At 43.1% G+C, this 255,000-nt stretch overlaps 4 protein-coding genes and 1 long non-coding RNA gene across 11 annotated transcripts; 3 read left to right on the top strand and 2 right to left on the bottom strand.

Moving 5' to 3' along the window:
• The first annotated feature begins 41,126 nt into the window (after positions 1-41,126).
• Positions 41,127-48,106, top strand: LOC308403699 (E3 ubiquitin-protein ligase DTX3L). 2 transcript variants are annotated; one of them, XM_080893358.1, is made up of 5 exons: positions 41,127-41,218; positions 43,580-44,551; positions 46,065-46,282; positions 47,348-47,413; positions 47,678-48,106. In XM_080893358.1, exons 1-5 carry the CDS (start codon positions 41,195-41,197, stop codon positions 47,679-47,681), a joined length of 1,284 nt encoding a protein of 427 aa, XP_080749484.1. In that variant the 5' UTR covers positions 41,127-41,194; the 3' UTR covers positions 47,682-48,106. The 2 variants fall into 2 exon arrangements, with proteins under 2 accessions (XP_080749484.1, XP_080749483.1); XM_080893357.1 differs by having other exon boundaries at positions 47,348-47,424.
• Positions 48,107-49,774: 1,668 nt separating this feature from the next.
• On the bottom strand, positions 49,775-59,731 carry golph3a (golgi phosphoprotein 3a). The gene is made up of 4 exons (XM_080893359.1): positions 59,330-59,731; positions 56,894-57,025; positions 52,420-52,534; positions 49,775-52,021 (listed from the first exon to the last, which is right to left on the bottom strand). Exons 1-4 carry the CDS (start codon positions 59,537-59,539, stop codon positions 51,597-51,599), a joined length of 882 nt encoding a protein of 293 aa, XP_080749485.1. The 5' UTR covers positions 59,540-59,731; the 3' UTR covers positions 49,775-51,596.
• A 7,167-nt stretch (positions 59,732-66,898) lies between these two features.
• On the top strand, positions 66,899-157,252 carry pdzd2 (PDZ domain containing 2). Of its 2 annotated transcripts, XM_080892910.1 has the most exons (27): positions 66,899-67,198; positions 94,573-94,663; positions 95,952-96,260; positions 97,779-98,254; positions 107,686-108,181; positions 111,544-111,689; positions 111,794-111,926; positions 113,922-114,065; positions 114,960-115,059; positions 115,137-115,279; positions 115,554-115,673; positions 125,508-125,622; positions 125,729-125,802; positions 129,978-130,200; positions 132,687-132,804; positions 132,957-133,089; positions 134,528-134,615; positions 136,229-136,332; positions 139,784-139,946; positions 141,359-142,257; positions 142,550-142,694; positions 149,522-151,754; positions 151,873-151,978; positions 152,053-152,154; positions 154,496-154,739; positions 155,008-155,142; positions 156,727-157,252. In XM_080892910.1, the coding sequence occupies exons 3-27, from the start codon at positions 96,138-96,140 to the stop codon at positions 156,915-156,917; spliced, it is 6,954 nt and encodes a 2,317-aa protein (XP_080749036.1). In that variant the 5' UTR covers positions 66,899-67,198; positions 94,573-94,663; positions 95,952-96,137; the 3' UTR covers positions 156,918-157,252. The 2 variants fall into 2 exon arrangements, with proteins under 2 accessions (XP_080749036.1, XP_080749037.1); XM_080892911.1 differs by lacking the exon at positions 94,573-94,663.
• Positions 81,127-83,229, bottom strand: LOC308403469. 4 transcript variants are annotated; one of them, XR_013972911.1, is made up of 4 exons: positions 82,900-83,105; positions 81,793-81,887; positions 81,619-81,684; positions 81,127-81,451 (listed from the first exon to the last, which is right to left on the bottom strand). It is a non-coding gene; the product is annotated as an uncharacterized lncRNA (long non-coding RNA). The 4 variants fall into 4 exon arrangements; XR_013972909.1 differs by lacking the exon at positions 81,127-81,451 and adding an exon at positions 83,113-83,229 and having other exon boundaries at positions 81,458-81,684; positions 82,900-83,012; XR_013972910.1 differs by lacking the exon at positions 81,127-81,451 and adding an exon at positions 83,113-83,207 and having other exon boundaries at positions 81,458-81,684; positions 82,900-82,957.
• A 10,745-nt stretch (positions 157,253-167,997) lies between the features above and the next one.
• Positions 167,998-197,491, top strand: npr3 (natriuretic peptide receptor 3). 2 transcript variants are annotated; one of them, XM_080895141.1, is made up of 9 exons: positions 167,998-169,130; positions 169,212-169,971; positions 189,688-189,810; positions 191,423-191,598; positions 193,330-193,465; positions 195,349-195,443; positions 195,533-195,665; positions 195,748-195,832; positions 196,231-197,491. In XM_080895141.1, exons 2-9 carry the CDS (start codon positions 169,311-169,313, stop codon positions 196,340-196,342), a joined length of 1,521 nt encoding a protein of 506 aa, XP_080751267.1. In that variant the 5' UTR covers positions 167,998-169,130; positions 169,212-169,310; the 3' UTR covers positions 196,343-197,491. The 2 variants fall into 2 exon arrangements, with proteins under 2 accessions (XP_080751267.1, XP_080751266.1); XM_080895140.1 differs by having other exon boundaries at positions 167,999-169,971.
• The last annotated feature ends 57,509 nt before the right edge of the window (positions 197,492-255,000 follow it).

Below are 255,000 nucleotides of genomic sequence, written 5' to 3'. Positions count from 1 at the left end.
ACTCCGCCCTTACTTGCGTGTTTTTCTGTCGCTAGCGCCACAGCGCGAAAACTTTAAAGTGGACCCAGAAATGTCGCTCAGTTGTTTGGACAATTTTAATTCTCGAGGAGCTAGAAAAACCTTATCGTCGTCGCCCGCACGTTTTGTACCTTAGGCTCATCAGAGACAATCATATCCGGGTAAAATAATTTCCTTTAATCTACACGCATTTAGGAATTACTCAGCTAATTACACGATAATTGAATTATTGCCAGTGTTGTGCCAAAAAGTGTTCCCCTGCCAAAACTGATTTCCAATGTTTCTGTGTGTAATATCTTTATGTATGTTGGCAAATAGGGCAGCACGGTGGCACGGTGGTTAGCACTGTTGCCCCACAGCAAGAAGGTCCTGAGTTCAATTGCACCATCATGCCGGAGTCTTTCTGTGTGGAGTTTATAACTCTGGTTATAATGTAGGTACAATTGATATATGTGTTGCGCTGTCTGCTGTCCTCTTGGCCAGATTACTCTTAAAAAATAAATTTGTAATGTCAACAAGATTGTTTGTGAACTGGATAAATAAAGGATATATAAAAGTCACTGCCAAAAACTGATTGCAGCTTCTACCTGTTACAGGAATGTTGCTGGTGGCTCAAAGTGACCTGATATCATTAATGAGGGAAACATTTGACATGTTTCACATATTATAGACCAACAAGTTATTCATAGCAGGTTAAATACGAGCAATCAGTTTAGGGCAAAAACCGGAAATCATTTTTTGGCACAACATCGGTCATTCTTACACATGTACTGTATCATATAACATATATAAACTAAATATCTTTGGAACGTATAGAATCTAATCTTTTGTTTGTTTGTTTTTTTACATAGCACTTTATCAAACTGTTGCCTGCTACAGAGTTACAAGTATTATACTAATAATATAGCCTCCACCATCTCCTGCTTGCATATTTCTGAAAACATCTTGGTGGTGAGTGGGAGGAAGCATCCTAAAGCTCTTTGCAGACCACCCTGTGTGATTCTCCACTCGCTGACCAGAAAAGACAAACCGCAGGTCTCAGTTGCAGCACCCCATCCATGTCTGATCTTGCTCGGGCAGATTCAGCAACACTGCCAGAGACTTCCTGTAATCTATTACAGTTGTAAAAGAAACGGTCCAGGATCAGGTCACTCAGCTTAATCCTGTGTGAACAACTCTAAATATTGTTTTTTTATGTTTACACACTGTGTATTTGAAATATTCTTGTTTAATTGTTATTGTTATTTATTTATTGCTATCAAATAAATATCCATGTAATATTGTTCAAAGTTATGTTCATACATGTTAAATATGCCTGTAAATCAAATTGAGGTCAGTGACAATTACTGTTTGTTTGAATCAATTTATTAATAACATAAAACCTTTAAACTAATGCAACACATATAACAATGTAACAAATATATTCAAATAAATGCATTTCTCAGTACATAAGTAATTTGGGAACTGATCTTTCTAGAAGTGAAACAGTCGGTCCATCCTCCCCCTGCTCTCCTCTCCTCAGCCTCTCTTTGCTGCCTCATGTCCTCTCTGATGAGGTCCAGCAGCTCATCATCTCTTCTCCTCTTCCTTCCTGTCGTAGGTGGCTGAGCCGCTTCGTCATCGCTGTCGTTTTGGTCACACACTGCTGTGCTTGGCCCTGGAGTGTCCTCAGGGAGAGAGGACATTAGGACAGGAGGCTTAGTGGGTTTGCCCTCATCCATGACGGCAAACCAGGGCCAAGCACAGCAGTGGGCTTCCACTGACCCCCTCTCCTGAGCCTGGATACTTGCAATCCTAAAGGCAGAGGAAATCAAAGATGACAGCAGGCAAATAAAAACACCACAACAACTCTTAGTAGTTGCACATTTATTAACTTGTGTTCTTAAGAATCATCTTCTTGATAACACACAGACGTACTTTGTATTTTTTGAACTTATCTCATGTCTTCTGGCCTGCAAGCGGGTGACTTTCCCCTGCAGGCCCATCTTCTCCAGAATTGTCCTGATCACACACAACAAATAAGAGAAGAAAGGAAACCATGGCAACTATGTTAATCCCTAAACCCAAAAGTTTTCACAGCAGAGGAACGCCGTCTGGACATCACAGGTTCTGCACAGCAGCGGTCCGTGAGTCGTTTGGTACCGGGCCACGAGAGTCAAATTTATGGTTTTCAGGGTTATTATCGTTAACTCGGTTTCCCTGGGTCTTTCCCTTGTTGTAGTTGTGTGTCTTATTTTGAAAGAAATATTTACACGTTACCATAGCGACCAGAGAACATTAAGCGGCAGAGAGGAGGACGTTACTCTCAATGTTGGCGCATTTTCAGGAGGACGCTGCTAATAAAGTTACACAATTACTCAGTACATTCACGTTTATTAGTATATTTACAAAATACCACAGTTTTTGTCTTGGTCGGATCATTTTATGTGGTTGTATTTATCCGCGACACCTTAAAGGCTCCGTGTCTGACATAAACCGGCCTGTGGCGCAAAAAGGTTGGGGACCGCTGCTGTACAGCATGAGGGTTAATAGGACCGCACTCATATGAATATGATGTGTACATTGATTTATTCTTGTACCTCCACGCCGTAGCGGCCCAATTCTTCACCCCAGTAAAGAGGTGATCGTTTTCTCCTCGTTTTAATAAATTAAGCCGTTTGGTCTTTGTTCCCCACAACATGTCACCAATTCAAAAAATCTAAATTAGCTGTATGTAAGCGGCATTACATGAAAAACCGCGGGACCCGCGATACAAGCTGGTTTACGGTTATTTTCAATAAAAGAAACATGTCTATGCAGATGCCCAAAGCTTAACAACACGACCGCTATAACAATTTAACTTTTGTACAACCAGATGTTCATATACTTACATTTGAAAGTGTTTTCCTCTCCTGCATCGTTATCAGAAACAAATCTCCTCTATGACCCGCAATGAATCCTGGGATATAGTAGGACACGAAGGATACATCGGACCCATCCTTAAAATTTGGGGAAAAGTAGGACGCATTTGTCTCCACATTTTGAGTGCTCTTCGAATTCGGACAGCCCTCGTCGCATCGCTGTGACGTCATTGCATCCAAATATGGCATTTTAAGCATCCTTCCCCTGAATTGGGACACGGCCAATGACTGTGTCCCAATTCAGAGACCGCACGCTTGGAGTACGCATTTTGAGACCTATTACGTCACCACGACGCGACGAAGTCTGTCCCAATTCGAAGTGTACTCCAAATGCGCGGTCGATTTCCCCAAATATCAAGCGTGGTCCAGTGCACACTTCGTGGTGGTGGGGGGGCACCAAGATGGCGGCTTGAACAGTTGTGTTTTTTCAGGAGCTCCGAAAGACCGCAAAATTTGCTAAGTAACTTTATTCTCCTTCCACTCGAATTATACCTATGGATGCCCAAAAGGTTATTAAGAATGCAAAGCTGCCATTTGTGCCGTCAAACCCCAATGTTAAGACGTCTTTGCATGCTAAAGTCAGTGACCATGGCTATGCTAGCACTGAAGCTGCTAACGTGGGCCTAAACAAGCGAGAACGGGGAGCAGACTTGGCGCCGCCAACTCCATCAAAACAACCGCCAGAGGAGAAGAGAACAAAATCTTCAGAGAAGGAAGATGATATCTCCAATAAAACTATTTTTGAAGCCATTCTGGGAAGAAGAAATTTGAAGTCCAACTGGAAGATATCAAGGAACAAAACAGACAAAGTGCAGCTATGGTTGCCAGCTTGGCTAAGGCTGTAGAGTTTAATGCTGCAGAGATAGTCGATTGCAAACTGAAAGTTGTTAAACTGGTAAATGCGAATGAACAGCTGCTTAAAGAAAATGAAGACTTGAAAAGAAGAGTGAAAGAACAAGAGCGCTACCGAATGAGGTGGTGCTTAAAGCTGAAAGGGGTGAAGGAAGACAAAGATGAAAACATTAGAGTGAAGGTTTTGCAAACGCTCCAGAAGATTGCCCCTGACTCGAACTTAGAAGAGGCCGTTGATATTGTCCATCACTTAGGGAAACGAGTTGATGGCAGAAACAGAAACATCATTATTCTATTCACACAGAGGCGAATTAAAGAAGAATTGTGGAGGCGCACCAAAGATTCTTCAACCTGCAAGCAAGAAGGCATCAGCTTCGCAGAGATGTTGCCGCAGGAGGACATACAAGATCGACAGCGCCTATGGCCTCTGGTGGAGGAGGCAAGACGTGCGGGTAAACGAGCCTACTGTCGTGGTCCACATGCCTTCATTGATGGACGCAAAGTTGAGGAAAGACAGGAGAACTAAAAATGACAAAAACTGAAATAGTGGAAACTTGTTCGCGGTCTGAGGAGCTCAGCATTTAGTACTTTTTTCTTTTTCGTTCTTTTCTCACGTGGTGAGTGATATTCTGTCTATAGTTCATGTTGAATGTTAACATTTGTTTTGGTTCTTTAAATGTTAGGGGTTTAAGAGAATCTGTTAAAAGAAAAGCCTTATTTTTGTACTACAGAGGTAAAAAATCAAACTGTATTTTTCTACAAGAGACTCATTTATCTGATAGTGATGTATCTTTTTGGTCAAACCAATGGGGCAGCAAAATCCTGTTCAGCCATGGCTCAACGAGGTTGGGGGGTGTAGCGATTTTATTCAATAACTTTCCTGGGGATCTTGTAATACAACGGACTGACTTGAATGGTCATTGGTTGATTGCTGTAATGAGAGTTGAAAGTTTGTTTTTCATTTTAGTCAACATTTATGGATATAATAATGAAAGCCATAATAAAATTATGTTAGAAGATATAACTTTGAATATTTTTGAACTTAAAGGTCGATACCCTACGGCAGGGGTCGGCAACCTGCGGCTCCGGAGCCGCTCCTTAGACCTTTTAGTGCGGCTCCGCGTGGTTTGGGAAAATAAATAATTTTTTTAAGTAATTAGCTGAAGTGTATTTTATTTATGTTAGTTCTTTTTTAACTTGTAGTTCTAAATTGGAAGATTACTGTGATATTGAAATATAAATATAAAATTATATTCTATTAGTTTTTGATCGCTCAAAATAAGCATCACACTGGCAGAAGCCGGTGTACCCGCCAAAACGCCGTGCATTTATCGAGACTTTCAACCCCAGGTAGGTCAATTATGGATCTTCGGATCCACATTATGTCAGCAGCTGTTCTCCACCGTGAACTATGTTAAAAACAAACAGCGCTCACGCCTCACAGATGACAGCTTACAGTCCTGCGTAAAGATGAATGTGACTTCGTACAACTCCGATTTGCAGACGCTGTGCGCAGAGGTTCAGGAGCAGAAGTCCCGTTGTAAACATATCACAGCAGACCCGACGGTGTTTGCATGAACACGCTTTTCAGCATCTCTTTATTGACCACTTTTCACACACGGTTGCTGTAGGCATACAGACAGTGTTAAAGCTCACAGCCCAACACACACCAACACAACAGCATAGATGGCACAGACGTTAAGGCGGCGAGGCGTGATCGCGGGTGCCGCTCAGGTGCGTCTGCAGCAGCGCTGCAGACCATGCCCCGCCACACATATTAACCAGGTAAAATACATATTTAGGCAGAATTCTGCAAATATCTATTTTTCATTTTTTATAGTTTTTTTTATATATATCTTTTTTCCAATTATTTTTTAAAAGTCAGGTCAAGGCTCCAAAAGCCCAAAGGCGATAAAAGGGTGGCGGCTCACAACAGTTTTTGTTTGCTGGATCCTTTTAGTTCAGCTGCGTGTCTTTCCTTTTGTTATATTTCTTTAGGAGTTCAAAATGTGTTCATTACATAAATAAAATGCAATTTTCTCTGTAGCACTTCATGGATTTAAGCAACACACCTTAGTTGTTCACACAAAGCATAAAGGTAAAAAAAAACAATATATACAGAGTTATCTTCATTTTAGATGTCAAAAAGTATTTGCGGCTCCCAGTGTTTTCTTTTGCGTGGAAATCGCATCCAAATGGCTCTTTGGGTGTTAAAGGTTGCTGACCCCTGCTCTACGGAATACATTTTAATGGGTGGTGATTGGAATACAACTCCTGATGAATGGACAGATAGATGGCCCTCAAGGACAGGTAGACCACAAAAAAATAACCTAATTATAGATTTTTTGATAAACAACAATTTGACAGATATTTGGAGAGTAAGAAATCCAGGATTTAAGAACTTTTCCTGGTTTAACCTCCTAGGACCTTTCGTCCACATATGTGGACATCATATTTTGGGTTATTTAGACCAAAATACTCAATTTTCCTCTACATGGGCCTGATATCCACTTACGAGTACATTATACTGCTACTGTTCTATCAAAATTTTAAATGAATATCCTCATATATGGCTCTTATTTTTCTTAAAAATAAAAATAAGGTTAAAAAAAAATCTGGTAATTCTTTGTTTTTTACATTCATCGGGCCCCAATGTGCCCAAATATCAAAGAGAAATTAAAAATGCTGCCGTGGAAGAGTTTGGGTCTTAGGAGGTTAAACCAAATGGAGCTTGTAAGTCTAGAATAGACTATTGGCTAGGAAGTGACAACATTCTTTTTTTTTTTTTTTTTTTTTGCCTGTCCCGTTTGGCTCTTTTGCATCAGAATTGTTGTCTAAAGGCAAAGAAAGATGCCCAACGGATTTACTTTACCAAACTGACCATCCCAGCCTTGCCGTAATGGTCCATTTGATTCACCTTTTATTGTTTATTTTATTTTCACTTACTGAATACGGGACAGACTTGACTGGGGGAAAGAAGGGGAGAAAGAAAGAGGGAAAGAGAAACAGCTGAGAAGAGGGACGGGGGAGAAGGGCAAAAGACAAAAACCAACAGAATGAGCAGAGAAAAAAAAATGCATATATCAATCACCTGGATCACCTGCTGAGAAAGAAAAAAGAAAGCAAGCAGAAGAGAACAAGAGTAATAGAATAAACAACATCACAATGATATATGGGAATATGACAGTAAATACTAAATATTAAACATTATTGTGCAGCACATAAGATCAACAGAACACAGTGTGCTTTGAGGTAGGAGCCAAAAAGGGTGTAGTTTGTGGGTGTGATCACCCGTGTGTACACCTGTGAGCATGGACGCGCTTGTTTTTTGTTTTTTTAAAAGGTTCCTTCATGTAATAATCTGCTAGAGGGTGTGGGGGGGCCACAGCCCCGTCCTCCAGGGCATGAAGCAGGTGTGGAGGAGATCAAAACTCCAGACATCCAGAGGCCCCCAGAACACAAGAGACCAAGGAAGACCAACAGAGGGGCAGCCGCGCCACTGTCCCAGAAAGAGCTGAGGAGAGTCCCAGATGAGGGCTCACTCAGCAGCCGCGGAGCAGAAGCCAGGGGGGGGGGTTGCAGTGACGCGCCTGTGAGCTCCGCCGGCAGCCAGCCGTGCCTGAGTGACCGAGCCCCAGGCCGAGAGGCCGGGGGCACCCCACCTCCGAAGTGGCCCGAGCGAGCCCCAGGCTCCAGGCCCCGATAAGCGGCCGCCAAGGAGTGAGCCGGTGTGTACCCGGACGCCCATCCCCGGACACAAAGAACCACCAACGCACCGATGTCTGAGGGGGTCTGCCACTGGCAGGGGAAGTGGTGGTAGGGGGAGATAGGCCTCCAAACCTTGGAGGGCCTGAGGTGTCCCCAGAGAGGTGGCGCCTGACACCCAACCTGACATATAGACACAGACATACAGGCACACACAGACACAAACATCCATTCCCACCCTCATGCTCTCATATGCACTCACTCCACACTCAACCAACGTGGAGACAGACATAAAGAGACGCTGTACACACGATCACACTCCCCAAGCGTACTCTACAAACCGGGTCTAGGTGCCCCCGCCCCTGGAGGGGGGAACTGCACCCAGACCCAGGTGGTGTTTCCCTTTTCCCTGCGGTGGGGGGAGGCAGACCGCCCCGACTCCGCAGCAGTAGGAAGGCTCCACACTCCAGACCGCAGTCGGACGGCCAACTCCTCCTCCTAGCCCCCCTGCTCCAGCAGGTCGCAGAGAATGGGGGTGAGAGAAGACTCCGAACCTCCCTCCACCCGCTCATTGTAGTGTTGATGCATGTGTGTTCTAAGGTGCATTTAAAACCCAGGAGGGCATGGAGCTACCTGCCAGAGAGCAGCAGGTAAGCGCATGGTCCCTCCTGCTAGCCCTCAATGTCTACGTGTATTTAAAATTGAGAGGTGGGCAACGACGCCAGGGGTGAGGTATACACCCTGATGGTACTTTGGACTCCGTGTATCGTGCCCACCCCCAAGATCCTATATGTATGTGTAATGAGAGTGTGAGTGATGTGAATGTCTAAGTTGTGGGATAAAATTGAGGCAGAGGCAGCCAGAAGGGGACAGGGGGGGGGGGGGGGGGGGGTAGCCTCCTCTGCACCCTGGTGACATACCCCTACTCCAAGGCCCTGCATGTGTGGGTGGTTGTGGTGGAGCGGGAAGAGGGAGGCAGCTGGAGATGGGGAGGGAAGGAAGGGAGGGGCAAGTGACCCCTCCCTGGGGCCAGCTCCCCCGCTGACCCCAGTAGGCACGCCCATACTCCGCGACCCGCCAGGGAAAGGGGGCCCAGGCCCATCCAGACCGGGGCCCAGTGCAGCAGCGCCGCCCGGCCCCACAGAGCCCGGGACAGTCCACCCAACCCCACCACAGAGAAAACTGCACCCACCCCACCATCCACTCATCTTCCAGACTACATAAGACAATAAACACCCAGGCTGAGATCTTCCTCCACCTCTCCTGTATCTCCCCCTCCTGCAGAGGGAGCTCCTGAGGAGAGGACAACATTCTTAACCGCACTGTAAACGTTGTGATGTCAAATGCACCTCTTTCTGATCATTGCTTTATTGAACGATGCTTAGAATTGGAAATTAGACAATCAAATAAAAGAACTTATTGGAAGTTCAATGCCAAACTTTTACAAAATGAAGACTACTGCAACATAGTCAAAAAAATTATAAAAGATATTATGGCTGATCATCTAATTGTAGGATATATCAGTAAATGGGAATTCATTAAATTCAAAATTAGAGAATTTAGTATTCAGTTCAGTAAAAACATAAGTCAAAAGCAAAGAGAATATGAATGTAAATTATTCCAAGAAATTACTTATTGCTGTAGTAAAGATGATCTAAATATCCTTTTGTGCGTTCACAGGCCAAGTGGATTGAGGAGGGGGAAAGAAATTCTTCATATTTTTTTAATTTAGAAAAGAGCAGACAGAAAAGAAATTTTATATCTTCCCTGTTAATTGATGGCATTGAATGTGACGACCCTAAAATTTTGGAGAATGAAACTTATACATTCTATTCCAATTTATACTCCTCACAGTTCTCCCGAGCAGATTGTGATGTCTTTTTTGATCAAATAGATAATCTGATCCCTAAAATTGATGAATCATTTAAGGAATTTTGTGAATCTGACTTTAGAATTGAAGAGTTAGATGCATCTGTTAAGAAAATGGCGCTTAATAAATCCCCTGGTCCAGATGGGCTTACAGTTAATTTCTTCCAATTTTTTGGGGAAGACTCTTGATAGATTCAGAATAGAAACTGGTAATTGTGTATTTTGTGAAACAGAAGAGGATTTGAACCATCGATTCTTTTTGTGCAATTTTATACAAATATTCTGGTTGGATTTTCATACCTGGCTTTATTCCAGTGGGATTCACATTACCCCATTTACCTTAAATATGATATTGTTTGGAGTGTTTTTGAAAGAAAAGAAAGCTAATTATGGTGTTAATGTGTTATTAATCTTGTGCAAGCAATTTATACATAAATGTGGGTTTTTTTTAAGACCAAGCCAACACTAGCTTATTGGAGAAACCACCTAAACCTGTTGGTTAAATCTTTGACTTTAGTTAAAAAGAAAAAGGCTGCTTTTTTGTTTCCTTTTTGGAAGATTTTGATTTAGTGAGTTAATAATCTGTTAAATTATATGACCCCATCTTTATATCTTCTTTTTCCTAGGTATGAAAGTTGCTAATATGTAAGCAATGTCTATTCTCTGAATGTGTAATATATGGTGCATTTTGTTTGTATGTTGATTTTGCTAATAAAACAAAAAAAAAACAAAAAAAGCTTCGTGGTGGTCCCATATATCCCAGACTTCATAGCGCGGCGGTGGGTGTGGATAATTTTGCCGCAGACGGCAGAAGCGGAGCAGCCAAAGAGTGAACTTTTTAAAGTAAGTACTGAATATTATGTCACTTATTTATGTGCGAATGTTTAATAATGAAGAACATTAAAACATTAATGTTGGCCACATGTCGGCAAAGTTACAAACATTAGTGATGTTTGTACTTACTTGGTTTTAAAGCCTTTACTTTCAAATATACGCCATTCAATAGTCGACCTTAATCCTACAGAGAATGTGATGATTTTATGGATAATTAAAGTCAGTCATATATCCACAAACACAACAAGCTGAAAGTCAGTGATGCTGCTCGGTTTGCAGTCCTGAATATCACGGCACAAGCAGGATCCACTGCACTGTTAATGTTAGAATAGAATAGAATTCAACTTTATTGTCACTGCACATGTCACAGGTACAGGGCAACTGTTATGGCCCTGGCCATAATCTGTTTTGGTGACTGTTTCTTTGTCCATGTCTTTAAGTCTTTGCAGGTCCCTGAGTGGATGAGCTGACGGCTGCTGATTGGTCCCCTGGTCATGTGGTCTCTGTCACGGCGAGTGAGGAGAGCTGTGTGAAAATAATAAATGAGGATCCAATCGCAGGCAGTAGTGGAGAAGTGAAGGTGGTTTATTGAACACGAAATAAATATGGACAAACAGCAAATGGAGCACGAACTAAACTAGACTGGAAACAACTAAACTACAGAGCACAAACCTGGACAAGAATGAGAACGAGCAGAGGAGATGGACAGCAGGGAGAACACACGAGCAAGACACGGTGGTTACACAGACGGACCAGCAACTACAATGACGGAGGACACGACTTAAATACACACAGAGAAACACGGGAATTACACACAGGTGGTGGACACAGCTGGGAACAATCAATAAGACGAGACAGAGGTAAAACTGAACACACTCACATGAGACGCAGACCTTCACAATAAAACATCACACGCAGGCTCGACATCGAGAGACAGACAGGAAATGACATATGAAACTAAACCCGCATCTTAAACCCAGATAAACAGAAACATGGAACTCTAATAATAAACATCATAATCATCATCATAAACACAACAAGAGAACAAGAAAACAATCCCCGATGCAAACTAAAACCAAAACATAATAAAACTCAAAATACTGGGTCCAACGGACCCAGAACCGTGACAGTCTCATTCAAAATCCCTCACCAGCAGTTGTCCCGGGGCAGCCACTGACAGCAGCAGCAGACCTGACCCCGGCCTCCAAAACCTGTGACATTGGTGCCTGTGACTTTTGCGACTTTCTGAGTTCTGTATATAGTGTGTACATTAGTTTTCATTGTAAATAGCACTGGAACAGAAGGGGTGAGCTGCCTTATTGTTTTCCCTTGCACTGTTTTTCTCCTGTTTATCTCAGTAGGGAGTTAGGTGTAGCGCTTGTCTTTTGTTTGGTTTTTGATCTCACATAGGGTTTTAGATAGCACCTCCTCCTGACTTAGCTTGTTTTGTTTGTTATTTTGGCCTTTGTTCACCCCGGAGCTTCATTTTGCAGTGTAGAAAAATAAACCACCGTTCACTAAGAAATTGGTTTTCCCTCTGTGTATGGTTTTGGGGACCAGGGCGGGGCAATCTTTTCAAACTTATGTTGCGTTCCTGTACCCCTAGACTGGGGCGTAAAGTGGGGGCTCGTCCGCTCTTTTCTTTTTGGTCATTGTGTTTTTGGGTTGTCTGCAGTTTTTAGTTGGCAGTTTTCTTGTAGTGTTGGGGGTGATCTAGTCACAATGACTTTTGACGTGGATGATTTTGCACTGCAACCCACCATAGATAAGTTGGATCAATGCTCAAAGGCAGATTTGTTGTTGGTGGCAAAGTTGTTTAATGTTAGTGTGCCTTTACATGCTAAAAAGGCAGAAATTAAGCAGTGCCTAACAGCACAGCTGGTGGATAAGGGGGTATTTGCAAAGTCGAAACCTCGGCCGGTTGAGGCGACTGGAGGTTTGGTGGTGGATGCGGGGGCAGAAGCTGCTGCAACCATCCCACAAGCTGCCAGTGGACGGATGACGCCAGGGGTGGAGGCTCTTGCTGCCATTCAGATCCCAAACGTTAGCCCAGCCGGACAATTAACAGGATTGGTTAGTGAGGATCTTAGGCTCGCCCTTCGCCTGAAAGAGGTGGAGCTTGAGGCTAAAGCCAAAGAAGTTGAGCTTATGCATCTCCGCATAAGGGCTATGGAGCTGGATCCTTCCCGACAACGCAATGTTACCTCTACCCCGGTGAGTAAAATTGTGAGTAAACCTTCTGATTCATTCTCCTCTGACCAATTTGATGCAAGCAGGCAAATTGCTTTAGTGCCACCTTTCAGAGAAAGTGAGGTTGACTCTTACTTTAATGCCTTTGAACGCATCGCAACCACTTTGAAATGGCCCAAGGATGTGTGGAGTTTGTTGCTGCAGTGTAAATTGGTGGGGAAAGCACAGGAAGTGTGTGCAAGCTTATCCACTGATGACAACCTGGATTATGAAATTGTGAAATCCACTATTTTAAGGGCGTATGAGCTAGTTCCAGAGGCATATCGCCAGAGGTTTCGGTCGTGTGAAAAGTCTGACAACCAAACACATGTAGAGTTTGCCAGGGAGAAGACTCTTGTTTGATAAGTGGATAGTTGCAAGTAAAGTGAAGGACTTTGCTCAGCTGAGAGAATTGGTCCTACTGGAGGAATTCAAAACGTGTCTTCCAGAGAATGTTGTTGTATATCTCAATGAGCAAAAGGTGGATTCGTTGTCTAAAGCTGCTGTTCTCGCAGATGAGTTTGTGTTGACCCATCGCGTTACGTTTCCAGCTGTGTGCCGTGAATGTGCCCCGTTGTCTAAACCTGCGAGGAGTTTGAGGGTTTCTCCTAAGCGTCAAACACGCCCTGATCAGGCTCCCATGACTGTCCGAGAATGCTTTTATTGCCATGATACTGGCCATCTCATTGCCAATTGTCCGTCGCTCCAGAGCAAACTCACACATGGAAAAAGCCAAAAAGCATTGGTTTTGTTCAGTCGGTTTCTACTCCTAATCCCGTCAGTGATGAACCAGGAAATGACAGTCTTGACAGCAGTTACCGACCTTTCATTTCACAAGGGTTCGCCTCACTGACTGGAATAGAGGAGGATTGCGTGCCGATTGTAATTTTGCGCAACACTGGGGCTGCCCAGTCTCTCATTTTGGAAAGTGCGTTGCCTTTTTCAAGTAACTCGTTTTGTGGTGCTGATGCTCTCGTGTGGGGAGTGAAAATGAGTGTGTTACGAGCTCCGCTGCACAGAGTTTTCCTACAGTCGCCTCTCGTTTCGGGCCCCCTAACAGTTGGGGTGCGCGCTCGCTTGCCCGTGCAGGGGGTTACTATGATTCTGGGGAATGATCTAGCCAATGGAAAAGTTTTCCCAATCCTTGAAGTAATTGAAAACCCCATCGATGATTTTGTTTTTGTTTCTGAGCCTGCTGCTGACAGTCTGCCCTCTGTTTTTCCTGCCTGTGTTGTCACGTGCGCCCACAAGCGCAAATATGGTGATGTTGACTTGTCTGACTCTTTACTATGTTCTGAAGCTGTTCCTGAGAAAGCTGAACTGCCTGTGGAAAAAGCTGAAAAATGTGTGTCTGATAAAATGCTACCCGCTACACCTGACCTATCTTTTGAGGTAAACAAAACAGATTTTATTCATGCGCAACAGAATGACCCGACTTTGGCCAAATGTTTACTCGCCGCAAATTCCAGCAATCAGAATCCCCATGTCTACAGCATTGAAAATGATGTGTTAATGCGCAAATGGCATCCTCCCTCATCTAGTGATCTTGGCTGGAACGTATTTCAACAAGTGGTTGTACCGCAAAAATTCCGACCCCAAGTACTCAGCCTCGCACATGACAGTTTCTCTGGACATTTAGGAATTAGGAAAACTTACCATCGTATTCTGCGTCACTTTTTTTTGGCCAGGTTTGAAGTCTGATGTGACCAAGTACTGCTGTTCTTGCCACATTTGCCAGGTCAGTGGAAAACCCAACCAGGTTATTCCTCCCGCTCCATTGCATCCAATCCCGGCTTTAGGGGAACCATCTGAGCACATAATCATTGATTGTGTAGGTCCACTTCCAAAAACAAAGTCAGGACATCAGTACATCTTGACTTTGATGTGCGCCGCCACACGCTTCCCTGAGGCTATTCCGTTACGCACTATCAAAGTCAAATCCATCGTCAGAGCATTAGTAAACTTTTTCTCCACTTTCGGTTTGCCTAAATCAGTTCAAACGGACCAAGGGTCTAACTTCATGTCCAAGATTTTCGCTCAGGTCTTAAAATCGCTGTACATCAAGCATCAAAAATCCAGTGCGTATCATCCCGAATCACAGGGTGCGCTTGAGCGTTTCCACCAAACTTTAAAAGCCATGCTATGAAGAAGCCATGAGGAAGTTCTGCCTCGAGTCAGGAAGAGAGTGGGACGAAGGTCCGCCACTTCTCCTTCTAGCGGTGAGAGAGAGTGTGCAGGAGTCCACGGGTTTCAGTCCCGCAGAGCTGGTGTTTGGACACACAGTGCGTGGTCCCCTGCGGCTGCTTAAAGAGAAATATCTGTCCGACACAGCTACCCCCGAGCAGAACGTATTAGATTACGTAAGTTGATTTAGGGAGTGTCTGCATAAAGCATGCGAAATTGCACGCGAGGGTCTTTCCGCGTCTCAGGAAAAAATGAAAAGAAAATTTGATAAAAAGTCCGTGCAGAGAAAATTTGAAGTGGGTGACAAAGTGTTGACTCTCCTACCCGTTCCTGGATTCTCTCTCCAGGCAAAGTTCTGTGGGCCCTATGCTGTTCAAGAGAAACTGAGTGACACAGATTATGTTATAGGTACCCCAGACCGTAGGAGAAAGCGTCGTGTGTGTCATGTTAATCTGATGAAGCCTTATTTTGTTCGTGATGCAGGTGTAAACTCCTCCTCATCCCCCGCTGCGCTGTCTGCCGTGCCGGTAGTTGTGCCGGCATCCCCGTCTCAGTATAGCCCAGAAAGTGATGGCTTAGTTTTCATTTGTGCTGAGGGTTGCTCCCGACTCAGAAATGCAGTTTGCATCCATCCAGAAGTGCTTTAGCCATGATATAGATATATTACAATATATATTAGCAATAATATAGATATGTAAGTATATTACAGAAATGGGTCTATTACGGTATGTTATAATGTACACGGTATGAAGGTATGTTATGAATATGCTATAACTATAAGTATGTACAGGCTATGAACAGGATATAAACATGAAAACTATACAGAAATATGAAATATGCAAGTTGTAAACAGTTGTAGAATTAAAAATTATCGTATGATTATTTACACAGAACTATACAGTAGTGCAGTTAAGAGGCTATATAAAGTGCTAGTGGTTGTGAGTGGTGGTTCACTCCATGTTATTATTGTGTGTTTGAGGGTACAGTTGTCCATTGTGTGTGTGTGTATGTTCAGTCCATGTGTTAACGTGGGTCAGATGTCAGGAGGCAGAGTTCAGGAGTCTGACAGCTGTGGGGAAGAAGCTGTTCCGGTACCTGGTGGTCTTAGTCCGGAAGCTCCTGTGGCGCCTCCCAGAGGGCAGGAGGGTGAAGAGTCCATGTGATGGGTGACTGGGGTCTTTGATGATTTTCCCAGCCCTTTTCAGACACCGCTTCCTGTAGATGTCTTTTATGGCAGGAAGTGGTGCTCCGGCGATGCGCTGGGCAGTTTTCACGACCCTCTGCAACGCCTTCCGGTCCGAGGCAGAGCAGTTCCCGTACCTGTTATACAGTTGGTCAGGATGCTCTCGATGGTGCAATGATAGAAGTTCACCAGGATGTCTGAGGACAGGTGGTTCTTCCTCAGAGTCCTCAAGAAGAAGAGGCGCTGGTGAGCCTTCTTGACCAGCTTGGAGCAGTTGGTCGTCCAGGTGAGATCCTCGGAGATGTGGACTCCCAGGAACTTGAAGCTGCTCACACGCTCCACAGCCGTCCCCTTAATGTGGATGGGTGGATGTGGGTCAGCATTCCTCCTGTAGTCCACGATGAGCTCCTTGGTCTTCTCGGTGTTAAGCAGCAGGTTGTTTCTGTCGCACCACTCAGCCAGACGATCCACCTCCTCCCTGTAGGCGGCCTCATCGTTGTCACTGATGAGGCCAATCACCGTGGTGTCATCTGCAAACTTAATGATGGTGTTGGAACCATCAGCAGGTCTGCAGTCGTGGGTGAAGAGGGAGTAGAGGAAAGGGCTCATCACACAGCCTTGTGGTACACCGGTGTTCATCGTGATGGTAGATGAGCAGCGGTTATCCAGCCGGACATGTTGGGGGCGGTTGGTCAGGAAATCCAGTAACCCTTTGCAGATGAGGGAGCTGATGCCCAGGCCTGTCAGTTTCCTGATGAGCTGTGAGGGGTGGATTGTATTGAACGCTGAACTGAAGTCTATAAACAGCATTCTGGCGTAGGTGTTGTTGTCCAGGTGTGAGAGGACAGAGTGCAGTGCGATGGAGACTGCATCCTCTGTGCTCCTGTTCTGACGGTATGCGAATTGGTGGGGGTCCAGGGTGGGGGGGAGAAAGGATTTGAAGTGTGCTAGGACCAGCTGCTCTAAGCACTTAGTGATGATGGGGGTGAGTGCTACTGGGCGGTAGTCATTGAGGCAAGATGGGTTGGAGTTTTTGGGTATCGGGACGATGGAGGTGGATTTGAAGCAGGCTGGTACCACAGCGTGGGCCAAGGACAGGTTGAATATGTCTGTGAGCACTCCTGCAAGCTCCCCAGAACACGCTCTGAGAACACGCCCGGGGATGCCATCAGGGCCTGCAGCCTTGTGGACATTGATCCTGCTCAGCACCGCTCCTACATCGGTGGGGGAGAGAGTCAGAGGTTGGTGGTCTGGCGTCACGTCTGCTTTGGTTGTGGTTGTGGGGTTCCCTCGCTCAAAACGAGCATAAAAGTTGTTGAGCTCGTTGAGGAAGGAGACATCAGAGGATGCGGGGGAGGGTTTGGTGGTCCTGTAGTCTGTAATGGTCTGGAGTCCTTGCCACATGCGTCGGGGGTTGGAGTTGGAGAAGTGTTCTTCTACCTTCTTTTTGTAATGGTGTTTGGCTTTTTTTTAGCTGTGTTATATTGCTGCCTCTGTTCGGTGGTGTCGAGCCAAACGGACTTTAACGTGTGTTTGAACGAGCTGACGGTTCACTCGTTAAGCTGAAAGAAAGATGCTTTAATCACAGCAGTCACACATGTGTCCACTGCACCATCTGGGACTCTTCTTGTTTACACTCGTAATAACACAAACACTAAATCCTGCTTCTCTGGTGCTGTTGTGTAGCAGTGTGTACACCTGAGACTGTCACCTGTCTGTCTGTCCTGCACTCTCTCTGTTTCTTTCTCTCTGATTGTGGAATAAAAGTATGAACATGTGTTTATAAGTCACACTTGTGTTTGAATCCTGCAGCTTATCACACATTTGATTTCCATGTGTGACGACTGCAAGTGTCCAGAGTGAGGACAGACTGAGGGACACACTGCTGCACATCATCTGTGAGGCTTTGCACCCCTGATGATCCACCAGGACAAACTCAGCAGTGTGTGAGGAAGAGGAGGAGGAAGAGCCAGCAGCAGCTGACAGATGGAGAGAATAGACAGACTGTTCCCTGTTTGTGAAGGACTGCTAGGAAAGTTTAACATAACTGTCTGTGCTGAATCAGTCTTATTAGGTAATGTTCAAATAATGTGATCATCCCAGTGTTTCCAGTGTGGGAGAAAGTACTCAGAGTACTCAGGGCCTTCAGGTTACACACTATGAAAGGCAGCAACAAGTTTAATGTTCAGAAACCTAAAGTCTGTATCAGCAGCAGAATGGAGCTAAAATAAATGTTGGTTTCAGTTCTATGAAGCTTTGAGTATTTTGGATCAGTAGCTGCTGTGTTTGTTGCATCATATTGCTGTAACTGTTTATATGCTTTATATATTCTGAGCTAAGTTGATCTATAGTGTCACATCATATTCTATAAGGATGTTATGTGTTTGTGTACTTTCTGCCCAGTTTGACCCATTTAGCAGACGTCAGCCTGTTTAAGGCTCTGATATCTATTCTGTGTGACTTACAGCAGTTATGACATGGTCTGATTTTCTCACCCAATAAAGGAATATTTCATATATCAGTCTACTCTTCATTCTATCAGACACAGCTATCACAGCTCGTACATTTTCTTTTTACACATGTATGTAAGCATTGAGCCAAATTTAGTAATGACAACATGTTAAACGAACAATATTTGTCTCTTATGTATAATACATCTATATATGCACTGTCAAAGATACTCGTCTTTGAGTGAAGATTTAAAGTGATAGGAAATATAAATAAATGCAACTTGAATCTTTGACACAGAGTTCAAGCTCACTGCTGCAATATATCCTGTAATACAGTGGTCCCCAACCCCCGGGCCTCGGACCGGTACCGGTCCGTGAGTTGTTTGGTACCGGGCCGTGAGAGTTGAGGCTCATGTGTGAAATGTATAGTTTTCAGGGTTTTTATCGGTTTTCAGCGTTATTTTGTTATCGTTTTTATCGTTTACCGGGTTTTTCTGGGTCTTTTCACGTGTGTTATGAAGGGTTAGGATTAGGGTTAGAGTAAAGGAATACATGTACCGCCGTTACATATTTAAAATACAAAATATGAGTAACTGTATTCCGTTACAGTTACCGTTCAAAAAGGTGGTATTTAGAATACAGTTACTTTGTTGAAATAAATGGATTACACTGCGGTACTTTCCTGTTTCATATTGTCGCGGGTCAGGACTGTTTGGGTTTTGTTTGACAGCTACGTTCTGTTGTTCCAGGCGGCAGCGTTACGGTTGCCATGGTTACAGGGCGACGCCCTCTCTCTCTCTCTGCGACTGTGTGTTTCCTGGGTGAGAGAGGCCTTTTCGTTGTTGTTGTTGTTGTGCTAAGCTAACAGGCAGAATGCTACAGGCATGGCCCTAAAGAATGTAGCATCATGGGCAGTGTAGTCCGTGCTGCAGGGAGAATGGACTGCCATACACGTTAATGTGTCTGTGAGCGAGGGAGGGAGAAAAAGGGGAGTGGAAAAGTATGAGTTGTGATCGAACTGGAAGCATGTAAATATAATAATAACCACTGCAGCCAAGAAGAGTGCCTGACGAGCCCAGCTGTAAGTAAGCTATTAAGACTCGACTGTACACCGTGTTCCTGTTTTCCTCCGAAAACAATAAGTTCCATTGGAGCAGCCTTTCAACGCCTCTCTCTGTCTCTCGCAAGAAAAGTTGACCCACACAACAAAGTAAAGCTATTTTTCGGCTACGAGCCAACAGGGACCCCGCCGTATTAGTCAGGGGTCCCTTTACTACAGTTCGGAGTCGCGGACCTTCACTTACAGTAATAAATCACAGCAATAGTACATTCAAGTACTGTAGTTGTAAAAAGCATGATAACATATTAAGTAATCCAAAGTATTCCGTTACGTTACTCTCATCGAGTAACGTAACGGAATACGTTACAGAATACATATTGGGGCATGTATTCTGTAATCTGTAATGGAATACATTTTAAAAGTAACCTTCCCAACACTGGTTATGAATAAATCTTCTTTTTTTCGGTACCAGTACTAGTTTTATTTTGTTGTATTTATCCGCGACACCTTAAAGGCCGGTCCGTGAAAATATTGTTGGGCATAAACCGGTCCGTGGTGCAAAAAGGTTGGAGACCGCTGCTGTAATATATCCTGTAATATATATATATATATCATTATAATCTGACAACACATATAATATTGGCCATATTATATTTACATTACCACAGAGAGATGATTTTAGTCTCATGAACAACATTAACTAATTGTTATTTACGAATGTGGCAGGATGAATGTTATCCTTCGGTCCAACCCACTTTCAGCCTGGCCCATTAGGGGGCGCTGGTATAAATAGTGGCCATTTGAGTGTCTCTGCGTCGCTTGCCTGTGATCTCCTTTTTGGTCACCTGACTTCCCCTCGGTGTGGTGGAGATCATTTGCGGGTTATTCTTCTGAAGCCTCCATCGCGGCTGGTCGTAGCTATAGAAGCCTCCTCTGAGCTATTCTGCTTACGTTCTGTGACCCGGCTTACTTGGTACGTAATCAACTTTTGTTACGCTCTCTGCCTTCTATTGTTCTTTTATAGTAATTATTTATTATGTTTCGCAGGAAGTGTGGGCCTTAGTTTTGCGCCAAGCTACGCGAACTGAAGTGCTGCTGTTTTGCCTTGCTGTGCTTTTACCGTCTGTTCCCGTTGTGAGAATTCTTTCCCTGCTGCTGTCAGCTTTTACAGTGGACGTCGGCGTGGACAACGGCCATATGCATGCCGGTTATCGGAGTCAGCTGGCGTGCATATTGATTGACTGTTAACTTATCGTCGTGTGGACGGCAAGTTGGAGCAGTACGGCGATTCCGTTTGCTCCAGATTTTAGAGTTTTATTCAGATTGTATGTTGTTTTATTGCTTTTTGATTTGTAGTTTGGATTTTCTGTTACACCACTGGTGGGAGGCCCTTTTTCTAGCTGTAGATCACCAGTGTGGTCCTGCAGTTGGGTTATCCCCCGGTGCTACACATTAGTTTGTTGTAATATATTAACATTTTCTTTGTTTCTTTTATTCAGATGCGGAGTGACGACGTGGAGGAGACTAGGGTGCCTTGGTGGTGGGGTCCCTTGAGTGTACACACCTGCCTTGTCTAGTTTATTAGTGTGAGTGTGTGATAGTGTGTTGCACTTGTGTTTTGGTGTGTTTTCTTTCTTTAGTTGTGTGTGGCATCCCTGCCCCTCCACTGGTAAGCCTCAGCTCTGAATACCTTTTTAAGCATATTTGTATTTGAATATTTATGATTATGTTTTTATTCGGTGTTTTAAATAATTACCAATAAATTGTCAATTTGTTTATTATTGAACCTCGTCTCTGGATTGAGTATAGCGAACCTAAGTGCCTTTTTGGTGATTTAGTGTCATTTCCAGTATTCTCTGGGTGAAATTCCCAGGGTGGCGTTGTCGTTCTTTAAAACTGAAGAGTATTTACTTTATATCCCAACCTCGTCTCGCCACACTAGCTAATGTTGAAATGACTGTTCAGTGCAGAAATGAAGCCCAACGGTCATGTTTTACAGTCCCGTGGTCTCAGCCTCAGATACTCAACTAATCAAAGCGATGTCATGAAAAAAATGAATGACCAAAAAAACATTTTTCTCCTTCATTTCTGTCACACAAAGCCGTATGAAACGTTTCTCGCGGTTAGTGTCATGGTTGCTAGGCAACCTGAACAGCGCAACGACGGGTAGACCGTCCCATTTCACAGGCCTCGCACTTCCGCACTTCCCGCACTTATAGTACGCACCGTCCGTAATACGCGTACTGCACGTACTCCAAGCGTGCGGTCTCTTAATTGGGACACAGCCATTGGTTCGTACAGTGCTCTTAGAAAGCCTCACCTTTACACACCTGTAGTTATTGTGGTCAAACAGCCTTTGTCTCACCTGGCCATAAAACTTCTCCAGAAAGTGTTTGGCAGGACATTTCAGCCAAGCTTGAAGGAAAACAAAGACTGACTGTGTGCATATATGAGGCATCTCAGGAGCCTGATGTGTTTGTGGGCGTTGGCGTTTCCTCCTGGACTGTGGCTCTGACACTCATCTTCTGTCTAATCTTATGGACATATTTGTTTTGAGCTTGTTTTGTCTGCACTGGCCTGCATATTGTTAAATGTTGGTTTCCTTTTTTCAGATCTTTCTACACTGTATATATTATTCTGCTGCGTGCACTCTTGTATGCCTCTGCTTCTGATATCCACGGTTCACTTGTGTCATACAACACAACAGAATGTCCTCCTGTTGCATGATGTAACCCACATAAAAACAAAAAGAACTGCATCTATAACTAAATCGGAATCTTAAATTCCAACCGGAGCGTGTCCGTGAAGGCATCGTGACGCGTCATGACGCACGCCACGCCGCGAGGCTGCACGTGCCTGTTGTGACCAATCCTATTCGCGAGGCACTATTATATGCCTTCCGGGTTGTCGCCTCGAAACGACGCGGGGGAGAGGCGTTAGCGGATGGAAGCAACAGTATTTTGATACCGCCGCGGGTAGATGCGTGGGGTTCGTATGTGACATCGCACGTAGTGAATGTGCAGGCTAGTGGTGCCCTGGAGAGACCACAGCGACACCACTACTTTGGATGGCGAGCTAGGCCCAACGAGCCAGAACCCCAGCTACAACTTCCTGCGGTCTGGTAGGAGGCTGCTGCGGCCTACACTCTCCCCTCTTGGTTTTCAGTCCCCTAAATCTCACTTCCAAGATTTCAGTCTTGGAATCTTAGTGCTGATCATCATACTTCCAATTTCAACCTGTCTAGACTGTCATACGCGTTGGACTTATATCAATCATGAAATAAACTTTATGGACATTGTTTGCCAGAGGTTGGACGAGGTTGCTGCACCGCTGTGCAGCGGATATTTTACAAGCTTGAATTATGTTTTATCTTTTCCTGTCTGCAGAATTTGTAAATATTGGTATTTGGTAATTGCACTTTATTTTCACTATAAATAATAACTGTAATCCCAATATCTGTGGTTGTATGTTTATTGTACTTCACTCACCTCCTAGAGCCGAATCTGATATCTTCTGAATTAGCCCAACTACTCATAACCAACTTAAATTATTTTAGCTTATGTACTTGCTACATAAGACAAATTAGTGGCGAACCAGCCAGGAGATGGCGGAGATACAAAAGCAACTTGCCGCCTTAACTGCCTCCCAGTCTCACCAGTCCTGTACTCCTGTTCCAAAGCAGCACCCGAAGCAAAGAACGGATACACAGGGGAATGTATCACCTAACCCCAAGCCTGGTTTCTGTTTCAGGTGTGGGGAAGATGGACACATTAGACCACAGTGTGAGAACAGACCCAATCCCGCATTGGTCAATGCAAAACGCAAACAGTTCAGTGAAAGGAAACCAAAATGGCAGAAGCGGAATTCATCAACTGGACATTTAAACTAGATACAGTTTCTGTAATGGGACGTACAGGAACTGTGCAGGACCCACATTGTCTCGCAAAGAAGGAAAGGAACAAGGAGGAAATTGTTCACTGTGTAGACCTACACACTCGTCCGAAGGCAACCACAATGTTACCTCATGGGTTGGTTGGGTCAAGGTGCACAACAGAGGTGAACCTAGCAGGCCATCCACAGCAATGCCTGCTTGATACAGGATCACAGGTAACCACAATACCTGTATCCTTTTACAACAATCATCTTCATGAACAACAAATTCAACCACTCCATGATCTTCTCCAAGTGGAAGGTGCTGCGGGTCAAACCATTCCATATCTTGGATACATTGAGATTTCCGTCAAGTTCCCCAGAGATTTTGTTGGTAAAGAATATGAAGTAACAACATTGGCTCTAGTTGTTCCAGACGCACACCCTGACGTCCCCGCTATTGTGCTAATTGGGATGAATACCCTGGAACCACTGTATGAACAGTATCTTAACCAGCATCCAAGCTATCAGCCTAGCACTCACGGGTACAGAGCGGTGTTGAAAACACTACAGCTGTCACACAAGCAGAAGGAGAATGGCAACATTGGAATTGTGAGGCTACTAAGCAAAGCTCCAGTGTGTGTTCCGGCCGGCCGTACTATTGTCATCCAGGGCTCTGCCAAAGTTTCCACCCCATTGTTTAGCCAGAGTGTTCTCCTACAGCATCCTGCTTCCACCTTACCTGGTGGTTTGTGTGTCAGCAGTTGTCTCATCAACTTCCCAGCTCTTTCTCCATACAAGGTTCCCGTGGTTATTACAAATGAGTCGGAGCAAGATACCTTCATTCCACCTCACAGTGTCATTGCGGATTTGGAAACCTACCACTGCATCTTGTCTGAACATCGCGTGACCCATCTTCCAGTCAGGAACACTATCACCAGCCTGAATTTTGATTTTGGTAATTCCCCACTGTCACCTGAATGGAGGACGCGAGTCATAGGCAAGCTGAATGACATCTCAGAGGTCTTTTCGCATCATGACTTGGATTTTGGATGTACATCAGCTGTCAAACATCATATTCCACTCCATGACAATACACCATTCAAGCAACGTGCCCGGCCAATCCATCCACAAGATTTCGAAGCTGTCCGCCGTCACCTGCGTGAGCTTCTGGAAGCCGGCATTATAAGGGAATCATCGTCTCCTTTTGCTTCGCCTATCGTGGTGGTCAGGAAGAAGAACGGTGAGGTCCGGCTGTGCATAGACTACCGGAAACTAAACCTTCAAACCATCAAGGATGCATACCCCTTACCTAATTTGGAGGAATCCTTTTCAGTACTCACTGGTTCTAAGTGGTTTTCAGTACTCGACCTGAAGTCCGGTTACTACCAGATCCAGATGGAGGAGGAAGACAAGGCAAAGACTGCTTTTGTGACTCCTCTTGGGTTCTGGGAGTTTAACCAAATGCCTCAAGGTGTTACCAACGCCCCAAGCACCTTTCAGCGCTTGATGGAGCGATGCATGGGGGACCTTCACCTAAAGGAAGTGCTCGTTTTCCTGGATGACTTAATCATCTATTCGGACACTCTTGAGGAACACAAACGAAGGCTGCTGAGAGTCCTGAACCGGTTGAAGGAATATGGGCTGAAACTGGCACCGGAGAAATGTCGATTCTTCCAAAAATCTGTTAAATACTTGGGTCATATTGTCTCTGAGGAAGGAGTTCAAACAGATCCAGAGAAGATAGAGACCATCAAGACATGGCCGGTTCCCCAAACTCTGAAACAATTGAGATCTTTTCTGGGCTTCGCTGGCTATTACCGCCGGTTTATAAAAGACTATTCCTTCATTGCCAAACCACTCAATGACCTGACTCGTGGATATCCTCCGGTTCAAAGATCAAAGACCCTGAAAGCTCGCAAGACATCCACCTACGGGCCAAATCAACCCTTTGGTGAGAGGTGGAATACCAACTGTCAAGTTGCATTTGAGACCCTGATTGAGAATCTTACAACTGCCCCGGTCCTTGGGTTTGCAGACCCGTCTCGCCCATACATTCTGCACACCGATGCGAGTGTGACCGGACTTGGAGCTGTGTTGTATCAGGAGCAAGAGGAGAAACTCCGGGTCATAGCCTATGCTAGTCGCGGATTGTCGCAGAGTGAGAGCCGTTATCCAGCCCATAAGTTGGAATTCCTCGCCCTTAAATGGAGTGTGACCGAGAAATTCCAAGATTACCTGTACGGAGCAGATTTTACAGTGGTTACGGACAGTAATCCACTGACCTACGTTTTGACAACAGCTAAACTGGACGCTACTGGACACCGTTGGTTGGCTGCATTGTCAACATACTCCTTTAAACTCCTGTACAGAGCTGGCAAACAAAATTGCGACGCTGATGCGCTTTCGCGGCGACCTTACCCCTGCTCCAATGATGAAGTTTCTAATGACCATGAACTCATCCGTCAGTTCATTTCTCAACACACAGCTGAGTCTGATGTCCTCCCAGAAGAGATTGTGAAGGCAATCTGCCAAAGTCATCTGGTCAGAGCCACACGGCCGGGTGACTGCAGTGAGGTTGGCCTCACACTTGTCGAGTCTTTGTCAGTTCAAGTGGATACCATCTCTGACAGTTACTGTTCCGAGGACCTTCACCAGCTGCCTGTCGTTTCTACTCTTAACATCAAAGAGAAACAACACTCAGATCCCTGTATTCGAGAGCTTATTCACCAGCTTGAGACGGGAGAGAGGATTCCACCAACAGCCAGAGCTGAGCTCCCTGAACTTCCGTTCCTGCTCAGAGAGTGGTCCAGGTTGGAGCTGGTAGATGGAGTTCTGTACAGGAGGAGACAGGACAATGAAGACCTTTTATACCAGCTTGTCCTTCCAGAGGAGCTGCGCCCATCAGTCCTGAAAAGTCTCCATGAGGACATGGGCCATATGGGGATTGAACGTACACTCGACCTTGTCCGTACGAGATTCTACTGGCCCAAAATGGCAAAGGATGTTAAGCAGAAGATCAAGACTTGTGGCCGCTGTGTGCGCCGAAAAGCCTTGCCAGAAAAAGCTGCTCCACTTGTCAGCATAAAAACATCGCGACCACTTGAGCTCTTGTGTATGGATTTCCTTGCTCTTGAACCTGACACTAGTGGCACTCGTGATATCTTAGTCCTGACTGACCATTTCACTAAATTCGCTGTTGCCATCCCAACACCCAATCAAAAGGCAAGAACTGTGGCGAAGTGTCTATGGGAGAATTATATCACTTACTATGGCATTCCTGAGCGAATTCATACCGACCAAGGGCAAGATTTTGAGTCGAGACTAATAAAAGAATAGTGTGAGTTTGCAGGCATTCGGAAGAGTCGTAAAACCCCTTACCATCCAAGGGGAAATCCAGTGGAGCGATTTAATAGGACGTTGCTGGCAATGTTGGGGACTTTGGAAACAAAACAAAAAACAAGGTGGAAAGAGCATGTGAAACCGCTGGTTCACGCCTATAATTGCACCAGGAACGAGGTTACAGGATTTACTCCTTACGAACTCATGTTCGGTAGAACACCTCGTTTACCTGTGGACCTGGTGTTCAATCTGCCACTGCGGGAATCTAAGCAAAAGAGTCACTCACAGTACATTAAATCACTCAAATCAAGATTGGAGGAAAGTTTCAGCATTGCCTCCAGTAACGCTACAAAGGCTGCCGACCGAAATAAAGCACGCTTTGACAACCGTGTGATACCATCCGCACTGGAACCAGGTGATCGTGTGCTTGTGAGGAACATCCGCCTTCGAGGGAAGCATAAACTTTCAGATAAATGGGAGGAAGAAGTTTATGTGGTTGTCCATCGGGCTGGGGACCTCCCGGTCTATAAGGTAAAACCTGAGAACAGCGATGGACCTATGCGGACCCTTCACCGCGACCTCCTCCTTCCATGCGGCTTCCTCACGGACAGTGAGGTTAACTTGGAATCACCAGAGCAATCACTTCCTCACAGACCAAGAACTCGGCAGCAGAACCCGGATTTAAATTCCTTCACAGAACCTCTGGTTGAGGATGAGGACACAGGAAGCTTGGTTTCATTGTATGTTAATCCTCCAACGTTGCACTTCACTGTGGAAAAACAGAATCATTTTCCAGATTCATCTGACGGTGGGAGCCTAGGACCATTGATTTTGGATCCTTCAGTTGAAGTGGAAGTGCAAGGAGAACCAGCCTCTGTGTCCAGTGTTCTTCCTCCAGCAGTGGAGTCTGGTGGTGAGCAATCTGACTCTGATGTGGAAGACATCCTACTTGAACTTGTTGAAAGTCACCCTGAAAACAGAAATAGCTTACCTGAAAACTTACCTGGAAATGGAGACATACTTGTCGACATTCCTGTCGTTGCTGTTGAAGATTCTCCTGAAGAGTCTAGTGTTATTGAGCAAGACACTGACATAGGTGACGGGCTAAGACGTTCACAACGACAAAGAGCACCACCTGACCGACTTCACTATTTCACTCGTGGCAATCCTCTGATTTCCGTTGTCCAAACGATGTTGCATAGTCTTTCCAATGCATTGGGCCATGATGCTAGCCGTCCTTCGTCTGTTCACGTTGTCTAGCGTTTAACATGCGACGGGACGTGCATGGTTAAGGCGGGGAGGATGTAACCCACATAAAAATAAAAAGAACTGCATGTATAACTAAATCGGAATCTTAAATTCCAACCGGAGCGTGTCCGTGAAGGCATCGTGACGCGTCATGACGCACGCCACACCGCGAGGCTGCACGTGCCTGTTGTGACCAATCCTATTCGCGAGGCACTATTATATGCCTTCCGGGTTGTCGCCTCGAAACGACGCGGGGGAGAGGCGTTAGCGGATGGAAGGGGCGATATGGGGCGATCATGGCTCAAGAGTTGGGAGTTCGCCTTGTAATCGGAAGGTTGCCGGTTCGAGCCCCGGCTTGGACAGTCTCGGTCGTTGTGTCCTTGGGCAAGACACTTCACCCGTTGCCTACTGGTGGTGGTCAGAGGGCCCGGTGGCGCCAGTGTCCGGCAGCCTCGCCTCTGTCAGTGCGCCCCAGGGTGGCTGTGGCTACAATGTAGCTGCCATCACCAGTGTGTGAATGTGTGTGTGAATGGGTGGATGACTGGATATGTAAAGCGCTTTGGGGTCCTTAGGGACTAGAAAAGCGCTATATAAATACAGGCCATTTACCAATACAGGCCATGGAAGCAACAATATTTTGATACCGCCGCGGGTAGATGCGTGGGGTTCGTATGTGACATCGCACGTAGTGAATGTGCAGGCTAGTGGTGCCCTGGAGAGACCACAGCGACACCACTACTTTGGATGGCGAGCTAGGCCCAACGAGCCAGAATCCCAGCTACAACTTCCTGCGGTCTGGCAGGAGGCTGCTGCGGCCTACACTCTCCCCTCTTGGTTTTCAGTCCCCTAAATCTCACTTCCAAGATTTCAGTCTTGGAATCTTAGTGCTGATCATCATACTTCCAATTTCAACCTGTCTAGACTGTCATACGCGTTGGACTTATATCAATCATGAAATAAACTTTATGGACATTGTTTGCCAGAGGTTGGACGAGGTTGCTGCACCGCTGTGCAGCGGATATTTTACAAGCTTGAATTATGTTTTATCTTTTCCTGTCTGCAGAATTTGTAAATATTGGTATTTGGTAATTGCACTTTATTTTCACTATAAATAATAACTGTAATCCCAATATCTGTGGTTGTATGTTTATTGTACTTCACTCACCTCCTAGAGCCGAATCTGATATCTTCTGAATTAGCCCAACTACTCATAACCAACTTAAATTATTTTAGCTTATGTACTTGCTACAATGATATGCACTTATCCATGTGTTTTACTTAATAATATTCTCTTTATTATATTTATGTGAACTCAATCGAAATTTTATTAAAACCCTTTGAAGTTATAAAGAGAGCAGCTTATAGAAGAAAGAAAAGTCTGACACATTTTAACCCACAGCCCTGGAGAACACTGAGGCTGCTTAGCTAATGCATAGCAATCAATAACACTGCACAATGTTTAAGCTCACTATGATAATGCATGTAAGTCAATATGATTGTTTGAGAGAAACTGCACCTCAGAGAGCAGCAGTAGGGGGGCATCAACAAAAAGCTCGAGTCCAGAGAGTTTCCATTAAAACAAAAGAAAAGAGCAGGATTTTAATTCCCCCCAGAATTCTTCAAACCTCATGAATAAAGATGTGAAGAAGAAAAATGTTCACTGAGGAAATTCTGCCTTCTGTTTGAGATCATCAGTTGATCTGTTCTAAGGTAATTAAGTGAAGATTAAATCCTCAAGAATCTATGTTTTACTTAAAAAATATATTTCACTATGTTATGTACTCCAAGTATTAAGAGGAAATCTAAATGGTAAATGGTAAATGGCCTGTATTTATATAGCGCTTTTCTAGTCCCTAAGGACCCCAAAGCGCTTTACATATCCAGTCATCCACCCATTCACACACACATTCACACACTGGTGATGGTAAGCTACATTGTAGCCACAGCCACCCAGCCACAATCTAGAACCGGAGCAGTTTGCAGCCGAGTGTGAAGCAGCAGAAATGAGAATCAGCACCTCCAAATCTGACACTATGGTCCTCAGCCGGAAAAGGGTGGAGAGCCCACTCTGGGTCAGGGACGAGTTCCTGACTATACGCATAGATATAGTCAGCTGTGGAACCTGTGTTTGCTGAATCTCCCACAGCATAGTAACGAGGATGTAAGAAAAGAGGTGATGGATATAATCGCCCTGATCATCCCAGAGGAAAAAAACAAATTCGAGTCCATGATAGAGACTGTTCACAAAGTTGGTCGAACAACAGATGAAAACAGCTCACGCCCCATCATCATACAGTGCACCATGCGCACCTTCCCACACAAAGTGTGGAATGGCCATCATTGATGGTGTAAGACACACGGCATAAAGAAGAGATTACTACAAGAATCGCAAGATGTACCTTAAGTTCCCTTTGTAAGTTCCCTAACATTAACAGGTATTTCAACTACCTCAGGCTCACAATGTTACTGTTCAGTGTTTAATAATTTTGTGACACATGTACATTATGATTCTTTTTTTATTTGAAATACCTCAGGTTCATTCGGTAATATGTTTACAACCAACAATAACCTCTTTATATTTTCTATAAAACTTTTCATACCTCCAAGTTAGTCGTACGAATATTTGACAAACATTATTATGGTAATGTTTGGACTTGTTTGCGTTTTACGTTGTGAGTAGTTAAACACAAACTTTTATAGGAGTATAAATGTTAATTTGCTTCAGCGTTTGGGTCACTTCATTGGAAAAAAAACAAAGAAAAAAAGTCTGAAGAATTTTACGTAGGTACTCAAAACTTAGTGTTCCCTTTTGAGAGTATCTTCTTTAGGTGTTTATACCTTAGCACCTTATAAGTTTCTAGTTAATTTAATAGACATCCAGTTCACTTTATTCGTTCCCTTCTTCCCTTATGGCAGGCTTAAAAATGCTATCCCTTAAAGCTCAAGGTATTCATGACAGTACCAAAAGAAAGTCCATTTTCATTTTCTGTAGACAGAAAAATTCTGATTTGATTTTCTACAAGAAACTCATTCGTGTGATAATGATGTAAAATTTTGGAAAGCAGGGTGGGGTGATCACTGTTATTTGTGCTATGCCTCTCAACATTCGGCAGGCGTAGCTGTTAGGTTTAAATTGTTAAATGTTATCATTGTGTTACTTAAATTTTTAAGTCTTAGTTCAAACAGCATGATCAAAGACATTCCTTTGTTTCTATTGCCCTCCCCAGCCTGTTGGTGGGGGAGGCTGTAGTGTTTATTATAGGCACATCCTATGTGAGGGTTCTGTTTTCTTGCTTAGTAAGTTTCCTGCTTTTATGATCCTTTTGGTGAGCAGGAGGTCACACAAACACACACGTGCTTACACGTGCACACACATACACACGGTACCTTATCTTTTATAACCATAGGGGGGTTTACAATGGGTGGTGCTTGTGTGTACTCTAACTGTTTTCAATAAAAGGCGGCAAGCGGAGGCCAGTTCTTCGAAGTGGTCTAAGACGGAGGGCAGAAGGGCTGCTCTGAGATCCTCCCTTGCGCAAGTAAAATCGCTGTTCGTCTTGCTTCCTTGTCATTAAGGGGAATAAGTGTCTAAACCAGCGGGGCCTGTGGAAGCACAGACCCAACAGTAGCCATTCTGCTTAACAACTTTAAAGGTAACATTATTGAGTCATTGTCTTCAGATGAATGCAGATGCATTATTCTGGTTTTCAAATTGGACAACACCTTCTTTATAATCTGTAATTTATACAGTCATAAAAACACAAATCAGGCCAAATCTATGTGCATACAATTATCTGAGAAACTTGATTCTTAAAATCAAAATACAAGGGAGCCCACATGATTCTTAGAGGAGATTATAATGATGCTCCAGACGATCTTATAGATAGAGTACCAATAAGAACATCTCAACACTCACAATTTAAAAGCACTGCGTTTTTCTGTGAACAACTTGCAGATATAGACGTATGGAGATTCTCTGATACAGAAGATTTTACCTGGAGCAATGCAAATAGATCTCTACAATCCAGAACTGACTTGTGGTTAATATCTTCTTCATGTTTGCATTCTGTTTCAGAATCTTCTCATGATTTTGCTCCATAAACTGATCACAATTCACGTAGTTGGCAATAAACAAAGTCAAAGTAATCTACGTGGTTTTTGGAAGCTAAATAATTATTTATTGAGTGATGATACATTTTGTAATATAGTGGAAAAAACTGCAGAATATTTGGGGATACCAATATGAATCACACACTAAAATGGGTATTTTTCAAATCAAGGTAAGAGAAGCAGCAGTAAGGCGCAGCAAAGAAATAAAACAAACAAACAAATGACTCTAAAGAAATCAGTATTATGAATGAATTAAACATATTCATGAAGAAAGATGCTCTTTCAGATTATTAAGAAATTAAATTGAAAAGACTAAAGGAAGAAATAGATAATGCATATATTAACATGCACATGAACTCTCACCCCCATTCTCTGCGACCTGCTGGAGCGGGGGGGGGGCTAGGAGGAGGAGTTGGCCGTCCGACTGCGGTCTGGAGGGTGGGGCCTCCCTGCTGCTGCGGAGTCGGGGCGGTCTGCCTCCCCCCACTGCAGGGAAAAGGGTAACACCACCTGGGTCTGGGTGCAGTTCCCCCCTCCAGGGGCAAGGGTACCTAGACCCGGTTTGTAGAGTACGCTTGGGGAGTGTGATCGTGTGTACAGCGTCTCTTTATGTCTGTCTCCACGTTGGTTGAGTGTGGAGTGAGTGCATATGAGAGCATGAGGGTGGGAATGGATGTTTGTGTCTGTGTGTGCCTGTATGTCTGTGTCTATATTAGAGATGGACCGATCCGATATTACGTATCGGTATCGGTCCGATACTGACCTAAATTACTGGATCGGATATCGGAGAAAAATAAAAAATGTAATCCGATCCATTAAATATCACGAAAGCACCTCACAAAACTTGCAACGCGCCGTAACTCACCTCAGAATGTTAGCACGTCGGAGCAGTATGCATCACGTGATAGAGCGGCTGTGGCATGCGGGACCTGTCGGTGGTCTGGATAGCATGTGGAGCTTCGCTAGCAACCCGGCATTTCATCTCCGACAAAGTTATCCCCGAGAGAAGTAAAGCAAGTGTGTAAGTCCATCTCTGAATGTTTGTAAAGCATTCCTGCGTTAAGCTTAACAAGCGATATATGGAGCGACTGCCTCTTCTTGCTGCTACTTCAATCATGAAACTGATCAATGATCAGCTGATCGTCTCTTGTTTGTTTTTGGCCCACTTTGCACCAGAAAGAGGAAACCAGCGGCTGAACAGCAGCAGCACGTTTAAGCTTGATCAGCTGTTGTTAGAATTTATTTATTATTACTTTCTACTCGAGGATCTTTTTCTACGTAGCTGACGCTGGTAACTGTGCAGGGGCGGATCTAGCAAAGTTTAGCCAGGGGGGCCGAGAGGGCATGAACAGGGAAAAGGGGGCACAAAGACATACTTTTCTTTCTTATTCTCATTTAAAATGTCGAGCTTTTAATAAATAATTATCTGACACCCAAAGTTTTAATTTGATGTAAAATGAATAGAAGTCAATTACTGTATATAGTAACTATTAAGTCTAATATATATACCCTAGTAAGCTATAGTACTTTTTCCTTTGGGAAGGTACCATCTGTGCAGTCTGCAATTTTGCTGAAGAAAGATGTTGAATCTATTTAATATTTCTTGAAAAATAATTGATTTCTGTGCATTTTTTTTCACACTGCATCAAATTAAGGTTGATTACGTCGATTAAGCATCATGAGGTGGAGCGTGAGGGGTGGTTCCCTATTTTTTATTTATTTATTTTTGTTGATGCTGGGAGTTGGAACCCTATTAGTTAGGTTGCTTAATATTTACGCTAAGTACTCTTTAAAATACCAGAATAGGGAGGATGGTGTAGGTCTAAGTTTATTAGATTGATCAGTATTGCTGAACTATGAAAAAAAATTTTGCATACAGGTATAACAGAATAGCTTTAGTGTAGTTGTTGTTTTAAACTTGAGTATGAACTTATACAAAATGCAGCAAGATATTTAAAAAACTGTTTTGTTGATTAAAAAACACTATATCGGATTCATATCGGTATCGGCAGATATCCAAATTTATGGTATCGGTATCGGACATAAAAAAGTGGTATTGTGCCATCTCTAGTCTATATGTCAGGTTGGGTATCAGACGCCACCTCTCTGGGGACATCTCAGGCCCTCCAAGGTTTGGAGGCCTATCTCCCCCCACCACCACTTCCCCTGCCAGTGGCGGACTCCCTCAGACATCGGTGCGTTGGTGGTTCTTTGTGTCTGGGGATGGCGTCCAGGTACACACCGGCTCACTCCTTGGCGGCCGCTTATCGGGGCCTGGAGCCTGGGGCTCGCTCGGGCCACTTCGGAGGTGGGGTGCCCCCGGCCTCTCTGCCTGGGGCTCGGTCACTCAGGCACGGCTGGCTGCCGGCGGAGCTCACGGGCGCGTCACTGCAACTCCCCCTGGCTTCTGCTCCGCGGCTGCTGAGTGAGCCCTCATCTGGGACTCTCCTCAGCTCTTTCTGGGACAGTGGCGCGGCTGCCCCTCTGTTGGTCTTCCTTGGTCTCTTGTGTTCTGGGGGCCTCTGGATGTCTGGAGTTTTGATCTCCTCCATACCTGCTTCATGCCCTGGAGGACGGGGCTGTGGCCCCCCCACACCCTCTAGCAGATCATTACATGAAGGAACCTTTTAAAAACAAGCGCGTCCATGCTCACAGGTGTACACACGGGTGATCACACCCACAAACTACACCCTTTTTGGCTCCTACCTCAAAGCACACTGTGTTCTGTTGATCTTATGTGCTGCACAATAATGTTTAATATTTAGTATTTACTGTTATATTCACATATATCATTGTGATGTTGTTTATTCTATTACTCTTGTTCTCTTCTGCTTGTTTTCTTTTTTCTTTCTCAGCAGGTGATCCAGGTGATCGATAGATGCATTTTTTTTTTCTGCCCATTCTGTTGGTTTTTGCCCTTCTCCCCCGTCCCTCTTCTCAGCTGTTTCTCTTTCCTCCAGTCAAGTCTGTCCCGTATTCAACAAGTGAAAATAAAATAAACAATAAAAGGTGAATCAAATGGACCATTACGGCAAGGCTGGGATGGTCAATTTGGTAAAGTAAATCCGTTGGGCATCTTTCTTTGCCTTTAGACAACAATTCTGATGCAAAAGAGCCAAACGGGACAGGCAAAAAAAAAAAAAAAAAGGAAATGTGAAGCTCACACTGGAGGTAATGGTGCTGACCTAATTGCGTGAGGTACGAGTTTAGATTACGTCCAGTGATTAGAAATATGAGCTGTGTGTTTGTGGGTCCATTTGTGAGCATGAAAGAAAATGGCTACAGCTATACCCTGCAGACAGTAGCATAGCAGTATGGAAGAGTTTAAATTAATAACTTTAATAAATGATGTCATTCTAATATTTATCATTTCATTTCAAACTGTGCAAAAAATATGATCTCATTATTTAAAAAAAAAAAAAGAAAGAAAGGAAAAACAAAGTTCTGTAGCAAGGCCAGTTTTGCTTAGTATGGTTGGCATTGTTTTACTGAAAAGATCAGAGTTCCATGAAAACGTTGTCAGAATGGAAGCAGATGTTGCTCTAAAACCTGAATTATGCGGTATTAGCAGCGCTGATGCCAAGTAACAGTCTGTTTACGACTTATATTTACTGGGACATCTTATTTAGCACTAGCTAAACAGTTAGCCAAACAGTTAGCTATAAGTTAGCTAGAGGTTCAATGTTTGAAGCTAGTTAAACTAATAGTCTAAAAAATTACTTTTTCTTCTTAAGAAAAAAAAAGAAAAGAAAAGAAAAACATGCACTGTTCCAAAAAATAGTAATGTCAAAGTATCTTACTGTATATTTTACAGTTTTGTACTGTCTTTCTAGAATATCATTAAATTTACATAAGTAGAATGTGATTTTACATGTCAAAGGTAAAATAACATAACATCACTGTAAATATAGTAAAACACAATTTACTTGTTTTTTAAATATATTGTTTTGTACATGTGCATATTTAGATTGTAAAAATACATTCAGAAATGTATCATAATTTCACAAATATTTGTCTGTTATGTGAGAGAATGATCTGTTAAATTCAAATGTAATACTATGGAAAAATATATAAAATGATCAAAAATTAATGAGAATAATCAATAATTAAAGGAGTATTTGAATTATAATTTTGCTGAAAATTTCATGTCATCCAGGTCTGATTCAATAATTCAGAGGTAACAAGTGAAAATATAATTAATAGGAATAAAAACATAAAAAACATATAAAACATTGCACGGCCACGCTGTGCTAATTATATATTTTAAAAAATAAATGTAGAGGTAGGAATTGCAATTAATATAAATCTCAAAGTATTCACAACATTCCTGAAAAGAAATAGGCCTCTGCACCTGGGGTGAGGGTGTGGCCATGAAAACAATGTGACATGCCATTGGATGTTGGGACACATAATAACATGACGCTAAGCATCGGCCAATGAATGTGAACTAACAACCACAAGGTCGCGGGTATGGCAGCACTGTAGGAAAACATCCTAATATAAAAGTATTGTACTGTGCATTTTACAGTTTTGTTCTGTTCTTCTAGAATATCATTAAAGTTACGTAAATAGACTGATTTCACATTTCAAATGTAAATTAACGTTAAATCACTGTAACTTAATAAAACATAATTTTCATGATTATTAAATGTATCTGTCTGTACATATGCATATTTAGATTGTGTGAGATTATAATATTATTTTATGCCACGTTAGACCCCTAATTAAAGATTGTGAATTATTATGTAGTTTTAGTTTGCATTATTCTCCTGAATTAGAAGAAGGTGATAACTATTACATTTGTTAAACTGATTTGCATTACATTAGACTGCTGATTTATTGTGAATGAATGATATTGTTTTATGATGCATTATACTGCTGAGTTATAAGAAATACTGTTCGCAGAAAGTCATCGACTTATTTGTCTGATTAGAAGAGAACAGAACATACTGGAGTTTTCTGCCCCATCTCAGCAGGAGCAGATAAACAGGGAGCCAAGGTCGTAGCTTAGGCGCCGTGTGAGAGAAAGCATGTGAATGTTTAGGCTTTTATGATTAGGTGGGGGCCACTAGAGGCTATAAGAGTTTGATCAATGCTCCACCATTTTGAGATCTGATGCTGTCTGCGTACGGTGTCCATCTCCCACGCGTGTGATCATTAAAATCATCGTTTGACTCAACCCGGCCGGACCAGTGTTGTTATTGTGGTTTTTCCTCTTGTGTCCATCCCCAATATTTGAATCCGTAACAGTTGTTAAAATACATTCACAAATGTATCATGATTTCACAAATATCTGTCCGTTATTTGAAAGATTGAACTGTTGAATTCAAATGTAATGCTATGGAAAAGTATATAACATGATTCCTATAAGCGTGTGTTACATCACATAAGTATTATTATCATTGCTATTTAGGGCGATCGTGGCTCAAGAGTTGGTAGTTTGCCTTGTGATTAGAAGGTTGCCGGTTCGAGCCCCGGCTCGGGCACTCTTGGTATTGTGTCCGTGGTCAACACTCTTCACCACCTACTGGTGATGGCCAGAGGGGCCAATGGTGCCATATGGCAGCCTCGCCTCTGTCAGTCTGTCCCAGGGCATGCAATCCATTATCATTTAAACCAACTGTATATTTCTGTACATTTACGTATTATGATTCATATTGCCACATTCATTGACCTTGTTTATAGGTAATTTCATTGTTTGATCACGTTAAAATGTTTCCGAATTTGATGTCTAAACGCACGTTGAAAAGGTCTAATCCCATGTAAAATTAGCGCAACAAACTCTATTTTCATTACTGAAACTAACTGTATTTTCATGAGAAAGTTATTTTCTGTTATTTTACGGTAGTATTTTGGCGCCTCAGCTGCTGGAATATTACTGTTTTTTTAGGATTTGTTTTTTTTCCTATTTATAGATAATTTCATTGTCTAATCACATTAACATGTTCCTAATTTAATGTTTAAGATTACTTGAAAAGGCGAGATCCCATGTAAAATTAGCGCAACAAACTGTATTGTCATTACTGGAAATAACCGTATTTTTATGAGGAAGTAATTTTCTGTTATTTTACGGTAGTAAAATAGCTGCCGGAATATTACCGTTTTTTTAAGATGTTTTTTGTAACAGTGTGGCTACAGGGGCTTTTATAAAGTCCAAAGCAAAATGGCTAGAACAAGGTGAAAGAAATTCTTGTTACTTTTGTGCTCTTGAGAAACGAAACCAAAGAAGAAACAATATATCTGCCCTTAAGATTGATAATAACATAACCACTAATCATTTAGATATCTCAAAACATGTTGGTTCATTCTACAATGATATATACAAATCAAATTGTAATATCAATGATTGCGATAGATTTATCGAGTCAGTTAAAAATTTTGCACCAACAATCTCAGAAAACTTTAAAACTAATTGTGAACGTCCCATAACAAAATCAGAAATTTCAGAGGCACTTCGATCAATGAAAAAGGGCAAATCTCCAGGCAAAGATGGTTTATCAGTGGAATTTTATTTACATTTCTCGGATATCATTGTTGATCCTTTATTAGAATTATTTAAGGAATGCCGTGATAGAAAAGAAATGTCCACAAGCATGAAACAGGGTATTATAACTTTAATTCCTAAACCTGATAAAGATCTTCTATAGAAAATTGGAGGCGTATCACACTTTTGAACATAGATTTTAAGATCATCTCATTGGTCTATGCCAAAAGATTAAAAAAAAAATCTTGATGAGATCATAGCTGAAACGCAAACCGGATTTATGACCAACCGCCATATCACTTCAAACATAAGGCTTATTTTTGACCTATTAGACTACTCTGACAATATAAATAATGGTTCCCTTATTGTGTTTCTTGATTTTTATAAAGCTTTCGATACGGTAGAACATTATTTCTTATTTAAAGCACTGAAAACTTTTGGTTTTGGTCCACACTTTGTGTCAACTATCAAAATGTTTTATAAAAATATTGACAGTTGTGTTATACTATATCCAAATACTACTAAGATTTCCAGTCATGAGATCTGTTCGCCAGGGTTGCCCAATTTCACCCTTTTTATTTTTGATTGTGGCTGAACTACTTTCATTACACATTTTGAATAGCCCAGTAATTAGGTTTATCTGTTATGGGTAAAGAAATCAGACTGACTCAACTAGCAGATGACACTGTTTTATTCTTAAAAAACAAAGATCAGATTGAAAAGGCTATTTCATTAATAGACAAATTCTCAACTGCCTCTGGATTAAAAATAAGTCTAAATGTGAAATTTTATTTTTGTACCAATCAAATGTCAAATCTTTATACGATATTCCTGTCAAAAACTGTGTTAGATACCTTGGTATTCATGTCTGTAAGAATGACACGGAGCGTCAACAACTCAATTTCTCTCCCAGGATGGAAAAAACTAAAACTATGTTGAACTTATGGCTCCAAAGAGACCTATCAATTTTTGGTAGAATCCTTTTGACTGGAGGTGTTTCCAGATTTGTGTATCCAGCCCTTTCCGTTAATGTGTATGATTCCATGTGTAAAAATATTTTGTTAACTTTGTATGGAAGAATAAGCACCATCATCTGAAAAATCATTGCTTTGTGGAACTAAAAATAAAGGTGGTTTTGGCCTTCTGGACTTCATGGACCTGAACTATACATTTAAGGTGAAATGGCTAAAAGAATGCTTAAAATCTCCTGGATCATTATGGCATTTCATGCCACATAACATTTTTAGGAATGTTGGAGGTCTACAGTTCTTATTGTCTTGTAATTACAGTATATCAAAGTTACCAGTTAAAAACAGCTTGGAAACGATGTTGTTCACATAACTTTTCTCCACATAGATCTATTATCTGGAATAATGAATGTATCACTAAAAGGAACAAATCACTTTATTTGCAGAATTGGATTGATAAAAAGATAATCTATTTAAAAGACTTATTTGACGTTGAAGGCCAACTACTTAGTTATAATGACTTTATTACTGAAAAAACATTCCCTATCAAATTTAAAGATTTTAGTTCAGTAATAAAGTCCGTTCCTAGTGGACTGATTGATTTAATGAAAGGCTACAAAAAACAGAACACACCACATGCATCCGTTAACACTCTTTATATAAATGGTATTGATCTCTTAAGCAAGAAATGCACCAATAAACATATTAGAGAATGTTTGTATAATGCGAAGAAAATAACTCCAAGAAGGAAGTTTTTTTGGAATGCTATTTTTGAAAATATCAACTGGGATAAGGCAAGGCTTATTCCTTTTAGATTTTGTATCACAAACAAAATAAGAGAATTACATTTACAACAGGAAAATACTACATAACATTTTAAAACATAACATATACACAACATTTTTTTTGTGCTCAGTTGCAGTATCCAGATGAAATTCATAATCATGCCACACGATTCTCAACCAACCACAATTTAGTAATTCCTCGTGTTAAAAGTAACTTTTTGAAAAACTCTGTTATATTCAGAGCATCGTTTCAGTGGAATAAGTTGCCTGAGGCAATAAGAGAATTGGCTTCAATTCATAATTTTAAAAATCACCTAAAAGCCTATTTAGGCAGTTTTTAATGTATTTGTAAAAATTGTAGAGGGTAATATCACTTGTAATGGAAATTGTGTATTTTGTTTGAGTGTTTTGTTTTGGTTTTCTGCTTTTATATAATTTTTAATATTCACATGTTTACATTTCAGTATTGTAAAACTTTACTGTAGATCTAATTGTTGTAACATTTTATTTGGAGATATTTGATGGCTTGGGCCCCAGGAAGACTAGCAACCACTGTTGTGGAAGCTAATGGGGTTCCTTATAAATAAACAAATAAACAAACAACATTTCAAGATTCTGTGACACTGATAGAAAATTTACCTTTTGTAAAACTAAACCTGAAAGTGTAACTCATTTGTTTAATTTCAAAACTCAACCCATTTGTTTTTGATTGAAATGGAATATTACTTAAACTCTCTTAAATCAACTTCAAATAAATTGATTGAAATTCATTCCGAAATTTTCAACAAATGAGCTGTCACAGATACAATTTTCAAGTACAAAGCTATTATGAAGTCTGTCACGTCCCTCTTTTTTCCCTGTATTTATTTATTTACCCTTCTTATTTTCAGTGTACTGCTTATTGTTGCGCTGATTTGTCCTGTATCTCGACTGTACAAACTGAACTGGAATGACTGACTGTTCACGTTACAGTTTCAAATAAAGTTTTGAAAAAAAAATTCAAGGTTAAAAAAAGTTGTTTCCAGTTTGATCACGTGATGAACAAAGGCTGAAAGTGAAAGCAGGCGAGGGTCGGGTCTGCGCCGAGTCCACAGACAGCTGCAATGTCCGCGATCAGCAGAGCAGAGGTAGGTGCTTCTGTTCTCATGTACAGCTAAGGAAGCACAACAACGTTTTTACGGCGGTCCGGTTTGCGCAGTGTAGCCTGCACCGTATCTGCGCAGTTGCTCTGGCAGCACGTAGGGTTAGAGTGCGCTGCTTTCTCTTCTTTAGTTCATCGCAAAAGCAGCTTATACAAAACAGCGTTAACAGAGTTAACTGCGATACGGCGCTCACACCGCTGTTTAATACGACTTCCGGTGTTCTGACAAAACACCCTACCTATCAAGCTGTGAATCTCTGATTAATACGAGCACATTTCTGCTCTGAGCTCTTCCACTCGTGCTACGGTACTTTGGCTGTATCCCAGTTCAGGGTCTGCAGCCTTAAAGGCCGCATTTTAAGGCCGATTACGTCACAGCGACGCGACGAAGGTTGCTCGAAATGCGGCCGTCAAATGCGTCCTACATTTCCCTGAATTTAAGGAGACTTCGGCTGAATCCCCATTCAGGGTCTGCAGCCTTAAAGTATGCAGCCTCAACGGTCCTCAAGGGCCGCGTACTCAAAGACCGCTAAGGCCGGAAGTGTGAGGCTTGTGAAGTGGGACGGTCTAGCCTCCGTCGCGCTGCCCAGGTTGCCTAGCAACCATGATAGCTGGAAACCTGTGGTTGACAGAAAAGAAGGAGAAAATGTTTTGTTCGTTTGTTTGTTTGTTTCTACATGAGCTTTGTGTGATTTAATAAGTATCTGAGGCTGAGACCACAGGACTGTAAAACATGATTGTTGGGCTTCATATCTGTACTGAACAAAGATTAGCTAGTAAATAACAATTAGTTAATGTTGTTCATGAGACTAAAGTCAGTGTAAATGTGATATGGCCAATATTATAGTTATTATACTAATCATTATTAGTTATTACAGCAGTGAGTTTGAACTCTCAAATCAAATCATTTCTATTGTACCTGCACATCACATGTGTAGGTACACTGGTGCAGCACATGTGAGTGAACTCTGTGTCAAACACTGAGCTTCAGTAAAGATTCGAGTTGCAGCTATTTATATGTCCTATCACCTTAAATCTTCACTCAAAGACACTCAAGTATTTTTGACAGTGTGTATACAGATGTATTATATATAAGAGACAAATGTTGTTCCTTCAGTATGTTGTCATTACTAAATTTGGCTCAATGTTTACATATATGTGTAAAAAGCAAATGTACGAGCTGTGATAACTGTGTCTGATAGAATGAAGAGTAGACTGATATATGAAATATTCCTTTATTGGGTGAGAAAATCAGACCATGTCATAACTGCTGTAAGTCACACAGAATAGACATCAGAGCCTTAAACAGGCTGACGTCTGCTAAATGGGTCAAACTGGGCAGAAAGTCTACAAACACATAACATCCTTGTGCCGTGATATTCAGGACTGCAAACCGAGCAGCATCACTGACTTTCAGCTTGTTGTGTTTGTGGATATATGACTGACTTTAATTATCCACAAAATCATCACATTGGCCATCACAATGGTACAATACTGAACATGATGTTCTTTTTGATGGCACTATTCTTCATAACATGAATCATAATCATCATCATCATTAATGATAATACTTAGAGATCTTCCTGACCCTAACGCAGTGGAATATTCATCTTGTTTGTTATGTAGAATAGAATAAAGTAGAGTAGATTAGAATAGAATAGAATAGAATGCCTTTATTGTCACTATACAGTTGTACAATGAGATACAGAGCATCTCCTACTCAGTGCAAACATGGGGGCGGGGTGCACAGTTCTGCAGCAGTATTAAAAATATATATAAAATGTACAAATATACAATCCGGTGTAAAAAAAAAAAGTAAATATGTAAATAAATAATGTTTGTATATACAGTTCAGGTTGTTGCACATAGAATTTAGTATTGCACATTCATACTATCATTATATCTCTCGGCTGGCCTGGGAACACCTTGGTATTCCCCCGGATAAGCTGGAGGAGGTGGCTGGGGAGAGGGAGGTCTGGGCCTCTTTGCTTAGGCTGCTGCCCCCGCGACCCAGCCCCGGACAAAGCGGATGAAGATGGATGGATGGATGGATGGACATTCATAGAGGAGAATGGGGGGTGGGACTGTGTTATCAGTGCATGTGTGGGTTAAGGGTGGTTATGGTTATTCCTGTTGTCCTATATGTCGTGCACAGCTGGTGTGGAGCACCAAGAATTTTGTGACAATAACAGGCTATTCTATTCTATTGTGTTTCTATTTGTTTGTCTAACATGGCAGCTCTGGTATGGACACAGTTCTTGACTCAATATTCTGAGCTTTATTATAATGTAGTGCATTTTAATGGCATTGATGATCAAATAACTAAAGCTGTCCTGTCTCGTTGCAGTTTTTCACAGACATCATTCTCAGCATTGATGAAACTCCTTTTAAAGATAAGGGAACATTAAAGAACATTGTTGAAAGCAGGAAGGATTGTTACTCCTATGAGAAGAAGGGTTCCTGTTACAGAGTGAAAGGAACCTTTGAACAGCTGCACAAACTTGTAAGAAGATGCCAAAGAGCGACCGATCATCACAGTACTGCTACACATGGACGGACAGGTCAGCACAGTCATCACGCTTCCACTCGTGTCAAATCTGTGGAAGTGTCTCGGGTTGTTATGGACTACATTAATAAAAAATGTGACGAAAAACTTGGAAAAATTCTTGGAAACTGTTCACTGGTCCCTGTACCACAGTCTGACATCACTGCACGGATTACTTTCAGACCACAGAGCGACTCGTTCCGCCAAGCTGCCTTTGTCAGGCAGAGGTTCATCACATTTTACCAGAGAGTTGCGTCTGACCTGCACATCATATCTGTCCCTGGGGATCTACACGAGCAGAACAAGCTGCAGAGAAAATTCCCAACTCTCATCTTTGAACCAAGCAACAATAAACTAACAGTCATGGGACCTTTTCCACACATAGCTGAATTTAAGGAGTTTCTTTGGAAAAATCGTTCAACCAAGCGTCTGGTCAGCAAAACTCCAACAGACAGTCTGAGCAACAGAATCTCAGCGTCTTCATCGGCACACAAAGATCCTGATGATGAATCCTGCCCCATCTGTATGGAAACAATAGTCAGAAATAAGAAAAAGACACTGCGGTGCAAGCACTCTTTCTGCAGCGACTGTCTGGAGAAAGCTTTTGTATACAAGCCAGTCTGTCCCACCTGTGGGGAGTTATATGGCACTCTAAAGGGGACACAGCCTGATGGAGGCACTATGGAGGTCACCAAAAACACTTCACCTTTGCCTGGTTATGAGAAGTATGGAACAATAGTCATCCACTATTATATTCCACGTGGCATTCAAAAGGTAAGAGTGCAGATACAAGGTCATTTTCTCTGTGATCTGCTTCCTGGTTTCAGGCAGACATGTTTGACCCGGTCAGACTCATAATTATTAAACACAGAAATAAGACTAAGGCATAGGCTAAAACTTAACTTTTAGTGTGTGTGTGTTTTTGTTACCCTTTCATGACCCCAGTCTGCAGCATCTAGGTTTCACATCATCATCATCATGTTCCATCTGCTCACCTCACTACCACAAAACTCTGGGCTGCACTTCCACCAGAGCACCACACCACTTCTCCTTTAAATCACATGTCAACATCCATCTGTTCAGAACTGCATACCCGCCATTATAACTTGGTCCTAGTCTCTTGGTACCTTGATTAGTTTTAGAGTTGTGACTCTGTTTACTTTATTTAGTCGTCTGTTTCTATTTTGCTGTACTAATGTCAGGTGACCTTGAAATCGTCTCACGGAGCAATCTGAATCTAAAACAAGATACCTGATAGATAGATAGCCTGAGTCTAGCTCCTGTCACCACCTGGTCCTGGTGACCCTTCTACTACTCTTATCAGTACCTGCACCAGATTTGATCCTGTGTGACTCTTGCAGTGGGCGTGTTTGTCCAATTGCATGACCCTCTTGGTTGTGTTGTTGTGTTGTAGTGAGCAGTCAGTCATGTAGCTTTCCATTGCCCTAGTTCACGTGTCAGTGAATTATGGCTTTGGCTAGTTCACTGACAAAATGTAACTTGTTGTATTTAATTTTATTTATATAGAACCAAATCGCTACAAGAATCACCTGGAGGTGCTTTATATTGTACTGTAAAGAAAACCCTACAGCAGGCATGTCTGCTGCCATGAGCATCAGGCAGCATTGGTCACAGCGTCGGCCCCGTCTGATCCTGCAGGGGTGACAAACTCTGCAGCTTTTGAAGTTGTGTTGTTGACACCTCAGATACTGGTCTTATCGAGGTGTTATCACCTCGTCTGTGCGGCAAAGCTTGATTTATTGCCACTGTTATACGGTCAGTGTTGGGTGTAATGTGTCACAAAGTTCATGTTACTGGAATCACATTACATTTTTCAGTAAAACAGTGGTCTGTACTAAATTCAGTAATTACACGGTGAAAGATCAAAATCCAACACGGACTCGTGTCAACGTGAACTCTTTGATCAGAGCAGGACCCAGTGTGCTCCTGATGTCACCAGCCTGGAGAACTGGGAGGGCTGTGTTAGGAAGGGCGCGCAATATTAAATATTTGTCACATCAAACAAAAACTCAAAGAGGTGTTTTGGAGGTCGTACTCCTGTGTCCTAGCTGAGTGTACATGAAGCACACGGGTGGGTTCATTCGTGTGAGACTCACAACTTCTGTCTTGTGTGCATAATTTTAAGAATTTCTCAGCACATATAAGCTTTACTTTTATAAAGAGTAATAAAGAAAGCAACTGCAAACTACAGCTACCTGAGAGCCAAATCCACATTGAGTCTAGGCAAGTTAGATAAAGCAGAGAAACCTTTTCTGTCTGTCTGCAGGAGGAGCATCCCAGCCCAGGTCAACCATATGAAGGAGCATCCCGGACCGCCTACCTTCCAGACTCCCCGGAGGGCAGGATGGTGCTGGGCCTGCTGAGGCGAGCCTTCGATCAGAGACTCATTTTCACCATCGGACGCTCCACTACCAGTGGCAGAAACAATACAGTCACATGGAACGATATCCACCACAAAACCTCAACACATGGAGGACCGACTCAGTAAGGACAATGGCAACACTGCAGCTCATTGATCGATCATTTTGGATTGATTGTACCCTCAGTCTCTTCTATATTTAACCCTTGTGTGGTGTTCGTATTTTTGTTACTCAGCCAGTGTTCATGGGTCTGGTGGACCCGCTAGAGTTTTGGCTTTCCAAATTAACACTATCAAACAATTTTATGTTAAATTACTCAACAGATGTTTACTTCATCCCAATTACAAGACATATGAACAGCAAACATGGTTAATTTTTTCCCTTTACCTTTGTTAGATCACATTTATGAATTAATGTGCTTCTCGTTTTTCTTTTATATAAAATTTTATAAATAAATCAGTTATAATCAAGTGGAGTGAGTGGAAAGACACAACACATTTACACGTGAAAAAATAATTAATTGTTAAATTTTTCTTTTGAAAAAAACTGAACACGGGTCTCACAGACCCGAACACCATACAAGGGTTAAGGGGCGTCCACACAGGAAGCATCGCTAGTGAACATTTCAAGCACCAGTTGCAGAGATCACACTTTATTTACCACATCGGTGGTTCTTTTGTTCACTGTTGCTTGAAGTCGCTTACTTTCATGTCCATGCTGCGGTCTCTGGACGGCACCTGCGGTGTGGACGTCCCCTTACAAATGTACTGATGAGTGCATGTCAGCAGGTTTTTGCCTCCGAACAGTTCTTCCCTTGCAAAGAGAACTAGCGTGTATCGATTCCTTTATTTTACATCAGTCTGTGTTAATGTCTCAGGCTCATTATTAGTTTTCATCACAGGTGAAACTGGCTGTAGTTCAGTTTGGTTTGTTAGTGCTAGTTTACCAGGTGCTTTCTATGTCATTTAAGTTAGACACCTTACATATTAGCCCACCTTACAGCCAGACAGCCTTATGAACAACACGCTGGACGTTTCAGACACCAGCAGAACCAGGCAGCCATCTGCTGCTGGGTGGTGAGAGGATAGAGGCGAGCGTACCACAATCAAGGACAAGAGTAGACAGCAGTTAATGACGTGCAACAGTAAGAATATAAGGCAGCACTTATTTTCCTGTGACTGTGTTACAGCTACGGATACCCCGACCCCGAGTATCTCAGCCGAGTTCGAGATGAGCTGAAGGTCAAAGGAATTGAGTAAGTTTAAGGTTTGTGTCTGCACAAAGAACACTTACGATTCCTTTTCTACGTTTTGTCCCTGTTTCATGATTCGACGTTTTGAACATAAACTGTATTTAATATAACCTGTAATGTTGGAAGCAGCTAATATCTGCAAAAGAAGTAACAGTAGTAACACAAAAGGTCAAACACAGTTATGTCCCATTTCAAAAAAAGTCACAAACAGTGCATACGAGTGGATGTAAGGAGCTACGACGTGTGTTTCTGTTCACTTTGTCACAGGTAAAAGACGCAGCCGTCCCAGACTGACCGCTGCTCATCACCAGCTGAAGGCACACGAAGCGTTTCCTCTCGCTGTGCTTTCATGAGTCGTGATTTTTGACAAGAAGCCAGTTTAAGTTGATTCTCCATTAACTCCCCCCCATTAAATATCAGCTACGTTGTATAAATGCACTTTGGTAACACTAACCAGAGGTCTTAATAAGGAGGATGGCTAACATCCCCAGGGTCACTCAGTTGTGTTGTTGGACCTGCAGTGACTACGTTGTTTCACTCAGTGTCGACTAACAAACATGCAAAGTGCTGGGATGATGCTGATTTCTGTGTTGTTCTTTCATTATATGTATTTAGATGTTTGTACACTGATTAGGAGGCATGTTTGTGACTGTCCAGAACTCCAATTTCCTTTTTTTCAAATTATAAGCCACATGAAGGTAATGTTGATTCCCTCTTCTGAGCACAGGCAGCCACAGCATGGCTCCTCCAGGACTGGTGGTGCTATTCTCCAGGCTGATTGGTCAGTGAGCTGTGATTGTATACCTGTTCAATCACACCTGTAACCTTGAACAGAACCTCCTCTTAAGCAGTTTAGAGTCGATGTACGAGGTGAGAAGTGAATCATCACTAAACAAACTAAAGTAACATTCAGCCCACATCACACTTTGAGCTAAAACGTTGCTCTCCAGAGCGTCCGTGAGTGTACAAAGTGTGTGACGTTTAACACACACAGAAAGAGCAAATAGTGCTTGTATGAATGAGTGTGAAGCGCTTTGAAAGAACTGTTCCATTTACTATTCAGGTTTGTGGTGACAGAGTGCTGAATGCAGGGTAGTGTATCAGTGTGTCGACCCACCGACAGGGTGACACAGCTCACTCTACCTGGTGTTTACGTTCAAACCTAAACGTCCCTGTAAGACTTCACTAGTGTTTGGTGAAGCTGTGTTTATCAGTACGCTACAGCAGGCTGCACCACACATCTGTGCCCAGCTGTGTCATCCATCATTTGGTGGACTTTGTATAAAAGTTGCATTTATTCTGACTGAATTCACTGTGTTGCAAACAAATAACAACAAAAACCATGAGTGGGTGTGTCTGTGACTTCTGTTCAATCATTTTCATTGGAATTGAAGCTGGCCTGACAGATTAGTGCTACACAGCTCACACAAGCACAGAGTTTGGTTTAAACATCGAAGTCACACGTTATGATCTGGCTGTTCTTGGATCTGTTTTCAGGACAGTACACAGACTGGAGGTCCCTTTATTTAGAGAGCACACATCACTTTGCTGCAACATGTCATGCCTTATGCACAAGCCTCCTGATGTCTCTTCTCTTGTTAGATATGGAAAAGAAGAAGGCCATCCTAATTAAGCAACATCCTTCATCACGTTCATGGGGAAAAGGCTTTGTACATTTTGACAGTGAACCATAAACTTATGCCTAATTCAAACACATCAATAGGAGAATGTGAGGTTCGATTCTTCTGACAGCCTGACGTGTACCCAGCTATCCAACAGACGGATCAATCTGAGGAGTTCAGCTAAAACGTAGACAACGGCTACATCGGCTCCACTGAGAACCACAGTGGGCAAAGATGTAAACACAGAGCTTCTGATTTACATACTGTAGGTTACACTTTACTGATTAACCCTCTGACTTCACAATGGGATTAGTCGACCAAGTTAAAATAACCTCAGAACTCCTGGGCACATCTTGAGTGGGTTCACTGAGATCACAGACCCACACTCTTTCCACTGATAGTGGTACGGTTCATACTCATTTAAACTGAAAACTGCTTCCAAGAAGAAATAATGGCATTAAAGATACACATCGATGAACATGATGCAATCAGTTTGTGCAGTTCTTAAGGCCTTTTGTTTTTGGTGTGCCGTGGTTGTTACTGGTGAAGGAACCTGCTTACGTTTCAGATGACGTTCTCGATTAGACGGAGTGTCCAGGTTCCCAGACTGAGCTTGTGTGGTGCAGACAGTACATCGCATCAGAGTAACGTAAACAGTCAGTTTGGGACTTTGCTGTGTTTGGAGGTTCCTGGAGTTTCCCTGTACTGGAGAAGAGGTGGATTATGAGTCATCAGACGGAGCTCGTTTCACTCAGTGAACACTTTTATTTTATGCACCCAAGACCAGGCAGCGTGAGCACATTCTGGAGGAGGAGCCTGCATTCAGCACCATGTCTCACTGAAATGTGTCATTGTAGTTGGGAACGTACCAACTGTAGCTGTCACTGATGCTGAGTTTGTTCTCTATCAAAGTGGAACATTTGATCCTTAGTAAACAGAGTAAAAAGGCGCTGTCCCACCACCTGCTGCTTTAACCCTGGCGTGCTAACATTAGCCGGTGTGTGTCTGTGAAGGTCATCAGCTCTTTCCAAACTCCTTATAGGGCTGATATTAGTCCTGCACCAAAATCTGTTTTCATTGCAAATAATTCAGAACTGTTTTTGTTCAACTACTTTTGAGAACATTTCTCCTTTGATCAGCACAGAAACGACAGAAGCTCAAATCCAAAGCACCTTCTGCAGGAGCGTACCCTGGTCCACGATCGGCCGTGTTAATCCCACAGGAACTCCTCCACGAACAGCGAGACCGCTCACAGCTGTATAGCTCTAGTCTTTACCAACCACACATACACACAGGACTTTATTCTGTACACTTCATGCACATCATCTCCATGACCACCTTAGAATGACCATTTACCCAAGCATGCATGTCTTGACTGTGGGAGGACTAGCTGGAGCAAACCCATGCAGCACAGGGAGAGCATGCAAAGTCCACACAAAAGGCCTCAGCCAACCACGAGACACCACAGCGCTAACGACGACACGGGCGCGCCGCCCCAGGCCGACAGCACTTAGCTGCTTTTATGGTGTCTGATGTTGTTCTGCGTTGAACTGGAAACTGCCACAGCCTGATGGGAAATGACTTTTGGCTTCTCAACACTTGATGCCAGCGTTTTTGCAAACCAGAGAGGAACTTGGTTTATTATCATCATGGGTTCTCAAAGTTGTTCAAAATTGGAGCTGAAATTGCACTTCTCTAGTCAAAAGCCTGGTCCAAGTGTGAGCGAGCTATACATCAAGTTTTACTTCTTCATTCCCAACATGTAAACGACCATACAAACCAGTGACGTCACAGAGCTACAGACTGGTGTCAAATGAAAACAAAACCCTGTGGGTTAGTAAGAACATGGAGCCAGGATAGCTTCAGTGCTACAGCATCGTCCGTCACTGGGTGCGTTGATGATGCAAGGCTCGCTCCATCATGTACGGGTCCGTGCTCGTGCCTCGACGGTGGCCACACTGGTATTGTAGGAGAGGTTTCATCATCACGATCAAATTTATACCGGTTTTCAGTGACTCACTTCTAACTATGCCAGCAGCACAACAGAGCCAAACCAAACAGGAGTTAGTGTCCCAACAACTGAGCAAACATCTGGAACTCAATCTGATGGTGGCCCACAGTCACAGAGTGGACCAGTACAGATGTTACTCCCAATAAATTAGACTCCAGCTCATCTAACCTTTTACTTTCCTGCTGCTGTGCACATGTACATCATTGTTGATAACCTGTGACATCTGTACCACACTCTTAAAAAAAGAAAAACAGGATATGAATCAGTGATTTCAGGCCTACCCATACCATCAGCAAGCACTTCATGTGACGTGGCATTTAACCACAGCTAGTTTTTATGAAAGTGAACACATAACTGATGCAGGGTAGAGACAGGGTCATGGAGCATCATCAAAGAGAATCATCAGGAAGGAAAAGAAACAGAAAGAGGAAACAGGGCAGCCCATGCCACAAAATCCAGGCGTCTGGTACCAGAAGTCACTAAAGTCAAAATGTCAGGGTCAGGAGTAATTTTCACCCCCACTGTCACGTCAACGCCACTGCCTGCTGTTCCCTCATTTAGTGAAAGCAGCCACCACAGCCCATAGCAGCTCGTTGGTGTTGGCCTTCATGCTCTCCCCTTCTGGCTCCAGTTCCAGCAGCTGCCGCACTCTCTTCATGGCGAGGTCATACTGATCATCTAACAAGGGGGCAAAGGCATTTTCCAGAACATCAGAGGAATGGGCTAAGAAGATGAGAGCCAGGAGCCGCTTGTCCATTCGATGAGGATCATTCACCCACTTGTCCAGCACGGCCTCCTGCACCTTCTTAATGAGGCGCTGTTTGATGTTGTTGTTGGTCAGGGGATGTGTCGTCATGTCAAACAGCAAAAAGTTCTGCTTCTCCGTAGTCAGGACACCTTTTTCCACCAAGTTTTTGGCCAGCCGTTCACGGACGTTCCTCAGCTGGTAATGAAGCTTCAACGGGTTCCACGTCTCTCCTACAAGGAGCCAACAGAACAGAGAGCGTTAGTGCCGTCACACGCCAGCATAACCAGCTCAGCTACGCCTACACCACAGACAACAGGAAAACCGCATCAGCGCCAGTACAGCAAAGGCCTCAATGAACCTTTAGCTCAATAAACTGTAGACAGTTTGGTGTGATTGGAGATGCCGGTTCTTTAAAGTTGTCGGTGGACTGGTTGTTACAACAACATGCCTGTCAACCTATTCAGGAAGACTGTTATTTACCTGCTTCACAGTGCACACATCACAGCACTCACACTCTAACTACACTTTACCTGCAGACACAGTGTTTTGCTAAGAGTCACTTGGAAACACAGTGAGGAAGCACACAGTGCAGTGGGAGAGCCCACAGCAGCAGGACAGCTGAACTCACCGCTGAGCAGCTCGATCCAGCTCTGCACAGTCTCTGGTGGCTGAGTGTCTTTGATGTGTTTGAGAGCTTCGTCCAGGAGCACATCACCTGTAGGAGCATCTGACTTGCAAATCACCTGCAAATGCATCCAGAATCAGAGCAGGCAGAGCGTGGAAATGTTCTTAACCCTGAAAGAATCCTGAAGTTAATCCAGGCTTTGCTGAACCATGAAAAAGTCCTTACCAACAAAGTGGGAGCAGATTATTATAGTAAAGACTGACACGACGTGAAACAGCACCGAGTGAACTAACCCATATGGAAAAGAAATAGTAAAAACATATGATTTACTCATGAAAGTGGCCACTTTCTCATTACTTTCATATAATTTTTTTTAGGAAGTATACAAAACATACAAGTTTCATTATATAATTTTTCAAGGGATCTTATATCTGTTTTCTACGGAAGCGTAGAGCTGCCACCCAGGCAAAAGAAAAATACAAGTGTATCACGTTATAACGTGAAAGGTTATTATTGTTCTAACAAGATACTTTTCCTGTTTGTACAACATAATATCACGTTCGTACAATATAAATATTATGTTGTACAAACGTGAAAAGTATCTTGTTAGAACAATAAACCTTTCACGTTATAACGTGATACACTTGTATTTTTCCTTTGTCTGGGTGGCAGCTCTACGCTTCCATAGTTTTCACTCTTGTATGCTTTTCATACAAGTTTCATACAAGACCGAACAAACTTTATAAGATTTATAAATATCTTTTCCATATGGGAAAATACAAACAACTAGGCATGTGTGGGACTAGTCATCGTCGCTGCTGTCACTAGTCAGTACCAGACTTACTAGTCAGTTAATCTGTTAAAATTTTATTCTCAATTATGATAAATGGTTGTGTCCTAAGCAGCCACCAGATGGAGCATCGTTGTTGAGAAACACATCAAATCTCAGCTTGATGTTTTGTTATCAAAAATTAACATCAAAATAAAATAAAACGATGCTCAGTTTTAGTATTTGCTAGTTTGGTGAAACCTTTTATTAGCGCATTATTAGTAAAACTTTAAGTTGTGGTTTATTGTAATACCTAGGGCTGTGCCATATGACCAAAATGTTATATCCCGAAATAGGACATTCATCGTCCCGACAACCACATATATCACAAAACGCTTACATTTTCTGTCAGTTCGGTGAATCTCGGGCAGCTCGACCTGTGTGAAGTGTTTCAGCCGGGCGCCGTGTAGCTGGAGTCGAGTGTTTTGACCGATGCATGAAACTGTAACAGCCGCATTTGCTTTGTATTCATTACACGGCGTGCTGCGGGGAAAAGCCTGTTCTAATGTTTGAGTCGAAGGTTTATGTTTTAGCACCTGACGGCTCTTTCACTTCTCATCCGTAAACACTCTGCGTACTCTTTCACGTGATTCAGTTTATTTTGAAAAATCTCAACAGGATCTTCAGCTTTACCGTAAAAGGTTTATGTGGAAAACAAACAAGTGGACGTCAGAGCTGTCACTACCCAATCCGTACCGGAAACCTGATCGGTACTACGCATGTGTGAAAGGTGTCTCCTCCCGGCTGAAGCATTTTACGCTAGTTACGGGTCAGAGTATCTGTTAAGAATAATAAGTATCTCTTAAATTGTTTGCAGTAATGAAACATTTCAATGTAATGTAGACAAAAACGAAAAATAAAACGATAGTTACAGATCAGGACTCCCCGATCCGTACCGCGCATGTGCAGATTTTTCTTCTTCTTCTCTTCGTTTAATGGCAGTTTACTCCCCAGTGTACAAGGATACCGCCACCTGCTGACCGAGCGAATGAACCCTATTGTAAAATGAACTAGCGTCATTACAAACGCGTGTTAAATTTGATTTAGTGATAGTAGAGTGCGTTTATGCTCGTCTGTGTAGAGAGGATTGATGGAACAGCGATGATTATGTCCGCTATCACTGTCAATTGTCAGTAAACACTTAATCGGGCTGCTGAATCTTCACGTGTCATATTACTACGTCAGTATTAGTAAGTCTGTAATTAGGCGCCATTCTTCTTATTTTACAGCGCTGTTGTTTAATCGGGGGACGAGAAAAGCATGAATTTGTTTGTAAACGGATTATCCATTGTTTAAATGTCCCGGCAGTCGAAAAGGAGGCAGAGCTGTTGAGAAATGCTAGGAGCTAACTGGGCGCTAACCGTGTCACTCTTAACTGTCGCAATGTTGGCAAAGAGAGGAAGTGACGTAAGATTTGCATATGCGTGGTACGGATCGGGTAGCGACAGTAGCCACGTGCTTCCCTCGGGTCCTCAATTGTGGTGACACGTGTTCGAAATGCAGAGAGGTGCGCTCGATTTGCCACACGGAGCAGCGCGAGAGTAAAGCATGAGGGAGGGGCTAATAATCAGTCATTTTTAATGATCGTTGAAAGCCCAGATCGTAATCGAGATTAAAATTCGATTAATTGAGCAGCCCTAACCGTAAATACAAAAAAGTTGCACAAAATTATTTCCAACTAGGGCTGGGCGATTTATCGAGTTTTTTTTTAAAATATCGATATATTTTCATACGAGATATAAGATGTGACAATATCCTTTATATCGATATAGTCTATGTTACGTTATAATTATACTTGTGGAGCCGCAGGTTTGCCTCTCTTTCGTCCACTTTTGTCTCTACGCAAGGTTACTCGGCCTCGCCTCTCCTTCACTGAACACAACTCCGCCTCCCCCATAGCTTCACCTGCAGGCAATGACAAGATGAAAGCGGAAAATCTCCGTTAGCGAGTTACCGTGCGTGGGGCTGGGCGGCGTCAACGTGTTAGCGAGCTAACCGCGCTAACGAGCTAACTGCGCTAACGACATGCAGCCCGGAGGGGCTGCACGGCCTAAAATCCTTTCATTTTCTCAAAAATCGACAGCGCGCCTTATGTATGAATTCTGGTTGTGCTTACTGACCGCGAACCGATTTTATGTGGTACACAGCGCTCAGCAATCTGTCAAAAAATGTTTTAATATGACTTTGCTAAGCTACGGAGCTGCACCGCTTGATGGATTGTCGGAGGATTACGGCTACCGAGGAGGAGCCTCGCGGAGTGATACGTACTCTGCTTCAACGTAATATTACCGTACTGTGTGTGTATAAGGACCACAAATGGCTCCTGTTCAGAGACGTGGTGCAGCTGTGAAATCTGTCTCTTTGTTATTACGCTCAGCGTCTATTAGTTTACATTTTGACTGCACAATTGTGAGCTTTTTGTTATGCACAAAAACAACATTGTTTTCTTTTATTTATGGACCATGATTATTTAATAAATGCTGATAATTTATTTTTGAGTAATTTCTTCATGTACATCTACGCTGTATGTAAATAAAAGTGCCCGTGTGACATCTGGGACACAGTGTGACTAGGAACTCTCTTTTTGTTCTTAACTTATGGCTTTAAAAAAATTAATTAATAAATAAATCGAGATATATATCTTATATCGCCATCCAGCTAAAAAAATATCGAGATATGAATTTTGGGTCATATCGCCCAGCCCTATTTCCAACCACAGGAAATTTATTTTGAGTGTCTTCATAGTTTTGTTTTTGAAATACACCAATTTTTATATACTGCAGGAAAACCAAAAATAAATATTATCATGCAAATTTGCAAAGAAAATGGCATATGCATCAAAATAAACTATTTCCAGCAGTGCAATCTGAGTCCTAAGCATCCCAGAAACGACACAGAAAGTCATAAAGTCAAACATAACTTTTAAAAACACCAGTATAGGCTCATGAGGCCCTGAAGGTAAAAAAACGACATTTCCGCGAAAAATGACGTCACTTCCGGTTCCGGGCAGGTGATGGCGGACATGTGATAGTTCGCGCTGACGTCTATTCCAATGTAGGAAGTGCTATGAACAGCTGATCGGATCGGCAAAGCGTGTTTCTGGAATATTATGTTTTTGTTCCTGCAAGTGTTTTTTATGAAATTTTTGCAAAGCTTTATGTGGAAGGAAACCGTGACCGAGGACAAGCTGATGGCATAAGATGTCAGTACAACTCCTCCGGTTTCTTATGAAAAAAATTATTGCGCTAGCTTACGTGGTTGCAGTTCTACTGGGATTAAAAATAGTTACGCAAAACGGAGCGTGCTGCTCTGACCGGCTTTAAAGGGTTAAAAAGACTAATAACTAATAAAAACTAAACATTTTGAATGAATCCAAACTGAACTGAAATGAAACTGAATTAAAAACAAAGAACATCTTCAATGCAATAAAAACTGATTAGAAGATACAAAACTGTAACAACATGAGATTTTAGGTGTGTGCTTGGACATGAACAGCTGATATTACACATCTGTTAAAGATGATTGTTCTTGTGCAGGCCTTCACTACACGCCGTGACACCGTGACACTAATACACCAGCAGGGTGACGATGTCTAAACGGGAAACAGCTTGTGTACACAGTGAAAGCTTAAACATAACCGTGTCGTACCTTCCTGGCCAGCAGACCTTTCCTCCTCATGCCACAGGCCTCCAGCTGAAGGCGTCCTCGCAGGGCCAGCTCGATCAGCATGCACCCTCGCAGCCCTGATGAAATGCAGTCATTCCAGAATGAGGTGTAGCCCTGTGCAATGGGACACATCGTCACAATCCAGGTTGTCAAAGAGTGCCAGAAGCCGACGAGCTCAGTACCAAATCATTGCAGGTACTTGGGGCGCCTTGAGGCGACTTTTGTTGTGATTTGGCGCTATATAAATAAAACTGAATTGTATGAGTGTGTCACAGGGCTAACACACAGAGACAGACAACCATTCACACTCACATCCACACCTAAGGGCACCAACTAACTCAACCCCACTAACTGCATGTCTTTGGATGGAGGGCGGAGCTGGAGAGAACCCACGCAACCACGGGAGAACATGCAAACTCCCCATAAAGGGAGGTGGGAGAATCGAACTGCATCCTGTTTGTGGTAAATTCAGTTGACTGTACATGATTGGGAAAGGCACACAGCTGTCTACATAAGCTCCCATAGGTAACAGCACAAGTCAGAGCACAAACCCAGCCATCAAGTCCAAGAACGTGTGTAAACCAGGACTGTATCGAGGCACAGATCAGGGGAAGGGTACAAAAAAAGACTTCTGGCACTGAAGGTCCCAGAGTACAGTAACATCATCTATAAACAGGAGTTTGGAAACACTTCTTAGAGCTGGCTAATCTGAGCAGCACATGACAGGCGCTTGCAGTTTGTCACCTGAGGGACTCTCAGACCATGAGAAACAAAAGTCTGATGAAACACAGATTGAACTCTTTGGCCTGAAAGACAAGCGTCATGTCTGGAGGAAACCAGGCGTCCCTCATCACTCCTTACAGGTGCTGCCCATGGTGGTGGCAGCATCATGCTGTGGAGATGCTTTCTAGCAGCAAGAACTGGAAGACCAATCAGAGTCGAGGGAAAGAGGAACGCAGCGACATACAGAGACGTGATAACGTGCTCCAAAGAGCTCTGGATCTGGAGGGGAGTAAGCTGTGCGCTTACTTTTGCTTTGACGATCAAAAATGTCTTGTTCCTCACCTCCCACAGAGTTACTCACCGATCCTGACAGAACATATATGCATGTGTCCGTACTGACAGCAGTGTAAGCTGAGTGAGCTCTGGGAGACACTTTGACACTTTTGAGGCAGAATATGGACCACAAATGTCATCGTTGTTCACTGTTAGCATCACAGTGGAATCATGTTTTGGCCACCAGGGTTGTGAGTCGGTCACACGACTGAAAACTGAGTAAATGGCTCATTTTAATGTGTGCACCACCCAGGCTAACTTTTATGATCATTATTTAACAGTTGTTGTTGCAGCAGAGCTTTTCTGACCTCTGACATTCCTCCTGAAGTTGTTCAGTGCTGTGAATGTAAACTACTTCAGTCAGTGAGGGAGGGACTGAGTGCTGGTCTGTCTGTCAGCTGGAGAAGGCAAACACAGCACCGTTTGTCTCAATATTGTTGACAATTTCAATTCTAGATGACCTGAATATCAGATTATCAGTTCTGTTAACAACCAATCAGCAGCAACTTGTCATCAAAGCAGAGTCCCACAGCCGTGGCATGGGTGAGAGAGGACCACGCTCTACTTTATCAACATGGATCTGAAGGAATAATGTTTGGTCACCCACTGAAACTCATCCGTCTTCATTTCTCAGCCAAATTTGTGATAAACTGGAGTCTTGTTGTGTACCTGAAACTCTCCATCAGCCATTTGGCTACTGAAGCTGCTGCATTTACTCTCTACAGAAGAAAAAACAGTTGTTTGTGTTGCTGACGTCAAAGTTAAAACGAGCAAACATGGTTTGTAATTTTGTTTAAACTGACACAAGTTTCCTGTTAAATTTGGAGGTTGAATGACTCCGTTTTAGTTGCATTCCTAATGTTATGTGAACGGGACTGAATCCGTACTCGAGGATTTTAGATTTATCGGTGGATTTCACTTTGCTTGCTGTTCGTAGTTCAGTGACAGCAAATCATCGATACATCTAAACACACCTTTCACTGGTACTGTAGCACTTTGTATTAGTTATAATCAAACACTCCTGTAAACAGTTTTTTACTTTGACTCCATTCCGTTTATTCTTCTTACTCATTGTGTTAGCTTGGAGCTACTAACATCAACGCCAGGATCGCCGCACTTATTCTCCGACCATTACTGCTGAACTACTGGAAAATATCATTTCTTCTCATAATCGTGTAGCACCAGACATTAGCTATCTCGCTGCAGACTGAAGACAGCAACTGTTGTTAGCTACAGCTAGCATTGTAGCAAGCAGGGATGCTAACTTACATAGAGCTGTTTGGAGACTACAGCTAACGTTAGCCGAGCGATAACATTTAGCTTATTTGCTACAGCGTTAAGGCGCAGTTTATCTGCCATTACCTCTCGGTCCTTCAGTCCTAACAGCAACACTTCTTCCATCAGTGTAAGACGTGTTTCTTTGGAGTCTCCGGTATCATCATCGTCCTGATCCTCCGCTCGCCGGGGCCCGTGGTCTTCTTGGCCGGACGGTCGGTCTTTCTCAGCGGCGTTACGCGAGGCTTCGGTCCGCCTCTGCACGAGGCCCGAACTCCTCTGAGTCAACGAAGTCATTTCTGCCGGCGAGTGTGCTCAACAACTACGAAAGCAGCAAGTCTGGGACTACGTTCACCCAAGTACTTGTCAACCATAAGTATTTTGCGTATAGGTTAGTACCCTTATCAGGAGGAGTCCTCCTCCCCTTCCCCACCTTCCGCACCAGCGTCTGTCTAATATGGCGCCGAGCGGAGACTGTGGTACCAAACCTGCTGGATGGGTTTGGTACCACAGTCCTGCTGGATACCAAGCGACCCACCTTTAACTTAGTCTGAACGCCACACCAGCTGGCTAAAAGGCTCATGCTTGGACAGACCCACTGGACTCCTCCATATAATAACAAAATCTAAATACATACACAGATTCATGAAAACAAATAAGTACATTAAAAATACACTTGTTCCCAAGTGGAACCACAAGATAAACATGATTAAAGAACCAAATTAGTTATTCTGGACCTGTTCCTCTCGTGCTCTGTGTCCATTAATCATCTTAACTAACAGGGAAGGAATGAGTGCTTGTACTGGTCGTGCTGACATAGAAAAGCTGTGTACCGTTGCCCGAACTTTAATAAAACATACTCAGAATGCAGAGCATGCAGATCTGTTATAATGCCGTCTGCCTGTGTGAGGATGGTCTGCTAGTAATTCTTGAGAGTTTCACAACATATTGATTTGGCTGGGAGCTAGTACAGTCATGAGTGTAAAGGTGCTAAACGCCGTGTCAGAGAAGACAGAGTTCATCTTCATCTGCTGTGGCCCGTCTGACATGAAAGAGCGATACCAGTTCATCATCATCGTTTATTTGTATAGCACTTTAAAAAAACACACCAGGCAGACCAAAGTGCTGAACAACACAAATCAAAACAACAAAGTTAAAATACAATAAATTAATAAGAAAGGTGTCAGTTTCCTAAAAGCCAGGGAATAAAAGTAGGTTTTCAATCTGGACTTAAAGACCTGCACTGATGACACTTGTCTAATATGGAGGGGAGGGTTATTCCAAAGCATCGGTCTCCTCTGCATTTCAGCCGCGACTTAGGAACCGACAGCAACAGCTGCTCAGCTGAACGGAGCGAGCGAGTAGGAACATGTGACTTCAGCAAATCAGATAAGCATACAGGAGCCAGACAATTTAAAGATTTAAAAACCAATAAAAGGACTTTAAAACGAACCCTAAATTAAATGGGAAGCCAATGTAAAGAAGCCTGGACCGGAGTGATGTGATCGAATTTTCTACTACCGGTTAAAAATCGTGCTGCTGCATTTTGCACTAACTGCAGGCTTGACAAAGTGCCCAACCCAAGCCCAATTAAAAGGAAATCACAATAGTCCAGACGTGAGGTGATAAAAGCATGAATAAGAGTTTCCAATTTGCTTTTGAAAAGAAAAGGCTTGACCTTCGACAGGCGTCTGAGGTGATAAAAAGCTGATTTTAACATTTACATGACCATCGAAGGTAAGTGCGGAATCAAATTTAACACCAAGATCAGTGATTGAACTTTTCAAATGGGAGGTCAAATCACCAAAATCAACATCTGGAGAATCAGTAGAACGATGCGGGCCAAATAAAATTCTGTTTTTGATCATTAAAATTTAGAAAGTTATTTGCCATCCATGATTTGACATCGCTAAGACAGTCAAGCAGAGATTGACATGGGGAGGTATCCAAATGACTAAAAGGTAAGTAAAGCTGGCAGTCATCGGCATACAAATGAAATGACACTCCGTGTTTACGAAAAATCGCACCAAGAGCGAGTAAATACAGCGAGAAAAATAAGGGCCCGAGGATAGATCCCTGGGGGACACCCCAAAGCAGAGGGGCCACAGAGGACGCGGCCAACCCCAGCTTAACACAAAAACTCCTTTCGGAAAGTTATGATTTTATTCACGACAATGCCAAATCAGAAATTCCCACACAGTGGTGTAAGCGGGAGATCAGCAGGTCGTGGTCCACTGTGTCAAATGCAGCTGTCATGTCCAATAAGACAAGCGCAGCATATTTACCACAATCAGTCGCAACAAGAATGTCATTCATAGCTTTAACAAGAGCTGTCTCCGTACTGTGAAAGGGCTTAAAACCGGATTGAAAGATTTCAGACAGCTGCGAGTCATTCAAGTAGTCTAACAGCTGGGTATGTACAATCCTCTCCAAGATCTTGCTTAAAAAGGGAAGCTTGGAGAAAGGTCTAAAATTCGACATAACAGAACTATCAAGGCCAGGTTTCTTAAGTAAGGGATGTATGACTGCATGTTTAAAGGTCCATTAGACATGGATCCACATTCAGCTGGATCAGTTTTTCAGAAGGACCTGAGGCGAATTAAGAGCAGAGCTAAAATCAATCCCACATATGGTAAATGGACTGGATACACTTTTCTGCTCTATCTGAGCACTCACAGCGCTCTACACTAGTTGTCACTTTTTCCTACACACTTCCTGTCTAACATCCACACTCTGATTGATACATCAGAGATGCAACATGGGGTTAATGTCTTTGCCCAAGGATATTTGGCAGCAGACTAGGATCAAACCACCAACCTTCCAGTTAGTAGGTGACCACCCCACATGCAGAGGGACATGAATTATCAGCAAACATTCATAAAAAATAAACAACAGTCTGGTCTTATATAACCTACTGTTCCCACCTAAACTATTCAGCCTCTTCTCTCAAGAACTTCTGCCGAGATTTTTGTCAGTTGGCACCCGCCCGGCTATAGCTGGGTTTAATTTATTCTGGTGCTAGGATTTAAAAACTACAAATAAAATAAAATTATAACCCTTACCTTTTGACTGGCAACTGTCTCAGGTTGGACTGATGACAGCTGGGTTAAGGTCCAAACCCCTGCCACTATTTTAGACAAGAAGAGTGTTTGAAGAGAATGGATGGAATTAAAATCAGCAGATGTTGAAGTTTCCTATGAAGCAGTACCCTAAAAAGACCAATAAATGGCGCTATTGTACCATTTGCCCTGTAGAGTAGCTCTGTTATACCTATTCTTCATACTGTTTGTGAGGGAGTTCGCCTGTCTTTCCCAGGGTACAAAAGTTGACCAAAAATGGACTGAAGAAAAAAAATCTATAAGAAAACTTAGATGGAGGTATGCCTTCACGCACGCTCAATCATCCGGGTAAGGAAATCCCAGAAAGTTGATTCTGTTCATCTGTTTTCAGTGGGAGAAACGCTTCGTCATCATCAGGTGACTTCTTCAGTCTCAGCTGACTGCAGGTTTCCAACCTTATAAACAGGACATTTGTAAAATGACCTAAACTAGGACCACTGACTAACTATTGGCCATAAGGTCACTGATATGTCACATGGAGGATGTGGACATGTAAGAGAGAGAAAAACTGTCAACAACTCACTCAAGCAGAGAAAAATATCCTTGCAAAAGGGCTGAACTTTGCTATGATGCTGAGATTGTGTAACTGATCACAGCCACAGAGTCAGAAATTCAAAACAACAACACCGCAGATGTGAAAGCAGAGCAACTGTGGATGAAAATGTCGGCCTGTCTCAGCAAAGAAAAGTCCCCAGCATCCAATATCAGCATGGAGGAGAGGAAGGTACTTACACCGCTTAGTAAGGACAACAACAGCACCATCCAGCAGTCTACAGCAGGTGTTGGTTTGCTAAACCACACAGACCTTCATGAGAAAATTTAGCTCAGTGACAAAAATACTATAAAATACTAAAATATGAACCCTTGAAACAAGACCCAGGTAGTGGTCACAGGAAAAGGGTGATAGATTGTCTTAAGCAGTTGACTTTACTGACCAGACCTCAGACCACAAGTCACACCCAGGGGAATCTACACCAAGTCTGTATAGTTAACTAAAAAAACATAAACAGGGTGCACCTTTAAGACCTCCTGTATGATCAGCTCTGTCACTTGTAACATCTCTTAGTTTCTGGCTTCGATCCTAACCCATTGATAGGCAGCTCTGAACACCACATCCAGAACACTTTGGATTTTGTTGAGAAGGTGAGAGATGTCATCATGGAGGCAGATGAAACCATGGTCTCGTACGACGTTACATCTCTCTTCATTTGCATCCCAGTCACGGAAGCATTGGAGGTAGTCCGTAAGAGATTAGACCCCAACCTCAGCAACAGGACCGCTCTCAGCATCCACCAAGTGTGTTTGAACTGTGTCTTCATTACACCTGTTTCACATACAAGGGTCAGTTCTACAGACGGAAACATGGGTGTGCCGTGGGCTCCCAGTTTCACCCATCGTGGCCAATTTGAACATGGAAGAAGTGGAAAAGAGAGCTCTGCTAATCTACCCTGGAACACCTCCAAGCCATTGGTTCAGATATGTGGATGACACCCGGCTGAAAATCAAATCTCAGGACGTACCACATTTCACAGATCACATTAACTCTGTGGACCGACACATCAGATTCATCAGGGAGGATATGAAAAGGGGCAGGTTAGCCTTCTTAGACTGTGAGATTTCCATCAGTAATGGGGGACATCTAAAAGCTGACGTGTACCGTAAACCTACACATATGGATCAGTATCTAAGGTTTGACTCACATCAAACGTCATTATATACTCTCTATTGTTCTATTATACTACCTTACAGGACATACTGTGTGGAAGTGTGGGGAAACGTATAAAACACATCCAATATACATTCTGCAAAAAAGAGCATGTAGTTTGTTGTTGCTGTGGTTTACGTGCTGGAAATGGTTTTATTTGTGTATGCTCATGTGTTAGTGTGTATCTATACATCCATCCATCCACTGGAGCACAAACTGGGGGTCATCAGGACACTACAACACAGAGCGAACACCATCCGCACAGACACAGCAGCCAGGGAGGCAGAAGAACATCAAGAAGGCCCTGAGTAAATGTGGCTATCCTAGCTGGATGTTTGTCAAAGCTGGAAAGGCTCCTAAAAAAAGCTCCAGCCGATCCAGGAGTACGTGTCAGGAGTATCAGAATAGTTGAGACAAAATCTCATCTCTTTGACTTTCAAACCCCAAAACGTGCTGCGATAAGGATCCAGAGTATCAAACAGAGTAACATAGTGTACGCTGTTAAGTGCAGGAGGATTGCCAGGATTTATACATCGGGGAAACCAAAGAACCTCTGGCTAAGAGGACGGCACAACACAGCAGAGCCACCTCGTCGGGCCAGGACTCTGCAGTCTATGCACACCTACAGGCCAGTGGACACTCTTTCAATGATGAGGATGTATCATCCTGGACAGGGAGGAACGCTGGTTTGAGGGCGGAGTCAAGGAGGCCATTTACGTGAAAAGGGAAAGACCATCTCTGAATGGAGGAGGGGCCTAAAGGTACATCTGTCACCATCTTACATGCTGTGATTGCAGCCATTCCCCAACTCTCTGTGAATTCTTGAATGTGTTGTCTGTCACTTCTTTTCACCCACTTGTCCACATCATCTGTGTGGGTGTGGCATATCAGTGGCCTTGGTACTGACCTCCCAGTCCATTGTTCATCAGTGGTGCTAGTTTCAGTCAATAACCAAATGTACTGTTGTGTAAACCTGCAGTCAGCTGAGAGTCACCTGGATGAGTCATGAAAACTCTTCATCCAGATGAACAGCTGCAGTCTTTAACCCCATTTTTCAAATACATTTAATAGCAAACACTCATAAAGCAGTTTCCATCTGAAGAGGACATACCATGTTCAGACATCAGAGACTAAAACAGCTCTGCTATCACTTCAGACATAAATAAAGACAGAGTGTTTGAAGGGTTAGTGAAGTCTGGCTAGCTGAAACATAGTGTGCTACCTGGTGGTGCTAACATAGTGTAATGAAGACCGAGGAATAGTGGTAACTAATAATAATGAAAGTAAATGTGATTGGATGAATGCAGTCCGACAGTGACCAGTGATTATTTTCAGGGGCTTGTTTGTGCCAAAAAAAGGAAAATGCAAAGCACTGCAACATGTTAAAAAGATGGCCGCCTTAATAAACTCAGTAGGAGCTTGGAACCAGAGGCAGGGTTGATACGTCACCATATATGACCTATTGTTCTACATGTTGGAACAGCAGGTCCTACTAAATAATGATGACGTGCACCAGACACGTCTTAGTATCAATAAGCATAAAACAAGAAAGGCACTGCTAAGTGAAATGAAAGGGCACAACTGGTAGAACTCATGGGGCTCAATCTAGGCTGACTGCTGCAGAGCCATGTGTTTACCTGAGGACACCAATCACCCACCTTGATGGCCCGGTGGAAGCACCTTCAGTTGAACTAATCATTTACTGTATGACTTTATCAGTCCCCAACATTTTGGCTTTCTTTATAACATTGCCCCAGTTCAGTGCTCTGTGTGGGTATTCAGTTATGGACATTTGTGCTCTCTCTGAAGGTCCCACCAAAGTGTTTCAGTGGGGCTGAGGTCTGGAATGGGCCTTTGCAGCAGCTTGACTCTTTTCTTTTTCAGCTGTGCTTGGGATCATCGTCCTGTTGCACGACCCAATTAGAGCCAAGCTTTAACTGTCAGACAGATGGACGCACATTTGACAGATGGTCCACACTTCATGCTCCACTCAGTGATTGAAAGGTGCCCAGATCACCACGCCTCCACCACTGTGCTTCACAGTTTGTGGTGATATTTAAAAGTGGTCCTCTGCACGCCGCCAGACGTCTTCACTTTGGTATCGTCTGTCTGAAGGATATTGTTCTAAGTGTTTTGTTGTTCATTTTGCAGCTTTGCAAACCTAAGCTGTGCTACCACACTGACTTTAGACAGAAGAGGCTTCGCCTGGCAACCCTTCCAACAACTCGTATGATTTCAAGTCTTTTTTCTAATTGTACTGACATGAAATGCATCATTTGAGATGCAACACAGGCCACCTATATCGCCTTATCCCAAGGATGCATTAAGGTGTTTTTTGTACTTTTCTGTACTCTGTAGGGTCCTGTAAATGATTTTAACATGGTTGTATGTTGAATATATATGTGAGAGTGTGCTGTTTGAGAAGAAGAAAGCCCAGGTCTACCAGTGCACTAAAGGAGGTGAAGAACAAAGGTTACAATGTTAGAGAGATGTCCATGTGTGTGGCATCATAGTAACCAGGATGAATAAGCACAGTCACGTATACAGTACGGCTGGTTCCATTTGAACTTGGAGACAGCCAGAGTGGAAACACCGAGCAGCATGCTAACATCTGCTAATTCCTGCTTCATGTTGTAACAAGTTCAAGTTGGGAGAGTTGGGAGGTCAGTTTGACAGACCATAGTATTATTACTACTGTAGAGTTATCACACGATGTGATGGACAGCACATCACAACACGTAGTGTTGGGGAGCCCACGGGGGGAGGAGCTGGGCGCAAAAGAACCACCTCAACAAATCTGGACGTGACTCCACCCTCCGTGTGCAGTGGGGAGTGGGGCGGCCGAGTGACAGTTCAACCCGAACCCAAACCACCCGTGACTGTGGCTCAGCAGGCTGAAGTTTGACTTTGTCTCTGTGTTTTTTTTCCTCGGTGTTCCCGGAGAGGATATCGGGACTTCTGAAGTTTGGAGCCGCTTTTCTTCAGAAGCTTTGCGCCACTTTATTCCTGCACACAGGCGCTCTGTGAAGCGCGCCTTTCATCTCTCTTTAAAAAGGAAAAAACCCGCTGAAAACACGGAGGATTGTTCGAGCTGGAAGTGGAAGCCTTAGAGGAACACGGTGTAGCCCGCAGGTACAGTAGCTCTGCGTTATCTTCGCACTGAGTACGCGTTTAGAGACGTGGACGGTAACACAGCAGTGACTGAGCCTTTGCGAGTGTGTCGCTTTCACAGAATAGGGACACGCTGGAAAACAGCGAGCATCAGCAGTATCCGCTTGGCTGCACAGCTCTGGACCGTCTGAGCGCTTCACTTTATTACGCATTATACGGACAGCTGTGAACTAAATAAGTCACGTTACTGAAGACTTTCAGATACTAACTAATCATAACCAACCAATCTGACCAGCAACGTTTTCTTTAGAAAAAGTTTGGTGTTAATGCATTATTATTGTTATTGTTATTATTATTATTATTATTATTATTATTATTATTAGTAGTAGTAGTAGTAGTAGTGTATCTAGATACATGTCAGCAGAAGGTTAAACTATATAACCTCAACAACAGCACCGTGTGTGTGTGTGTGTGTGTGTGTGTGTTGTTTTTCTTCTTCTTGAACTTATAATTTAAAAGCACAAAGCGTGAATGTCTCTGATGTGTTTACCGACCATCAGTCTGTCAGACACACCGAGTGATTCCTTAAAGTTCTCTCTGCTCTCTCAGCTCCATTCACTGTTGCTTTCAAGCTCTTTTGGCTCCAGCTTTAAAATGACCTCATTAAGAAGTAATGTGATTTCTTTTCAGTGTAGAGACTGCCATCCAACATTCACAGCCTACCACCCTCACGAGCCACACAAGTACTTAGTTGAACAGAGCATGTGAAATATGTACAGTATGATTATGAACATGTTGTATACGAAACCATCCAAACACATTTCACTGCTACATGTCTCATGTCTCTGATGTCTCACTGATGTATGAGAGGACACATCGTGGGCTTCACTAGGAAAAAAAACACAAATACTCTGCAATACCTGGTCCTGGTACTGATACTGCAGATAATATGGATGTTTTTCCCAGGTTCCAAATTAGAGTGACTTTGTGTGTGTCTGTATGTAAACGCCTTGAGACAGCTGTACTTGCTGTGAATTGAAATTGAACTGTGTCGTAACAGAGGTCGAAAGTAACAAAATACAAGTACTTGGTAACAGTGCATAGAATCTTCTGTTATTTTTATTGTTGTCCTTTATTTATCCAGATCAAAGTTTCCAAGAGGGCAGCACATAAATACGATACATAACAATATAACAAATGCAATATTCCACACAGACACAGGAATAATATGCAACAATGACATTATAAGCAGTCACACTAACCAGAGGAGCTTTTCTCTCACTCATATAAATACAACTAAAGTCCCACATTGTAACTATTTCTGACCATTTCAGTTTATTCTGTGGATTATTCCAGAAACACAGCCATATTTAAATGTTGTTGTTTTTTAATTGTGTTCTGACTCAGGGGACAAGCATTTGTATATTGTTGGGAGAGCGTAGGCTAGACTGGATGTGGTTTTTACACATAAACACACAGATAAGAAGGAACCAGGCCAAGGAGACATCGATTTACCAAGAAACTGTGTATGCAGGTGAAAGTGGATATGTGAGGTCTGTGGATATATGAGGTCTGTGGATATATGCTGTCTGTGGACATGTGCGGTCTGTGGACATGTGCTGTCTGTGGACATGTGCTGTCTGTGGATATATGCGGTCTGTGGACATGTGCGGTCTGTGGATATATGAGATCTGTGGACATGTGCGGTCTGTGGATATATGCGGTCTGTGGACATGTGCGGTCTGTGGATATATGAGGTCTGTGGACATGTGAGGTCTGTGGATATATGCGGTCTGTGGACATGTGCGGTCTGTGGACATGTGCTGTCTGTGGACATGTGCGGTCAGTGGATATATGCGGTCTGTGGACATGTGCGGTCTGTGGATATATGAGATCTGTGGACATGTGCGGTCTGTGGATATATGCGGTCTGTGGACATGTGCTGTCTGTGGACATGTGAGGTCTGTGGATATATGCGGTCTGTGGACATGTGCGGTCTGTGGACATGTGCTGTCTGTGGACATGTGCGGTCTGTGGATATATGCGGTCTGTGGACATGTGCGGTCTGTGGATATATGCTGTCTGTGGACATGTGCGGTCTGTGGATATATGCGGTCTGTGGACATGTGCGGTCTGTGGATATATGAGATCTGTGGACATGTGCGGTCTGTGGATATATGCGGTCTGTGGACATGTGCTGTCTGTGGACATGTGAGGTCTGTGGATATATGCGGTCTGTGGACATGTGCTGTCTGTGGACATGTGCGGTCTGTGGATATATGCGGTCTGTGGACATGTGCGGTCTGTGGATATATGCTGTCTGTGGACATGTGCGGTCTGTGGATATATGTGGTCTGTGGATATATGCGGTCTGTGGATATATGCGGTCTGTGGACATGTGCGGTCTGTGGATATATGCTGTCTGTGGACATGTGCGGTCTGTGGATATATGCTGTCTGTGGACATATGCGGTCTGTGGACATGTGCGGTCTGTGGACATGTGCGGTCTGTGGATATGTGCGGTCTGTGGACATGTGCGGTCTGTGGATATGTGCTGTCTGTGGACATGTGCGGTCCATTTACCATTTACCATGTGCGGTCTGTGGATATATGCGGTCTGTGGACATGTGCGGTCTGTGGACATGTGCGGTCTGTGGATATATGCTGTCTGTGGACATGTGCAGTCTGTGGATATATGTGGTCTGTGGATATATGAGGTCTGTGGATATATGCTGTCTGTGGACATGTGCGGTCTGTGGATATATGCTGTCTGTGGACATGTGCGGTCTGTGGATATATGCTGTCTGTGGACATGTGCGGTCTGTGGATATATGCGGTCTGTGGACATGTGCGGTCTGTGGACATGTGCTGTCTGTGGACATGTGAGGTCTGTGGATATATGCGGTCTGTGGACATGTGCGGTCTGTGGACATGTGCTGTCTGTGGACATGTGCGGTCTGTGGATATATGCGATCTGTGGACATGTGCGGTCTGTGGATATATGCTGTCTGTGGACATGTGCGGTCTGTGGATATATGTGGTCTGTGGATATATGCGGTCTGTGGATATATGCGGTCTGTGGACATGTGCGGTCTGTGGATATATGCTGTCTGTGGACATGTGCGGTCTGTGGATATATGCTGTCTGTGGACATGTGCAGTCTGTGGATATATGCGGTCTGTGGACATGTGCGGTCTGTGGATATATGCTGTCTGTGGACATGTGCGGTCTGTGGATATATGTGGTCTGTGGATATATGCGGTCTGTGGACATGTGCGGTCTGTGGATATATGAGGTCTGTGGACATGTGCGGTCTGTGGATATATGCTGTCTGTGGACATGTGCGGTCTGTGGATATATGTGGTCTGTGGATATATGCTGTCTGTGGACATGTGCGGTCTGTGGATATATGTGGTCTGTGGATATATGCAGTCTGTGGACATGTGCGGTCTGTGGATATATGAGGTCTGTGGACATGTGCGGTCTGTGGATATATGCAGTCTGTGGACATGTGCGGTCTGTGGATATATGCGGTCTGTGGACATGTGCAGTCTGTGGATATGTGCTGTTTGTGGATATACAGAAAACATTATTTAGCAGTAGCAGAGAGAACAGTGACATACACGATTTCCACAGCCGGTAATAAAACATGGATCAGGAAACAGGATCTTTAAGTTCTGGTCTGATGCATCAATCAGCACATCAGCATAAAGACTCCAGTATCTGTTCTACGTCAGATTATCAGAACAAGCTTGTTATTTTTCTTTTAAGAAGTTTGAGGCAGGTTTTATTTCACATCAGTGCGTGCCGTCAAAATGATGAAAAAACATTTAATTTATGCATCATTTGTAGCGCTGTACTAAGAGTTAAAGTGGGGCAGAACAATCCAGAAGTGTTTTTGAAAGGAGAAATACAGGAAGGGGTGGGAGGGAGAGCGGTTCGGTTTGAAGGCGAGGGCTGTTCAATGCGATCTGAAATCTAAAGTTTACATGAGAGCGACCTTTAATATACTATATACTGGATCAGTATATGATGCAAAATGTCATATGAACCTGAAGTGTGTACAAACTGTGTGTTATTTACAGGGTGCATGAAAACACTGCAGGTTAGAGCAGGACGACGGCTCACAGTGAAGCTCACAGCAGAAACTGATTGATTCACTACAACTAATGTTGTACTAATGCACTAAATATATTATTTTGTTCTTATTATTAGTAGCACAAGGCTCAGTTAGCTTTGGACAAAGTAGTAGAAACATCTTCAGAAAAGCTGCTTTTCACTTTCTGACTGTGAGTACATTTCACAGCCTGCACGCTTGTTCAAGATTTCAGATTTTTTAACACAAGTACTGTACTTCTGCTGACCCTCCTGTTCTCAGGTACAACAATGATATGTGTGGGTCAGTTTGACACACGTCATTGTTAGTCGTCCAAAAGTGTCAGACACCCAAATATTCCCATAAACAGTGTTTATATGTCATGATTAATCCATTACTAACATTTCAATCAATATTTAATGCAATGTAGCTCACAGATCATGGTTCAATGCTGATATATAACTCGTTTTTTCATAAAAAAAATGAGTATTTAAACATTTTTAATGTACATTGAAAAGTCCTGCATACAAAACAGAATGTTTTCCATGATATTGACTTTTCTAAAATGTAGTAATAATAGCTGTAAGCGTGTTGAACATTCGTATCTCAATTTTCAAATCAGATTACTGAGAGAAAATACAAAGTCTCCAGAGACGTGTTCTGCATCCCACAGACTGGCTGCTGACTCACAGACCCAGCCAGGACTCGCAAACATGCATCCTGTCAGTTCTCCTTCAGATACACCGTCTCTTCAGATTAGCTGTTTTCAGAATGACTTTCTGTACCGAGCTCTGTCACACGAGTCACTGCCACACTAGTGGGACTTGGCACCGTTTGTTATTGTGTTTCGTGCACTTTTGGCTGATGTGTATCTCAGGATGAAGATCACAATATTTAACCATTTTTTGATAATATTGTTGTCCTTGGAGGGATATGAATAGGGATGGGTACCGGTGTCCGGTGCCATGATGGCACCGGTTCTGACATAAACGGTAGTAACCAGACCGAAAAGCAGCGCACATTTCGGTGCTTTATTTCGGTGCTTTTTTTTCCTGAGCTGTGATACACTTTGGATTCTAGCCAATCATTTTACGTTTCCGAGGATAGTAGGCGGGGCCAGGTACGTACGTTCTTTTAGAGCAGAGCTACAGATTAAAAATGCCCAAGGCGAAGCGGTCAAAAGTCTGGCTGTACTTCACAGCAAAAGATGCAAACTCAGCAGCAACAAGTGCTTTAAGCTGATACTGTGATACTGTCAAAGGAGGTAACACCTCGAATCCGATGAAACACCTGGCGACGCATAGCGTTTTTTTTAAAAGCCCAGAAATGCGCCGTATTTGATAGCTTGCTGCGAGACCTCACACCGAGCACATCTACTGCGGGTGTGGTGCCTGTTATCGGACCCGGAGTTAGCAACATCCCCAAAAACACGAAGAGGAGAGTCCTGGCCCCTAGCCCTGCCAGTGTAGCAGAAATGATGATGATGCAGCAGCAGCCGTTCTTCTCTGCGTGAGTAGCTTAATGTTGTTCGTGTGTAATTTACGTTGAGTAGGCTAACCACGTTATTACATTAATGCATGTAAGGTGAACTAGCAAACATCATCATAGCTACATGCGGCTGTCTTCTTGTTTGATGGCAGATACTCCCTTCACCCTGGCCAAAAAGGCTAAAATGACCAAAGAAAAAGTGGAAAACAGCTAAACATGAGAGGTTTTTGGACAAAGTTTGTGTTTTTTCCATTGTTTAAGCACTGCTTCCAGCCAAGAGTGATACCATATATGCCCCATAGCTGCAGAAAAGGCTAACGTTGTTATCTTTTTACAAAAACAGCTGAACATGAGAGGTTTTTGGACCAACTTTGTGTTCTCCATTCTTTAAGCACCGGTTTGAGCACCGTTTGAGCACCGGCACCGTTTCAAAAGTACCGATTTGGCACCGGTATCGGATAAAACCTAAACGATACCCCTCCCTAGATATGAACAGCAGTTTCCTCATTTGGTTCATAATCTGAATCCTGAGACTTCAAGATGTTCTTCAGCCACATCCTCCTCAGACGAATCTCCCACCCTGTGATCAAAGCTCCAGAGCCTGCTGGGCTCTCAGCTTTTTACTTCTGCTGCCCGTTTGGTAATAAACTGACAGGCTGCAGAGTCCTTATGTACTCTGCTCATTTCCTGCTGAGTGTACATTCAGTGTGGTTGGAGCTGGCCGGAGAGCAGAAAAGGTTCCCATCAAACGTCATAACATCACTTTACACATGAGGTCAGTAAGTCAGTTGTGTGTTTGAAGTGAAATATGGCTCACCCCGTTAGCCTCCACTTTGACTGCCAGGTCAAACTGACTCGAACCGTATCTATGTAATATGAACCTGCAGGGTTACAGATATGTCAGATGGACCATTTATATGTTGATCACACTTTTTTAGCAAAGCAAAATAAGTTTCATGTTAAAAAAGCAATTTGAACCATTTTTTAAAATGTTTTTCAAATATCAAAACAGTCAGTTGGACCCACAACATAACAGAAGGGTTAAAGAAAGCCTGTCTGTACCTCAGCTGCTTCCCTGTCACGGTGTAGAGGAAACAGCCTGAGCTGCATTGGTAATGAGAGCTCAGCACAGAAGCAGCAGAACCAGAAATCAAGTAAGACGAGCCTCAAATTCCTAACAGCAGGGTCAGCTGCTCTCCTGATCTCAAGTCATTTTTTGGTATCAGAATTGACCATAATGGATCAGTTGGGGTGACTCTGGGTTAACAGGCTCTAAAACTCATCCTGACAACCATCAAAAGGCTAAACTTGAAGTTTACATACATGACTTCACACAGTGCGCTGCTTACTGTACTTCTTTCAGAGTTAGTAGTTCTGTGCCCTGTGGTCTCAGTTACACTGCTGTAATTCAATTCAATTCAATTGTATTTATACAGCGCCAAATCACAACAACAGTCGCCTCAAGGAGCTTTACATTGTAAGGTCGACCCTACAATAATACACACAGACATAAACCCAACAATCACATGACCCCCTATGAGCAAGCACTTTGGTGACAGTGGGAAGGAAAAACTCCCTTTTAACAGGAAGAAACCTCCAGCAGAACCAGGCTCAGGGAGGGGCGGGGCCATCTGCTGCGACCGGTTGGGGTGAGAGAAGGAAGACGGGATAAAGACATGCTGTGGAAGAGAGACAGAGGTTAATAACAGATATGATTCAATGCAGAGAGGTGTGTGAACACATAGTGAGTGAGAAAGGTGACTGGAAAGGAAAAACTCAATGCATCATGGGAATCCCCGGCAGCCTACATCTATTGCAGCATAACTAAGGGAGGATTCAGGGTCACCTGGTCCAGCCCTAACTATATGCTTTAGCAAAAAGGAAAGTTTGAAGCCTGATCTTGAAAGTAGAGATAGTGTCTGTCTCCTGAATCCAAACTGGAAGCTGGTTCCACAGAAGAGGGGCCTGAAAACTGAAGGCTCTGCCTCCCATTCTACTTTTAAATACTCTAGGACAGGGGTCAGCATTTGGACCCGGTTCCACGCAAAGGTAAACACTGGGAGCCGCAAATACTTTTTGACATCTAAAATGAAGATAACACTGTATCAAGGGCGTAGACTTGGCGTGGACGGAAGGGACATGTCCCCACCAATATCCTGCGATTATTGAATTGTCCCCACCAATAATTTGATCTCTTCGAATAAAGAAAATCAAGAAAAAAACGATCTGTCAGCGTCTCATTCACCCAGCGGTGCAGAAAGAGTTAAATTACGTTCTCTACTGGAGTCCTACATCATGTGACAAATATGGCCAATGTGATTGGCTGAGCCTTTCAGGGAGCTCTGTTTAGTTTCAGCAGCGGCAAACCTGCGCTGCGAGGAGGAGAGGAGGACGGCAGCAAAGAGGAAGAAGCTGGATATAAGAAAGTATTTTTCAAAGAAACCTGTAAGTCACTTAAAGCCAAGTTCACTCATAAAATGTGTCACAATAACGTTACAGGCTATGCTAGGCTTTGGCCCACATCAGTCTAAAACTGTATGTAACCATGAATAACGTGTTTGGGAAACTAACTGCATAACAGGCAGCACTATTAGTTCTCTCAGTCTCAGAGCAGCGTTTCTCATTTTGATTGAAACTGTCAGAAAACGTCAGCCTCGAGCAGCCCGGATATTAGTTTACAGAGGCTGTTAGAATTATATGTTTAATGTTAAAATGTTGGTGACACAATAATTTCATCCTAATCGCACTGACGTATTCATAGGGTTCATTTTTGAGATAAAATGTCATCATGATATGCAAATATTTCAACCAACCCAAAGCTCAGAGAGCAATGGTGACAGAAGGTCACAGGTGAAATTGGATGATGACTTGTTGGTTCATGACTGTATTTGAAGCACATGTGTGACTGCATGTATGTGGAATGTCTCACTGTTATTCATCAGGTGACAGGCAGCTCTGCCATGTTGTAGCTCAGACAGAGGTGAAGAGGCGAGCTCACAGGTGACTGGCTGATGATTTGGTGCTATAGATTAACTAGTATTTATTATCATGACAATTGTTAGGCTGCTGATGTAAATTGATTCATTAGTGTATGTTTGACAAAGAATCTGAATTGACATGTCTCACTTTTATATGGCACAAATCAATGTGTTATTTTATCAGGTGGCAATATGTCCCAGTGCAGTCAGAGGGGAAGAGCCAGGCCCAAAGGTGAGGCACATCAAGCACAGAATAATAATTGTAATCTGAGGATAAAACGCAGGTACTGCATTCAGTGTCCCCTTAGTGCTAATGTATCAGAGATGTTGGTGTAACTGAAGTAATGTTGTTAAGTCCTTGAAGTCATATTCTTTTATTGTCATGACTGTATTTGAAGCTATTTTTATGTTTGTATGATACCTGATTTATATGGAATATGACTGAAGTAAACTAAAGCCTAAAATACTTAGTCAGTCATTTGTTTAATAGTAATTTAACATTATATAATTCACATGTAAAACTATGAATTGTAATTTTAAATGGTTTAAAAGCATGTAGAATAGCATATGTAGGCAAGTATATTTCTCCTTTTTTTTTAAATCAAGAAGCAAAGACAAAAAGGGAAAAAAAGAAACAGGGTTCGATGGTTGAATCGTCCGTCCCCACCAACGCCAAAACCAAATCTACCCCCTTGCACTGTATATATTGTTTTTTACTTGTATGCTTTGTGTGAACAACTAAAGTGTGTTGCTTATGAAATCCATGAAATGCTACAGAGAAAATGACATGTTATTTATGTAATGAACACATTTTGAACTCCTAAAGAAATATAACAAAAGGAAAGACACGCAGCTGAACTAAAAGGATCCAGGAAACAAAAACTGTTGTGAGCCGCCACCCTCATATCGCCTTTGGGCTTTTGGAGCCTTGACCTGACTTTTAAAAAATAATTGGAAAAAAAGCACTATGCTGCTAAAAAAAAATAGATATTTGCAAAATTCTGCCTAAATATGTATTTTACCTGGTTAATGTCTGTGGCGGGGCGTGGTCTGCAGCGCCGCTGCAGGGGAGGCGGACGCACCTGAGCGTCTGTGCTCTCTATGCTGTTGTTGGTATATGTCGGGCTGTGAGCTGAAAAGCTACAGCTGGCTGTATGCGTACAGCAACCGTGTGTGAAAAGTGGTCAATAAAGAGATGCTGAAAAGCGTGTTCATGCAAACACCATCGGGTCTTTCGTGATATGTTTACAACGGGACTTCTGCTCCTGAACCTCTGCGCACAGTGTCTGCAGATCGGGGCTGTACGAAGTCACTTTCATCTTTACGCAGGACTGTAAGCTGTCGTCTGTGAGGCGTGAGCGGTGTTTGTTTTTAACATAGCTCACAGTGGAGCTGCTGACATAATGTGGATCCGAAGATCCATAATTGGCCTACCTGGGGTTGAAAGTCTCGATAAATGCATGGCGTTTCGGCGGGTACACCGGCTTCCGCGAGCGTGACGCTTATTTTGAGCGATGAAAAAATAAAAAAATATTTCAATATCACAATAATCTTCCAATTTAGAACTACAAGTTTAAAAAAAAGAACTAACATAAAAAAAATACACTTCAGCTAAATACTTTTAATTTATTTTCCCAAACCACCTTGTAGTGTGGTTATATTAAATATAAGAGAAAGAGAGAACTTTAGGAAATTAATATAGCCACTACAATGATCATCAAAACGATGAAAAAATATTGGCGTAAACAGTTTATTTTGCAACACCACGAAACAAACGATAGCGTAAAATGAAACGATAGACGTTTTTATATCGTCATCCGATATATATTGTTATATCGAACAGCACTAGAAAGCAGTCTTACATATTTGTTTAATATGTGCGTTGAAGGACATGTCCTGGTCAAAAATGACTCCAAGGTTCCTCACAGCGTTACTGGAGGCCAAGGTAATGCCATCCAGAGTAAGAATCTGCTTAGATACCATATTTCTAAGCTTTTCAGGGCCGAGTACAATAACCTCAGTTTGATCTGAATTAAGAAGCAGAAAGTTAGCAGCCATCCAGGTCTTTATGTCTTTAAGACATTCCTGCAGTTTAACTCATTGGTGTGTGTTATCTGGCTTCATGCACAGATAGAGCTGGGTGTCATCAGCATAGCAGTGTAAATGTATGCTATGTCTTCTAATGATGCTGCCTAAGGGAAGCATGTATAATGTAAACAGAATTGGTCCTAGCACTGAACCCTGTGGAACTCCATAATTAACCTCAGTGTGTGAAGAGGACTCTCCATTTACATGCACAAACTGGAGTCTATTAGATAGATATGATACAAACCACTGCAGCACAGTACCTGTAATACCTACAGCATGTTCTAATCGCTCTAATAGGATATTATGGTCGACAGTATCGAACGCTGCACTGAGGTCTAGCAGGACAAGCACAGAGATGAGTCCACTGTCAGAGGCCATAAGAAGATCATTTGTAACCTTCACTAAAGCTCTTTCTGTGCTGTGATGAGCTCTGAAACCTGACTGAAACTGCTCTGTGTTGGTACAGGGCATTGAAGATGATAACAGCGGGTGGATTATATTCTTAAACTTAGTTACAGCGCTTTCAGAAAGACATCTACTGTGATAAAGTCTACTCTCCACTGCTGTGTAATCAATTATTGTAAATGTAATCAGGAAATGATCAGACAGGAGAGTATGGAAGAAATATAGTATCATCAGAATTCAAGTATTTTTAGACATTGAATTTATGACACTGAATTTTTATCCTCCAAATTTCCCTGCAAAAATATTCACCTGCAAAAATTCACCTGCAAAAATTCAACTGCAAAAGTGATGAACTTTAATGACCCAAGCCAGAGCAATCAGCACCAGATCGAGTCGAGTGGCTCTCGGCCAATTAAATTACGCTGTTTGATCACATGACACCGTTAGCCAGCAGTGTGTCTCCTAAAAGAGAGCTGTTTAGAGGTGAGTGATTAAGTTTTTCTCCTAAATAGAGATCATTACAGAACGCCTAGTCCTACTTAAAATCCCATTTATTTTTATTTTATCATCTACTCGAACTAAGGAAAACGTTTGACTAACTCAAAGACAATTTCCACGCCTCCCCTGCCTGACTGCAGAGGCAGTTTTGAATTTAGGAGCAGCAAGATGGAAGCGGCAAACCCTGGCGATTCTCCGGTAAGTATATTGTTTTTTATCTTCAAGTTTGTCTTTTGAAACGTTAATTTTATTTAAATCCGTTGCTCACGTATAAAGTACACAGACGGGGTCTTTGCTCAACTCGTCTGAGGCGTGTCTCACTAAGCGCTACATGCTAGCATCCTGCTAACCGAGCTACCCTTTACATGCTGTGCTTTAGAAAATAGGATACTCGTTAAAAAATACTCCGCAGATATTGATAGATAGACGAACACTGCAAATATAATGTTGTAAACGAAAACGGCCTTTGGTGAAGGGGTAAAATACACCATGAATAAAGCCATAGAGTGAATGGCTGCCATGGTTGCAGAACGGCCTGATTTAATGACAAGAATGGGGAAGAGTGAGGCGAAGTGAACCAAAGCCACAAAACACGGTCAGACAAGGCGGCAAAAGGGCAGTGATCTGTCCGTCAGTATGAAGTTGGTGTGTGCTTTGGTGAACAAAAACTCCAGACCGGTAGCAGGAAGGTGCGAGACTCGTGTTTCACTGGAATAGTGGTGAATTAAAACATCCTTTGTTGGGGACATTTAGGTGTAAATGCATCCATACAGGTGAGACAGAGGCAGACCAGACAGTGAAGAAAACAAGGCAAACATTAGAAATATTAAAACGGAAATATAGGATTAATATAACATACAATTGGGGAAAATGTAAGGAACACAATGTAAATGATATTGTAAAGTCATTAAAACAGCATACTCTGATTAAAAGAAACAGATAATTGGGTAGGAGGATGATGATGATGATGATGATGATGATAATAATAATAATAATAATAATAATAATAATAATAATAATAATAAAATAAAAAAATGTACAAGATGGGTATGTATACTTGTAGCCAGAACTTAACAACTATAAAGTTGTAGCATGTCAGTACCTTACCCCATCCATTATATCCACACTTTCAGAAAAGGATATGGTCAATATCTTTACAAATACTATCTAAACTTAAACTGGATATCCCCTCTGCTTCTTCTGCTTCTCGTATACACCCTCAGGGTTTGTGATCAGCCAGCGGCTGATATGATCATTAATCCTGTAAAATAATATTCTTTCGGTTTATGAATCTGTTTGCATGGATTTCTTAATCTGTTTCCACTGTTAGCAGAAGTTGTGCATGCAGTTTTGGTGTGCTGCTCTCCAAGACTACAAGCTGCGTTAAAGTTGGAAGTAACTGGCCGATGTTCCACTGTTGAAGATCAGCTGTGCCCATTTGTTGCACATTGTGGGTATGGAGAAGTTGAGGCCCTTGCAGGCTACCCACAATTTCCCCAAACTGAGCGATTATACATCTTCCTTCCATATTTGTATCTTGTGTCACTAAAAATAATTTTATTTAATTTTATACATTGATTAATGACCTGCAGAATCTCCTTATCATATTAAGTGATTCATAATTGTCACTTTATGCTTTCTCCATCTTGAAAGTGATGACATCCTTGCATTACATCCTTTAGGTTCATTTTCTGCAGGCAGGTTTCTGACAGAGAACAGGCAGATTTACACTATAACATGCAGCGTTCTATAGATGGACACATAAAGAAATGAAAAATTACATGTATGTGCTAACTTTCTAAACACTGTTACATTAATGATTAAGTAGATAAAACATTTATGTCAGCCTTGGCTCATAGTTCATTTAAAGACAAGAACTTTGTGTGTGTTTCAGGTCCTGCACTCTCAAAGACTGAATGAACCAGCATTGCAGCCATGGGTCACTGTGAGCATCACAGGGAAGGTTGAAGCCGCCCACTCCAGCTGTAAGGCCGGAGTCACGGAGACCTGCACCCACGTCACTGCTCTTCTGTTTAATGTAGAAGCAACAGTGATCTGTGGCACAAGGACTGTTACAGATGAACCTGCATACTGGGTTTTGCTGGGTAATATGACCAAGATACAGCCAGAGGCTGGCCATAAGATAGACTTCTCCTCTTCAGCTGCCCAAAAAAAGGCTCTTGATCAGAACAAACAGACCATCTGTAGTGACAGGTAAAAGGAGCCGTCCTCAAAAAAGAAAAATCCCACCTGCTACTGTGGAGGAGTTGTCACTGCTATAATGCCATCATGTTTTATCTAGGGGTCTAGATTTATGCCTATAGTGCACTGCCATGTAAATAATTTGCATTTACTGAATGAGTATCACTGTTCAAAAATTGAATAAAGAAACAAACTAATTTTTGCCTTTTTTTATTAAAACCACTTTATAGAACATCACATCAGTTACAATGTAGAATCCATGTCACTGGAGAATTTTGATTCAATAAACAGTAAAAAGGTGAGCTGTGAAGACCAAGGACAAGTGCAGTTCACAGGTTTTCTATCCAAGGAATCCCAGAAGATTGCATGGTGTCATTGCCCAGCAGTTGTTCGCAGGACATATGGACTCAACCTCAACAATCCCTCACACTGAGCAGCATGAAGTGACAGTGCAGAGGAAAAACTCCCCTTTAACAAGAAGAAACCTCCAGCAGAACCCGGTTCAGTACCAGCAGCCATCTGGGTTTGGAGGAGAGAGAGAGACACAGAACTACCAAAAGTATTTTTTTTTTTTTATGTGATTGACTGTTGTTGTAATTCAAGCCCTGAGTGTAGAGCAGGTAAGATATAAAGTTGCATCCTAAATTCCATGCTCATGCAGAGTGTTTAGTTTATGACTTTTTCACCTGGTCATTTCTTGATGAACAGATGGTCTTTTAGGGTTGACCAAGCTGGTACCTTGACTCTGTTCTCTGCAAGATGTTGCAAAAAACAAAATCATATGGAGACAATATTGGACACAAAATATATAACAATTTAGTTAAATGTAGCATTAACTCATAAGTCTTGCTAAAGTAAACCTTGTATTCTGATTCATCACAGCAGCAGTTCAGTTGGATGATGTCAGTAACTGCAGCAAGTGTCTTGCTGACTGAATAATTACATCTTGCATAATCTGAAACAAACACATAAAGACAAACAATTTATAAATTAACGTTTGATAAAATCTAAGAATCAATCATTTATTAGATACCAATATGAATATGTCTACCATAAAACTTGTGTGGAGCGAAGTTACATTCAATCAAGATGGTCTGGCATGCTACAACTTTGTAGTTGTTAAGTTCTGGCTACAAGTATACATACCCATCTTGTACATGTTCTTTAACATTATTATTATTATTATTATCATCAAAATCATCATCATCATCCTCCTACCCAATTATCTGTTTCTTTTAATCAGAGTATGCTGTTTTAATGACTTTACAATATCATTTACATTGTGTTCCTTACATTTTCCCCAATTGTATGTTATATTAATCCTATATTTCCGTTTTAATATTTCTAATGTTTGCCTTGTTTTCTTCACTGTCTGGTCTGCCTCTGTCTCACCTGTATGGATGCATTTACACCTAAATGTCCCCAACAAAGGATGTTTTAATTCACCACTATTCCAGTGAAACACGAGTCTCGCACCTTCCTGCTACCGGTCTGGAGTTTTTGTTCACCAAAGCACACACCAACTTCATACTGACGGACAGATCACTGCCCTTTTGCCGCCTTGTCTGACCGTGTTTTGTGGCTTTGGTTCACTTCGCCTCACTCTTCCCCATTCTTGTCATTAAATCAGGCCGTTCTGCAACCATGGCAGCCATTCACTCTATGGCTTTATTCATGGTGTATTTTACCCCTTCACCAAAGGCCGTTTTCGTTTACAACATTATATTTGCAGTGTTCGTCTATCTATCAATATCTGCGGAGTATTTTTTAACGAGTATCCTATTTTCTAAAGCACAGCATGTAAAGGGTAGCTCGGTTAGCAGGATGCTAGCATGTAGCGCTTAGTGAGACACGCCTCAGACGAGTTGAGCAAAGACCCCGTCTGTGTACTTTATACGTGAGCAACGGATTTAAATAAAATTAACGTTTCAAAAGACAAACTTGAAGATAAAAAACAATATACTTACCGGAGAATCGCCAGGGTTTGCCGCTTCCATCTTGCTGCTCCTAAATTCAAAACTGCCTCTGCAGTCAGGCAGGGGAGGCGTGGAAATTGTCTTTGAGTTAGTCAAACGTTTTCCTTAGTTCGAGTAGATGATAAAATAAAAATAAATGGGATTTTAAGTAGGACTAGGCGTTCTGTAATGATCTCTATTTAGGAGAAAAACTTAATCACTCACCTCTAAACAGCTCTCTTTTAGGAGACACACTGCTGGCTAACGGTGTCATGTGATCAAACAGCGTAATTTAATTGGCCGAGAGCCACTCGACTCGATCTGGTGCTGATTGCTCTGGCTTGGGTCATTAAAGTTCATCACTTTTGCAGTTGAATTTTTGCAGGTGAATATTTTTGCAGGGAAATTTGGAGGATAAAAATTCAGTGTCATAAATTCAATGTCTAAAAATACTTGAATTCTGATGATACTATATTTCTTCCATAGGAGAGGGTTTTCAAGAAACACTGTTAAATGTTCAGTTTCTATGCCATATGTTAAAACAAGATCTAGAGTGTGATTAAAGTGGTGGGTGGGTTCTTTTACATTTTGAGAGAAGCCAGTTTGATTTTCCGAGTTTTACAGCTGGGGTGGATGAGGCTAAGCATCAGGCTTTCAAATGAATTAAAAGTCTGTCTGAGTCTTTGGTTGATTAATCCGATTGTTAAGTGATGACGTGACGAATCCTACTTCCGGGCCTAAAGTAGTCTGCGTTTAATATGGCTTTTGTGTTGTTAACATGTTTAATGTTATGTATTTTCTTCTATTTAATCTCAAAAAGCTCCTAAAATAGTGAGTGATCACTGTTGACCTCCCTCGGCTTTTATTACTGCTAATCATTTATTTAAGCTCAGTTTTTAAAACCTTAGGATGTAGCTACAGCCCAGCCCATGCAGCAGTATATGAATGACTAACCTCGTATTGTGGATGGATTATCTCAGTTGTTCTTCTGGCTGAAGTTTGGTCCTTTTACAGCATCCTGCCATGCGATTACATTTGTTCCTGACCACCGAGAACACTCACGTTAACTTTTATCGAGTGGAAAAAAGTTAGCTTGTTTATATTATGCTAACATAGCTGTGTCGCTAGCGGTCACGTAGCACATCATTATATACCAGCTAGCCCAACTTCAGTAACCCTACAAACGTCACTGCTGTTTAGTTTCCTGTCTTCATTTACGCTGGAAGTGATAACAGAGCTGTACGTTTGAATCTGTTTCCAAAACCCCGCAGTCAGGACATGCTATATTGTATTTAGATAGAAGCTAGCGAGCTAACTTCCTGCTAACTTCTAACTCCGTTAAATGTCATAAATTCCGTTTTCATGGATGCCTGGATGTTAAACTCAATTGTTACACCTGGTAGAGCAGAACGCTGATCATTTTATTAAAGATGAAAGACTTTAGACAGTTTTTCAACTCTTTTTTTTTTTCTGTTTGGGAGCTGACACAGTCTCTATGGAGATGGGTTTTTGGGGGGTAGCAGGAGGAGAGAAGCTGCAGAGAGGCGTGTAAGACTGCAACTCTGCTTCCTGGTCCCAACTCTGGATAGTCATATTTTGGGGGGGTTTAATAAATTTGTCCATATTTCTAGAAATGAGAGCTGCTCCATCCAAAGTGGGATGGATGCCGTCTCTCCTAACAAGACCAGGTTTCCTCCAGAAGGTTTGCCAATTATCTATGAAGAACACATCGTTTCTGGGACACCACTCAGACAGCCAGCAATTTAAGGAGAACATGCGGCTAAACATGTCACTCCTGGTCTGATTGGGGAGGGGACCAGAGAAAACTACAGAGTCCGACATTGTTTTGGCAAAGTTGCACACCGATTCAATAGTGATTTTAGTGACCTCCGATTGGCGTAACCGGGTGTCATTACTGCCGACGTGAATTATGATTTTACTGAATTTACGTTTACCCTTAGCCAGCAGTTTTAAATTTCCTTCAATGTCACCTGCTCTGGCCCCTGGAAGACAATTGACTATGGTTGCCGGTGTCTCTAGCTTCACATGTCTGAGAACAGAATCACCAATTACCAGAGTTTGACCCCCGGCGGGTGTGTCGGTTAGACACATGAACAGGTTGGTGGTGTACCTGGGGCTTCTGTTTAGGACTATGCTTCCTCCTCACCGTCACCCAGCCGCCCTCTTTCCCCAGCTGCTTGGGGTCTGCCGGGGAACAGCTAGCGGGGCCTACGCTATCTTCGGCTGCACCAGCTACAGGGGCCTGGCTAGCTACGGGTGAATGAAGGGTGCGAAGCCGAGTCTACAATTCAGTAATCCTGGCTTCCAGAGCTGCAAATATGCTACATTTGTTAGAGATATCATTACTGCTAAAGGAGGCCGAGGAGTAACTAAACATGACACAATGAGCAAGAAAGTGCAGGAGGGACAGGTGAAGTAGCCATGGTGCTAACGAGTCGGCTACGAGCTAAGCTAAGCTAGCAAAACAGTACAGAGACAGTGAGTGAATACTTTGGCTATAAATTAGGTAGTGAGTACTCAGAAAGTGTGCTTCGGATGAAGCACGTGAAGATTATACTATGAAAAAAGAATGTATTTAAAAGTTTTTAATTAAATTGCTAAGCAGATAAGCTACTCAGAAACACCACTGTGTTTGAGCAGGAACAGGAAGTGATACTCTACCACAGAGAGAGTGAACACCAAGTGACCTTCACATAAAAAAATATTTTGGCATGCGACTAAAGAAATCCTAGGTCACACCGGTGCAACCAGCCGTTCGAGCGCCAGTGCAACCGTAGAGCCCTACATGGGAAGCAAGAAATATTCCCATTGCTTAACTGATCTTGAGCCAGGAAGGGATCTATTAGTAACCAGTATGAACAAGTGAATAACTGCTGCAGATAAAAGCTTTGTGTATGCAGCTACACATGTGATTATTGTATAAAGGTTTGACATGGAGACTTGTGTGTGTTGTTAAGTTTGCACCAGTCCAAACTCGAGGAACAGAAACCTGGTTGCCTCTAGGTTAGAATGCAAGTTCGAACAAGTGTACAAGTCTAAGAACCATTACTGGTTCACTTAAATGTTGAAGGACGAATAAATCCCCCTGTAAGAAAACACAAGTCTCTTTTCTCTCAGTTATATTGTTTATAATATTACATCTTGGCTGCGTACGACTCTGGATACTGTAGCTCCTGTGAAAACTAAGGCCTCAAATCAGAAGTACCTGACTCCGTGGTATAATTCTCAAACACGTACACTAATGCAGATGACTCGTAATCTGGAGAGGAAATGGCGTGTCACAAATTTAGAGGATCATCATTTAGCCTGGAGAAATAGTTTGCTGCTTTATAAGAAAGCACTCCGCAAAGCCAGAACATCTTACTATTCATCACCAGTGTTCGGACTAACGCGTTATTAAGTAACGCGTTACAGTAACTACGTTATTATTGTGGTAACGAGCACAGTAACTAGTTATTATGCCAAAATCAGGAACGCGTTACTCGTTACTGGGATTTAGATAGGGTCGTTACTCGTTACTTCGTTTGGTGGCATCGCGTAGTTTCCACAGATTCAGTAACATTAGCAAGTGGTGGAGGCCAGCAGGTGGATGAAGGAAAAGGGACCCGAGGCGGCCGCCGGTCCAAGTGTGAACTGAACTTCAGGTAAGAAGTTATGACCTGCAGTCTCTCTGGGTCAGATATGAACCAAGTTTAGGTGGAGTTTATTTTCGTTATTCTGACCTTTTCCGTACTGTGTGCTAGCTAGCATGACGGAGTTTCTATACAGCTGGGTGGTGCTATGAAGTTAATGATGTTGAACTTTATTTTGTTCATAAGTTATTAGAGTTGCCAACCGTCCCGTCTGGTATTCAGAGAAAATATTACGCGTTTCTTATTGAGGTGAAAAGGAACATTTTGTCCCGTAATTCAGCTGCAATGGAAAACACACAAAGCTGGAGTTATTCTGTGTTTACGCTGCACAGCTGCCTCTTCTTCTCTCATTCTCTCCCCCTCCCTCTCCCGTTTCTACTTCAATCATGAAACTGATCAATGATCAGCTGATCAGCTCTCTTGTTTGTTTATCGCTCACTTTGCGCCGAAAGAGGAAACCAGCGGGTGTCGCGCTAAACAACAGCAGCACGTTTCAGCTTGATCAGCTGTTGTTAGAATTTATTTAATATTAATTTCTAGTATCAGCTGATGTTTGCTGGAGCCACAGCTGTAAAGCTGCTGGTCATGATATGGTTTGGTTATCTGGTGAGAGGGAAACATGAAGATGAAACCAGGAGATGTCCTTACTGAATCATCAGAGCTGTGATGGAGAAACAGGTTTACCTTTTAGGTGACATGGATGAGTTGAAGTTATGAACTGTTTCTGAGAGACAAATAACACCAGGATCCTTTTCTAAGCAGCTGACAGCTGGTAACTGTGCAGGGGCGGGTCTAGCAAAGTGTTGCCAGGGGGGCATGTAGGGCATTAACAGGGAAAGGGGGGCACAAAGAAATACTTTTCTTTCTTATTCTCATTTAAAATGTCTAGCTTTTAAAAAATAATTATCTGAATCTTACAACAAACGATTGATAGATTGATGCATATATACCATCAGAACAGTGTACATCACTGTCACAACAGTGTTTATTTTCATTCAAAGGCTTTATGATTTTTCCTATAATGGTGGGCCGGTCTCTAGTCAAAATGCCCAGGACAATTTTCTGTCCCAGTCCAGCCCTGTATGCAGCTCATCTGCAGTCTGGTGTTACCTACATCTTCCTATTCAGAAGGCAGAATTTCCGAGTTCTGAGTACAATCGAAAGCACCACGACTGCAGTTTTTGTGTTGGATGTAAAAGGCGCACATGACGCTGTGACGTAGGCTAGAATCACGGCAGCAGTCAATGACGGTCCAGGCGTGGGATTTCTCTCGTGGAAATATGCACATTATCTTTTTCTTTCTATTGGTAGGTGGCACAGTGCACTGTGGCAAGTAAGCAAGCTAGAAGACTGCAAAGTTATGGGAGCAACACATTAACAAGAGAATTCTGAGTAAAACCAAAGTTACTTTCCCTAGTAACTAGTTACTTTGAAAGTAACGAGTAACTTGAAGTAACTGAGTTACTTTTGAGAGAAGTAACTAGTAATGTAACTAAGTTACTATTTTAAAGTAACTTACCCAACACTATTCATCACTGATTGAAGAAAATAAGAACAACCCCAGGTTTCTCTTCAGCTCTGTAGCCAGGCTGACAAACAGTCAGAGCTCTGTTGAGCCAACCATCCCTTTAACGTTAACTAGTAATGACTTCATGAACTTCTTCACAAATAACATTTTTATCCTTAGAGAAAAAAATGACCAATAATCATCCCACAGATGTAATATTATCTACAGCTACTCTTAGTACCATTGATGTTAAGTTAGACTCTTTTTCTCCAATTGATCTTTCTGAGTTAACTTCAATAATTACTTCCTCCAAACCATCAACGTGTCTTTTAGACCCATTCCTACAAAACTGCTCAAAGAAGTCCTGCCATTAATTAATGCTTCGATCTTAAATATGATCAACCTATCTCTAATAATCAGCAGTGAAATCTGTGCGAATGTTTTTGTGTTTCTTTTGACTCATCGTGAAGCAGCCGTTCACACTGAATGAATCGTTACGCAGGACGAATTTGCTGCATTTATTTTTTCACATCAAGTTCAATGGTACGATGTTTTGGATGTGTATGAACATCTGACCAATCACATTGTTGTGTAGTGCTGACACAGTCAAAACGCTGTTGTTGTGTCACAGAATGGCTCACATTCTCTGACTCCTCGACTGTGGTCCCATCCTGCTAACAAGAGCTCAAACCGCCCACTGACATCCTGCAATATCAGTCGCTCTCCCTGCACCGTTTGCCCTTCTTGTCATACGAAGCACGTGAATGACTCAGTGATATGACACAGCCCTGCCACGGAGGGCGAGACACCAGCAGCTGCTGATATGTAAGGAAATATGGATACTTACGGATGTGGGTGGCAGGTGGCAGAGCAGGTCAGCCACTAATCAGAAGGTCGGTGGTTCGATCCCAGGCTGCCTCCTGGCTGCATGCCAGATATCCTTGGCATCTTGGGCAAGATACTAACCCCATGTTTGCCTACTGGTGGTGGTCAGAGGGCCCGGTGGCACCAGTGTCCGGCAGCCTCGCCTCTGTCAGTGCGCCCCAGGGTGGCTGTGGCTACACTGTAGCTGCCATCACCAGTGTGTGTGTGTGAATGGGTGGATGACTGAATGTAGTGTGAAGAGTGCTATACAAATACAGGCCATTTACTTCCTTTCATGTGACATATTACTGATGTAGATACACAGGCTATAAGCAGCTGCTTAGAAAGCCAAAGATGCAACATCCCTCGGAAAAAACATGTTTCAGTTTTATTATGTGGCAATATCATGCAGCTCATTAACAGTTATTCCATAATGGAATTAAACTTTTTACTTGAATATTCGATACAGTCCCATAGTCACAAAGTGAAGAAGGTTTGTTGAAATTCTTGCACATTTATTAAAAATCATATTTAAAAATGACGTGTAGCTGAGGCTTCACACCTTTGACTGCAGTTGCAGCTTTAAGTCTTTTCGAGGATGATGCTACGAGCTTGGCACGCATATCTTTGAGCAGTTTTTCCCATTTATCTTTGCAGAACCTCTCAGCCTCCGTCAGGGTGGGTGAAGAGCATCAGTGCACAGTTATTGTCAGGTCTCTCAGGGATGTTCAGTTAGCTTCAAGTCTGGGCTCTGGACATAAACAGAGACATGCCTTTTCTTTCTCCTGCCCGTCCGTGTCATACTATACTACATATATACTATATACATGTCATAGTTTTACTTTTTTATGTTCATAACTTTGTAACAAGTTGAAGCATTTTGTCACAATGGAGTGTTGTGTATAGAAGGCTTTTTGTATGATTACAGGAGGTTAATATAGCTGCAGTTGTACACAGACGCAACCTGCTCTGCTCGGGCCCCACACAGCTCACATAAACTGCTGACAGCAGCTCAGCGTGGCCTGAAACAATAAATATCTGTAATCCCCGCATGTTCCAGTGGCCCTGTGTAGCCAAACACACTGTGTCCTGTGCTGTGTGCTTTATTTCAGAGCTGAAGCTAAAAAATAAGAAAGGGAACTACAACTAACTGAATGTCAGTGTAAGTTAACACACACACACAAACTGCTGACCTAAGAAGTCTAATCAGGTTATAGTCAGTGAGCAAGTCAGAGATGTACCAGGGGGCCAGATCACTGAGATGCTCTACTGGTTCCCAGTTCAACACGCCTTTAAAGTCCTTCTGTTAGTTCATAAAGGGATTTTAATACTGGCTTAATGTGGTTACATCTCTGGGTGTGCTTACTATGCTCCTTTCTGTCATCGTTGTATTTTTACTCAGTTGTATATAGTATTTGTATTTGTATTCTATTTTTATCTTATTGTATATTTATTTTATTTTATTCTACTGTATATAGTATTTTATTTTATTCTATTCTGTACAGTTGTGTACTGTATTTATTCTTATTGTATTCTAATTTTTGCCTCATAACTTTTGCACTGTCCACTTCCTGCTGTGACAAAACAAATTTCCCACGTGTGGGACTAATAAAGGTTATCTTATCTTATCTTACTCTTTAAAAGGTGCTTGAATTCTCTGAGAGGGCTTGTCGTGCACAGCATGAAAACTCTAAGACCAGGCAGCAAAGGAAGTTTGACCTACTTGTTGTGCATTGAAACACTCATTGAGTGTCCTCAGTGAGCAGAAAGGATAAGGATGCCACACCGAGGATGTGGACAAGTGGGTGAAAAATGCATCTGGCAGACAGCTCAGCCAAGCAGAGAAAAACATCCTCGCCAAAGGGCTGAACGTTGCTGTGACGCAGAGACAAACGTGGGCCTGTCTCAGCAATGCAAAGCCCCCAGCATCCAACATCAGCATGGAGGAGAGGAAGGCACTCACATCAATTAATAATGACAACAACATCATCATCCTTCCAGCAGACAAGGGTAGATGCACAGTTTAAACCAGAAAGACTGTCATGAGAACATTTTGTCACTGCGCAGTGAGAAAAATACTTACAAGCTCCTGAAACGAGACCCAGGAAGTGTTTACATGAAGAGGCTGATAGACTGTCTTACACAGTCGACTTTAATGACCAGACCCCATAACACTAGTTATACCCAGGGGAAGCTACACTAAGGTTGGGCGATTGGACGAATATATCGACTATTGGCTGAAGGACCAGCCTGCCTGGAGCGCTGAGAGGTTCACACGCTTCCCATAAAGCCGGCTGAGGTGCTGTGTCACAGTGGAGGAAGTGGAGTGGGTAGGGGTGAGCAGCCGTCACTCGCAATGAATCGTTTTCTCCTGCCTTTGAATAGGACAAGCAGCTGGGACTGTGTCGTGGTTCTTTTCTCCGTGTGTGGGCGTCAGAGCTCAGCTTTGTTGTGTTGATTATTTTGGCCTCGGCTCACCCTGAAGTGTTGACACTTGTGTTGTGTTGCTTCCTCCTCACTAGTCTGTGAATAAGCGACATGCAGTGATTGTTTCCTGTGGCTGCTTGGGTTTGGGGGGAGCAGAGGCCTCATCTATGCTGTGGCCATTCTGTGCATGGACAAGCCGCTGCCTTCAGTGGAGTTTAAGTATCTTGGGGTCTTGTTAGCACCTGCAGTGATGCAGATGTTCTACCAGCCTACTGAAGAACGTGCAGAGGGAACCTGTAAATTTACTTGCTGTGTTCCTACCATCACGTATGGCCAATGGGTAGTGGGTGGCTTGCTCATAGGAGGCCATATGGTTGTTGGGGTTTTTGTAGGGTCTACCTTACAGTATAAATCACCTTGAGGTGACTGTTGTTGTTGCTGGGTCTCCCTTAGAGGTAGGTTGAAGAACTTCAGGAGGAGCTCAGAGTAGAGCTGCTCCTCATTAAAGAAGCCAGTTAAGGTGGTTCATCTCCTGGTGCCTCTGAGCTGAGGTGTTCTGAGCATGAGAGATGATGTCTCGCCGCTGGTTTGGGAACGCCTTGGTTCCCAGGTGCAGGAGGTTGCCTAGGATGTGTGGACTGCTGCCGCTGCGACCTCTGGCCTCTGTTTATTTTAATATGGCACTTCCAACAATATAACAGTAGTGGAGAACAACAGAGAAGTTAAATCCAGAAGAAAAACTATGTTTTTCATCTAATTCAAACTTCGGGTCCATGTGTGCACAGACTATTTAATATATGAGTGAAGTGCCCGATGAAGAAACTGAACTGGCAGACCACACAGAGCAGCACTGAATTATGGGTATCCTGGAAGACAGTCAGAGACCTGCCATAGTGTCATAGCTGCGTGTGCTCCAGATTACAGTGATACTGTGGGTTTGTCCTGTAGTCTGTAACAATGTGGCACTTTAGATCCACTGAAATGAGGCTGTTTCTAATCTTTGGCCATATGGTGCCTGGACGAAGAGTGGGCTGTGGGGGTGGGTGAAGCATGTAGGTCAGCCTGGAACACAGAACCAACTAATCCCTGTTGCCAAACTATAGATGGACAGAAAGAATGCTTCAACCAACAGTCTGAATAATACTGAGCTCAGCTCGACTCCATTAATGAGCACATTTCAGACTTCTCCTCTGAACCCCACTGTGGGTATCTCACTGGAGACTCAAATGAAGAGTAATATCAGCTGTTCTGTAAATGTTCTCAGCAGTTTAATTAGAAAGTAGCTTATTGATCCATCCAAGTCTTAGTGTAACCGCCTGTAGCTTAGCAAAGAACTGTCAAATTCAAAGAATGATCCCAGACTTGATTTCAGTTCAGTTTTCTTTCTATGGCACCAGTTCACAACAACAGTCACTTCAAGCTGCTTCTAGCTTACTCTGAATATCCTCATGCTGTATCTATTGTGAGGTATGGAGTGTTTCTGCCTGGGGCCGTGTGAGATGACGATCAAATTATACTTTTTCGTGGTGTCACAAAATAAACTGCTTACAGCAATGTTTTCATGGTTTGGATGGTCGACACGTGGATGCAGGCACAGAGGATCCCAGCATGACCAGTGAAGACGAGGCAGAACCAGTTAGCTCCAAACGCATCCAGGACCTTACTCCTAAACGAGGGGCTGCCTCTGTAGCATGGACATGGTTTGGTTATGAAACGTCTGACACAGACCTGAACCTGCACAAAGTGGCCCCACCCCCACTCAAACATGACAAACCTCTACCACCTACGCAAGAGTCACGTGACAGAGCGTGGAGAGAGTTTACAGACGAGAGGCAAAACGAGCCGTCAGGTGCTCCAAATAAACCTCAAACATTAGAACAGGCTTTTCCCCGCAGCACGCCGTGTAAGAAATACAAAGAAAATGGCGGCCGTTACAGTGTCATGCATTGACTCCCAGCTGAAACATTCACACAGGTCGAGCTGCTGAGATTCACAGAACTGACAGAAGATGCACTATTTAGTGATCTATGTGGTTATCGGGAGGAGAAATATCATATATCAGGATATGAGACTGTGGTCGTATCACAGCACCCACAGTCATAGAACTGTGACGATGCACAAACCTCTAGAAATTAAAAATATTCCACAGTAGATATTTGTTGTAGGTTAGCTAAGAAATGAAAGAGGAATAAACTGAACAGAAATCTGTAGGAAAATACTGCAACGACAGAAGTGCAGCTTTGTGTAACCCAGCAGGGTGGCTCGGGAGGCAGAGGAGGTCATCTGCAATCAGGAAGGCTGGTGGTTTGATCCCTGGGTACGCCACAGGTACTAAGCCCAAGCTGCTCCTGATGCAGCCATCATAGTGTGAGAGTGTGTGCTAGCTGTACAAAGTGCTGTGAGAGAGTAGAAAAGTGTTATATAAGAACCAGACCAGGTACCAAAGAGTCTTCAGCTGTGTGACACTCACACTGGTAGAGCTCCCAGCTGATGGAGAGTAGAACTGAAGCGTCTGGGAGAGACATAGTTTTAACTTTATAAGCAGCTCTTATCATTTATGTACCAGTGACATTACTGTCATGGCTCTTTCTCATTCATTAGATGGGATGGGCCTGCTAAGCTGATATATAGATGCCCATTGGCATTACCAAGATGGCTGACCGATGCCTCTAAGGATTAATGAAACAAACAGTGCAGTGAGAACAACGTGCGACTTTCCCAAGTACACAACGAGTAACCGCTGTCATCAGCACACACCTCCACGCCCACAGAGATGTTTCTGTGAGCTGAATGTTCCCACAGCTCTGAGTGTGCTTCATGCAGAGCTGAGGCTCCTTCTATGAGGTCATCATCACCAGCTGCTTCCTTTATCACGTCTAATGATCACTGACATGTGTGCAACAGGCCTGATGTGGAGTCAGCTTCACCAGTTTGACTGTGGGTGCTGAGCCAGCAGTCCTGTAGATGGGCAGCATCGTCCTGCTACGTGTGTGGAGCACTGAGCCAGAGATTATGGGGGGGGGAGTGCTCCATTTAGGAGGATTTAGGTCATTACTGGAAATGTCATGTTAATGCTGTTGTTATTGAGCTGAAGTGTGTCAGCAGATGATCCTGTTCTCTTCTCAAACTTCAGTCTGGAGATTACAAACCCTTCGTAGCCTATCACACGGGCTTATTGTAGACAAATGCAGATGTGATGTCAGCACAAATAGATACAGCTGCGTTTGTTTTCAGGCTTCCTGTGCTCACATACACTGGATGCACTGAAGGATCCTGTGAATGCCCAGGAGCTGCTACGTTTCTGCACTTGCTGGAAGCAGAGCTGGTAAGTCTGTGATGATCTGACAAAGGAACTAATGCATTTGTTTGTCATTTGTTAACTGAGTCTTAAACTCCATCACTTATCTTTGTCCTTTATTGAACAAGTGAAAATGTCATCTGTTTGTTGAAGTGCAAAAGCAAATGAAACCCATCCTGTATGGTTTTTGGCTTTCTGTCAGTCAGTGAGGAGTCCAAGACTGTAACTGCAGTTTGTCTCCTCAGAGCATACACCCTGTACTATACCCTCACCCCGGGACGTTTAAAGTAGTTGTTCCAGCCCACGGTTCAGCTCAGGCCAGGACAGGGCAGGCACTGTTTGTGTGTACAGGAATAGCAGACGCAGATGGTGCCACAAAGCCCAGCAGTTTATTTGAAGCCCAGGCTCTACATAGTCATTACAGCGTGGTCTCATGGTAGCCTGCGTTTTTGTCTATATCTGCCACAAATGTGGCTACACTTAGCTTTAAGTGTGCACATGCAGTGTCAGCCCAGAGTCCTCGGGAGCAGCTTGTTGTGAACGGGCCCCTGAAGATCCTGCTGGCTGAGCTGAAGTCAGTTTGATCACCCAGGTCACTGTGTGTGAAATATCACAATCATTTCATTGCTGTTGATCTCGTGCATATCCTGCATCTGACTGCTTCGCTAACAGCATCAAGACTCAGTCTTCAGTCATAAGATTTGAATGTCCCACATAACACGGTGAAAATCTGAATTCTCTGCACAGTTTCAATCCGAACTATAAATACACACAGCCTGTCGTATCGCTGCTCTTTATTCTACAAACTCTTTCTGTGAGACGATGAAGTCAGCAGGTTCCTGTGTCGCAGTCACAAAAACCAGGTTGTTTTCAGCGTGTAGTGCTAGTTAGTCCTAGTAACTGTTCCTCTGCAGCGCGGCTCTTTTGTTTTGTTACGTTTCAGTTGTGATGACGTGGAGCAGACCTCTTCCTGTTTAGCTGCTCAATATAAACGGTTCTATAACAGCCACCAACATGGCATAGCTGCACTGAAGCCTGAACAGCAGTAGGCTAGCATTACGTTGAGCTATTTATTTTATATGTACTTTGGAACTGATCGTGCACAGTGCTTTTTGATTGGTTGGTGCTGTACATCGTAAAACTCTGAGCTCTTTACCCTCCAGGCTCTGTTTGGTGCACTGTTACCATGTGAAGCATCAGAGAGCACAGACGTGTGCGGCAGGAATGACTGACGAGCTCGATGACTCAGGAAAAACAAACATTATCTGTGTGTGTATTAAAGTCTGTATCACACTGTTTCTGTCTCGTGCTGCAGACCCACACCAGACGTGTCCTGTCAGTGATGACATCCACCCTGGTTCACATCTCTGCCACACTGTCTCTGCACTGCTCTCTCTGAGAGATGGGTTCGGGGCAGCCGTCCCAGACTGGTTCCTGCTCCTACACTGATCATTGGAAGCATCAGAGTGGCGCCTGGTGAAGGACAAGGGGAGATGCCAGGATGCCTATCACTCAGGACAACGCCATAAGCATTCTGTCACTGCTGGAGGATTGGCGTGGGGCTCACAGCACGAGGTCACAGCAGGATGATGATCTAAGTCAGGACAGCTCCTCTGGTTACACGGTACTGACCAGTCTCTCCACATAAGATAATGCTGCATGCTCTCATTGATGTTACCTGATTCCACCTTAAATCCCAACCTCTGAGTGGGAGGACATGCATCACACCAAGAAGTCAGACAGGCAGGATGCAAACCTGTTAAAGACATGGCCTGACAGCAGATGAGGGAAAGACAACGATACACAGAAAAGTCGTTCACTGCTCTGTGGTGACCCTGGGCTGGGCAGAGCAATCAGAGAGCTCGGAGACAAATACTCACGGGGAGTAAAACATGCACAATTCATTTAATTATTAAAATGTCATTCAGATGAATTCAGTTTGATTTATACAGCACCGAATCACAGCAACAGTCGCACTGACAGAAAAACAACAGTGTGTCTACATTACAAACAAACAAGACTAACGATGACACATTTCCCACCACAACCTCATTAATGCCCAGACAACTCAACATTGTGCGCTTTGTTCTGGCTGCACAAGCGTCGTTTTTTCCATTTTTACTGAACAAAGTTTGATGGTTTTGTAGTTTCACCTACCAAGTGAAAGATCCCTGGTTTGATCCCAGGAGGACGCACGGCTCCGTACGGTTGCTTCTAGAAGCAACATCTGCTTTCATTTGGTGTAATAAAAACAAAACCAACGTCTTTTTCTACCAAAAGGTGGAGTGAGACTTCATGACGTGCTCCTACGTGAGCATGCCCTCCACTTCAGTGCACACCATCAGAGGACTGTTGAGTCGTGTGTCTCTCCCAGCTGCTGTTTGTTTTTGTCTGTTACAGTGAAGCTGTTGGTGATAGCACATGCTAGCACATTCAATGTAATATTTGAAATAAGACCAACAGAAATGAATAAACAAACAGATAAAGGATTCCCATAAACAAGAGGAGCCAGTAGATCAGGGGGTCAAACTGAAACGAGCGGAGAGCCGCTGCTGGCGCTGTCGTCTCACACGTTAGTGTTCAGCTAGGACAAAACAAACAAACAAATATTTCCTAAAATGTTTCGTTTGTTTTTTAAATTTCAGATCTTGTATCAGACAAAACTGCAAACTTAGCTGAAGCCTTCCAAACACACTGGTCCTCTGTGTGCGCGCACGTTGTGTTTGTATAGAACAGAATAAATAAGTGCACACAGTGTGCGACTGTCACCGACAGCCTCAGCAGGTTTGTGCTCTCTGCTCGTGTCGTCTTCATAGTCAGTCATGTTGTGCTTTTGATTTTCCTCCCTAACAAACAGTCACTTCAAAGACAAACTGCATTATGTTTCTCCACATCAGTGTACGGGCCGCAAGTGGCCCGGGGGCCGCGAGTTTGACACCCCTGATCGAGATACTGTATAGCTGTTCTTGCAGGAGCAAAGCGTGCTCCGTGCATTCACATCACAGTTCTGAAGCTGCTGACAGGACAAGATTAAAAAAGAAAGAAGGAAAAATTAAAAGTGGCCTGTGAGGAACAGAATTAATGTGTATTTGTTGAAAACTAACGTCTGTTTCCTGATTGGTGACTCTTCTTCTCTCTGCAGCGGCTGGATCCTGACTCCTACCAGAACGGGGATGGGGAGAGTGTGTGCAGCACTGTTAGTGGCGGAGGACATGTGGAGGACACGTCCCTCTGTCTGGCTGCTATTCAGAAGTTGGTGGAGTACATTCATTTCAACTTCATGGAGGGGGACACAGCTCCATCAGCCAGCCGGGCCTCATACAGTGAGGCGTTAGATGTTGAGCTTCATACGGTTTCCCTCAGTAAGGATGAGGGGGATGCTGCGGACTTCGGCCTTAGCTTTGGAAACATCCCTATTTTTGGAGACCCAAAGGGAAGAAAGAAGGGAGGCCCGAGGAGCAGGAGGGATCAGAGCCCCATCATGGATGTGGGCTGCATCTGGGTGACGGAGGTGAGGAAGAGGAGCCCAGCAGCTCGTTGTGGTGGGATCAAACTGAGAGATGAACTGCTGTCACTGAATGGGCAGCTAATGGTGGGAGTAGATGTCAGTGGAGCCAGGTAAGATTAATAAAACCTGATATATGAGTGAAGATCTGTGAAAAGTAAATAACACTCATTACCTCCACAGCAAATACACTGAAGACACAGGCAGCAGCCAGGCATTGATAACCATCATTCATCATTATGATCATTCCAATCCTATCCAATTTTATTTATAAAGCACTTTAAAATACCCAGCACAGGAACAAAGTGCTGTACAGAAAGTAAGTTAAAACAATAGAATAACAGAAAACAGCAAAATAAATAAATAAAACACATAAAACATAAAATTGGATTATGATCATTAACAAGTGTGAGCAGCTCTGTCAGAGCAGACGTTTTGACAGTTTGCTGCAATGCCACAGTCTGACCCAACAGAGTGATCAGAGCTCCAAGCACAGTGGCACAAGGCTCATGATTTGGACTGGGGCAGCTTGAAGTCCTCTCTATACCCAAGTGCTCTACAGTGATGAAGAGAGTGTGAGCACATATATATATATATATATATATATATATATATATATATATATATTAAAAAAAACACCCAGCACGCCCCTGCGGGCGGTTTATCCTTCAAGCTCGGGTCCTCTACCAGAGGCCTGGGAGCTTGAGGGTCCTGCGCAGTATCTTAGCTGTTCCCAGGACTGCGCTCTTCTGGACAGAGATCTCCGATGTTATTCCCGGGATCTGCTGGAGCCACTCGCCTAGCTTGGGAGTCACCGCACCTAGTGCTCCGATTACCACGGGGACCACCGTTACCTTCACCCTCCACATCCTCTCGAGCTCTTCTCTGAGCCCTTGGTATTTCTCCAGCTTCTCGTGTTCCTTCTTCCTGATATTGCTGTCATTCGGAACCGCTACATCGATCACTACGGCCGTCTTCTTCTGTTTGTCTACCACCACTATGTCCGGTTGGTTAGCCACCACCATTTTGTCCGTCTGTATCTGGAAGTCCCACAGGATCTTAGCTCGGTCATTCTCCACCACCCTTGGGGGCGTCTCCCATTTTGACCTCGGGACTTCCAGGTTATACTCGGCACAGATGTTTCTGTACACTATGCCGGCCACTTGGTTATGGCGTTCCATGTATGCCTTGCCTGCTAGCATCTTGCACCCTGCTGTTATGTGCTGGATTGTCTCTGGGGCATCTTTACACAGCCTGCACCTGGGGTCTTGCCTGGTGTGATAGACCCCAGCCTCTATGGATCTTGTGCTCAGAGCTTGTTCCTGTGCTGCCATGATTAGTGCCTCTGTGCTGTCTTTCAGTCCAGCTTTGTCCAGCCACTGGTAGGATTTCTGGATATCAGCCACCTCCTCTATCTGCCGGTGGTACATACCGTGCAGGGGCCTGTCCTTCCATGATGGTTCCTCGTCTCCCTCCTCTTTCTTGGGTTTCTGCTGCCTGAGGTATTCACTGAGCACTCGGTCAGTTGGGGCCATCTTCCCAATGTATTCTTGGATGTTCGTTGTCTCATCCTGGACTGTGGTGCTGACACTCACCAGTCCCCGGCCCCCTTCCTTCCGCTTAGCGTACAGCCTCAGGGTGCTGGACTTGGGGTGAAACCCTCCATGCATGGTAAGGAGCTTTCTTGTCTTTATGTCAGTGGCTTCTATCTCCTCCTTTGGCCAGCCTATTACCCCAGCAGGGTACCTGATCACGGGTAGGGCGTACGTGTTGATGGCCCGGATCTTGTTCTTACCATTCAGCTGACTCCTCAGGACTTGCCTGACCCTCTGCAGGTACTTGGTGGTTGCAGCCTTTCTAGCGGCCTCTTCATGGTTCCCATTCGCCTGCGGGATCCCCAAGTACTTGTAACTGTCCTCTATGTCTGCAATGTTGCCTTCTGGTAGTTCAATCCCCTCAGTTCTGACTACCTTCCCTCTCTTTGTTACCATCCGGCTACACTTCTCCAGTCCGAACGACATTCCAATGTCATTGCTGTATAGCCTGGTAGTGTGGATCAGTGAATCGATGTCTCGTTCACTCTTGGCATACAGCTTGATGTCATCCATGTACAGGAGGTGGCTGACAACTGCTCCGTTCCGTAGCCAGTCTTGTTAATGATCTCACTGAGGGGGTTCAGGCCTATGCAGAACAGCAGTGGGGACAGAGCATCTCCTTGGTAGATCCTGCACTTGATGGTGACTTGTGCTATGGGCTTGGAGTTGGCCTCTAGTGTTGTACGCCACATCCCCATTGAGTTCCTGATGAAGGCTCTTAGGGTCCCATTGATCTTGTACAATTCTAGGCATTCCAGTATCCAGCTGTGGGGCATTGAGTCATAGGCCTTCTTGTAATCAATCCAGGCAGTGCACAGCTTGCCACTGAGAGTACACCTTTGCTGGTTCTGTGGAGAACAGCTGGTTTATTCTCCTGCTGGTTCTGTGGAGAACAGCTGGTTTATTCTCCTGCCTATATATATATATATATATATATATATATATATATACACACACATACATACACATACATACAGGCTGGGCCATTTATATGGATACAGCGTAATAACATGGGGGTGGTTGGTGATATTAAAGTCCTGTTTGTGGCACATTAGTACAGTGGGGCAAAAAAGTATTTAGTCAGCCACCGATTGTGCAAGTTCCCCCACTTAAAATGATGACAGAGGTCAGTAATTTGCACCAGAGGTACACTTCAACTGTGAGAGACAGAATGTGGAAAAAAAATCCATGAATTCACATGGTAGGGTTTGTAAAGGATTTATTGGTAAATCAGGGTGGAAAATAAGTATTTGGTCACCTCAAACAAGGAAAATCTCTGGCTCTCACAGACCTGTAACGTCTTCTGTAAGAAGCTTTTCTGTCCCCCACTCGTTACCTGTATGAATGGCACCTGTTTGAACTCATCATCTGTATAAAAGACACCTGTCCACAGCCTCAAACAGTCAGACTCCAAACGCCGCCAAGACCAAAGAGCTTTCGAAGGACACCAGGAAAAGTATTGTAGACCTGCACCAGACTGGGAAGAGTGAATCTACAATAGGCAAGCAGCTTGGTGTGAAAAAATCAACTGTGGGAGGAATCATCAGAAAATGGAAAACATACAAGACCACTGATAATCTCCCTCGATCTGGGGCTCCACGCAAGATCTCATCCCGTGGGGTCAAAATGATCATGAGAACGGTGAGCAAAGATCCCAGAACCACACGGGGGGACCTGGTGAATGACCTGCAGAGAGCTGGGACCAAAGTAACAAAGGTCACCATCAGTAACACACTACAACGGCAGGGAATCACATCCCGCAGTGCCAGACGTGTTCCGCTGCTGAAGCCAGTGCATGTCCAGGCCCGTCTGAAGTTTGCCAGAGAGCACATGGATGATACAGCAGAGGATTGGGAGAATGTCATGTGGTCAGATGACACCAAAGTAGAACTTTTTGGTATAAACTCAACTCGTCGTGTTTGGAGGAAGAAGAATACTGAGTTGCATCCCAAGAACACCATACCTACTGTGAAGCATGGGGGTGGAAACATCATGCTATGGGGCTGTTTTTCTGCCAAGGGGACAGGACGACTGATCCGTGTTAAGGACAGAATGAATGGGGCCATGTATCGTGAGATTTTGAGCCAAAACCTCCTTCCATCAGTGAGAACTTTGAAGATGAAACGAGGCTGGGTCTTCCAACATGACAATGATCCAAAACACACCGCCCGGGCAACAAAGGAGTGGCTCCGTAAGAAGCATTTGAAAGTCCTGGAGTGGCCTAGCCAGTCTCCAGACCTCAACCCCATAGAAAATCTGTGGCAGGAGTTGAAAGTCCGTGTTGCTCGGCGACAGCCCCAAAACATCACTGCTCTCGAGAAGATCTGCATGGAGGAATGGGCCAAAATACCAGCTACTGTGTGTGCAAACCTGGTAAAGACCTATAGTAAACGTTTGACCTCTGTTATTGCCAACAAAGGTTATGTTACAAAGTATTGAGTTGTATTTTTGTTATTGACCAAATACTTATTTTCCACCCTGATTTACGAATAAATTCTTTACAAATCCTACCATGTGGATTCATGGATTTTTTTTTCACATTCTGTCTCTCACAGTTGAAGTGTACCTCTGGTGCAAATTACTGACCTCTGTCATCATTTTAAGTGGGGGAACTTGCACAATCGGTGGCTGACTAAATACTTTTTTGCCCCACTGTATATGTGAGGGGGCAAACTCCTCAAGATGGGTGGTGACCATGGTGGCCATTTAGAAGTCGGCCATCTTGGATACAACTTTTGTTTTTTCAATAGGAAGAGGGCCATGTGACACATCACACTTATTGGTAATGTCACAAGAAAAACAATGGTGTGCTTGGTTTCAACGTAACTTTATTCTTTCATGAGTTATTTACAAGTTTCTGACCACTTATAAAATGTGTTCAATGTGCTGCCCATTGTGTTGGATTGTCAATGCAACCCTCTTCTCCCACTCTTCACACACTGATAGCAACACCGCAGGAGAAATGCCAGCACAGCCATCCAGTATCCGTAATTTCAGAAACCAAGCACACATTGTTTTTCTTGTGACATTACCAATAAGTTTGATGTGTCACATGACCCTCTTCCTATTGAAAAAACAAAAGTTGTATCCAAGATGGCCGACTTCTAAATGGCCACCATGGTCACCACCCATCTTGAGGAGTTTGCCCCCTCACATATACTAATGTGCCACAAACAGGACTTTAATATCACCAACCATTCCCATGTTATTACGCTGTATCCATATAAATGGCCCAGCCTGTAGAAATATATAAACCCTCTAAAAGCTGTCTGTCACTGTGTTTTGGCACAAAGTGCTTCAATCTGTGTCTGGAAAGTACAGCGGACAGAAATGTCTGGTATGTCTGTGAAGGTTCTCAGTCATCCAGGTCATCGTAGTCAAAGGAGCTTGCAAAGAAAAGCGTCTGGACTTCTTTAAGTTGCTTGAAGGCGTTTCACCTCTCATCCGAGAAGCTTCTTCAGTTCTAATGTCAAATGGTGGAGAGTCCCAGATATAAACCTAGTGGGAGTTTCCCCCCACAGAGGGACAAAAGGACCCCCTGATGATCCTCTAATCGCCTGAGCCAAGGTGGGAAACTGGGCGTGGGTCCCAATCCGCCAGAGTTTCGGGTGTGTTCATTGTGAAACCTGGCCCCACCTTATCATGCGAATTCCTGAGGTCAGATGGCCCAGGATGTGAGTGGGCGTTAAGGCGTCTGGGAGGGATCTCAAAACTGGATTATAGATGGCAGACAGTTGGTGTCGTAAACCCCCGCCTCTGTTCAAAGATGGTCGCTCACAGTGGACATAGATGCTTCTTTCACTCCTCTTTCAAACCATCTGTCCTCTCTGTCCAAAATGTGAACAACACAAAGCAGAGTTGTTCCTAAGAGCCTACGCCTTGGATCCACTGTCAGGGGATACAGAGCAGACTTGATTCTACAGAGAGCACAAAATCACCTTTTAAGTGAAAGGATAAGACAGGTCCATTTCACCATAGATGCCCTCCAGATCAAGATCAGCCAGACCCTGCAGGAACTGGAAATCCTTCTACCCTCTCCAATCTTAGAAGAGGTTTACAAGTTTGTGGACAAGGCTCAGCGGGCCCAACACTCTAAAGGAAAAGAAAGACAACGCAGGAAATTCCACACCTTGCTTTCAAAAACACACACTCCTCAGTCTGAACCTACACAACTCAGAGAAGAAAACACACCTGAAGACAGTCAGGAGAAATGGGTAAAGAACTTTTCAGACAGGAATCTCACTGAACCTGAAAAGAGAGTATTAGCCAAAGGACTCAATTTTGCCATTTCTCCACAACAGTTGCCCATAGTGGACCTCATCACAGCCACAGAAACCGCCATACGGATTAATACATTATCACAGACAGAAGCAGAGCAAATCAGGATGAAAGTCTCAGCCACGCTCTCCAGTGCCAAAGTCCCTCCGTCCAACCTCACAATACAGGAAAAGAAGGCCGTCGCCTCCCTGAGCAAAGACCACAACATCATTATTTTACCAGCTGATGAGGGAAGATGCACCGTGGTCCTAAACACTACAGATTACCATACAAAGATCACTACTCTCCTCAGTGATAACAATACCTACGAAGCCCTAAAGCGAGACCCCACAAGCAGCTACAAAAAGAAAGTTATAGCTTGCCTTCAAGACTTTGAAAAGGACAAAATTATTGACCGCCTTACATATCACCGCCTTTACCCAGGGGATGCCATACCCTGCATCTATGGACTTCCTAAGATCCACAAGGAAGCTGTCCCACTCAGACCCATAGTCAGTAGCATAAACTCAGCCACTTACAACATTGCTAAACACCTTGCTACCATCCTTGCTCCTCTCGTGGGGAACACCCCACACCACATCAAGAACTCCACCGACTTCACCGACAAGGTCCAGAAACTTACCCTGGATCCAGATGAAACCATGGTGTCCTTTGATGTAGTCTCTCTCTTCACCTGCATACCCACCACGGAGGCCGTGGAGACTGTCAGAAAACGACTACAAGGAGACAGCTCCTTGGAGGACAGGACCAACTTCACACCCAATCAGACCTGCACACTGTTAGACCTCTGCCTCACCACTACATACTTCAAATACAACGAAGGCTTCTACAGACAAACACATGGCTGTGCCATGGGCTCCCCCGTGTCACCTATTGTAGCCAACCTTTACATGGAGGAAGTGGAAAGGAAGGCTCTTGGCTCTTTCAAAGGAAGAGTACCCAGCCACTGGTACAGATATGTGGACGACACCTGGGTCAAAATCAAGACACAAGAAGTGGAATCCTTCACTGCGCACATTAACGCTGTGGATAAAAACATCAAGTTCACCAGGGAAGACACAAAGGACAACTGTTTGCCTTTCCTGGACTGCGCCGTGCACATTGAAGAGAACGGCAACCTCAACATCGAAGTTTACCGGAAGCCCACACACACGGACCAGTACCTCCTCTTTGACTCCCATCACCCTCTGGAACACAAACTTGGAGTAATTAGGACCCTACACCACCGGGCAGAACATGTTCCCTCTAAGCCTGAAGGGAAAAAGAAGGAACACACACATGTAAAGGAAGCACTCAAAACGTGCGGCTATCCTAAATGGGCGTTCTTAAAGTCAGCAAAGAGGCACAGAAAAGAAGACCAGACACCAGCGAGGGAGGATAAGAAGGACAGACGCAACAACATTGTCATCCCCTATGTAGCCGGTGTATCAGAGAAACTCAGGAGAGTTTTCTCCAAGCATGACATCCCAGTGTATTTCAGACCCAGCAACACGCTCAGACACAAACTGGTTCACCCGAAAGACAAAACTGCAAAACACAGACTTAACAATGTGGTGTTTGCTGTACAGTGCAGCGAGGAATGCTCAGACCTCTACATTGGAGAGACCAATCAGCCACTTCACAAGCGCATGGCACAACACAGAAGAGCCACCTCCACAGGACAAGACTCAGCTGTCCATCTGCATCTTAAGGATAAAGGACACTCTTTCGAGGGTGCCAATGTTCACATTTTGGACAGAGAGGACAGATGGTTTGAAAGAGGAGTGAAAGAAGCCATCTATGTCCACTGTGAGCGACCATCTTTGAACAGAGGCGGGGTTTACGACACCAACTGTCTGCCATCTATAATCCAGTTTTGAGATCCTTCCCAGACGCCTTAACGCCCACTCACATCCTGGGCCATCTGACCTCAGGAATTCGCATGATAAGGTGGGGCCAGGTTTCACAATGAACACACCCGAAACTCTGGCGGATTGGGACCCACGCCCAGTTTCCCACCTTGGCTCAGGCGATTAGAGGATCATCAGGGGTCCTTTTGTCCCTCTGTGGGGGGAAACTCCCACTAGGTTTATATCTGGGACTCTCCACCATTTGACCTTAGAACTGAAGAAGCTTCTCGGATGAGAGGTGAAACGCCTTCAAGCAACTTAAAGAAGTCCAGACGCTTTTCTTTGCAAGCTCCTTTGAAATGTCTGGTAGTGTAATCATTTGTTTTACAGTGACTGTCTATCTTTTGCTCAGTTCATGGTGATTACATCAAACTTCTGTCACGCTGAGGTTAAGTCATGCTTCTGCTGTAGATCTAAAATATGCTCCCACACTTCTGGTGGGCTTAAGAGTCAATGTTTTTTAATGTTACCTTTATTTTTCATAGCAAATGATTTAATAATCGATCAACATTAATTTATCCTGCCTTACAAAGACCTGCTGGTCACAGCTTGATGGCTTTCCATCTGTTTTCAGTTCATCCATCCATCCATATTCTTCTGCTTATGCAGGGCTAGGTCACAGGGTCAAATCCTCTAGCTTATCCGGGGGAACACCAAGGCCCCGGGGCCTCCTCCCGATGGGACACGGCTGGAACACCTCACCCAGGAGGCATCCTTATCAGAAGCCCTAACTATGTTAACTGGCTCCTTTCGGTGTGGAGGAGCAGCGGCTTTACTCTAATCCCCTCCTGAATGGCCGAACTCCTCACCCTATCTCTAAGGGAGAGGCCAGCCACCCTTCAGAGGAAGCTCATTTCTGCCGGTTGTATCCGCGATCTCGTTCTTTGGGTCACTACCCACAGCTCGTGACCATAGGTGAGGCTAGGGACGTAGATCGACCGGTAAATTGAGAGCTTGGCTTTTACACTCAGCTCTGTCCTCACCAAGATGGATGGGTACAGCATCTGTATCTGTGAGAGACCAACAGACCTCTCTGTGGATCCCCTGCTGCCTTCTCCCCTCACTCATGAACAAGACAAGACCCAGACATATTTAAACTCCTCCACTTGGGACAGTAACTCGACCCTGACCGGGAGTGGGCACTCCACCCTTTTCCGGCTGAGGACCACGACCTCAGACTTGGAGGTGCTGATTCCCATTTCCGCCACTTCATACTCGGCTGTGCTCCACCTGATGAAGCCAACAGAACGACAAGCAGAGATGAAATTCTGAGGCCACCCAAGTGGAAGCCTTCATTCTGCTGTGAACCACAGAGTAGAATAAACTAAAGGGTCAGATGCATCTGTCAGGTCTTTGATGGATTTCTTTTCCTAATTCAAAAATACTATTTCATGCCAAACTGTCAAACTGTTATCTTTGGCATTTTGCATAAAATGAACTAAACAAATGTCAACCAGTTTGCTTGTAACAAAGATTTAAAACAATTTAAAATAGTTGTTATTAATTTGTCTGCTCTGTGTAGACAAACACTGGTCCATTCCTTGAGTCAGGAGCCTTTTTATGTTTGAATGATTCACAGGAAGGCGTGTCGGTGTGAGAGCTGGTGTTTTGAAACTTATGCACATTACTATATTTCAACGAATATAAACACAAATCAAGCATTTTATTGTAGAAAAGTGTAGAAATACTGACCTAAGTGCAAAGACTGTACTCCTAAAATAGTTCTGCCTTTATTTTATGACACCTTTATCTTATTTCATCTTTTCTTTGCCTTATTCACAGTTACCTGACTGACCAGTGCTGGAATGGAGGCTGTATTTACCTGATACTGCTGCGGCGAGTCAAGCGAAAGGCTCCTCTTCCTCCCTGCGAGGCAGCTGAAAGTGTTTGTATCCCACTCACCAGTGACAACTGTGAAGACCAGCGTCGCAGCACATCTGAGTCCTCCGACAGCTCTGCAAATTACAGACGCACACGTAAATTTGGAGTGATATCACGCTCATCCTTCAACCAAGAGGACAGGCAGCGTACGAGTTCAGAAGTCCGGAGGTCTTATCATGACTACAGTTCTCATCCTGAGAATATAGAAACTAGTCCTCCAGATAACTCAGCTCACATCCTCCCCACACCTTCTAAGGAAAGCCCGGACCACTGTTCTCAGCTCAGAGCTGCTCCCCAGCGTCAACACGGTGGCGAGGCTGCCCCCCAGCCGCTAAGGTGTTACAGTCAGCTGCTAGAGTTCAAAATGGATTCTTCCTGCAGTGAATATTTATGCCAGGTGAGACAAATCGGATCAATGCTCGTCTGTTAGAAGCTTCCAACGTGTTTTACTCAGTAACTGTTTCAATGAGAAGCAAATACAATCTACTGTGGTGCAGCTGTTGATAGGTTCATCTAGCATAAACCCATTGCTGGAACGCCAAGACAATTGTACTCCAATGGCAACAGCAAAACGAAAGTCACCCGAGCTCTTTGTGTGACCTCGTGCACGAGGGAGACGCCTGAGACGAGCGCTGTTCCTGCCGCTCAAACCCCAGCCACTCTCAGTCAGCTCCCCCATAGCACTGCTCTTTATCGTGGTTACATGAATATGCATAGGTTCATTAACATATGACGTCTTACACAGGCATACATGTGAACAAAGAGTACCATCTGTGTGTATGTGTGTGTATCAAGATATGGCCCTGTGAACGCCTCCTTAAAAAGCTGGTACTAGGCAAGGTTGCTGCTTGAGTCCAGCTCTTTTTGCTTTGTATATTGAGCCTTTGGCTCAGTATATACGGCAAAGTACAGACTTAAAAGGGGTTTTTGTTTCCAAACTTGAACAACGAATAGGTCTTTTTGCAGATGATATAATTATATATCTACAGGATCCTGATACGACCTTTCCTTGGCTGTTTAAAGCATTAAAATATTTTGGTAAAAACGCAGGATATAAACTAAACATCGAAAAGACTCAAGTACTCTGTCTGAATTATTTCCCCAAAGAATTATTACAAAATGAACTTAAACTAAAATGGGATTCAAATAAGATCAAATACTTAGGTGTCTATTTAACTAGTGATACAAGTACTTTATACGAGGCAAACTATGTGAAGTTTAGTAACACAATCCAAAAAGATCTGATTAAATGGGCTCCGCTTGTCAAGGACCTTAGCTCAAGAATAGAGGTAATAAAAATGAATGTGCTTCCCCGGTTATTGTACCTATTCACCTCATTACCAGTCCAAATAACAGATGCACAGTTTGGTAAATGGGATAAATTAGTTAGTAGATTTATTTGGAAAGGGACAAAGCCAAGAATAAGATTTAAAATACTTCAATCAGGAAAAGAAAAAGGAGGACTTGCCCTCCCGAATCTCAAGGAATATTTCTATGCAGCCCAGCTGAGATATACTGTTTACTGGTGTTCATCAGAATATACTTCAAAATGGAAGCATATAGAGTTAAATTATTGCCTATCATGTCATCCACTAGCAAGATTGGGAGAAGAAACTACCCAGCCCACGAACAAAAATCTCATCATTGAATTTACTATTAAACTCTGGTGGACAATAATGAAGAAATATAGAATTACAGAAGATTGTAAATTGCTGATTTGGCCTGCATACTCTCGAAAATTCCAAAGTGGACAATGGGATAGCACATTTTTAAGATGGGTCAATAAAGGAATTACAGCAATGTGTACATTAATAGATGGGACAACATTTAAATCTTTTGAGAATCTACAGAAACAATTCGGATTGGATAAATCAGATTTATTTAGGTACTTTCAATTAAGACACTTTTACAATACAGAAATTAGAAAGAAGCTCTCGAGAGAAAGAAATCGTATAATAGGAACAATAACAGGTGCATATAAAAATCTTCCATCAGGAATTCTGTCGAAATTATATGATGGCCTACAAAATTCGAATAGGAATGAAACATTATATATTAAACAAAAGTGGGAATCGGAACTACAAATTGAGTTGTCAGAGGATGATTGGCGATCCTTATGTCTCACACAGCATAACTCCACTAGCTCTAGACGATGGAGAGAATATGGCTGGAAAAATGTGATTAGGTTTTTTATTACTCCGTATATCAAAAGCAAGCAGTTGAAAACACCCCAACAATGCTGGAGATTATGTGGAGACTGGAACGCCAATCACTCACATGTGTTTTGGAAGTGTAAATATATTAAATCATATTGGGAAAGAATCGCGGCAACAATGACGAAGGTGCTGGGGTATGAAGTACTGTGTGAGGCACGAGTAATGTATTTTGGAATATGGGAAAATGTAAAAAAGGAGGACTGGTATTTGTTTAAGATTATGTTGTTGTCAAGCAAAAAGGTGATAACAAAAAATTGGCTGAAAAGCGATCCTTTAAAACTGGAAGACTGGATGGACGTAATCGAGGACATATATACAATGGAAAAAATGACTTACACTCTGAGACTGAAATCTGATAAACACCGAAAACAGTGGACAAAATGGATAATTTATAAGTCTCAGTCAGCCTTATAGGGCGGGACCTCTCGTGGTTTTTTTTTTTTTTTTTTTTTTTTTTTTTTTTTTTTTTTTTGTGTATTTGTTGTTGTGTTATTATTATTATTGTCTTGTCCGTAAGTAATACAAAGGAAAAAGTACAAAATAAAGAGTTAAAAAAAAAAAAAAAGCTGGTACTAGGAGTCCAGCGGTCCACCTAAACAAAAGGCTCTTATACTAAAAGAGATACAGATACAATCCTCCTGTACCATAAATCAGGAAGGGAAGGTATGACCTCTCATGGCCTGAGGATGTGTGCATATGCCAGAACACTCTGGAAGGCACACAGAGTCTGAATCTGTGGCAAGATCTGAAAACTGCTGTTCACAAACGCTGTCCATCTAATCTGACTGAGCTGGAGCTGTTTGCAAAGAAGAATGGGCAAAGATTTCAGTCTGTAGATGTGCAAAGCTGGCAGAGACAGACCCTAAAAGACTGGCAGCTGGAACTGCAGCAAAAGCTGGTTCTACAAAGTATTGACTCAGGGGGCTGAATAATTACGCACACCCCACTTTTCAGTTATTTATGTGTAAAAAAATGTTTGGAATCATGTATGATTTTCGTTCCACTTCTCACGTGTGCACCACTTTGTGTTGGTCTTTCATGTGGAAGTCCAATAACATTGATTCATGTTTGTGGCTGTAATGGGACAAAATGTGGAAAAGTTCAAGGGGGACGAATACTTTTGCAAGCCACTGTGCATTGTCAATGTGGAGCAACCAACCAGCAGGGCAGAAAATATAGTCGTTTGCAGGGGAAGAGCTGGTGCTTTTTTGGTGATTTATCAACAGTGCCTCAATGGACCTTAACCACATGATTGCATATGACCAGCCGGTCCATGTAAGTTAGTCCATGTTTAATTAAAGATTTCCAAGGAAAGCAAGAGAGTAATGGGATAGCGGTTTAACATGTAGGTCAGTGTTGTGAGAAACAACTGGTATGTCATTCCTGTATATCATGCAAAATGTGTGTAGCTAGCTTATTTTTGCTTCTGTTTTCTACATAATTCATGTTTTTGCACATTACTGATAATATATCTAGTATGTAGTAACATTTATATCTGACTCTGTGTGATAAGTTGTTTGTTTTTTCATGTGTTTTTTTGTAGCCCAGAGATACCAACCACATCTGGAAAATGCACATGGTGAAGGGTCAGGAGGGCCTTGGCATAAAGATCACAGGGGGGCGTGGCTCCAAGCGTTCCCCTCATGGCATCATCATTACACATATAGAGGAGGGAGGCGCCATTTACAGGTGAAGTTAGGAAGGAAAAATGTATAAAATACATGGTTTAGTTTATATTTGTTGACCTCTCTCCAACCCCCTTCTGTGTGTGTGTGTGTGTGTCTGTTTTACAGGGATGGGCGTCTTCATGCTGGTGATGAGTTACTGATGATTAATAATCAGTCTTTGGTGGGTCTTACTCATCAGGAGGCTGTTGATATCCTCCGCTCTGCTACAGGTCTGGTCCAGTTGGTGGTTGCCAGTAGGGTAAGTGCACAAACACAGACACTGGAGGCATGAGTGAGTTTGAACAGAAAGTGAGCCATTTATTGAGGCTAGAACCATAACATAATTAAAAGGCAAAACGTGAAACTGAGACTAAAGTAACTAATTAATTCTTCGATCTTAAATATGATCAACCTATCTCTAATAATCAGCTATGTGCCACAGGCCTTCAAGCTGGCTGCAGTTAAACCTTTACTCAAAAAGCATCTCTAGACCCAGCAGTCTTAGCTAATTATAGGCCAATCTCCAACCTTCCTTTCATATCAAACATCCTTGAAAGAGTAGTTGTCAAACAGCTAACAGATCATCTGCAGAGGTTTATTTGAAGAGTTTCAGTCAGGTTTCAGAGCTCATCACAGCACAGAAACAGCTTTAGTGAAGGTTACAAATGATCTTCTTATGGCCTCTGACAGTGGACTCATCTCTGTGCTTGTCCTGCTAGACCTCAGTGCAGCGTTCGATACTGTCGACCATAATATCCTATTAGAGCGATTAGAACACAGACATCACACGGGGATACAAGTCAGAGAACGGTTGCATTACAGAAAAAAAACACTGAAATATACACTACAATGGGAAAGTACAAGAGGAAAAAAAAGAGACCTCTGCTCATGCTGGGCTATAGAGGACAGCGTGAGAACAGGAAACAAAAAAACTCCTCTGCACAGAAAGCACATAAATGTCCACAGCACAACATTATAGAGCACGTGACCAGCAACAGGGTTGGGTAAGGGATAAGGAGTAATCCCAGGCAACACAGCAGCCATCCTGCCACTGCACGGGCACAGACCCGCCTCGTGTTCCCAGGAGGCTACAAGCATCGAAGGCATTGGAAGGGGAGGGGGGATGAGTGAGTGCTTATCAGTGTATATGTATGTGTGTGCGTGTCCATAGTTCAGCTGAGACAGTGTCCTTCGCCCTGCCAGGCTAAGTAAACAGTCTTCCAGCCAACCCAGGTGGCCTTGTAGGGAATGGGAAGAACAGACTAAACACAGTCGTTATCAGGGTGGTGTTGGTGTTGGTGGCGCCGAAGGGGTAGCCGCATTATGATGGTAATTTTTCTTTTGCAAACAACTCGGGAGAATTTCAAGCTGTTTTTAACACTCCGACACTGGTCTCTCAATCTCCCGTTAATAGCTGCGAGTTTCTCCATGGTGTTATTTACCTTCAATTCCATGGTCTTTTCAGTCTTTCGCTCACATAGCAGATTCTGAGACCTCACGACCGCAGCCAACTGATCCGCGATGTAATCCAGCTTCCGCCCAGAGATGATGTTCCGAGTGGATTCTTCCCTGATGTAATCCAACATACGCTCAGAGGTGTTATTCTGAGTATTCACTGCGGCTGTAAGCGCCTCCAAGCTCTTAACCATGCTGCATTCAGTGAGCCCTTTCTGAGAAGCCGCACCTCGTCCCATCGTTTCAATCCCAGCGGGCAGCCTTGTGGGGGTTTGAACAGCTGGTTCCGCTTTCTTAATTCTCCAATAAATCAGGGCCAAGCCAGCTCCGATCAGCAAGAACCCTGTTATCATGGTTCCGAATAGGTAGATATCTTCAGCGTCCTCGATCGACAGTCCCGCCAGGCACACGATCCTCCATTTCTGGAGGAAATCAGCCATCCTACGTGCTGTTTGTTTGTACTTATGTACTAGCTTAGGCAGTCCTTGCCAAAGTGGGTTAAAATGTCTTGATGCATGCTCAATCATCCAGGTAAGGAAATCCGAAAGGGAAAAGGAAATTTCGGGGTCCCAGATTTAAGCCCTGTGGGAGTGTCCCCCCCCAAGAGGGACATGGACCCCCTAATGATCCTGAAGAAGCTTCTCAGATGTGAGAGGTGAAACGTCTTCAAGCAACTTAAAGAAGTCCAGATGCTTTTCTTTGCAAGCTCCTTAAACTAGTATGACAGTAGTAGGCTGCATTTTTGAAGGTTTTGTAAAAAATAAGGTTTGCATGTACACATCCATTGTTGTCCTTGCAGGAGGATTCAGATGTAGGCTTTGATCCTTTTCCATCCGCCAGTCTGCCAGACCTTGTCAGCACCTGCAGCTCCACTTCATCCCTGTCCCAGGCTGCTCACACCAAGACTTCCAACAGTAGCACCAGTCTGCACAAGTCCTACATGGTACAAACAGATAATATGTAAAGTGAGACAAATCGTTTTTTGACCTCTTGCTGAATTTGAAAGTTTGCTCACTTAGAATAAAAAGTTTTATGGTAGTTTTATTTTCACTGTGAGGGAGAATATCAACCAACATCCAGGAAGACACGATTTGAAACTTATAAATGAATTTGAATGTCACTGAGTCAGTTAGTAGTGACTCCAGTAGTCAATGCTACCAGAGTCAAATGTTACAGCAGCTCATGAGTGAATGAACAGGATATAATTTCTCCCAACACTTGTATGTAGGGTCAGGGCTTTCACCTCAGCACGCAGGCAGTTCTACGGAGTCGTGCTAATGACCTGCTAATTGTATTCAGGTGTGTTGCAGCAGATGGAAAAGTTTCAGAACAGCGGCCCTCGAGGACTGGAGTTTGACAGCTGTGGTTTAGAGAGGTTCTTTCGACAGCACATGTCCAAGATACACGATCATAATTATAATATTTCTGTCTGAGTCAAAATTGAACTGAATTAAATCAGGACCCTGAGAATCAGAAGTGAAACCCCAAATATAACAGTAAACTTAAACACTGCTGCAAAAAAGATGAAATTAGTGTCGCAGAAAAATCATTAATCTGGTGATTTAGCACGCAGCGAGTGCGCTCGGTGCTGCTTTTAATATCTGTGGTGACGGCTGCACTTTACAGTGTTAAAGCTTTGAACTGAAGTGTTAGAGCGTCGAGTGTTACTGTCCCACAGTCTAATAACAGAAACACAGAAATAGCTTTAGTTTTTTGGCAGATCAGTAAAATGTATTTTACTGTCTGAACAAATATTTGTTGTGTGTTCCTTGGTAGGTGCCAAAGGAGTGTCAGATGTTCATAGCTGCTTACAAAGAGCGTGTGCGTGTCCTTGCAGGTTGATAGCCTGGAGAAATTGGAAGAGCAAAGTCAGGAGGAAACAGCCCAAAGATCCTGCTGCGGCCCCACAGCCACGAAGCTGTGCAGCCGACCCCAGGGTTAGTGTTTCACAGAAACACACTGCTCAGTAACAACAACAACAACAACAAGATTTTAAATGTTTCTCTCGACCTAGGAGGGAGCACTCGCCTGGAATCAGTGGGTGAGGATGATGAGCTGTTTGTGGCTAATGGGACGAGCTCCTTTGAAATGGTGGAGAAGCCCGGCCGACGTAAACACTCCCTGCCTCAACAGCTGGACCCGTCTGGAGTGAGACAGGTCAGTCAGTGTCGCAGGTTCTTTCTCCCAGTGTTAGATGAAAAATGGCATGAGCGCTTACCTGAGAAAAATAAATCAGAATGATAGCCTCTTAATGTTGTGTAGCTAGATATACATTAACATAGACCTGTAACGTGTAACAGGAAAAAAGGTATTTTCCTAACGTGTGAAAATGCAAATTATGTCAGAGACTGAGTGAAAGGTCTCATCACTATGTAAATAACTGTTTGGAAATTTATTTGTCAGACTTTGTTTTGCTTCATTCAATTTCCAGGAATATCAGATCATTAAGAAATCAGCTCGCTCCCTGAGCACTGTTCAAGTGGAATCTCCATGGCGACTGGCCCAGCCATCCATTATCTCCAGTATAGTATTAATGAAAGGTCAGGGCAAGGTAAGTGCACTCATTTGGCATGTGTACATGAATAAAGCTTTGAGCCTCTGAAAAGACCCATCTCTCTGCTGTTAATGTGTCCTTACATGATTTGTTAGCATCTGCTTGTGCTGTCTTTCTTCTTAATGATGTAAGTAATGAAAGGGCTCCCACAGTTGGCACAGCCGAAGCAGAGCGGACAGAGACGGATAGATGCAGCATAGACGAACAACAATAATGTTATAAAAGACAGATGAAGAAAATATGTAGACTATACAAAGTAGAACACACACACACAAACATATATATTTATTAATTCCCCTCTCGCGCCTGCGGGCGGTCTATCCTTCAAGCTCGGCCCTCTACCAGAGGCCTGGGAGCGTCCTGCTGTGCAGTATCTTTGCCTGTTTGAATGTTTGACGTGTTGGCCAGTTTGGCCAGTTTGGCCAGTTTGGCTTGTCCATGATGGTTGCTTCTCCTCTCTCTCAGGTACAGCCTCAGGGTGCTGGAGTTGGTGTGAAGCCCTCCATGCATAGTAAAGACCTTCCTTGTCTAGATGCCAGTGGTTTCTGTCTCCTCCTTTAGCCAGCTTATTATCCCAGCAGGTTATAATAGTAGATGCTGTTCGCCTCTATCTGGTTCTTACCATTCAGTGGACTCCTCGGGACTTGCCTTACTTTATATAAGTATATAAGTATAAGTATTTGGTGATTGCAGCTTTCTTAGTGACCTCTTCGTGGCCTCTTCGGTTTTCCTACTTACCTGTAGGGTCCCCAGGTACTTGTAGCTGCCCTCGATGTATGCAATGTTGATCTTCTCAGTTCTGACTACCTTCCCTCTCTTTGATATCATCCGACTACACTTCTCCAGTCCGAATGACATCCCGATGTCATTGCTGTATATCCTGGTGGTGTGGATCAGTGAATCGATGTCTCCTTCACTCCTGGCATACAGCTTGATGTCATCCATGTACAGGAGGTGGCTGACAGCTGCTGCGTTCCGTAGTCAGTATCTGTAGACAGTTTTGTTGATGATCTCACTGAGGGGGGTCAGGCCTATGCAGAACAGCAGTGGGGACAGAGCATCTCCTTGGTAGCTCCCGCACTTAGTGGTGAAATATGAGCTTGAAGTTGGCCTCTAGTGTTGTGCGCCACATCCCCATTGAGTTCCTGATGAAGGCTCTTAGGGTCCTGTTGATCTTGTATAGTTCTCAGCATTCCAGGATCCATGTGTGGGGCATTGAGTTACTGGCTCTCTTGTAGTCAGTCCAGGTAGTGCACGGGTTGGTCAGTCTGGTCTTACAGTCCCAGGCGACTGTTCTGTCTATCAGTAGCTGGTGTGTCACCCTTCTCTTTCATATGAGTGCTGCCAGACAACTTCAACCAGCAGGCGTGAACCATGTCAGGGCCTGGAGCTGTGCAACTCTTCATACTGGAGGCCCGTTCTTGGATGGACCACTGTGATGGTCACTGGATCTTGTTCAGGGAGGTTTGATCTGCTCTTAGATCCAGTGGCCACTGAGCATTGCTGTTATGGGTTGCATCCTTCTCCTGTCTGCTCTGGCTCCAGTTCATGTGAGGCTGTTCTCATATTGTAACTCTCTGGTGTACCTCTTCAAGCTGCTGTCTAAGGCTGTGAGCATTTACTTGGCAGTTTTCAAGGCCTCGGGTATGGACAGCCTGCTGTACTTCTTAGGCGTCCCTTTCTTTATCACACCTTTCTGCAGCTCTGATAGTTGGCTAACTTCATTCTAGATTAGCTCGAGTCTCCTTCTCCATGGAGGGCACTGCTCCTTGCTGCTGTTCGTCTTAAAGCCAAACATCTTTGTGATCCCTGCTGCTGTGCTGTAGATCAGCTTGTTGGCTTCCCTGATGATCCCAGTAAGGACTGCCTGTAATGTTACATTCACTTCTTCTTGTAGACCTTCAGAGGGGACTTCACGTAGTCTTGGTAGTCAGAAACCTGGACCCTCCCTGACTGTGGTCTAGTTTTCCAGCTTCACCAGGTCAGCTTCTCTTGCACTCAATGCACCTCTCGTGGGCTTGGTACCCAATACAGGTGACAGTGATGACATCTCCCCCTGACCTGAAGCCCTGGTTCCCCTTTGCTGTAGCACTTGTGTTGTACCTCATTAGTTGGGATTAGCAGTTCCTTCTATGGAAGGCTGGAACACGGAGCTACTCTTTGTTTCACCGTCAGTCTGGATGTTGGGTATCAAAGACTCCAGAGGTCCCGCATCCTTTCATGTAACCCTTTCGCTGCGTAATAACCCAGTTCCCAACAGTTTTAGTTTTTCTTCTCTTAGCTGCAGAGTACTGTCTCAGGATTTAAAAGCATTAAATATAAAAACATTATATTTATTGCTGAAGTTTATCAATTAAAACAAAGACATCAGACACTAATTAAAAACTTTAAACCCTCCTATTCTCCTGCAGAGAGGTCTGAGGGATTTTCTATGTGTTGACCTCTAATCTGCACAAGTTACCGTGGTGATTTATCCCAATAAGAAGTAAATCAGCTTCTTCTTAGAGAAGACCCAGGGTTAACCCTGAGGTTACCAGGATAAACCAGATAGTACAGGGTCCTGTTCCAAATGTAGGAAACTCAGATTTACTGTTCCAGAAAGAGACCTGAACTCTGAGTCAGTTACCAGTGTAACTGAAACCTTAACCTGCTCTCTGGCAGATTTTCATCAACAAACGATGGATGTGTTTCTGACTCGGAGCAAACTGGTTTGTGGAAGTTTATGCACAGGATAAAATCACAATTAGATATTAGTTTGCTGCTTTGTGTACTTAACATGAGCACTTTGACGGTGATTCAGTCATCAGTATAGGACGGAAACAGCGATTAGGTCATTGATTTATAATCAGCTCAGAATAAAATCTTCAGTGTCCATCTTTCTAAAGCTGTGGGTGGTGATGCAGCTCCTCCCGGCACTGCAAACATGTACATAACAAATGTCTCAGTCTCAGAGCTAGCTCAAATAGCTTTTGCGCCCAGGGTCCGTTTGTCCTCAAACATATAATATGTCTTTAGTCTGATCTAATACCTGAATTAATCTAAGACAGTGGGGTAAAAGTAACATTTCTGTGTCTTTTATTAGTTGCTCCCAGGTTCTTAAACTTAGATTTTCCTGCAGTTATTATTATTGTTGTTGTTTTTTGTTTGCTTTCACATCTTTATGAAACATAAAGATGATATTTGAAAAACTTAAATAATTATTTAGGTTTTTATCTTTTATTTCTTGTTTCTAATTAGTGAGCTAATTTCCTCTCAGATGTGGAGGTGCATCTACTTGTCTGCAGTTGTTGCCTTTGAAATGTGATTGAAATCTTATTGAAAGCGTAGAAACACTGTCCATACATTACTCTGCATTCATTCATGTTACAGCATTGTTAGATCACGGTGAGTGTCCTTATTTTATTTAAATTTCTGTTTTTCAAGTCATCTTAGTGACAAGCAAAGTAGTTCTCACTCAGTGACACCGTAAGCTAACAGCTAATAAGCTAACAGCTGACTGAGTTCACCATGGTAACTGAGGCAGACTGCTAAGATGTTAAACTGTAGACAGTGTGTTTAGTCTGACATACATACAGTTTGTTTTTACTGCAGTGCTCTCCGTTGTATATGGAGATAACAGTGTCTAATCTTTTACATTTAAGATGAAGGAGCTAAAGAAAAAATCTGAACTAATGAAAAAAGCTCAGTAATTGTTAGGGAAGTGACATGAGCTGGTTAAAGCAAAGAGAAAGTGGTTTGATCATGTAGAGAAATGGCTGAAATTTATTGGAGGAATATCTTGCTGCTCATTCAGAGCAAATGCTGAGTTCTTCTCTTTCTGAAACAATGTCGCAGTGTTTTTGTTCAGGGAAATATTAAGCAGCCTTTTGAAAGCTAGAATTCTTGTTTTGGACTTGTTATCAGCCTCTTGGAAAAATGTCAAACAGACTACTACTAGAACCCTACAGAGTCCAGACGAGGTGTTTTCTGTTTTTTTTTATTTTATTTCATTTTCTTATTTATGTTAAGTAATAGCTGGACTACAAAACATTTCTGATTTGAGTATCAATGTTAACCAAGAAGGTACTGATCAAAATATTGAAGTTCTGATAAACTTCAACATTATTTTTTTAACGATGATTTATTGATTTTTTTGGAACAATACAAACAGCAACAAATCAGCACAGCCAAATAGAAATAATAAGAAGAGAAGAACTAAACAAATACAGGTACATGAGTTATAGATGTACATGTCTGGCTCAGAATATGTACAGCATTCCACATTTCAAGTCAAGGGAAAGAAAAAAGAAAGAAAAAGGGGAGAGAAAAAAAGTGAATAAAGACATTAATTATTGTGTTTAAAAACAAAATGTGATCCCCTTTATGTAATAGCACAGCAAGGTCACGAGGTAGGTGATCAAGCAAAGGCCGCCATATCCTACAGAATGCATCAATTCAATTCAATTCAGTTTTATTTATATAGCGCCAAATCACAACAAAAGTCGCCTCAAGGCGCTTCATAGATACAGAGAAAAACCCAACAAACATATGACCCCCTATGAGCAGCACTTTGGCGACAGTGGGAAGGAAAAACTCCCTTTTAACAGGAAGAAACCTCCAGCAGAACCAGGCTCAGGGAGGGGCGGGGCCATTTGCTGTGATTGGTTGGGGTGAGAGAAGGAAGACAGGATAAAGACATGCTGTGGAAGAGAGACAGAGATTATTAACAGATATGATTCAATGCAGAGAGGTCTGTTAACACATAGTGAGTGAGAAAGGTGACTGGAAAGGAAAAACTCAATGCATCATGGGAATCCCCGGCAGCCTACGTCTATTGCAGCATAACTAAGGGAGGATTCAGGGTCACCTGGTCCAGCCCTAACTATATGCTTTAGCATATTGTTTATTTTAGCATCACTTTAGCATCACAATTTATGATGGCACTAAGGCGCTCCATTGGCAGCACCTTGAACGTTTCTCTGTACCATTGTGTAACAGTGAGGCGCCGTCTCTGAATCCATTGAAACAGTACACATCGCCTCGCTAAATGTAAAAGTTTACCTAACGAAAGCATCTGCACAGAAGACACAGAGAGCCCTTCTATAGACAGACCCAGAACGAACAGCACAGGGTTCAGTGGGATCGTCTGCTGAAAGATTGAGCGAAGCTCTATAGCAATGTTTTTCCAAAATCTAAAGGACATTGCCATATGCAATGGTAGTAAGTCCCCACATCCGTATTGCACTTTACACAAAGAGGAGAAATCTGAGGATGAATTTTATTTAGAAACTCTGGCGTACGCTGCAGTCTGTGTACGAATCTGTAACGGCTTTCCTGGAGTCGGTTACAGGAAAACAATTTCTTGGCAGATCTAAAAGGTTTGGACCATGCTTCTGCACTAAGCTGAACTTCGAGCAGTCATCAAATATACTAATGCCAATACCTGGAGGGAAAGCTTTATTCCTAATTAGAGGCTGCAGTGCACTAGAGAAACCTCTTCTTCCCATGTGGGCAGCAATATTATGCCAAACCTTAAATGTAGGCATCAAAATAAAATGATTTCTGACACCAAGAGGAAGGTCAGCCAGACCAATAGATAAAAGACAGAGGCGAAAGAGGGTCACAGCACCAAGTATCTACTGGTGGCTCGCCTTGGTATAGAAAGGAACCACCCTGAGATTATTTGTGCGTGGCAAGCCCAGTAATAATATAGAAGGTTATGAAGCGCCTGCCCCCCTCATCTGTAGGCAGTTGTAAAATCTATATCTTTTGTCTAGATTTCTTCCCATGCCATATACATTTAGGAAGATATCCCTCAATCTCTGAGAATGTTTTTCTGTTGATCCTGAGAGGCAACATTTATATGGGATATAATATTCTGGGTAAAACATTCATTCTGATTAAACGGGGGGGTCAAACAAAATTCTACTTTTAAGTTCATCAGTTTAAAAAAAACTTCAGGCAGTCGGTGACCTCAGGTGTTTTAAGTTCTGCTGACTTCTCCAGGTTTACAGTGTAACAGTTAGCTGGATGAAGCTTTAGATGCTGAGCATTGATCATGTGTCGTGTCACAGATCGCTCACGTTGAATGAAGAAAGGCTGTCACGGTTACAGCTTGGAGAAACTGAACTGCGCTAACAACTAAAGTGAGTTTTTAAGTGCAGCTGGAGAACGTGTCAGCATTTTGAAAGCTGATAACAGATCAGCTTTCAGAAACACTAGAAACTGTAAGTGCCAGTCCATTTCTTTACTTGTCATGTTAACAATCCATTCAAATTTGACTGACATCCACCAAGGTCTTGAAGGTTCATCATTTATTGGTTGAAAACTGACAGAAACCTTGTACCCCAGGAACTGTGTACTGTCAGACTGTCATTAGCAGTCGTTTAAAACTACGTGTTATAGCTGTACGATATACATTCTGCTGCCTTTGTTGGTATTGGCAACATTTAGGACATGATACTGGCATATGGGGACTGTAAATATCACATTCTAATATCATTTCACATTTAAACTCTGACCTCACGTTTACATTTTACATCTGCTGTTCTTTACGTTGATGCCAAAATGTGTTATTTTTACTACAAATCTCCTAAAGTACAAACAAAGGACACAAAAATACAGTTCCAGCCTGTGTCATGGTCCTGGGTCTGTGACCCATGTTTCTAGGTTTCCTATGTTCTCATTTAGCATTGTTTAGTTTCCTCATTCTTCCTGCTTTAATCATTTGTATTTCTGGTTGTGAGTTCTTGTTCATTTAGTCTGTTGCTGTTTGTGCCTCCCAATTCAATTCAATTTCTTTATTGTCCCACATGGAGAAATTAGTTTAGCAGCAGGAGGATAACAATAAACAGAACAATACTATAAAATAATAATAACAATAATAATGATAGAAAGTTCAAGGACAATTATTTGCCATTAAGGAGACAAGACGCAGTAGGGATAAAAGAGACCTGGAGTCCTCACAGGTACTCTATAACGGCGGCCGGAAGGCAACAACTCAAACTCACTGTGAAGTGGATGGTTCACACAATTAATAATAGAATGAGCCTTTCTAAGCACATTTCTATTGTAAATGGCCAAAAGTTCATCTTGCCAGCGCCCTGAAATTTTGCTAGCAGTTTTTACCAGAAGTCCCAACCGATTCTTGTTCTTCACCGTCAGGTTACCAAACCAGGCAGCGATACAAAAGGACATCACAGATTCGATAAAACTTCTATAAAACAAGGACAATATCTGAGATGAGACATTAAAAGATCTTATTTTCCTTAAAAAGAACAGTCTTTGTTGAACTTTTTTAGTAGTGGCATCAGCATGAGATTCAAAACACAGTTTATGGTCAAGTACCACACCTAGATATTTATAACTCTCAACGATCCCAACATCGGCAGTTTTAATGATAGTGGGTGATGAGCTATAAGAGGACTTCCTAAAATCAATAATCATGTCATTAGTTTTTTCCCTGTGTCTATCATGTCTATCATGTATGTTTAGTTCTGTCTCTGTTCCCCGTGTTCATCCTGTTTTACTTTGAAAGTCTAACGTCCTGTGTTTAGTGTATTGCTTCCTGCCCGTCTCCCTCCCAGTGGTGTTCCCTGTGTGTTTCAACTTCCCTTGTTGGCCCTCTTTGTATTTAAGCCCTTTGTGGTTCTCTGGTTGTTGCTGGATTGTCTGATTCTTACACATCTCTTGTCTATGCCCCCAGAGCACTCAAAGCACATTGTACAACATGCCACATTCACCCATTCACACAAGCATTTTCTTCGATGCTTTTCAGTGCTTCCTAGCTAACAGTCACACACATTCACACTCCCATGGATGCATCGGAGAGCAACTTGGGGTTAGTGTCTTCTTTTTGCTGTCCTCTTGGACCGAGAGGCTATCATTGTCCAAGAGGACAGGCATGCACATGCAAATCCAGACCATCTTAGACTGCAGCAGGCTTGCAAAAGTACATTTACCTTAGAGACACTGTTGTACCAATTCATATGAGGCAGGGCTGGTGAAACTGATCTAGTAGCTTGACGCGTCTACAGTAGAGTCACACCCATACCCACACCTCGTCTCGGAACAGAGGACGCCATCATCTACCTGCTCAATCGTGTCTACACCCATCTGGACCAGCCGGCGAGCACTGTGAGGGTCATGTTTTTTGACTTTTCCAGTGCTTTCAACACCATCAGGCCGACCCTCCTGGGTGATAAGTTAGCAGCGATGCAGGTGGATGCTTCTCTGGTGTCCTGGATTGTTGATTACCTGACAGGAAGACCACAATATGTACGTCTCCCACAGTGTGTGTCTGACAAGGTGATCAGCAACACAGGGGCACCACAGGGGACTGTCCTCTCCCCCTTCCTCTTCACCCTCTACACCACAGACTTCAGCCACTGCACAGAGACCTGCCATCTTCAGAAGTTTTCTGATGACTCTGCGGTGGTTGGATGCATCAGCAGGGATGATGAGACAGAGTACCGGGCTGTGGTCGACTCCTTTGTCACGTGGTGTGAGCAGAATCATCTGCAGCTCAACGTGGCAAAGACCAAGGAACTGATCGTGGACTTCAGGAAGACCAGGAAACACTTGACCCCTGTTTCAATCCAGGGGGTCAGTGTTGACATTGTGGAGGACTATAAATACCTTGGAGTACACATTGACAATAAACTGGACTGGGCTAAAAACACCACAGCACTTTACAGGAAGGGCCAGAGTCGTCTCTATTTTTTGAGGCGACTGAGGTCCTTCAACATCTGCCAGAAAATGCTGAGGATTTTCTATGAGTCTGTGGTGGCCAGTGCGATCCTCTATGCTGTTGCATGCTGGGGGAGCAGGCTGAGGGTCGCAGATGCCAACAGACTTAATAAACTGATCCGTAAGGCCAGCAATGTTGTGGGGATGGAGCTGGACTCCCTCAAGGTGGTGTCGGAGAGGCGGATGCTGTCCAAGATAAAGACAATGTTGGATAACACCTCCCACCCACTCCATGACATGCTGGTCAGTCACAGGAGCTCGTTCAGTGAGAGACTGAGATTACCGAAAAGCACCACTGAACGACACAGGAAATCATTCCTGCCTGTGGCCATCTCCCTGTACAACGCATCCACTTAACACACTGTTTGCTGCTACAACTACACATGTTTCTTTTCCAAATATTTATTTATAAGTGACTTATGTATGTATGTATGTATATATATGTATATATTGTACTATTCTTAGTTAGCGTATTGTCTGTCTTGTCTTAATGTTGGTTTAAAATGGAGCACTGTAACAAAAAATAATTTCCCCCAGGGATCAATAAAGTATTCTGATTCTGATTCTGATTCTGATACAACAGTGCTGTCAGGCCTACTGCTCTCTGTTTGGTGGACTTCACTTTCAACCCTTCTGTTCCGTACTCGCTTGTGGAGTTGTGAAGTCTTCCTGTGGCTGGACAGCAGGTGGCAGGGTTTAGCCCGCAGCCAAAACCATAAGCAGTGCTTTGTCACAAAGGCCCTTTGCAGTATGTGGCTGCAGGATCTTCTGACGGTGTTTACTTCCATAAGCTTTTCAAAGTAAACCCACATTGTGCAGTCGACTGTCATCCTGTAGTAGAGACTGACCTCTGACCTGTGTTACATCATTGTTATCAACTGAAACATTTTACATTCACACTTTACTTTGTTAATGATGTTTTCACTGCAACTTTCAATATATCTGGTAGGAACTTCTACCGACCTTGATATCTATGTAAGGAGAAAAGAAACCTATGCATGGCGATACATCTAAATGTGCGCTGTCATGTGTCACTACTAAAAGCTGTGATGATAACACTGAACCCTTGGTTCCTGCTGTTCTGCCTGACTCCAACTCCCACAGGGCCTTGGGTTCAGTATTGTTGGTGGGCAGGACTCAGCACGTGGTCAGATGGGCATCTTTGTCAGGACAATATTCCCCCACGGTGCTGCGGCAGCTGATGGACGGCTGAAGGAGGGTATTACTTCCTGTTCATTCTGTGTTACTGACTTGGAAGGAAAAGCTTGACAGCACCTGGCAGAGATCATTACCTACTAACGGTGATTTTATGCCTCCCCACACAGGAGACGAGATTCTGGAGGTGAACGGAGAGTCTCTGCAAGGACTCACACACCAACAGGCCATCCAAAACTTCAAGGTTGGCTTTCAGCGTTTATATTTCATCAACAATGTAAAGAATGTTAAACTTGAACTGTTGTCTCCTCCTGATGGTGGTGAGAGTAATTACACCAATGCCACTGACGTCTGTATCCAGCTGCTGACATTATGCTGTAATCTGCTTGAACTATTGCAGTTTTTGTAGATTGCTTCTGTACACAGTTATCGTGGTGTACAACTTCAAAATGACTAGATACCCGAGTGTTACTGTGGGATACTGTGAGCGAAAGCAGAAGCGAAGCGACTGTGAGTAGAGCAGGTGAACAATGACGTTCAAACCCCGTCCCAAATGTCCTCTGCCCTGTCGCTGTGACTTTAACTCGCTCACATTTGTTAAAAGTGCAGGAGTCATTGACAAAGAACACTATTATAAAAAACCTCCTCTGCATTTTCCCAAACTTTACGACAAAGTTTAAATGAGGGATTTTTGCTTTTTCTTATTTTAGTGCATGTTGTTAGGCTGCTGTGCTTCATTTGCATGACATTGTCCCTTAATGATAATAAGGAGCCCCTCTCTCTGCCTGTCTGTAAAACCTGTCTGTAGTGAATCTCATTGATGTGTTTTGTCCTCTTATAAAGTTACAAACAAAAGATTTGTCTGATTTTTAGATTATCGTTAAAACCCCATTTTTAAAAGTATGTAATGTGTTACTAAAACGGTTGATTTTTGACATTTGCAGACTTTGTGACATGGTGTTGTATTTATAAAAGAGTGTAGCTGTTCTGTAGTTGATGGAATGAGCTGACAGGTCAGAACAGGCCCGTCTTCAGCACAGAGCTGCGTTCGTGAAACTCTGACATCACAATATTACACCTTTTATTTGGGGGTCACTGTGAGAGCATACACTGTCCTCTGTGAAAGAAATTGTTGTTCAGCAGAACAACAAAAGTGAATATCAAGTAGGAAAATCCTAAATTTATGGAATTCCCCTTGTAGTCTTGACATTTCTTTGGCTGTTTCCTGTTGTCAGGATGCACCTTTGTTAGTTTGTTTTCTCAGTCCTGGTCCACATTTCCAAAGACATCATCCCAGCACAGCTGATAAGTTCCACACTCACGCACATGCTTCTGTTAACGCTGGTCTAATAAACTTTAGCTGGCAACGTTAAAACTGAGTGTGACAAAACATTTGTTTGGACAGAAATGATTTAAAATGATTTAAAAACTCTCAAAGAGCACCTGGAACACCTTCATAAAGCCTCAAAAGCACTTTAAAATAAAAATTAGTTGAAAGTCTGGCCTCATATGCTAGTATCCTAACAAATTTCCCACGTGTGGGACTAATAAAGGTTATCTTATCTTATCTTATAAAGAAATGATGGGTCGGCCAAGACCTCTGCATAACTTAAGAGTTCAAGGAAATCTAAAGAATAAATGTTAAGTACAGAAAAACTGAATGGCGTGCTCATAAATCAGTGAACAGGTACCAACCCAGCAAACAGCAAACCAATGAGAAATGAAATTCCACCAGTCTCAGAAATAACATCTTAAACATGTTAACATCGTAATATTCAAGGTGTCTGTAAATTTTTATCCATCTATATACAGTTTTTATATTTTTAGGTTTACCAACGAAAGCCATCAAAAGAAGGTGAAATTCATTCAATTCAGTTTTACGTAAATCAAAACAGTGACCTCAGTGTGCTTCGTATTATAAAATATAGACTCTACAATAATACTGAGAAAATTACCAATAGCCAACAATCCAAGTCAAAAAGAAGAAAGTGCCAACAACCCAGTGTAAGGGGTGTGTTTTTACACCCCAAGGGAAGGAGGGGGGACTCCCAACGGGGGAGCGAGTGGCATGGGTGAGTGAGGGGGGGGGGCAAGGAGGGGACAAGGGACATCGAGGGGGGGGGGTGAGTGAGGGACACACAGGGAGAGAGGGGGAGGAGCAATGTTCCCTCTAAGCTGCGCGCATGCGCAATTGCGCACTGCTGGCAGGTCTCTGCGCACAAAAAAGAAAACTAACCTGAACTGAAATTAACATTAAAACTTTAACAATCCTGTTCTGCATGTTAGTCAGTGACTGGCTGCTCCCGTATGGGATCAGAACGATGCCACCTTATCCCACAGTCCAGCCAATGATGCGATTCACATTCGTATATACGCAGCTGATCAACGTGGTTGTCAGGCTATGACAGTGTCCTTATGTGCCGACACCGGTGTTTTAGCAAAGCGGCTGATGTGGAGTGAAGCCACGTTAATGACAACGTGGACAACCATTGGAGATGTGAGCAGGACAGACGAACAACTGACGGGAAAAGTGTGGACTTTATACCAGTTTTTAAATTGAGTTGATCGGCCACGTAAAACCAGAGTTATGATAAAAATATCTGCAATGTTTGATTTTCTTCCTGAATACTGTCGTTGTTTATATTTACTGCAGGAAGAAACGGTAAAAACGGCGTTTTATAAGGAAAACGCTCGAAAGCATGTGAGCAAAAACAAAACCAAAACTCCCAGCCTTTCCTATTGGTCGAAAAATGTACCATGTGGACCAATCAAAACATGGCATTTAGTTGTTAAGAAACGGGGGGAAGTTTTAGAAGTGACGGCGTGTTTGAGATGTGAGAGATTTGCGACGTTTAGTGCAAATCTTGTGTAGTTAGTGTGTAGTGAGTGTGTAGTTAGTGTGTAGTGTAGTCAATAGTTTTGTGTGTGTCAGAACAATGAGTCGCCTGCTGAGTGTTACAGGTGTTACAGCAGTGACACATCTGCTGCTGTCAGGCCTGCAGGTATCAGGCTGTTGTTCTCCTTCATCTCATAGTGGACAAAAATTATTTTTTGGAGCGGCACAAATAATTTGTGTGGCATCAGATTTGATGCAGAACAGCTGATTGTTCTGTAAATAGTTTGAAATGTTTGTTTAAAAAACGCCTTGGCTGCATTTTTAGGTAAACAGCTGCAAAAAACTTTGTTGTTTGCATTACTCAGTTACTTTTTTGAAGAAGTAACTATATAATTAATTGCCCAACATTGGTCATTATTTACTGTATTTTGCAGACAGAGTTACAGACTCTCTCCCAGACCACAGACTCATAATACAAGTCAGAGCAAAAAAAATAAAAAAGAAAGTTGTGTTTTCAAAATTGGAGTTCAAGTTGGAAATGGAAAGCACTTTGGTGTACTTCGGTCTTAAAAATGTGCTATATAAATAAATTTTGATTTGATTTGATTTGAAGTTATTTTTCCTTCCAATAGTGTTAACATGCTACACAGGTCATGAACAAGATTTTTTACATTTTCATTGTAAGTGGGCTAAAGCAGTTAATTAAAAGTCGTCTAACATAAATGTAAATGCTGTAATTTGATTATTTTAATAAACATGTAACTTGGATGGATTCGATGCTGGCGTGACCACAGTGCACACGTCTGCTGTTGCTCACAGTGGTCCAAGGGACGCTCAGGGAGTTTGTGTGTTCGCTCAGACACATGAAAAATTAGAGGGAACATTGGGGAGGAGGGCAGCAAAGGGAGGGACATGGGTGAGGGGTCGGGGGTGGGGGGGGGACATATCAGATTATTGATTTGACCACTTCTAAAGTATCCTTAAGTTCTCTGATTGGTTTTCAGCCTACAGACGGCCGTCTGGCAGCTGCATCCAGTTGAGCTTTGTATTCAAATTCATAGTGAAAAGCTATAAAATACAATTCAGCACTGTTAACTTTTGATATTATGTCTGCTGCATTTGTCATGAAATAATAACGGAGCAGGCCTCGCCTGATATTAAACCACTTATTAGTCAGCTGTCAAACAACTAAACAGTTAAAGCTTAAAGGAGACAGTGTGAACCTTTCAGTGTTGTGTCAGCATTTTCTGAAATGTGTCTGACAAAAGCTAAAAGCTGATTAATATGTCAGTCATCTCTTAAACGCTGATGTATTGTTTCTGTGCTGTAGGTTTAAACCTTTGCATTGCTTGCTGACAGTTCTGTTTGTCTTTCACTAAATGACACAAATGTCACATAAATGTATTGTAAGTTTTGGATGTGTTGTTTCATATTTTGTCCCCATCATGTTGACATTGACACTGACGAGGACAGCTGAAGGGCGAGACCATAGACTGAATTTCTGGTGCTGACGTCCGCAAACAGAAAACACTCAGCACAGTCACTAAAGACGTTTTTATTTCCACTTTCATCTTCATTAACAGCAACTTAAGAAAGGCGTTGTAACGCTGACCATTAGAACACGGCTGCGCAGCCCCAGCCTGACACCATGTCCCACCCCCACCCTCCTCAGCCGTTCCACTTCACCCAACTCTCATACCAGTGGAAGTACACCAGTCCCATCAGGCTTCAACGAAGCTGATGAACGCAGAGGCCCTGGCCCAGGTCCGAAGGACTGCATTGTCATGGAAGTTACACTTAATAAAGGTGAGCTGGTGTGACTGAACCCAGGAACCAGTTCAGGTGTCACTGGATGATTTTCTTATTACCACTGAGATGGTGTGTCTCTGTGTGTGTCTCTGTGTGTGTCTCTGTGTGTGTGTCTGTGTGTGTGTCTGTGTGTGTGTCTGCGTGTCTCTGTGTGTGTCTGTGTGTGTGTCTGCGTGTCTCTGCGTGTCTCTGTGTGTGTGTCTGTGTCTGTGTGTATCTGTGCGTGTCTCTGTGTGTCTCTGTGTGTGTGTGTGTCTGTGCGTGTCTCTGTGTGTGTGTCTGTGTGTATCTGTGCGTGTCTCTGTGTGTCTCTGTGTGTGTGTGTGTCTGTGCGTGTCTCTGTGTGTGTGTCTGTGTGTGTCTGCGTGTCTCTGTGTGTCTCTGTGTGTGTGTGTGTCTGTGCGTGTCTCTGTGTGTCTCTGTGTGTCTCTGTGTGTGTGTCTGTGTGTATCTGTGCGTGTCTCTGTGTGTCTCTGTGTGTGTGTGTGTCTGTGCGTGTCTCTCTGTGTGTGTCTGTGTGTGTCTGCGTGTCTCTGTGTGTCTCTGTGTGTGTGTCTGTGTGTGTGTCTGTGTGTGTGTCTGCGTGTCTCTGTGTGTCTCTGTGTGTGTGTCTGTGTCTGTGTGTATCTGTGCGTGTCTCTGTGTGTCTCTGTGTCTGTGTGTATCTGTGCGTGTCTCTGTGTGTGTGTCTGTGTGTGTGTCTGCGTGTCTCTGTGTGTCTCTGTGTGCGTGTCTGTGTGTGTGTCTGTGTCTGTGTCTGTGTGTATCTGTGCGTGTCTGTGTGTCTCTGTATGTGTGTCTGTGTGTGTGTCTGTGTGTGTGTCTGCGTGTCTCTGTGTGTCTCTGTGTGTGTGTCTGTGTGTGTGTCTGTGTGTGTGTCTGCGTGTCTCTGTGTGTCTCTGTGTGTGTCTCTGTGTGTGTGTCTGTGTCTGTGTGTATCTGTGCGTGTCTGTGTGTCTGTGTGTGTGTGTGTCTGTGCGTGTCGTGGCCAGCTGTAGCAGCAAGCACAGCTGTGTGAAAGTACCAAAGCATTGATTTACACTGAACAAAAATATAAACGCAACACTTTTGTTTTTGCTCCCATTCCCCATGGGATGGACGTAGAGACCTAAAATTCATTCCAGATACACAATATAACCATCCCTCCCAAACAGTGGTCACAAATCAGTCCAAATGTGTGGTAGTGGGCACATCTGCTATATTGAGATAATCCATCCCACCTCACAGGTGTGCCACATCAGGATGCTGATCTGACATCATGAGTAGTCCACAGGTGTACCTCAGACTGCCCACAACAAAAGGCCACCCTGGAATGTGCAGTTTTTTGCACTATTGGGGGTCTGGGGACCCAGAACCGGTCAGTATCTGGTGTGACCACCATTTGCCTCATGCAGTGCAACACATCGTCGCATGGAGTCTATCAGATTGTCAATTGTGGCCTGTGGAATGTTGGTCCACTCCACTTCAATGGCTGTGCGAGGTTGTTGGATATTCGTGGGAACTGGTACACGCTGTCGTATACGCCGGTCAAGCACATCCCGAACATGCTCAATGGGTGACATGTCCGGTGAGTATGCTGGGCATGCAAGAACTGGGACATTCTCAGCTGCCATCTGCCCTGAACAATGTGAACCATGATTCATCCGTGAAGCGCACACCTCTCCAACGTGCCAGACGCCATCGAATGTGAGCATTTGCCCACACAAGTCTGTTACGGCGACGAGCTGGAGTCAGGTCAAGACCCCGATGAGGACGACGGGCATGCAGTTGAGCGTCCCTGAGACGGTTTCTGACAGTTTGTGCAGAAATTGTTTGGTTGTGCAAACCAATTGTTCCAGCAGCTGTCTGGGTGGCTGGTCTCAGACGATCTTGGAGGTGAACCTGCTGGATGTGGAGGTCCTGGGCTGGTGTGGTTACACGAGGTCTGCGGTTGTGAGGCCGGTTGGATGTGCTGCCATATTCTCTGAAACGCCTGTGGAGACGGCTTATGGTTGAGAAATGAACATTCAATGCACGGGCGACAGATCTGGTTGACATTCCTGCTGTCAGCATGCCAATTGCACGCTCCCTCATTGCTTGTGGCATCTGTGGCATTTTGCTGTGAGACAAAACTGCACATTCCAGGGTGGCCTTTTGTTGTGGGCAGTCTGAGGTACACCTGTGCACTACTCATGATGTCAGATCAGCATCCTGATGTGGCACACCTGTGAGGTGGGATGGATTATCTCAATATAGCAGATGTGCCCACTACCACACATTTGGACTGATTTGTGACCACTGTTTGGGAGGGATGGTTATATTGTGTATCTGGAATGAATTTTAGGTCTCTACGTCCATCCCATGGGGAATGGGAGCAGTAACAAAGGTGTTGCGTTTATATTTTTGTTGAGTGTATGTTCCAGTATGATCACAGCAGTTTCACTGCTGCATCAATCAGAGGCTTTCTTGACTTTGGGACTTACTACGGCTTTAACCCCCTGCAGAGCACGGTGTGGGCCTTGGAATTGGAGTGTGCTGTTTGACCCTGGAGAACGCTGCTCCTGGTATCTACATCCATAGCCTGGCTCTGGGCTCTGTGGCCAAGATGGATGGCAGGCTCAGGTAAAAATTTGTAGTTTTACTAATATCAGAAGAGTAAAACGTGTTTTAATGAGAGTATTTCTCAGTAATTGTGATAATCTACTCACTGACGTGTGTGTGAATCTTGAGGAGACAACGTTCAGAGTTGTGCTGACACCTGTGCCTTTGTCCAGTCGTGGAGATCAGATACTTGAGGTGGACTCGGTCAGCCTTCGTCACGCTGCTCTCAGTGAGGCCTATGCCATCCTCAGTGAGTGTGGGCCTGGGCCCATTACTCTTATTGTAAGCAGGCATCCTAATCCAAAGGTAAGACCTGATCTGCTTTTAAATAAAAAGTTCAGCCTCCTGTAAAACCGCCTTAACTGTTGGTTTGATTCAAGCTACTGGATGAAGTTGCTCCTGCATCCTCTGTCTTGATCCTCATGATGTTCCTCTCCTCCAATGACATTCAGGGGTTGTTGAGCCAAAAATGTATCACATAGCCCGGATCTACTCACCAGTTTCTAGTTTAATTGAGAATTCAAAGTAAATTGAGTCTCATTCACCCAGACAAAAACACAGTCTATGTTCCATAAACACAATCCTAGGTTTCTTTTTAGCTCTGTATATACACTAATCAAGCATCACATTATAAGGACCTGCCTAATATTGTGTCGGTCCCTCTTTTGCTGCCACACAGCCCTGAGGTATTTGGCCATGGGCTCGACTAGACCCCTGAAGGTGTCAGTTGGGGTTTGTTTGTCCAGCACGTCCCACAGATGCTCGATTGGATTGACACACGGGAGCCTCGTCAACACCTCAAACTAATGGGCTACTCAAACCTTTCCTGAACCCAAGAAAGCTCCAGCTGATCCAGGAGAGAAGGACAACTGCTGCCTAAGTGAAAACCTGTAGTGATCCCATACGTGTCAGGAGTATCGGAACAGTTGAGACGCATTTTTTCTAAACACCGGGTCTCTGTGGCTTTTAAGCCCCAAAATATGCTGGTCCACCCCATGGATCGGGTCCCCCGACACAAACAGAGTAACATAGTGTGCAGGAGGATTGGCAGGATTTATACATCGGGGAAACCAAACAACCTCTGGCTAAGAGGACGGCACAAAACAGAAGAGCTACCTCGTCAGGCCAGGACTCTGCAGTCTATGCACACCTACAGGCCAGTGGACACTCTTTCAATGATGAGGATGTAACATCCTGGACAGGGGGGAGCGCTGGTTTGAGGCCATTTACATGAAAAGGGAAAGACCATCTCTGAATCGAGGAGGGGCCTAAGGGTACATCTGTCACCATCTTACATGCTGTGATTGCAGCCATTCTCCAACTCTCTGTGAATGGGACTCATGGCCATTAATCAATGGTTGTTGATGGTCATATCAATGGTCATGAAACTGACCACACGGCCCGTTGTTAGTCATTGGTATTAGTAGTCACTATGCAAATATAAAATAATACATGGTCTGCAACAATGCTCAAGTTGGTGGTACGTGTCAAAGTAACATCATGAGTAGCATGACCCAATGTCTCCCACTATCACTTTGCCCAAAGCATCAGACGGCCTCCACCAGCTTTTCTTCTTATCGTAGTGCATCCTCATTCAAAAACCCCTTATTCTGTTAAATGGGATTGTCGGCACATGTGCTAATTATTGTGTTTCTGGTAGATTCCTGAAGGTTGGTGCTTTAGGATGTGTTTGTCTTTCTTGATGCTAAAATGCATCTTTTTGTGTTTCTTTGTCTCACCTCAGGTATCAGAGCAGGAGATGGATGACATCATAACTCGATCCACTCACAGGGACAAAATGAGCAGGAACAAGCACTCATTTCATTCGCAAGGTCTGACCTGTACCAGCATTCACATTTTAATTAACTGTATCAACTATTTTACTAGTTAGCTCCATCATTTTACACATGGCCCTGCTACACTATTGTAGTTTAACTACTGTGTAGGCAAGAGCACTGTTTCTTTGGTTTGTAACAAGGTTTCAATGAAGAACACTGTACTGTGACAAGACAGGGTTGATGTTGTTCACTTAGTCCTGGTCTCGCCATGGTATTAGATCACTTCCTGTTCTTGTTACGGTGCACTGTGGTGTTTTTCTGTAGGTCAATCTGTGTAGCTTGATTAACTGCAAATTTTCTCAATGAAACTTATTTCATAGTAACTTACAGGGGCTGTATTAAAGCATCATTTCTTCAGAATCACATGCAAATATTCACTAACTGTGTCCTTAGGGATTTGCTAGCTTAGTGTAGCTAATAGCTTATCAGTTAGCCAAACCACTAGCAGCAGGTTTGTGTGTTAGGGGTTAACTGCACTTTCCTCCTCAGCTGTGCCCCAGCAGGTGACTGTGGAAGAAGTGTAGTCAAAAACAGAAGTGCCCACCAACCTGTTCAGTTCTGGGGAAAATTGATTCTGCCAGTTAATTTTCCCCAATCTGTGAAATACCTGCCAAAGAACAAAATGTGCTAGGAAGATTTTACTCTTAGAAATGTGAAACTAGAGTCCCAGCAACCATGGTCAAAGTATTCCAGGGGCCAGAGCAGGTGACACTGGAACAACTTTGAAGGCTGCATCAGCCTCTAGTCCCCTAGTATATATGTATATGTAGTGTATATGCATGTCCACATGTGGGTCTTCAAATGGCGGCTGTCCAGAAAATGATGTAACTTTTATAGATAACTTAAATGTTCAGAGGAAAACCTGTTCTTATTAGGAGAGACCCAGCATCTATACCTCTTTGGATTTTTTAGTTCTTTCTATAAAAATTGGTGAGATTGTATAAAACCCCAGTCCTACAGTCTTACAGGCCTCTTAGGAGCTTGCCTCCTCTTGTTACCAGCACCCCCCAGTTCCCATCCACATATAAACTATCCAACAAACCACACTCTCATTGCTGTGCAGCTGATACTCAGTTTTAGAATAGAATAGAATTCAACTTTATTGTCATTGCACATGCACAGGTACAGGGCAACGAAATGCAGTTTGCATCCATCCAGAAGTGCTTTAGTGATATAGATATATTACAATATATATTAGCAATAATATAGATATGTGAGTATATTACAGAAATGGGTCTATTACGGTATGTTATAATGTACACGGTATGAGGTATGTTGTGAATATTCTATAACTATAAGTATGTACAGGCTGTAGTGAGTACAAGCTATGTACAGGCTATGAACAGGATATAAATATGAAAAACTATACAGAATATGAAATAAATAACTTTACAGAAATCTGAGATATACAGCTATACAGTTATTTATCTATGAATCCAGACATGACGGCCTGGATGATCTTTAATGTCCTCCCTCTAAACTCAGATAAAGCTGAGGTTAAACCTTAGAAATACGGTCACTAACTTGCTCCGTGTGGCGTGTGAAAATGATGGCATCACTGAATTCTGTATTTGTCTGGGTTTGTCTGTTGTGGTTTTAATGTGTAGGTGTGTCCTGTAAGAACACCAGCCCAGCAGTGAAGGACATGCAGGAAGACAGGTCGCCTGTTCTCAGCTGGACCATGAAGAGGTTCCTTGAGCCTGCCAGCAGGGTACGTTTTCATTTAGACATATATTTAGTTTTGTTGCTACATTGATAGGTTCAGTTTCAACCTTCTTACACAATCATATAGAATAGAATAGAATAGAATAGAATAGAATAGACTTTTATTGTTATTTTACATGTACAATGAAACTGTAGGTGCTCCACACCAGCTGTGCATGGAATAAAAGTGTAACTAGAAAAAGTTGCATTTCCTGCGAAAATGCAGTGTGAATGCCGTGTAGTGGAATCTAATGAAAAGAGCTGAAGTAGCAGAACTATCTGCTGAAAAGAGCTGAAGTAGCAGAACTATCTGCTGAAAAGAGCTGAAGAAGCTGAAGTTTGTGCTGAAAAGAAGTGAAAAAGCATAACATTTAGCCTAAAAGAGGTGAAGGAGCTAAAATTTCTGCTGAAAAGAGGTGAACTAGCTGAAGTTTTTACTGATAAGAGTTAAAGAAGTTAAACTGTCTACTGGGAAAAAAAATGGTGCTATTACCGGGATTTAAACCCGGCCCTCCCGCTTTGAGAATGGCTGCTCATCTCTCTGAACCAAACTGGTTCTCAACTGAGTCAAACATATGATGAGAGAAAAATCTGCAGGGTGCAGAAGACGCTGAGCAAACTGCTGAAAAGAGCTGAAAAAGCTGAAGTAATTGCTGAAGATGGCTGTATTTGAAAGGGTACACCGCAGACTGTCAAGAAAGCAGTGTGCATGTGAGCACGGAAGATGTGGCAACTGCCACAGGTAGGATTCGTACCTTCGCCACTGGATCTCAGCTGCTCATCCCACTGAGCCAAACCAATTCTAGTCCCGAAGAAAGATATAAGAGAAAAAATGTGCACTGTGCAGAAGAAGCTGAATTGTGCTGAAAAGAGGTGAAGAAACTGAAATTTGTGCTGAAAAGATTTAAAGAAACTGAAAATTGTGCTGAAAAGAGCAGAAGAGGCTGAGATTTGTGCTGAAAAGAGGTGAAGTTGTTGAACTTTCTGCTAAAAGAGATGAAGAAACTGGAAATTCTGCTGATAATAGGCCAAAAAGCTGAAAAATCTGCTGAAAAGAGGTGAAGAAGCAGAACTTTCTACAGAAAAGGGGAAAGGAGCAGAACTTTGCACTGAAAAGAGGTAACAAAGCTGTAGTTTCTGCTAAAAAACAGCTGAAGAATCTGGAATTTTTGCTGAAAAGAGTTTAAAAGTTTAACTGTTACCTGAATTTTTTTAAATTTTTTTGCCATAGGCGGGATTCGAACCCGGGCCTCCCGCTCTGCTCATCTCACTGAGCTAAAACACAGCAAAATCAGTGACCACACTTGTAATGTTGTCCTAGTCATCTTAATGTGCCAAAAAATTGCAAAAAAACCCTTAATATTTCAAAAAGTATAAAAGTTATGAGCACCAAAAGAGTAGGCGTTAGCAGAAGGAGCAGAACAGGCCTCAGGCCCTCCAAGGTTTGGAGGCCTATCTCCACCCACCACCACTTCCCCTGCCGGTGGCGGACTCCCTCAGGTGTCGGTGTGTTGGTGGTTCTTTGTGTCTGGAGGTGGGCGTCCGGGTACACACCGGCTCACTCCTTGGCGGCCGCTTGTCGGGGCCTGGGGCCTGGGGCTCGCTCGGGCCCCTTTGGAGGTGGGGTGCCCCCGGCCTCTCGGCCTGGGGCTCGGTCACTCAGGCGCAGCTGGGGGCCGGCGGAGCTCACGGGCGCGTCACTGCAGCTCCCCCTGGCTTCTGCTCCGCGGCTGCTGAGTGAGCCCTCATCTGGGACTCTCCTCAGCTCTTACTGGGACAGTGGCGCGGCTGCCCCTCTGTTGGTCTTCCATGGTCTCTTGTGTTCTGGGGGCCTCTGGATGTCTGGAGTTTTGATCTCCTCCATACCCGCTTCACACCCTGGAGGACGGGGCTGTGGCCCCCCCACACTCCCTAGCAGATCATTACATGGAGAAACCTTTGGAATGCAAGCATGCTGATCCACACAGGTATGCACACATGGGTATTCACAGACGCGGACTAAAGCTTTCTTGGCTGCTACCTCAAAGCACACTGTGCGCTGTCTATCTTGCGTGCTGCACAATATCGTTTATTATTTAGTAAATACTGATATCTATGACTAGCTAGTTTATTGTGATGGTGCTTTGTTTTCTCTATTATTATGTTACTCTTTGTTGTTTGCTGTCTCCTCTGTTTGTTTTTTTTGTTTGTTTTTTTTTTTTCTCCATACAGGTGACCCAGGAGTTCTTTTTTTTTTTTTTCTCTCTCTCTTCCCCCCCCTTCTCACCGTCTCTTCTCCCCTTTGGTTTTCTTTCTTTCTCTCCCCCTCTTTCTCTCATTCATTCCCCCTGTCCTATTTATTAAAAAAAAAAAAAACAAAACATCATGTTTGCTTGAGGTCAGCTAATTTTGTGTTGAGCTATGTTAAGTGTGAATGGATTTCCAGCCAAGGTTTGAGTCAACAGAGGCCCAAGTTACTAAATAAACAAATACTAATCATCCACATTTTAACAGCAGCATGACTGATCCATCAGTGGTTCATTTGTGTGACTGATATTGGACAGATCAGCTTTTAGGAGGATATAAGATGTGTAGATATAAGGTGTATAGCGCATTTAAATAATAAAGTCAAACAGATACCTTATTTCTGTCTTGGACAACAAGGACCTTTCCACTGGACTCATCAACAACTGCACCTGGACAAAACAATCAGTCAGACATTAATTTTATATATTATTCAAGCACCTGTGTCCCTATATGCTGGTTCACATTTTGCATATAAATCGTAATAATTTTAAGCAAAATGTGGTGGTAGACTGGCACAAAACCAATCATTTGGTTGGACACATAACACATGCATCATGTGGTGAAGAAGGCCGCTGTCAGGTTTCAGAAGATGACGACTGATTTGTTCGTTTTCTGTTTTGCTTCAAATCTCTGACCTACAAATACATCAAGATGGTAACAGTCTGGGCTGCTGAGCTGGACAAGCTTGAAGATTTGAGTAATTTGGTGAACTAAAACTGTAGAGAAAAAAAAAAAAAAAAAAAAAAGAAGGAGCAGAACAGTTTAAAGTTTGAATGGTGAAAATCGGATGAAAACTGAGGGAGTAGTTAACCAGCAAAGGTCTGAGCAACTAGAATAAGGTAGAAGAAAGAATAAAGAGAAACAGGAAATCAATAGTGTGAATGCCTCTGAGGCATTTATTTATTTAGTTCCAAGTTTAATTAATTAATGACTCTTTTTATTAATTAATGGTGTATTTATCTATTCATTTTGTCACTCCTGGCCTTCCGCAGTTGGTTCTTGTTTCATCAACTTTCTTGGGGTTTTAAATAAACAGCTAATCAGTGTAACAAAGTAAATCTTACAGTTATAGTATACACCCTTTCATCCCAGTTAATGAGTTAAATGTATTTTAATAGTTTTAAACTTCCTTTCATTTCAACTTCTGTCCAATTTGGTTGTTTCTTAAACAGGGCTCCCTGAGTTCAGAGGCAGAGTTGTCTCAGTACTTCCTGCAGGAACTTTCCAGCCACTCATTCCCATCTGAATCCATGTTGATGGGCTCAGATAGTGACGATGTCCTCCACCAGATGAGCTGCATTACCTCCAAGGCTGACTGCTCATCAAAACCACATGGTAAAATGTTACTGATTAAATCCCAGGAAGACGTTTTAGGAATATTTCACAGATTTAACTTTAAAGTTTGCTTCCACCACGCTTGACATGTGAACAGTAGTTGATGAAATGAGAACTTTACTGACCTCTAAACAACACGACTGAAGTATTAAAAGGTTAACATAACTATTAGGAGTTACCAGTGATCACATTACCTGTGGCTGTTGCCATTAATACAGTGGCTAGAAGCTAAGGCTAATAATAAAATGATAATATCCACTAGGAACTAGACAGGAACAATGGGATCCTACCTTCTAACTCTATTTGATCTGCAACAAACATAAAAATGTGCTGGATTGTATCAAATGAACTCTGGACCTTTTATCTGCTCATTGTAATTGGGACAATGAGGGAATAACACACACCTGGCCATGGAACAGCTAAGAAGCCAATTGTCCCATTACTTTTGGTCCCTTAACAAGTGGGAGGCACATATGCAAACTGTTGTAATTCCTACACCTTTCACCTGATTTGGATGTAAATACCTTCAAATAAAAGCTGACAGTCTCCAGTTAAAGCACATGTTGTTCGTTTCACTTGGAATCTATTGTGGTGGTGTATAGAGCCAAAAATGTTGTGTCAATGTCCCAATATTTATGGACCTGACTGTATGTGAATATGTATATTAGTGAAATATAAGTCCTCCACAAAGTCAGGGAAAGCCCTGTAACTTACTGTAAAACTAAATATGTTCCCTGAGACACAGAGCTACAGATCCCTGAGAGTCTTAGCCAGTCAGCTAGCAGCTGTGACCAGCACACCTGTGCAGGTAATAAAAGGACAGGTAATGTTTGCCGAGCTGTTGCACACACAGCACGCTCATTTCATCAGTTGCCAAAAGGCAACTGACCAGCGTGTCCATAATGAGCTAATACTCCTGTGTGCTACATACTACAGTGTACGCTGTACACCTGCTTACTGGTTTTTGTTGCATCACTCTGTGTCTCCCAGTTAATTTGTTTACAGCTCCGCACCGCCCAGGTGGCAGAAAATGTGCATGGTATTTGCAAACTGGTTCCCAGCTCGTAACCAGCGCACTCTGCTTTCAAGGGTGAGCATTGGTTAAAGGTCATCATGTGACTGATGCAAGCCAGATCCTTTTATTTAGCAAAATTGTGATTAATCGTTAAACTTTACTGTTGAGGGGAGCGGCCACGACTCCACACACACACACATACATTAAAAAACAAAAAAGCCAGAAGAAAAGGGCACTCGGGGCATCCAAGAGGAAAGAGCCTCAAGCCCTGCCCCCACACATGCCACCGACCATTTATGAGATTTTTTTAGAGACCAAGCATTTATCATCTCTCTTTAAACAATTACACAGCATCCAGTTTTGTAAAAATTAGCTGTAAGTTCATCTTTATTTTCAGGATTCAGCCCATCTCTGACAGAAGTGGAAGACGGCCGTGTGTACAACAACATCCAAGACCAAACCTCTGCACCTCTCAGTCACCATGTGGAGGCCGTGTGCCAGCCCATCACATGGTCCAGCCCCCCCACAGCACGCAGCCCACTTCTCTGCCAGGTGAAGTGCTTCGAGGATGACCTCAGCGAGGGAGAAAATTCAGCCAGCAGCAGAAAAATTGAGCCCTTCCACAGACCCACAAAATCTGAAGCCTTTACCTGCAGTGACGTGTCACAGAGTGATTCAGCAGGTGTATTTAGCAGCTCGGTGTTAGACGGTGAAGATAGTGGAGATTTGCAGAGTGGAGGCAGAGATATACCCACAGCACTCTGTGACAGTTCCACTCAAAGTAAGGATGGTTTTCCCAATAAGTCAGAGTCACCTGGTTGTGAGTTAACCTTCATGTTCATCCACCAGCCTTTAGATCACACAGCAGGGGTGTCGAGCAGCTCTGTGCTCACTGATATGACCACCAGCAGTGAGGACTGTCCAAATCAAAGTCACGGACAGTTGGAGTCAAAGCAGTCCCCCAAGCTTGAAGCAGTGAACAGGGTCATTATGAGCACTGAAGCACCAAACCTACCCCAGCAGCAAACATCCCAAACGGATGAACCCACCCTGGCCTTGGCCCCATTCCAGCTCCCATCCCACAGCACAGGAACAAACCCCACGGTGGCTGCCGACATGATCCCCAGTCAGCTATATGAGAAGGAAGATGCCAGTGAGTTTGCAGGGATTTGTCCCATTAACACGGTGATCCTAAGAAGGAACGACGGGAATTCATTTGGGCTTGAACTGGAGATTATGTCATCACCACTGAAGCTGGTGATCGCTGGGGTGGAGCCTGGAGGTGCAGCAGAAAGGGTACGTGGGATTGCTTTCAACCCTACACCAGTGGGATGGGGGTTGGGGGTTCCCCCCAAAAAACAAAATAAATTCAACAACACAGTTTTTGGCAATAAACTGCAAAGCAAAAAAAATGATGGCTGTAGCAAAGATGATACAAATTCAAATATATATGCAAAATTTTCTCTGCAAACTGAATATGAACAAGAATATTTGAATTTTCTGGTGATTCTTTAAAGGATCAAACGATTTAAGATATTAAAAATATTCCATGTAAAGGCTGAGCTTGTTTCTCTAACTGTGGTCCCAGGAGTCTGCAGGCAGGCTGCGTCCCGGAGATGAGATCGTCAAGATTGGAGATAAACTAGTTTGCTCCTCCAGCTACCAGGACATTTGTGAACTCATGCACAGCCTTCCTCTGACACTGGCCTTGGACATCAGGAGACCGATCTCAGGTAAGACGCTCACCGTGTGACTTTATTCTAAAGCTGAATAGATGAAAATGAGCAGCTCACCTGCTTCAAGAAATTACAGCCTGATGCTGTCGAGTCAGGGAGAAGATGCTGAAAGCACTGTGAAACAGGCACAGGGGACTCCAGTCTGGATTGTCCCTCATTGTGGGGTCGCAGCAGGCCTTTTATTGATCGGAGGCAGTGTTGGGAAGGTCACTTTTATAATGTATTCCACTACAGATTACAGATTACATGCCCCAAAATGTATTTTGTAATGTATTCCATTAAGTTACTCAATGTGAGTAACGTATTCTGAATACTTTGGATTACTTAATATATTGTCATGCTTTTTACAACTACACAAATGTCGCTATCACATCCTGCACATTCTTGTTTGTTTTTCTTTACCATTTGGCTGTTAAGCCCAACTTAATATATTTAATGTAGAGGAGCAAAGACTTGGGTATGTTTGTATAAGCTGTTTTGTCTTCTTAAAGATAATAAAAAAGCACCATCTTTCCTTAACAATATTTTTTTATTTATAAAGCTGACAAGTGGAAGAGTATTAGACAAACATAAAATCTGCCATTGAAGAGTATTTACTGTTATGGTCACCAACATCACTTAGTTAAAATCAAAAGTAGCCTGGCACAAGGAGAAAAAATATCAGCATTTTCAATGACTGTTTTCTTATTAGGACAAAAAAAGGCAATATATAAAATTATACTCAAAAATGAAAAATATATTATTTTGGCATTTACTGTCAATATTATTCTTCCACCAAAAATTTTAAATTACAAAAGATTTTTCAATACAACTCAGATATTCAAACTCAATGTAACAATGAGAAATTACATTTTAAACCTTACCCTAGATATAATTTTTAAAACAAGACAATATATGTTTTAATGCAACTCAGCAACATTACCTTATGGCCATTTAACAAAGGCAAGCAACAAAGAACTGTCCGAGGTGTCAGTGCTGAACTGCTTGGTTCAAAACCTTAAATGGCCCCAAAAATCAAATAATTGGCGAACAATTGCAGTAAACATATGAGGTGCTGCTTTTTGAATGCATGCCAAAAACAAATACTAAAGACTACAAAATACTGAGGTTGCAAGCCCCATCTGTGAACAATACCAGGATAGTTTCAGCAGACTACCTACATCTGTTCCGCCTAGTCTGCAGTCCAGTAAAGGCGGTTGTAACGCAGCAAGAGCACCTGTTCAAAGTGTTTGTCTGTCATGCGGTTATGGTGTCAGGTGAAGACGAGTCTTCCGTGGCTAAAGAGACGCTCGACCGGAGCAATTGACGGCAGAGTTGTATTGTGTTTTAAGAAGAGGGCTCTGATCACTGGATGTCCCATTAATGAGGTCAATGTCTTATCTGAATCTTGAAGATACCTCTGTACCTCATCCTCCGCTGTAGAACAGGTCACCTGTGTACTCTGAAAACTGAAGAAGCTGTTGTCGTCATCATCTTCTGGCTCATTTCCCACTGAGGCATGTCCAGTGGTGCTGGTGTCATTAGAAGGTTCTGTGTTGAGGAGACGGGCCTCTTGGACCATCGTTCTTCTCGTGGATTCTCTCTCATCATCTGCCATCCTTGCTTCATGGGAGGCTAATACAGCTGCAAATCGAGTGTCAATTGCTTTGATGATCGCTAAGAGGATGTGAGTTGAAAATTGCACTTGTGTCAACTTTTCAGATAACTTGGCTTTCAGACTGAGAAGGGTGGGAATCACATATCCGAAGTAGCAGTTCTTTTCCCCTGGAGCAGGTTGACTGAGTAGGCAAGCGGTTTCAGAGTGGCTGCATACTCTTTGAGAAACACTGTCTCTTGAGGATGCAGTTTTGCCACCTTCAGATGTTCACAGATTTCATTGAGCTGACTTTCAGGTAGATTCATTAGCTTCTCGATTGCATGGTACTCTGAGCTCCACCTAGTCACTGAAGGTACAACACATCTCATTTGGGCAATTTCTTCAATTACCTCAGAAGCACCTGATGAGTGATGAGCCTTATTCCAGATGGCTGCACATTTTGCCTTTGCACTCCTGTATAATTTTCTGGAAACACCCTGCTGTGAAGCAGCTTTATCAAGGTCAGTCGTGGCAATGAGATTTAGTGTGTGCGCAGCACATCGATGGTGTGGTGGCAAAAAGAAGTTCAGCTCCTCGTGTTCTTGCTCCTCCTCAAGTACTGTAGTGACATCATGAAATTGTGCATCACCTGTGTCTTCCAGATCATCTTCTGTTTTTGAATCTCCATATTCATTGAAAGCTTTTACAGAATTGCTCCCATTGTCTGTGACTGTAGCACTAACCTTGCCTCTGATATGGAATTCAGCATGAACCTGACTTATTTTGGCGGCAATAACATCATAAATGTGATGGCCTCTTATCCTCTCACATGCCAGTGCAGCAGACCTGCGATCCAATGTGTCTGACTCGATCCAGTGACATGTGATGCCAATGAAACTTCTGTGATGCGCAGTCCAGATATCTGCTGTTGTGCACACATTTTGAGTATGTAGAAGAATTTCAGTTATTGCTTCGTTCATTTTTTGGAAAGGTTTTCTCAACACGAGTCATCAATGTTTTTCTGCAAACAGGACTCCTGCCCCCACTTAGTCCTTCAACCGTCTTACGGAATGAGGTGTTCTCAACAGTAGAAAAGGGCTGCACTTCATTGACTATGAAGTCAAATACCAAGGAATTTACTCTCCTTTGGCTGATGGCTGGAGTGCTAAGGATGGCTTGTTTGAGAGGAGGAGAGGCTGTGTCTTTGCCACTTTGTTCATCACCATGATCCGATGTGTTTGCTTTGGGTAAACTGCGTATAACCCTGGGATGCGTCCTCTGGAAAAAAAAAAAAAGAGACCGAACAAAAGACAAAATATTACTGATGAAGAAATAGTTTTGTATTCGAGATCACTGCAAAAAGTGCAGCCTTACCTAATGTCCACTAAGGTTGGGCGATTAGACGAATATATCAACTATCAACAATAGGTTGAGCCTTTCGCCGATTGTGTTTACAAGACGAATTTTTAATTTTTTTGCCCATGAGTAAGTATAATAATAATGTTGGTTGAAGGCAAGAGAAGCAGTCAACGGGAAATATAATAGTGATGTTTTAACGGCATGAACAAATGCAGCGATTCATTTACTCAAACTCAGAATGAAAGAACAGCAGTAGTCTATGTTCAGGAAAAAATTAAACATTTAATTTAAATAAAGAAACCGCAATGGTGGGTAGGGATACAAAGAAACTGTCTTCTTCTTCCACTTTAACTGTGTTCCAGTGTTTATGTCTTAGACACTCGACCAAACAACAAATAAGTTAAAAACCAAAATGTCACTTCCAGCGACCATAAAAAAATATCAGAGGTAAAGTTAAGGTTTTTTGTGCAATTTGGTGCATCTCAAATAAATAAATGAATAATCCAAAAAAGGAGCAATGTTAATACAGAAACTCCAACAAGGAAAACTTTCTATTTATGTTCTAGATGCGCAAATCAGTCCGTGCATGATTACATTACTCCGCCCACTAACAAGTCACCTGCGCGAATATGTTGGTTATCATCATTTGTTTGACTGACGATTGTTGGTTGGAAAATTTTTAAATCTCGCCCAACCTTAATGTCCACCTTACTGTTAATCATTTTGGGATTGCTTTCAGAACTGCACACGATAATTTGAAGCTAGCAGGTTGTTAATGCTATCCATCAAGTTTAACAGTCTATGAACTAACTTTAGCTAACGTCAGCTAACATTGTTAGCTGATGTCAGCTAACAATGTTAGCTAAAATCACAGCAATATCACATCGAAGCTACTGAAGTGGCACATAGCCCAGGTAGCTACCACAACTAAAATGAGATATTTGCAGTAGGCTAACGTTAGTTTTTAAAAATAACTTACTTGATTTGTTAGGTTGGAGGTGGAGTTTTTGGCGAGGAGAGCATCTTCTTTTTTTGCATTGCACTGTTAAATTTCGCCCATCCCTTTCTTCTTTGAATATGAAATGGTGTTGGAACTTCCAAGTCCGAAACTCTGTTGCGCTGGCGCTGGCTCCAGGTCCATCGTGTGATTGACGCCACCAACAGGACGCGTTTTCTTTTTACAGCCTCTTCTCGCGTGTTTTGTTTGGGTTTCCAGCCGCAATGCGCAGCGTGGAATGACCAGAATTACAGAGGACTGCCATGTAATCCATTTATAACAAAGTAACTGTATTCTAAATACCACCCTTTTAAACAGTAACTGTAACGGAATACAGTTACTCATATTTTGTATTTTAAATACGTAACGGCGGTACATGTACTCTGTTACTCCCCAACACTGATCGGAGGGTTGGTGGTTCAATCCCTGCTGAATATACTGGACGGGATACTAAACCCAACTTGCTCTCTGATGCATCCATCGGAGTGTGAATGTCTCTGAATGTTAGATAGAAAGCAGTTAAATAGAAAAAGTTTTTGTGTGAATGGATGAAAGAGCCTAGTTGTGTAAAGCTTTGAGAAAATAGAAAAGCTCCATTTAAAAACCGTATATATGGACTGCCCAGCTGATTGGCCAATGTCAGACGAGAATAAAAACAAACATTGGCTACTCAGAGCTTTAGACTCTTCCTTCCACCCAACCCTTTCTACATTTCCTCAGTGCAGTAATAATATGTTTATAGCTGCTGTGGTCTGCGTCTCATCACACAGTTGTCTTTGCATTGGGGAAGAAGCACTAACAATATACAGGCTGGATTCCTGATTAGATGCTCAGCTACACTAAGCAGCTGAACATGTCACTTCTGTCACGCTACACTGCTCGTTCACTTTCTGCAGCCTGCCCATCAGCTTACACTCAAACCTCCAGCTGCTGGGAGGAAAACCGTCTCCACTTAATGGTTACGACATGATTAAATCGTATATGTGTGTGTCTTTGAATGTGCGCTTACACTGCTGTGTAGTGCTGTTTCTAAGCCACCAGGTAGTGTTACTCTTTAAGCTTTCACATAGACTGCTGTGTGTTTTCCTTTAATGCTGACCTCAGATGTAGGATCAGCATCCCCGCTCTCTCCTCCCCTAAGCAACCTGCACGCCTCTGACTCTCTGTTCACGGTGACTAACCTTTATATTTTACTTTTAATGACCAATATTAGATTTGCCCTGTAGCTTCACACTAGGCGTAGTGTAACATTAATCTTTATGTAACACAGAGATTGCTGTGGGGCACTAAAACGGGGAGTCTTTCCACATGTCTGTTTTAAAGTCATCATGTCTCTCTGAGTAAACATGTCATCATAGATCAACATTACTGATAAGCAGGCGAAGGAAAAAGGAGGAAAAGTCACTTCCTCTGATGATAACCTGTCCATATACGCTGCTCCTGACAGTTTCAGTTCTGTAACTGGTAAACAGAGACTTCTTCACATCTTTGCATGTTAGACACTAAAGTGCAAACATGTGTAATACAAGAGAGAGCAGTCGATCATGTGACTTCCTGGATCAGCCACAGCAATGTCTCCAGCTAAGTCCTGCAGTTGACCAGCTGAGTATACATCTGTGTACAGTAGCTTTAGTCTTTCCTTATGAGATTGTAGATTATAATATAATGCAACCCTTTTGATGCATATCACTGTATCGTATGTAATAGTATTGTACAGTGTGGCTGTATGCATTCCCTCTGTATGTTAGGAGTCAGCAGTTCACAGCAATGACTGTATCAAATATAACACAGTTGATAGAGTCATTGGTTCAAATCAGAGAGAAATCCATTCGGGTTCATTTCACGCTGCTAACATGAGAAAAGGTCTTTAATCACTTCACCTTCATGACGGCGCCTCACCTCTCATGCAACAGGCTGAATTACATAGATACATGTTATATAGTGGTGCAGCGGATCGCGGTTGATCCGTAATCGGAACCGATCCCACTCCACGGTTCGGCACGCACGTGGTCCGAAGATTCGAAAAAGAAGAAAAAAAAGTATGTGTATGGTGCGCGTGGTAGGTCTGTCAAGCGATAGCTATGGCCAGCGCTAGCGGTCCAAGTGGAGGAGCAGAGGAGTTTGTGGCATTTAAGCAGCCCTTTGCTGCCCAGCCCGACCGGGCTAAAGCTATTACAGAAGCTACTGGGGTGTTTAGCTGCAGACGGGAGGCCGTATTCTGTTGTGCAAAACAAGGGGTTTAAACTATGATGAATGTGCTTGAGCCACGCTATGATATCCGGTTGCGCGTCCACTTTAGTGGCAAGATCATTCCAAGCATGTATAAGCAGGAGAAGTTTAAAGTTATGGCTGAACTGTCCCAGGCATCTTCTGTTGCCCAACTACTACAAATGGGTGGAGCTCCAGGGCAGCGGAGTGCGATGTAATGAGCGGTGTGTATTATTGTAGGGTCTACCTTACAATATAAAGCACCTTGAGGCGACTGTTGTTGTGATTTGGCGCTTTATAAATAAAACTGAATTGAATTGAATTGAGTGGTAGATACAAAGCCCTATACTGCACTATATTGTACCATAATTTATTTTAATAACTGCGTGGAATGAGTCTTGAGTTGAATGTTTTTAACAGGCAAAAAATACTTCAATAAGTAAATGTTAAATTTTTGTCTTTTTTCTTTTTTTGCTGATCCGAAAATTGATCAGATCCAAACTGTGAGATTTTTGATCCGTTGCATCACTAATATGTACACATAAATAATTAAACTTACACATCAAATTATATCATATAAATTACAATTCACTGGTTTCATATTTAAAAAAATATGTAATGTAAATTATTCGTTGTTACCAACCTCCTCTCATTCGATCCTGATCTTTTCATGTCTTGTGCCAGCTGTAGATCGACTGCTCAGCCTGGGAGGGACTGTGTGGTCACAGAGCAGTGATGGATCCACAGTGGATCCAGCCAAATCTGTTCAGGGGGGGACTGATCAAGTAATAAGAACACATTTAGGAAAAGCCACAATCCAACCAGACTGTAACTTGCCCATCGTCAATGTAGACGACGTGTTATCAGATGTGAGCCGCGACACCAGTGAGGAAATATCATGTGATGAGCCTGAAACCTGCTGTCCAGGCCAACATGGTGCAGCCCTGTGTGAGAAGCCTCCTTTGGAAGCCAGAGATGAAAAGGGTGCTGCCTTTCTGATGAATAAATGTGTGAACCAACAGAAAGAAGGCAGCTCTGCAGTTTTCAGCGGATCAGGTCCAGAAAAATCAAATCCTAGTTGTAAACACATGGATCCCACTGCAGATGTCAGTGGTTCAAACAGTGACTGCAGTGCAGTGGTAAAGAACATGGCAGATGGTATTGGTGGTGTCTCTTCTACACGGTCACCATGCCAGTTTCTTAACAGTACAGCACCTGTTTCTGCTACAGAGCCACACTTTGACAGAGTTAAAGCGTGTGCAGCATCCAGACACACGAGCGTTTACAGAAACCATGCTCCACCAGCAGCCCACTCCGTCACTGAAAATCTGCATGCAGACGTCTCCCAAAGATCAGATTTACTGAGGTGTGACGACACACAAACATATTCAGTGGAATCCAACCCCTCAGGCTCCAGGCTATCCAAAATGTCAGCGTCAGTGAGCAACAATCACAAAGTCGTGCAGTGTAAAGATACGTTAAAGCCTGACGCTCGCTCCTTACCTAAGACAAGCTCAAAGCTGAAACACCTCGGTTACTCAGACAGTCCTGTGTGGAGGAGTAACTTCAGACTTCAGGTTGAAAGTGGTCCTTCCACACTTAAAGGTTTGAGTATTAAAAAGAAGAACAGCCCAGAGGAGCCTCTTCAAAAACTGTTGGGGAGTCCAGTCCCTGCAGATACAAAGGCTTCCTTCAGACAGTCAACAAATCCAGCAGCTGTGGTAACCATTGGGATTTTGAAGCCCACTAACCAGCCTGATGTCAGGAGTGGCCTAGCTGTGGCCGGAGCAGGTGACACAAAGCAAATAATGACTGAGCATGGAAATTCAGATGGAGCTTTGCAAACTGTGCAGCTGCCCAAAAAAGATATGCATGTAGGTTACGAAGCAAAAGCTGAATCACATGGACCTGCCACTCAGAGGACATTCATGGAAGTGCGACTGTCTTCCTCATCATCATCATCATCATCATCATCATCATCGTCAGCAGCAGCAGCAGCAGCAGCTATGTCACATAGAGACAAAAAGGTTTCAAAAGAAAATAAACACAGAAATGATACAGATGCACGATTAGCAGCAATACATTCATCCACTGTCACCGCAGAAGAAAGAACAGCTGCCTCGGTCACCAACACAGCATTTCATTCACTGTCTTCTACAGCAGCTCATTCAACAAGTAAAGGTTTCAAACCTGTGACAGTTATGGAGACAGAAGAGACAGCGAAGTCCAGCACATCCAGACTGTCCACACAGACCCTGTCCACACGGACCCTGTCCACACAGACCCTGTCCGCACACACTGCCTCGTCTGCAGATTACAGTCCTTTCTCTGTCCGACATAAAATCAAATCCTTTGAGAATCTGGCTAATGTTGACAAGCCCCTGGTGAAAAGCAGTGATCCTCAGCCGTATGCGCTGGCATATAGAGCCCCGCTGAACCAAAGGATTGCAGGTTATATGGAACTGGTTAATGCTGTTGACTTCCGGACACGGCAAAGGAGTTTTAGCTCTTATGTGGAAAATCTGCTTCCAGCCACATCCTGTTCTCTTCGTCTTCGTAAGTCTTCTAAGAATGAAGTTCACAAAGCTCCAGATGGGGCTGCACCACACACTCCTCCAGTGCTGCGCAAGAAACATGGCAGACTTCTCTACAGTAGGTTACGGCAGCTCAGGGCTCTCAGCATGCCTGAGCTGGAAAAACTGTGCAAAGAGGACGTTGCAGGAGGGTGCAGCAATGCAGATAAAACAGACTCTGACACCCAGTCCACTATAGCCCCAGTGACTGACAGCTTTCCAACCTGTGCAACTCCAATGAAAGCAGATTTGAACAGCGTTAACCACAGTGAGGCTGAAGTCACTGAAGAGACTGCTCAGAGGACCCGAGAGACCCATGGCCGGCAGCTCGGCTGGTCCATCAGGTGAGACTTTAAACCAGTCATTGTAAATCACAGCAGCTGCTTTGCTCCAAACATAACTGTGAAATGTGGGTGAAAAAAACACATTAAATGTCCTGATTCGATGGCTTTTTCTCTGCAGTTTAGAGGAGCTGTCGGCTTCACCTGTGAGTCAGTGTAAACTGGAAACACTGCTGTCCTCACTAACAGCGAAAGCTTACATATCAACCCTGCTTCAGCAAACCAAGGTAATGTCTCACTGCAGATACAGAGTCCAGCTGAGTTTGAGTGTTCTTTATTTGTCTCTCTGTGTGTTTTGCAGACTAACAGAAATACTCGTCTTGTTGTCCTGAGTAAAGGAGAAGGTTCAGGACTTGGTTTCAGTATTGCTGGAGGAGTTGACCTCGAGCAAAAGGACATAACTGTAAGTACAAGATGTTGAATCTCTGTTCAGATTCACATCCTTCAGATTTAAACAATAATGTACGGTGACTGTTGCAACAATTTAAAGCACATTTTCTTGCACATTCATTTACTTGCCTTGAATGCCTCACTAAGATATGAAGATTCAGTTAGTCCAGAAAATCTCAAGAAAAGTTTCTTCAAGAGCAAAATGCACCAAACAGTGTGACAAAGCCCACTCTGCTGAGGGAAAGTTCATTAGAGTCACCAGCTACAGAGGTCAAAGGTTACCAGCAGCTCAGATTACAAAACACAACAAGCCTTTCAAAACTTCAAGCAGCAGACATTTGAGGACTTACAGGATCTATTAGGACTTACAGGACGTTTGAGGACTTACAGGATCTATAAGGACTTAGAGGACGTTTGAGGACTTACAGGATCTTTAAGGACTTACAGGACGTTTGAGGACTTACAGGACCTTTAAGGACTTACAGGACGTTTGAGGACTTACAGGACGTTTGAGGACTTACAGGACGTTTGAGGACTGACAGGATCTTTAAGGACTTACAGGATCTTTAAGGACTTACAGGATGTTTGAGGACTTACAGGACCTTTGAGGACTTACAGGACCTTTGAGGACTTACAGGACGTTTGAGGACTCACAGGACGTTTGAGAACTTACAGGACCTTTGAGGACTTACAGGACCTTTGAGGACTTACAGGATCTTTGAGGACTTACAGGACCTTTGAGGACTTACAGGACCTTTGAGGACTTACAGGATCTTTGAGGACTTACAGGACCTTTGAGGACTTACAGGATCTTTGAGGACTCACAGGGTCTTTGAGGACTTACAGGGTCTTTGAGGACTTACAGGAGGTTTTAGGACTCACAGGATCTTTGAGGACTTACAGGACGTTTGAGGACTTACAGGACCTTTGAGGACTTACAGGATCTTTGAGGACTCACAGGACCTTTGAGGACTTACAGGACCTTTGAGGACTTACAGGATCTTTAAGGGCTTGCAGGATCTTTGAGGACTTACAGGACCTTTAAGGATTTACAGGACGTTTGAGAACTTACAGGATCTTTGAGGACTTACAGGGTCTTTGAGGACTCACAGGACCTTTGAGGACTTACAGGGTCTTTGAGGACTTACAGGATCTTTGAGGACTTACAGGATCTTTGAGGACTCACAGGACCTTTGAGGACTTACAGGACGTTTGAGGACTTACAGGGTCTTTGAGGACTTACAGGACCTTTGAGGACTTACAGGATCTTTGAGGACTTACAGGATCTTTGAGGACTTACAGGACGTTTGAGGACTTACAGGACCTTTGAGGACTTACAGGATCTTTGAGGACTCACAGGGTCTTCGAGGACTTACAGGACCTTTGAGGACTTACAGGATCTTTAAGGGCTTGCAGGATCTTTGAGGACTTACAGGACCTTTAAGGATTTACAGGACGTTTGAGAACTTACAGGATCTTTGAGGACTTACAGGGTCTTTGAGGACTCACAGGACCTTTGAGGACTTACAGGGTCTTTGAGGACTTACAGGATCTTTGAGGACTTACAGGATCTTTGAGGACTCACAGGACCTTTGAGGACTTACAGGACGTTTGAGGACTTACAGGGTCTTTGAGGACTTACAGGACCTTTGAGGACTTACAGGATCTTTGAGGACTTACAGGATCTTTGAGGACTTACAGGACCTTTGAGGACTTACAGGATCTTTGAGGACTTACAGGATCTTTGAGGACTCACAGGGTCTTCGAGGACTTACAGGAGGTTTTAGGACTCACAGGATCTTTGAGGACTTACAGGACCTTTGAGGACTTACAGGATCTTTGAGGACTTACAGGATCTTTGAGGACTTACAGGGTCTTTGAGGACTTACAGGACCTTTGAGGACTTACAGGACCTTTGAGGACTTACAGGATCTTTGAGGACTCACAGGACCTTTGAGGACTTACAGGATGTTTTGCTAACATTTTGGTGCCACAGCACAGCTTCAGGTCCAGTGGAGTCTTGATGGCTCAGCCCTGTTTTGGCAGCAAAGGGGGACTGACAAAATATTAGGCAGGTGGTCATAATGTTGTGTTTGATCAGTGCACTTAATTAGTTCATGGCAGATGCAGAAAGGACTGGTTAACCTGAGAGCAACAGTGATCGACTGAAATCAGTCACATATTGCTCAGTGAGTAACTGTCACTGTTGCACCAACTCACCGTGACCTCTCACAGTTTTGTAAAGGCCATGATCCTCCAATAATTCAGGAGACCCATCTGCTTAATGAACACATAATAAATGTATTTAATACATGACTGAATGATATGTATTATTAATATGTTTTTGTCCTCAGGTTCATCGGGTCTTCACGAAAGGTGCAGCTGGTCTTGAAGGTACAATCCAAAGAGATGACAGCATTTTATCCATAAATGGCACCAGTCTGGAGGGTAAAACACACGCAGAGGCTAGATCCTGTCTTCATCAAGCCAAGCAGTCCAACCAGGTCTTAGTGGTCATTCACAGAGACAAAGACAGTGTGCAGTGTATCTCTGACAGACAAGCCTCGGCTACCCAGAAGTCTTTGGAGCGTAGCGGAGGTAGGTTTCCATCTCCAGTGGGTACACAGAGCTTCCTGTAATATTCTCATTGGCTGTAACGTCGGTTTCAAATCACTCTGATGCTGTCTGACTTAGAGTACTTCTTTCGTCAGAGCATTTGACCCTTTTAAATACAAACATTAACCTTGCAAACAGCTCTGCCCGTGGTGTGGTTTCTGCAATCAGCTGAAGTCCAGCGGTCAGCAGCAGCATCCTCTCTTAGGTTTATATCTAACTTCTGTCCTTCTTGGTGTGGGATGTCTTTCAGCTGTGGATGTCAGTCCAGATGGTGCTGTAACAGTGGAGCTTCATAATACTTCTGTTGGACTGGGCTTCAGTCTGGAGGGGGGCAGGTCTTTGAGCCACGGAGACAGGCCTCTCACTGTCAAACGCATCTTTAAAGGTGACTTTTTCTTCTCAGACAAAATGCACACACACTGTGACGTCACAGTGTGTGTGCCGCTGTTAACAATGAACACAAGGTTTCCATGTGACGTAAACTGTGTCTTTGTAACTGCTGGTGTCACAGACGATAATGTTAACATGAATACTGATTCTTGTTTGTTAAAGATTTTATCACATAAACCTTCGGGCTCAAACATAAACATAATGCTACATAGATAACTAGCTTAGCAAACAAATTCAGCCTGGTGTGAATCACAGGGAACATGACTAAAGTCGTTCCACCTCCTGTGTTTCAGTGTACACTCCTTCCTGGTTTCATTCATGCTTTCTTAAAAAAAAATCCCAAAACGGTCATTCTCTTATTTTGTAGGTGCATTTGTAATGAACAGCAGGGATCAGGGGATAGGGCACACTCACTGCAATTCTTGGGACTTTAATCATGAAGCTACAGCAGCAGTTCTGCTTGCATTTGCACAAACTTAACGTATATTTTTCCGGGTCTTTAGCCACAGACACAGATACTTTCATCAGTGGGACACAGAGTGGACGCTACCTTTGTGTTCGTTCATTCAGTAAAAGTTAGTGATTGAAGCCGACTTCAGTGCAGTGTTTGAGCATTAGAAGAGAAAGTAAACACAGCCATCACAGTGAGATCAGTTTATTTTCTTTACCCCTAATTTCTTTAAGAGCTTTAATAGCTGTAGTGCTACTGGGAGAAACACAAAATCTAAGCTGTTTACACTGTGTCTGCCTTAAATCAAACAACGTGACTGTTATAACAGCATTGACATTTCTGTTTGGATGGAAACTTGTTTCCCCCACAGCATTTTCCTCTTGTGGTCAAAATTTGTTGCATAACTTAAAATTTGTGGCACTTGGGTTAGCACGGTTACCTCACAGTAGGAAGGTCCTGAATTCAGTTGTCTGTGTGCACGTTCTCCCCGTGTTTGCCCGGGTTCTCTCCGGCTTCATCCCACAGTCCACAGACATGCAGTCAGTCGGGTTGGGTTAACTGGTGATTCTAGATTGTCCACAGGTGTAAATGTTCGTGTGAATGGTTGTCTGTCTTTCTGTGACAGACTGGTCACCTGTCCAGGGTTTACTCTGCCTCTCGCCCTATGATAGCTGGGATAGGCTCCACCCCCCTGCGACCATGATAAGGATAAACAGAAGAGGATGAATAGATGGAACGCTGGAAAGTTCAACAAAATCAAACTTTACATTTGTTGAACTTTGACCTCAGTGACCATGACAGCTGCATGCGTGTTTTCTTGGAACGGCCACACTGAAAGTAATGATTGCAGTGTATCCTGTGTGAAAGTACCTTTATTATTTATTTAAACACAAATCTTTGACTTAATTCAAATAATGAGAGTCTGTGAGATATGCATATATTAGAGGAGAAATCAGAGGCTTAAATCTGACAGACACTGACAGGGAAGGTTGGTTATAGCCAGGTGAATGGCCATCTCTCAAATCATAGCTATAATTTGAATATATCTTCAGCGTGTAGATCATAAGTAGACCAGAGTAAAATAAGGAGCTTTATCTGAGTCTGAATTGCTGTTCATGTCTAACACAGGAGGAGCTGCAGAGCTTTCCGGACTTATCGAGGTTGGCGATGAAGTCCTGTCTATCAATGGCGGTTCTCTGGAGGGACTCATGCACCATGATGCCTGGAAAATGATCAAAGCCACTAATGAAGGGCCTAAGCAGCTCCTCATACGCAAGCAGAGCAATGTGATGGTAAAAAACAAGGAAACGGAGTCCTGACAGGCTCTACTGTTCAAGCGGATACGTTTAAAAAAAGCAGTTATACATTTTGATGGTTGGACTTTTTGGTTAGCCTTTTTAAAATATCTTTGTATTTAATAATTGGCTGGACACTATTGTGGTGCATAATACGTAATTATGATTTTTCGAATGAAGAGTTCAGTTTATTTATAATAAATTAACTTTTGAACACTCAGAAATAATACATTTGTAAGGCATTCCTTTTTTAAAATAAAGTTGATATGTTGACAGAAAATTTGCAGGTGACTGTGGCTCTAGCATTCCAGCTTATACATCCACACTATATGCCTCTGTACCTATTCACCTATATGGACATCAAGACGAGGGAGCTCTTTGCCATTAATGGAGGAGTTCAGGTATCGGGTATGAAGGTAGCCGATATGGACAATGGCTCCATCCGGTGCTGCAGCCATCTTTCCGGTGCTGGACACAGATATGTATATATATATATACACATGTGTATATATATATATACATGTATATACACATGTATATATATATATACACATGTATATATATATACACATGTATATACAGCTAGAGGGCATATATGGTATCACTCTTGGCTGGAAGCAGTGCTTAAACAATGGAAAAAACACAAACTTTGTCTAAAAACCTCTCATGTTTAGCTGTTTTCCACTTTTTCTTTGGTCATTTTAGCCTTTTTGGCCAGGGTGAAGGGAGTATCTGCCATCAAACAAGAAGACAGCCGCATGTAACTACGAGGGTGTTTGCTAGTTCACCTTACATGCATTAATGTAATAACGTGGTTAGCCTACTCAACGTAAATTACACACGAACAACATTAAGCTACTCACGCAGAGAAGAACGGCTGCTGCTGCATCATCATCCTCATCATTTCTGCTACACTGGCAGGGCTAGGGGCCAGGACTCTCCTCTTCGGGTTTTTGGGAGATGTTGCTAACTCCGGTCCGATAACAGGCACCACACCCGCAGTAGATGCGCTCGGTGTGAGGTCTCGCAGCAAGCTATCAAATACGGCGCATTTTTCGGCTTTTAAAAAAAACGCTATGCGTCGCCAGGTGTTTCATCAGATTCGAGGTGTTACCTCCTTTGACAGTATCACAGTATCAGCTTAAAGCACTTGTTGCTGCTGAGTTTGCATCTTTTGCTGTGAAGTACAGCCAGACTTTGACCGCTTAGCCTTGGGCATTTTTAATCTGTAGCTCTGCTCTAAAAGAACGTACGTACCTGGACCCGCCTACTATCATTGGAAACGTAAAATGATTGGCTAGAATTCAAAGTGTATGACATCTCAGGAAAAAAAAGCACCGAAATAAAGCACCGAAATGTGCGCTGCTTTTCGGTCTGGTTACTACCGTTTATGTCAGAACCGGTGCCACCATGGCACCGGACACCGGTACCCATCCCTATATATATATATATGTGTATGTATACGTGTGTGTGTATATATATATATATATATATATATGTATACAAGAAAATATATAAAAATTTGCCTTTTGGGAAGTCTTTATCCTTCAAGCTCGGGTCCTCTACCAGAGGCCTGGGAGCTTGAGGGTCCTGCGCAGTATCTTAGCTGTTCCCAGGACTGCGTTCTTCTGGACAGAGATCTCTGATGTGGTTCCTGGGATCTGCTGGAGCCACTCGGTCATCTTGGGAGTCATGGCACCTAGTGCTCCGATTACCACTGGGACCACTGTTATAGTCACCCACTACATCTCCTCAGCCCTTGGTATACCTCAAGCTTCTCGTGTTGCTTTTCCTTGTGTATCTTTTTCCTTCCTTTTCTCTTGCCTCACCTATCAATACAGCCTCTTTCCCTTGATTGTCTACCTCTGCAGTCCAGTTGGTTTGGCATCACCAGTTTGTCCGTCTGTACCTGGAAGTCCTACAGGACCTTAGCTCGGTCATTCTCCACCACTCTAGGAGGCATAACCTACTTTGACCTCGGGACTTCCAGGCCATTCGGCACAGATGTTCCTGTACACTATGCCGGCCACTTAGTTATGGCGTGCCATGTATGCCCTGCCTGCTAGCATCTTGCACCCTGCTGTTGTGTCCTGGATTGTCTCAGGGGCATCTTTACACAGCCTGCACCTGGTGTGATATTAAAATACTGATAAACTATAATAAAAATGACACTGGAACATCACTGACTCTAAGTTATCCTGTTGTAACTGAATCTATTTATAGTGTTTCAGGGGTAAAAACGCAAAATATTTAGTTGATGTGTATCTGAGTTTTATTCATGATTTACTGCTAAGACCTGAGATACTTTAAATATGTTAAAATCTTTGGGTTGTTTTTTTTTTTGCTTTGTTTGTTTTTTACATAAATAGTAAAAAAAAAATAAAAGTAAAAAAATAAAAAGAACTAATTCCATCTGAATTTTCAAGGAGGATAGGGAAGATGTTAATAATGCTGCTATCGATAACACGACTGAAGGAATCTGTTATTTGTGGACACTCTTTGCACTGATGAAGAAAATGCTTTGCATCAGTTTCTTGTTTGAAAACAGAGAGTTTCTCGTCTGTTGCACAGTTTGACTAACAGAACCACTTGCAGTTATTTCTGACATTGACCATTGGAGGGCGCTAAAGTGCACAAAATGTTTGTCAGCAGCCTGAATGGCCCACAGGAAGAAGCTGTTTTTGAGTCTGTTGGTGTGGGAGGTGATTGATGTGAGGGGCCAACCAGAGGCCAGCGGGTCAGACAGGTGCTGAGTGGGGTGCGAGGGGTCACCTGTGATGGCCCTGGTTTTCCTGAGACAGGAAGATCTGATGATGGCCTCGAGGGGTGGCAGAGGGCAGGCAATAAATTTTTTGGTCAGTGTTAATTACACTCTGCGCAGCTGTCCTGTTCTCAGCTGTGGCACACCCAGCTAGTAGGAGAGCACATGCTCCGGTAGAAGGCCAGCAGCAGCAGGTTGTTCTTGCTGAGGACACGGAGGACGTGCAGCTGCTGCTGGGCCTTCTTCACCAGGGTGATGGAGGTGTGGGTCCAGGTGAGATCAGCTGAGATGTTGGTACCCAGAAACCTGAAGGTGGAGACAGCTCCACCTGTTCTCCATGTATAATGAGAGGGGAGTGGACCTGTCTGTGCCTCCTGAAGTCAGTTATGAGTTATTTTGTTTTAAAGATGTTCAGCTTCAAGAAGCTAGCTCTTGACCTTGAACAAACACAGATAAAAGCTAAAATGGAGCAACTGGAAATTTAGCCTGCAATTGCAGCATCCAGTGCAAGGCTGAAAGTGTTTGAGGAGTGATTCACGGAGGAGTCCTTTTAAAAGGTGACATATATTTATATATTTAATGATTAGATCATTAAAAAATCGATACTTCACAAATAAGTTATGTATTGGCCCAAATGTTGATGATCCCTCATTCTTCCAGATTGCAGCCTTGTTCTTGGGGGTGATCTCAGCCTGGGACTAAATGAAGAAACACAGCAGAACCTCAGCGCTGTCAGCAGTCCACAAATATAATCAAACAGTCCATGAGCGACTTTGGGCTTTGCGATGCATGGCACTCCTTCACCTCGACATTAAGGAATCGTCTTTCTTCTCACATGTCCATCACTCCTACTCTCATCTGGATTATTTCCCATCAGCAGCTCACTGCTCAGTGACATCTTAGACACTGAGATTCACCCTAGCCATCATGCTCCTGTATTTCTAACACTAAGACATAAGAAGAATACTACACCACGTAAAAACTGGGGATTTAATACATCACTGCTCAAAGATGAAGGCTTAAAGAGTGGACTTTATATTTAGACTATAATGAGCTGTGTGGAACATCAGCATCTGTTCTCTGGGAATTCAATTCAGTTTTATTTATACAGCACCAAATCACAACAACAGGTGCCTCAGGGAGCGTGTTATTGTAAGGTAGACCCTACAATAATACATACAGAATCGCTTTTTTAATATAATTTTTTTTGCCCAAAACGCCAGAATCTCAGGTTAAACCTCACAAATTTCCAACAACCACCAAACAGCTAAAACAGTAAACGAGAGCAGGAACACGGATTCTGCACAAAGACGTAAACACAAAGCGCCGACGGATCAGAATCAGTGAGATGTCGCCCTTCTCACCCGACGGCACGGACACGGTCGGGGCTGAAAGGCGACAGCTCGCTGATTCCGGTGTTTCGGCGGGTCGAGCTTTGTGTTTACACCCTTTTTGCGCTGATTCAGAAGCTGCAGGTTTTATTTCTCTCCAAACGGTATTGACTGAACCAGCAGCAAAAGAAGATCCAAACTACAGATAAACATCGTCATGAATTCACTCTGACTGTTGCTGTTTTGTTTCCACCAGGATAAAATCACACTTTGTGAACAGCTCTCTCTCTCTCTCTGTACTTCAAGAACAGTTTCTTAAAAATCTGTTTTCTGCATTATTCGCTTGCTTGTTACGCACAAGTCTACCGTTGTTTACAGGCTGTCGGACGCTGTTTTTTTTTCCTTTTACTTATGTCCGAAAAGAAAGCCTCATTTCTGCTGTTCAATACTGAACAAATTTAAAGTTTTTAAAATTATGCAAAATTGCAAAACTCTCAGCTGTGTCTCTAAAACCTCTGTAACTCTGCTCTTCTTCACCTCAGCAACATCAGGTAATGTTCAGATGTTGATTAATGGTTTTCTTTCGTTTCTTTCCAGGCCAGGAAAGTCACCTTCATGTTTTTCTGTGTTTTATCCTCAGTTACTTTGACACAAAGGCCTCTGCTGTGATGCTCACACCTTTGATAAAGTCTGGAAAGTGTCAGCTTCCTTTTTATAGATATATAAATATGGAAATGTACTGATGCATGATCTGAATTATAATATTTCTGACTGTCTGAGGCAAAATTTCCCCGAATCGAATCGAATCGTGGATCAAATCGATTCGGGACCTTGTGAATCGGAATCGAATCGATTCTAGAAGTCAGTGACGATACCCAGCCCTACTAGAAAAACCATCAAATATTTACAAGAAGCCTACGTGTCAAGATCAGGAAATACTGAACAAAACACGCAAAACAAAACTAGAATTAAATGAAATCATTAATAAAAAAAACAGTTCTTAGTACAAAGACTTCACTTGCAGAATTTTGAACATGGTAATAAATCCGGTTGATTTCTGGCTAACCAGCTAAAAATAAAGAAAGAAAAAACAAGTATATGTGCTGTTAAAGATTTATCTGGGAACACAATATATGACCCTGAAAGAATAAGCAACACACTGTATATCCCTCAAGCTATCGTCCAATATCCCTTATTAATGTAGACCTCAAAATAATCTGCAAAGTTCTCTCAAAGAGATTAAAGAAGATACCTCCTGATGAAACTGGTTTCATAAAAGGCAGACACTCATCAAAAAACAGACGTAGATTACTTAATTTAATAGACTACTCATGCAGTAAAAACCACAATATTGTCTCTAGATGCAGAAAAAGCGTTTGACAGAGTTAACTGAAAATTTGTATTTGCAACTTTACACAAATTTGGTTTTGGATCCTCTTTCATTAATTGGTTAAAAATATAACAACAGCTCGTGTCAGAACAAACGACCAAACATCCTCCAGCTTCTGTCTCCTGAGGGGCTCCAGGCAGGGATGCCCACTCTCCCCTTCACTGTTTGCAGTTTTTATCCAACCACTAGCAGCAGCAGTTAGACAGGCTGCAGTAATGAAGGGCATCAGATGCAAGAATGTAGAACATAAAGTCAGTCTCTGTGCAGATAATGTGTTGCTTTTTCTCCAAAACTCACAAACCAATCTCTCTGAGGTAATTGTATTAATAAATTGTTTTTCAAGAGTTTCAGATTATTCAATAAACTGGTTAAAATCTGCAGTTCTTCTGATTAATTTCTCCTTCCATAATTCTTCTTCTACCCCACTGCAATCTGGAAATATTAAATATTAATTATTTAATGTCTCTCCTAAGCTTGCAGATTTAACTAAATTAAACCACATCCCACTTTTAGAGAAAGAAAAAGACGATCTGGCCACATGGAAATCTCTACCCAAAGGACCAAGGACAAAGGACTAGATCTGCCTAACTTTCAACAACACTTCTTAGCCCGCAGGCTTCATCTCAGGATGGTTTAAACACACCCTCTTAGATGAGCCCTGGGCAGATGTAAAACTTTGCACTAATCCAGAGATTTCAGACCATTTATCAGCTCAAACATCAAACGACATGATGCTTTAAAAGCATCAACATCAGCTCTTCTCTGACAGCATGGTGGGAGTTTGTAACAATGACGGAGTCTTCATGCAAACGCCTATCTGGAACAACCCTGACATACTACAGAACAATGATATGGTTACAGCAGGGCCTTGGGGTGCAGGGGAGGCACCATGCCCTGCTGTGTTTTAAACACACTTTAAAACAGCACACAGCAACAACACATATGAGTGGGCTGAGAGGTCTTCACACCTTACTTATCACACTTTATTAGTTACTGATACTTATACTTATCTCGGTTGTTGCTGTGGTCTCCCTGCTGTGTTGTTCTCTTTTTGTGTGTTTCTTCTTTTTTCTTCCAGCAGCTGATCCAGTGGATAAACTGTTTATGCTGAGTCTGAGTCTGCAGGGGGTCCCAATGACATCATGCCTCGTCCCTGTACCGAAGACGCCACGTCCCGGTGGCCCCCAGGATTACAGACCTGTGCCCCTGACCTCCCACATCATGAAGACCCTGGAAAGACTCATCCTGGACCAGCTCTGACCCATTGGCAGGATGGATTGAAGGATCCCCTTCAATTCGCTTACCCGCCCCACCTCAGAGCTGAGGACGCCATCATCTATTGCTCAATCGTGCCTACACCCACCTGGACCAGCCGACGAGCACTGTGAGGGTCGTGTTTTTTGACTTTTCCAGTGCTTTTAACACCATCAGGCCGATCCTCCTGGGTGATGAGTTAACAGCGATGCAGGTGGATGCTTCTCCCATGTCCTGGATTGTTAATTACCTGACAGGAAGACCACATGTACACATCCTGGACAGGGAGGAATGCTGGTTTGAGCGCGGAGTCAAGGAGGCCATTTACGTGAAAAGGGAAAGACCATCTCTGAATGGAGGAGGGGCCTAAGGGTCCATCTGTCACCATCTTACAATGCTGTGATTGCAGCCATTCCCCAACTCTCTGTGATTGGGACTCATGACCATTGATCAGTGGTTGTTGATCAGTGGTCATGAGAATTTGCGTAATTATGATGAAGGAACTGCCCTCCCAGCCCATTGTTCCTTCACGGCTGGTTTCAGTCAAATGCAAATGTGCTGTTTATAAGATTGAAACCTGCAGTCAGCTGAGACTGAAGACGTCACCTGATGATGACGAAACGTTTCTCCCACAAAACACTACGTCCAGGTGAACCGAATCAACTTTTGGCGACACAGGAAGTTATTTCATCGAAATGCCATTCTTATATATCTCTGTAATATTCTTGATATTTATAATTGAACTATTTGTATGTATTAGAGCTATTTCTTATATTTTGTAACTATGTAATATATTGTATTATTTAATGTTCAGTCTGTTACAGTTACTGTCTGGAGCAACTGTAACCACGTACTTTCCCAGGGATTAATAAAGCATGCTGATTCAGATACAGGCTGCGTCCACACTAATACATTTTTGTTTGAAAACGCATCGTTTTCTCTCCGTTTTGGCCTCCCGTCCACACTGAGACGGTGTTTTCCCCGAAAACGCAGCGTTTGGAAAACGCTCTCGAAAACAAATACATTTGAAGACGGTGCTTTCGCGTTGCAGTGTGGACGGTGAAAACAGAGACTTTCGGAGACGCATGTTAGTCATGTGATGCAGTCATGTGACCAATTAAACAAAGATAGCGGAGGGCATTATACAGCAGTTGTTTTGTCTGACAGCCCTATTAAAGATTAATATCAGTCTGCTCCAGAGAGCTTTTCTTCAAATTCTTTAACTCTCACTCGCTTTTGCAACTTTGTACTTTTGTGTTACTCGCAGCAACAACTCCACCTCATTGTGAGTCCATTTAAAAAACTCAGGAAAGTAAATAAGCGGCAGACAGAAATGAGGCCGGTCGAATCTTCTTGCGTTTCACGCATGCGTAAGACTGGAACTGAAGGAAACTGTTTCCAGGGCCTACTCCGTGGATCGGCTTCCTCCGAGGCGTGGACGTCTATCAGCAGAGAATGTACCTTCACCTATCAGCAGAGAATGTCCCTTAGTCTGTAACACAGTCAAATATATTCTCAAGTAATATTCAAGCATGCCATTCAGCGTGTTAGTACGAGCAGCTCGGGAGCAGCTTGGGAGAACAAGAAAACAGAGACTGCTTCAGGTTGTCTTCCCAAAGTGACTCAACTTTATTCACAAGTACAACAGTTTATATAGAGGGTAAAATTCATGAGACAGCAGATTATCAGTTTAAACCAGTACAGACCAAGATAAGGGAGCGTCTTCCTGCCCTTGGGTGAAGAAGCATCCTTTGTGTAGTTTATTAGTTCAGCTACAATTGTGATTATCTCAGCGACATATTTTCAAGGCACAAAACAAAGAGTTCTTACATTAGTGAAATCTGAAACAAACCATTTGGCCTTCAACAGGCGTCTAAAAGATTAAGAAACTAATGTAGCTGAGGGAGTGATCTCTGTGGTATTTCAACCTTGTACCAGCCTGTGATTCTCACACATCAATTCTTGGGTCAAAGAGAAAAATAACTAAAACAAAGGGGCCTTATTGAATGACAGAGTTTTCCTGCATAATGTCACTATAAAACAATATCCAGTAAATGCTACCATGGTACTAAAATACCTAACAGGAACATAAGCGTTTTCTGGCCGTTTCAATGTGGACGCACAACTCTGTGAAAACAACTGAAAACACTAGTGTGGACGCGGAGCGCTTTCAGACGAAAATGCCGTTTTCGTATGTATCCAGGCCAGTGTGGACGTAGCCACTGTGATGGTACTATTTCCCCCTGTAGGTGTATATCCCAGCAGTTTGGTCTCAGAGCACAGGCTGAGGCTCAGGCTGTGGGAGACTTCCCATGATGCACTGAGCATTTTTCCCCCACTAACCTCATTTCAGTACCATTGCCTTTATATGCCAGTGCTGCACGTCGTGTCTACTTTTGTCTACTCTCTCCCAGTTAAAAAGGAATTCCTCCAACCCGTCATTGTGAAGTGGGATTGTCTGATCCTTGGAGTTCTCTCTCTGCCAAAGTACACCCACCACCAATGCAGGCACATCGAGTACATATGAAACTCCACACAGAAAAACCAACTGGCTTGAACTAAAGGCCTTCTGTGAGGCAACAGTGTGAAGCAGTGCATCTCTGAACACTGAATTTAAATGTTACAGTAAATCACTTCTTTTTAAATTGGCTGCATTTTCAGTGTCCAGGTGTAAGACCAGCAGAGGGGAGTAAAATCACACACTTCTGTGTGTGAGATACTGTTGCTTCAGTACATCAGTGCTATGACAGCATGTGAAAAACACGGGAAAGCAAGCTTTAGTTGTTTTAATCTATTTATCTTAAAGACATTTATGGCCAGACTAATGAAGCAGACCGCTGAGGTCAGGCTGTGTAACTGTGCAATGGATCACTGGCAAAATGTCATCTATATACTGTATTTTGATGCCTTTAACTAATAGTAAATATAACATAAAACATATAAAACAATTAGAATGTGTATCACATGAAATCATTTCAGGAACATCACGTGAGCAATTAGGACTTGGCCACAACTGATTTTCATGTTCATCCTGAAGGTGTTGGATATTCTTGAATCAGTGCTCTGAGTCAGTGCAGTCATGCTTATCAACGCACAGCCGTGGAAATCTAATTGGCCGTTTTCTTGCACAATGCACACAGCACTCAGTACTGCATCTGTATATTTCTGATGTCAGAAATGATCAACAACAAAAAGAGCAGAGGCACAGCTGAGCCTGCAGGTTCAGCAGGATGTCTGCTCAGACTGCCTTCTCAAAATAAACATGAATCCAGACGTAAAAGATGAGATTGCATGTGTGCTGAGCTGAGCCTAATGACCATAATTTCATAATTTTTCTAGGCAGTGGTCTAATTGGTATAATTTGTACAATAAATAAAGATGTGCAGAATTATTCTTTACATTCTGTATAATGCTTTTCACATCATTTTCCATGTAATGATTTTAAATGTTGCAAAATCTGTGGAAAGCATCAGCACTAACGTCAGCAGACTGCAGTCTGAATGCCAGCAAACAAAAGGTGTCTTTAGACAGGGTCAGCGGGCGGGTCATTAGTGACACGTTAATGAGCCATGATAAGTGCAGAGGTTATAAGCTGAAGCTTTTTGGTTTGCTTTGTTTATTCATTCACAGGAGTCGCTCACTCTGTTCGCTTGGATCTCTCTGCTGTTACTACAGGCCGTGAACTCCATCACTGTGCACACACTTGTTCTACCTGTCTACTATTTTATTTACAATTTATCTGTTTCATACGGCTTCACCACTACAATGGAAAATGGCAAATCATTGTGGGGATGGCTGCAGTCATTCTTCAACACAGACTGAACTCTCTCTGGCAGCTTTCTTGTAATTTCTCCAAGTCGTCTCCAGGAATAGTTTTCGAGGCTTCTTGAAGGACGTTCAAAGCTTTTCTGTCAAGATGATCGCACACTGATTCAATGATTTTGAGATCTGGACCAGGCCAGTCTATTACTGATAATGTTCTGTTGTGTGTTTTCTACCTTGATATGCTGTTACTGCATTGATAGCATCTTTGGGATCACTGTCCAATCAGAGGCTTTGAAACCCAGCCCCAAACCACGACTGAGCCTCCACTGTTTTCCACAGATGACTGTAGACCCTCACTGTGGTAGCTCCATCCTGAGCTCCTCTGAACATACTGATGGCGATTTGGATCCAAAAAGGCTAATCTGGATTCACCACTCCATGCGGCCTTCCAGTGATTTTTTAAAATGTGTTTTTATTTGATTAGCATTCAAATAGATCAATGAATACAGAATTAAGATCTACCACAAAGCAAGAAAGCACGAGGCAAGGCTAATCAAAAGATGCTTATTACGCCAAGCCTTTTAACAAAAGCTCATTTAGCGTGCAGCTCATATACACAGGGCTCGAAGCAAAAGAGTAAAACAAACAAAAATCAAAACAAAAACCTTCCACCTTAGATAATAAATCACATTTCATAACAATAATCAAAGCAAAACAAAAAAGAGTTTCAGTATTATTATGGCTCTATTTTTAAACATGTTTTTAAACAAGGAAAATGAACTAGATCTTTTGAAATCACTGTCATAACTCTTCCACACATTAACCCCTCTGACAGAAACACATCTCTGCTTTATGTTTGTCCTTATCTTGTTTTTTCTTGCTCTGGAGTAATTTGGCACACCTCAGCCTTTCCTCCCTGTATCATTAAGAATGGCTTCTTGACAACCACACTTTGACTGGGACCATTTCTGATGAGGCCTCGGTGACGTTAGATGGATCCACTGGAGGGTCGGATGCATCTCTCAGATCTTTGCTGGGTTTCTTCCTGTTTCTCACAGACATGACTTGTAATATGTCGTTTATACTGTTGTTTACGGTGTTTTTGCCAGAGGCTTGTCGGCAGTGTCAGCATGCACTGCTGAGATTAAAATGATTTCTTTGCCAGTTCACTCCCAAGGTTTAAAAAAATAAAGAACTTAGGGCTTCATTTAAATCGTTTGTATACCATCAACATCACAATTTTAATTTTTGGTCACATTTTTCCACCAGTCTTTCGACTTATTTGCTACTAATGCTGAAAATGTCTATACAGAGATCTTGGTTACTGCAGAGTCCATGCACACCTGCAGTTTGATGGCTTGTGTTGTTGTTAATTAAACCCTGTCTAAATAAATGATCTATAGCTGTGTTACAGATGGTTAGAGCTCGATCAACAAAAAGTAAAGAGCGTCATCTGCATTAACTGGAGCGCATTAAGTCACGCTACGTTGAAGTGGCTCATTGTGCGCTCGGGAGCGGTGTAGCTTTAAGAAGGAGGTGGGCAGCGCTCCGATGACGCATGAATAATCCTGAAAAGACGCTTCTAAACTCCAGGCCGGAGCCAGCGTGTATGATGGCTGTTGACTGAGCTGGAAGAATTTCCGAGCCTGGCACGATCAACTGTTGAGAAAATAGTTTGAACAGGTTCAGGAGCTTGGGAAGCGACTCTAAATGCAGAATAAAACACACCCATTCTGGTAGATTGGCTTCTCCAAAAGACAAATACAGTTATTTACTATTAAGGCATTTACTAACGACAGAGGGCTTTCTGTTTGCAGCTCTATGTGCGCTGCCGAGAGCCAACTTGAGGGAAGGAACATTGGAAGAATATTTCTCTAAAAGTCTTTGGCTGTCTGTCTTGAAGAGGAAGTGCTACCATGCCACATTTGAGAACACTATGTGTCTATTTCTTGGTAGCCCTGAGCCCAGTTATGACAAACACCATGACCGAGGACTTAGATGTTTTGGTATTTTTGCCACAAAATAATTCTTATCTTTTTTCATATGAACGAGTCGCACCGGCGATCCGTTACGCACAAAAGAGGCTGAAGGCAGACGGGGGTCAGTACTCCGGGTTCAACTTCAACATCCAGTTTGAAAACTCCGACTGCCTCTATGATGCTTTCTTCACATTGGCGGACAGGTCTTGCGGACAGAAGCCCGACCTGATCCTGGGTCCTGTGTGCGAGTACGAGGCTGCGGCAGTGGTAAGGCTGGCGTCCCACTGGAACATCCCGGTGATCTCGGCAGGTGCCCTGGCCACAGGTTTCGCGAACAAGAACAAAGAATACTCCCACCTGACTCGCATCGCCCCGCCATACGTGAAAATGGCAGAGACTTTCACGGCGATGTTTGAACACTTCTCCTGGAGGAGCGCTCTGCTGGTCTTCGAGGACGACCGGGAGCAGCGGAACTGCTACTTCACGTTAGAAGGAGTATACCATCTGATGAGTAACTATAACATTGAAAGCTATGTGTTAACTGATGACAAACCCCTGGACACTGACGAGCTGCTGCGAAGCATCAGTGACATGGAAGGTAAAGCAGCTTTCCTTACTCTTTAATTAGACGGTGTCTACAGTGTGCTTAATGACAGCTGAAATAAGTCTTGACTTTAGCTCATCGTCACTGGATTTGGCTGACAGCTAACCATCATTCATAGCTCGGTGTAGACTATATATGGTTTGTGTTCTGTATGAAAGCCAGCGAGTTTCAGTTGATGAAACCAATGAGCCCTACACTGACGTGCCCTTCACAAGCCTGCATTTATCTGACATATCAGTTTGTACATGCACTCATAGTCCTCCTCTACAGCAGATTTCAGTGAATGCAACAATCGTAATGGGCTAAATTAGCCACTGCCAGCAAATGTAAGTACAAGTATATACCTGCACTGTCACACTAGTATTCACAGTCTGTACATTAACAACTATCCAAGTTTCACGTTTCAGCCCATTTCAGCTTCAGCAGTCTGAACTCGGTCAGTGTTGTGGCTCTTTTAATCTCCTCCTCCACAGCAGCCTCTCAGTACACGCAATAAATGGCATTATTACCAAAAGCAGCACGATCTGCTCATGCACAGGGATTAACTGACAGCTCACTGAATCAACTAAATGTTTTATCAGACACAATAAGCAACCTGAAGCTGTGAGAGATGTTTTCTCTTATTCACTGTTCTGTCCTGTTCTCTTACTACACTATTCACATAACAAAAGGCAGTGCTTCAGAAATGATACTAGACAATACAATGAAAAGCATTTTCACTTTTTTGCACATTTCTCAAACTTCCATGTTTCAGATCATCAAACAAATTTAATATTAGACAAATTTAAAATGCAGTTTTTAAATGATAATTTAAAAAACCCACCTGGTCCTGTGTATTAAAAAAAGTAATTGCCCCAATAGGGCTGTGCGATATGACCAAAATCTCATATCCCGCTGTAAAACATCTATCGTCCGATAACGATATAAATCACAAAAATGTAACATTTTCTGTAAATTCTGTGAATCTCGGGCAGCTGAAGTGTTTCCAGCTGGGCGTCGTGTATCTGGATCTCGAGTATCTATCATACCGATGCATGAAACGACACATTTTAGACATAAGTTGTAACTGCTGCGTGAGTATTTCTTACACGGCGTGCTGCGGGGAGAAGCCTGTTCTAACGTTTGAGTCTAAGGTTTAGTTTTTAGCACCTGGCGGCTCTTTTTTGCTTCTCATCCGTAAACTCTCTGCATATTCTTTCACGTGATTCAGTTTATTTTGAAAAGTCTCAACAGGATCTTGAGCTTTATTGCGAAAGGTTTATGTGGAAAACAAGCGGACAGGCGATGGTGTTACTGTCGTTGTTGCTAACGACAACGCATAAAAACAGGCGCTTGTCCATCGTAGTGTGGTTATATTAAATATAAGAGAAAGAGAGAACTTTAAGAAACTAATAATAACTACAGCGACATCAGAACCATGAACAAATATTGCCGTAAACAGTTTATTTTGCGACACTACGAAACAAACGATAGGGTAAAATGAAACGATAGACGTTTTTATATCGTCATCCGATATATATCGTTATATCGAACAGCCCTAAGCCCCAATTTGATAAATCATGAGTCATGTGATCAACCACATCATTTTTTAAGACCTGGGTTTAATTTGGGGCGACCGTGGCTCAGGGGGTTGGGAAGCGCATCTGTAACCGGAAGGTCGCAGGTTCGATTTTCGGGCTCTCTGTCCTGGTCGTTGTGTCCGTGGGCAAGACAATTTACCCTACCGCCTACTGGTGTTGGCCAGAGGGGCCGATGGTGCGATATGGCAGCCTCGCTTCTGTCAGTCTGCCCCAGGGCAGCTGTGGCTACAACTGTAGCTGCCTCCACCAGTGTGTGAATGTGAGAGTGAATGAATAGTGGAATTGTAAAGCGCTTTGGGTGCCTTGAAAAGCGCTATATAAATCCAATCCATTATCATTATTAATTTCCTTAGCCACACCCCTTTAATGTCAAAGCCTGTGATTCAACAATAAGAAAGAGACAGCGAAACGGCATCGACGGGCGATTTCCAGGAGAAACGCCGGCTCATCTCACGATGATGTTTGATTATTTTTGGAGGAAATAGTCTGTGGACATCACTGCTGATGTAAAACTAAGACAGCATTTCATAACAGGAACATCACACCAACAGTCCAACATGGTGGTGGTGGTGTGATGGTCGGGGGTTGCTTTCATGCTTCAGGATCTGGATGTAATTAGTGGAACCATGAATTCTAGGACAATGTCAGTTTGCTCACTCATGTCCTGCAGCAGCACACACAGAGTGTCTTCCTCTGAATAGTTTTTAAGAAACAGGTTTTTTAGTGGCCTATTCAAAGTCCATCTGATATGTTTAATCTTACAGTGAAATCATTATTAAAAACCAACAATGTTATCTTATTAAAATTTGTTTCATCTGAATCATGTGTGATAAATATGCAACAAACTAAGGAATCAGAAAGAGGTCGAATACTTTTGCATGGCACTATCTACAGTAAATAATGTAACATCTATAATAATGTATCCAATCATAATCCCAGATTTTTAAAGATCTCTGGTGTTTTTAGAAAATTAAGATGAATACAGAAGGAAGCTGTCCTGTAACTGAGAGAAACCCTGTCAGATATAGCTCTGCTGCTTCTGCAGTGATTCCTCACAGCTCTGAAAACATGTGCGATTTTTCAGCCTGTTCCTTTTCAGATCCAAGCAAACATCCCTCGTGTAGCACAAGCTATCGGTGGTGATAGGCATGTGTGTGTTTGTTTGTCCTCACCCCGCCCACTGCCTCCACTGCTTAGACAGACTTACATAACATCCTGCATGCTGTCTGCATGGTCCATCATCTCGTGTCTAATGGTTTTGTTGCTTCTCACTTGACAATCTGGACTCCTTCTTCTCTCCAGGAACATTTCCAACTCACCTTGAACCACACCAGCCAACTAGCATCGTGTATGCTGTCATTTCTACACGATTGCTCTGTTTGCTGCTGTATCACTGTGTTTCACTGCTCATCACTGTGTCACACAGCTTCTTCTCTGCGAGTGTGTCCAGAGGTGTTTTTGCATGGAGCCATTAAAAACTGCCAATGGAAAGTAAAGTAAGCCAAAACCATTTAAACCAGTGGGATTACTGTTGGTAAATAAAGCATGGTAATGAAGCGCAGCAAATCATAGGGCCACCCAGTAATCAATCCAGGGACTCACTCAACACATTTGAACCCATGTGATATGTGCTTAAAGCGCGAGGCTAAAATACTGATAAGCAGGTTGTTGGCACCGCTGCTGTGGTCATGACAGCCCTGAGGAAGTGGAACCATATCAGAGTAGCTGCGCCGGTGTCATACAGAGTTGCCTGTGATAAACTTTAAATGGTGACGAGAGGCTAAGGGTACTTGATAGCAAGACATGAGTTTGAGATATTTTATGGGATTCAACAGCCGAGCAGTGGGCAGAGCTGAACGCTCCTCCATGTTTCATGTGTGGCTACACAAAAACATCAATAACCAATGTGAACAGCAGGCTTTTCTAAGAAATGTAAATCTTTCCTAACTAGCTTCCAGTGAGAGGCATCATGTCTGATGATGCTGTGACAGCTCTCAGCTTTTTCCCGTGCTGGCACTCAGTTGCTACTCTCATCTGTTATGATGTCATAGTCATGTTTGTAGGAAATGATCAGTTTTTACACAAAACTCTGTATGGAGAGTTCAGAAGAACAGAAATGCCCACAAACATGGACTGTTGCATATTATACAACTTGTTCAAGATGAACAACTACTTCAGTGTAAAACAACTGCCAACATGATCTTATAAATGGTGTTGTTGGCCTGTCACAGTGCAGCGTTACAGCCTGCAAAGCAACTATTGTACTGCGAAATATCACCAGGGCTCAGGATGGGCCCAAACAAACCAGAGTGGTGTCCTGGCACCAACAGGAATAGGTCAACTTGATAATAATTACATATTATTCGTTATTTTTTGCTGTATGGTGTTGCTTTCACCTGACAGCACAGAGGTGCTTGATCAGCAATAAGAAAATGATGACGTCTGTGGTAAATAGTGAGTTATTACTGCTAAAACACTAATAATGTCCAAATATCTTGTATAAACAGTAGGGATGAGACTCAGTTTTGCAGAGCTGAGTCGCAGTAGTTCAGTTCGGGTTAACAGTTAGTCTGCTTATCAGTGTGACATGCACTCGAGCTACAATCAGCTGGTTTCAGTCTGTTGCAGTCTACAGCATGGATATGGACGTTATTTTACTACATAAAAGGACGAGAACGCGACGGTAAAGTGCAAGCTGCATCTATCTGCACAGACGCCATGCTAATGCTAAGCTAGCCAAGTGATGTTAGAGTGGGCGAATGCTGACCCTACCCCAGCAGCCAGAGCCTGAACTTCAACAGGTGACAAACAGGTGAGCAGTTGGACTGCAGCCTCTGTTTCGACCTGTTCTTCTTTCTAAGTTAGAGTCACTGTGGTGATAAAGTTTGTTCTGATTTTCATCTTTGCTTTGTGTTTGTTCATACCTAAATACTGAGAGAAAAATCATGTGTGTGTCCTCATTAGGGCAGGGCTTGTAACAGCCACTATGGTGTGGTGTCCCTCCGGGATTATGAGGACACGTGCCTTCACGCTTGTGCTTAACGAGGGACAGATTTATGTTTTCTTCTCCAGACCTTTTTTTGTTTTATTTGCAACGCTTGGGTTGTATGAACGCTGGGCGTTATGTTGTTGAGCCGCAGCCGTTCAGCCGGGCTTTTATATGGTTGTTGAAGAAGGCGTATTAAAGAACCACCGTGGATTATCGATACCAGCGTGAGTGTGTGTTCTTCCGATTAGCCTGCTAGGTGTTTTGCCGCCTCCGCTCCACCACGCAACACAACTCAACGTTACAGGCTGTTGTGTAGGACTGTAGCCTTGGATTTAAATGTGTTTCAGGTCATCTTATGGAGAAATGCAACACTATTATAACAAGTAGCATAATGAATTATTTTCTCCTGGTAGTAATTAAGTAACACACTGCGTTACTTTGAAGAACAGTGTTGTGTAATGTGTGTAACACATGACGACCCCAGCACTGATCACAACAGACAGGGGAGATACAACAAACACAGACATTTGACCACATTGTATCCAATTAATGTGCACAAATGTAGCATCATTAATATGCTGCTTAGTAGTGACTCTCAGAGTGAAGCCAATGACAATCGTTAATAGGATCATTCAGTAATAGAAACTCCTTAATAATAATAATGTTGTCATGGTCCGTGGTCCTGTGTCTGTGGAATGCGTGATGCTCGGGTAGCCACACCCCCGGGCTGGGCCATCACTGGCGCACCTGCTCTCCATCACGGTGACTACACGAAGATCTACTTAACCCGGCGCTGACGGATGTTCCACGCCAGTCCGTTAGTCACCCCCACAGTGGTTTCTACTCGGCGTCTGCCACCTGCCTGTCCTCCGGCTCAACTGGATCACTCGGTGCATCATCTGGCCTATTCGCTATCCCCACGGACTTCCTGCTCACGGACTGCCACACTTCCCTCCCACGGTCCCGTTCTATCCCTCCCATGGTCCCGATCCCGGCTTCCTCGTGTCATTGTTTCCCTGGGTTTTTAGTTTCTTGTTTTGCTCCCTAGTTTTCCCGGGTCGCCTTTCATTATTACAATAAAGTGTCTTTTCTGTTAGCGCGGTGTCTGCGTCTGGATCCTTTTTGTGCACGCGCGCCGCGGCGCATGACAAATGTAGTATTGGTTGCCATTTTCTAATAGCAGAGCAGGCAGAATATTAACAGGAACTAAAAAGAGAGCTCATATTTCTCCCATATGAGCTTCTCTTTACTGACTTACTCTCAAATTAAATTTAAAATCCTTCTCCATCCAGTATCAAGTCCTGAATGATCAGGTCAGTTATGTCTTAAAGACCTCATACTGTCCTGCATTTCTCGCAGTTTCCAAAAATAAAATGGGATTCAAAGCCTTTAGGTGTCCAGGAGATAGTCATCTACTTTAAAAATCGAGCTTCAGTCTTTCCTTTTGAGTGATGGTGACTTTGAGCTTAGTTATTCTGATATAAGCTCCGGCTGCTGGGGGACTTCCCATCATTACTGAAAAGCATTTTGTGAAAACACCACGTCCAGTTTTGGGATATCCTTACCTGGATGATCGATGCATTAAGACCTCAGCTAGTACAGACTTTTGTGTGTGCTTTATGCTGTTAGTGGTTAGACTCTCTGTGCTTATCTCTCTGCTTTCTCGTTTGATGCTGCAACTTTTCAAATGTCAAATACCTGCCCTCACTGAGGCTTGTTTTGACAGAGAGCTCCGGTTAAAAGGTGCTCTTTCTCCCAGTGCAAAGTTCTTACTCAAAGGGATTTGCCGAGTCATTAGCTTCTTATCTGTAGTACTGGTAAATGGTAAATGGCTGGTTCTGAGCACTCAAAACACTTTATACAACATATCTCTTTCACACATTCATGAGGTTTTTCTATGGTTAAGGGTTTACTTTCCAACATCCCTCTCTGGATGGACTGGAGAGAAACTTGGGGATAGGATCTTGCTCAAAGACATTGGGTATGCTGACTGTAGCAGCCAGGGATTAAATCACCAATGTTCTAATTCAGCGGTCCCCAACCTTTTTTGCGCCACGGACCAGTTTATGCCCAACAATATTTTCACGGACACGTGAGGTGTCGCGGATAAATATAACAAAATAAAACTAGTACCGGTACTGAAAAAAAGAAGATTTATTCATAGCACACGTGAAAGACCCAGGAAAACAGAGTAAACGATAAAAACGATAACAAAATAACGCCGAAAACCGATAAAAACCCTGAAAACCAGACATTTCACACCTGAGCCTCAACTCTCACGGCCCGGTACCAAACGACTCACGGACCGGTACCGGTCCGAGGCCCGGGGGTTGGGGACCGCTGTTCTAATTTATAGATGATCTGTTCTACCTCCTAAGCTACAACCACCTCACATCCATGTCTCTACTTGGAAAAGCCACAGAATCAGATTCTTGTGTTGTGGTATTTTGAGTTTTGTGTTCTTTTACTATATTTATAAAGACCCATATTTATAAAGGTCGGTTTATCCTTTAATAACCTTTAATCTGCTTTTGTTGTGAATTTACCTTAACTTTTAATGGAGAACAGCATAAACATACCAACGCTTGATGTGCTTTTCAGAACAGACCGTTCTTATTTTGATAGCATCAGAATACAGTCTGCATATATTCCAACAGTACGGCTCAGCAGTAAGAGTCAAGGTGTAAAGCTGTCTCACAGGTAATCCCATTTTATTATTCATGAAAGCCAATTAGTACATTTTGATGAAATCACTCAAAATAGAGTTAGTGTTATTTTCAGATGTTACCTGTCCCCCATATCAGGTAATAAGATGACAGGTGCTTCCATTAGCTAGAAGACTTCCGTTAGATGACCGAAGAAATATTGTCTGGTCTCAAATTCTGTTGCAACATATGAAAGCATGCATCCATGCTGCCTTGGCTCAGCTGGTAGAGGTAGCTCATGACCTCAGCCCGTTCTCACTCACGACACGTAATATACCGACAATTTGTCACGTCCCGAGGCATTCAATGGGAACGCGAAAGGTGACCTTCCACGTTCCTATGCTACCTGCCGGATTGTGGATGAAATGGATTAGGATGACACTCCCGCGGTAACAAATGTTCCAGCCGTATATTCCACACCTAACCATAACCTCAGGCTCTTGTAGAATGTATGAGATTCAGGCTGTAGATATTGATATTTCACAATATCTTGTGATGTGCTTGCACTAAGGTTGGGTGATTGGGCGAATATATCGACGATAGGCCGCCCTATCGTTGATAGTTTTTACAAGAGCCATTTATTTATTTATTTGTCCATGAGTAAGTTTGTGGTTGAAGCTAACAGAAGCAGTCAACAGAAGTAAATAAACGCACTGTTTTAACAGCCTCCTCCTCAGAGTGTGCCCAAATGCAGAGATTCATTTACTCAGACTCATAACAGAAAGAAAGAACAGCAGCAGCCTATGTTCAGAAAAAAAGCATTATATATAAATAAAAACCACAATAATGGAAACAAAGAGAAACTGTCAGGGTCCCTGTGTCTACCCTGGGGTCGGCACCCCTGGGCACACGTGCCACAGTCGGCACACGAAGGGTTAACAAATGGCACGACCACAGCTGGACTGGCCATCGGGATACCGGGCATTTGCTCGGTGGGCCGATGGTGATTTTTCGATTTTATGGGCTGATGATTTTTTTTTGTAATGGAATAAACAATGAGAGGTGGTGGATTGGCCAGATGCTGGCCGGTGTGTAAAAAAAACTCTTCCACAGAGGCCAGCTGGTGGATGAGAGAAAGGGGAGGCAGGAGGAGGAGAGACGCGAGGCGGCCGCCGGTCCGAGTGTCAGGTGAACTGAACTTCAGGTAAGAAGTTATGACCTGCAGTCTATCTGGGTCAGATATGAACCAAGTTTAGGTGGAGTTTATTTTCGTTGTGCTGACTTTTTCGTACTGCGTGCTAGCTAGCATGATGGAGTTTCTACAGCTGGGTGGTGCTATGAAGTTACTGATAGTGAACTTTATTCATAATGTTAGTTAGTAGAGTTGGTTTACCTTTTAGGTGACATGAAAGAGTTGAAGTTATAAACTGTTTCTGAGAGACAAATAACACCAGGATCCTTTTCTGTGTAGCTGACAGCTGGTAACTGTGCAGGGGCGGATCAAGCAAAGTTTTGCCAGGGGGGCAGGTAGGGCATTAACAGGGAGAGGGGGGCACAAAGATATACTTTCTTATTCTCATTTAAAATGTCTCGCTGTTATTAAATATTTATGTGATGTTTTGTCCCAGTCCAGCCCTGCGCACGACACGCAGTGAGTTAATCTGAGAAGGAGCATTAGAAAATAAATGGCCACGCCAGCGGTGCACATCGCAAATCAGCTCGCATAGACACATTAGTTGTGCTGCTTCTTAATGACGGTATCTTAGCTAACAACCCCAACTACCAGATTCAACTTGTAATTGGGTTAAAATAACTTAGCTACTGGTGAGAGGGACGTTGTTAGCTTTCTACATTCCGACACTTCAAAAGCTTCAGGAGCTTTCCGCTCAGCGCAGCATCAGCACCGCGGAGATACACGGATACAGCCGTAGACTCGAGACAGAATTCACTATGTGTTTTTGGGACTTTCAGGTGTTTGGACCAATGTTTTCTTTTCTGATCAAACCAGAAGCTTTAATGAGCAGCTGGATTTGTCTCGCATTAACTGTCTGAGTTAATATGACATCAAAATGCAGCTGATTGAAATAAAAACCTCGACTCTGTGGTGTCAAAGTTTGCAGAACTACAGATGCAGCTGGAATCCACAGCTGTGTGTGTTCATGGAGCTGCATGTTCACCTGCTGGACGTCACTATCTGACAAGTTTAACTGTCTTCAGAACATTGCAGAGGCCTTATTGACAGTATTTGGCTCTACATGTCTGTGTGAGCAGATTGTCTCTCACACGACTCCTCAGGTAGCCTCTGAATGCTGGACACTGGGAGACCTGTGTCTCTGAGTGGGAGAGGAGAGATCACATGGTCTCCCACTCAGAGATAACAAACATGCCATATTGGCCCAGTTTATTTTTCTTATCATTGTTGTGAGGAGACCATAAATAGCATTTGTATTTTCTGTTGTACAGTTCATTTGTTGTTATGGTTAAAAAGTCTTTTTTGTTTCCAAATAGCTGATAACTATTCGCTGACAGCTGCCAACATCTGCGGACAAATATGATTCTATAAAGTGGTTCTATATAGTGTGTAACTGTTAATATAGAGCATTATTAAATGTATTGCTAATGCAACCATATGGCACACTGACCTCTGAGGAGATTTTAGATGCGCTCGTCATCAGAAAGGTTGCCGACCCCTGGTCTACCTGGTTGGCTCATCGTGGCTACATGTGTGTTTGTTTAGATTTTGTTCCTGCTCTCTCTCTCCCTCCCTCTCTTTCCCTCCGCCTGGGTGGAGCTCACCTGTGGGCTCCTGCCTTTGGCTCACGCACCTGGTCGCAATCACACACCTGTGGCTCATCACCCGACAGTGTTCCAGTCCCTTTATAAGATGGCAGCACCGTGCTTCTCGTCGCTGGACCGTTGCCGACTCTCGTCAGTGTAAACCCAGCTCAGCTTACTCTCGTGTTTTCTTAGCGATCTACCCGTAGTGATCCTTCCGTGTCTCTGTGAATAGACTTCCCTGGACCAACCCCTGTGTTACCTGAGCGAAGTTCAGGTAACACAGTGAAGTGAGTGAAGTTTGGAGTGAGCTTTTGTGTTTTCTGTGGAGTGTGAAGAGGAGCGTGAGGCGTGGAGCGTGGACGGAGTGTGGAGTTAGGAGTGTGTGTGGACTTCCAGCGTCTTGTCCCCCGTTCGTGTGCGGATCCCCGGAGCCCGTCTTTCCCCAGTTTGTAAATAGATCACCTGGTGTTGCTGTAAATAAAGACTCTTGTGTTCTCTATTCAGAGCCTGCGCGTGAGTCTGTTCAGTCCCGCTGTGACAGAAACTGGCTTCTTTTTTCCACTAACGTGTTTACAGGTCGTTCCAGTGTTTGTATGACACACTCGACCAAACAACAAATAAATAAAAAATCAAAATGTCTCTTGCAGCGATCATAAAAAGAAATCTCTGACGTAAAGCTACGTTTTTTGTGCGATTCGGCGTGTCTCAAATAAATAAATAAATACATACATACATAATCCAAAAAGTATCTATATTAATACTGAAACAAACAAGAAAAGAAGGTCAAATATTCCCCCTAAACAAAATTCTGTGACAGGCAAACGAGCATGTTTACTTCATCAGGTTTCAGCAGCGTGCACAGGTGGTTAACAATATTAGCAGCGGTGATGAAGACGTGTTCTGAAGGTGTGTTTGTGGCTGGTGTACACAGCCTGTGCCATGTGTGACATCAACGTTTTTCATGTACTTTCCATCAAACAAGTGGATCGTCTTCTCCGTCTACAACCTCCTCGCTGAGGTAACAGTCCATTTCTATCTGCGCCTTCTCCTCCAGTGTGCAATTTGGCAATTAGTTCGTCCATGTTTGGACTTTTTCTATGTTCTAAACGCAACTGATGATTTTCTGTTGGAACATGTTTACGTATCGCCCAAAGTTAGCTTGCACTTCATGCAACATGAAGTGCAAGCTAACTTTTTTAAACATTTTTAAACTGCAACAGTTTAAAAATGATCCATCCATCCAGGAAGCAATACCTGCTCTACAGGTGTTGCTTCCTATAGCCTTACGTTTGCCTTACCCTATACCTGATGAAGCCTCAATAGACTGAAAATTTGTAAACCAATAAATGTGGCAAGCAAACCTGTCTGCAGGAGTTTCATTTATGTGAAACTGGTTAGGAGAGCACATATTACAGTTTTTTTCAATCGCTAACAAGCGCCTACCCATACTTCAGATACTTTTCTAAACTCTTAACACAGGCTCACACCTACAAAACACAATTGGCCAAATGGATAATTTCCTTCTCAAAAATACATTTTGTTAAATATATACTAACTCTTCATTTCAAAACAGAACACATCTTTCTCTGCACACACTAACTGTACAAAAACACTATGAATCTGACTCAAAATGAAATTAGTCTGTCAAAGAATAACACTTGTTTTCACTTCACAAGGTACATGCAGTCAATCAAAGTACACCAGGTTTCAAAATACTGGCTATTATTGACATTACAAAAACTGCATAGACTTTTATGTTTCAGTTTTACAGGTATTTGCATGCGAAACATGCAATCCACCATTTTGACACCAGAAATGTCTTGGTTGGTAACTGTATGTCCACATGTACAGTAATGTTCACATTCAAAAGCATTCCAGTAAAAAGCAAACAAGTTTTTGTTTCTTTACTGTTTACCACAGGAGGTACAGTAGAAACACGGTATGATAGGACAGAGAAAGTTTTACAGTATTGCTTACAGTGAACAAAATATCCATGAAACACACAAGAGCATTCTGAACAAAAAAACAACAGCAAAAAGCCAAGATAAAAAGGGGGGGAGGGGGGCTAAAAAAAGGCAAAAAAGTTGCATCTAATCTCTGCGATCTTCAGGGTTAGGCCACATGTTTTCATCAACATCACATCTGATGTTATCCAAGTCGATGCACCTGGGATAAAACCGCCTGGTATGTCGGATCCACCCTTGGCAATCGTCAACTGTGATGTCCCTGGAGCCAGCATCCATGGCTTCGAGGAGGGACATCTGGTCATGTGGCTGATGGTCATAAACCTTCCACCTCCATGCAGAAAAGAACTCCTCTGGGGTTGAGGAAAGGTGAATAGGGTGGAAGGAAGAGACTTACCAGTCTTGGGTGGACTTCAAACCATGTTGTTATTGCTTGCGAGTGATGGAAAGCCACATTGTCCCAGGTAATTACAAAGGTCCTCATGTTTTCACCCTCCTGACCCTGCTCTGGAACCAGGCGCTGGTGGAGATCATTGAGAAAGGCAAGCAAGCGCTCTGTATTATAGGGTCCAACCTGACATTTGTGAAGGAGTAATCCTGCATTTGCAATTGCTGCACACATGGTAATGTTTGCCCCTCTCTGTCCCGGCACATCAACTGTGGCCCTTTTTCCAATTACATTTCGTCCACGTCGACGCCTTTTGGCCAGATTGAATCCTGCCTCATCGATGTCTATGAATTCATGAGGGGCCTGGTTGGCCTCCAATTCCATAACTCTCTGAAACAAAGTTTATGTAAGTCATGTTATTACTGTATACCATACTGTACTGTAACCTAGTATTGTGTAGGTTACCTACTTGCAAAGTGCAAAGCTTATAGAACTGGACATTGGATTGAATATACACTATACCTGGACATATTGTCGTCGTAGCTCCTTGACCCTCTCACTGTTCCTCTCAAAGGGAACAGTGTAGAGCTGCTTCATCCGCACTCTGTGTTTGGACAATGTCCGCGAAATGGTTGTGAGGCTGATTCTATCGATATTGTCGAATATCTCATGGTCCGCCACAATTCTAGTTTGAATTTCACGCAGTTTTATTGCATTATTTGCAGTAACCATTTCTACAATGGCAAGCTCCTGATCATTACTGAGGAGCTTTCCTCTTCCCCCAGAGGGTGGAAGACGTTGCATTCTTTAGAAAGACAAAAAATTCAACATATGCATTACTGTATGACCATATTGACATGTCAAGTGAGAATAGAAACAATCCATGTAAAATGCAATACTTACCTGTTGGTTTGTTGAAAGATGCGTATAATGGAGGCAACCGTTGACCGCCTCAAATTGGGCTGCACTCTTTCACCAGCCTCTCTTAGTGAAAGACCATGGTTGATTACATGGTCAATGATAGTGGCACGGATTTCATCACTGACTACTGTTCTTGCAGCCCTTGGAATGCCACCACCACGCATTCTTACACCTATACCTTGCCCTCTCCTTGGGCCTGCTCTTCTCTCTGGGCCCCTTGCTCTTACTCTTCCTCGACCAGACATTACAGTGTTTGTCTTTTTTTTGTTTCCAAAAACATCACTCCTCAAGGTCTTGCCTTATAAACCCCACTGAGTCTAAGCCAGAATGGAAGAAGCTGTGGTTGGCCCAATTTACCCAACATAAATCAGCTGTGTGTCAATTATTTAATTGTTTGTTTATTATCAGCTGAGATATGTTTTTGATATTGATATTGTTTTTGTACTGATATCATTGCAGAGGCAGAGGTTTTTATACTGTATCTACGGTTTGGAATATTGTTTTTGCGATTGTGGGATGTTGTGTGTTAACATTCGTAGATACTACAAAAACAGTCCATAATTTTGTTGGGAGGTATAACTTGTCTGTTAAGAAAATGTAAGCATTGTGGAAATGTGTTCACTGACTGCATATTGGGTGAACACGACATGAAATGTGTGAATGGTATGGCCACAACAGACCGATGCTGTGCTAATTGTGTTTAGAGTTTTGCAAATGTGACAACTGTTTGGACAAACGCTTGTTAGCGACTGAAAAAAACTGTAACCAATAACATTAATTATCAGTGTTAAATTATGTGATTAACATATGCTAATATTATCCTAAATGCTAAACGCTGCCTCCTCTCTGGGTGTCTCCTGTTGTTCTTGTTGCTAATAGGAATTACGCCATGGTTAGATATTTTATCACGTGAGACTGAACAGGTGTTTTCTAAAACAAAGCTTGCAAACGTGGTTCTACATTGTTTCTTGTGTTTTTCTAAAAATGTTAACTATGTATTTTTATCCATCTACACAGTAAGGAAATAATGTTTCTTTACTGTTAGAGTAAAAAGGTTTATACACTGTTACAGCTTAACTACAGTCTCAGCTCATCAGTCCAAGCTCATCAGTTCCTCTAGGAATGGTGGTGAGAAGTACAAAAACTGAAACACTACCATGACATTAATACTCCTCCTGGGCACCATCTGCTCCTCTTTACATGTTCAGGTTACCGTAGGCAACTAATAATATGTCATCAGCCATCAGTTTCTCTCCACCAGGTCTGGAAAAAGCAGTGCCTGTGTGTTTGTAATTGCATTATGGATAGAGCTGTGGCTGTGGTATACAACACTAGATTCAGACCCACTTCAGGTAAACGTTGACATATGCAGTTTCCTTCATACTCTTCCAGCTTTCTCAGATGTGTTGCCATTGAAAAATAAGACAGATGAGATTTTCATCAAATGTAAAAGTTTAAAGATTTGATATGTTTCCTCTGTTTGACTGAGAGCCACATGTTGGGTTATTACTTTAGACCGTGTCCCAAATTCCCAGAGCTGATATTGTACAATAAAACCTTAAGTCAAGCTGGGTGTCATGTTTCTATGTTGAATGAAGCGTGAAGCACAGATTTGAAGAGTAATATTATTTTTCTAAAGGCTTCATTTATGCTTTTAAACCATGAATATTAAAGGCAGTGAATCACATGTTTATCAGCTTCAGTTTCAGGCTGTCGTCAGCTTTGCCCGTTATAATCTGACGATCCAGCTTCTCAGATTTGATTGGTTTTTTGAGGTGATGTCATTTGGAATTTGATCCTTTAGTTTGATTTTCCTGATAACTGAAAAAATTTATTGTTTCATACTCAGTTTGAAATGCAAATAAAATTACAATGTAAGATGTAGGGTTAGGGTTAGGGGTTAGTTTTAGCTTAGTTTTAGTATATAAAGGCAAATGGCTTAGCCCTCTCGTGCTCAAATTAAACCTTTTGTTGCTAATGCACAACCAAGTCCTCCAGTGGTACTTCTGAGTAAAAAAAACTCATAAAATATGTATGTGGGGTAATCAGGTTGTTAGTTTTTAACTGTTGTAAATTGGCAACACCTGCCTTGAGAGGGTTAATCAAGAATTGAGCTGCGGTTGTTCGAAGTCCTCGATAGGGACTGGCGGCAGCTCCCGGGCCTGGCAGATCCCCCCGTGTACTAATGAGAGAACACGGGGGGATCAACGCGAACGAACAGCTTGTAGAACTGGGCCGGGGGTGCGGGTCATATATAGAAAATACACGGAAGGGCCGTGTTTGGAGGCGTGATCCGCCCCTGAAATTTTCATAATTTATCTCCAATAATTCAAAACTATGTGCTTCTCCCAACATATGCAAACAAAAAACCCAAACTATTTGTTATAGATGATTTTGTAACATCACATCATAAAGATTCTAACACAAACTGAAAATAAAGCACCTTTCTTGTGATTGGTTCATTTCCACTGTTAGTCCATGTGAGACCTGCACTCTGATCCTGAATCTGTATGAAGGACAGAACTCCTCCAGGGCTCCGGTAGGACTCGAGATCCACTTTGACTCTGCGACCACAAGTGACTTGATAATCAGGCTGCAAGGTTCAGACAGTGATATGTACCCCAGGACTATAATAATAAGGAGAAACAGTTAGTCAGGAAATAAATATTGATTTCTGTATCTTAAGGACTCTGTTTAACTGACCTACATATACATATTTAATTTCCACCCTCCTTTCTTTTCCTTATCCCGTTCACCTGTCTGACAAGCACATCCAACATCACTGCTTGTTGTTTTATGGAAATGGCATTGCAATTTGCCTCTGCCCATTTTCACTATGTTATATTTCGAAAGCTAACAGGCGAAACAGGGCATCTGAAATACAGTGTGGGCACTCAGTAAGTGCTCCATGTGCTGGCCCATTCCTGAGTTCATTTGTAACGAGCATCAGCGCTCCAGCAAAAAGGAAAATCCAGAAGTTTTGAAATATTGCTGGCTGCAAGCGCTGCCCCGTGGAATGGCTTGCAGAGCATATACAGGGCCAGTAGTGTGTAGAGCCCAGTGTAATTAAAGGGTGCTACAGTGCTGGCAGTACTGAGGTGAAGTTTGTCCCACTGACTCAAGGGATATTTCAGGAGGTGTGTTTAAGTGACAGAGTTGTGAGGAATGTTCCAGCGAGACTCTGAATCTTCCTTATTAGACGGGGCGCTGGGGTTACTGTTTTTCAATTGCAAGCCTTGTTTGTGCAGCCATGTGTTTGTTGGTTTATTTATTTTTAATCACTGGGACACCAGAGGGGAAAAAAACCCTTTTATACAACCCAGCAAAATCCTTCGTTACATTTGACTTTTTCCTCCTCGGCTCACTTCACTCATTTTGATCATTAAATATTTAAAGTAAACAGAAAAGGCTCTGCGGTCTACAGAGCAGTGAGGAGTCTCTTTACTAACATGGATTTCTTAAATTCTTCAGATGATTATCTTTAAATTCCTGCAATTAATATGCAAATCAGGGTGCTTTATATGAACTCTATTAATTTGATTAATTTTTTTTCCTAGTTTTCGAGGACTTTGCATTGTTGAATTGAATAATAATAATAAAAATTTTACAATTACAATTTGAAAAGTGGTCAGTTTTTACTTCAAAGGCATTCGAGAAACACCGACTCCCAGCGTGTTGGAGTGTGAAGACCAGTCAAATGTAAAATAATTTAATTTTATATTAAATCAGTATTCCACAAGTGTGAATAAAGTGTGCACACTTGCTCACAAAGTGCTGTTGCTGTTTCACTCATAGTTTAGTGACTTTTTCTGCACTTTAACTTTAACTCCAGAGTTCTTTTTGGAGCTTGAACAAATGCACTGGACAGCGTGGACAGATGAGAAGAAGCTGCATCTGTATTTGTTCATCTATTCGCTGAGATTAAGTTACACATGAAAGTGCATCCAAAGAGAACCAGCATCTCCTGAGCATGTCTCAGTTCAGTTTGTACAGCACCAAATCACAACAGGATCAAGACGTTTTATATTTGAAGTTAAAGATGCTACAATAATGTCTCCACACTGTATGTGTGTAAAGCTTTCTTCTTTTGAGAAAAATACAAATCCAGCACTGATCCTGACTTGCAGTGAATCAAACTGTAAAAAACGTAGCGTGGTCCATTTCTAGCACTGACATATACGACTCCTCCTGGTGGATAATACAATGCATAATACCAATATCAGTTCTGGGTTTATTTTAGTCATTTTATCTTGGCTCTGCATCAAATCTCCAACAATTTTTCCTGTCACATTTGGACAGCCATCAGTAGGAACACCTGCCGTTTGACCCATTTCAGCACCAGTCTACCAAAGCATGTGCTTACCCGTGCCACGGACATCACAGCTTTTCCAAAGAGCAAAAGGGAAAAAGACACAGTTGTGTTGTGTTTAAACTTAAACGTCCTCTAATCAGCTTGTTATGGTTTACTGCTTACACACATGTCTCTTTTTTCTCAGGGCATATTAGTGTGTCAGGCCACCAAGCAGCTGGTACTTCTTATAACAAGTGAAACAATGTAGGACTCATATAAACTCTGCATTGTAATGGTCTGCACAATGCAACTACTTTGGTTGTGAAAGAAGGATCGCTGGCTCCTCCGAGACAAGATGCTGAAGTTGCCTTCAAGAGATAAGTTGCCTCCAGTGCAGCTGTTTTAGTTTTAGACTAAAGTCCTGGTATGAAAGCATGTGAGACTGGACGAATAAGACTTTTACTAGAAAGTGCTTTGGAGAAAAGCACCAGTACCAGTTTCAATTTTATAGAAGTCCACTACTCAACAGAACTTGAAACATCCAATAATAATTATAATAATAATCCAATAATGTTGATCAAATGACAATGAGTGGCAGTGGATACAGTTACATACAGTAAAAGCAAGTGAGGTGTGTCCCTAAGTGCAGGAGTCTTGGAGTGTTGTTCCTGAGAAAGACACAGTGAACAGTGAACCTGCACCTAGCTTTGACTGTGTTTCATCGGTACACAGCTTCTTAATGCTCCGAGTGCTCAGCAAGAGTAGAAAAGCACTATTTAAATGTGTAGTTGATGTGTTGCGTGTTTTCCTGGTTGTTCTACAGTCCAAGCCCCTGGCAGTGATTGAGGTGGTAAACCAACACATTATATTAAGTATATAAAGGTTACGAAATATAGGTTTCATCTATGTAGTGTATTAACTCCATCTTAGAAACAGGAGCTTGTACATCTGGAGACAACTTGGTTGTTTGTGTTGATATGAGTCAGCTGTGCAGTTCAGTATCTGATCAACATACCTCTTGAGCACCTTCCTCTTTAGGATGTGTTCTCAGGCATGCTCAGCTGGTACCATGCTGGCCCCTGTCCACATCTCCATATGAACACCAAATACTGAGAAATGGAAGAATCTGGGCTGCTGTAATGAATCTTTTCCTTACAGTTCATTAGTGTGTACCTAAATGCTTAGTCTGTTGTGCAGCGACATCAAGCAGCCCAGCAGGATCAGTAAGTTCTTAATCTTGAAGATCGAATCACATTTTGAAATGAAATATGAGTCATGATGCACTCTGTACAGACAGCTTGATTAAGTTAAAAGCTTATCTGCTCCATCAGATGTGAGGACGGTGTCTGACTAACATGACTGATTAAACTGAAAATATACAGTTTAAGTAACAGCACTGATTGTGCCAATGTGGCCCAAAAGCAGCACACTGCATGGAGTCCATCAGCTGATTAGCTTTAGCCAGCTGTCTCTGACGGCAGCTGGTCCAGTATCTGCTCCATCTGCAGGCTCTAATCAGAGTGACGTGCATCCAGGATTACACACCACACATCCACTGGTTACATTTTGTGTTGGAAATAGTCCACAGAGCGCTCTGTGTATACGTGCACATCAGGCCTGATGCTTACAGTAATAATTATCAGCAGCTGTGCTGGAGATAGGCTTGTAGTAAATTTCTTACTGTTTTCACTTTGATGGTTCTTTTCATCATTTGAAGCTATGTGAGGTATGTGTGTTAGAATTTGATTAACATGATATGCTCCTCAAAAAAGAATTACATCTGGGACATGTGGGGTTCGATGCTATTGTGGAGCACTAACCTGCACATCGAGAAAGATTGTAACTGGCTACACAGTAAATTACATGCATTAAATATCTGATGTGCTTGGAATGAAAATCTGTCAGGAACTACGATTATTTGATGACTGTGTGAAAAATGTATACAAGTGTGGCAAAACCACACCACCCACCCGACTGTGAATCCGACTGAATTGTTATTATTTTCACTATTATTTGTGGAGCTTGGGTTATCTTTTAACGTAAATTACACTAAAGCTTACCTAAATTAATTTTCCCTTTTCATAACTTATTGTGTCCAAATAAACTGATGAGCCTATTAAATGACTTTTTGTCTCTGTCTGATTTTCTCTGCAGTGGTGATTATGTGCATGGGAGCAGAAAAAATAAGAGAGATCATGCTGGCTGCACACAAACGACAGATGACAACTGGCAAATGCATATTCTTTAATGTTGAACTCTTTAATGCCTCTTCTTATGGTAAGTTAACATCCATTACCTTAAATGTGTCTAACATACATATTTAAGGTAAATAATTATTAGAAAGCACTGGCATTGTCTGTCAAGGTTTGTTAAAGTGTGTACCAGTTAAGTAAGGTGGTTGGTGCCTGCGTGGTGGTAATCGCCAAACCAGGTGGACAAAGGTGAAGGGAGCCATTGGGCCGAAGGAGGAGTCCTATCGGGCTTGGTTAGCCTGTGGGACTTCAGAGGCAGGTACTGACAGGCCAAGAGGAACACAGTTCGGGCAATGACTGAACCAAAAACTCAGGTGTGGGAAGAGTTTGGAGAGGCAATGGAAAAAGACTTGTGGACTGCCTTGAAGAGTTTCTGGCAAACTCAGGCGACTCAGGAGGGGTACAAGTGCTGGTGGAGCACTGCTGACTTCAACTGGACGTTGTAAAGCTGTCTTGGTTGACACACCTCTACGATGGCGATCAGGAGTGGTACCTTTGGACTGGCAGACCAGGGTGGTGGTTCCCATCTTTTAGAAGACGGACTGGAGGGTGTGCTGAAACTATACGTTGATCACACTCTTCAGCCTCTCCGGGAAAGTCTATGTCACGGTGCTGGAAAGGAGATTACGTCTGTTAGTCGAACCTCGGATACAGGAGAAACAATGCAGTTTTCTTTCCCGTCAGAGAATACTGGTCCAGCTCTTTATCCTCTCGTGGATATGTGAGGGAATGAGAATCAGCACCTCCAATCTGAGGCCATGGTCCTCAGACGGAAAATGATGGGGTGCCCACTCAAGTCAAGTCAAGTGGCTTTATTGTCAGTAAAACCATGTGTACACAGTGAAGCGTTCCTCCGAAGCCATGGTGCTACATACAACAGACAATCAACACAGGACTACATAAAGACGGAGCATTGTGCAAAAAGTAACTTGATGTGTAAATGTGTGTGTGATAAAAAGCACAAAAACAACATCATTTAGTCCGAAGTGGTCGTTGCGTTCATGAGGCTCCGGGTCAGGGACGAGTTACCTCTCCCTTAGAGATAGGGTGAGGAGCCGCTGCTACTCCACATCAAAAAGAACTAGTTGAGGTGGTTTGGAAATTTGACAAGGATGCCTCCTGGGTGCCTTCTGTTTGAGGTGGTCCAGGCATGTCTCACAGGAGGAAGCCCTGTGGGGGATCCAAGACAGGCTGGAGAGATTGTATCTCTTGGCTGGCCTGGGAATGCCTTGTTGTTCCCTCGGACGAGCTGGAGGTGGCCAGGAAGAGGGAGGTCTGGGCTTCTCTGCTTAGGCCGCTGACCAAGCGACCCAGCCTTGGATTAGTGGAAGAAAATGGATAGATGGATGGATATTAGTGACATTACCCATTTAATTCATTCAAATTAGAATAATTGCAGACTACTTTAGTTCACTTTAATTCAATTTTATTGATCTAGCACAAGTTCTCTTCTTTGTGAGGCATCAGTAGATGTGAAACGATTAAAGAAAGACTCAGTAGTTCTTAGTTCTACTTCACAGGTTTAATTTGATGGGGTTTGTGTGTAAATGTATGCTCTATGTAACAAGCAAAGCATTACATTTGTAAATTATTTGGTAAATGTAGTTTTTTTTTGTCCCTGGAAACTTAAATTCTAGGCAATGGCTCATGGAAGAGAGGTGATGAATACGACAACGATGCAAGGCAAGCCTACGCTGCTCTGAACACTGTGACTCTTCTGAGAACTGTCAAGCCTGAGTTTGAGAACTTCTCCATAGAAATGAAAATGCCTTTTGAAAAAGTAGGGCTTCATGACTGCAACGACTGTGAAAATGTAAGTATGTCTATCAATATCAGACTAAAATAAAGAAGTGTACGGCATAAGAAAACTGAGCGTAAATGCTGATATGTTTGCCTCATGGTTTAGGTAGTGATTTTGGAGGGTCAAGTGAACAGAACTAAAAAAATATGTGTGATAACTGGAACCTTACAGGACTTTTCCAGGGTTAGAATAATATATGACTAGTGTTAAAAATAGCAGTTTAGCATATTAGCTCACACTAAAACTGCTGTTAAGATTATTCCAATTCAGTTTGATTTATATAGTGTCAAACCACAACAAAAAACCCGTCTAGGTAAAGATCCTACAATAATACAGATAACCCCAACAATTAGACGACCCCCTCAGAGCAAGTACAACGTCAAACTGGTGAGTAAAACCCCAAGCATTATTTCCATATATGTCAGAGGTTTTAGGGAAGTTCAAATTGGGAAAAAGTAAAAAAAAACAACAAATTGTGCCAAAAATGACAACAACAAAAAAAAGCCACATGAAGAATATACAACATGAACAGTACAGACAGGCTGCAGTGGACTCTCACTTCAACCTTTGTATGTTATAACTTTGTTCTTTTCTGCAGCTGATTGTCGGGCCATCAGCAACACTGGAGACTGGAACACAGAGATGAGACAGACTGGACACAAAAGAGGAACTAAAATAAAGCAGCAAAAATCAAGAACTATAAATAACAAACACATGCAGTAAAAATAACATATTTAGGAATTAGAACCTTCATTATCTAATAACTTTCTAAGACATAAGTCCAGAATAAAACTAAAGATACTTGGACAAAGACCAAGGACCATGATATCATGGGAGTCTGTGGGAATTAACTCACTTATGGAGCCTGTCAGAATCCCAGTTTTAGCCCCAGGGGCAGCAAGATTTCATACAATGGTGTGTACCACTTCTTTCAGAGACTAGCAGAAGCAAATGTGTTTTACATCGCAGTGCTATTTAAACTACAGAAAATTCCTAAAATGGGATACTTTGTAGAGGTTCTAAAAGTAGATTAAGACTACATAATAAAACCACCAAGAGAAATAATTGGATGTTTTCAGTGGGAAAAACGTTTCAACACTCATGCAGGTGACTTCTTTAGTCTCAGCTGACTGCAGGTTTCCAACCTTATAAACAGGACATTTGCACAACGAATGAAACTAGTCCACTGTTCATTCAGTGGGCTGGTTTCAGTCACTGGAGAAGTCACTTGGATGAGTGATGGAACGTTTTTCCCACTGAAAACAGATGCAGATGAACAGAATCAACTTTTTGGGATGTACTTACCTGGATGATTGTGCACGCATCAAGAAACTTACACTTAGTCTCTTTGTCTGGCTGTATCTCAGAAGGTAGATTCTGATCAGAGGGTTCGTGGTTCGATCCCTGGCTCCCCCTAGTCTGCATGTCAACTATCCTTGGGCAAGACATTAAGTTTCTCTCCGATGTGTCCATCGGAGTATGAATGTTAGTTTAGTAAGCACTTAAAATCAAAGAAGAAAGTGCTGTGTGAATGTTGTGTGTTGTATTAAGCTTTGAGTACTGTGGGAGAGAAGCTCTATATAAGAATCAGTCCATTTACCATTTGCATATTGAGTAAATTGATAATATATTCTGTCAGTTCTTCAAAAGATAAATGTATGCAAAGCATCGTGACATCTGTCCTAAAAAGCCATCGTGATTATGTGAACAGCACAGTCACTTCATGAATTTGTTTCATGTCAGGTCAACATGTTTGTGGAGGGGTTCCATGATGCCCTGTTACTGTATACCATCGCCTTGCATGAAGCCATGAAAAATGGGTACAGCAAGAAGAATGGAACAGAGATCACCTCACGTATGTGGAACAGAACGTTCGAAGGTAAACACACGAGATGGTGTTATGTGACCATCATTTAGTCTGATGTTATTTTGTATATGATCAAATATAAACTTGCAGACTTCATATTTGCTTAACTCTAAAGCAACATCTGCACATCGACAAAACAAGAGCAATGAAGAATGAACTTTTAAATGCCACTGATGCAAAGGAGTAAAAAAACATCAGGCTGACGTGGAATTAACACTGACATTAATATACCATTGTACAGAAAATACAGTGACTGATGACTCTGCAGGTACTGTGCAAAATGATAATGATCGCTCTGAAATCATTTGCTCTCTAGAAAACTAACAAATCTGAGAAGCAGTTTTTGAACCAACTTTATGTTAGACTACTTTTAATTAACTGCTTTAGCCCACTTACAAAAAAAATCTTGTTCATGACCTGCAGCATGTTAACACTATTGGACGTAAAAATAACTTGAACTCCAATTTTGAAAACACAACCTTCTTTTTTATTTTTTTTGCTCTGACTTGTATTATGAGTCTGTGGTCTGGGAGAGAGTCTGTAACTCTGTCTGCAAAATACAGTAAATAATGACCAATGTTGGGCAATTAATTATATAGTTACTTCTTCAAAAAAGTAACTGAGTTTTGCAAACAGAGTTTTTTGCAGCTTTTACCTAAAAATGCAGCCAAGGCGTTTTTTAAACAAACATTTCAAACTATTTACAGAACAATCAGCTGTTCTGCATCAAATCTGATGCCACACAAATTATTTGTGCCGCTCCAAAAAATAATTTTTGTCCACTATGAGATGAAGGAGAACAACAGCCTGATACCTGCAGGCCTGACAGCAGCAGATGTGTCACTGCTGTAACACCTGTAACACTCAGCAGTCGCCTCATTGTTCTGACACACAGGCTGGGGGAGGGGTTTGGTGTTGTCTTTGCTCACAGGCTTTCGAGCGTTTTCCTTATAAAACGCCGTTTTTACCGTTTCTTCCTGCAGTAAATATAAACAACGACAGTATTCAGGAAGAAAAACAAACATTGCAGATATTTTTATCATAACTCTGGTTTTACGTGGCCGATCAACACAGTTTAAAAACTGGTATAAAGTCCACACTTTGTCCGTCAGTTGTTCGTCTGTCCTGCTCACATCTCCAATGGTTGTCCACGTTGTCATTAACGTGGCTTCACTCCACATCAGCCGCTTTGCTAAAACACCGGTGTCGGCACATAAGGACACTGTCATAGCCTGACAACCACGTTGATTAGAATGTGAATCGCATCATTGGCTGGACTGTGGGATAAGGTGGCATCGTTCTGATCCCATACGGGAGCAGCCAGTCACTGACTAACACTGCAGAACAGAATTGTTAAAGTTTTAATCTTAATTTCAGTTCAGGTTAGATTTTTTTTTGTGTGCAACACAGAGACGTGCCAGCAGAGGGAACATTGGTTGTCAGTCCACATAGTATTTTCCCAAACGTGTTGGGGATCATCAGGATACTTGTTGGTGAGATGAGCCTTTGTGTTGTTTTTGGTTTCTCCTTGGAACTCTCCCATGGATGCCATTTTTGCTCTGCGTCTTGTTGAATAATGAACTCTGACCTTAAGTGAGGCAATGAAGGCCTGCAGTTCCTTAGATGTTGTTCTAGGTTCTTTTGTGACCTCCTGGAGGAGATGTCGATGCACTTTTGGAATAATTTTGGTAGGTTAGTCACTCCTGGGAAGATTATTTAAAATCTTTGTTTAGTACTACAATTTATTTTGTGATCTGAAAGATGTAAACGTGACAAATATGCCAAAAAGGAAAACAAAACAAAAACCTTTTCATGCACTATGAGGTAGTGAGGTATCTTTCCCTCTACATTTCTGGGATTGTAGTCAAATAATGCTGCTTCATAATGGGTTGCAGGAATTGCTGGCCAAGTGTCTATAGATGCCAATGGTGATAGAAATGGAGATTTCTCTTTGATGACCATGATAAATGTTGAAGCAGGAACCTATGAGGTAAGAAGAAGCTCTAAGATCTCTAACAGGCTTCGTATTGGGAATGTGTTGTGCAGCTTAATAACAACAACAATCTGACTCATTTACAGGTGGTGGCCAATTACTTTGGTGTAAATGGGACTTTTCAGCTGTTGCCAGCATTCAACACTGAGCATTTCACTCTGAAAGGAGGGGATAAAGACCACCCTGAGAAAACCGATAAATCAGACACACCCTGTAAATGTATGTTAATGACACGTGTGACATTGATGAACAATATTTTGGTGCAGTGTTTGTTTTCACTAATGAGTGCTCGTCCAAACAGGTGGACTAGGAGTGTCAGCTTTGACTGGAGTCATAGTCGGAGCTGTTCTGGGGGCTGTGATCCTCGTAGCGTTCTACTTTTTCAGGTAAAAAACTATGTAGTCAGCTCTTCTGGACAGTGGCATGTTCTGGTGTAATTTTGCCTTGGATAAAAACTATGTACACTTCAGGAATTATATCTCAAATGAAACCTTACTGACTCAAAACTGGTTTACTTACTGAAATTAAGAAGAAATGAAAACTTCAGAGTTAATCAGCAGTCACATCATCAAACACTCAAGTGAAGGACTTTCATATTAGATTTTCCTGATTTATTTTGCATGTTATAGCGTTTTAACTTTAGCCCCTGCTTTCAGAGGTCTCCATGACTTTGCTGAGTATGATTTAATGGTGAAAGAGAGGAATTAAAGTAAAAATTGTAGAGGAAAAACAAACATATTGAAAGACATCGTTTTCTACTTTATTTTGAATCCTTCTTGTGCAGAAAAAACTACAGAATTACCATTGAGCGTCGCACACACGGCGAAGAATGTGACTCTGGGAAGCATCGTCAGCTACGAGAAGACTCCATTAGGTCAAACTTCTCAGCAGCATAATGAGAGGCTGACACAGTCCATGGAGAATCGCACATGTGACCAAAGACTTTGCAGTGGCTGTCAGTAGACCCACAGTGTTAATCATGAGACACTCGTTTTTGTGTCCTTTGATGTTTTGACTTATAACTCAGGACAGCTGTAACAGTCACAAAGCACCACTCACTTGGATTTTCCCCCACACAAAGGTAAATGATTGTATTGGTGTTTCATGATATCTGGCCACAATGTTCTTTGAGGTTTTTCTAGGCATCTGTTATTATTATTATTATTATTATTATTATTATTATTATTATTATTATTATTATTATTATTATTATTATTATTATTATTATTCACACCATTCTAACTAATAACTGTGAATAATTCAAAACAGACGGCATATTTAACACTATATTGGCATGCACTACTAGCAGAGTTGTTGAGATCTATTTTTACCTTGCAGTTTTAAAAACAGTGTATACATGTAGTAAACCTAAATGTCATCTTAACACTTTAAGGATATAACAGAGCTACAGGGGTATAGACTCGATCTATATCAATAGGTGATAAGCTACTGATCTTGAGCTACAGATACTGTAAGGTTTTCAGTCCATTACAACATTGCTGCAGTCTGGTAGCCTCCATACAAATCATGCTCCATCAGTTTTCTAATCATGCTGATTTCTAATGATTGTTTTCTTTTAAATAATTTTATTTGAAAAATTCCTCATATAATTAATTCACCACCTGAAAAGATACTAAAGATATTTTTACTGATAATGTGTACTTTACGTTGCATTTTTATTACTGGTTCTTTATGAAACTTTAATATAGCAGTAAACAATATTTTCTGTGTAAAGATGTGTATAAAAGCATAATTGCAGAGAATCACTTCACACTTCCTGTCTGTGTCTTGCAATACAAGCGTCTCATACATGACATTTCACGAGTCCTTACCTTTGAAACACTGTTCTGGTTCATAAAGAGACACGTGAAAGTGAAAGTGAGATGACAGAGTACACTCAGCCCCAAAACCCAAAGTAGTAAAAACAATACTTTATTCATATTTACTTACTTTCAGCATCCCTGCTGTTCTCCTCTGTGCTCTCTTTCATTCTGTGTGTCTACATCGCCTTTGAGGCTGTAAATAAATTGCAAAGAGAAGAGAAAGGCGACCTGATATTTTTGACACTTGTCTCACTTTCAATGAACTGATGTCCGTAAACACAAATCTGGACAGGAGCCCAACAGCACATGATCACCAAGGCCAAGTTTTTTGCCAAACAAGAATAAGTTATTAGAAGTAAGTTATTGTTATTAAGGGCGTATTGTTGAGACATTCATTAATTAGTTAGTGGTTTATTTATATTAGTACAGTCGTGGTTTTTAGTAACATAAATAAGCTCTTTTCTACAGGCTGTTTAATAAAGAGATCTATAGATAAGGTTGCTAGCTTACTTGTTGAGGTTGTACGCAGGGGAAAATCATTTCAGCAAGAACTGATTTATTGTTTATCATTTCGTTAAAAAAGCAAACAAAAACAATTTTATTCTTAAGCACTGGGTTATTTTTTTTAATCTGTGTGTAATATTATTATAATGACTCCTGGCATGTGGTTGTTTAGGATGACTGAACATTGAACGCGGTGTGTTTAATTTATTTCTTGTAAATTATAACATCTATTATGTTACATATTTCTCTCAATTTTGAATTTATAATAAGTTTGTATTTTCTTGTTATGATTATTTCTAAAGCATACTTTTACTACAATAATAGTTCAGTTGTACCCTACAAATACTTCTCACGTATCACTTATAATACAAATATAGGGAATTCTTTATAAGCCAGTGTTAATGTTGATATTATTTTAATTAGAGTATACGTTGTGATAGGAATACAGTTTATCCTACGTCATTAAACTTTTGGTTTGTCTGAAATGTCATCAACATTGTTTTGTTTAATAACATGCAAATAATGAATAATGAGAATAAAAAGTGATATTGAATTCTTTATGAGCATTCAAAGGCCAAATAATACAAGACAATGATGGAGCAGGTTTATCACATTTCATAGTAAATTTAAAGTTATAAAACTATTTGATATCATACCGACTGACAATATGTTTCTTTGACAAAGAAGAGGACAAGAAGTGACTTACTGTTGTTTAGTGAAACGAGATAAGCAGCAAACGGAAGTAAATTCCAGTGATGTAACAGAACTTATCATTAGGCAGGTTTTATGGCAAATGCATATGAACACATGGGAAATAATATTCTATGGGACCTACAACATACAATGCAAAAAGAAAGAAATTGAACGTTTTCTGCTAAAAGGTGATTAAAAAACAAGTTGAGTGCTTTGTGTTTAATGATATTTTTAAGAGATCTTATTTCTTTTCCTTTTCTTTCCCTCTACTTTTTGATTCAGTTTAGACCAGTGTTTCCCAACCTTTTGGAGACACGACACATATTTCACATTAGGAAAATCACACAGCACACCAGCAAACAAAAATGTCACAAAAAGCATGTTGATAATTTTTCCCCGCACACCAGGTTCAGCAGAGTTGGCTCAGTTTGTCCGCAGTATATCTTTTTTGCCTTCTTTTGACCACTACTCATGCTAGGGCCTTCATTCTGTTTGGAATAGTGATGCGTCGGTCGCGAACGAAACGGCTCTTAGAGCCAACTTTTTGAAGTGAACGACGTGAGCCGTGGGTTTTTTTTCCTCTTTCTCTCACCCTCTCTCTCACACTTTTTTTCCACTCCACTCCGCACGTCAGCCTTGTGCTTAGCACTGGGAAAGCACAAGGCTCGCAGTAGCACAGGAACAGAGCGGGAGACAGAGAGAGAGAAAGAGAGCCGGGGACAACAACGTCACATTAGAAAGGTATAGTAATCATCCACAACTATTTTCAGATGCGGATGATAAAGGATTCAGAAAGTTTATTCATGCAGGTCCATATGACAGAGAATGTGCATCTTCTTTTTGTTTTATATTTTTTCATATTTATATTTAATTGTGTTGTGGTTTGCAGTGTTTTGTGTTGTTTCACTTTAAATTTGTTTTCAAAGGAAAAAGCTGAAAATGTAAATAGTTAAAAGTTGAAATGTAAATAGTTGGTTTTTGTATTATATGATTTATTTATTACATTTTATGTGGAGTGAATAAATAAAAGTATATTTACGGTGGCCCCTACAGACAAAACACGTCCAAACTCCAAAACACGTAAAAACTTCAAAACACGTAAAAACTCAGAAGCACATAAAAACTCAAAACACATACAAAACACAACAGAAGTGCTCCAGGATGCTAGGGGCAGTGTTGAGCTTTTGTTACCTAGTGGCTACACAAGCCAGAAAGTACCAACGACCGGATTTGGTGTGTGGTAGTAACAGGTAAACATTTTTTTTAATTATTTGAATATATATGAGTGCCTGTGTATAAATACACAAACAATACACGCATGCTTTCGATTGTGTAATTTAATGATCTAGGTAGCTCTGTTGTGGAAGTTCAGTTAACGCTAGAAATGTGTTTTGGAGTTTGTACGTGCTTTGTCTCTAGGGGCCACCGCATATTTTTATATATAAACATATATAAATACATTAGTAATTCCTTTCATGCATAATGTTATATTATTGTTAATAATTAATTAATTAAAGCAACAAAATAACTTGAAGAGCCGGTTCGGAGCCGAAAGAGCCAGCTCTTTTTAATGAGCCGAACCAAAAGAGCCGGTTCTCCAAAAAGAGCCGGAAATCCCATCACTAGTTTGGAATTTTCTCCAGGACCCAGGTCAGATTGACTACTTTTTCTTTTCAAATATCTACTGCTAATAAGCACTGCGTTGTCTCACTCACAGGATGACTTTTATGCAATTTCTTCTTTGACTTCTGTTTTACTGGCAGTTGGCAACCTATTTAATTGGAGCAAGAAGTTGTACTTCCCTCTAGTGGAAGAGAATGTAATTGTTCTGCCTGTTCGCTTGGAGCAGGGTTGTCCAACTCCAGGCCTCGCGGGACGGTGTCCTGCAGGTTTTAGATGTGTTCTTGATCCAACACAGCTAATTTAAATGGCTAAGTGACCTCCTCAACATTTCCTGAAGTTCTCCAGAGACCTGGTAATGAACTAATCATTTGATTCAGGGGTGTTTTACATCACTGTAAAAGAGCAACTCTGCAGCAGAGACATTGAGCTGTTAGCCGTTAGCATGCGTCCGTACTACCTGCCCCGGGAGTTCTCGCATGTTATCGCGATAACAGCGTATGTCCCCCCCTCGGCCAACGCGGATGCAGCCTGTGACTCTCTCCACTCTGTGGTCAGCAGACTGCAAACACAATCACCGAGAGCCCTTCTCATAATATCAGGGGACTTCAATCATGCCTCACTGGACTCCACACTGCCCACCTTCACCCAGTATGTGACCTGCCCAACCAGAGTCAATAAAACACTGGACTTACTGTATGCCAATGCAGAAGAGGCATACAGTTCATCACCTCTCCCTCCCCTGGGCAGATCTGATCACAACCTGGTGCACCTTGTCCCTGTGTATGAGCCCGTAGTGCGCAGAGAGCCACCAGCCACCCGCACAGTACAGAGATGGTCAGAGGAGAGCGAGGAGGCTCTTAAGGATTGTTTTGAGTCGACTGTGTGGGAGGTGATTTGTGATGACCACGGTGAGGAAATCGACAGCCTTACTACATGCATTACTGACTATATAAACTTCTGTGTGGATAACACCGTACCTACCAGGACTGTACGGTGTTTCTCCAACAACAAACCTTGGATTACCCCAGAAATTAAAACCGTCCTCAAGCAGAAGAGGAGGGCCTTCAAATCCAGAGACAAAGAGGAGTTGAAAAGGGTGCAGAGAGAGCTGAGGGGACTGATAAGGAATGGGAAGGACAGCTACAGTTAGAAGACGGAGAACCAGCTTCAACAAAACAACGTTGGTGAAGTCTGGAGAGGCCTCAGAACCATCTCGGGCCACAAACAGCAGAACTCTCTGCCTGGGAGGGATGTGAGGTGGGCAAATGAACTGAATCATTTCTTCAACAGATTTGACTCAGCCATGAGGCAGTCTGCAACATCGGCTGCAGACTCACCCACCCCCACTGCTGCTGTTCCACCTCAGACACTTCACACCTCCTCTATTCACCCTGCTCACTCCCCCCCACCCCCAACAACAGCATCCAATACACACTCAACACAAGGCTCCAGCCTGTCTCTCTCAACCACCCAGGTTAGGAGGGAACTGAGGAGGATTAATGGCAAGAAGGCAGCGGGTCCAGATGGCATCAGCTCGAGGGTCGTCAGGTCCTGCGCGGACCAACTGTGTGGGGTGATGGAGCACCTCTTCAACCTGAGCCTGAGGTTGGGAAGAGTCCCACAGCTCTGGAAAACCTCCTGTGTTGTACCAGTGCCAAAGACCTCACGCCCCAAGGACCTCAACAGCTACAGGCCGGTGGCTCTGACATCCCACCTGATGAAGACCCTGGAGCGGTTGGTCCTGGCTCAGCTTCGGCGCCTAATAAGCTCATCACTGGACCCACTTCAGTTTGCCTACCAGCCCGGCATTGGAGCGGATGATGCCGTCATTCACCTCCTACATCGTTCCCTCGCTCACCTGGAGACCGCTGGAAGCACTGTGAGAATCATGTTCTTTGATTTCTCCAGTGCCTTCAACACCATTCTTCCCTCGGTTCTGAAGGACAAGCTGGTGAACTCTGGAGTGGACCATCACCTCACTACCTGGATCCTGGACTACCTCACCGACCGACCACAGTATGTGAGGACTCAGGGCTGTGTGTCGGACAGGGTCGTCTGCAGTACGGGGGCCCCACAGGGAACGGTTCTGGCTCCGTTCCTCTTCACCATCTACACTGCAGACTTCTCCCACAACTCCACCCAGTGCTTCCTGCAGAAGTTCTCTGATGACTCTGCAATAGTCGGCCTCATCACTGATGGGGACGACAAGGAGTACAGAGGTCTGACCCAAGACTTTGTGGACTGGTGCCAGCTGAACTACCTCTAGATCAACGCCAGTGAAACCAAGGAGCTGGTGGTAGACTTCCGCAGGCACAAGCATTCTCCACTGCAACCACTGAACATCCAAGGTATGGACATTGAGGCTGTGGACAGCTACAGGTACCTTGGTGTTCATCTGAACAATAGACTGGACTGGACTCATAACTCAGACGCCCTCTACAGGAAAGGGCAGAGCAGGCTGTACCTGCTGCGGAGACTCAGGTCGTTTGGAGTGGAGGGCCCACTCCTGAAGAAATTCTATGACTCTGTTGTGGCTTCTGCTTTCTTTTATGGCGTGGTCTGCTGGGGCGGCAGCATCTCTGCTGGGGACAGGAAGAGACTGAACAGGGTGATCCGAAGGGCCAGCTCTGTTCTAGGATGCCCTCTGGACCCAGTGGAGGTGGTGAGTGACAGGAGAACGGCGGCTAAGCTGTCATCCCTGTTGGACAACATCTCCCACCCCATGCAGCAGACTGTGACAGCACTGAGCAGCTCCTTCAGTGGGAGACTGCGGCACCCACGGTGTGGGACGGAGAGATTTCGCAGGTCTTTCCTCCCCACTGCTGTCAGACTCCATAATAAAGACTTTAACTGATCAAGCACACACATCCATACATATGCAATAATACTAAGTGCAATAATCCTTTCTGTCATCGTTGTATTTTTACTCAGTTGTATATAGTATTTGTATTTGTATTCTATTTTTATCTTATTGTATATTTATTTTATTTTATTCTACTGTATATAGTATTTTATTTTATTCTATTCTGTACAGTTGTGTACTGTATTTATTCTTATTGTATTCTAATTTTTGCCTCATAACTTTTGCACTGTCCACTTCCTGCTGTGACAAAACAAATTTCCCACGTGTGGGACTAATAAAGGTTATCTTATCTTATCTTATCTTATCTTGACCCAGGGTGAGATCTAAAATATGGTAGAGTACCAATCAGGTGAAACCAGATAATCTTTCTCACGGCACACATATGTGCCATGGCACAGTGGATGGAAAACACTGGTCTAGACAACAAACACTTATTTGGGTTTCAGAAAAGATGGTAGTTTAGGTCTTAGACAATTTGAAAACCTCCGTCTCTCTTCCACAGCATGTCTTTATCCTGTCTTCCTTCTCTCACCCCAACCGGTCGCAGCAGATGGCCCCGCCCCTCCCTGAGCCTGGTTCTGCCGGAGGTTTCTTCCTGTTAAAAGGGAGTTTTTCCTTCCCACTGTTGCCAAAGTGCTGCTCATAGGGGTCATATGATTGTTGGGTTTTTCTCTGTATCTATGAAGCGCCTTGAGGCGACTTTTGTTGTGATTTGGCGCTATATAAATAAAATTGAATTGAATTGAATTGTTCCGTCGCCCCTAGCTGAGCCTGCTATTCAGCCCGCAGCTCTGCCACCCATTCGGCCACCATCCTCACCCATTGATTCTATACAGGGAGAAAGTCTCACTCCAACCACAGGTGTTTCTCGTGAACTGGCAGTTTTTTAAACAGTTATTCCCTCCAGGGCCTCCCCAGAGGCTGGGTTTCAGCCCTTAGGTGATTCTGGATCCCTGGGCAGGGCCAGTGCCCTGCTGGTTTTGTGTCTGCCTCTGCTGGAAGGTACCAGGGACCACGCAGGAGGATCCGAGGGGCCCGTTCAGCAGCCTGTCTCCGTTGGAGGGACCAAAGGGCCTCCTGCAGCTTTCATCTGTCTCCGCTGGAGGGTCTGAGGGACTGCTTCAGCCTTCTGCCTCCGCTGGAGGGTCTGAGGGAGTGCAACCACCTGCGATTTCTGCACCGTTGCCTGATGCGCCCTTGTCTACCTCGTCGGTCCTGCCTTGTCCGGTCCTTCCTTGTCTGGTCCTGCCTCGTGTGGTCCTGCCATGTCTGATTCTGTGGCTGCCACACGACTGCCTCATTCCGACTCAGCCTGCATAACCTCATGCACGTCTGGTTTGGTGTTCAGATAGCTGCTCTGCTCTGTGTTGGTACAGGGCATTGGAGATGATAACAGTGGGTGGACTATATTCTTAAACTTAGTTACAGCACTTTCAGAAAGACATCTACTTTGATAAAGTCTACTCTCCACTGCTGTGTAATCAATTATTGTAAATGTAAATGTTATCAGGAAATGATCAGACAGGAGAGGGTTTTCAGGAAACACTGTTAAATGTTCAGTTTCTATGCCATATGTTAAAACAAGATCTAGAGTGTGATAAAAGTGGTGGGTGGGTTCTTTTACATTTTGAGAGAAGCCAATTGAGTCTAATAACAGATTAAATGCCATGTTGAGGCTGTCATTTTTAGCATCTACATGGATGTTAAAATCACCCACAATAATTATTTTATCTGAGCTCAGAACTAAATCAGATAAAAAGTCTGAGAAATCAGACAGAAACTCTGTGTAAGGCCCAGGTGGACGATAGATGATAACAAGTAAGACTGGTTTCTGAGTTTCACAGCTCTCCTAACAAAAAAATGGTCTGTATTTGTATAGCCCTTTACTAGTCCCTAAGGACCCCAAAGCGCTTTACACACCCACACATTCACACACTGGTGATGGCAGCTACATTGTAGCCACAGCCACCCTGGGGCGCACTTACAGAGGCGCCGGACACTGGCGCCACCGAGCCCTCTGACCACCACCAGTAGGCAACGGGTGAAGTGTCTTGCCCAAGGACACAACGACGGAGCCGGGGCTCGAACCAGCAACCTTCCGATTACAAGGCGAACGCCCAACTCTTGAGCCACAATCGTCCCAACTAGACCAGGTTTCCTCCAGAAGGTTTGCCAATTAGCAAAAATTAGACAGCCAGCAATTTATGGAGAACATGCGGCTAAACATGTCACTCCTGGTCTGATTGGGGAGGGGACCAGAGAAAACTACAGAGTCCCACATTGTTTTGGCAAAGGTACACACCGATTCAATATTGATTTTAGTGACCTCCGATTAGCGTAACCGGGTGTCATTACTGCCAGCGTAAAATTATAATTTTACTGAATTCACATTTGGTGGGGATAGGTTAATTGTGAGTGCGAATAGTTGTCTGTGTCTCTATGTGTTAGCCCTATGACAAACAGTCTCCAATTCAGTAATCCTCCAGAGCTGCAAATATGCTAATTTTGTTACAAGTATCATTACTGCTAAAGGAGGCCGAGGAGTAACTAAACATCTGACACAATGAGCAGGAAAGTGCAGAAGGGACAGGTGAAGAGGCCATGCTGCTAGCGAGTCAGCTATGAGCTAAGCTAGGCTAGCGAAACAGTAAAGACACAATGAGTGAATACACAGAAAAGCACATGAAGATTACTCTATGACACAAGAAGTTATCTATAAGTTTTTAATAAATTGCTACGTAGATAAGCTACACAAAAACACCACTGTGTGTTGTAACAGGAAGTGATACTTTACGGCAGAAAGAGCGACCACCAAGTGACAGCGCCACCCAATGACGGAGGTCAGAAGATAATTCTTTGAGTTGAGATTAAGGCAACAGTAACTCAAATATCCACTTATTACAACCAAGCAGAAGGACCATCTCCGTACGCACAATAACCATGAAACCTTTAAACAGATGGGCTACGGCAGCAGAAGACACCTTTGGGTGCCACCATTATTAGCTAAGAATTGAAAACTGAGGCTATAATTTAGATGTTTGGACAAAGATATTGCATGGTCTGATAAGTCTTAAAATTTGCTGCAGCTTCAGATGGTAGATGGTCAGAATTTGGCACAAATTGTACTTTTCTCCTTTAATTGAGCACTTGGTTTTGACAAGAGAAGATCCATCCACAGAAGATCCATGGCTGCATGGATCTTCTGCAGCCAAAGAATGTATTTCTTTACATTCTTCTGCAAGAATGTAAAGAAATAAAAAAGAAATGTGTCTCCAGCCGGTCTGTGTCTGAATAAGAGGAATGGTATTAAGTGTTAAGATTGGTGCACCCAGAACCATAATTAATATGCAATTTTGCTGATAGTTAATTATGCTTAATTGGTTAATGCTGAACAGAATGTAATCTGGTGTAAATTCAATCAATATACTGAATAATATAATAGTGTAGACTTCTCACTTGGTGTGTGTGTGTGTGTGTGTGTGTGTGTGTGTGTGTGTGTGTGTGTGTGTGTGTGTGTGTGTGAGAGAGAGAGAGAGAGAGAGAGAGACATGATCTCAAAGAATGTCAGATTTTTTAAACATGATTTAATTAAATAAATTGTATTGTGTATGTTGTGACTGACAAACAGAGCCAGGAAGAGAAAATGTGAGAGAAAGTATTCCGCTGTATTTGAATTAAAAATGGATCATGTTAAAATCTCCTTGTGAGAATGACCTACACATAGATTCATTTCAAGTAAAGTTGCATAAACTAAATGAAACATGTATGACAAATCATATAGAACATATAAAGAAAGAAAATGTGATAAACTGATTTTAAAGTATAAACTGTGTTTTAAATCATGTATGTGGAGAAGCCAGATAGCTAGAGAGAGGATGGTAAGGCTTGATTGGATGTCAAAATAGGTGAGACCAGATGTCATCACAGAAGATGTGACGTCCAGAAGAAGAGGAGGTAGAAAGAATGACCAGGTGTAAAATATAAATCAGTTTTCCCTTTGTCTTCTGCGAGATGAGCAGATTGGATCTAAGGAGTTCACAGGTGCAACGACAGAGGAATCAACCGCTGCCCAAACTGTGAACTTGCTAACTGGTTTTGTATTTTTTGGCTTTTTCTCCGCTCACATGTGCCGTCGTGGATTATAGATTTCCAAAGTTTTCCGTGTTGGATTCTTATCTTCAGCATGGCTCATGGGGATAGATGCATCTTCAGCTGTGGGTCTGCCTGTTCTCTCTCCAACCTTTCTCTTCCCAAAGATCAGGACAAAATCAGAATTAAATTAATTAAGTTAAGTAACTGACCCTTGGGGCCGACTGTCCAGGCCACTGAACTAAATAATGTCATATTCCAAGACCACTGATCTAGAGGAGAGCTGCTGTTAACGGATATGGCTGATGGAGACTGAGCCTGCAAGGCTACTCAGGGCTTCCTGTTTCTTATCAGCTCCATCTGAGCTCTGCACTGCCTACTGGGTAAGACCCATAGGATCAGAGAATAGGGTTAGTTAAACAGAGAGACTTCCTGTACAGCTGGTCCCACAGATAAACACTTTATCCACATTTGTCTCATTCACCCATTCAAACACACACTCTTGTCTACATCTAAGTGCTTTCTATCTAATCGTCAGACACACACACACACACACACACACACACACACACACACACACACACACACACACACACACACACTAATGAATCTTGCTCAGGGATGCTTTGGCATGCAGACAGAAACAGCCGAGCATGCAACCACCAACAGCCACCGTCAGACTTGAACAGTGCATAAAAGCGTGCATCCCCTGTGCCTTATACATCTGGTTCAGGCTTCTGGTGGTGTAATAGTGTGTGGAATATTTTCTTGGCTTTCTTTGGGCCCTTGGTACTATTAGAGTATCATCAGCCAACTTGAGTGTTATTGCCGACCATGTCCATCTTTTATGGCCACACATCTTTTAGTAAGTAAAATTTATTTATATAGCACTTTTTTAAGCCAGGAATCTATTACATAATGCTTTACAGGGAGTTTAAAAATACATCAGACAGAAACAACATATTACACAAGAACATTACCCAAATGCCTGTCTGAATAGATGAGCTTTCAGCTGTTTTTCAAAAGAAGCCACAGAGTCAATGGTGCATAGAGGGGGAGGTAAACTGTTCTCAGACAGGTCCGTGGAATTGCAGACGATCAGTGGATCTAAGCATCTGGTATGGCCTCTCCTCCTCAGGCCATAAAAGTAAGAGTGAGGATTTCAAACTGATATCTGTACCTAACGGACGGAGTGATATGTGGGAATTCATGACTGTGAGTTAAGAGTCTTGCCACATTTTCGACAGCTTGAAGGTGATTTAAAGAAGCCTTTGAGGAGGAGGAGATGAAGGCATTCGATTGTTCAGATTGGCTGGATGGCCAGCTCTAGCAAGAGTCCTGGCGATTTTTGCACATGATGGAAGCCACTGTGATTATTGGGACCTTCTGTACCCTTATTCCCCAGGTAAATCAATATAACTGTTTTCTACAAAAAGGGTTTCCTTCATATCAAAGCTTGTAATATTCTGTGTAAACATCCATCACACAGCAAGTGTTCAAATGCAGGTGTAACCCAGAGTAATTTCCTGCACTTATTTCCTGCCATTGAACGCATCACAAATGCATGACTCCAACCACATGACTTTGCTCAGCCAATCGGATGGCATGTAGGTCATAGTAAGCCTGTCCCGGCTTCCTCCCGTGAGATGCGTGGAGGCAAGCCAGGTGACAGAGCTGTTGCAGATGCTGATTACTGTGAGCCAGAGCCATAATGTTGTTGTGCACTGAACAGAACGGAATTGGCCAGGTGAACCTTGTTGGGGTATGAAAAAGGATGGCGAGCCAATGAACGGCTAGGAGCAGGACACATTCTGCAATTGACGCTTCCACCGGTTGGGTAGGAAGCTATCAAAGACAACGCTCTGTCCCCATTTTCCAAATACACTGATTTCCGCAATCATACACACCATTCCCTTCATTTATGGACAATAGCGCTTGGACATCTCTCATGGACATTCAGATTAAACTCATGGACTTCAGTGTGGATCAGTGGATTTGATATTAACATGTGGTGTTTATGGGGGAACTGTTTTTTTGAGAACCTGTGTTGCTTGGTATAAGCCAGACAAATCTGTTTAGTTGTCTTTGTGTACCCTCACTGGGTTTTTGATTAATTGGATAGCTGCAGCAGGAGTGATTATTTAAGTTTTTCTTTTCTTGTTATTCTTTTTTGGGGTTTGGTTAAATACATGGTACCTGCAAAACCATTTTTTGTGTTGTGTGTATTTATTAATTACTGCCCATCAGCTCCAGTGGCGTCCCTAAATCTTCTGATTAATAATAACCATAAAATTACACTCAATCCCTAGCCTGTATTAATTCATTAGCGCTACATCAGTGTTACACAGAGGTCGTCACGGTCTCACAGACTTGGCTAGATGAGTGTATTTCCACTAGTGAAGTATACATCCCTGACTACGGCCTCAATATAAGGAGGAACATTTAGAACTGCTTACAACAGCAGAAAATTACATTTCAGTGATCATAATATGTGCTGTACAAATTAGATCAATATGAAATTAGGATATTAATATGTTCACCGACCTGATGAGAGCTCAAGACTTGCATGAAGCGATTAATAAAAAGGATGTAAATTTAGCATGGCAGAACTTCTTTGAAAATCTGTTGAAAGTCTTGGATGTTGTTGCAGAAAAGACTCAAACAAGGTGCAGAATCATGTTTTTCTAGTGATTTGTTAAAACTCATCAGTAAAAGACACCGTGCTTGGGTAAGGTTTTGTCACAATACGGCTGTGTGCAGGCAAGAGTAGGACCCAAACGCAAACTCACAGAGTCAAAAGGTAAACTCAAAAAACACAGCTTTATTGCTGGCGTGAAGTGGGACACGAAAAACAATACAAAATAAACTAAACTGGGAAAACTAAAGCACAAGGAGCCACAGGGAAAAATCACACAGCTATGAGGGCGGACGCAACACTGACAAAGAGAAACATGGGGCTTAAATACACTGAGGGATAACGAGGGGGAATGAGCCACAGGAGGAGAGCACAGCTGAGAGTAAGCAGGACGAGACAAGGGAAGCAAAACTAGAAACATTAACATAGAACAGACTGTGAAAGTAAAACAGGAAACACACTGACGGAACTCAAGACATGTGGACTTACAGTTTTTTACAGCCGCTAGGACACATGTCTCAATACTTAGGTCACTTTTGCAAAACTCTTCACACAACCCTCCTAACTGACCGTCAGCTTGGCAAAGCAGTTCATTTCACATTCAAAATGCACTACAACTACCAAAACACTTTATTCAGGTCTCAAATAAACTCATTCTTCCAGAACACTAGCAAAGGTTGACAGCCGACAAACACACTTTGTCACCCACAAAACAATGACCTAAAAAACACTTACAACATGTAGCATGACACAGTGTTTTCTTGTGTAAAACAAGGACACATCTCTGTTTATAATTTCAATATATGTTACTGGAATGAATCAGACATCATGCAGAATTCGTTAATATTTGTTTATGTATTTTTATTTTTTTGCACTAAGTAATCCCAAAATACAAGAATTTGTATACACACCATCCACTGATACACATACAATAGTAATGCTAATCTACTCGGTCTCCTCCATTTGGCCACAGGTTCTCATCCACATCACATCATGTCATCTAGGGCAACACACCTAGGAAAGAATCTTCTGGCTGCCAGAATTGAAGGAGTTGAAAAATTGAAGGAGTAACACCTGTGCAGATGTTCATCTACAATGAGAATCAGCTGTGGCTGGTTAAACTGCATTTTTAGATTTAAAATATGTTTCAATAAAATATTGCTGTTGGATTTTGCTGTCTTATTCAGTTTTGCATTGTGTTATTGTTTTGGCCATAAGTTTAACAGTTTTGAAAACAGTATGTAAGCACATGCAAAATGTCCTGTACGTACAAAGATTTTTGGCAGTTGTTGTGTCTGAGTGAGAAGATAATTCATGAAATTTGAGAGATGTAGTCATTGAATGCATTTTGTGCCAAAACAATGATAACTGGTCCTCAGTTTAGCCCACATAGACTTCTGTTGTGCTCACTGTGTGAGGAGTTTTGCAAACGTGACCTAAGTATTGAGAAATGTGTCCTAGCGTCTGTAAAAAACTGTAAATTAAAGTGCTGCTGTTCATGGATTTTTCTGTGTAGAGTTAGTTATTTATTTATCTAGAGCACGTGGTGCTTGGACTTTACAGTGAAAGATAAAACCCTCAGTTGACATTATGCAGTTGCATGTGAGGCTGAAAAACATTGGCACTGAGGCGGGATGTTTGGCTTGATAACTGACGTGTGATTAGTATCAGTGTTGTAAACATCCCCAAAGAAGCAATTCAGCATTGGCCTCAACAAAGAAGACTAATTTTGCCCATTTCCTTATCATCCTATTATGATGTTGATTCAGACATTTTCCATCTAGCCATCATCTGCCCACTTGGATGACGTCAAAAACCTTTAATCAGATAAAATTCTCACACTCTACATGGCCAAGTTGATGATTTGCAGCGGAATGCGTTCCCTCTCAGCTCTGGAAGAAATAGTTTCCTTCCTTCTTTACTTTATGCTTCCTTTCCCATTAGTCCTGTACAAACCCTCATGCTTGTTTGAGTTTTTTCCGTTTTGTGTGTGTGTGTGTGTGTGTGTTGAGACCACCGTGTTTCTGAGTTTAAAAAAAACAAAACACCCATACTTCTATGAGGTTTCACAGATTTGTTTTGAATGGATTATAATGAATATTTTTGTGAATCAGTAAAAACAAAACTTTATATTTGTATATATTATATTTATTTGTATATAAAATGTTGCTCCCTTTGCAACAGCAAAGAGAAGCCTCCAGTAAGCGTCTCTAGGCTTATACTCCCAGTGCAGAGACCAACATTCCCAGTGAACACAGAGCACCTGGTAGTGGTCTAACATTCACAGCTCCAAACTCAGCTGGAACTTCAATAAACTGCATAAAAATGCTGAGCTCACTGCTGCAGTATTGGTCAGTGTTAAGGAATTAGATGACCACCAACCACCTCTAAGAGTGGAACAACATGGAAGCTCCACTCAGGAATTATAGCAGCTAAGTATAGATGTAAGCCGATTCTTGTTTTTAGTCGTTTGTAAACAGAGATGTCTGCCCAACACGGTCACTTTCGGTAAAAACACAGTCAATATAATTTGGTTTTGTATCTTCCAGCCCTAGACAAGTTGCACTATAATGCAGTTCTGCAGTGTATTGCTGACCGGTCCAGGATGTGCAATGTCTTTTGCCCTGGGACAACTACAATAGGTTCCAGCTTCCCTTAATATCCCTGAACTGAATAAGCTGTTAGCCTGTTAGCCCAAACCCTAAGCCATCGCAAAGTTAAATTTTTAGGAGAAAATTAATGCAATATATAGCAGCAATTCACAGCAACAGTTGGCTCATGGCACTTTATATTGTGAGACTCACCAATATTAAAATCAGACAAGCCCTTATGAGCAATCATTTGGCAACAGTGGGAAGCAAAACCTCTCTTTTAACAGGAAGACCTCTCTGACAAAATCAGACTCAGGGAGGAGCAGCAACTGACTGTGAGGGCAAAGACAAGAGAGCACAGGGAGAGAGGAAACGAGGCAAACTGTGGGACAATGAGACAGAATGCTAAAATGACTGCGAGTCAAACACAGCAGTGGTGTATAAACACATGAAAAACAGATGAAGGAAAAACACACTGCATCATGGGAAGCCCACTAAGAAAGTAACCTTGTATTTACTCAGTGTTCACACTGAACGACCCGTCCTGGTCAAAAATGACTCCCGGGTTAATCAGTGTTATCGCTGAAACCAAGGTAACGACATCAAACGTAAGAATCCAATTGGACACTATGTTTCCAATATTTTAGGTTAGAGGACAATAACCTCAGTTTTGTCTGAATTTAGAATGAAATTAGATGTCAAGATTCAGCGAGCTGATCAGTATTATCTGGCTTCATTGATTAATAAATCAATCAATCTGAGTATCATCTACATAGCAATGAAATTGTTATGATACTGCATAAGGGAAGCATGTATAATGTAAACAGTACTACTGTCATGGTCCTGGGCCATGTTGGCCCAGTATTCTTAGTTTTCTTGTATTTTTGTATTTTGTTCCTTATTTAGGCCATGCTTCCTGGGTTGATCTGTTACGTTGTTCCTTATGTGTTTTCCCCTTGTGACTTTTATCCCCTGTGTGCCCCTCTATGTATCTGTGAGCCCTCGTCTCCCCTCCTTGTGTTTCATTCCATGTTTCCCCAGCCTACTATGCCCGTGCTCTCTCTCTCCTCCTGTCTGAACCTCTGTACTTCCTGTTTTACTTTGCCCGTCTCCCATCAGTGTTGCGTTCACTCCTGCCGTGTCTTGTTATGATTATCAGTGTCACCTGTGTTCCCTGTGTGCTCCCACTTCCCTCGTTAACCCTCTGTGTATTTATGTCTGCGTCTCCCTCAGTTCTGTGTCGCGTTCTCCCTCATGCTGCGTGGATTTCCCTGTGTCTCTCTCCGGGTGTTAATTTACTTTTCCCAGTTCAGTTTTGTATTTCCTACGTTCTGCCTCTCCAGCATTAAAGCTGTGATTTTTGAGTTCATCCCCGTGTCTGTGAGTTTTTGCATTTTGGGTCCTCCTCCTGCCTGCCACACAGCGATCCATGACAACTACACACTGTGGAAAAAGACTCCCCATTTACTGTACACGCAACCACACTGGACTCTATCAGATATGTTACAAACCACTGCAGCACAGTTCCTTTAATACCAAAAGTGTGTTCTAATCTCTGTAGTAAAATATTGTGGTAAACCTACGCATACGGATCAGTATTTAAGGTTTGACTCTCATCATCCACTGGAGCATAAACTGGGTGTCATCAGGACGCTACAACACAGAGCGAACACCATCCCCACAGACACAGCAGCCAGGGAAACAGAAGAACATCACATCAAGAAGTGTCACGGCTGGGCAGCAGTCGTGTGGTTGAATGAATGCGGATCCAGGATGCAGATGGCAGTGGAGATGCGAGTGGAGCTTTATTTACAGTGAAAAACAACAAAGGTGAGGGCAGAACTGAACATAAACCTAAACTGGGCAAAACTAAAGAGCAAACCTGAAATCAGGAACAGCATACCAAGAAACACAGGGTAACACAGAGGATGAACACAGACGACATGACGAGGAACAGAGGCAAACACACACTATATCCAGACCAGGACCAAAATGGAGGCCCCAGAGTCCCAAACAAAATGTTCACAAACCACAGAGGGGAGCAGATCCGAAACATAGTTCAGGGCCAATAGCACAGAAGGCCAAGATGAGACAGTTCAAGGGGGCCGGCCATGAAGAAGGCAGTGGCGGCGTGCAAACAGTTCAGGAGGCCGTCCACGCGGAAGGTGGTGGCGGCAACAGAAGTCCGGAGACCGTCCACGCGGAAGGTGGTGGCGGCGACAATCCCGTTCAGGAGGGTGGCGATGATGATCAGCCAGCGGCCTAGAAAATGGCCGGTGATGTTGAGGCGCCAAACGCAGGCTGGATGGCGGCATGCCAGCAGCAGTACCAGGCGAGGAGGAGGATGAGGCTGAAGCTGCATCTGAGGCCGAAGCCACTGCTGAAGCTAGTGAAAGAAAGGATGACTGAGCTTGTGGCTGGTGGGCAGCTAACTGAGCTTGTGGCTGGTGGGCAGCTAACTGAGCTGGTGGCTGCTGGGCAGCTAACAGAGCTGGTGGCTGCTGGGCAGCTAACTGAGCTGGTGGCTGCTGGGCAGCTAACAGAGCTGGTGGCCGCTGGGCAGCTAACAGAGCTGGTGGCCGCTGGGCAGCTAACTGAGCTTGTGGCCGCTGGGAAGCTAACTGAGATTGTGGCTGCTGGGCAGCTAACTGAGCTGGTGGCTGCTGGGCAACTAACTGAGCTGGTGGCTGCTGGGCAGCTAACAGAGCTGGTGGCTGCTATGCAGCTAACTGAGCTGGTGGCTGCTGGGCAGATAACAGAGCTGGTGGCTGCTGGGCAGATAACAGAGCTGGTGGCTGCTGGGCAGATAACAGAGCTGGTGGCTGCTGGGCAGCTAACTGAGGTAAAGACAGCTGAGCAGGAGAATGAACAGGCAATAAACTATTCTCCTTGTTATCTGCTCACAAAACAAAGCCCCTGAATAAAATGTTCCACAGTCCAACACAGAAAAAGAGTCCTTCTCACTCACCACAGCCGGCAGTTCTGAAGTCCCAACATCCGGCTGTGGGGTGACGCGACGGCGGCGTGATCGTTGCTTCCTCCCTGCAGACGGCTCCGGCAGGCCGGGCAAAACCACATCCGGTGGGGCGGGCAAAACCTCCTGCAGGGGAAGCTGACGCCATTGTCCCCAGTGTTTCATACATGTCTCACACTCTAAATTCACTAAAAATGTCATCTTTTCCATCTTATAAATCTCTAGAGTTACTTCAGTCCAGCTGTTTAATGTTGGTGGATCCTGCATTCACTCGCCTTTTTACTTGCAGCCAGCAGCACACCAAGTATATATCTATACCCTTTATGTCTGAGGGTGTGTATCCTATCCTATCCTAACTATGCGTTTTGCATCACTTTATGAACATCTCTCCAGTAATTTTTAATATCGTTACAGTCCCAAAACATATGGCAGTGGTGTGCTGCTTCATAGCCATTCAGAGCCTCCATCATCAGAGTGCGCCTTTAGAGCTGGGCAATAAAAACACAGGTAAGACTTTTACAGCAGAGCTCCACTAAAGCACTAAATGTGATTCAGTGCTTTTCCAATGACATGAACAAATGTCTTGCCATTCTTCTTCTGTAAAAAGGGTGTATCTATTGCAGTATACAGTGTGTTAAGTGGAGGAGTTGTACAGGGAGATGGCCACAGGCAGGAATGATTTCCTGTGTCGTTCAGTGGTGCACTTTTGGTAATCTCAGTGTCTCACTGAACGTGCGCCTGTTACTGACCAGCATGTCATGCAGTGGTTGGGAGGTATTATCCAACATTGTCTTTATCTTGGACAACATCCACCTCTCCAACACCACCTTAACCGAGTCCAGCCCCATCCGTACAACATTACTGGTCTTACGGATTAGTTTATTGAGTCTGTTGGCATCTGCAAACCTCAGCCCGGTCCCCCAGCATGCAACAGCATAGAGGATCGCACTGGCCACAACAGACTCGTAGAAAATCCTGAGCGTTGTCCGGCAGATGTGGAAGCACCTCAGTGGCCTCAAAAAATAGAGGCGACTCTGGCCTTTCCTGTAAAGTGCTGTGGTGTTTTTAGCCCAGTCCAGTTTATTATCTATGTATACTCTGAGGTATTTATAGTCCTCCACAACGTCCACACTGACCCCTGGATTGAAACAAGGGTCTAAGTGTTTACTGGTCTTCCTGAAATCCACGATCAGTTCCTTGGTCTTTGCCACGTTGAGCTACAAATGATTCTGCTCGAACCACGTGACAAAGGAGTCGACCAGAGCCCGGTACTCTGTTTCATCACCCCTGCTGATGCATCCAACCACCGCAGAGTCATCAGAAAACTTCTGAAGATGGCAGGTCTCTGTGCAGTGGACAAGTCTGTGGTGTAGAGGGTGAAGAGGAAGGGGGAGAGGACAGTCCTTTGTGGATAAATGATATTCTTGATTTTCCAAATAAGAACTTTGCTTTAAAGTTTGAAAACTCATCTTCCTTTACAATGCCACATATTGATGTGATTCCTTTTTCTATCCAGTTCTTAAAAGTAGAGTCTATTTGATTTGGTAAATTCCAAATCATATGCACACCATTTCAATATTTTAATTCCTTCTCCAGCTTATTTTCTTTTATCACCATTTTCCAAACCCTTACTGTGGCTTTTATACCCGTGGATTCCTTATTTTAACCATGAAGTCCTGTAGATCTGTATCTGCCAGATAGAGCTTATGCTCAAACATGGGATGTGAGTCCATCTTTGACTCTTTGATATAAATGGTTGTAGTTTTTATCAAATAGTCTTATTAGTATTTTTATATCTTTAATAAGTGTTACCCCCAGGTATTTAATTATTTCAGTGGGTATGCTTGTTTGAGTTTTTTGGATAGTCTATAATTATAGGGAAGGGTTTCAGTTTTGCTTAGGTTCAGTTTGTATCCTGTTATCGGGCCAACGTTTTTAAGTTTATTACCTCTGGCAAGGACAAGCAGGAGTATAAAAGTACATCATCAGCATAACATGCTTGTTTGTGTTCTACATCGCTAATTGTAATACTTGTGATTTTTCTGTTTTGCCTCATGCGTTGAACTAGCAGCTCCAGGAATATTAAGGAGAGGAAACCAACCACTGCCTTGTCTCACTCCTCTCTCCAGTCTTAGATGTTGAGTTACAGTGGGGCAAAAAAGTATTTAGTCAGCCACCGATTGTGCAAGTTCCCCCACTTAAAATGATGACAGAGGTCATTAATTTGCACCAGAGGTACACTTCAACTGTGAGAGACAGAATGTGAAAAAAAAATCCATGAATCCACATGGTAGGATTTGTAAAGAATTTATTCGTAAATCAGGGTGGAAAATAAGTATTTGGTCAATAACAAAAATACAACTCAATACTTTGTAACATAACCTTTGTTGGCAATAACAGAGGTCAAACGTTTACTATAGGTCTTTACCAGGTTTGCACACACAGTAGCTGGTATTTTGGCCCATTCCTCCATGCAGATCTTCTCGAGAGCAGTGATGTTTTGGGGCTGTCGCCGAGTAACACGGACTTTCAACTCCCGCCACAGATTTTCTATGGGGTTGAGGTCTGGAGACTGGCTAGGCCACTCCAGGACTTTCAAATGCTTCTTACGGAGCCACTCCTTTGTTGCCCGGGCGGTGTGTTTTGGATCATTGTCATGTTGGAAGACCCAGCCTCGTTTCATCTTCAAAGTTCTCACTGATGGAAGGAGGTTTTGGCTCAAAATCTCACGATACATGGCCCCATTCATTCTGTCCTTAACACAGATCAGTCGTCCTGTCCCCTTGGCAGAAAAACAGCCCCATAGCATGATGTTTCCACCCCCATGCTTCACAGTAGGTATGGTGTTCTTGGGATGCAACTCAGTATTCTTCTTCCTCCAAACACGACGAGTTGAGTTTATACCAAAAAGTTCTACTTTGGTTTCATCTGACCACATGACATTCTCCCAATCCTCTGCTGTATCATCCATGTGCTCTCTGGCAAACTTCAGACGGGCCTGGACATGCACTGGCTTCAGCAGGAACACGTCTGGCACTGCGGGATTTGATTCCCTGCCGTTGTAGTGTGTTACTGATGGTGACCTTTGTTACTTTGGTCCCAGCTCTCTGCAGGTCATTCCCCAGGTCCCCCCGTGTGGTTCTGGGATCTTTGCTCACCGTTCTCATGATCATTTTGACCCCACGGGATGAGATCTTGCGTGGAGCCCCAGATCGAGGGAGATTATCAGTGGTCTTGTATGTCTTCCATTTTCTGATGATTGCTCCCACAGTTGATTTTTTCACACCAAGCTGCTTGCCTATTGTAGATTCACTCTTCCCAGTCTGGTGCAGGTCTACAATACTTTTCCTGGTGTCCTTCCAAAGCTCTTTGGTCTTGGCCATGGCGGAGTTTGGAGTCTGACTGTTTGAGGCTGTGGACAGGTGTCTTTTATACAGATGATGAGTTCAAACAGGTGCCATTCATACAGGTAACGAGTGGGGGACAGAAAAGCTTCTTACAGAAGACGTTACAGGTCTGTGAGAGCCAGAGATTTTCCTTGTTTGAGGTGACCAAATACTTATTTTCCACCCTGATTTACGAATAAATTCTTTACAAATCCTACCATGTGAATTCATGGATTTTTTTTTCACATTCTGTCTCTCACAGTTGAAGTGTACCTCTGGTGCAAATTACTGACCTCTGTCATCATTTTAAGTGGGGGAACTTGCACAATCGGTGGCTGACTAAATACTTTTTTGCCCCACTGTATGTAACCATTATTTTCAGCCTTGCAGTTGGATTGCCATATAATGCCTTTACACTGTTTATCACCAGATCATTAAAACCAAATTTATGCAGTACTCTGTATAGGTACTGCCAACTAACTGAGTCAAATGCCTTTCTGGCGTCAAGACTCAGGATCACAGCCTGCTCTGTATGGTGTTGCATGTTCTTTACGAATAACATTTTTACCATTACAGAAAAAATTACCAATAATCATCTCACAGATGTAATATTATCTACAGCTACTCTTAGTACCATTGATGTTAAGTTAGACTCTTTTTCTCCAATTGATCTTTCTGAGTTAACTTCAATAATTACTTCCTCCAAACCATCAATGTGTCTTTTAGACCCCATTCCTACAAAACTGCTCAAAGAAGTCCTGCCATTAATTAATGCTTCAATCTTAAATATGATCAGCCTATCTCTAATAATCAGCTATGTACCACAGGCCTTCAAGCTGGCTGTAGTTAAACCTTTACTCAAAAAGCATCTCTAGGCCCAGCAGTCTTAGCTAATTATAGGCCAATCTCCAACCTTCCTTTCATATCAAACATCCTTGAAAGAGTAGTTGTCAAACAGCTAACAGATCATCTGCAGAGGAATGGCTTTTTTGAACTCCAGCCATAACTATATGCTTTATTAAAAAAAAGTTTTAAGCCTAATCTTAAAAGTGGAAGAGGGTGTGTGTCTCCTGAAGATGTGTGTGAAGTTGCCCCCCATGCTGCCGGTGGTAATCTTAGCACCGCCGTCTGCACCTCATCAGACCAAAGGGTAGCAGCTGGAATGGCCACTCAGTTTCTGGCCACTTGCTTGCCACCACTGTGGCCTCAAACGTATCCAAAAAGGAATGTAGGTGGTCAGGCTCTCCCATCTGATGAGTGTGTGATGGTAGGGGGACGTGACGGCGGCTGAAACGTGGAACCACACAGAGCCAGCAGGTTTTCCAGCACTTCTTGACTTTGGCCTGAAAGACCTGAAGCTGTTTTCTCTGCGCTGCCTCCTGCTCCTGATGCATGGAGGCCAATTCTGCCACCACCTACCCCAATGTCTGTGCTGGATAAATGGGTTGGCCGCCTTTGTTGGGCACTAATGCTGAGGATAACTCTTCATTGCTAATTTGACACAATGTTTGTACTTCTGCCTGCACAACTCCAGCTGTCATCTTCTCTCCTGCTGACACACACACAGACACACACACTCACACACACACACACACACACACACACACACACACACACAGACACACTCACACACACACACTCACATACACACACACACACACACACACACACACACACACACACACACACACACACACACACACTACTGCATAAAATATAGAGTCATAATTAGTGTCTAACCCTAACCCAGGTGTCTACCAGCTGTGCCAAACAGCATCCCTGCCACTGCCTTGTGAACTGGCTGCCCCCCCCCCGGTGCAATAACTGCATACATCAGCCTTTATAATGTTTTGAATTATGAGTAAAACAAAGACGACATGGACAGCAGAGTTTTAAGATCGCTGACAATGCACATGAAGTGAACATGACATGTAGATCTGCAGTCCCTAGAACAGAAGAGATTTTTGAAAACATCTTAAATCTGCCATGGCAACACAAATGGCTATAATGAAATTGATTATGTTTAATCGAAATCTATCGAGATGTCTTGGTGAGCTGCCTCCCTCTTCCCGCTCCACCACAATCACCCACACATACAGGCCCTCGGGGTAAAGGTGTGTCACCAGGGTGCTCTCTTTTTGCTTGTTTTCTCTTTTTTCTTTCTCAACAGGTGACCCAGGTGATTGATAGATGTATTTGTTGTCTGTTTGTTTTGTTAGTTTTTGTTTTTTGCCCTTTATCACCATCCCTCTTCCCCGCTGTTTTTCTTTCCCTCTTTCTTTTCCCCAGTCAAGTCTGTCCCGTGTTTAGCAAGTGAAAATAAAATAAAATAAACAATAAAAGCAAAGGTGAATCAAATAGACCAATACGACAAGGCTGGGATGGTCCATTTGGTAAAGTAAATCCGTTGGGCATCTTTCTTTGCCTTTATACAATAATTCTGATGGCAAAAGAACCAAACAGGAAAGGAGGGGGGGAAAAAGACATCTAGGTGAATATATAGCCTTCGATGGAACTTCATCTAATTTCTTGAACATAATAAACGGTGTTTATTATGCATAATTTGCTATTTTATGAAAGGATATGTAGATTTTTTTCAGATGAATCCAGATCCATGTAACCAACTTAAATGTAACTATCAATAGAAAGTTTTTGTCATTGTGACTTTACTGTATTAAAATGCTGTTAAATGTATCTGAGAATTTTCCTTTCAAATATAAGCTGAACCCATGAGCGCTCAGTTTCCATAGTAACCACAGAGCCATGCGGAGTGGCAGCTTGTTGCAGCAGCATTTGTGTTTTTATGTTTTTCTCTTTGTTTTTCACTGACTCCACGATTCTTACAGACAAATTAGTCGCTTTGTTACTTTACGCAGCTTTTCTTTCCAGCCTGTGGTGTGTTTTGCTTGATTTTTGTGTTTTGCTTTGGTTTTGGTGTATAAATCTTGTTTTCTTGATACAAACAAACTGTTATCTCGTATGGATGGACAGGCAACAGAGCCCCTTCTCTAACAGACTAATTCAGTTCCACTGCAGCAGCGGCAGATACGAGAAATTTTCTGCATCACATGCTATCACACTATGGATTAATATTATATCTGTCTGGCATCCAGTATATTCCCAAAATGACAAAATTCACGCGTTCCAATTAGTTAACCGATTGTGAAATTTCCTGTTAGGGGTTTTATAACAAAGTTGAAGTGATTGGGAATGACAGCAACTCAGCCACAAAGTGCTGAGTATGACAGTTGGGGTTATTATGGTGTAGCATTGTTTTTCAGGAGTTGTTGTATATCTTGTTATAATAAGAAACAGGCCTTATTCTGTCCTTTTTGAAACTTAGAATATGTGGAGGACACAGGTAAGGCTTGAAGTTAAAACTATTTTGAATATCTTGAATATCTGATTTATCAATACATTTTAACTACATAATTTAACTACATGTATACATATACTACATGTATATGTGTATCCATGCATTCCAGTTGCCCTCTGAGCACTGGGAAGTACTTAAAGTCTACAATGAACTGCACAATGACCCCAAATTCTGACCCTCCACTAACTTCCTGACTCACTTGTTCTCCTTTTTGGCAGAGAGCAAAATACATGGTTCCATTAACCACAGCAAGTTGTCCAGATGCTGAAACAGCAGAACAGTCCTAACGCTTCACACCACCATGTTTGACTGTTGATATGATGTTCTTCTTATTAACAGCTATTAGTTTCAGGCGAGGTGACTCCAACGGACAGAGTGATGGAGTCCAACTTTGGGATCTTGTTGTCAATGAATTCATCATTTAAAACCTGGGTTTTCTATTTTCTTAGGTTAGCTGTGTCTACTATTAAAATTAGTTTGAAACTCTGAGCTATCAGCATGCTGGTGCGGTGGCTAGCACTGTTGCCTCAAAGCCAGAAGGACCTGAGTTCAAATCCACCACGTGGCTGGAGGCTCTCTCTGTGTGTCTCTGTGTTTTCTGCTGATTTGCAGTAACAAACAACACCCTTGCAATAAAAGCCAGTCTTTAGCCTGCACCTAATCTGACTGAGCTTTACTGGCCAAAATGCTCCACAGAGGACACAATTTCCTCTGCTCTTCACCTGAGCTTGGCATTTCTGGAGGAGCTCACTTACACACAAATGTATTTTTTGGACTTGAGTACTATCCCACAGTAGCTGGTGAGAAATCTGAATCTCCTGGGTTTCAGCGTCACCATTTCTAACTGGCTGCTAGGCTTCCTCACCAACAGACCTCATCTGCTTTCAATGACATCATCAGGGATGGGGACGGGACATTAGAGACAACAGTTATCCTATAGACAGGTGGTTAATGATGGGAGGAATGATAAAAATCTCATTCTGAAAATCAAGAAGATCAAACAGATGATAATCAACTTCAGACATAGTCCTGAAGTGTTTCAGCCCTCGTTAGCTGACAGCAGAGCTGTGGAGGTAGTCAGCAGCCTTTTCATGGGGGTGCAGATAACTGATTGTCTGTACGGGTCAGTAAACACATCGTCACTGGTTAAATGGGCTCAGCAGCATCTGTACTTCCTGCACACCTTCTCCTCAGACCCTCACCACTCTCTCCTGTGGCAACATAGAGATGATCTGCTGAATATCTGTCTGGTTTGGAAGTTCCAGTCTTCCGAGATATCACTGCAGAGAGTGGTGAGGACCTAACGTTGTCTCAGCAGAGCCCACAACATCAGAGAGTCCGCCCAGCCCCACCACACACTGTTCTCCCTGTGCCTAGAAAGAAGCATCAGGAACAGAAAAGCCAGCTTACCCTCTCATCCAACTATACTGAGTGCACATTTACTGCTCCCGGACTGTTCAAATGACTGAACGTTTAGGCAGTGCAATATTTTTGGAATGATGATGTACGCTTTTTTTTTTTGTTGCTATATTTGTGTATTTATTTCCTGTACAGTTAGTATATATTTGATTTTTTGTATTTTATACTTTTAGATTTGGGTTTGTTTATACATATCGTATTAATGCACTAACTGGTGTATATTGTAAATGACAAAAAAGCCGGTATTTTTTATCTATTGCAGAGGGAAATGGCTGGATGTGGCTTGTTGCAGTGTAGTACAGTGCATGTGGAGGCAGCTTCACTTGTTCCACTTTGTCATGTTACAGCTTTATTTTAAAATAGATTTAATTCTCTTTTAACCTCAAAATTTCACAATGACAAATAAAATAAAACATGTACACATATATTCACAGCCTTTGCTCAATACTTTGTTGCAATTAGAGCCTCAAGTCTTCTTGAGTATGGTCCTTTAAGCTCAGCACACCTATTTTGGGGGAGTTTGTGCCATTCTTCTTTGCAGGACCTCTCAAGCTCCCATTGCAGATTTGCTGTGTCGGTGCACACCATGTTCAGATCTCTGAGAAATGTTCAGTCGGACTGGGCTTTGGTTCGGCCATTTGACAACATTGTCTTTGTAATGTTGGCTGTGTTCTTCACCTTCACCCCAGTCCCAAGTCCAGAGCACTGAAGCAGGTTGTCATCAAGGATGTCCTTCTAGAAGGTTCTGCTGTCTCTACAGAGCAATGTTGAAGCTCTGTCTGAGTAACCATTGGGTTCTAGGTGACTTTGATGATTACAGTCCTTCCAAAGTGCAGACTGACCAGTCGGCCAGCTCTAGGAAGAGTCCTGGTGGTTCCTAACGTATTCCATTTACAGATGATGGGGGACGCTGTGCTCACTGGGACCTTCAGTGCTGCTGTACAATGTTTCTGTACAATCCTGTCTCAGAGGTCTACAGACTGGGACTGGTTTATGCTCTAACATGCAGTGGCAACTATGGGAACTTATATATATGGAGATGTATGCATTTCACCACATCATTTGGTAGAATTGACCAGAGATGAACTCCAATCAAGTTAAAGAAACATGACTAATGGTCGGTGGAAACAGGATGCACCAATTTTCAGTGTCATGGCAAAAGGGGTGAATTCTTGTGTATACGTTTTTGTGTTTTATTTTTAATGATTGAATGAAACTTAGTTCGGTCTGTAATGATGGAGTGTCGTGTGTAGAATTTAGAGGTGAAAAATGAATTTAATTTATGCTGGAATAAGACAGCAACATGACAGGAGGCAGCAGAAGTGAAGTGCTGTGAATACTTTCCAGATGCACCGAATAGTTCTGATAATATGAAAGCAGCACCGATTATTGCAGAAGTTCCACAAGTTAAATTGTTTTGCATGTATGTTTCCACCAGGATTTGTCTACTTAGACATGTTTCATTAATACATCAAAGTCTGATGTTTGCCATGTTAATCTCTGAGTGCATCAAGGATAAAGTGCTCCCATTTGTTCCCCAAATCTTAGAACATCAAATACAGCTCTGGCTGCTCATTTCCCTGCATTTAGCATCTCAGGGGACGAGCGAGGAAAGGGAAAACAAGCAGTGCTCCACAGTCTTATCAGTGATCACCTACCTAAAGCAGGCAGTAAATAGGGAGGCTGTGACAGTCCTTAGAGCAAAGACCTGGGTTGTATTTATAAGTCATGCAGTAACTTTCTTTTCATTCGTGTATACCTTTTTTGTCATGTTTGCTTTTCTTGTACTTTTGATCATTTAGCTTCTGTTAGGTTGTAGCTCTGTGTTTCATTGTCAGTCACTGTGTCAAACTCACGTTCATTCATCTGTCGTGTCTCTTGTTTCCTGTTTTATTTTGATAGTCCTTGTCCTGCGCTCAGTGTAATCAGTTTTCCTTCCCCTCCGTCTCGTTATGTCAGATTAGTCCCAGCTGTGTTCCCACCTGTTCCCCATCCATCCATCTGTCAGTCAGTCAGGTTTTCCACCTGAGAGTCCTGAATTTGGGTCCTATACTGGCCTGCCACACAGCTTATAATGACATTTTAAAATTAAGTATAAATAAGTAAAACGTAGGAACCGTACTATTTAACCTTACTGTCAACAAATAAATGCCATGTCGAATGGGCTGCTGGTTGAATGCATACTCTGTGCACACTGATACCTCGTACAAACAGACTCAATCCATTTATGCTGCATTAATTTCTTCACTCCTCTTTCAATTTCCAATTTTACTGTATCACCAGCATCACATTTTTATGGCCTTTAAAATCATGTAGATGCAAATTAAACTTCTGGCACAGATGCATGAGAGCATTAATGCCTTCTTTGTGTATGTGCTGGTATTGGGGACCACAGAGTAAATCAGAGCTGTATTGTTTTGTGCTGTTAGGCCTTAGGCTACTGCCACAGCAGATCTGATAATGTCCATTTATTTTCTTTGGAATTAAGAATCACCAGAATACACACAATCCAAGTGGCAAGTGTAATACGTTTGTTTGGTTTTATGAAAAATACTTGAGGCACATTTGCAGTTGTAGCATCAGATGCAGTCTGAAAGAGATCAAACATGACCCTAACATGATGTGATTTTGTCACAGTCTACTGTATATGTGAACCATTTAAGCATTTAAAATGAAAAGTTGTGGGTCATCAGTTCCTACCTCTGTGTTGTACAGAGATGGGCAGTAACGCGTTACTGTAATCTGATTACTTTTTTCAAGTAACGAGTAAAGTAAGGGATTACTATTGCAAAAACGGTAATTAGATTACCGTTACTTTTCCGTAGGAACGCTGCGTTACTGCGTTACTAAAACAGTGATTTTTTGCGAGAATGTCTCACGACAGTGACGTAAGCGAGTGTGCCGTTAGTGACAACAGCTGTGTGCAGATCAACAATGGATCACATATCGAGTGCAGAGAGAGTATGAGCGTGCAGCGTTTAAAGCGTGGAAGTACTGACCTTACTTTGAGTTTGATCCCATAAAAAGTGACAAAAACATTAGTGTCCGCTGTGCGTGGGAAGAAAACTTCTTTTTACAGCAAAAAAACCCCTAAACTTCCAACAAGCACCGAGTAGCTACGACGTAATGGGAAACTCACAGAGAAACTCGCGGATTCTTCCACTGACCGCGGCACACCTGCACCAGGGTAAACCTCCGCCTGCCCCACTCCTGCTTTACAGGTGAATATAGAGCAACCGGACCGCCGAGTCTTTGACTTTATTTATTTTCTGCTGTGTTTCACTTGCATCTATTTGAAAGACTGAGTGTAAACACAAAAAATATTTTATTTTCTGTGCTGGAATGTGCAGAAAATAAGTTTAAACGTTAAACAAATTTATTTGTGAAGTGGACTGAAACTGACTTTACTCCTACACAGCACCCATGCTATCTTGCATAGATAGAGCGCTTTAGGTTGAAGTTGTAAAATGTTGCTTTTTTGTTGCTGCACAGGGTTCAGTGCTAGGACCAATTCTGTTTACATTATACATGCTTCCTTTAGGCAGCATCATTAGAAGACATAGCATACATTTTCCCTGCTATGCAGATGACACCCAGCTCTATCTGTCCATGAAGCCAGATAACACACACCAATGAGTTAAACTGCAGGAATGTCTTAAAGACATAAAGACCTGGATGGCCGCTAACTTTCTGCTTCTTAATTCAGATCAAACTGAGGTTATTGTACTCGGCCCTGAAAAGCTTAGAAATATGGTATCTAAGCAGATTCTTACTCTGGATGGCATTACCTTGGCCTCCAGTAACGCTGTGAGGAACCTTGGAGTCATTTTTGACCAGGACATGTCCTTCAACGCACATATTAAACAAATATGTAAGACTGCGTTCTTCCATTTGTGCAACATCTCTAAAGTTAGAAATATCCTGTCTCAGAGTGACGCTGAAAAACTAGTTCATGCATTTATTACTTCCAGGCTGGACGACTGTAATTCATTATTATCAGGAAGTCCTAAAAACTCCCTGAAAAGCCTTCAGCTAATCCAAAATCCTGCAGCAAGAGTCCTGACAGGGACTAGAAAGAGAGAGCAGATTTCTCCTGTTTTGGCTTCCTGTTAAATCCAGAATTCAAAATCCTGCTCCTCACATACAAGGTGTCATGGTCCTGGGCCATGTTGGCCCAGTATTCTTAGTTTTCTTGTATGTTTGTATTTTGTTCCCTATTTAGGCCATGTTTCCTGAGTTGCCCTGTTGTGTTGTTCCCTAAGTGTTTTCCCTTCGTGGCTTTTACCCCCTGTGTGCCCCTCTGTGTATCTGTGAGCCCTCGTCTCTCCTTATGTTTTATTCCATGTTTCCCCAGCCCGTTATGTCTGTGTTTTCCCCGTGCTCTCTCTCCTCCTGTCTGAACCTCTGTACTTCCTGTTTGACTCTGCCCGTCTCCCGTCAGTGTTATGTTCACCCCGCCCTGTCTCGTTATGGTTATCTGTGTCAGCTGTGTTCCCCGTGTGTTCCCACTTTCCTCGTTAACCCTCTGTGTATTTCTGTCTGCGTCTCCCTCTGTTCGGCGTCGCGTTCTCCCTCATGCTGTGTGTGGTTCTCCCCGTGTCTTCTGGTATATGTTACATTAGCTTTTCCCAGTGTAGTTTAGTTTTGTATTGCTTTGGTATCACTGCTTTCGTTTGTCACCTGTCAGCAATAAAGCTGCATTTTGAGTTTATCCCCTGAGTCCATGAGTTTGCATTTTGGGTCCTCATCCTGCCTGCCACACAGCGACCATGACAGAAGAACGCGACCACGAACTGGACCCAGCAGCTCACAACCCCTCCGCGGACCTCCAGGAAGACTTGGTCTACACGGTGGAATACCACTGTGAGGAATGGGCGACGCTGCCTAGAGGCGAATACCGGGAGACCATAGCCGTCCGTCTTCAGCGGATGGTGTCCGGGCTCCCGTGGCTATTCGGCGCGCTGCGCCCCCACATCCGGGACTTTCTTGTGTCCGCCGTGGGCATCCGCCCGGGGCAGCTGTCCCAGAAAGAACCGGAAACGGTCAGGATTGGGACCATGGGGCTCACCACCGTTACGCCGCCTGTTCGCTTCTCATCGGCTTCTACATCTTCGCCACCGCCTGTCTACACTACGTGGCGCACGGAGATGCCAGAGGCCAGCGACTTCGGTGAAGAGGAGCGGCAGCAGGTGTTACGGGCATATCGGGAGGACGAGCTCCGTTGGAAGCCCTGGCTTATCACCGAGGAGGAGCTCTCGTCAGCTGTCCCACCACAGATCGACCACCCACCCTCGCCGCCGCGATCGGGCTACTCGTCTCCTGCTTCCTGCCTGGCACGGATGTGGTCTGAGGGCAAGGAGCCGGTCGCCACGGAAGGCCAGGCTGAGCCCACGGCCGCCCCTAAGAGGAAACGGCGTTCCCGCCGCTGTCGCGCACCGCCACGGCCCGTTCTGCCCTCCACTGAGCAACACGAGGTGGCTGTGGGGGGCGCGGATTCCGACCTCGAGGAGCGGCAGCGCGCCGCATGCGCGCAACTGGAGGAAGAGCTACGGGAGGAGCCATGGCTTGCTCCTCACTACGGTGAGATTTTCCGCGGGACACGCCTAGCCCTTGGGGGCCCCCGGAGTTGCCTGAAGCTCCCGCCTGCCGCCCCGCCAACACTCGCCTCCTCAGCCTCTGTGACGCCACAGGAGGCTCCACCTTCCACGTTAACGGGGCCCACGGCCAAAAGGAAACGGCGTTTGCGTCGCCATCGCATCGCCCGACGCTCGGAGGTGAGTGAAACTGTCCAGTCACTCCAAGTTACCTCTGAGCAGAAGGCATGTGAGGTGGCTACAGACTTAGCCGGTGATATGGCTAGCAATGAGCTGTTCACCAAGCCGCAGGCTAGAGACAGTTCTTCTCAGTCATTCACGACTAATTCACTCACTCCTGCAGGGACCTTAGAATCCACACATAGACTGAGAAAGACTTCCACTGCTTCTCATGTTGATAGTGGGAGGGAGGTGTTTCCTTTTGTGTCCCTTTCCGTGTCTGCAGTTCCAACCAAGTCTGAGTTGCCGGTGGCTAATGTCTTCCCTCCTGACCCGGCCCTGCTCCTCCACCAGTCTCTGAATGAAGGTAACGGAAGCATAACTAGTGCTCCGGTTTGCCCAGCTACACTTGTTTCTCACAAACGGAAAACTGTGAACACTGATCATGAACCCATGTTAAGTCATCATGAGGCAAACATAACTGCAGATCATGGTGACCTGGACTCTGTAATGTCACAACATGACTTCTGTCTTCCTGAAGGTAATAAACAGGGTGATTTTGAACTGTTTTGCTCCAGCACCATTACCTCCACTCAGGAGATGGAGGCTGAGATCAGGGTTAATGTGACACCATTTTCTCCTGCCTCTGTGAACTCATCACTAGATAGGATTTTGGCCTCGAACAATGGTGTAACCACTCACTCTCAGCCTGGAGTGTCACCCGCTTCAGTTAATGGTTTACGTACCGTTTTACCTGTATCTGTCTCTCCACTCAATATAGTCATCACTCTAAAGCCACAGATCACTGCGGGTGCGGGTTCCAACAAACACATCCATCCAACACACCACAGTCATGCTACCACGGTGCCATTGGTTAGGTCCATACCTGTGTGTTTACTGTTTTTCCAGGAGTTAGCTCCTGATGATCTAAGCCTTGTTTTTGTGGATCGAGTGGCAATTCTTGTTTTCCGTATGGTTGAACCAGCTCCTCTGAGTCGCACACTACCACCGGTTGAGTCCAACCAGCTTATGTTGACCTCTCCTAGGACTACACAGACTGGGCTAGTAACCTCTGAGCCACTTTGGACTGATGCAGACTTTGGGAACCTAGTGATTGCTGGCTCAGAACTGGTGGTCCCTACCACTGTCCACTTCATGGTTTCTTGTGTTAAGATGTTAAGCCCTATAGACTGTTTTTTACCTGCTCTCTCTCTCTCTGGGTTTGTGCCTCAGCAGCCTGTGTTTCCTCAGCTCCTAGTCCAGCCAGGGGCCTTCATAACAGTTTATCCTGCCTCTGCTGTTGGACTCCCAGGTGTGCCTATCCGGCACCCTGCGGCGACGCCACCGCTTCGCGTCACGTCAGCTGGAGGGCCCGAGGGGCCCGTTCAGCCACCCGTCTCCGCTGGAGGGCCCGAGGGGCCCGTTCAGCCTCCCGTCTCCGCTGGAGGGCCCGAGGGGCCCGTTAAGCCTCCTGTCTCCGCTGGAGGGCCCGAGGAGCCCATCCAGCAACCTTCCTCGTCAGCTGGGGGTTCAGGAGAACCGCACCAGCCTCATGCCACATCAGCTGGAGGGCCCGAGGAGCCCATCCAGCCACCTTCCGCCTCTGCCTCGCCTGGTCCGGCTTCATCCGAGTCTTCATCCTCGTCTGGTCCAGCCTCCGTCTCTGCCACGCCTGGTCCAGCCCCGTCATCGCCTTCAACGTTGCCCGGTCCGGCGTCGGCCTCTGCTTCTGCTCCGCCTAGTCCGGCTTCGGCCTCTGCTTCGCCCAGTCCGGCCTCAGCCTCAGCTCCTGCTTCGCCGTCGCCTGGTCCAGCCTCAGCCTCTGCAGCGACGCCTGGTCCGGCCCCCGCATCGCCACCGTCTGGTCCTGCCTCGTCTGGTCCTGTGCCCACCGGGCCTCGGCCAGTACGCCTGACACTGGAGAGCCGCCGCTGCCTTCCGCGCGGCCGGCCCCCTGAACTGCTCCGTCGTCTCCTTCGCCACCGCCGCTGCCTTCCGCTGCCTTCCGCGCGGCCTGCCTCCTGAATTGCTCAGTCGTCTCCTCCGCTGCCGCCGCTGCCTTCCGCGCGGCCGGCCTCCTGAATTGCTCAGTCGTCTCCTCCGCCGCCGCCGCTGCCTTCCGCGCGGCCGGCCTCCTGAATTGCTCAGTCGTCCCCTTCGCCGCCGCCGTTGCCTTCCGCGCGGCCGGCCTCCGGACCAGCTCTGTCACCTGTGCCACCCGCCCGGTCGGCCCCCCGACCGTGTGACCCGTGAACTTTTGTGCCGGTGGGCTCTGGGTCGGCCCCCTGAACTTTATTTGAACTATGGTCTTGTGCTCCTGTGTTTTCTGTTGCTCGTTTTTGTTTTCTGTTCCGAGCCCTCCGTCCTGGGCCCCCGCCGCCCGCCATGGGTCGTTTTCTGTTTGGTTTTTGTTTTCCTGTGTTTGGGCTGTCTGGGGCCAGCCCTTATGGGGGGGGGGTGTGATGTCATGGTCCTGGGCCATGTTGGCCCAGTATTCTTAGTTTTCTTGTATGTTTGTATTTTGTTCCCTATTTAGGCCATGTTTCCTGAGTTGCCCTGTTGTGTTGTTCCCTAAGTGTTTTCCCTTCGTGGCTTTTACCCCCTGTGTGCCCCTCTGTGTATCTGTGAGCCCTCGTCTCTCCTTATGTTTTATTCCATGTTTCCCCAGCCCGTTATGTCTGTGTTTTCCCCGTGCTCTCTCTCCTCCTGTCTGAACCTCTGTACTTCCTGTTTGACTCTGCCCGTCTCCCGTCAGTGTTATGTTCACCCCGCCCTGTCTCGTTATGGTTATCTGTGTCAGCTGTGTTCCCCGTGTGTTCCCACTTTCCTCGTTAACCCTCTGTGTATTTCTGTCTGCGTCTCCCTCTGTTCGGCGTCGCGTTCTCCCTCATGCTGTGTGTGGTTCTCCCCGTGTCTTCTGGTATATGTTACATTAGCTTTTCCCAGTGTAGTTTAGTTTTGTATTGCTTTGGTATCACTGCTTTCGTTTGTCACCTGTCAGCAATAAAGCTGCATTTTGAGTTTATCCCCTGAGTCCGTGAGTTTGCATTTTGGGTCCTCATCCTGCCTGCCACACAGCGACCATGACACAAGGTCTTAAATAATCAGGCCCCATCTTATCTTAATGACCTTGTAGTACCATATCACCCTATTAGAGCACTTCGCTCTCGCTCTGCAGGCCTACTTGTTGTTCCTAGAGTATTTAAAAGTAGAATGGGAGGCAGAGCCTTCAGTTTTCAGGCCCCTCTTCTGTGGAACCAGCTTCCAGTTTGGATTCGGGAGACAGACACTATCTCTACTTTCAAGATTAGGCTTCAAACTTTCCTTTTTGCTAAAGCATATAGTTAGGGCTGGACCAGGTGACCCTGAATCCTCCCTTAGTTATGCTGCAATAGACGTAGGCTGCCGGGGGATTCCCATGATGCTTTGAGTTTTTCCTTTCCAGTCACCTTTCTCACTCACTATGTGTTAACAGACCTCTCTGCATTGAATCATATCTGTTATTAACCTCTGTCTCTCTTCTACAGCATGTCTTTTATCCTGTCTTCCTTCTCTCACCCCAACCAATCACAGCAGATGGCCCCACCCCTCCCTGAGCCTGGTTCTGCTGGAGGTTTCTTCCTGTTAAAAGGGAGTTTTTCCTTCCCACTGTTGCCAAAGTGCTTGCTCATAGGGGGTCATATGATTGTTGGGTTTTTCTCTGTATCTATGAAGCGCCTTGAGGCAACTTTTGTTGTGATTTGGCGCTATATAAATAGAATTGAATTCAGGTGTACCCTGCCTCTCGCCCCATGATAGCTGGGATAGGCTCCAGCGCCCCCCGCGACCCTGAAAAGGATAAGCGGAAGCGAATGGATGGATGGATGAATTGAATTGAATTCAAGTCAGAGAATGTTGCATATAATTAAATTTTTGCTTGATGCATAAAGTTAAAAGATTAAAACTGATAAAACAAGTTTAAAAAAAGAGACTTTTCCATTTGATTACATTTTGTATGATGGATTATGCAGAAAAAGTAGAATTGGGCTGAAAGATCTATCACTTTATCACCTCTTCAGGTTGTAAATTGTGTTTTTAAAAAGTAACTAAGTAACTAAGGAATTAATTACTTTTGAAAATAAGTAATCAGTAAAGTAACGGGATTCCTTTTTGGGGGGAGTAATTAGTAACTAGTTACTGATTCCTTTTTTCAAGTAACTTGACCAACACTGGTGTTGTAAATATGTACACATTATTGAAAGCAGAGTTTTTGTTCAACCACTGACTCCACCTCCACCAGCCTCCTGTATTGCACATTTTTGCTAACCTGCTCCATACATGATGATTTGAAGCAAACATTTCTAGTTTGGATCACTTCATCAGGTTGCCACTTATTTTTAGTCCAGTTCCTGGATAATTTGGCCAATCTGGTAAGCCTTTTCTCCCACTTTCCCTTCCTTAAATCTGGCTTCTTGACAGTTCCCTGCCACTGACACATGCATCTCTTGGGTTGTGTGTCAGGTCTTTGCTGGATTTCTTCCCTGTTTTGCTAGAAACTGTCCATGTGCTGCAGATATAGTGATGCAGACATGGCTGCCACTACGTTTGTCCTTTGGTGCCTTCAATTATGTATTTGTAAACATATTAAGGGAAAGGTTTCTGGTTTGATTCCAGCCAGAGACCCAAATGCATCTGGTGTGAAACTCTTTCAAATCAAGCATGCAGAGTTACTTGTGCGGGGACTCCTTATAGCAAAGCAGCAGCCGAAAGTAGCTCTCACTTTATTTTCTGTCGTCTGTTTGTTTGTTTTCAAGGACACACTACAGACAGTGCTGAGAGTAACTTTGTTGGTGCAAACAAATTAATAAATAATCAAAATTGTAAGTGTTTTTGCTACAGGCTAGTGGGCTGGGAGTCAGAGTTACCAGCCTGGTTACTGACAGAAAATGGTGAGCCATTCAGGGGATAACCAATCACATGTTAGTCTTAGATCTTCCTACAAAAGCATTTCCACCCTCCTTAATAGACTTGTGTTTGTGGGGAATGAGTTTCCATGCTAGGTCCTGGGAAAGCGACTCTCAGTCTCTCTCTCTCCAGGCTCTAGGTGCATCCATCAGGTGGGCCATCTCCCAGTTTTGAAGTAGGCTTTTCCACCTTAGACTCCCATAGCACACAGCTTCCTACATACCAGTGTGTGAATGTGTGTGTGAATGGATGTGTAAAGCGCTTTGGGGTCCTTAGGGACTAGAAAAGCGCTATACAAATACAGACCATTTACAGGCCATTTACATGCACTTCCCAGTCCAGGTCTTTGATTAATAACACAACATATGCCCTGATTTAAAAATGTATTCTCTTTTCTATAAAACCCTGATTTTATTTTAGTTTTTTTTAATAAACAGACAGGCCAGGCTAAAAATCTTTCCTTTAAAAGTGTCCTTTACTCCATACAACTAAGCTCCAGCTGTGCTATACAGCCCGTTGTTTCCTGTCTCTCTGTACATGTCTTCAACTTTCTTCCCCCTTTGTAGAGAAAATGAAGGGTCCCAAACCCACACCAGTCAACTTCCCACTGTAGTCAAATCCAAATAGTTGGCAGCTGGACTAGAGTAGCACCTCCACTCCCACATGATGTGGCCTGACACATAAATGACCAAACAAAAGCATGCAGTAATTGAAACAGACAACAAAAATCCTGAGGCCATGTCCACACTAATACGTTTTTGCTTGAAAACGCATCTTTTCTCTCCGTTTTGGCCTTCCGTCCACACGGAGACGGCGTTTTCGGTCAAGGAAAACTGAGCTTTTTGAAAACGCTCTCCAAAGTGGAGACATTTGAAAACGTTGTTTTCGCGTCGCAGTGTGGACAGCGAAGATGGAGGCTTTCAAAAACGATGAATTATTTGTAGTCATATGATGCAGTCATGTGACCAATTCAACTAAGATGGCGTACAGCATTGTACAGAAGTTGCTTTGTTTGCTCTCAATTTTGACAGCCCTATTAAAGATTAATATCAGTTTGTACATGCTGCAGATAGCTCCAGATAAAACTCTGTGCTTTTCCTCAACATTTTGTGCAAATTTTCAAAGAGCTGGAAAGTAAATAAATGCTACATTTTACAAAACCAATCAAAAACAAAAACAGGAGGTTGTGTCAGAGATGCATATAAAAGCTCAAATGAGACCACTCGTTACTGTGTTTCATTAGCTGAGATTAGGAATTAAGGGATGTTAGTTCACCATAGCTAGGGACAAAGTGTCCAGCAAGGCTAAAAAAAGCTCTAACCTGGTGTACTGCAGTAGGAGTGGGCCAGTTTAACCTTTGATTCAGTCACTCTCACCATAACCTCTGGAATATGTCTTCCAAATATGTGAATGCTTATGAACATATTATACATGTACATAAGCATGTACATGTCTTCATAGATAATTGGCAAACCTTCTGGAGGAAACCTGGTCTTGTTAGGAGAGACGGCATCCATCCCACTTTGGATGGAGCAGCTCTCATTTCTAGAAATATGGACAAATTTATTAAACCCCCCAAAATATGACTATCCAGAGTTGGGACCAGGAAGCAGAGTTGCAGTCTTACACGCCTCTCTGCAGCTTCTCTCCTCCTGCTACCCCCCCAAAAACCCATCTCCATAGAGACTGTGTCAGCTCCCAAACAGACAAAAAACAAACTAAAAACCAGCAACAAACAACTTAAACATAAACAATTACAAAGAAAGAACAATACAGTATCCACATCTGAACCAAAGAGTAACACAGTGAAATGTGGATTATTAAATATTAGGTCTCTCTCCTCCAAGTCTCTGTTAGTACATGACTTAATAATTGATCAACAAATTGATTTACTCTGCCTCACAGAAACCTGGTTGCAGCAGGATGATTATGTTAGTTTAAATGAATCAACACCCCCGAGTCATTCTAAATACCGTATTTTCACAACCATAAGACGCACTGTACTAAAAGGCGCAGTCTCAGTTATGTGTGCCATTACTGTATTTAACACACACATAAGGCGCACTGGATCATAGGGCGCATACAAGTACCGTATGCGTATTTAAAAATAAAGCGGGAGCAAAACAAAGTTTGGTACTCACATTTTTATCATCAATCAAACCCATCAAAGTCCTCATCCTCTGTGTCTGAATTGAACAGCTGCGCTAAATCTCCATCAAACATGCCAGGTTCACGTTCTTCACTGTCAGAGTCACTTTCCGTGCTGTGCGGCTCCTCGGAAATGATGCCGGCTTTTGCGAAAGCTCGAACAACAGTGCCAGCAGACATGTTAGCCCAAGCATCTTGTGGTATCGCAAGAAATTAGTAGGTTATATGAATATATGAGTATGCATAATAGTTATTATTCATAGATACCTACATCCTAAGTTCCTGTTATTCTTCTGAAAGAAACAGAATGAGTGTGTCGTACAATGGTAATGCCAGGAGAGGCAGTATTAGTTCTGTGTTACATTAATGTGTAAGGAAGTGGAAGAAGAGTGTGTCCTGTAGGAGGCAGTAGAAAATGGATGCACATGTTCTGTACATGCCCTGAAGGAAAGGTTCAGTAAACCAGTGGCAACGATACTTCATTGTAAGTCTCAGTTATTGTATTTTTATTTTTTGAAGATGCAACACATCTACAATCCATTCGCAAATTGTGGCGTAACTCGCCCGGCGCTGCCTTCCACTCTTGGTGAAACTGGTCTCCATCGGTCATCCATCGCTCCCAGGCCGCTCGCAGCCTTACTTTGAACGGGCGGTTCACACCGATGTCCAGCGGTTGGAGTTCCTTTGTCAGGCCTCCCGGAATGACAGCAAGCTCACAGTTCATTTGTTTCACTAGTTTTTTCACATCGGCTGTGAGATGGGCACGCATAGAGTCACAGATTAAGAGCGATGGTGATGCGTGGAAAAAACCACCTGGTCTCCTTACATACACCTCCCTCAGCCACTCTTTCATCATTTCCTCATCCATCCAGCCCTTTTCATTTGCCTTAATGATGATTCCTGCTGGAAACTTCTCTTTAGGCAAAGTCTTTCGCTTAAAAATCACCATAGGCGGCAGTTTCTGTCCATTAGCATGGCAGCCAAGCACAACAGTGAAAGAAGACTTTTCATACCCCGTTGTGCGTATCGCTACCGTGCTGGTCCCCTTCTTCTCCACAGTGTGACTCACCGGGATGTCAAAAGTGAGCGGCACCTCGTCCATGTTAGTGATGTGGCTGGGCTGGATGTTTTTGTCGCCGATGTGTTTGCTGCAGTAGGAGCGGAAGATGGCCAGCTTTTCCTTATAATCCGCTGGAAGTTGCTGCGCTACCGTAGTCCTGGTCCGGATGGAAAAATAGCACCGTTTCATAAAACAAAAGCACCAAGACGGACCTCCTTGGAAATGTTCAATGTTCATCTCTTCAGCTAGTGAAACCGCTTTTAGCCGAATGGTGACCGTCGAAACGCTTCTCCTGCTCGTTCTTTGCTCGAGTCTTTCCTCCAACTCGGGCCACCTCGCCTTATGTCCACAGAAACTCAGCTGCGTTTTCTTGACCTGCCGGAGCTCGTTTTCTAGCTTCCTCCATTTGCGAACCATCGATTCGTTAATCTTAAATTCTCTCGCCGCTGCTCGCTGAAAACCCTCTCCTGTCTGATCATTTCCTGATAACATTTACATTTACAATAATTGATTACACAGCGGTGGAGAGTAGACTTTATCAAAGTAGATGTCTTTCTGAAAGCGCTGTAACTAAGTTTAAGAATATAATCCACCCACTGTTATCATCTCCAATGCCCTGTACCAACATAGAGCAGTTTCAGTCAGGTTTCAGAGCTCAGCACAGCACAGAAACAGCTTTAGTGAAGGTTACAAATGATCTTCTTATGGCCTCTGACAGTGGACTCATCTCTGTGCTTGTCCTGCTAGACCTCAAGTGCAGCGTTCGATACTGTCGACCATAATATCCTATTAGACGATTAGAACATGCTGTAGGTATTCTCTTCCACAGCATGTCTTTATCCTGTCTTCCTTCTCTCACCCCAACCAATCACAGCAGATGGCCCCGCCCCTCCCTGAGCCTGGTTCTGCCGGAGGTTTCTTCCTGTTAAAAGGGAGTTTTTCCTTCCCACTGTCGCCAAAGTGCTGCTCATAGGGGGTCATATGATTGTTGGGCTTTTCTCTGTATCTATGAAGCGCCTTGAGGCGACTTCTGTTGTGATTTGGCGCTATATAAATAAAACTGAATTGAATTGAATTGAAATGTATGAGGGAAAGTCAAGTGAGTATATTGTGTCAAATATACTATAAAATAAATATACTAGAAGGGAGTATGCTAACTAGACACTCAAACACTGCTGCATGAACCACTAGAATCTTACAGGGGCATTACATGGGGAAAAGCACAGGTTCAAACTCAAACCCCCAGAAGGGTTGCAATTTCTGCACATCTCTAGAATTCATCTCTACCTACCAGTACCTTCCAGCAAGCACAAGCTTGGAAAACTCTTCCTTTAGTCAGGTGGCTCAGAGTTTCCTTTGTCCTAAGGAGAAGGAATGCATTCTTGTGAGTAGCAGCATTCATCTTCCCATAATGAACACAGCCACCAATGACCATCTTTCTTTTGTGCCAGTACGGGCAGTGGCTCTCACCTTTCTCCAATGTTCCCGTCACCAGTGTCTTTATCTCCTTATAGGGTAGTGAACTTAGTGTGGATTTCATGTTGCACTAGCTGTGTCCTGCCAAAAACATCTTCACCACCACCAACTTCACAGTAGGGCTTGAGGTTGGTTAGCTCTACAGATCCAGTGACGAACCAGCGGTGGTAACCAGCCAGCCACAAGAACCGTCTCACCTCCTTTTTGGTCTTGGCACGCGGGCAGGATGCATTGGCTGTTGTTTTCTGACATCTGTCCACATCCTGGTACCCACACCCTGGGTGTGGTTTGTGGCTCAGCTGCAGGTGAGGTTTGGAGCAGAGGTTCAGGGGGCAATGCTGCATCTGCGATGTTGTATCATGTTGTATTGTGACAGTAGCAGAAATAATAAAACCAACAGGCAATAAAGTAGAGCAAATGTCTACAGCAAACCCCAAACAGAAACAATAGTCAGTCACACGCTAAAGCTTTACATATTATAGTGTGTTTTTCATCTTATTTTACAATCATACAGTTTCTTAGAAGCAAGCAGATGCTTTATCACATGCCCATGAACTTATTGAGAGGCTATTTTGGGTTTAGTAGCTCGGTTTTTACACTTTCACATGTGCGCTGATGACTCAAGAATCAAACCTCCAGCCTTCTAATTGGTGTTCAACACACTTGATATCCATCACAGCCACACAACAGAAAACATATCAGCCTAATTTGCAGTGGTATCACATCAGCTACCTGTCCCATTTTAACATGGCTCAAACCCTACCTGTTTTAGTGTTGATAACACGTATACAACTTTATGTACTGATTGACAAGAAGTAGCCCAGAGCCCTCTAATAGTTAGAAAAACACCAATACATGGATACATACTGCTGTATGTGTCACGGCGGGGTGCGCCGATGTGTGCGGAAGCAGGACCCAAAAGCAGATGATGACGAGGGATAGTAATGATTAACAGAAAAGTGAACCTTTATTGCGATGACGGCAGGAAATAAACCAAGAGACCAAAGCAAACAGGCAAAACACTAAGAAACAAAACACTGAACTGACAAAACACTAAGAAACAAAACACTAAAGGTACTAAGACCAAAAACTATAACTATGACCGAGGTGGAAGATAAACAGGCTATGACTATGACCATGATTCTGGTGAGAATAAACAGACGAACTGACAATGGCATGAAGAAAACAAAAGGCTTAAATACAGACATGAGGTGATCAGGGGAAGTGGCGACACATGGGGGAAAACAGCTGACAGACATAAACCTAATGACAGGACCAGGAGAGGAAAGCTAAATACAATGAACAAAGAACACATGACATTGTCAGAATAAAACAGGAAATGACAACACAACTTAACAGACCTAATACGTGATGAAATAAATAGAAAACCCCAAAACGTAGAAAACCCAGGAACAATAACTGCCTAAACTAAAGGCAAATAGGAAATAACACAAAACTAACAACATCTCAAAAAATGAGAACAATACAAAGAAAGCTCAAAGTGCTGGGTCGGAGACCCAGCCTGTGACAGTATGTTCACTCCAATGGACCAGAAACAGCAGTAGCATCCTGATGTAAGCCAATATAAGGTTAAAATATGCCAATGAGGCAGGAAAGACTTGTTGTTAACACTAGTCCTTGAATATTTGACTAAAATATACAAAACTGTGGTTGTTAAAAGTGTATTTTCATGTTTGCATCCTCCGTTATATTGGAGAGTTTTACAACACATACAAAACTGCAAAATCTAACATCTGTCTGAGTTTATTTTTGACCTTTGAAATCTTATTTGGATATTTCACACATTTGTAGAAGTACTATTACACATATATAAACATTGGGTAAAATTCCAAATATACTTGGAATTTTACCCAATATATACTTACACTCACAAAGCTATTCAGTGTAAGCAAAAATAGCCCACTCATAAGCAGTTCAAACAGAGTTGGTCATTATTGAGAATTGCCTACAGCTGCCTCCACACCAACCGTTACCAGGGGAACAGAGTGTTATGCTTGCTACATGCATCAGTTTCCTCTTGACTTGTTACTTTGACAACAGGAATGTCAATTGGCTGTGCTGACAAAGAAGCATTTTGACCAGCTATTTGCTGTTCACCTCATTTCTTGTAAGGGTAATTGGAGCTGCAGGAACAGTTGCTGTAAATCAACATGGTTTCTCATTAATATGGTTCAACCACCTACTTTACACATGCACTCCACTGCCTAATGCTACAACATGTTAACATGTTGCACATGCATTGTGTTTATCTTGTTATCTGCTATCTGACTTTCAATTGTGTTTACATTTCAAAACAAGTCGTGCTTTCTCTTGATCTTTTGATCCTTAATGAAATCTAAATTTAACAGCTACATAACTTTTGGCGTTTGTTTTTCTTGGTCAAATGTGTCAAACTCCTCTCTGGTGGTAAGGGAAAGAATAAATATGCAAAGACAATTCCGCAGAAACCTCAGTTAGAGCATGCTGCTGAGAAATCTACACACTCATAATCCAAAGCATTCTTTTTTATTTATACCTTTGAAACTACAGGAGGAGAATATTTATGAAACCCAAGGCTTAAAGGCTTTGAACACCTTTAGTGCTTAGTGACCTCCTACTAATAAGATCACATTCCATGGTTTGTCATTCACTTGTGTTGGCTGCTCCACTAAGCCCAGAGAACACTGACACCAGAGGTGGGCGATGGATTCTTCAGTGTTTAGAAAAATCTATTGGATGGCCAGCAGATTTTGAGACTTCTGGTCTGAAACAGACCAGAAGTCTCAAAATCTGATGTAGTCACCTGAAATGGCTTCACCTCACAGGTGTGCTTGTCAGGGCTCATTTATGGAATTTCTTGCCTTCTTAATGACGTTGGGACCATCAGTTGCGTTGTGCAAAAGTCAGCTTGGTACTGAGCTGACAGGCTTATTTGACAACTGTTAGAATTCATATTATGGCAAGAACCAATCAGCTAAGTAAAGAGAAACAACAGTCCATCATTACTTTAAGTAATGACCTTTAACTGAAGGTCAGTCAGTCTGGGAAATTGCTAAAACTTTGAATGTGTCCAGTCGCAAAAACCATCAAGACTACAATGAAACTGGCTCACATGAGGACGCCCCAGGAAAGGAAGAGTCCCTCTGCTGCTGAGGATACATTCATCCGAGTCACCAGCCTCAGAAATCACAAGTTAACAGCAGCTCAGATTAGAGCCCAGATAAATGCCTCACAGAGCTCCAGTCGCAGACACATCTCTGCATGTTCAGAGGAGACTGTGTGAATCAGGCCTTTATGGTGAAACAAGCAGAAGAGATTTGTTTGGGCCAAGAAACACGAGGAATGGACATTAGACCATCTGTGCTTTGGTCTGATGAGTCCAAATCTGAGATCTTTGGTTCCACCTGCCGTGTGCAGAACAGAAAGGGTGAAAGGATGGTCTCTATATGCATGGTTTCCACCATGAAGCAGGAAGGAGGAGGTATAATGGTTTTTTCAACAGCACAATGACCCCAAACACACCTCCAGGCTGTGTCAGGGCTATTTGACCAAGAAGGAGAGTGATGGAGTGCTGCAAAGGGTGGCTATAACAGTCATGAAAAGGTGTATCCAAACTTTTGATTGGTAGTGTACATGTTCACATGCCAACCAGGCCAAGACCCTGCTAGATATGAAGTCCAAGCCTAAGAGGCAGAGAAACTTTCAGTCAGCAATAACAACTAATAGCCTATTAGCCTGCTATTAGCCTGCCATAGGCTAATGGCAGATTTGGACACCTGCAGGAACTGCAGAATTGCCTGTGTGCTGTGGTCATCAACCTGGTCCCAGAGGAGGGATGGAACAGCATCCTGCTTGCCTGAGACAGAAGTCTAAAGCAGAAGCTTCCACAACAAGGGTTCAATACAAGGTTTGTGGGACTGCTGAAAACCACAGCAAGCGCAGCCAAAGAAGTGCTGGTCCAGATTGCAGAGTCTCATCTCTGCACAGGTGGAGAACTGGCTGGATGCAGGGAAACTGTACAGGAGAGTCTGGGGCCATGGGTGCACTATGGCAACCGAACCCAGACATGGACTGTTGTTCTGCAAGGTTAACTCAGCAGGCATTATTGAACTGGTGATACATATAAAGACAGCTAAAGGGACCATGGCTGCCACGAGGTCCATGAGGTGGAGGTCCAGTCCCCAGCTGACCCAAGGCTGTAGCCTGAAGCAGTGGAGGCAACGTTTAAAGGCTGTTGTCACTCTAAGGGAACTAGTGGCCCTGCTGCAGTCCAGAATCATGCCCAGAAACATTTTAACCAAAGAACAAAGAAACAAGGGAAACAACAATCTCAGAGGCTGCCAACAGACAGATGCCCAATCATACAAGGTGAGCAGACTAAATACTGTAGCCCAGGGGTCCCCAGTCCCAGTCCACGAGGGCCGGTGTCCCTGCAGGTTTTAGATGTCTCCTTGATCCATCACAGCTGATTTAAATGGATAAATTACCTTCTCAACATGTCTTGAAGTTCTCCAGAGGCCTGGTAATGAACTAATCATGTGATTCAGGTGTGTTGACCCAGGTTAAGATCTGTAGCCCATACAACACACTTACAATCACAGTTTAAAGTAACGCATGCTACACCTGACTGATGAGGTGCAGATCAAATGTTCAGTGATTTCCCACCAGTATCGGTGCTTTATAGAGAAACTGTGGGGAATGTCTAAAAGAAGTAGTTGAGGCTCGGCTGTGAAATTGATGGTTTTCAGGGTTTTTATCATTAACTCGGTTTCCCTGGGTCTTTCCCGTGTTGTAGTTGTGTGTCTTGTTTTGAAAGAAATATTTACACGTTACCATAGCGAGCAGAGAGCATTAAGCGGCAGAGAGGAGGATGTTACTGTCAATGTTGTTGGTGCATTTCAGGAGGACGCTGCTAATAAAGTTACACAGTTACACAGTGAACTCGCTTTTATGATTATATTTACAAAATACCACCGTTTTTGTCTTGGTCATTTTATTTTGTTGTATTTATCCACCACATCTTAAAGGCTGGTCCATGAAAATATTGTCTGACATTAAACCGGTCTGTGGCACAAAAGAGGTTGGAGACCGCTGTAATAGAGAGTCACCTGATCCAACCCTAGCTGTATGTTTTATCAAAAAGGAAAAAACTTGTTGTTTGAGGATGAATCGAAACTGGGAGCTGGTTCCACAGAGTACCTACTCGGCTCTCACATTGTGGGGTTTTTTCCCATATTTCTAGCATGCCAATTTCTTTTGTTGTGATTTATTGTCAACCAGACCCATATTTGCTTTAAATGACAAATTTATCTAAGACGTGATTTATGTAAGTCTGGGATGGTACATGTTAACAGCCGCTCATAGATCCTACCTGCCGGATCTTCTTTTCATTGATATTGCTGTTATGACTGATGAAGCCGAGCTGGTGAGTTGTTGACTAAATAATGTGTTGAAGCTATAAATATGACTATTACCAAACTGTACTGTCACTAATAGGGTTGCTTTGTAAATGTTGTATGGTTGTTTTATTTTGTGTCTTTCAGTTGATTACCTGGCTTCTGTAAAGGCACGGTTACTGTACTGGTGTTAGCTTATGCTTGTGCAATAAAGCTTCTAAAAGGCAGCAATCAGATGTCCGAGCCTGAGTATGACACAGTTTCATCAGTTAAAACACAGTTTACTAAATTAAAGGTAGTTAGCTTAGTAAAAACCGTACACACATCAATCTGATTCTTAGGATTTCAACATAATGTGGTAGTACTGGTACTTAGGGCTGGGTTTTGATTATCGATTAAAATCGATTCTAGCTTGGATAACGTGATATCGATTCACTAAAATCCTGAATTGATTTTTAAATATAAATTTATTTTGCCCGAAACGCCAGAATCTCAGGTTAAACCTCACAAAATTTCTACAACCACCAAACAGCTAAAACAGTAAATGAGAGCAGGACACGGGCACGCCATTGGGGCTGAAACCGACAGCTCACTGATTTTGAAGCGTCGGTGGGCGCTTTGTGTTTATGTCCTTTTTGCGCTGATTCTGAAGCTGCAGGTTTTATCTCTCTCCAGAAAATATTGACTGAACCAGCAGCCAAAGACGATCCAAACTACACTTCACATAAACATTGTTATGAATTCACTCTGACTTTTGCTGTTTTGCTTCCACCACGATAAAATCACACTTTGTGTAGAGCTCTCTCTCTCTCTAAATCGACAATCAATCCCACCCCTACTTATTACCCACCAGTCTACTTCTGACAAGAAAGCCTCATTTGTTTGTCAATACTGAACAAATTTAAACTTTTTAAAATTATGGAAAATTTCAAAATGCTCAGCTGTGTCTCTAATCAAACCTCTGTAACTTTGCTCTGCTTCACTTCGTTTTTGACTGCACAATATTATTAAAGTCATCTGCTATAAAATCCCAGGCCACGAAAGTCGCCTTCATGTTTTTCTGTGTTTTATCCTCAGTTACTTTGACACAAAGGCGTCTGCTGTGACGCTCACACCTTTGATAAAGTCTCACAAGTGTCAGCTTTCTTTTTATAGATATAAAAATATAGATATGTACTGATAAGTGATCAGAATTATAATATTTCTGACTGTCTGAGGCAAAATTTCCCCAATTCAAATCGAATCGAATTGTGGATCAAATCGATTCTAGAAATCAGTGACGATACAGCCCTACTGGTACTAGCTCCTACTCAGCCAGGTTTCAAAGCGAATTGAGTCAAGATGAAAACATCACATCAACAGAGTGTCGCAACAGACTGGTCAGGAAGTGGCAACGCTGAATAAGTCATGGGAGCGATGCCAACCATTTTTTAAAACCTAGCAATAATGGCTATACACGAACCATAACTGTGGTCCGATGACCACATTTTGACATTTACCACTGGTTTAGCAGCAAGAATGTCATTGCTTTGATGTATCTATTGTTTTATTGTTTGTGTCACCTGCAAATGATGTCACAGGACTTTGGGGCCATGTTGCACTGAGGTGGTTACTGAACGACTGAAACTGAGAGAGTTGAGCGGAGTAGCTGCTAGTGGTGCTAATTCTAATTCCTGATGCTGAACACTTCAGTGCAAGCTGGAGGCCTCCACCCGATGAAGGCCACAGAATCACATTATCTGCAAGAAGCAGAGATTCAATTCAATTCAGTTTTATTTATATAGCGCCAAATCACAACAAAAGTCGCCTCAAGGCGCTTCATAGATACAAAGAAAAATCCAACAACCATATGACCCCCTATGAACAAGCACTTTGGCAACAGTGGGAAGGAAAAACTCCCTTTTAACAGGAAGAAACCTCCAGCAGAACCAGGCTCAGGGAGGGGCGGGGCCATCTGCTGTGATTGGTTGGGGAGAGAGAAGGAAGACGGGATAAAGACATGCTGTGGAAGAGAGACAGAGGTTAATAACAGATATGATTCAATGCAGAGAGGTCTGTTAACACATAGTGAGTGAGAAAGGTGACTGGAAAGGAAAAACTCAAAGCATCATGGGAATCCCCCGGCAGCCTACGTCTATTGCAGCATAACTAAGGGAGGATTCAGGGTCACCTGGTCCAGCCCTAACTATATGCTTTAGCAAAAAGGAAAGTTTGAAGCCTAATCTTAAAAGTAGAGATAGTGTCTGTCTCCCGAAACCAAACTGGAACTGGAGATGAGATTGTGAGGCCACCAAATAGCAAAGGATGCAGTCAAATACCTTCTCCAAGTCTACAACACACATGTAGACAGCTCTTCAAACAAAGATTACTAAATACTTTAGTGCTGTCTTTGTTGGGCTCCACAACTGAACATTGAACTGCAATACTGAACTAGACTCACCTGGTAGCACTGACAAAATTCATATTTGTAAAGTCAAAGGAGATGTTAAAGGCATAATTTTAAATGCCACTTTGGGATCTCCCTATTAGTCTAAAGGTGACCTGGGATCCTGTGCAATGCTGTCCCTGCCTTACCTCTGCCTGCCCCTTCACTGCTGTACTAACAGGGGAAAGTCATAAAAAATAAGAATTATTTCTGTAGCCTGATTAAGCTGGAAACCTCAGGGAGTGACCTCAGGGACTTCTAGTAAAACTTGCAGCAAGTGAGTGAATGTTGTTTTTTCCTTCTATCCTTCATGTGTTCCATTAGACTCAGTAGCAATTAGCAAAACCCTAAAGTTTATTTTTTTTCCTTTGTAAATGTTTAGGAATGGGCTTGTTTGTTCAGGAAAAACACAATTTAGAATCTCTTGTGTTTTGTCCACTGTACTTCTGACATATCCACCAGAACTCCATGAACTGCACAGAGTTAATGTCACGGTGTGGCTGGCAGACCGTGGGGGTGTAGGGAAGGAGGACCCAGGCGCGGTGCTCTGTGTGTAAACAGTGCGTTTATTTACAGTGTGTGGAACTAAACAACAATAAATCCCCGTGCTTTCCCCAGACTCCCGTGTCGTGTCTTCTCCCAGTGTTTGTGCTCTCCGCTCCCGTGTCTCAGCACTGGCTGCTGTCTGGCGCTCCACACCTCTCCTGGGGACACAATAGAAGCAGCTGTCAGGACACATACAACCGCATACACACACTAACTAAGCTCAACTGGGTGACTAACGTGGAGTCTCACGCAATGATCCCACGTCGGTGGGAGCTCCAAGACTCTTCTAAGTAGCTCCCCCAACGAGCCCTGATCAGCAGCAGGTGTGTGGCTTCGGGTGTGGCCAGCCCGCCAGCAGGGCCACACCCACCAGGCCTGAAGGCGCCCGCAGAAACACATAGACACACACGCGCAAACAGGGAGAAGGACAGCAACACCAAATATACATACAATAATAATATAATTCATAACTCAGGGATCTGTCAGGGTCCTGGGTCACTCTGACCCAGGACCCTGACAGTTAAAGGCTGAAGAGTCCCGTCAAGGCCACACTTTGATGTGTACAAGAAAGAATACACGTTTGCAGTACAGACCTGCATCACTATTAAAGTAAGTGTGGTTAGAATTCACTCTGAACAACCAAAATATCTTATACATAAAAGTAACTGCACTCCCATTTTCAAGATTGCCAAAGTAAAGCATCGTGTTTGGTTTTGAAATATGCATAAAATCATTTAAAAAACAATACTTTTTTTATTGATTTAAGAGATTGGAGCCTGGAAATCAACTGTTTTTAACATACACTCCTACACTTCAAATTACCTGTGCAAAGACATGTAATTCTGAAAAATGAGGGTGCTGCAAACTAAAGGACAACTCCAGTTATATATTAATGTCGCTGCAGTGCAGACCTCTACTCTTCATGCAACTGTCAGGAAGCCGACAGAAGAGTATTCTCAGAAATATTGTCAGTTTGTTGTACTGAGAGAGAAACCCAATAGAAGAATGTGTTTGTCCTTTCCATTGATTGTTTTATTGTTATTCTTGCACAGGGCAGCACAAGGTTCTTGTTAAATCATTTCAAATAAATCTGAACATTTCTGTCGCATCTTAACTGCTTGGTTTAAATCCATTGTGTCTGATCAAAACTGTTGTTGTTGTCCAAATAGGTACTGACCTAAATACTGTTCTGCAATTTAACCATACATACAAAACACATCCATCCATCCATCCATTCACTTCCGCTTATCCTTTTCAGGGTCGCAGGGGGCGCTGGAGCCTATCCCAGCTGTCATAGGGCGAGAGGTGGGGTACACCCTGGACAGGTCGCCAGTCTGTCGCAGGGCCAACACACAGTGACAGACAACCATTCGCGCTCACATTCACACCTAGTGACAATTTGGATTATCCAATTAACCTATCCCCACAAGCTGCATGTCTTTGGACGGTGGGAGGAAGCCGGAGTACCCGGAGGGAACCCACGCAAACACGGGGAGAACATGCAAACTCCACACAGAAAGACCCCGGCCTGATGTTGGAATTGAACTCAGGAACTTCTGGCTGTGCGGCAACAGTGCTAACCACCGTGCTGCCATACAAAACACATACATCTATAAAACCCTTCTTGCATACAAGGCCCCATTTGATCTGAAATACCTCATAGAGGCACATCACTCCAATAAAGTACTTTCTCTCAAACTGCTGGTTTACCTGTTGATTCCTGGAGTATTTCAAACTAAAATGGGAAGCCTTCAGCTTTCATGCTCCTCTTCCATGGACCCGTAGGAGAGTTCCCAGTTTGGATTCAGGAGACAGACACTATCTCTACTTTTAAGATTAGTCTTCAAACTTTCCTTTTTGCTAAAGCGTATAGGTAGGGCTGGACCAGGTGACCCTGAATCTTTCTTGCACCGAGTGTTTCTCCTTCACTCATCATGTTTATACACCACTCTGCATTTAATCATTAGTTATTATCACTCTCTGGCTCTCTTCCACACCGTGTCTTTTGTTCTGTCTTCCTCCTCTCACACCCGGCCAGTTGCAGCAGATGAGTCTGCCTGAGGTTTCGTCTTGTTGTCACCAACTGCTTGCTCAAAGAAGGGTTGTTTGATTTTTAGGGTATTATTGTACGGTCTTTACCTTACAATATAAAATGGCTTGAGGCAACTACTGTTGTCATTTAGTGCTATCTAATAAAACTGAACTGAAGTTGCTTTACAATATTGTTGTTTTTACAATATTGTGTTTCCACAGTTCCCAAGGAAAGGACGCCGACACTCAGTGTCTTGGACCCTGTAGCATAATCCCCTTTGTTAGTACTCTTTTAGTCATTTGAGCCAAATGAGCAAACAATGGAGGCACACACGAGTCAACAGTGACAAGAAGACCTAACATCTGTAGAGTAGGCTTTTCATCCTGGCTTTGTTTGGTGTCATTCCTGTGGAAGAGACGGGTCCACCCAGCAGCAAGTGCCTGGGAAATGTCAACAAATACTCTACACCCCCTCCGTACTAGACAAGTCATTAGTAAACAGTTTGTTCAAATAGTTACCACCATGCTGTCTTCTTAGCACACATAATGATGTGAACTTTACTCAAAGTCGGGATGCAAATATGGTTGAAGAATGTGTTTAAAAAGAACAAAAAGTATGTTAGCAGTCCTGCAATAGTTTCATGTGGAGAAAGGCTGATGTGGACTGTGAAATACTGGCTTGACTTACTGCTGGAAGGTCTCTGTGAACAAGTGGATTTCTAGCTTGAAAAGTTACTTTTCAGAGAAAGTGTGAGAGAAAGCCAGAGCTTACAGAGATGTGAACTGTCATGCTGTAGCACTCTTGGTGTTGCTTCATGACAGAGAGAGGAGCCACAGTTCAGTTCTGCTGGCTAGAGTTGTAGATACGTTCTTCAGTGGAACATAATTAAAGTCAAGGACATGGAAACTGTTGTCCATGTTGAAAGGCCAGTTGTTAGATCCTCTCAGATGTCTTTAGTGATTGTAATACTAAAAGCATTGTGATAGAAACAGTGCTAGATTAAAAGCACTGTGTGGAGGTGTAACTCTCTTTGAGAGGTTCAGAAGACTACAAAAGTCCTACATAAATGTCAGAGCACTTACTTTTTTTTTTGCCAACTCTCATGAAAGGTTTCAAACTGACCACATCACCGGCCACGTTCACTCACACACACTATAGTTCTGACCTCTTTTCTCAATCGTTTTAATATTTTGATTTGATTGTGATTTGATCCCAGATCGCTTGGTTTTTCAAAATGTTTGGAGCATCACACAGCAACATGAAGGCAAACCAACTCAGGAGCAAGGGTCAAGGTTCAAGGTTCTTTATTTGTCACATGCATAGTTATACAAATATAACACACAGTGAAATGTAACCTGACACGCTCCTCGACTTGTGCAAAAGGGGGGGAGAGAGGAAGAGCATTATATAAAATATATACATTAGGTGAATGTGCAGTAGTAGCATGTATGCAGCAAGCAGGTGGATTCTGTACATCAAGTGAATTAAATAAGAATAGACAATCTGACTGTTTTACAAAATAGACAATATGAACATATTTAAAATTAAAGCAAATGTACATTGTGCCGGTGGGTTTAGAGTGTCTAGAAGAGAGTCCTGTTTCAGTCACTTATGGATGATGTGAGAGGGTGTGTGTGTGTGTGTGTGTGTGTGTGTGTGTGTGTGTGTGTGTGTGTGTGTGTGTGTGTGTGTGTGTGTGTGTGTGTGTGTGGGTGGGGGGTTGGTTTAGGGCCCGGATGGCTTGGGGATAGAAGCTCCTCTTGAGTCTCTCTGTCCTTGCCCGGATGATGAGGAACCTTCTACCAGATTGCAGAAGTTGGAACAGTTTGTTGCCAGGATGGGACGGGTCCTTCAGTATCTGCGCTGCTCCAGTCCGGCATCTCCTGGTGTAGGTGTCCTGAAGCGGGGGGAGAGCAGTCCTGCAGCAGCGTTCTGCTGTACGGATCACTCTCTGGAGAGCTTTTTGGTCCTTAACACGGCTGTTCCCAAACCAGGATGTGATGTTCTGTGTGAGGATGCTCTCCACAGCAGGTGTATGATATCGTGATATCGGGACTGCCTGATGTGTTCAGTTGTGTAACATTGTGCTTCAGACTGTCATTTCAGTAGAGCTCATCCAGGGTGCTTTTTAATTGCCACTTGGGACTCGTACTTATGTAACAGCTTTCTACTGAATTTGAGCATTTAAATTCAGATTTATGCACCACTTTGCATTTTATCATGAGTTATTTTTAACATCTGGCTCTCTTCTACAGAGTGTCTGTTGTCCTGTCCTTCTCGCCCGCAGATGGCCCCGCCCCTCCTTGAGCTGGTTCTGCCAGAGGTTTCTTCCTGTTAAAGGGAGTTTTTCTTCCCACTGTCACCAAGTGCCTGCTTGTTATCTGATTGTTTGGGTTTTCTCTGTATTTTTGTAGGGTCTTTACCTTGTAACACAAAGTGCCATGAGGCAACTGTTATACAAATCAATCAAAATTAATTTAAGCACTTTCTACTACAAGTCTCATTCCATCAGTCATGCAGTGCTTTTGTCTATAACCTAAACATTCACAGGCACTCTGCTGGTTGAATCCGGGACAACTTGGGGTACGATGTATTCAATTATGGTCCAAGGATGCTTCAACGCATGGGCAGGAGGAGCCGGGGTTTGAGACACTTGATGACCCACACTACCACCACAGCCACAGCTGCCTCTAAGCTGTTGATGTGGAATTTCATGACATTCCAAACTGGTTTTCCTCCTCACTAAATAAATGCTGCTTTGCATTCCTGCATGTCTACTTTACCGTCTCTCGAGGACTTTGACCTGTCTGTGAAATGTGGCTGACACTGCATTCAAAACCCGTAAATCTGGTGAACACCAAGACTGTCACTACATTAATTTAGCACTGTCTGCAACAAAGTGTAAGTACTTTCACTGAGAGCTGTTACCTCCCACCTCAGGCTAGATGATCACTGAAAGAACAGCAGGTACAGCTGAGGAAGAAATTTGGATTCCAGACAAATCTAATGCTCCCTTCAGAGTTAGTTTGTTGTATTTAACAGTAGTATTAGCACTAAAGTTACAGGTACCTGAAGCAACAACTTATTTAGAAGATTTGCATAATTATTCACTAAACCCCTGTTTGCTGTTTTCTGGACTCTGTGCTGCTAAGCACACACTTACTGCCTCCATGTCAATCTGTTTGAAATGTTATGGTGGACATTAGGAGAGATCCAACGAAAGGAATGTCCACAAACTGAAGTGAAGCAAAGTTGTGAAGAAGAGTGGGGAAAATTCCTCCTCATCAATGTGAGACGATGATAAAGTCATACACAAAAATAGCTGCAGCTCAAGTGTGCAGGTTACTATTAATTAGAAGGTTGGTGATTTGATGCCTGGCTGCCAAATATCCTTGGGCAAGATACCCCATGTTTCTCTCTGCTGAAGCCACAGGAGTGTAAATGTTAGACACAGCACTTTGAGTGCTCAGGCACAGTAGAAACGCTTCATATAATTTCATTTACATTTGTACTTTTACCATTAGTAGTAGATCACGCAAAGTTAGACAAAAAAATCTCACAGTGGGAAAAGAATAATATGTTTTATATCTAAAATCTATGTTTTAAATACAAAGTCAGAGTCTAGACTTTTTATATTTTAAATCTGGACTCAACCTGTCACTCTGATTACTCAGGCACAGCTTGATCTACATCACCCCAGCATCAATAACGAACCACCACGATGGATCAAACCAGGGCTCAGTTCCAGAAAGGAGGTTTAACAAACTCTGACTCCAAACCTGCAACTCTGCTAATGACCTCCATCAGTCTCTGGTTGCAGCAGATTAGAAACCATAAGTTGACTCTGAGATTTGAGAATGCACCATGGAACTGTTTTAATCCAGAGGAGGATGAAATATGGCTGTGTCAGAGCAGAAATTTACCCTAACTAATGTTAACAAAACAAAATAAAAATAATTTCTTAACAAAAGTTATTTTATTGGCAAAATTGTGTTTGGCTTGTGTTCATTCGATGGTAATGTGTGTCAGCTGCAGGACTGACAGTAGGCTGAGTGATATCATGTGTGTTTGAACATGGCATGTTAATACATGTTCATAGCAATGCATCCATGATCTATGAGGAAAAGCCTTCAGCTGGACGAGAGCTCACTCACATTCTGCAGGCGCCATCTTGTGATACTAGACAGGAAATTCCTAGAAAATGTGACCACTAATGTCTGGAAGTTCAGACAAGGTTTGCTGCGCATAATAAACACAAGATAATTCATTTGTTTTTATAATAATAATGATAATAAAACATTTTATTTATAGCTACCTTTTAAAGACCCTCAAGGTCGCTTTACATTAGTACAAAATAAATAAAAACATAAGGTAAATGAAAAATAAAAAAGTATGAAAGTTTAAAAGCTAAACAAGATAAAAACAGACTAAGACAGGATCATTTTTCTGTCCTGTAGACGTCTGTCACACACCCACACATACTTCAGTTAAGCAGGCAAAGGTAAACCTGGGCTAAGCTCCCTGTTGCAGTCTGGTATGCGTACATTGCTTGACTTCAGTACCTTCTGTGTACATTGCTTAACATGCACTACAGCTTAAGCTGGCATAAGTCACGTCACACAATCATCTCATTAAGACAGTGATTAATACTACGTTCTGGGGTATTTATATTGCACTAACACTGTATGCAATTACAAAGTCATTTGGTACCCTGCTGCTAATCTAATAGTTAGTTTCTGCTGCACTTCATGGTTGTCCTGCACTGTCAAATGTTGCACCGTGGCTCTAAGAAAAGCGCTATTTCAAGATCCAACACGTGTAGACGGCTGACAATAAACCCTCAATGCTTGATGGTTTTATGGTATTTATTGTAGTTACTGTGAGCTGAACTTGAGTCTTTCTTGAATTTAGGATAAAAGCTGAATCTCACTCCCATGGAGTTTATACTGACACAATGGTGTGAACGTGATGCTATCTATCTGCAATACAGCCCTTTGCTTCCTCCTTATGTAGCATTAAGTGTGCTGAAATGGTAGAGAACAACAACAGGAAACTTAGATGAGGAATTGATAAGGAGCTGGAGGGGAAGTAGTAGTGGGGCCTGAAAGTGTTTATCAGGATATCATGATAACTCTGGCAGTTTAAGTCCAGGAGAAAAAGAGCACATTTACCAGAAGCCAGATACCCATAGCACACAAAGAAAACAATATATGTACACAGCAACTTGTGTTTTCCTTAACATTGTGCACAGAGACATTATAGCTCTATGTTGTAAAGTGAAACAGTCTGCACCATACAAGAGTCACTGCTGAGGAGATGGCAGAACATACATATATATATACATATACACATATACATATATACATATATATATATATATATATACATATATATATATATATATATATATATATATATATAAACACCCAGCACGCCCCTGCGGGCGGTTTATCCTTCAAGCTCGGGTCCTCTACCAGAGGCCTGGGAGCTTGAGGGTCCTGCGCAGTATCTTAGCTGTTCCCAGGACTGCGCTCTTCTGGACAGAGATCTCCGATGTTGTTCCTGGGATCTGCTGGAGCCACTCGCCTAGCTTGGGAGTCACCGCACCTAGTGCTCCGATTACCACGGGGACCACCGTTACCTTCACCCTCCACATCCTCTCGAGCTCTTCTCTGAGCCCTTGGTATTTTTCCAGCTTCTCGTGTTCCTTCTTCCTGATATTGCTGTCATTCGGAACCGCTACATCGATCACTACGGCCGTCTTCTTCTGTTTGTCTACCACCACTATGTCCGGTTGG

The sequence above is a fragment of the Rhamphochromis sp. 'chilingali' genome (genome assembly GCF_963969265.1).
Source record: "Rhamphochromis sp. 'chilingali' genome assembly, chromosome: 10".
Classification (NCBI taxonomy): Eukaryota; Metazoa; Chordata; class Actinopteri; order Cichliformes; family Cichlidae; genus Rhamphochromis; species Rhamphochromis sp. 'chilingali'.
This window is presented reverse-complemented; position numbering and strand designations above follow the sequence as displayed.

Coding starts and splice junctions, on each gene's coding strand:
- LOC308403699 (XM_080893358.1), top strand. CDS start 41,195: ATGTCCGCGATCAGCAGAGCAGAG. Junction 41,219..43,579: donor CCGCGATCAGCAGAGCAGAG/GTAGGTGCTTCT, acceptor GTCTCGTTGCAG/TTTTTCACAGACATCATTCT. Junction 44,552..46,064: donor TTCCACGTGGCATTCAAAAG/GTAAGAGTGCAG, acceptor GTCTGTCTGCAG/GAGGAGCATCCCAGCCCAGG.
- golph3a (XM_080893359.1), bottom strand. CDS start 59,539: ATGACTTCGTTGACTCAGAGGAGTTCGGGCCTCGTGCAGAGGCGGACC. Junction 52,535..56,893: donor AAGGTCTGCTGGCCAGGAAG/GTACGACACGGT, acceptor ATGCATTTGCAG/GTGATTTGCAAGTCAGATGC. Junction 52,022..52,419: donor CTGGATCGAGCTGCTCAGCG/GTGAGTTCAGCT, acceptor GGCTCCTTGTAG/GAGAGACGTGGAACCCGTTG.
- pdzd2 (XM_080892911.1), top strand. CDS start 96,138: ATGCCTATCACTCAGGACAACGCCATAAGCATTCTGTCACTGCTGGAG. Junction 114,066..114,959: donor GTCTGCACAAGTCCTACATG/GTACAAACAGAT, acceptor GTGTCCTTGCAG/GTTGATAGCCTGGAGAAATT. Junction 130,201..132,686: donor GGAAGTTACACTTAATAAAG/GTGAGCTGGTGT, acceptor AACCCCCTGCAG/AGCACGGTGTGGGCCTTGGA.
- npr3 (XM_080895141.1), top strand. CDS start 169,311: ATGCCACATTTGAGAACACTATGTGTCTATTTCTTGGTAGCCCTGAGC. Junction 189,811..191,422: donor CTTTAATGCCTCTTCTTATG/GTAAGTTAACAT, acceptor CTTAAATTCTAG/GCAATGGCTCATGGAAGAGA. Junction 195,444..195,532: donor TTGAAGCAGGAACCTATGAG/GTAAGAAGAAGC, acceptor ACTCATTTACAG/GTGGTGGCCAATTACTTTGG.